This window comes from Oryzias latipes, chromosome 4 (genome assembly GCF_002234675.1).
Source record: "Oryzias latipes chromosome 4, ASM223467v1".
NCBI lineage: Eukaryota > Metazoa > Chordata > Actinopteri > Beloniformes > Adrianichthyidae > Oryzias > Oryzias latipes.
Window position 1 is genome coordinate 20519851 of NC_019862.2, and position 256933 is coordinate 20776783.

Consider the following 256933-nt stretch of genomic DNA (forward strand, 5'->3'; position numbering starts at 1 on the left):
CAGGTTCTTAGGACCTAGTATAATGACCACAGTTTTTTCTGGATTTAGGACCAGGTACTTAATTGTCATCCAGGTCTTGATGTCTCTGATGCAGGCATTAAGTTTCTCTATATGGTCATTCTGGTCAAGTTTAATGGATAAATACAACTGCGTATCATCCGCATAACAGTTGATTTTTCTGACACCCTTGAAAAACGTACAAGGCTTGTGTAGTTTCAAAGAGTTTAATATGGTTTGTTATTGATGTAAAACAAACCAAAACGTTGCTAAATGTTTTAGATTTTTTGTTCAAGATCCTTGAAGTTATTTTTACAGAAATTGTTATATTGGATTTACTTTCAAGCTTTGCTTTATTGATGGAGTCATAAATCAGCACTGTGGGTACCCAACAATATGGAGCTTGAGCCCAGCACCATTCAGACTGATGAATCACTTGGGTGAGTTGGGAAACATTCTAGAAAGAACATTTTAAATCCAGATTTAAAGTCCATTCACTAAAAGAAACAGTTATATAAAACAAAGTGAGTAAACCAGTAATTGTTTGCTTTTATTCATATACATTCAGGTGTGACCACCTAAAGAAAATGATGGCACAAAGGAAAACTTCAACAGTATCTGTGATGCTACTGTTCCCCCTCACCCATCTATAATTTTCTAAGCATGTGGAGTTTGTCTTTCCATTCAGCCAACAAAATAATTGTTCAAAAACTGCCAAAAGAGATAAGTTCCAAATATGATCATTGACCAGAGACAATGACCAGAGAAACCCCAAAACTCGCAAGAGATGCATGTCAGACTTTAAAGGGATGAACTTGCAAGTCAAATGGAAATATTCACAATCTTTGGATTTGAAGGAAAATCTCACTAAAGAACTGTAATGTAAGACATACCCTTTGTTTCTCTTTTTTTTTTATACTACTGTATATTTTATATTATGTACTTTTCTCTTGTGTTTACTGCTATGGTAATGCAGAAATCGTGTGGGATCATTAAAGTACTTCTGATTCTGATTTGTGATAGAACAACAGATACAAACGCAAAGAAAACCCAAAGCTGGGAACAGTGACTTAAGTTCTTCAGAGAAAATAAACTGTGACAGCAAAAGAGACAAACCTGAACTTGCACGTCACAAATAATTGACCGTAACAAAACTAAAATATAAACAAACTGAATCATACCCAGAAGAAACAAAGTGACATTTAAAGATCTGACCATGAAGAGAAGAAAACAGATTTGAAGACACTGAGGGTCATTGTCTAAGCAGATACAGCTGTGGGGACTAACTAAAAGCAGAAAAGTGAGCACTTAAATGACACTTAAATCAGCCAAACAAAAGGAAACTGAACCAAATGACACAGATCTTTCCACTCTGTCAAGAGTATCTGAAGGTCTATAGGCATTTCTTATAGACTAGTACCTTTTTCCATTTCCTCATATTTGCTTTGCATTTAGTAAGCTAGGTTCATCACAAAAGTCAGAATCCTGCCTGACTGAAATGCTTCATAAATCAATCGACACTATATGCCAAAAAATCTTCAATAAACTAACAACTTACGTTTGAAAGCCATGCTGCAAACAGGAAACAGGATTACTCGGGTCTTTCTTCTCCTCACTGCTGAATAAACAGTGACTCAGTTTGATATGTCATATGTTGTTCCTCAACTACAATGGGTTTATCTGTTATTACGATCTGGTGTGCCATTTTTTATGGCTGGAAACCATTTTGGCTGATTGATGGCGTTCTGTCTTTATCAGATGGTCATGCATCATTTTGGAGTGTGGTTTTAACCCGAGGTCCGCTTCCATCTCCTTCTGAAGTTTGATGGCTCATTTTTATGACTCATTTTCAGAAAAAATAAGATTCTCTGTGGTCTCCAGTGTTGCAAGGATTTACTGCGATGTGGACATGGCTCACCAACAACCAAGACTGGAACTTTATCCGATGATCTGTGAACACTGCTGTGTGGTTTGGGATTCCAAGTACACACCAAACATGTTTTCTTTTTATCAAACAATCACCTGTTTAACTGACAACCCGTCCAAAAGTTGAAGTATACTTGGAACTGTACTCTTGCTTTTTCACCAAAGGAGGGATAATAAGCAGTTGCAAGTCAAAGACAAAGATGTGCATGATTTTTTTTATATCAATTCTTTTACTATCCATGTTTGTTATCTTCCAGCACATAATGTTGAAAACTTTAACTGTGGGGTTAAAGAAATCATTCCACCCAGAATAAGCGTGGAGCAACCCCGCACCCCCTTCCACTCCCCGTTGTTGAGAGCGGAAACAGCGAGCTTGTGGCCCACCCCACATCACAAATAAGCTCTTTTTTAAACTGCTTTTTTCTGTCTGCTCCTAAACCACAACAATTTAAATAAAGAAATGCAATTTTGAGTTAAATTTTCCTAATGTGTTATCCATTGTCAAGGGATAAAAAGCCACAACAAAATTCTAAAAAAGCCAAAAACATGATTCATCAGAGTGGATCTCTGGAGGTGTATTCTTTCTAGTTAAAGGCCTGGTAATGCTCAAAACTGAGAGCAGCAATCATCCTGTTATTCTTTATTTTATTTATTTTTTTCCAACAATTAGCAATTCCTTTGTGTTGTAGACCAGGTAGGTTTACAGATACAAAAAAATGAAATAATCATTGACTTGGATTTGTCTCTATTTTTGTCAAATTAATATGTCAGCCATTTTCTGAAAAATGTAATGATGATGCCAGTAATTGTTTTAAAAAAGACATCAAGAAGAGAACAGGGAACAAGTCCTTCCTTCAAGTCCTTCAGTAAAATATAGTATAGTGGATTCACTTTACTATGAAATATTTTCCACCCTGATCTTTTTCAAACTCAAATTAAGCATTATATTTTAGACTAAAAAAGATGAACTACAAGAAACTTCTTGTACCAGAGGTAAACAGAAGTCAACATGGTGTTGGGGAGCCAACTATTAGTTCAAATAAAGAGTGTGTAACCCTTGTGCTATCCTAGGCACTTTAACATTGGGAGTTGGGTCATCTAGACCCCACAAGACAGTGCACTGAACCTTTTTTCTTCAATGATTTGTGCTCTTCACTGGTGTCCATGGATTACATGAAATCCTCTTCACCTTAATCCACCTTTGCTATGGTAGGGATAACAAGTCAATGTAAGGGTGGGGTCATAGGATAGCACAAGGGTTAATGTGAGCTTATGGCACATTTACAGTTCCACAAATGGCTCCAAAGGTCAAGAATAGTCCAGGTAAATACAGAGTTCTGGATGTAGATCTATATTCACAGTATTAAGGTTAGAAAAGCAGCACAGTCCTGACCAGGAATGGTTCTCTGGCTTCTCCTGAACTCGACAGCTCCTCCGATCCACCAGCCTCTCTGTAAGCAGTAAGTTTGGTTTTTATCCATTCTGTCGAGCACAGCTATTAAAGGAAAATTGCAAGGGATCCAGAGCTGCATTACTCATCTGGAAAAATTCAACGGCATGTGGAAATGAAAGAAAAAGCAGCTCCAAGTGTCTGTTACATCATTGAACGTGTTGATTGTTCTCTGTTTACAGAAAACTGGCTGCAGCTGTTGGAAGCACTTCCCACATGCTGTCTGTGTTTCCTTTAATGCTTCAAAAAAATCTGTTTTATGGCCACATTTTAAATCAGCTCATGACGACATAAGGAAACCTTCCATCTTTGTGACTCAGTGACAAAGGAGTGTCAGTGCAGGACCTCCTCTGCCTCAGGATGACACCTCTGCCATGACGCCATGGTCAGAGCATCTTCCTGCTTCACACCTCCACTCTCCTTAGACGGGAACTAGAAAGTAAGCTCCAAAGAGACACGTAATTAAAGGCAGAAAAAGAAGGGCACCTTTAACAGAAGTTTAAAACTTATTAACAATGTTCTGCAAAGTTCTTTATCCAATTTGGTGAAGCAAAGGTTAAGTCCACAATGTGCTAAACACAGCTGGAACATTTTATTAATGGGGGGGGGGGGGGTGGCAGAAAACTTTGGAAGGGTGGCAAATAAGAACATGTCATATAAAACATATCATTTTAGCTCCGCCCCTGGCTAAACGTAACTACTTAAACTTTGTTTTCTTGAGGAAGTTTTCCTTAAATGTGTGCTTGGTTTAAATTCACAACAGAGTGAACACTTGACTGTTTTTGTCTTTATTGCTCTGCAAAGCTATAGAAGCAGCAAAGCATATGCACTCCCACCTACAAGCTGATAGGATTTCCATTCAGTTGCAATGACATGGTGCCGTTTGCAACAAAGGAAACCAATGATGCCGTTGCTTTCTCAGCTGGGTATTATGCAATATTGTCAAATGATAACAGTACTGCAGCAATGTCAGATATTTACAAGGAACACATCTGAGGATCAATCTCTCACTTAAATGTATGAAATTCTGCCCTTTTTAATGCGCCAATATTTAAGTCTCCTTTCTGTGCTTTTTAAAAAAACCATTTATATATTTTTTTAATATAAATCAATGACTTCTAGACAATTTGTTTATGTTTTATTTATTATCTATTGATTGTATTAGTGGTATGTGTGTGTTGGGATTTCATTTGTCTTTATTTATTATTATCCTAATAATTGCTATTATTAACAAATATTTTTTATTGTTTATTGTTTTATGTAAAGCACTTTGAGGTCCTTCTTAGCAGGAAAACTACCATGTAAAAAGTTAAATTGTTGACTTATTGAATAACAAAATAAAGGCTATTTTTTTCCAGGTTTTGTTGGTTTACGTTAAAATAGGCTTTTCTGGGTTTTATGCAACTAAAAACGGAACAAAATTGAAATTTGCTTAAACACTAAAGGATGTTTAAAATGTTGTTAAGTAAACAATTAGATGATTTCGATAATGATTTAAAAAAAATCCATCCGTACGTTTGATAACAAAATTAAAGGGATTAGATTTTACATTTCTAAAAACTTTTTTACATTTCTCCTTATCTTAATTTCTGCAAGTCTTAATTCAAATGGTTTTGTTTTTTAAGGAGGAAACCAAAGGAAAAGGTGTGCTAATCCATTAAGAAAAAGTAGAAAATGTCGAGACTTGAAGTCATGATAAATAATTAATTTGGTATATTTTTTATACAGTCTATGTTTTAGTTTGTTTTGTTTTTCTTATCCTGCTTCTGGTCCTGAACTTTGGTTCTTTATCAATACATTTCACAACGCCTCCAGCGCAACAACCCTTGATGAATATGGATATGTAAATACAAATGTTTTGTTCTCATCAATCCCAGTTGATCATATTTACGCTAAGATGCAGCTACTCCACAGTCCTCTAATACAGGGCTGCGTGTGGTTGACCACTTCCACACAAGAGCCGGCCTGGGCGGAGTCTCAAGTGAATGACCACTCATCACACAGCACAAACAAAAGTGGAATGTGAAAAAGCAAATGCCCAGGAAAATTATAAATTGATATAACCATCTCAAATGGGAGCTTTGATGTTGTACAGCAGAGAACTTAAAGCATTTATGCTGAAGCGACGTTCACACTGCAATGCACGCTCAAGCAGTCACTTTCAATATAAATCTATGTAAATGCACATGAATGCAGGCTTCCACATTCAAAACTCTCCCATTTACATGTAGCTTTGCAACTTTCTATAACTGTGTTTGGACTCTACATGCAGAACATGTGGCCACTGAACGCGTGTTGCAGATTAAACCAGGTCAAACTTTGGCTAATCATGGACTCAGATTTGGTAGTGACATATGGATGGCGTCCCTTTTAATTCATGCGCCGACTTTTTGCCAATTGATCAAGGAGAAGAAAAAAAATAATTGTCGATTGTGCCCAACCGGAAACTATACGAAACCATGATTGTGTCCAAATTCCGTCACTACTCACTTCTTACTGCACTATATGGTGCACTCACTATTTTTTCAGGCTGGCCAAATCTTCAATTCCAAAATTAGTTGCTGGAAATTTTCCCAGAAGTCTCTGTAAAAAAAACAGCGTGCATCGATCCTCACTAGAATTGCAAATACAGACCACAATGCATTGTGTGAAAAAAAATTTTTTTAACTCTTTTTTTGTTTTTTTATTTATTTTGTTTTTTATACAAAACATTCAAGTTTTCATCTGCAGGACACAGGAGATTCATAAATAGTCTTTGTAAAAATGTTTATATTTGTTAGGTTTTTACTTCAGGAAATTTGTGAAATTGGTCAAATTTGCACATTAGGAAAAAAAAGGTGGTGAGCACGGTGTCCGAATTGCTTTTAAAATCCAGGCACTAGATAGTCCCACACTATCTATTTTTTCTGTTAGAGAGGAAGGGAATTTTGACATAGCACAAGTCTTTCATGTATCGCAATAGAACTATGAAAGAAAAAGCTTGGAGGAAGATTCACAAGATTTGCAACACTTTAAATTCCACTTCCAATTGTTGGTGGTAAATATGCGCTAGTAAACAGTAGAACAAAAGAAAAAGAAGAAGACAGAGCCCCCTGCTTGTCCTGTGTGAAAACAATGGGCTAAATGCGCATTCAAGAACCTACATTTTAGGCTCGGCTGGAGTCTTTTATTTATTTATTTATTTTGGAGACAGTAAATAGTCGCAAAAGAGAAAAATTGTTCTTGACATGTCTTTTCTACATTTGACTTTGCATAGTGTTCTTGCGCTTTTGGCTTTGAAGAGCAGCACATCCAACCCAAACAGCAGAGCAGAATTTTCCGGGCTCGCCTAAATGGCCCGTGGCACAGAACACATGGTGCCTGTGTAAAGGGCTTCTGCAGTGATTGTTTACAGGTCCTGTCAGTAAGTCATTCATGTCCAGCAAATAATGAGCTTTGATGCGGCTACGTGAGGAACAGCATGCAGGTCCCGTTATCAAACGCAGGGGTTGCTGGATGGTCTTTACTTGCAGCTCTGATCATGGTGGCAACGCAATGATGGATGAGTCATTACGATAAGAGTGTTTGGGAACAAAATCTGTGTCAAGTGCTTGGTGCTGTAACTCGGACTTGCTAAAAAAAACATTTGCTGCATGCTCGTTTGTGTTACTGCATGTAGAAAGATTAATCAGCTTATGAAGTCATGGTTGAACCCTCACTTTGCTATATTTCAGCACCCTGCATGATTTGCAGCAATGATAGCTCAATTAATCTGTTTCAAGGCAATTTGAGTGAGCGTTGTTTCCAATTGCTCGTGCACATTGGTTTTCTTTTAAATTATTGTCTTTGTTTATGTCAAATTTCATGTTAGCCAGCCAGGTTTTGGACAAACTAGCACAAAGTCTAATATCTTGCTTGTTTCTACATGTTTTACCCCAGCTTCTTCACATATTTAGATTCAATACTCCATTCCTAACTGGAGCATATAGATTAGAAGATGACTCTGGATTTCATATATGAAAAGTCACACCTTATTTACTTCGTTAAATCATAGTCATCAATTCCTAAAAAACCTTTGTTTGTACCATGCTAACAATATTTTACGAATTTCATGAAATGTGTTTCAGGGCTGCCCAGTGGTCAGCGGTCTCGCCTCAGAGCTTCAGACCAGTGCCCTGGTCTGAATCTTGGCTTAGCCCTTTCTGTGTAGAGTTGTGCATGTTCTCCTCATGGATTTTCTTTGGGTACTCCAGTCTCCTCCCACAGTCCCAAAACATGTTTACAAGTTAATTGATGACTAAATTGTCCATAGGTGTGAGTGGCTGTGTGGCCCAGTGGCAGACTGTCGACCTGTCCAGGGTGTGCCCCACCACGGTCAAACGGTAACTGGGTTGGCACCCCTTAACCCTGAGAGGGATTCAGCAGGTCAGAAAGATGCATGGATGGATGAATTTATAAAACGTGTTTCAATCTTGCTATAACTTTGTCTCCTGACTCCTTGTTTCTTTCCCCATCCAAAGAAATCAGGGTTTCTGAAGGGTGGCATGCTTGACTTCAAACTGCCTGGTGCGTATATACCTTTTTCTTTGGTCAAATGCAATCATTGCTGCAACTCTGGGTTGCTATGAGGAGGATTCCAATTGAAATCAAACTTTTTCCTCAAAATAAAATGTCTTTTGCTGTACAGGTGCACAAATGTGCCATATACTTACACATTCTCTACCAAGTACATATTCATGTAATCCTGTCAAATCTTAAAAATGGAACATCAATACAGGTTTTTGTCATTAAAGTGGAAGCAGGGGTTCGCCATTCTGTGAAATATTACATGGGAATCACTTTCTACATCTATAAAACATCGTCTCAGATTTCTAAATGCCCTAACATTCAGAGAGCCAAAAGAACACTCTGCAGGGACACCGCTTAAGCTCTGATATTCATCCCCTCAGGAGCTGTTCTTCTCTGTCAAAGACGTGATGTAACGATGGAAATCAGCACATGGGTTCAAGAATACTTCTGAAAACCATTACGACTAGGAACAGTTCCCATGCTGAGAGAGAATTTTATAAACAAAGTGCAGTCACGGTGCTGCCTCTAGTGCACCTGTGTTCACTTAAGGCCGAGGCAAAGTGGAACACAGCGCTTTGCTACGACAGATCAAACTGCACTCTTACGAGAAGGACAGGCGGCTGTGAGTCAGCGACGACGTGGGGCTGCTGGTGTACACGGGACCTGACGAACTTCACCTTTAGTGAGACACCGGTGATGCTACGGTAAACAAAGCAGGTTTCAGGCCAACACACTTCGTCGCCCAGATGACTTCTACATCCAGGAAGGAACTGCTAGCTTTGGTAACACAAATATTGTCATTGTGTTAGGGTGGCTCTGGAGTGACTCAAACATTTGCATAATAAATAAAAAACCTCAGTTATTCAATATTTCGTCCTTGCTTGGTCACATTTGTTCCTTTGATTTGTGTGAGGAACCATAAATCAACCACTGTGCGTCAGAAAATTACAGCATAGTCTTGTTATCTAAACATGGACCAGTCCAGACCCCTTTGAAAAACAACCTTTAAACCAGACAGTTCAGATGACAGTTCATTGAAGCTAAATTAGGCTTTCCCATTATTATTACTATTATTATTATTATTTAACATTAGCGGTGCAGCAACATTAAGCAGGCTTTTATTACCTGTCTGACTTTGTGTTTCTTCTTCTCAGAGTGTTGGTGAAAAACACTTTTAGGAAATAAATAAAGTAAACAGCCAGGCCGCTCTGTTGCTGTGTGCAGTCTGATCTCAGGAGTGGTAATTATCTCGATTCCTCTCACAGTCGAAGGAGTCCTCCACAGCAGTGGATCTTTAAATTTCAAGTGAGGTTACATGTCTGCACTAGAGTGGAGAAATGAATCCCCACCAGAGAAATAATTGAGGAATACGCGTCACTTTGGAACTCATGATCATGTGATCCAATTCACAGCTTCAGGTCGTATAGCTGTAGGATGCAAATCATTGTTTTTAAAGGCCAACTATCATTATCTGATGTCTTAGTGTGAAAATGTGGCTTTATGACAGTCTATGTCTTGTTTGTGGTCATCTTTGCTTAAGAGATAATCTTCATTCAACGTGAATTCAGCATATACTTTTAATCATAAACTAAACCTAAATTGTGATACACAGCATTTTCTACATTTCCTACGGTGTAAGATGTAATAAAAGTAATTTTGAGCAAAAATTGACAAGAGGAAAAAAAAAATCAAATCAGATTGTATTTGAAGGTATTCTTAGTTTATTTCTAAACATAGAAACAAAAAGATCAAGTAAAGCCATTTGGAATAAAAGTTGTAGGTCCTGCACCTAAAGAACTTAGATAAATGATTAACAAATGTGAATAAAACCAGCATAAAGTTTAATGATCATTTAGGACCATATGTTTTTCCACATTCTTTGTTCTCTTATAATTCCCTTTTTTCATAATTACTATTGTATGTCATAGTCCAAGACTGGGTTATACCAAGTAAGCCTAAAAGACCGAAGGATCCAAAAAGAAAAAGGAAGGGATGAAATGTAACTAATGCTTATATTAACAATATTTACATGGACACAAAGAGTCATTACCTAATCAGTGCCACATGTCTTCAGCCTTTTCATCCATTTAGCTAAACTGCAGTGTTCAATCAACTAGCTTCAGTTAGCTAATCCTCAGAAGAACATTGCCTCTAAGTAAAAACACACACAAAAAAGGCCCACACATTCAAACACACATCATAAATGCTGTGTTATTTCCAACCATCCATTGTTGATCATTAAAAATAAACATTCATTGTCTCTTTTCAAATATGACAATATTTAGCAAGTTTATATATCACATTGTTAAAGTAAAAATATTTTTCATCCAAACTAAATTCATTGTTTTGTGCACAAACCTGTGTCCCAGTTAAGGTATCTTTAGTTTGGGTTGTGCTACAAGATTCTAATGACACAGAGTCTATGCAGTACCAGCTGGTTGAAGTCAAATATCAAAGGATGTTTGTCCAGGGGCTTTCTCCACATTTGTTATTTTGTTTTAAAAAAAAAAGTTTAAGTCCAAAACAATACGTTTCAGAGACAATTCAAATAAGGAGCTGTGGCGCCTGCAAAAATATCAGATCTTTTCAACTCAAAACATGGTCTAGCTTGAAAGTCATGACACAGCAGTGTGGAACCAGGCTGGTGACTATTGTGAATAAAAAATGCCAAACGTTTTGGGCTGAATGTTCCTTCCATAGTCTGTTGTTGAATAATTGATCATTTGATAAATAATAAATCTATTTTGTTTCTGCAGAATACAGTCATACATTCTACAAGACAAGAACAAGCAAGGCACAAAAGATGGTAACTTTTCAAGCTTTAGATTTGTTACAGTTTGGCAATGTTCCAACACAGAAACAATCCACCAAACACTATTATGTACTTTTGTGATAAGCTTCCAAAATTCCATACCACTGACCAAATGAACCAAGGGAAACATTACAAAGAAAGAAGGCTTTACATCAGATGCCATGACTCAACTACAAATCAAGAACCTTCATTGACTTAGTGACCAAACAAAATCATTGAGTGGCTTTTTAGCTGGATTTTTCCAGCAGCACACATCAAGCGGAATTACATCTTTAAAAATATACGACGTGTTTTTCTTTTTGGGACAGTACATTTTAGAAAACTTATAGTCCCACTCCAATCATCTTTTAATCTCTTTTAAATGCATTCCCCGTGGTATTCTGATTATGATTAAAATAAAATGAAAACCTGTGTCGTTTTCTTAGACTTAGTTTCTGTAGAGTAGTATTAGTTCATCAGAAATTCTCCTCTGAGTTATGAGAGGAACGGTCGGCATGTAACAACCCCGCCCTTCCCGTTGTCGACAGTTTGGTGCACGAAAGTTGTGGCCCGCCCAAAGTATTTGCTACATGACAAATTTTTCCAACCACGTTTTTCATCTACTCCTCATTCACAACAATTTGAATACAGAAATACTAAGAAATGCAATAATCAGCCTAAATTTCATAGTATATGTCCTCCATTATCAGAAACATGCCACAAGAACATGTTAAAAACACAATCTTCACAAGAGTGGGTCCTTAAAAACAACTTTAAACAACAGTTCTTTGTTTAAGTTGTATTTTAACCGTTGTGCTATCTTAGATGACCCCACCCTTCCATTGACGTGGTCTCCCTACTATGACAAAGGTGGATAAATGTGGAAAGATTTCATGTAATCCATGGACACCAGTGAAGATCACAAATCATTGAAGAAAAAAGGTTCAGCGCACTGTCTAGTGGGTCTAGATGACCCAATGTTAAAGTGCCTAGGATAGCACAAAAGGTACAAACTATCAACAGTCTTTGATAATTTCCAGAAAAAAAAAGTTCAACCCACACATAGATTCATTGCCAGTGAAATTTATGTGTTTATTTCCAAACGTAACATGGAAAAATAAATGTCAAAGACACATGCTATTGTCCAGTCAATTTTGGGGGAAACATTTTGTTTTCTGAAAGGTTACAGCCGCGGATGTGTATTTTAAATCACTTTTTCTGTCTTTCAGGTGCCGGGTGTTCTTTTTCTCTTCATTTGTCATTTCCTCTAAATTCTAAAGCATTATAATGGACTGGGGACCTTCTAAGGACGCATTACTCTTCTGCACAACAAGACAGACTCCAAGTCCTGCCATCCATGACCCCGTTGCAATATAAATAGGGTATAGAAAAGTAATAAATGGACTCCTTATATAATTCTCACAAGTGTGTGTCAGTGAGACTGTGCTGACATATACTGTAGCACTCTGAGTTCTCTCAGTGACCGATGCTGTATCTCCTCGAGGGAGGAACGGCCCAACAGCACAACAAACACTTGATCCCAGAGGAGGAGCGCAGAGCAGCGATGGGAAACTGAGAAAACGTGATGCACTGAGCCATGCATCACTTTAATAACCCTCACCTGTTGTCTGTTTCCTGAAACATCTCAACTTGATTATACCTTTAGAGTCTAGCACAAAATTGCTTCCTTTTGTTTTCTTCTATGCAGTTGTTTGATTTGGATAAGTTTAAAAAAAATGGTTTCATTAATATCCACTTTAAAGAGCTTTCTGTTGTTTGGTTAACAGTTTCTCCAACCAGTTGGAGTGAGGTGGTGCCAGGAGTTGCCAAACTGACATTAGACACCAATGCAAGAGTTCAGACAAATGTTGACCAGGTACATTGTTTCTTCAATTTCAGCCATTTTTATTGGGTTTCTGGATACAATTGTGTAAAATCTAATCCTCTGCTGCAAGTGAAGCTCTACTGTATATTAGAAAAAAAATCTGATTGTTTGTTTTCCCACCAAAGCACTGCACTCTCACACTGCAACACAACTTGTCTGTGAGACAGAATACCATGCTGAACTTATATTTTGAAAGTTTTAAGCCGCAGTTGGCTAGTGGGACTTGAGTCAGTTATGCTGTTTACTTGGAGTCATTCTATGACTAATATTTAATTTCCACAACATGCTTGTATTTTTTCATCCATTTTTTTTATTCTGCCCAGTACAATTTCATTCCTCTAAACGTTACTAGTTCATCAATAGACATGCCAGTTAAGTTTCTCCAGCTCCACCATTTTGTCATTTCGTTGTTGTCCTCAGACTAATACTCCTGGCTTGTTGCCTCCTAAATAAGTAAGTGCGATCTTTGTCCCAATTATATCATAATGATTTTCTGTGTGAATGGAGCTGTAAGAACACTTAACTGCTCTGGACTCAGAATCTGTCTGGTGGACGTGTCTATCAAGAAAGAAAATGTATTGTTGCCTTTGATAGAAGAATAGATACTTACTCTTCATGTAAACCGACTTTTAACATCCTAATTTACCTTAAACTTTAAAAAAGTGTCAAAACATTGTCCTGGTTCTTTATTTTCTTGGGTTTCATAGGCATTACCAGTACAGTAAATATTTCATTGATGCGATTTAAAGCCTCTTTCTGTGTTTCTGCAGTTTTTGCAGTTGCAAACGTGTCTCTTTCTCTGTCTTTTAGCAGATCTTCAGTGTTTTTCTGCCCCTTTCTGATCCCAACAACAATATTACAGGATCCGTTTTAGGTCTGTTTTGTCCTCTTATCTGTAGAATTATAGTCCTACTGCAATGGCTTAGTTTTGTTTATTTATTGTAAACATAAAAAAACAACAACATATAAATTAAATACCCTCACTGATAATAAAAATCAGTCTTGACCCTTTTCAGTTGAGGGAAAAAAAGTCTTCATTTGACAGAACTTAAGAAAATAACATGTTTCAAAAGGAGATAGGCCGAAGCTGTAGTGTTGTAAGCCTACTCCTTAATACACATTCAACTGGGATCAGCCATCAATCACTTTATAAATACCAGGAATTTATTACAATCAACATGTGGCTCAGACATCAACACCATTGATTACATAACCATTACCTATTAAATATTTAGATGTAGAGATTGAAAATAATTTCTTTGTATTTATTTTTCAATTGACTGATGTTTCTAGTCCTGAATGTAGATCATTCCACAGTGTTCTCTGGTTACTGTAATGCTAAATTTGTTCACCCTCGCTCTCTTTCAACAAAGTTTTTTTTTAAAGTGAACTAAATCTAATTTTATAAAGAAATTGAACCGCCTTGTATGCTATGAAGTCTGATCATTTCAGTAATTTAGATTTGACAAATAGATAATTACTGTGGTTAATTGTTCTGAATTGAAGGATATATAGAGGATGGATATGTTTCCCCAAACAGAACAGTATTGAAAATGTGAAAATACCAAAAGTAGCACAAAATATGTAATTAATTTTTTTCCAGGCTGTGTGTCCATTTGGCTTTTTTATGATTTAAATACTTTGAGGTATGGTTATTTAAACAGTTATTATGGCCCGCAGCAGCAGTCACTGACTGCAAGGACCATATTGTTTTCGCAGTTGGAACGAAGACTTCGCCGCCTTTCAGCGAGAATTTGACCCCCGCCGCATGCTCGAAAAGTCACCAAAACGTGCACACACCTGGGATAAATTGAAAATGAATTTTCCACAAAGTCAACGTCACCCCCCCGAAGACGATGACATCACGGCCAGCGATCCCGTCAAAAAAATGAATGGGCCGAAAATCGCGTATGGGGCCGAACAAAATGTACTTCAAAATACGGCCGCGAAACCAAGACACACGTGTCGGGGATATCCCAGAGATGTTTTGAAATCATTATGGGACGGCCACACGACCTACGGCTTGGCGGCCATTTTGTGGCGAACTCTGAGAATTGGCGATTTTCGTGTTTTCCCACAATATGGGGAAAAGACGCTTTTGTTTGAGCGATTTTCACGCAATTGCACACACTTGCTGCCAGCTCCACTCTACAAACACCCCAGAAGTGTCGTTGACCTTTGACCTTGGGCAAAGGCCGCCATCTGGAATTTTCTCAAAAAAGCACCTTTAGCACCAGATACAAACGAAAACTCGTCGTTGGAATTTTCATCAATCGTCTCGTAACTTTTCGGGCACCAACGGCCAGCTACTCTGGACAAAATGTTGGAATTAGAAGTTGTAGATTTTGAACGGCGTGCGCGTGGCGAGCTAGCAACCGTTGCCATCTTGGCTAGCTCGCACATTTTTCATCGGAATGTCGTGAAGAGGAAATGTGCGATTCCTTGGCCCGCGCTGAACAAAACGATGCTACGCACGACAAGATCGATAAAGGAATGTGGCCGTGGTAAGCAAAAAACCGTCGCAAAAAAATGTGCCGACTCGGCAAAAACGAAAAAATTCGTAACTTTTTTTTTGAGAATGGACTAACGAAACCAATATACCCTTGTCCGCGATATCCAAAGGACGTTTTGAAATCATTACGGGATGGTGACACGACCTACGGTTTGGCGGCCATTTTGTGCCAAAATCTGCCATTTTGCGTTTTTCGCGTTTTTACACAATATGGAAAAATGAACTTTTTTTCGAGCGATTTTCACGAAATTTGACTCGCATGTTGCTAGAGCAAGTCCACAACTACCTCTGGAGTTTCGTCCACCTTTGACCTCGGGAAAAGGCCGCCATCTTGAATTTTCTATAAAAAACGCCTTTACCGCTGGATTCAATCGTAAACTTGTCGTTGGAATTTTCCGCGATCGTCTTGAAACTTTTTGGGCATCAACGGCAAGCTACTGTGAAAAAAATGTTGCAATTAGAAGTTGTAGATTTTGAACGGCGTCCGCGTGGCGAGCTCGCAAAGTCGCGCACTGCTATTCCTCATACCTTATTATGGCCCGCAGCAGCAGTCACTGACTGCAAGGACCATGTTGTTTTCGCAGTTGGAACGACGACTTCGCCGCCTTTCAGCGAGAATTTGACCCCCGCCGCATGCTCGAAAAGTCACCAAAACGTGCACACACCTGGGATAAATTGAAAATGAATTTTCCACAAAGTCAACGTCACCCCCCCGAAGACGATGACATCACGGCCAGCGATCCCGTCAAAAAAATGAATGGGCCGAAAATCGCGTATGGGGCCGAACAAAATGTACTTCAAAATACGGCCGCGAAACCAAGACACACGTGTCGGGGATATCCCAGAGATGTTTTGAAATCATTATGGGACGGCCACACGACCTACGGCTTGGCGGCCATTTTGTGGCGAACTCTGAGAATTGGCGATTTTCGTGTTTTCCCACAATATGGGGAAAAGACGCTTTTGTTTGAGCGATTTTCACGCAATTGCACACACTTGCTGCCAGCTCCACTCTACAAACACCCCAGAAGTGTCGTTGACCTTTGACCTTGGGCAAAGGCCGCCATCTGGAATTTTCTCAAAAAAGCACCTTTAGCACCAGATACAAACGAAAACTCGTCGTTGGAATTTTCATCAATCGTCTCGTAACTTTTCGGGCACCAACGGCCAGCTACTCTGGACAAAATGTTGGAATTAGAAGTTGTAGATTTTGAACGGCGTGCGCGTGGCGAGCTAGCAACCGTTGCCATCTTGGCTAGCTCGCACATTTTTCATCGGAATGTCGTGAAGAGGAAATGTGCGATTCCATGGCCCGCGCTGAACAAAACGATGCTACGCACGACAAGATCGATAAAGGAATGTGGCCGTGGTAAGCAAAAAACCGTCGCAAAAAAATGTGCCGACTCGGCAAAAACGAAAAAATTCGGAACTTTTTTTTTGAGAATGGACTAACGAAACCAATATACCCTTGTCCGCGATATCCAAAGGACGCTTTGAAATCATTACGGGATGGTGACACGACCTACGGTTTGGCGGCCATTTTGTGCCAAAATCTGCCATTTTGCGTTTTTCGCGTTTTTACACAATATGGAAAAATGAACTTTTTTTCGAGCGATTTTCACGAAATTTGACTCGCATGTTGCTAGAGCAAGTCCACAACTACCTCTGGGGTTTCGTCGACCTTTGACCTCGGGAAAAGGCGGCCATCTTGAATTTTCTATAAAAAACACCTTTGCCACCGGATTCAAACGTAAACTTGTCGTTGGAATTTTCAACGATCGTCTCGAAACTTTTTGGGCATCAATGGCAAGCTACTATGGAAAAAATGTTGGAATTAGAAGTTGTAGATTTTGAACGGCGTGCGCGTAGCAAGCTAGCAAAGTGGCGCACTGTTATAACTCCCATGCATTTCAATACAATACAGTGAAAATTGAATGCATAGATTAATGCCTGAAACAGAATACATTGAAAAACACTGGATATGGACATATAAGGAATGTGGGCGTGGTTAGCATAAAACCGCTGTTGCTAAGGACAACAAAAAGTTTACTTTTACCGATTTGTCCGAATCTAACGTCAATCTGTTCGTCCTATCGAGGAGACCAAAACATAAAATGGTTGCTATGAAGATAAAATTAACAAAAAAGCCGCCATTTTGGAAAAAGTGGGTTTTTTACTAACTTATGACATATAGCTCTCACCAATGGAGGAATGTGTTTTTCTGAGTCAGTTGATGATGCTGATCGCTATGCTAGCACTTTTAGTTATGTTAGCATAACTAGCATAGTTAGCATAATTAGCATTTTAGGTAATGTGTTTTTCTGAGTCAGTTGATGATGCTGATCGCTATGCTAGCAATTTTAGCTATGTTAGCATAACTAGCATAGTTAGCATAATTAGCATTTTAGGTAATGTGTTTTTCTGAGTCAGTTGATGCTGATCACTATGCTAGCACTTTTAGCTATGTTAGCATGACTAGCATAGTTAGCATAATTAGCAATTTAGGTGATGTGATTTTCTGAGTCAGTTGATGATGCTGATCGCTATGCTAGCACTTTTAGCTATGTTAGCATAATTAGCATAGTTAGCATAATTAGCATTTTAGGTAGATAAAGGTGGAAAGATTTCATGTAATCCATGGACACCAGTGAAGATCACAAATCATTGAAGAAAAAAGGTTCAGAGCACTGTTTAGTGGGGTCTAGATGACCCAACTCCCAATGTTAAAGTGCCTAGGATAGCACAAGGGTTAAGTATGATTATGCAGTTTTTAGCCAAAATCCAAAAGCCAGTGTTGTTTTCTAGGACATAGTTTCTAAACAGCAGTTCATTGGAAATTAGCGGTGCAGCAAAAATGGCGAGAAGCATTGGAACTTTCCTATTTTACAGTTTTGAGCCAAATGTCAGCTTGGATGAGGAAAACAAAGACGTACATGGATCTGTTTGTCTGCAAGTGGATGTATCAGAATGAAGCAGAGCAGGGAGACTTTGGCCCGCCGACTGTATTACCTATGTCACTGCTAAAAGCTTTTTCAAATGACATTTTTTTTGTCTGCTCCTGATTCACGATTTGATTTTTTTTTTTTAAGCTAAATTTTCTTGCCACAAGAACATGTTAAAAACACAAAAAAAAAAAAAAAATTTTCATTGGATTGGCCAAATCAAGCTGATGGCATCTAAGTTTGCACGTAAAACGTACAGAGCTCTTAAACGTTGCGTCACTCTCTGTTTTAGCTTTGTTAACATTTACACAGAAAGGGGTGGTCAGTTGGATGTGACATACAACATAAAGGAGCCTGTGACTGAAAAGCTCTGATTGGCTGGATTTCATTTCCCAATAAGCGACACTGATAACACTAAACAGTGAACACCAACTCATTATAACTAAGCACGTAAACAGGAAAGAACTTATCTAAAAAGTAAAAAAAATCACTTGTGTAAAACAAATGTGAGCTTTGAATACAACAATCCTTTGTTGATTAACCCAACTTTTAAATTAAATGTGAGGCACTAAAAACCCAATTTTAACTGTGCGAAGGGCGCCTGAAAACGGTCCTTTCTTGAGCACATCATGGGGATTTACCTACTGCTGCCTGAGTGAGCTGGGAGACGTGCAGCTCCTGACGAGATGAAGTGTTTGTCAGTCACGACGGTGTGCCAAGAGCCACAGTTGTTCTTCATCCACCCCTGAGCTCATTACTTTCCTTCTATTCAGCCTACTGCCCCCCAAAGTGAGCCCTTATTGTTGTCTCCCATGACCCGAAATGTTCTGTCTGTTCTGAAGACGCCATGAAGTGACATGACCCCTGCTGATTGTCTCCTGCATGAATATGGATTAAGTTGAGTCACGTGTTGCTTTTATTTTTACTCATCCTGTTTCTATGAGCACAAAATGTTGTAACTTTTTTTTTGTTTGTTTTGTGTCACGTAAACATGTCAGCATAAATTTATTTTCTGGAAATCTAATCTGATGTTTCCCTGTATTGCAGCACCACCTTGTGTTTGATATTGTCACCCTGCAAGGCTGCAGGGTCAGACTTTGTTCAACACAAACCAAGAATGAATGAATGAATGCATGAATGAATGAATGAATGAATGAATGAATGAATGAATGAATGAATGAGGCTTAATTTATACAGCACTTTACAACTCCTTCAGGTTACCAGAGTGCTTCGAAATAAAAAAGAGTTTGGCTAATTTTGAACTTTTATTTTGTCTAATAATTTTTTTTTAATGGCATACAATTACAAATAACAACAGCCAATAATATAAAATCATTAATAATAATATTGCGCAATACAAAATTTACATAAAAGATGAATAAGAATGCAATAAAATGAATAAAAGAAAATAAAATGCCACCATTGGAAAAAAAACAAATCTATAAACCCCTTAACAAACACGATTATGTCATGACATCCCAATAACAAACACGGAATGCATTTATAAATATAATTGACAATAGTTTATAAACTAAAAAAGGGAAAAGACAGGAGGCAAAAACAGAAAAAAGAAAAGATTAAATAAAAGGAGTCAGATCTCAACCAAGCATCCATCTTCCATTTGTTTGTTTACTCATGTATTCATTATCATGTGTGGATACTTACATCCACAATCATGTGCATCAGGGGTCGGGAACCTTTTTGGCCAAGAGAGCCATAAATGCCACATATTTTGAAATGTAATTTCGAAAGAGCCATACAATAATGTAGTGTCCCTTTCCCACACTGAGGCACGGAGACTTAACCTCTTTTAAAGTTCTTTATTCCGATTACTGCAGACCGCAACAAACGCCGTTCAATTAATTCAGCAACTCCTGAATCTCTCCCGCCGACACGAGAGCGCTTCTCCCAACTTTATATTCCCCTGCTCCCGCTGCAGCCCTCCCATTTCCCTTGTTCGGCCCATAGCTGAACCCCATTGGTCCAAACTACCTAACAACAGGCTGAGCGACAGAACTGAGGGCCAATCAGATCTCTGCTTGATCGATGCGTTCAATGAACTCCAGAACTTTTAACGCGGCCCAACAGCCATCCAACTCAGTCCGCGACAATTTGTTTAAAACTAAATATACAAATGAATGTGTGCATTTGATTTAATTTCAACATTTTTAAAGTACAATAAGTCTGTGGATTCTTTTTTAATAACATTGTTATTCTGTTGCTAATAAATGATGAGTATTTCTCGTGGTAGTTTTGCTGATGGTCTAGTCCGGTTGATACGTGGTGAGTTTCTGCTTCACGCAGGCGTTGAGACTTTAACGTGATCTTAGGTCTGAATGTTCTGTAGATGTGACAAAGACTGCTCACATGCAGACGGGGAGCCAAACACACACTCACACGCTGCAGTGAGTGACGGGAAGCGGGTTTTACGTTTTTACAATCCCTGCGCGATTCACCTGCTGCCTGTCCCCACAACACCTCAGCCCCACCCTCTGCTTTCTCCCTCACACATCCCGTCCCCGCATCTGCGCGCTCTTTCTCAGAGACGGGAGCGCGTAGTTTTAGGCACGGCAATTCACAGGTTTCCAGCTGGTACAAACTCTGTGAAATAATAGATAATAGTAACTGATAGCGCTGGCGCAGATTTCTCTCTCTAAGCACTGCTACTACTACGCGCCTCTGACATCGCATCGCGCCCGAGAAGGACTGGTCTAATGAAAAAAAAAACTATAATTAAAGATTTGTCTGCGAGCCACATGTGACCATCAAAAGAGCCATATATGGCTCGCGAGCCATAGGTTCCCGACCCCTGATGTGCATACATGTTTCTATACAGTTATTTCTTTGGTTCTTCATTTAAAAGACTTAAACCTAAACATGAAATAGTTTTGTACTCCACTAATTGTATTTTAGATTTTAGTGTTTTTACAGAAGACCATTTCTCTAAAAGCATATTAGTGCATGCGTCAGATGTTATATAACCAGTTTTCAGAGAACGACATCAACGAAGGTAAATACAGATGCAAACAGCCTTCAGGTTGAGGAGAAAGGTTTCTTTGATCACAACATCAACCAAAAATCATTTTAGTAAAATTGCCTCCCACATCACAGTAATGACATAAAATATGTCATCTACATGATTCTAATGTTCTAAAATTTTCTATCTTTCAGCTGATGTCAAAACCGCCAGCTAATGTTCCTAAAAAGCTGTTGTGGAATTGTAAAGGGAGGTGCTCATATGATCTCTATAAATTAATCTTTTCAAGGAAGGATTTTTCTTGAACTGGCAAAATCTGATTTTCTTTTTGTCATGGGCGTCTTCATTATTCCTTTTCAATTTCAGCCACCACAAAATAAACCTTATCTATAAAAGCCTTTAACATTCCTTCAAGTAAAAATGTTAGAATATTGCAAAAATAATTTATAAATACGTTTCAGCTTTGGTAATTCTGCATTTTTACATTTCGTCTTAGTTTTCTTTTTTTTCTCTTTTTTTCTTTGTTTAAGTTTGAAGAAAGTTAAAAAAAAGAAAGTAGGAAAAACACACGATCAGATCTGAGCTTTGGTCAAAGTACATTTTTTCCTGCAGTAACAGACTTACAGCATTGCACTAAACTTTGTTATTCTGTGGTATCTTGCATGGATAAGTGGAGTTAAGTGGAGTTTGTAGGCCTTGTTGCTTGATCTTAGTGCTACCCACACATTATCTGTAGGAGTTTGTGACACCTTGTCCAATACCTTACAGTGTAACTAAAGTCCAGTTTTGCTTTTTGGTTTACATGGTGAGATTTAGCTTCAAAATATGAACCCCTTGACGCCAATTGATGCAAACATGCATCAAACTACAAACTTTGTTTAGTGCTTTCCATTCGTAATGAAGCACAAAAAACAAAAAGCAAATAAAATACTCGTAAAAAATGCAGTTTTTTAAACATACACATTAAAAGTATAAAAAAAAAAAACAAGAAGGTCACAAAAATTAGCACTCCTCCCTTCCACCCGATCCCTCCCACCACCCACCTACTTCCCCCAATATAACCCTTGGCTGGACATAAACATGAGAACTGCACCTCTAAAGTAAGAGCCTGCTCCAGAATTACTTTAATTTAGCATCCATTTGAATTCCAAAAACATAAGGGACTGTTTTTGTATTTCATAGCTGCAAATAAATTCAGACATCAAGGGGTTACGATACTTGTCTTTTTACATTTTGTTTATTAGTCTTTTGTGGTATACTAACCCATTCCGGACCAGAGCAACCTCCAAAATGACCCATGTACCTAAACACACAAAAAATACTACATGTAGAATTGCAACTGTCACTAGTTTGCTTGACACACACAATAACAACAGAAAAGTTGAATTTAGAGACTAAAATGCTAAAAAGTCAACACTGTTGTGCAATACAGCATGTATTACTTGTTTCCATGTAAGTGGTAAAATAAACTTTGTGTCTAATAACCGATTTTAGTTAAAAACCTTTATGATTTCCCCTTGGTGATCCCTGCTGTAATTCATTAGAAGTTGCATATGGTTTTAAGTTTTGGCTGAACTGAGAGGACTGATTGACTTGACATGTTACGCAACTGTAGTTGCAACAGCTGCACTTAAAACCATTGATTTTTAGGCAGGTGGTCCTATGGGTTATTTATTTAGTGGCAGACAAAGGTCAAATGTTTCACTGCTGAGCAGCTACAGGGGAGCAACTCCTTCCTCTCACTGCAGATGCTGCACGTAAACTCAATCATTCATTCAATCATTCATCCAACGAGGTTTCCCCCAGAAAAAGTCAACAAGTTTTAAAGCAACACAAATAAATGTGATAGTTGTAAACTTTTTGCAAAACTGCAGCCATTCCATTCCAGACTTTAAAAAGTTTTTTGTATCTCTTTGTAACCCTTGTGCTATTCTAGGCACTTTAACATTGGGAGTTGGGTCATCTAGACCCCACTAGACAGTGCGCTCAACCTTTTTCTTCAATGATTTGTGATCTTCACTGGTGTCCATGGATTTCATGAAATCTTTCCACCTTTATCCACCTTTGTCATGGTAGGGAGAACACATCAATGTAAGGGTGGGGTCATAGGATAGCACAAGAGTTAAGAGGACTGAACTCTTAACACAACTACTAGGAAACTTCTGCAGAGCCGCCAGAAAGCATTCTCCATCTGATTGCTACGGTGTGGTACTGGAGCTGCAACACTCAAGACAGGAAGGACTTGGCCCGGGTTGTGAAAACAGAACAGGTAATTGTAGGAGGACCTCTACCACAACTCGACTCAGTGTACGACAGCCAGGTCCGACGAAAGGCTGGTCGTATAGCTGCAGACCCCGCCCACCCAGAACATCAACTGTTGCACCTCTTCCCTCTGCAAAGAGACACAGGAGCATCAGAACTCACAGCAATAGACTGAGAAGCAGCTTCTTCCCCAGAGCTGTGAAGCCCCCCCCCCAATCACACACTTGTGTCAACACCCCCCACCCACACACACACTCACAGACAGATTTAACATAAACTACCTATCCCCCGTCATTACGCTGTTGACATGCTCTAACTGCACTTTAAATTTATGTGCAATACTCTTTTCATGTTACTGTACACTCTTTCTTATCATGTGTATTTATTGAAAAGAGCTGCTGGAAACAATTTCGTTGTGCATTGCATAATGATAATAAAAGATTCGGATTCTGATTGGTCCTATTGATCCTAAAGAAGAATTCACTACTGCAGAGCTGATAAAACCTATGGTGCAAGTCTATGCTGAAGTTGACTGTTTGGTACGCAGATAAGACGAAGGTGGGTGCTCAAGGGTTATATTTACCAAAGATGACAGGGGAGGTAGGGATTTTGTCATGGGTGCACATAGTACAGTAGCAGGGTATAAAAAGGTCACCATTTCCTCCTCTGGGTATCTCTTCTGTTAGGCTGTGTGTGACAGAGTGGGCCTTGATGATGAAGATCTGCATCTTGGGGTTGCTGGTGCTGGGGTGCGTGCATGGTGCACCCGTGAAAGAAGACCTGAAGCCGCAGTCGTGTGACGATCCACACGCCGTAAAAGCTGCCCATGTGGCTCTGACAAAGATCAACATGGATCGAAACAATGGCTACATCTTTAGCCTGCACCGCCTGTCCAATGTTCACCATTCCATGCACGTAAGCAGTTTTTCATGATCCACACTTTAATGGCCAAGACTTCTACTTTAGCATTGTGCTAAAGGTCTGAAAAGCCTGAAAAAACACTTCAATTAACATAATTACAGTTTTTGAAAATAAGTCAATTGATTAAACTCTGATGGAACATGAAGCAAAAATATTAAAAATAATGGGCCCATTGACTGTAAGTGCTTATGTTTTATGTGTTTATGTTCTTCTGAAGTAGATGATGGAATGTAAAAAGAGGGAGAGAGATTGCCCAGTCATTCTTACACCAACACCCCCACTACCAAGGGTCCTACATGTCTGAGGTGAAATTAACCCCCCCCCCTCCCCCCACACCCACACAGTAGCAGATAGAGAACAACCACCCGCCGGGCAACCACATCCACCACCCAGGCCAGGGCCAGCAGGACCGCCACAGGGGCCCCCAAAGCCAGAGAGCAGGGAGGTATAGGGGGAACGAGAGTGTAAGCCCCAACCCAACCAGGAGAGCAGCCTCCCTGCCGATTACAAAGAATTTATAGCAGGACGATGGTTGTCATGGAAACATTGGTGTCTTTTATGAAAAGATTCAGCCTTCATTCAATTCCTTCTATTCTCAGCATTTAAGAATGTGTTAAAGCAGGTGTAATTTTAAAACAGACAAAGTGGTCCTAAAGTAACATCTTCTTCCTTTTTTTGTGAAAAACAAGAAATCAATCAGTCAATCAATACTTTAGGAGCACCTTTTAAACAATCAGACCTAAAATGAATTACTTTTAAATGTCAGAAATTAAAGCTAATTTAAAACCATCCCAAATTCTCCAATATTTTCACTCATCCATTGAAGAAAATCCTTTAATCTGCCTAAATGATCAATTAAATGATCATTTAAAGTGGAAAAAAATGGGCAATGTGTCATCCGTGGAGCCAGCTTCCTATTTGGAACGCAAGGTGGGAGGGGGCAAGATGTTCAGTGATATACTGTCAATGGATTTTTTTAAGCTCTCCTTTTTTGTCATCATGTTTGGTAACTGTGCTCACGAGGATTTTCCCCGTTGAGCATGTGGCCCTTCAGTTAATATGATCCTTTGGAAAAATAAAAATATTGCAACACAGTCTTGACTTCCTTTAAAAAATATAATACAGTGAATTTCTCTGTTTGTGTTGCAGGGAGAGAACGGTGTGGTTTATTACCTGACTATGGATGTTGTGGAGACAAACTGCAGCGTTCTTAGCGGGAAGGACTGGAAGCACTGTGAGGCTCGTCCAACCAGCGACCAGCCGGTCAGAAAACACACACCATCTGCAGACACAATGTTAAGGACGTAGACTCTCAAACTACATTTAAAACATATTTAATAGGGCTTAACTGATAACCATTTCATGATTCTTTAGGTTTATGGACAATGCAAAGCAGCCATCTTCATCAATAAGGTGCACAGAGTGGATCGTCTCTACAAATACGACTGTGTTATCAAACCAGGTAAAAAAAAAAAAAAGGTTCCTAAAAATCTTTTTTAATCGCGTAGAATTTCTTCTCAGTCATTTATCAATCTTAAATAACATTTAATGCTGTTAATCTTCTAAACCGGTTTTGTCCCTTTCGGGGTCAGGTCACCAGTCTGTCGCTGGGCCACAAATCACGCACATTTATGCCTAGGAACAATTTAGAGTAACTATTTTACCTATGAAGCATGTTTTTGGACAATGGGAGGAAGCTGGAGTCCCCCAGAGAAAAAACCCATGCATGCACGAGGAGAACATGCAAACTCCACACAGAAAGGTCCCCCATTGGTGTTCTGTTTCAGGTTCCCCAGTCGGGATTTCTTGCTGTGAGCCAAGAGCGTTAACCACTGCGCCACCGTGCTTTTCTAATGCAAAATATTTTTGGCTAGAATGACTGAAATCATTCACAATAAAATCTGCATTTTCGTTTCACATTCTAATAATCACTAGAATTTCTGGGTCATTTTATGAGTATGAGTATCTTAAAACTGTATTTGTTGTCCAAAAACACACTTGGTGTAGGTTTGCGTTTGTTGTGTTGGCTCCTTAATTATGGAATCAGTTGCCACCTGCAATTAGAGAGGTCAGGCTCTAAGAGAGTATGAAAAAAATAATTGTTCCTCCATTTCAGTGCTTTAGCATCAGCCTAGCCCTATTATTTTGCTGGTTTTAATGTATTTTTAAAAATTGGTTTTATGCTTTTTATTCTTTTATCTTTTATGATTGTTCAATGTTTTTTTCTCCCACTCCCACTTTAGGCTTCGTTGGCCAGTGGTGGGAAGGTGCTTTATAAATAAATACATGACAAATGAATGATAAATTTGGTTAACATTATAATTGAGACTTGGTTCCCCTATGACTCAAATAAAGTTTTAAAAAGTGTATTAAGGTGTATTTGGGATACACATAAACAAATTAAACAACTTCAAAATTGCAGTAGACTGCCTAAAACAGATTTTCAAGAATGTTTTGCGAACTGCAAACATTATGAGGGTTATTGAACCCTATGATGAAGAGTTGTGTTTTTAAGATGCCAAAGTGTTACCGAAAAAAAATTGAACCTTGTCTGATCTAATCAATATTTTTAAAGCAATTGTCATATTCTTTAATTCTGAAAGAGAGAAATGGTTCACATCAACTCTGTGAGGTATTTAATAAAACTACAACATTTGAGAGGTCTTGTGTCAACAATGATGTATATGTTTTTCCAGTTCCTTCTGCCAGAGTGTCAGCGCTGTGTCCTGACTGTCCAACTCTAATAAGTGCAGACAATGAACAGGTCCAGAAGACTTTGTCTCTTTCCCTTGACAAGTTCAACAAGGAAAGTGGGCTGAAAAATCGTTTTGACAAGCTTAAGATCACACGCGCACGCGCCGGGGTAAGGTTTCCCCCCACCTTTGTCTCTCATGTCTAAGAAATAAAAAAAAGATGAGAATGATTCATACAAGAAATGTCTCCTTAATGTCTTCTTTTGATCTCAAGATGGCCATGCAGATGTATTATATTGTGGAGTACACCATCCAGGAGACCACCTGTGCCCACAACACAGAGGGAACTGAAAAGTGTCCACTCATGACGTGCGAGTTTGCTGTGAGTCATGAATTCTGTTTAACAACCAATACTATGTCTTTTGACCATTCATTCACCAACTATAACACATCTATCTTGCTGTGAGAAACTAAGCTGAGTTTTCTGAAAGAAGTTTCTTCTGAACTGACTTTTTTTTTTGCTCTTCTCTCTTTTAGCACAAGGGCTTCTGCAAGGCTTCCCTCTACAGCCTTCCAGACAATGAACAAAGCATTAATGTGGAGTGTGAGATCTATGAGTCTGAGGTAATAAAGATTGCTATTTTTAAAAATTAAAATTTGCATAAAAAAAAATCAAAACAAAACTTTAAAAAACAATAGAAATCTTAAATGACCTAATGACAATTCTTCAATTGATGTCAGTTTAATACAACAATATTCTTCATGATGTCACACTGTCCAGGCCTCTGAGGGAGAAAAGGAGGAACATCTGTTGGGCGGAGAGACTGACCACAGCCACAATGACACGCACGGCCATGACCACTCAACATTGCCCAACCATGACCACACCTATGACCACACCAAAGTCCACCACCATCACAACAAGACCCATGAGGAAGCCGACTCCCATGACCACCACCACTCACATGACCACAAGCCAGGCAGTGCCTACAGGCACAGCCACTTCCATTCCCACGAGCACGGAGTCAACCATGATCCCGAGCACTCACACCACACCTCTGCACACAACCACACCGGCGACTTTCCCAACCACCACCATGACTACAAGCATGCTGAGGGCGTGCACACCCATGACCACGACCACGAGCTTGCCCTGGACCACGAGCACAAGCATGCTCACCTGCATGACCATGAGCATCACCATCATCACCACTGCCATGACCATGAGACCACGCCCCACGACACACCAGTGGGCAGCGTGAGGGTGCTAACTGATGGGCCCATGATCCTGCCTTCCTTTCCAGACCAACCAGCAGCCGGACCCAACCCCGGCGTCGTCCTGCCTCTCAGGCCTGACCCTCAAATCCCAGGGGCCCATGAGCCTATCATCCAAGCCTTCCCACGTGGAATTTCACACGAATGCAAAGCCCCAGCAGTCAAAAACAACTTAGTAGACCAGCTCTTTGCTGAGGACCCCACCTTCAAACCCTCTGCATAAAAATCTCTTAGAAATGTCCTTTTGTGGAGAAGGCGGGGGTCAGAAACTCCTCAACCCTTGTGCTATCCTATGACCCCACCCTTACATTGACGTGTTGTCCCTACCATGACAAAGGTGGATAAAGGGGAAGAGGATTTCATGTAATCCATGGACACCAGTGAAGATCACAAATCATTGAAGAAAAAGGTTGAGCGCACTGTCTAGTGGGGTCTAGATGACCCAACTCCCAATGTTAGAGTGCCTAAGATAGTTCAAGGGTTACAACCGTGTCCTTTATATTGATCATACCAATTGACAATGAAGCACAACGTGACAGCCTCCCATGGATATGTCTGGAACCTGTAAATTTTCCTATCTCTCAGTATAACAATTTTTCTTTTTTTTAAAGATGTTTCTTAAATGTTTTTCTGTCAAAAAAACTTTCATTAAAATTTCCCGGGCTACAAATTGTTCAGGAAAGACAGAGAAGGTGCAAAGGGTGGTGGAGTCATGCTATACATTAAAGATAGTATTCAGTGCAGGAAAAATCTTTGGCGTAATGCTCATGAACTAGAATGCCTAGGTATAAATATTATACTATCGCCACAAATGTCATTTACAATTATTGTGATCCATCGTCCCCCCTCATCAGATGGTGCATTTTATGAACAATTTGAAAGGCTACTCAAAAACTGCAATCTAAGTAAAGAAATAGTTATTCTGGGAGATTTTAATATAAATTGGGAAGATACTTTGCCAGAAAAAATCTTAAGCGAGTGACTGACAAATTTGATCTTGTACAATTTACTTAAGGGCCAAACAAGAATTTGTCATGGTTTGAGTTTGTTTTGTCTTGGTTTTTTCTTTTGTTCTTGTTCTGTCTTGTTTGGTTCTGTTTCCTGTTTTATTTTGAAAGGGTTCCTGTCTTGTCATGTCTTGAGTTTTACTTCCTTGGTCCCCATCTGCCCTGATCATGTTCACCTGTGTCTTGTCTGCCCTGTTTGTATACAAGTCTTGTCTCTGCCTTCCTCTTGTGCTGGTCCATTAACTTCTGGTCATCTGTTTAACGTCCTCTGGTCTTAGCGTCCTTGTTCCATGTTTCTCGTCACGTCACAGTAAGTTTTCGTTTTTGTTTGGTCATCCTGCTCTGCAGCGCCTTTTGTTTGTTTAATAAACCCTCTAGTCCTGAACCCGTTGGCCTCCCGTCTCTGCGTCTGGGTTCTACCGGCTCTCGAGCCTCCCCCACATGACAGAATTACCAACTCAAGCCGCACTCGGATAGATTTCATTTTTAGCAAACGTCCAGAAAGAATTACCAAAACATACAACATGTTAGCTGGCCTCTCTGACCATAATCTTCCCTTAGTAGTAAGAAAGCTATCAAGAAAAGATAGAATTTTTCTGCCAGAGAGAATCATTTCATTGGGATACCAAAAAACATAAAGGGGGAGTTTAACACTTGTGCTATCTTAGATGATCCCACCTTTGTATTGATGTCTTATTCCTACCATGATAAAGGTGGAAAGATTTCATGTAATCCATGGACACCCGTGAAGATCACAAATCATTGAAGAAAAAAGGTTCAGCGCACTGTCTAGTGGGTCTAGATGACCCAACTCCCAATGTTAAAGTGCCTAGTATAGGACAAGGGTTAAGAATGCTGTTGAGCAAACTGACTGGAATCAGATGTTAATAATAATAATTTATACTTTATCCCACAATGGGGAAATTCTTCTTGACCCATCCCCTCGGGGGAGCAGTGAGCTGGAGACCAGCTGTGCTTGGGGGGCGACAGCTGGCTGGGGAGAACGGGGATCAATCCGCCAACCCTTCGGTTGTTGGACGACCCGCTCTACCGCCTGAGCTAAACTGCCACTAAAGAGAGCTAACTGTGAAAGAGATTGTAAATTATTTACGAAAACACTTGAAGAAACAATTAAAACTTTTAGTTCAAGAATAGAATTCAAACAAAATAAAAACCTGCTACCTTGGATGAACTCTGACATTCTACAATTAATGACAGAGAGGGACCGAACACTGAAAAATACCATAAAAAATAGATCTCATAGTCTAAGATATCAATTCACAACATTAAGACAAAGTGGTAAAAAGCATAAGGAAGGCCAAAGCAGATTTTTTTTCTTGACAATAATTAAGAATGCCAAAGGGGATTCTAAAAAAACTTGGAGCCAATTGAAAAAACTTGAAGGAAGGGACACAAGACACAAAAAAAGTTTAGAAATAAAGGTAAGTGGACATATTACCAATGATCCAGTCACAATAGCAGATGTCTTCAATAGATTTTTCATTGAATTGGTTTCCTTAATTGCCACTCATTTCAAATCTAATAATTTGCATGTGTGTCCTACAAATGCGACAGAGCCTATATTTAGCTTAATTACTGTCACCGAAACTGAAGTCGCACAATCAGGTCACTTAAGTCAAGCAGAACAAAATACATATTTGGTATTGATACTTTTGTGCTCAAAGAACTCAGCTCAACCTTGACATCTCCCTTAACCATTATTCTCAATCAATCCATCTCTGAATCACTATTTCCAAGTGCATGGAAATCATCAGCGGTGATTCCTCTCTCCAAAAACTGAGACTCCATGTTGCCTTCAAATTACAGACCAATCAGTATCACACCCACAGTGTCCAATATCGCAGAAAAACGTATTGCCCAACAAATTATTTCACACCCCAACAATTCATCTTTTTCTCTTTATCCAATGCAGTTTGGTTTCAGATCTCAGCACTCAACAGAAACAGCTAACTGCTTTTTCATAGAAAACATAAAATCTCTATTAGATAAAGGTGGGACATTTGGGGCTGTGTTTCTTGACCTGAAAAAAGCTTTTGACACAATAAGTCATAAAAAACTGCTGACTAAACTAACCAAATTCAATTTCTCCTTGAAAACTTGAAAATAAAATAGATAGGATCATATTTATCAAATAGATCTCAGTCAGTCAGGATAAATCATCATCATTCCCCTCCTCTCCATATCTCTACAGGTGTTCAGCAAGGTTTCATTCTAGGGTCTATACTTTTCTCTCTACATTAATGACCTCCCTTCTATTTGTTCAAATGTCTTCATTCAGATGTATGCTGATGATACTGTCATTTATGCACATGGCAAAAACACATCTGAGGTGGCAGAGAATCTCACTAAAACAATGGGACATGTACCAGAATGGTTGGAACAGTCAAGTTTAAGTCTCAATGTAAACAAACCAGTTGCAATGTGCTTTTCCAAAACAAACCGTAAAAATATTCTGTCTGATATTTTGTTGCAGGAGCGAAAATTTGAATATCTCGGCATTGTAATTGATACGACATTAAATTTTAAATCGCAGATCCAAAAAGTATGTAATCGTGTTAAGTTTAACATGTCTAATTTTAGATTTATTAGGGCATATTTGTCACTGCAAGCTGCTACAATGTTCATGAATGCTATGATATTATCCCACATGACATACTGTCTCACTACCTGGTCGCAGGCAAACAAATCAGCATTAAAACCTCTGGGGTCACTTTACAAACAAACAATTAAAATACTGGGTAAAGAACCATTAAGACATCATCACTGTGACATTTTACAAAAACACAAACTGTTAAGCTGGGAGAACATCATTAAGTATACAAAACTGTGCCTGTTTTACAAACTCATCAAAGGTCTGTCATCCCCTCCACTCAGTCAGTTTGTTAAAATAAGATAATTCTCCCAAAGAGTGACAAGAGGGTCGGTTCATCAAGACTGTATAGTTCCTCTGCGGAGAAGTGTGTTCAGCCAGAGCGCCTTCTCCGTAACAGCAGCACAAGAGTGGAACTCTGTTCCTCACATTATTAGAGACCTCACCACATACACTCTGTTTAAAAAGCACCTAAAAAAACTGGTTCATATCACAATAAACATTTCTCCATTGAACTATATTAATGCCTGCCCCTCCTTGTCCGATCTGTCACCTCTGTCTTTTATATTTGTTTATATGTTTCTCACTGTGTGCATGTTTTTATGTATTTTAAATGATTGTTCATAGTACATGTATATTATCTATTAATATATTTAATTGATGCTTTGAGGTTTTTAGGTTAACGATTTTAACACCTGTCCGGGACTACAGATGGAAAATAGCCTTTGGGCTAATTCTGGCGCATTGCAGCCATGCTTTTAATGTGCACTGTCCCTGTTAAATAAATGAATGAATACATTAATTAATTAATTAGCGAATGGCTAATTTTTGGGATGAAAATATTTAAGAAACTTATTGAATAACAAGGATGAATCAGGGTATCTTGTATTGAATCAGTTAAACGACTAGTGCCTGACATCAGCAGCTTTGTGAACTCAAAGGAGACTTTCCGCTTTGTCATTTCTAAATCACTAATGGCTTCATTAGTGATTCATTAGTCATCAAGTCCGAACTAGGTCCAAATGTCAGAATTTGAAGGGGAAAAAAAATACTTTCAATTATTTTTGACTCATCTAGACTCTTGTAAAAAAAAAAAGTGGAAATAAACTTTTGCACAAAAAATAGGATTCCTTACCACAAGCATTTTAAAGGCCATTTTATCACTTGACACATCTATCACAGTCCATTATGTCCTTAGAACTTGTTACGGGCACAGCCCTCTGCTTTGCTCTCATCTTGTTGTTTGTCACTTCAGTTGATTTCCTGATGATGTTCACCTGGGACTGCTGCTTCCTCAGCTGTGACTGGCCGCCTGCGGGTCATGTGGTGCTCCTCTACCAGGAAGCCGGAGTCTATTAAGCACACCTGGGAGCTGGGCCCGGCCGAGAGAGTCTGGTGAACTGTTTCTGGCTGACTCTCACTTTGATCCTGACGCTCTTTGGCAAACAAACTGCTGCATGATTCTGACTAGGCTGTTTTCCTCAGGTACGTGGTGGGAGGTTGTGATCAGGTAAGTCTGGGGCCCCATACATTTTCACATGCAGGCTGAACATTGTTAGACACACGAGGTAAGGGGTTGGTGCCATTTCTTGTTATGTTTTTATTAGACTAGGTAGGTAGTCTTTTGTTGTTCCTTTTGATTTATAGGTTGAGGTGCGGAGCTAGGCCTGGTTTTGTTATATTGTGTTTGTTTATTTGGCACGACCCAAACGTCATGACCTCCCCCACAGGTAATGGTTTGCAGCAGGTTTGTTTGCCAAAGAGAGTCAGGATCAAAGTGAGAGTCAGCCAGAAACAGTTCACCAGACTCTCTCGGCCGGGCCCAGCTCCCAGGTGTGCTTAATAGACTCCGGCTTCCTGGTAGAGGAGCACCACATGACCCGCAGGCGGCCAGTCACAGCTGAGGAAGCAGCAGTCCCAGGTGAACATCATCAGGAAATCAACTGAAGTGACAAACAACAAGATGAGAGCAAAGCAGAGGGCTGTGCCCGTAACAGAACTGAAAAAAGCAGATTTTGCCAGCATTACAACTAATGCAATAATAACAATTTTACAAGCTATTATTTTTGCATCCAGGCCTGTGATGAAAAATTTGAAGTCATACTACATGAGAACTAGCTTAAAAATAAGCACATTTTTCAATTGCACTAGAAACGGCAATAGATATACATACATATATAAAAGATACTGCGCATGATCCTCAAGCTCCCAGGCCTCTGGTAGAGGACCTAAGCTCGGGTAAGAAACACCCCGTGGTGGAGGAGAGGGACATAATTATAAAAGGCCAAAAAACCCAATTACCACAGACACCACTGTCACCTTCACTTTCTATGGTTTCTCCAGTTCTTCTCCGAGTCCCTGGTATTTCTCCAGTTTCCTTAAGTTCCTTCTTCCAGATGTTTCAGACACTTTTTACTGCCACATCCACCACAACGGGTTTACTGTGTTCTTTATCCACCACTACAATGTCTGGTTCGTTCACCATTACCATACTGTCGGTCTGTATCTGGAAGTCCCACAGGATCTTTTTTTTTTTTTTTTTTTTTTTTTTTTTTTTTTTTAACTTGTCCTGTCCAACAGCTGGACAGTCAGATGAGAGCTGAGGGCCTCTTGGGTTGGACATATTTTACTTTAACAAGAGGGGTTATTAATCTTCAGACAAACCAAAGGTATGTCTGAATAAACCCCTTTTGTAATTGAGGCCAAACTTTATTAATTTCAAACATGTCTGAAAATCTTTGGTGTTGGACCGGACGGAAAAGGAAAGAGGGGAAGAAGAGAGAGGGACGTTAGAGAGAGGGGGGGTAGGGGGTGATAATAGGAGGGGAAGGGGGATAAGACCATGAAGCAGCATAAAGCAACAAGTTTACTGGTTGTTAATCATTATGGTAAGGTTTAAATGTAAAAAAAAAACAAAAAAAAGGGCGGAGCCTGTCCACACACACACTCAAATGTTATAAACACACCTGTTAGTTGCAAAAATGTCCACCTGTCGACATGTACACAAAACAGATAGTGTTCACACGCATACTTATGCCTTAAAACCAACTAGTGTGAAATATTTCAGTCATTCAGTCTGTTGAGCTAACACCTGTGCTCAGGTGAGTGTTTATGTTCTTCTAAAATGGATGGTGGAACGTGAAAAGAAGGAGGGAGAGTGCCCAGCCATCCCCACCCCAAGACCCCCACCGCACCAGCAGCGGCAGCCGGAATCCCCCCAACGCCACATGGGAACTGGCAGGGAACAACCGCCGCCCGGGCGACCAAGCCCGCCACCCAGGCCAGGGCCAGCAGGGCCGCCGCAAGGCCCCCAGAGCCAGAGAGCAGGGAGGCACGGAGGGAAAGAGGGCGCCGCCCCAGCCCAACCAGGAGAGCAGCCCCCCCGCCGCGCCGGGAGAACCCAACGCAGGGCCCCACCGGAGAAGGACGCCCACAGCCCCAGACGAGCACCCCACCACCACCCAGGAGTTCCGGTCATCCCCCCGCCCCAACCCCAGGTACGAGCCAGGACCCCCCAAGGGAGACCCACTCCGCACTCCAGGCAGCCATCCGCCCGGCCCACGGTTGGTCCAGGGAGGAGCGAGGCAGGGGCCCGCCGTCCCCGCCCAGGAGGGGGGAACCCCGGGGAAAAAAGAGGGCCCACAAGGGGTGTTGTAAGTATGGCCCGACCAGGCTCGGCCACAGTTGGAAATTTGGCGGGGCCCAGCACTCAGGAGCAAGGACTATAACCCACCCCCCAGGGACACGAACACCCCCGGCTCAGATGTAATGTGAACCCCCCCACCGCGCGGAGAGAGCACCGCCGGGCCCAGGAAGCCGGTACCCCGGGGACACAGCCGCCGTTGCAAAGGGGCCCGTACCCCCCACCAGGGAAGAGGCAGGGGACAAATGGTCCTAGGTCCCACCTTCCTTGCAAAATGTGTGTGCGTGTATGTGTGTTTGAGAGAGTGTGTGTGTGCATGTGTGTGTGTTTATGTTGGGATGTATATATTGAGGGGGGAGGGGTGTGTGTACTAAGGGGGGTGCAGTTAAAATTGGCAGGTAGGGCACTAAGGGGACATCTCCTGATTACTTACAGTGACGTCCCCTCACCCTCCCCACCAAGGGGCCCTAAATGTCTAATGTGCGGTTAAAATTGGCGGGTAGGGTGCTAGGAGGACATCCGCTGCTTGCTGGCAGTGATGTCCAAGCACCCCCCCTACCAAGGGCCCTACATGTCTAAGGTGCAAATAAAACCGAAAGAGGGGGGGCCCACTCCATACGGCAACCACAGGAGGGGGGCCACTGCCTAGTAAACCCCCCCCCCAAGGCTCATCGCAGGCTAAGCCCCCCACCCCCTCACCCTATTATGAGGTTATATGAGGAAGGGGGTAAGTTGGGGACAGATGATAGACTGAGCCCCGGTGGTCAAACAGCCCCCCCCCCCCCCCCCAGCAAGGGGGCCAGGCCCACCCAGCCCCGGGGCCCCACCCCCGGAGGCGCAGATCCCACAGGATCTTTGCTCTCATTCTCTGCCACCTTCGGAAGTGTTTCCCATTTTGACCTTGGGGTTTCCAGTTCATATTCTGCATACATGGTCCTGTATATTATTCCAGACTCTTTGGAGAGCAACCTCCAAAATGACCCATGTACCTAAACACACAAAAAATACTACATGTAGAATCGCAACTGTCACTAGTTTCTTGACACACACAATAACAAAAGAAAAGTTGAATTTAGAGACTAAAATGCTAAAAAGTCAACACTGTTGTGCAATACAGCATGTATTACTTGTTTCCATGTAAGTGGTAAAATAAACTTTGTGTCTAATAACCGATTTTAGTTAAAAACCTTTATGATTTCCCCTTGGTGATCCCTGCTGTAATTCATTAGAAGTTGCATATGGTTTTAAGTTTTGGCTGAACTGAGAGGACTGATTGACTTGACTTGTTACGCAACTGTAGTTGCAACAGCTGCACTTAAAACCATTGATTTTTAGGCAGGTGGTCCTATGGGTTATTTATTTAGTGGCAGACAAAGGTCAAATGTTTCACTGCTGAGCAGCTACAGGGGAGCAACTCTTTCCTCTCACTGCAGATGCTGCACGCAAACTCAAAGTTCAAGGAGGCAGTGAAGCTAAACGTGCATCTGCTCCCACTTCTATTTCTGCAGTCTGGAAAGTTAGTGTTAAAGCTGGGGAAAAAACACTTCATAGTGCATAACATTTCTGCCTGCAGGAACTGGAAGTCATTTTCACCCACCCACTTCTTTTACCATTGGATATTTGGTGTGTTGCAGACACAAAACACAGTCATCCCTGTTGGATGTAATCATAGTGGATTTATTTAACTACTCATCCAACGAGGTTTACCGAGAAAAATTGTTGCATAAGGGCAACAAGTTTTAAAGCAACACAAATAAAGGTGATAGTTGTAAACATTTTCCAATCTGCATCCATTCCAAAAAGTTTTGCTTTTAAGACTGTAGAAAAATTTTGTGTCTCTTTTTAAAAGATCTTTTCAAGCAAAACTTTGTCCTTGACTTAACTCTTCTGGTGGCAGGATTAAATCTTCCGTCCCCCTGATTGGTCCTATTGATCCTAAAGAAGCATTCACTACTGCAGAGCTGATAAAGCCTATGGTGCAAGTCTATGAAGAAGTTGATTGGTTGGTATGGAGATAGGACGAAGATGGGTGCTCAAGGGTTATATTTACCAAAGATGACAGGGGAGGTGGGGATTTTGTCATGGGTGCACATAGTACAGTAGCAGGGTATAAAAGGGTCACCATTTCCTCCTCTGGGTATCTCTTCTGTTAGGCTGTGTGTGACAGAGTGGGCCTTGATGATGAAGATCTGCATCTTGGGGTTGCTGGTGCTGGGGTGCGTGCACGGTGCACCCGTGAAAGAAGACCTGAAGCCGCAGTCATGTGACGATCCACACGCCGTAAAAGCTGCTCATGTGGCTCTGACGAAGATCAACATGGAGCGGAACGATGGCTACATCTTCAGCCTGCACCGCCTGTCCAACGTTCACCATTCCATGCACGTAAGCCGTTTTTCATGATCTACACTTTAATGGCCAAGACTTCTACTTTAGCATTGTGCTAAAGGTCTGAAAAGCCTTTTGATGTTGCAATTCAGATAATTAGAAAATTTTGAAAACAATTAAACTAATTAAACATGGAGCCTTCAGAGCCACATGAACATGCAACATGGAGCAAAAGTATAAAAAAATGGGACCTTTAAATGTAAGTTAAAATATTTAAAACTCTAGTTATTAAAATACTCATAAATCTAATATTTATCAAAGTTATCCTAGAAGCAAATAACGAAGACAGTCAGTTTGCATAATACATAAAACCTGGAATAAATTATGAGATGCTGCTGAACCTAAATCTGATCACATTACTAAATGTATTTCATATAAGGGCTTTTAGTTAAATGTAATTTATGAGTGAACTGGATTGAAAAGATTTACAGATGTGCAAAGAATTTATGGCAGGATGATGGTTGTCATGGAAACATTGGTGCCTTTAATGAAAAGATTCCGCCTTCATTCAATTCCTGCTATTCTGAACATTTGAGATTATGTTAAAGTAGGTGTAGTTTTAAAACAGACAAAGTTTTCTTAAAGTAAGTATTTATTCCTGTCTTTGTGAAAAACAAGAAATCAATTAGTCAATCAATACTTTAGGAACTCCTTTTAAACGATCAAAATTAAAATAAAGTACTTTTAAATGTCAGAAATTAAAGCTAATTTAAAAAGATCTCAAATCCTGCAATGCTTTCTCTAATCTATTGAAGAAAATCCTTTAATCTGCCTAAATAATCAATTAAATGATCATTTAAAAAGGAACAGTGTAATTTAAAATAAACTCTCAACTCAAGATTTATTGTCATAGAAACGTGGAAAAAAAGAATTCACCTTTCAAATTGTTAAAAATAATATTTGCCTTTCATGCCGTACTCTGCAAGTTTGCAACATACCATTTAATTCAAGACTCCACTTAATTTAGCATAATCTTGAATAAAAATTAATTACAAATAATTAATTGTTTTTGGAAATAAATTCAGGTATGAAGGGTTAAACATGAGTTTAACTCAAATATGGTATTAAAAATTCAGAAAATTAAAATGGATTTTTTTCTTCATAGAACCTCAAAGCCAAAGCTGGCACTTTTTTGAGAAAACAAAAAGAATCATTCCATTGACTGCAAATACAGATGAACGAAGAGAGTGTGACATCACCCATAGAAAATGCATTACCTCTGGCTTCAGCGAAATAAAGTGAATTCTGTCTCAAATTTTTCGCATTTAGGAACCAGACGACATTGATTGGTCTATGCTGGTCTGAGTCTCGTGTCTAGGGCAACAACTGTCGTCAATCATGAGTAATTTTCTTCAAAGTCCACCCCCCTCTTTCCGTCTCAGGAGAATCTGTCAATCTAACTTTCTAACTAATGGGCACCAGATGCTTTTACTGAGGCATCTGATTGGTCAGTTTATAACTTGAATAACTTAAACTTAAAGAAAAAATATTGTGAAAAATAATTAGAAGATGTTAAGGAAAAAAGTAGCAGAGCAAGAATGGTTATGTAAGGGTTAATGGGCGACAAAGTGTGCGTTATTACTTTTTAACGCACGCCGTGGAAGCCTGAGCGGAGGACGGTTCAGGCGACGTGCGTTAAAACGTAATAACGCACACTACGAAGGCCATTTACCCCCTTATACCATTGTCACTTACAAAAGCAATACATATTAACCAGTTTTTAGTCCTTAATTCTTGTTTTTTTTCCGATTTGGATCGCTTTTCTCACAAAAAGCGGACTATTTGTTACGTGATGCGCATCACGTAACAAATAGTCCGCGTCGGGCCACCGCTGCAGTCAAGATTCGGTGATATATATATGATGATCTTTCCGATGGGTTGAATAAAGCATCAGTTCAGAGACAAAGTTCACCTCTTACCGCTTGTTTTTGTCCAAATGATGAAGCAAAAGGTTGTTTTAAAGAAACCAGTGCAGTGATACAAAACATTTAAGCTAAGTGACCGGAACTTCTTTTTTCACCGTGCGGTTATCAGGTTTTAACACACACACAGCAGCCAATCAGAATCAAGTATTCACCCGGACCACGGTATAATCTGATAATTAGAATGACTGAGTAATAGCTGCTAAAAGTCTGTAGGATTTCGGCTCCTGGGAGCCAGCAGGTACTTCTTATGTGGAACACAAGGGGGGAGGGGGCAAGATGTTCAGCGATATACTGTCTATGAATTTTTTAAGTTCACATTTATTGTCATCATGTTTGGTAACTATGCTCACGAGGATTTCACTGTTGAGCATGTGGCCCTTTAGTCAATATGACCCTTTGGAAAAGTAAATATTGCAACAAAGTTTCTTGAAAACAAGAAATCAATCAGTCAATCAATACTTTAGGAGCACCTTTTAAACAATCAGACCTAAAATGAAGTACTTTTAAATGTCAGAAATTAAAGCTAATTTAAAACTATCCCAAATTCTCCAATACTTTCACTCATCCATTGAAGAAAATCCTTTAATCTGCCTAAATGATCAATTAAATGATCATTTAAAGTGGAAAAAAATGGGCAATGTGTCATCCGTGGAGCCAGCTTCCTATTTGGAACGCAAGGTGGGAGGGGGCAAGATGTTCAGTGATATACTGTCAATGGATTTTTTTAAGCTCTCCTTTTTTGTCATCATGTTTGGTAACTGTGCTCACGAGGATTTTCCCCGTTGAGCATGTGGCCCTTCAGTTAATATGATCCTTTGGAAAAATAAAAATATTGCAACACAGTCTTGACTTCCTTTAAAAAATATAATACAGTGAATTTCTCTGTTTGTGTTGCAGGGAGAGAACGGTGTGGTTTATTACCTGACTATGGATGTTGTGGAGACAAACTGCAGCGTTCTTAGCAGGAAGGACTGGAAGCACTGTGAGGCTCGTCCAACCAGCGACCAGCCGGTCAGAAAACACACACAATCTGCAGACACAATGTTAAGGACGTAGACTCTCAAACTACATTTAAAACATATTTAATAGGGCTTAACTGATGACAATTACATGTTTCTTTAGGTTTATGGACAATGCAAAGCAGCCATCTTCATCAATAAGGTGCACAGAGTGGATCGTCTCTACAAATACGACTGTGTTATCAAACCAGGTAAAAAAAAAAAAAAAGGTTCCTAAAAATCTTTTTTAATTGCGTAGAATTTCTTCTTAGTCATTTATCAATCTTAAATAACATTTAATGCTGTTAATCTTCTAAACCGGTTTTGTCCCTTTCGGGGTCAGGTCGCCAGTCTGTCGCTGGGCCACAAATCACGCACATTTATGCCTAGGAACAATTTAGAGTAACTATTTTACCTATGAAGCATGTTTTTGGACAATGGGAGGAAGCTGGAGTCCCCCAGAGAAAACCCAGGCATGCACGAGGAGAACATGCAAACTCCACACAGAAAGGTCCCCAATTGGGATTCTGTTTCAGGTCCCCCAGCCGGGATTTCTTGCTGTGAGGCAAGAGCGTTTGCGCCACCGAGCGAGACTTGGTTCCCCTATGACTCAAAGTTTTAAAAAGTGTATCAAGATGTATTTGGGACACACATAAACAAATTAAAAAACTTCAAAATTGCAGTAGACTGCCTAAAACAGATTTTCAAGAATGTTTTGCAAACTACAAAAATATAAGGGGTATTGAACCCTATGATGAAGAGTTATGTTTTTAGGATGCCAAAGTGTTACCTTAAAAATGGGTTATTAAAAATGGAACTTTGTCTGATCTAATCAATATTTTAAAGCAATTGTCATATTCTTTAATTCTGAAAGGGAGAAATGGTTCACATCAACTCTGTGAGGTATTTAATAAAACTACAACATTTGAGAGGTCTTGTGTCAACAATGGTGTATATGTTTTTCCAGTTCCTTCTGCCAGAGTGTCAGCGCTGTGTCCTGACTGTCCAACTTTAATAAGCCCAGACAATGAACAGGTCCAGAAGACTTTGTCTCTTTCCCTTGACAAGTTCAACAAGGAAAGTGGGCTGAAAAATCGTTTTGACAAGCTTAAGATCACACGCGCACGCGCCGGGGTAAGTTTTCCCACCCCTTTTTCTTCTCTCATGTCTAAGAAATAAAGAAAAGATGAGAATGATTCATACAAGAAATGTCTCCTTAATGTCTTCTTTTGATCTCAAGATGGCCATGCAGATGTATTATATTGTGGAGTACACCATCCAGGAGACCACCTGTGCCCACAACACAGAGGGAACTGAAAAGTGCCCACTCATGACGTGCGAGTTTGCTGTGAGTCATGAATTTTGTTTAACAACCAATACTATGTCTTTTGACCATTCATTCACCAATTATAACACATCTATCTTGCTGTGAGCAACTAAGCTGAGTTTTCTGAAAGAAGTTTCTTCTGAACTGACTATTTTTTTTGCTCTTCTCTCTTTTAGCACAAGGGCTTCTGCAAGGCTTCCCTATACAGCCTTCCAGACAATGAGCAAAGCATTAATGTGGAGTGTGAGATCTATGAGCCTGAGGTAATAAAGATTGCTACTTTTAAAAATTAAAATTTGCATTAAAAAAATCAAAACAAAACTTTAAAAAACAATAGAAATCTTACATGACCTAATGACAATTCTTCAATTGATGTCAGTTTAATACAACAATATTCTTCATGATGTCACACTGTCCAGGCCTCTGAGAGAGAAAAGAAGGCACATCTGTTGGGCGGAGAGACTGACCACAGCCACAATGACACGCACGGCCATGACCACTCTACATTGCCCGACCATGACCACGCCCACGACCACACCAAAGTCCACCACCATCACAACAAGACCCATGAGGAAGCCGACTCCCACGACCACCACCACTCACATGACCACAAACCAGGCAGTGCCTACAGGCACAGCCACGACCATTCCCACGAGCACGGAGTCAACCATGATCACGAGCACTCACACCACACCTCTGCACATAACCACACCGGCGACTTTCCCAACCACCACCATGACTACAAGCATGCTGAGGGCGTGCACACCCATGACCATGACCACGAGCTCGCCCTGGACCACGAGCACAAGCATGCTCACCTGCATGACCATGAGCATCACCATCATCACCACGGCCATGGCCATGAGACCACGCCCCACGACACACCAGTGGGCAGCGTGAGGGTGCTAACTGATGGGCCCATGATCCTGCCTTCCTTTCCAGACCAACCAGCAGCCGGACCCCACCCTGGCGTCACCCTGCCTCTCAGGCCTGACCCTCAAATCCCAGGGGCCCATGAGCCTATCATCCAAGCCTTCCCACGTGGAATTTCACACGAATGCAAAGCCCCAGAAGTAAAAAACAACTTAGTAGACCAGCTCTTTGCTGAGGACCCCACCTTCAAACCCTCTGCATAAAAATCTCTTAGAAATATCCTTTTGTGGAGAAGGCGGGGGTTAGAAACTCCTTAAAACCGTGTCATTTATATTCATCATACTGATTGACAATGAAACACAAGCTGACAGCCTCCCGTGCATATGTCTGGAACCTGTAAATTTTCCCATTTCTTAGTTTAATAAAGTTTTAAAAAAAGATGTTTCTTAAATGTTTTTCTGTTGAAATAAACTCATTAAAAATTTCAAAAACAACCCTACACTGGTGGTTTATTTAATAAAAAAAAAACATCTGACATTTTCATGTCTTTGTGAATTAATCATTTTCTTTTTGAACTCTAAGGAGATTTTCTGCTTTGTCATCGCTAAATCACTAATGCTTCATTGGATGCCTTTTTGTGAATAAATCAAGGGTTGCTGATGTTCAACATTTTAAGTCAGAACTAGGTCCAAATGTCAGAATAAAAAAAAAACTACTTTCAAATATTTTTGACTCATTAAGATTACATCTTGTAAAAAAAGCACAAATTATAGGCAGTTAATTAGGATTATTAAATAATCTTAATAAATTAAATAAATTATTATTATTTTTTTTTTTTAAACTTGTTCTGTCCAACAGCTGAGCAAACAGATTAATGGTAAATGGCGTATACTTATATAGCGCCTTTCTTCCTACAAGGACAAAGCGCTTTACAGTCACGGACCCATTCACCCAGTCACACACACATTCACACACTGGTGGTCGCTCCGCTGCCAAACACAGGCGCCTGCCTACCACCAGAGGCAAGGTGGGGTTCGGTGTCTTGCCCAAGGACGCTTCGACTCATGGGTGTGCAAGGCGGGAATCGAACCTGCAACCTTATGATCATGGGACGACCGCCCTACCGCTGCACCACGGCCGCCCCTTTAGATTAGAGCTGAAGGCTTTTTGTGTTGGACAGGTTTTACTATCACAAAAAGAGGTTATATAGCTTCAAGAAACTAGAGTGTAAATTTGTATAAACCCCTTTTTATCGTATTATTTTTTATTTATTTGTTACATTTAGTGTGTGGGGGGAGGGAGAGGGGAAGAATGTGAGGGGAGGGTGGAAGAGAGTAAAAGGAAGAAAGGTGAAAAGGTGGGGGATACAAGCACTCATTTGAATAAGTTATTATTTTAAGCTGTAACAATTATACCAGATCTGCTGGAAAGACGAATGTTACATCAAAGGTTAAAATCTGACACTAAGATGAGCGAAAAAAATCTGTCCATCAATACACTGTGGGTAAGGAGGAGGGATGAAGCAGACAGGGAGCAGTGTGGCAGTGTGCACGTGCACGTAGGGGTGGAGATACATGCATGCTGCCAACGTGAACCGTGTGTTCATAAGGGGAGCCAGATCCTACCCAGCCAGACCAGCCAGACCAGCCAGACCAGGAGAGGGGAGGAGAGCCCCCCAGGCCAGAAGCCCCCCCAGCATCCGGACCCAGGCAGCCCGGGAGGGGAGGAGGAGGGGACCGCCCACCCCACCAGCCAGGCACAGAGAGGGCCCCCCTACAGGGGCCCCCCCAATGCCCAGAGGCACAAGCGAACCCAGTGTCCGGCCCCCAGGCCACAAGACAGAAGCGCTTAGCCGTACCAGGTGGCAGCCATGGGGGCCACCGGGCGCCGGACACCGAGACAAAGGCCAGGGACGAAGCCAGGGCCCCCGGAACCCATGAGCCGGCCACCCCCCGACCGGCGCCCCGTCTCCGCAAGCCAGCCCAGGAATGGGACCTAAGCAACCCAGGGATCGCCACGCACCCACAGCCACCCCCCATAACCCTACAACCCTACACACTACAACCCCCCCCGCCATAATATCTGAGCCCCCCTCCCCAACCCTCTCAGTGCCCTCCCCTCTCTGTGATGGGGAAGGAAAGCCCCAGAGGGTCCCAGCGAGCCAGCCCCCAGGTCCGTCCTACCCATGCACTCACGCACACATACTCACAATCATCTGGTTACCCCCCCCACCCCCGCCGCCACGCAGTAACCCCCCCCCCCAGCCGGCCGACCCCCAGCGCCGTATGCCCGACCATTCCCGCAGCCGACAGGATACCCATAAGCCCGGCCGCCCTGACAGGACCAGGCGGGTGAAGACCGGCCGCCCCTCCCCGACCCCACCCATGTATGGAGGTGTGGGAGTGCTGTGTGTGTGCTGCAGGTAAAATAGGAGGTCCCCAGTGTGGGGGGCTCCACCGCTGCCAAGCCGCAAAGCCCCCCACTCCGGGGTCCCTCTGTGAGTGGTGTGTATTTGCTGTGTGTGTGCTGCTAGCATGCAGTGTGTGTCTCTACAGAGGAAGTTAAAATTGTGGGGGGGGGCCAGCAAAAGGTGAGCACGGATGTTTCACCGTGCCCCCCTCCACCAGACCCTCTCCACAAGGCCCTAGATGAATCAGAGTGTCTAATATGCAAGTAAAAAGCAGGGAGGAGGGCGGGTGCCAATGAGAACCCAGAGAGGGGCATCCCCAGTGAGCCCCGCCAGCATACCCCTCCCATCCAGTTCCCGGAGCCCTATGTGCCTGTGTGCAATATTTGTTTGGGTGAGAGCGGGGAGGAGCGGGCGGATGGGCACAATTTTTTTTTTTTAAATGGAAATAATAATTGACTTTGGGGTTTCCAGCTCATATTCTGCATACGTGTTCCTGTATATCATTCCAGACACTTGGTTGTGGCACTCTATGCATGCCTTCCCTGCCAGCTTTTCCTGAGCTGCCAGGATGAGTGCTTCAGTGATGTCCTGTAGGCCAGCCCTCTCTAGCTACTGGTAGTACTTCTTGATATCAGTCACTTCAGTTATGGTCTGGTGGTACATCCCATGCAGGGGATCGTCCTCCCATGAGGATCTGTTCTCCAGAACCGCGTCCTCTGCTCTCCATTGCCACTTTCAGGTTGTGCATCACTTAACCGTTGTAACTGGTGTCAGGGTTTTCTGGTGTTCATTCTCGACATGATCTTGTCTCTCAGGACAGTTGCTGCCTCGCTCAGTGTAACATTAGTTATTGGGGCTGTGGTTCCCAAGTTGGAGTTGGGTGTGTGGTATAGCCTCCTCTCTGACCTGCTGTTCTGGCAACACCGTGGTGTTGCATTTGAGTTGTACCGCTTCAGTCTCAAGTTGTGATAAGCGTTGCCGTTTGTGGATGTTGGAACGTTGAGCTATTAGTTGTTTGGCAGTTAACCTTGATTGTGAGTTTCGAAACAGTCATTCACTCCACATTCTCAGGGTGTAACCTCTCTGAGGAGGATTACATGCGTAGTAGCATAGTAGCGTAGTAGCAACAGAACCTTGTTCTCTCTACTAGTCCATTTTCGTCTTGTTCCAGTTGCCCACTTTCAGTCAGGGTGCTCTGGTTCCCCATCACCTGATGCAGACGTCTGAGCCGCCATGACATGTGGTTTATTGTCTCTGATGGGTTTTGAGGTAGGCAGTAGCGTTAAGGGTTCTTGCCCAAGGGCCCGCACTGGATTATGTTAATAGTTTGCCATTGTTATGGTAATTCCCCCATTAACAGTTCATTCTGCAGATAGATGAATGAATGGATGGATAGATGAATGGCATATGGCTTATACTTATATAGCGCTTTTCTATCTACAAGGCCCAAAGCGCTTTACAGTCACAGACCCAGTCACACACACATTCACACACTGGTGGCGGCTCCGCTGCCGAACACTGGCGCCAACCCACTCCAGGGGCAAGGTGGGGTTCAGTGTCTTGCCCAAGGACAGATGGACTCATGGGCGTGCAAGGCGGGAATCGAACCTGTATTCTTATGATAATCTAGCCACAGGGGTCGCAAGCCAGTTGCCTCTGTGCCGGTCCCAAGCCCGGATAAATAGAGAGGGTTGCGTCAGAAGGGGAATCCGGCGTAAAAATTGCCAAAATAACCATGCGAATCATCCACAACACTTTAGACATACCGGATCGGTCGAGGCCCGGGTTAACAACGACCGCCACCGATGCTGTTAACCTACAGGGTGTCGGTGGAAATTTGACTACTGTTGGTCGAAGAAAGAGGGGAGGCAGAAGGGCCCGTGGCCAGAGAGAGAAGGGAAAAGGCAGGAACATAGGTTTGAGAATAGGGACTCTTAACGTTGGCACAATGACAGGGAAAGGCAGAGAGCTGGCAGACATGATGGAGAGAAGGAAGGTAGATGTACTGTGTGTGCAGGAGACAAGGTGGAAGGGCAGCAAGGCACGTAGTATTGGAGGAGGATACAAACTGTTCTATCATGGTGTTGATAGGAAGAGAAACGGGGTAGGTGTGATTCTGAAGGGGGAGTTTGTAAACAGTGTTGTAGAGGTGAAAAGAGTCTCAGACAGGATGATGAGCCTAAAGTTAGAAATTGAAGGGGTGATGGTGAATGTAGTCAGTGGGTATGCGCCACAGGTTGGCTGTGAGTTAGAAGTGAAGGAGAGATTCTGGAGTGAGTTGGATGAGGTCATAGAGAGTTTCCCCAGAGGAGAGAGAGTTGTTATTGGAGCAGACTTTAATGGGCATGTTGGTGAGGGCAATAGAGGTGATGAGGAGGTGATGGGCAGGTTTGGTGTGAAGGAAAGGAATCTGGAGGGACAGATGGTGGTGGACTTTGCGAAGAGGATGGAAATGGCTGTAGTCAACACTTACTTCCAGAAGAGAGAGGAACATAGAGTGACATACAGAAGTGGAGGTAGGAGTACCCAGGTGGACTACATCCTATGTAGACGAGGTCATTTGAGAGAGGTTATTGACTGCAAAGTGGTGGTAGGAGAGAGTGTAGCCAGACAGCACCGCATGGTGGTGTGTAAGATGACTCTGGAGGTCAGGAAGAAGAAGAGAGGGAAAACAGAAAAGAAGACCAAGTGGTGGAAGCTACAGAATGAAGAAACTTGTGAGGAATTTAGGCAGAAGTTGAGACAGGTCCTGGGTGGTCAGGATGAGCTTCCAGATGACTGGGAAACTACAGCAGAAATTATCAGGGAAACAGGTAGGAAGGTGCTAGGTGTGTCATCTGGAAAGAGGAAAGACGGTAAAGAGACTTGGTGGTGGAATGAGGAAGTACAGGAATGCGTCCAGAGGAAGAGGTTGGCTAAAAAGAAGTGGGATGTAGAAAGGACTGAGGAAGGTAGACAGGAGTACAAGGAAGCGCAGCGTAGAGTGAAGAGAGAGGTGGCAAAGGCCAAACAGAAAGCTTACGATGAGCTATATGACAGGTTAGACACAAAGGAAGGAGAGAAGGACTTGTACAGGCTAGCCAGACAGAGAGACAGAGATGGGAAGGACGTGCAACAGATAAGGGTGATTAAGGACAGAGATGGAAAGGTGCTAACAACCCAGGAGAGTGTACAGAAAAGATGGAAGGAGTATTTTGAGGAGCTGATGAACGTGGAAAATGACAGGGAAAGAAGGGAGGAAGATGTGGTTGTTGTGGAGCAGGAAGTAGCAGAGATTGGAAAGGATGAGGTTAGGAAGGCTCTGAAAAGGATGAAGAGCGGAAAGGCCGTTGGTCCTGATGACGTACCTGTGGAGGTATGGAAGTGCTTAGGAGAGACAGCAGTGGAATTTCTAACGAGGCTGTTCAATAGGATTTTAGAGAGTGAGAAGATGCCTGAGGAATGGAGGAGAAGCGTTCTGGTTCCGATCTTTAAGAACAAGGAGTAGTATGGTTTCATGCCCCGTAAGAGCACCACTGATGCCATTTTTGCTTTGAGAATGTTGATGGAAAAGTACAGAGAAGGTCAGAAGGAGCTGCATTGTGTGTTCGTAGATTTAGAGAAGGCGTATGACAGGGTGCCGAGGGAGGAGCTGTGGTACTGTATGAGGTCGTCTGGAGTGGCAGAGAAGTATGTCAGAGTAGTTCAGGACATGTATGAGAGAAGTATGACGGTGGTGAGATGTGCTGTAGGTCAGACAGAGGAGTTCAAGGTGGAGGTGGGACTACACCAAGGATCAGCTTTGAGTCCTTTTTTGTTTGCTATGCTGATGGACAGGCTGACAGACGAGGTAAGACAGGAATCTCCCTGGACAATGATGTTTGCGGATGACATTGTAATTTGCAGTGAGAGTAGAGAGCAGGTGGAGGAACAGCTAGAGAGGTGGAGGTTTGCTCTGGAAAGAAGAGGCATGAAGGTCAGTCGTAGTAAGACAGAATACATGTGTCTGAACGAGAGGGATCAAGGTAGAAGTATTAGGTTACAGGGGGCTGAGGTGAAGAAGGTGCAGGAGTTTAAGTACTTGGGGTCAACAGTTCAGTGTGATGGAGAGTGTGGAAAAGAGGTGAAGAGGCGAGTGCAGGCAGGTTGGAGCGGGTGGAGGAAAGTGTCAGGAGTGTTGTGTGACAGAAGGGTGTCAGCAAGACTCAAAGGAAAGGTGTACAAGACAGTGGTGAGACCAGCTCTGCTCTATAGGTTAGAGACGGTAGCAGTGAGACAGAGACAAGAAGATGATTTGGAGGTAGCGGAGATGAAGATGTTGAGGTTCTCCTTAGGAGTGACCAGGTTAGACAGGATAAGGAACGAGTACATCAGAGGGACGGCTCATGTTGCCTGTGTTAGCGACAAAGTCAGAGAAGCCAGACTGAGATGGTTTGGACATGTTCAGAGGAGGGATAGTGGATATATTGGTAGAAGGATGTTGGAGATGGAGCTGCCTGGCAGGAGGGCAAGAGGACGGCCAAAGAGGAGATATATGGTTGTCTTAACAGAGGACATGAAGTTGGCTAATGTTAGGGTAGAAGATGTCCATGATAGAGTGAGGTGGAAAAGGATGATTCGCTGTGGCGACCCCTGATGGGAAAAGCCGAAAGAGAAAGAAGATTCTTATGATAATGGGTCGACCGCCCTACCGCTGCCCCACGGCCGCCCCATATACGGCCATGACAGACAGACAGACAGACAGACAGACAGACAGACAGACAGACAGACAGGCAGACAGACAGACAGATAGATGACAATAGGGGTGTGATTATATAAATTGGCTTCTTCGTGCTCTCTTTCAAGCAACAAATTCCAACTGTGCATGACTTCAATTGTTAACCCTTTTTTAGGAATCAAGTGTACCATGTGTGAACTGACTGTATTACAAATCACAATATTTATTTATGGTCATGAGTAATTATATTGTCAAGATCCTGGCATAATCTTTTTTTATTTCTATTCATTTTAGTATTCAAGTGATTTTAATACTTGAAAAAAAATTATTAAATCAAATCAAATCAAGTATATTTTAAAAAAAATATACACAAGTAAAAAATGCTTTAATCAAAATCTACTAAAGAAAAAATTTGTAGCCTGGAAAAACTACATTAAAATGATTAAACAGCTTGGCAAAGAGCTTAAGCATGACTCATAATGATTGGATTATTATAGATGTCAAATGTGCGTTTCTGTTTTTTAAGGTTATTTAGGTAGGGTTTTTCAATATTTTTCATTTTTGATACTTGCTTAGAGTGACACAACAGGGCTAGGATAAGTTTTCCCTTTAAAAGTTGAGGAACAGCCAAAGAAGCCAATCCAGGTTTGTGTACATCCAACCATCTGCACACTAATTTAATTAATTCCACATGAGCTGCAGAGGACATGCTCAGAACTGATCTGCAGGTTTTCTTCTTTTGTTACTTTCATGATGTCAAACTAAGAACAAATCCGTTGAAATTCGTTGATTTCAGTTATTTGTGGCATTTTTTTTAGAATTGTTTAGCATTCAGGACTGCATGCAGGAGACAAAATTGTAGAAGCTCTGCTGTTAAAAAGGCGTTTGTCTTAATGAGTGGTTTTCCCTTTTCCCCAGTGCACTTTGACCCCCAGACAGTCAGAGCCAGGCATTGGCCCGCAGTGCAGCAGATAGCGCCTGTTTACTCATCCTTTTGGAGAGAGGGGAAAGTCCAGCATATGTCTCACATATCTGTTCAAACGCCATCCGTAAAAACTAGGGTAACCAGTTTTTGGAAAGGACAATCTACGGACCAGTATATGTAAAAAATCTATCTGGATAGTTTTGTCCCTGTGGGTAAGATCAGGCTTTTTGTTGGATCAAGACTGTGAGTGTGTGTGTGTTTTAGAGGATGAGTGGGTTCCTGCTGGTCCTTTGTCTTGCTTTGTGGCACCAGGGGGGGACAGCAGGGCCCGACCCGCCAGGCTGCAGCAGCCCTGATGCGGTGAGGGTGGCAGAAGAGGCTCTGGAAAAGATTAACCAGGACAGAACAAGCGGATACATCCTGAGCCTCAACAGACTGTATGATGTCTCCCACACGCCACAACAGGTTTGGGTGCTTTCTGAAATATGGATACATGTGCAAAGATAAAATTCTGCTAGTTTATGACACGTACAGGTTTAAAGTCTAACATTGGATCGGATTTCTACCAGTCCTTGATTAAGAAATTTGAAAACCTAAGATGATTGGTTAGCAGCAACTATACTCAGGTTAGGCCACGCCCCAAGGAATGCATGACTTTAGGTCCTGAAGCAGCCAAAGGGAGGCGTTTCATCATTAATATACTTTTCACAAAGTTTGTAAAAAGTTGCAATGTTACCTAAAACTGCATTTGTATTCTGTTTTTTTTATCCAATTGAGCAAGTTATCGTGTAAGTGTAAAAAAGATGAACCGTCACATACAAGACACTAGTAATGAAGCTGGAAATGTTGTGGTAAAAAAAGGGGTAACAGCTTAAAAGTCTTCTATCTTCAAATAATGCCTTCAGCAGATGGAAACAATGAAAACCTTAGTAGAAGAAAAAAGTGTTAAAATCTTCTTTTTTTTTTAAACATCCTATGTTACTGAATTTTGAAACAAATTGTGTTTTCACAGGAGCAAAGAGGGTCACACTACACTCTGACCATTGATGTCATAGAAACAAAATGTCATATCAGCAGCAAGAAAGCTTGGAAACAATGTCAAGTCAGAGGCGTTGATAAAGTTCCAGTGAGTAAAATGTAGATTTGCAGCATTTTTAATAGAAAGGTGGTAATAACAGACTGCTAAAAAAACTGTGTGAACCATTATCTTTATTAAATTAGCTTCATTTTAATGATTTTTGCCTTAAAAAAAAAACAAATTTAAAAAGCAGCATGATTAAAGTTAAAAAAGATTTGTTCATCATTTTGGACTTGTCCAGTAAAAGAAAGCTCATGTAAGCTATGATTAACCATGCACATTAAGTATAGACTTGTGGAAAATGAAACAGGAAAAAGTTTTAATTTTAATAAAATCCACCAAAATAAAACACAAATTCAGCACCCAACAGATAAAGCGTACAATTTTTCTTTCAGTTAGATTTTGTTATTTTTATGTAGGTTTTTTTAAAGGCCTTAAGGCATTTTATCCCTCTGTTTAAGTTGATAAGTCTATGTTGTATTTTAATATTTAGTTAGAGGTTATTAATAAGTTTGGTGTGAATAAAACTAAGAAAGAAACTCAAACACTACTGCATTCCCAAAATGTAGTAAATAAAAGCAATCATATTTACCTTTTGGCATATTGATTGATTGGCACAGTTTGTTTGGCAGAGAGTTTTATGCCAGATGCCCTTCCTGACTCAACCCTGTAATTTAGCCGGGCTCGGGACCAGCACAGGGAGACCTAAACTTGGGCCCCGTTGTGGCTACATAATTTGGCAGTAGCACGAGGGGTCTTGCCTGGAGTCCCACACTGGGTGAAGCTCATCACACCCCCTGGGAAATGATTGGCTAAATCCAGTGTGGGCCTTTATACAAGAGCCTTCCCCCTTAAGTAAATGAAGACAACAATAAGGAAAAAAAACATTAAAGTAATTTTTAATCACCTGGAAAATAATCAATTCTTTTTTTCCTGAGTCTTTTGACTTACTGTTTCTTTATGTCTTAACATGAACATATGTCCTTCAGGTGTATGGAGAGTGTCAGGTATCAGTGTTTGTTGATCCTCAAGTGAAACTTCAAAGCTACTCCTGTGTCCTGCGTGAAGGTAATCAAAGCATCAACCAGGTACCTTACTGATTATGGCTGCCGAGAGAAAAGCTGGGATGGATAAGCATTTGTCCTTAAATCACAGGAAAAACATGTGTCAATCAAAACAGATTGATCTTCTGGTCCAACACTAATTTTGTGTGTTAAGTCGGTGTATCTGGGTTTCTATAAAAAGTACTTAATGCAAAACAAGACCCTCTGTGAATAATTCACTTAAATAAATTATAAAAATAAGAAGCTATAGTCATATTAATTAAAATAATATAGATCCATGCGCAATCTGTCAGTTTCCTCATACTTCCAATACATGCTTGTGTTCAGTTCCAGCTACCGCAGTGGTGGACGTCTGTCCTGACTGCCCCACGGCTGAAAACTTGAACGACCCGATTATCGTGGAGACCGCCAACATCTCCCTCAAACGATTTAACGAAGAAAGCTCTCTGGCCAACTACTTCACCCTGGAAAACATTACTAAAGCCAGTTCACAGGTAGAGAAATTGTAGAGCCAGTGCGATGGGACACTAATGAAACTGAAGGTGTGCTGTAGCGGGGAAATAAGTAAAAACATGCAAGGGTCCTCAAGGCAGCATTGTCAGATATTGTCATGCTTTGTGTGTCTTTTCAGTGGGTTGTCTGGCCCTCTTACTTTGTGGAGTTCACCATTCTTGAGACAGTGTGTTCCAAGAAAGCAGATCCTAGTGAGCTGAGCAGCTGTCCAACAATGAACTGTCAGTTTGCTGTGAGTTAAACATAAACCAACGTTTGAAAACCTCCAATTCACCTCTTATTTTGTGCCACTTTTTATAAATTTGTTTATCTTACTTTCTTAATGCAGCTCAAAACTCAAAATACATCAATGTTGCACTCATTTTTAAGGACACGTAACATCTTTTCGATTTCGTCCCTTGCAGCACAGAGGCTTCTGTTTGGGAACTCATGTTGCTCTTGAGGAGGAATTTGAAACCATAAACCCTGTTGAGAGAAAAGGTGGCTCTTTAAGGAATCACAAACCTGTCGAGGTGAAGTGTGAGATCTATGAACCTCAGGTTTGTAGCTTATTTCCAGAAAAGAATGAAAATGATACAAAAAATGAAAAACAACAACGGGCAATGCTGTTTTTTCCAGTGTCCTAATGTGTCAGATTTTCATGAAAATTAATACAAATTAATATAAATGCAACACTCCCAATTCTCATGAGATGAACTCAAAGATATGAAACCTTTTCTAGAAACACAAAATAACAATATTTCTCTGAAATATTGTTCACAAATCTGTCTAAATCTGTTTAGACAGCAGGACTATTGCACAGGTGTGCCTTAGACCTGCCACATCAAAAGGTCACTGTGAAACGTGCAGTTTTGTTTAATTGGGTGTCTGCATCAAAAATCCAAAACCAGTCAGCGTCAATCAACAACCTGATCAACTGTATGCCAAGAAGATGTGTTTGCATGCCGCAAATGGTGGTCACATCAGATACTGACCGGTTTTCAGAGACACCCCATCTAACTAAAATGTCACATTTCAGAGCGACCTTTTATTAATAATAATAATAATAATGGATTGGATTTATCTGCGCTTTTCAAGACACCCAAAGCGCTTACATTGTGTCCATTATTCATTCACTCCTCATTCATACTTGGTGATGGTAAGCTACGGTTGTAGCCACAGCTGCCCTGGGGCAGACTGACAGATATTGTATTTAATTAAGACACACCTGTGCAGTAGTCCTGCTTTCTAAACAGCATCTTGAAATGGCACACCTGTGAGACAGGATGAATCATCTCAACAAAGGAGAAGTGCTCACTTGACAGATTTGTGAACAATATTTCAGAGGAATAGTTATTTTGTGCCTGTAAAAAATCTGGAATGAAATGGGAGCAAAAGCAAAACTGTTGGGTTTATTTTTTTGTTTAGTGTGTATATATTTTCAAACTTTTCTCATGTTTTTCCACGTTAAGCCCACAAAAGTTTTGCACATTTAGGCTGTTAAGGTTATTGTTTTTGCATTGACAAATGAAAGCTTAGTGATTAAAATATCCGCTCATAACAGATTTTTTGAATTGCTTATTTATATGCCACTTAGTTTTTGTGCTGCACCCAATTGTAAGATTGAAACTGTGAGACTTAACCAAAGTAAAGGCAATTCAATGTTGTGTTGTGTTTATATTTAATCACGTGAAAAGTTATCAGCACTCCTATGTCAGATGTCCAAAAACCAATGGAGGCTGAGTTTTGTCAATGATGCTGACTCTTTCTTTTTGCTTTGAAGGCTGCTGCTGCAGAAAAACAGGCCCATGCAACTGCAGGCAGTGGGCATCCTGAGCTTCATGACCACAACCACACACACCTCCATGCACACGAGCATGTGCATTCAGACTCACCCAGCCCGGCGGCCTCTAACGCCCAAGGTCCCATCGGCACTGTAGTGCATCTGCCTGCCTCACCTCGATCTGCCCCTTTGGCGAGCTCCTGCCCCGGACCCCGTAGACACAACCTGCACATAGTCAAACTCAAGCTCTGATCGGTCAGACTGAGTCTCAACCCACATGATGTAACCGAAACATAAAGCTACTGTAACTTATGGAAACAATCTTTCTCAGAATATTCAGATAACCTTAGATCGATTCAATTTTTTCTCCAAGTTGGAGATTTAAATGAAAACACATAGTCTAATAATTTTTGCCTTTTTAACACCTTTTTCTATTGGTTTTGATTGCTGACAAAGAAGCTGAATGCTTTTTGAGGCCTTGTCATCCATGTGAAATTACTTATAGGTTGACAAGCCAAAAAGATATCCTAATGCTGATGATAAATATGTGTTTGAAAGCTCCAAACTGAAGCAAAAACCCTCCTGCGAAAACGTTATGCATCGCAACGTATTTCTGCTGTGTATGTATACATTTGCCCATGGGTTTTTTAGACATTTAAACACAAATATATCAAATGTTTCACACATGTGTATGTGGTGATTACAAATAAATCTTAGATTTACATATCAAACTGTGGCATAATTATGCACAAACACAGAAAAAAAATCCTAAGCCCTGTAAAGCCCATTACATCAAAGTATTGACAGCAAATTCATATTTCATTGGAATATTTATGTTTTTTTTAAAATTTGATCAGTTCCACATAGAAAATTGCAAAATGATAATGTTTCTATGAGCTATAGATAGTATGAAGTATTAGATATTCTGTGATTTGGTAAGGTTTTGCTCACAACAATGTTTGTTTAAGATGAAAAATAATGACATGAGTGTTAAGGAAAAAAAGCACTTTATTTACCCTTATTTGATACACTAATTTTTAAGATGATGGAACTGTATGAAGTTTTTCATTCTTTCAAAACAGCAAGTAACCACTAAAAATACATAAATGATGATTTATTGAGTTTTGAAAACTAGCTAAACCTTTTCCCGCCATAAGTGTTTTTGAGATTTAACGGAAGCAGCCATTTTGAAATAAGCAGCGGGGGGGGGGGGGGGGGGGGGGTTCTACTGCCCCTAGTGGAATGACAATGAACTACAGCACAAAATCCTGGACCAAATTATAAACAAGAGGTTTTGAGGAAGGTTTGGATCATGTTTATAAGATTGTGGTCTCAGAAATGTGTATGACAAATATGAAATGAATAATTATATAAAGTTAATACAAATAGAAATGTAAATTTTCTTTTTGTGATGTTTTTTTTTTGGTCATTTGAATAGCTAAAAAAGGGTGGAACAGTCCAAAAGGCCAAAAGTCAGAGCTTTTTGCCAGTCCTTGAATACAGCACACTTGTGATACTGGAAGATTTAAAAGTTCCTCACAAAACTTTAAACATCAAAAAGATGTTTTGAAAAGGTACATGCACATTTCCTTGCAAAATGCTAGGCTTGTCCTTTTAAAGTTAAAGCATCTCAAGTTTAAATCTAATTAGTTTTTATGTTTTAAATATTACAAATCACTACTATAATCTTAATCAGAAGAAGGTTTATAAAAAAACATTTCAGAAGTTGAGGCACGTAAATAAAGTCAAGTGTCAAATTGTGACAAAGTGTTTCTGGAAGAGTCTTATCTTAAAGCTCTGAGGTCTAAATGATTCTGCTGCTTTCTTTAGAGTTATTATTGATTTAATTAATTGGGAAGAGTTTTTTTGTTTGTTTTTTTGGCTTGTGAGTGCCACAATGTTTTGTCATTGCTCTCATTTATTACAAGGGCTCTGGGTTCTTGATGGGATGGATTTCTGAGTCAAATCTAGTCCCAGCACAACATATTTGTGTTCTTTCTTTGACACTTTTATACACTAAAGCCGGAAATATTCATCACACATGACAGACAGTAGGTCAATGTACAACAATTCAGAGAATGAACAAACTACAACGGGAGAACTAGTCTAAATAAAAACCCATAATGTTTTTTTGATATTTTTTCCAGCTGTCAATAAAGATGAGGAATAACAGTTGTAGTCGCACACTAGACTGGATTGATTGGAATGGCATAGGCTAAAAACAAGAAGAAAAAGATTCAGGAACCAATGGATTCAAATAACACTTCAATGTGTGTCTACTTGATGGCACTCTTTACAGCTAGATTTGTCTATAAACCTTTTGGAGTTCCTTTTAAGAAATACGCAAGACTCTGTTTTAAAGATTTTCCAGTTCCCTGTACCTCCAGCCTTTATGACTACAAATAGTCTGCAGTGTATACTAATTGAATTTGCTGCAGAGAAAAAAACGCTCATTGCAGAATTACGGATGTCTCTGAAATTTCATAGAAGAAGAATTCTAACTTTACTTCAGCAACACTTGCTGACAGGCATCTCAAACAAAAACAAAACAAAAAAAATGTTCTGTTGTCTATTATAAAGAAGCAGAAAAATGATAGTTTGATGAGTAAAATGAGTCCAACCACACAAAGAATTAACAACAGAAAACAAACCCCAAAAAGGAAAACAATTTTTCACAAAAACAGTTACACATCATAGCTCTGTGTTTGAATTGAATTTGAATTGAATTGAAATGGTTTATTTCAAGCAATTAAGTCGAAATAATACACAAAAGCAATATAATCATCAGTTATACATTCATACAGTAACTAATCAAACTTAGGATAATTAGACATATTAATAAATATTGCTTGAAAGGGAGTGGAAGGAAGCAAACTTATATAATCCCACCCCGTTATACTATAACCATTTTGTTACATGATTTATCAATATCCGGTTCCTAGCTTCTATCAGACAGAATTAAGAATCATAAGGTATTGATAAAGCACATGCCAAAGATGAATTACTTAAGTATTACGCCAAAAATAACTATTTTAGAAATCAACATGGAAAATGCAGATATATATGCAGATTATGTTACTTATAAAAGTCATTCATATGAATAAAACATAACACTATATCAGTAAAGTAGACACAACAGTGTTTCAGGAATTTTCACAGCAAAATTTAATCAAGTATCAAAAGTTAAAAACATGTGCAAAATTATGCTACATTAGGAAAGATTTTTAAATCAATTTATCAATTTTTGGAGCAAGTGAAGTAATATCATTAAAAGTCAATCAATTTAACGATTTTCAATAAGTGATTAATCATTTGTTTTACTTTTTTTAATATTTTTTTTTGTATTTTTATTTTTATTTTTTTTATATAATAAAGTAATGCTGTAAGGGAAAAAATAAAAAGGGTCCATAATCTGTCGATTGTCCAAGGTTGGTATTTCTTCTTCGGCTGAATGACAGCTGATCTTCTCGGTTCAAAACAGTTAATAGTTCTCTTCGATGTTATGTCTGCAGACATTAGATTCAGGTCCATATCCTTCTTCAGCTGATATCAGCTGCGGTGAAAGTTGAGGTCAAGTTGTCTGCAGGTCAGAACTTTGCTGTTATTCAGGTGACGTCAGACATACAGAGAAAGTGATGAATCCACGTGTCATATTTCCTGAAATTATTTGGCTCTGTTGTTTATTACTCCATGTTGTTTCAGACGACCGTGATTAAACACTTTTCAAAGTCTTTCATGGTGTTCACAACCAGAACCTTGGCCCGGTCCGGTGGACCAATCGGTTTGACGTAAATCCTGCAGCCTTTAACCCAAATGTTCTCAATCTGCTTACGCTTCCTGAGAAGCCGTGCATGTTTTCAGATTTCAGCATTCCTACTGGTCAGATGGTCGTTCAGATAAGCAGCCAAACCTTTCAGGTCTTTCCCTTGGGTCATCAAAGCTAGCTTGTGTTTGTGATTCACAAACCTAATGAGGATCGCTGGTTTATCCGTCTCCTTTCTCCTGGGGAGCAGGTGGCAGGTCTCGATGGTATTGAGATCCAGGGAAATCCCTTTAGATGTGAGAAATGTTTCCATTTGGAGTACCAGAGACTCTCCACCGATCTCCGTATTAGCACTGCTAGCTACGCTGGCGCTAGCATTAGCAGTGCTAGCTCCTGCTGTTAGCTTCGCTCGAGGCTCGATTGGTACTCCAGTGAGAATGACATTATTCATCCTTACTTGCTGATCCACATCGTCCAGTCTTTTCTCCAGAATCTCGACCCGGTTTTCTCGCTGCTCGTTTTGAGCTCGAAATCTTCGGAACTCTTCCATCATTTCCCAAAGTGGCGTTAGCTTAGCGGACACTTGGGGTCTATAAAACTTTTCAGCGTTTCTTGAATAATGTCAAGAGACTTTTTGAGGTCTTCGTATTCCTGGGTTTTCTTCGGGGGCATGGTCAGCTCTCTTTTTTGGAGAAAATCAACATTTTAAGTAATTTGAAGATAGTTGTATTCGCAGAGAGGCACGCCACGCGTCCTGCTGTGTAACCCGGAACCGGAAAAAAAAAAGGAAAAAAAAAATTTATTTAAAAAAAAAGCATTATTATAATGCTGGGTCATAGCCCGGAAAAACACAACTTGTCTAACAGTGGAGATAAGTCTTTTGCAGCAATTGCTGTAAAAAAAGAATTCTGGGTAGAACGTCCATCCTAACTGCCTCAATCCTTTAACTTAATGAAGAAGAAAAAATGCTCAGGGTTTGTAGACTTTGGTTTGGTTTTTGTCAGTTATGTCATGATTTTGGTCATATTCTGCTTGGTCTTGTCTCTTTGGCCGCATTTACACTGCATGGTTCAAGTGACCCAATTCCGATTTTTTCCTCTCATGTGGCACAGATTGGATATGACCAGTGAACGTGTAAGCAGGACAAAAGCGCACGGATTCCGATTTTCTCAGATCGGATTCAGGCCTCATTCATATGTGGAAATAAATCGGGTACGAATCAGATACGAGCATTTGCGTGTGCCATGTAAGCTGACAAATCGGATATTCCCCAGTAAATGCGAGTCGTACGTCAGTGACGTCAACTCAGGACACCGCCAACTGAGATCACGACTTATTAAGGTGCTTTTGTGCGCTGATCTTGCTGTTCGAGGACAGCTGGAGCCCCATCAGCGTGTTGCCTTTCAGCCTCAGGTTTCAGACCGTGGTCGGAAACCGCTGTTATTTTGGGTCCGGTCCTGGTCGGGACATAAACATTAACTAATGAAACGGGACACTGTTGCTCTGGAACAGGCTAGAAGCCATTTATTTCTTTGCTTGGATCAAACTGTTAGTACAGAACAACGTCTGCAAACATTTCCTCATTCAAAACTCAGAGAGAGCACATAAGCCGGCAGAGCAGCCCTCCTTTTTCCTCTCCTGCGCATCCCCGTCCAGCCTCATCCTAGAGCGCCCAAGGCAACGCCTCCTTCCGTCGCTGCGTTGCCTCCATGACAACCGCAGTCAAACAAAAGAAACACAACATAGAGGGGAGGGTTTCGCCATGCTAAACGTTTGCCATTCGGACCAATACGCATCTTCTAAATGTGCTTTTATCACTGTTATGATTATTATTAAGGGCCTGCTCACACATTTTTTTTTAAATCCCTGCGGTCAGTTTTCAGGTCCGCGGAAGTCGGAAATGCTGCTACATAGTCATCAGAACGTCTACGATTGATAGTTTCAGCATTGTATAGTGTGAATGCAAAAATCGGATACGGGTCACTTTTAAAAGATGATGTAAGCGGGTCATCAAAGAAATCGGACATAGTCAGAAAATCGGATGTGGGCATCTAGACTTGCAGTGTAAATGCGGCCTTTGTCAGTCCCCACTAGTTTCAGGTTTATCATGATCCTCAGCTGTCTTCATTTCAGTTAATTGCCCTCAGTGCATTTAAGTGTGTTAGGTCATCTGCTTTGCTCTGCCATTCTTGTGCTAGTTTTGTCATGTTTCATTTTATGCAGGTCTGAGCTTCTGTATGTTGGGTCCTACACAACCAGTCCCTGACATTTCTTGATCTGAGCAAAGTCAAAGATATTAGTTCCCAACTTTCTGACTTCTTGTTTTTACTAACTGGTGACACATTTTAAATGGTTATTGTATTTGGTCAAAATTAAAATGAGATTTCTCAGAGGAACCAATTTAATTAAAAAAATAATTACTTTTAAATAAATTCAAACAAAACAAAACGTATTACTCCCAGTGAGTGCATTTGACCACAATGGCGACTTAGCTCTGCGATCCACCTGTGAGAAGATGAAAAAATTAACTAGTCTAAAAAAAGGTGTCATTCAAAAAGCAACAAAAAAAACCTTGCAAAACTAACTGAATGAAAGAGATCCAATGTCTTACAATGTCATGGACACATCTTTTGGTGATAGACAGCAGCAAATTGTAAATCTGATAATTGCATATATTTACATGTAACCAAACACAAAACCCGATGGAAATTCTTGCTGACCACTTGTAATATGTGCAGCCAAGATGCATGCTGCTGCAATTCCTGCACGTCTATTAAGTCCGTCCAAGGCTAAATGTTGATGTTGGTCACATGCATGTATTGACCTGACCGTAACTGTGACCCTGACCTTAACCATTCCTTCAGGTCCATGCAGCCAAGACAAGATTTTGGAACTGGTCACACATATTCAGAAAACTACAAACAGCTAGTCACTTTCTTTACAATTAACAGCTTTTTTAATTCGTTTTTGTATTTTATACTATTTATTATACATATTTGGTCCTATCTATTTGTTGCTCATTTCCACGTATCACTTTTAAAATATATAAAAGTAAAGTACTTTTTGTACAGTCAAATTATGGGACGGCTTCCAGTTTCGGCTTTGTCCTAATGCTAGTCATGACGCAACTTTTTGTGTCTGTGTGAATCTGGTTTCACTTCCTACTCCTAAAATTCAGATTGAATGATCTGATCAGACTTTTTGGATCTAGAACAGAGAGGAAAGATGAGCTGAGAAGAGACTGAAGTGCAAAGATCCAAAAGAATTTTGATCTTCTCTGTTTTTACAGACAGCGGGTCAAATCCTGAGGACCCTTCAGTGGTTTGGTGTGTTTCAGAAACCAGAAGTGATGTGATGCATTTAACTTTCTTAAATGTTGCTGTTCCTATAAAAATCAAGAAGTGAAACAACATGAGGTAGGTAGTAGTTGTTCTTGACAAGAGAAGATACACAGAAATGGTGATTGTACTGTAATGAAGACTCTTCTTCTTCAGCTTTTTGAGGAAACTAAGCTTTGTTTTTTGTCTTAAACTTTGTCTACACCAGCTTTACAGAGTATTACTTGATGTTTACATAAAGGAAACATACGATTTATTAGATTGAGACAGATCAACTGAATGCTGCTTTTTTTAAAAACTTTATAACACACACAGAAGAAAAAGCTTCAATCAGAAATGCAAACCATAATGAACTTTAGAGTTCATGTTTCCTTTTTGAGTCACAAACCTTCTTGTTCTGCCAAATCTGTATCCGAATCAACGTGAATCGAAGTGTGTGCATTTGTGACTCGGAGTGTGTGCAATTCTGAATTATGAGACTGTTCTGACCTCATAACGTTCTGCTGAAACTGTCTGTTGAAACTTTGAGCGGAGCATTTTGTCTTTCTTTTATTTTCACCTCATTTTAGTATTATTGTCTGTTTTGCTTGATTTGCTCCTTTTTTTGGGCCACTTTTAGATGTTGGTCCGTGTGTGCTTCTGGAGCTATGTGTCTCCATCATGTGGAGTCAGAGCAGAAGTGCAGCAGCTGATGGAAGTTTCCTCTGACTCCCACTGCTGCCTGACCACTTCCACCCGATCCTGAAAGACAGCACAAAAGAAGGACCAGTCAGTGCAGAAGCAGATTATCCATTTGCAATGATGTGAATGAGGATCAGTGTGTTTTTCCTCTGCAGATGATGGTGGAACATGTGAATCCAGTGAATCCAGCAGCATGGATCAGTGTGAGGACAGAAAGGAAGGAAGGAGTCCCTCCATCTAAAAGCACAGTGAGTGGGGAATGTGAGCGCCAGATCCAAACTCAGTGGTGAGATGAACATCTGTCGATGACTTTTCTATGTCAGAGCTCAGCACTCACACCAGAAACCCTCATTCTTCCCAGGAACCAACCTGGACCAGAATGTGAACCCAACTGTGTGTCCTTCAGGAGTCACAGGTCGAAGGATGTGAATCCTAACTTCAAAGGCATCAGTTCAGGAGTGAAACAGTGAGTGTTTGTGAAAAGGTTCTAAAACATTCAACTAGATCAAGTTTTTGGTTTTGAAGACTTCAAACCAAAAACGTCTACATTTTTTAGAACTTTTTCATTTCATCATGACCTGAATGACTGATAATCTACACCAACAGTAAGTGTTTGTCAGAGTTAAAGGATAATAGTTCAGATGATCAATTGTTTTTAGGTGAATGACTTGGTTCAGTTCTTAATCTATCTGATCAGGCTCACTTGGAGCATCTTGCGTGTGATGAGATTTTTCAGTTATGTCTTCTGAGTTTCTCAAAGAGAGCAGAGATGTTAGAATAGAAAACCTGCTGACTAATTCAAAAGCTGGAATGAAAGAAATATTTTTTTTTCTATCAGGCCTCCTCAGAAACTCAGTGCTGTGTGCCCTTCAGGGGTGACCAGTCAAAGAATGATCATTTTAAATTAGCACCAGCTTCTTCTGCTGAGAGGTGAGGTGGATTTACATTTCGTAAAAGAGTCAAATGAGTGAAATGGTTTTATTCAAACATGTGTTGGATGTTACTCAGCTCTTTCTCAAACGCATTTCTGTCATGTGTTCAGCAGCAAGTGTTGGTTTCCCTCAAACACACCAGTCAGAGTAAAAGAATGGATGAAATTTCCCGTGTCTGTTTTCATTTGCCTTTGCTCCTGAAACTGAATTTGTAATTCATTCAACCACAGCATGTCTTTATTTGTTTAAAAACTACCTTATCCTCTGATAAGTGAAACTGAAAGACAGTGCAGTTTTTTTATGATACCTGTGTGATCCAGATTTGCTGTACAATCCAAAATAAAAAACAAAGAAATTTACTTGGTTATCGCATTTTGTTTATATTGATACAGCTATTGCTATCTGGTACAGTATCAGTGTTACTCTCGGCCATGGTATATCGTATAATTTGATAAGATATACTGAATTAGTCTGCTTATTTATCATTTAACTTAAAAACTAGATTTAGCCCCTTTAGGTTAGTGTATTTATTCCTGCCATTGAGAGACTGGTTTGTTCAGCTGTCACCAAACTACATTTATTATACATTATTTTACCCAGTTTGTAGCAGATTTGGGTCAGTTTACTTAGTCAAATTCTTGTCCATGTCTTCACTTTTGTCAATTTTTTAGAGTGTTATCTTTAGTGAAGGCGTACTAGCAGATTTTTAAAATGACTTACTAGAAGGTTTGGAGTTTCTGCAGTTTAAAGATAGAATGAAAATGCTATGATCCAAGTTATGCTCTTTAACACCAAATATCATAAAAATATATAGATTTTTTGTCTGTTAAAACAGTGCCATAGTTGTAATCTTTTTTTTTCTTTTTAACCTTTATTTAACCAGGAAAGTCCCATTGAGATTATAAACCTCTTTTCCAGGGAGTCCTGGCCAAGAGGTAACGCACACAAGGCAAAAGAAAACGGGTTGATCAATATTTAAAACGAAAAACTTCTAAAGTGTATAGAACAGAGCAGGGCAGAGCTACAGGGTGTCAAGGGGAGAGTCAGAAAGCTTTGCCCCCTCTCTTCCCACCCCAATTTTTGAGTCAACATTAACAAAGACCCCTTGATGCCAACAGAGGCGCTTTCGTCTCAAACTAGTTTAGCTTAAAATGCACCCAAAATACCATCTGTATTCTTCCACTCTCGGTTGATTTACTTTAAATATATACATGTACCTAGGAACCATTTTCAAGCATTAGTTGCTCTTAGAAAAAGGTTTAGAGGCGGCGCATCATTCTGCTCTTGTTTACAACTATTTGCGACAAACCTAAAATTAAATCTTTTGTATGTGCTATTGTCAAATTTACTATCTCAACTTTACTTGGATACAAAAACATTTTTTTCATATTTGGAGATAAATTCAGGGGTCAAGGGTTAAGAAATCATACAAGCTTCTTTATGCGTTAGAAACAGCACCTTAGCTGAAAGAACTGCTGTTTTTTTTATTAATAACAATTATAAAAGGCTTTGAAATATATATCCCTTCATTCGTAACGGCCTTCCACTCTGCTGCTCTCATTTGCCATCCATCCAAAGACTCCCCCCCCCCCCCCCCCCTTATAAAACGTTTGTGTTTGTGCTTACTGACTAAGATATCACTATCACACATGGCGACAGCAGGTCTGTAGATCTGAGCCATTTGTCCATTTATGGACTGTTAGATTGCGAAGTTACTAACATTGAAGGAAAAAAAAATCATCCAGCCAAATATCATTTTACATAAGCCGACCCCTGACATGTCATTGTGACCTGGACAAACATACCATGATAAAAGCATTTCAGCATAGATATGCTATGGTGACACTGGAGTTTTAAGATGTTTAACCAAAATATAAAGGGATGTGTAACAAGTTGTGGAGAAGTTTGTTCACTTAAATCCTGCTAAATGATGTATGAAGTATAAAGTATGTTTAAGTCTATCTACCTGTCTGTGAGATAGAAGTAAGCCCCACTCATTAACATTAAAAAAACTTCCACAAGTATGACTTCCTCCTCACTAAAGTATCCACAGCAATCATAGGTGACAATAAACAAAAAAAAACTACAAGTTCCAATGTTTAAAAGATATGTATTACTAATTATTTAAACAGATGCATTGTTATTATGTTTCTATAAGATTCACAATAGTTTTTTCACAGTTTTATAAATGTGTGTTGCTGTGACTTATTATCACCCTGAAAGGAAAAAAAACAAATGTTACTCTTCCATTAAAATGCTCACCCTGTGAATCCCAAGCATGGAATTGTGCATTTGTTTGACACTTCTATAATTTTTGCCTCTCTTTTTTTCTTTTTTTTTACTTGTGGCGACCTTGAGGTGTTTTATGAATCTTTCATGAAGAAAGCAAAAAAAAAAATGCTTGTAAACTTTTTTTTTTTTTTTTTCCACTTTCGGCTTCTCCCATCAGGGGTCGCCACAGCGAACAAATCGCATGGTAAATTTGGCAATGTTTTACGCCGGATGCCCTTCCTGACGCAACCTTCTCAAACCGGGCTTGGAACCGGCACAGAGGTAGATAAGGTTTTATTCAGAATTTACAGGATTCTTTTTTATTACAGTTACAAAAGTGTTATCCTTACATTTTTTTTTCAGTCTGTTTAAAGTCCTTTTATGATAAAATGTGTTAAAATGTTGCCTGTTCATGAGCTTCAAGTAAAAGAAATGATTAAAGTATTATTAAAGTTTTGTCACAGAAATGACAGTCTCTTGTAATCCCATAGCAATGCCCCCTGCTATCTTAGTGACATATGCTTCATTGTGGTTTTAAAATGGTACCATGCTGTGTTTTTTACACTAATCTCCAAAACCAGCTTTATGTAGGGAGTTTATGTATTAAAACCAGAGTCCTGATCATCAGATCACATGTATTAGATGACCATGCGAGGATTAGGCCACCACCTATTCTTTCAAAAGAGCCTTAAGAAAACATGGGGTCCCAATGAGGGGTTTTGATCTTCATGCAGAGACACCAGCTGCCCTGTCTGCCAGTTAACTATGGGTGACAAGGTAATAACAAGAGAGGTTTTGTACCAGTTTTGTATCAACACATTCTCAGTATGCTTGTATATTAAAAAAAAAAATGGAAAAAGTGTGAGTCATTTGCAGACCTCATGGTGATAGTTGAAATTATGAGAGCTCCTCACTTTTTGGCCCTAATGTGTCAGTTTAATGTTGCATCATCTCCACCATTTAAATAACCTTGCTAAATAATGATGCATATTCAAATGAATTGTGGGATTGCTTCTAATTTTCCTGCATTCAGTTCCATATCAAAGCAACAGCTGAATGCGGGATGACATGCCAGTTTTGAACCAACGGCATCCTGGCTGAATCAGATGGAGCTCTTCCCTAAGGATACTATTAGGAGTAGCGACTATATCTTTCTAAGAGGTGGTGAGAATATGAATTTGTTCTGCCCCATTTCCCCTTCTCTGCCCGCCAGACAAGCAATGCATCTCTGCTTCCAGGGAGCACGGATGGCCCATGCCTTATTATAAATACATAACAACTGTGTTGAATGTGAATGCATGAATGTGGATTCTGGCCATATAGCTGGTCTCTCGACGTTAAAGCAATAAAATGGGTCATAACGTGCTTAACATCGGTGGGCCTTGAGATCTCTGGATATTTTTAACAATTTTTTATTTTCTATACATTATACAGTGAGGCAAAAAAGTATTTGGTCAAGTACCAATTTTGCAAGTTCACCCACTTTAAACAATGAGAGAAGCCTGTAATTTTCAAATTTTTAAATTTCTGACTCTCACAGACCTGTAACTTCTTCTGTTGGAGGATCCAATGTCCTCCACTCATTATATGTATTGATGGCACCTGTTTGAACTAGTTATTTATATAAAAAAACACCTGTCCACAACTTTAGTCACACTCCAAACTCCACTCTGACCAAGACCAAAGAGCTGTCTAAGGACACCAGAAACAAAATAGTTGACATCTCAGGGGTCTGCTTATGTAAAACGGCATTTGGATGAAGTATTTGAAGTGTTTATGAGCAGTAGACTTTGAAAGGCAACACATTTTCCTCATAAAACATAATTTCATTCATTTAGTATTTTAGGCTTCATCTTCAAATGTTCTGGCTTTAACGGATGAAGGAAGCTGTTCTATTCCAATCTTTCAGTGGGGGGGACATTAGTAAAGCAACGTATTCCCATCTAGCTCAAAAGAAAACAAAAATCTGAAAAATGGTCCCAAGCAAAACAAAGAAAAATGATGTCTATGATTTTGAACTGATATATGTAAAGCTACAATATTTACAATTAAAGTCAAATCTAAAAGATCAAAGTGGACAAAAATTTGTTTTGCCTTGGGCTGGTAAATGTTGGAATGATCATATAAAACTTTATCTTTATCCCACTAACATGGATAATGTAATTATTTATTGTAATTGTCCATATGTACAGTGAGATTAAAAGCAGTCACCATATCAGTTCAATAAAGACACCAATATGATAAAAAAATTGACTGTTATTTGCAAAAATATGTGCAAAATATAAAAATGTACATAAACCACGAAATAGAAGCTATAGAATGTATGCAATGACTTAGAAAAAGTCTTGACCACATTTTCTGAAAATATAAGTTTACATTTCATTTGGTTTGGTTTGGACATGTTCAGAGGAGGGATAGTGGATATATTGGTAGAAGGATGTTGGAGATGGAGCTGCCTGGCAGGAGGGCAAGAGGACGGCCAAAGAGGAGATACATGGATGTCTTGACAGAGGACATGAAGTTGGCTAATGTTAGGGTAGAAGATGTTCATGATAGAGTGAGGTGGAAAAGGATGATTCGCTGTGGCGACCCCTGATGGGAAAAGCCGAAAGAGAAAGAAGATAAGTTTACATTTCATTCTTAGTGAAAGAGAACAAAGTGAAATGAGAAAGGGCTTTAACACAAATTGCATCGATGTAATACCAGAAATAATCGCTAGTTGGCAGCATTGTCCTTGAAATCTGGACCAGATGTTTATGAAGTCTACACCCTTGAGTTTTCTGGCACTTTACTTGATTTAAGAACAAACCTCTAAATAAATATGACCTAAATATACATATATTTGGTAATTGAGAAATTATTTTAAATGTTTTTTAATTTTATTGTCCTCACTGACCAGTAAGTACGTTACGTATTGACAAAGAACAGGTATGACAAAAATTTGAATGGGAATCGTCCAGGCTGTTTTTTTCTTTCTTATGTATATGAAGAAGAAGGAGGGGGAGGAGAAAGAGGCAGGTACATAGCCGGTAAGCCACGCCCCCACGGCGCCTCCGTTTTTCAATGGAAACAGGTGGGATTCCCGACTCCTCCAATCACGCCCTCTTTCCGTACCGCGGGGGCGGGGGCGGGGAGTCCAGATCCGGAGGCAGAGCCGACAAACTTCCACATTCAGAACAGAAAAAGTCAGGAAAACACGGTCCGCGCGCGCGTGACGCCTGTCCAACGCGTGTGATCAGCGCGGCTTCGCGGAGCTTTTAGCGGGATAGCAGTTCGCCGGAGTACCTGGGAAGTTGGTAGCACCGCCGCTGAGGCGCAGTGGGAGCTTTTGCTGCGATGTGGAGCCAGTGAGTGGATGTACAGGATCGCTTACCACCCGGATTTTTTTGAATCAAATCGGCCTGGTTTGTACTCCCGAGTTCCCCTGGAAGATTGGATTAATAAAAGACACACACAGTTGGAGAATGCCTGCGAAGACCAAATACAACCTGGTGGATGATGGACACGACCTGAGGATCCCGCTGCACAACGAGGAAGCGTTCCAGCATGGAATCAACTTCGAGGCAAAGGTGAAAAATACAAACTCTTGAAACGGAACTCGTTCCATTCCAATGTCCGCCTTTCGACACGAACGTGTCTGGCACAGAAGTTTCGAGTAAAAAAAAAAAAAAAAACTCCAGAAAAAAATGAAAGAAAAGAAGTCCGAAACTTCTGCTAGCTTAGTTAGTTAGTAGCTGAAGTTGTTAGTTAGCTGGAGGTTAAAGCTGCATGGTTCAGGTGCAGTTTGAGTCAGGATAACTGGAAACATAATGTTTGAGGCATTAATGTGCTGTACCTGTCACGTTTCACCCCTTCCACCCGCAGTACATCGGCAGTCTGGATGTGACGCGGCCGAGCAGCCGGGTGGAGATCGTGGCTGCGATGAGACGAATCCGGGTGAGTGAAGACAAAAAGTTAACGCTCCAGAAAACTTTAGCTTTTGCTACAATCGACGCTCACTTCAGAAAAGTGCTGAAGTGTCTAAACAATATTAATGCATGCTTAATTCCTCCCATATATATTACAGGATTAAGGGGTAAATTTTTAGTGTTTCAGAAACACATTTTCTATCTTTTTCATCAATTCACTCTTTCCAACTGGGATTCAAATGCCAAAATAAGATTTAAAAAAAAAAGATCCTGAGTATACTTCAGATGGTGAGAACAACAAATATGATGCCTCAGCTGATTTTCCTTACAACTATAACTTTAGTTTCTTTATCTCATCATAGCAGATCAAGCACGTTCATATATGTGACCTCTGCTTCTTCTATTGGTTAATCATGACCTTATAGTATAACCCCTCACAAACAGTCATATTTATATTCTCTTCTACCAAATTGTCAAATGATTGTCTTTACATTTATATGGAAATCTGGCAACATGTTTCTCAGTCAAAGGATAACTCAGGTGTCAGTCTTCTAGAATCCAAAACTTCATTTGTAATCAATCTAAAGATGCCAGTATCATCCGTCTTTTTTCATAACGTCCCTTATGCAGACTTTTCTGTGCGGACCCACTTTTGAAGAGCAATCCGGCTCCGTGATCCTAGTATTACTCCATTTATTACAGGTCCCGTTCCAATCATCATTCAAACTATTTTAAACACATTCCCAGTGGTGTTTGAATCACGATTATGCTGTTTTTAAACCCAAATTGAAAACTTCTGTTGAAAACGTTGTTTCTGCAGAGCTGCAGGAGTTCATTAAAAACTGAGTTGTGGGTGGGACTTGTTGGCGTGGAGTAAGCCCCTCCCCCCCAAACATTTTTTTTAATTGCGCGTCTGGAATATTAGCTGATTTTTCCCCTCACACAAGCCTTTTGGTCGCATTCCTTTCACCCATGCTTTGACACATTCACACACTGATGGTGGGAGAGCTGCCATGCAAAGTGCTAACAAGACCACCAGAAGCAATACGGGGTTCAGCGCCATGGTTGACTGTAGGCCGAGGAGGAGCCGCTGCACACCATCTTACATCTTTAACATGTTTCTAAAAGAAATGAGAGCTCTGTCAACGGTTGAAGAGGATGGATTTAAAGACGTGCATATCTTTGTGCATGGGTGAGAGGAAGTAGGGACGGGCTTATACTCCATGCCAACAACTCTCACCCACAACTTGACTACTGAAATAATCGTGAGTGACAGCCCTACACAACAGAAACAAAAACTCTAATGATTATGGATGTGTTGTGTTCTCATTGGTATCTTGACCCACATAATACAGATCTATTTATACTTTTTTCTTTCTTAATTTTTTACATTTAAATTAGTCGATTTTAAATAATAATTGAAAACCAATGATGGTTTGAATTAAATCTGCTATATTTGGTTGAGAAAAGACATAAAGTGGTATGCAGTGTACCTGGAAATGCTCAGCTTTGGTTTCAAATCGTCATGGTGTTGGCTCCTAAAGCGGTTTACTGTTTTGTGCTAGTCTCGCTCGGCAGGAGGTTTGCTCTCCAAAGTGCTCCATCACAGGTCTGAAGCCTCCTTTGAAGAGGTGTACTGAAGTGTGAGTCCCCCCCTTCTTCCCTCTTGCTTTTGTGTTGCCTGTGCAACGCCACAATTTACACTTTTTGTTGTTTTTAGCTCCAGAAAGTGGATTTAATCTTAATCAGCGGGTCTGCCAACTTGGCTGCACACTGTGTCTGATGTAAATGTTAGTGGAGGTGTTTGTGGAGGAGAAGGAGGGTCCCCACGAGAACATGATGCAGCCTTCTAAAAGCTCACATGAAGGCACACACAAAGCTGCACAGGGTTACAGCAGCTCATTTTTTTCTGTTTAAGGAATTTAAAGCAGATAAACAACAAGCTTGTCAAATCTGGTGATTTATGTTTTTATTTTTTCTTGGATGGCTGACCTGCTTTGTGTTTTGGTAGCCCTCCTTTAGCCGTGCGACGCCGGATGGATTCTGATGTTGAGGCTCACTCACAAGACATTTGGATGTTGGCACAGCTGAGAAGAAAGGTTCTCATTGCCCTTTTTTTTTTTTTAAAAGGAGCAGCCTCACTAAAATGTGGACCTCCCAGCGTTCAGCCATGGCAGCTGTTGTTGGCAGTATATAATGGGCTCTGGTTTGCCTCCTCCATGTGTGAAAATGGGCTAACACAGGTTTGACAACGCAGGGGAAGGGAATCACGGGTATCTCAGCAGGAAAGTAAATCGGTGTGGAAAATTCAAGTCAACACAAGCGGTGCTAGTGTTTTGGTTTTTTTTAGAACGCAGATTTTTCTGACAACCTAAAGTAATTTTTTTTTTTAAGAAAAGGGCTGCTTTTCCCCTGGTGTGTTGTGAAGTTTGCCCAAGACATTTATAGATCAGCTGAAAGAACAATAAGGCATACAGGTATATTGAAACAATTGTGAAAAAAACAATGGCTTTGGGTGTGTTTTTTTTTTTTGTATGGCAATAAACATATTTATAAGCTAACTCTGAGCTTTTTTCACCTCTTGCACAACTGCTTCATCGATTTGTCTTTAGGTTTCTGTTAGGGTTGTGCCGATGGACGATATCATCGTCCATCGTGATGGGTGACTGACATCCCAATGGAGAGACCACCATCGTGATGCCACGCCCCCGCCACGTTGCGCGTCGACACCATAAGCCGCGGTTACGACAAAAATATCTTGATGGAATCAATGGTCGGATTAGAATCCAACCGTGTAGATGGGCCCAGAAAAATGTTTTCAGAATATAAAAACGTTCACTAAGGTCACACTTTCCATCGGAATAAATCATTCGCACATGCGCAGTAGGGTTTGAAAACCGGAAGGATATAAATTCCGCCGAGCGGCTTTTTTTCCCCAAACTTTATTGAATGTAACAATTCAATACAAAACAATGTTAAACAGCGCCGAGCGGCTATATACATTGACATGTCAGCTCGGTAAAATACGAGATGATCTTCTAAACGTGCTTTTAATAATGTTACAGTTATTATGAAACACCTGTTCGCTCATCATTTGAATTTTAATCCGTGTGGTCACGAAGCCAGGATTAGCAGTATGCTAACACGGGCTAACAACATTAGCTTTGGGTGGTGCTGCTTGCTGGCTGCACGTAAACATGTAAGAATAACATCAGCCTTTATTTAGTCGGGACACGACTGGAAACACAAATCCGCGTGATTGTTTGAATGTTTTCTAAGGACTGAGCGACATTTCTGCTTTGAAGCTCAAACCGCTGTGTGTGTGCTGACGATCCGAGCTGTGCTTAGACACACACTTTTAGACCCGGTTCTGAGTTCGGTTGCTTGTACCCCTAGAGCTGCGGGACGGATCGCAGTTCTAAATCTCCCACACATAGCGCTCATGTAACCAAGCACCCCCCCCCCCCTTCCCCTCAAACACAAAGCTGTAAGTCCGCGCTCCGCCGGTCCACTTCACTAGTGAAGTGCGAGAGCGGACTACTTCTTTTCTATTTTGTTTGTTACTTTTTTTGTTAAAGTCACTTCCCTCAGTTTATACTGGATCATCGCGGATTAGTCATTAGTTGGGAAATAAAATGAAAAAAGCAAAAAAACGAATAGCAGTTATATAAGAACGAAAAATGTAAAAATCTAAAAACTTTGGAGGTCAATGGAGAAATCTTATCATCTTTCTGCATCTTTTGATCTCTTCCATCCATTCCTTTTCCAAACTCCTTTTCATTCCTTTCGGGGTCTTGGGGTTGCTGGAGCCTATCCCAGCTACTGTCAGGAAAAGACAGGGTACACCCTGGACAGGTCACCAGGTCACCAGGTCAATCGTAGACATCCCTCCCCCGTAAATTATGACAAAGAATGAAGCGGTTTAAATTCTTTGTATTTGTTGATCTGAAAGTATTCAAGTATCATCTAGATCTTTGATTTAAATTACACATGAAAGATTTCCGTGTTTAAGTTTTATTTTAGGGCTGACTTTACCTGTTTTGTCTTATTTAAGACCCAGGCGAATGAAAACTGTGTTTTTGTTGTATTTAACATGTTCTTGTACAATTTTTCTCATGATGGAAGACATTTAAAAAAAAAAATCAGATTAAAACTGCATGTCTGCGTATTACTTTACTGAAAATGTTCTGAATCAGGAGCAGATTGGAGATATACCGCTTGAAAAGGCTCTCACGTGTGACTTGGAAACTGAAACGGGTGGGCCAAAGTCTGCTTAGCTCTGTTCCAATGCATCCACCTGCAGACAAACGGAGCCTTGTACGTCTTTGTTTTCTTCGTCTGAGCTGGCCTCTGGCTCAAAACTGCATGGCTGGATAGCTTTAATATTTCTTGCCGTTTTGTTGCGCCGATAATGTTAGCTTAGGGTTGTGAGGGGCCGTCTGCTAGCGGGAGAGAATGTAAACAAGGGGATGATGGGAGATTTAAGATTGACATGCTAACCGCCTACAAATCAGTGGCGGGTTTCTGACGAACTGCCGCCACTCTGTACAAATGTTTTCCTAGAAAACGACAGTTTTTTTTAAATTTTTGCCTAAAAACAGCATAATCATAACTGAAAGACCCATTGCCAACGCTTTGTCCAATACATTAAAAGAAGAATAACTATTAATTTTATAAATTGTAGGAAAAAAAATTATGTTTACCTTATCAGTCATCGCTTTCTGTATTAAAATTACTCTCACCGTATTTACAAACTACTTTTAGTTCTAACAATCCAATGTTAGAGCTCTATCAAGCAGCGTTTTGACTTTTTTAAAATAATAAATTAATAAGAAATAATGATATTTGTTTTAAATGGTAGGCTCACCATAGTATGAACATCTTGATGGGCTAGGACCCCCATAATCCTTCTTATCTGGTATTGTATTTGATGTTGCTTGAAATCCACTCTGTCTGAAGGATCTTGCATTACACGATGTTCCCCCTTTAAATGAAACGCAGTATGATGATTATCAGGCAAGCCCAGAAGCGGCTTTATTAGCTACAAGCAGGGGAGACCTTTTCTAGTGAATTAAAGAGATTAATTTCTCATTAATCTGTCTTTGCCGTGTTAACTGGATGTACGAAGATTGAGCAGCATGGGGTGCAAAGATTATATGCGTCTCAAAAGGGCTGAAATAGTGAAGCGCCCTTCAGAAGTACAGCAGAGATGCCGTGCAACAAACACTGGTGCAGAAGTAGACTAGAGGCTACTTGACTTGGCAAAGTTTCTCTGAGTTTTATCAAAGGAAATTCAAACAAATTGGTACAACTGAACAGTCCTGCATTTCAGCTGCTTTGTCCCTACAGTATCATTTAAAGATGATTAGTCTGTAATCATTGTGGCGAGGTGGCACCGTTGCTGGTGACAGCTCAGCTAAATGACTCCGTGGAGTCATTCTAAGCTCATTTGTATGGGACTTTATATCTGCTCTGTACACAGAAACTCCACACACTGTTTATACAATTAGTTGTGGCTGCTCTATCCTCCATGATTCTATGTCTCTTGTCAAAGAGGCACTACACTATTAAATATGACTTTGGAGCGGTAAGCTGAATCTCTAACTACCCTACGCCATCTTATGTCTTAAAGTAATTTCAAATTGTAATCATTTTAAATCATTTTGTACTGCTCTACACTGTGAAATGAAAAGGTTTGTGGCTGCTTATTAAAGCCGTTATCTTTATGTTGTCTATTTGGTTCAGATTTAGTCATGGTTATGGTGAAAGTCTTAGTCACATACCCCCCTAACAGGAGGTTGACCCCGGTGCTAAAAGTTTTTTGGATTATCTAGACTTCTAGAGGGTCATAGACAGGAGTGCATCTTGAGGGGAGCGCGGGGGTAAAAAAAAGAAGGCAAAGTTCGTACAACATGGATATCCCCTACATGTTGTGTAACTGTTCACTATTACCTATCACTCTCTGCATGCCCGTAGTAAAACGTGCATTAACATTTTTGCTCTACAAGCTTACAAGTGGTCTACGACCTTTACATTTGTATGGGCCACTTGCGTGCCCCATACAGGTTTGCCCAGTTTTTTCAAGCCGATAGCCCTTATCTAGGAGTTATAGCAGTTGGGACTAAAGGCCCGTACACACCCGGAACGAATATTCGCCAGCGTTTTTCGCCACGTTTTTTGTGTTAACACCCAGGCGATTTTCGCTGACGATGAGCCGAGCGAACATGCAATTTCATTCCCTGACATTAGATAACGCTTAATGTAAAACAGAAATACTCCTGTACACAAGGTGGCGCTGCGCAACTTAACGCTTCTTGAAGTCGCTTTTCACTCAGAAGAAGAGAGCAAGTATTTACGCGCTTGTCAGAATCAAACAAAGAAAACATGAATATTTCAAGCACCAGTAGCTCCAACTGGTGCTTGGTTCGGGGATGTTTTAGAATGTCCGTCATTATTTCTCCGCGGCAGTTTAGACGCTACTTGGCGTCTATCTTCTTCGCTGGTATGTGTGCTCAGCAAGGCAGTTTTGTGTTTGAGCGCCCCCAAGTTGTGTTTTACTGTAACTTCAGAAGCTCCAGACACGTGTGCAATAGCGCCATTCTCATTGGTCGAATAGATTTCGATGCGACGCGTCGAAAAAAAAAAAACGAACCTGAGGCGTTTTTTCGCGTCGGTGTCCACACTCTCATTGGTGCCCTTTGTTTAGTCACGAGGCGTTAAACAGCGAAATTCGTCCCGGTGTGAACAGGCTTTAAGGCTTTAGTCTTTCACCGTGTGCACCATGTTTTTTTTTCCTTTTTAGTGGTAACTCACTAAACTTAAACAGCAACTAGCCTCTTTTGACTGTGCTATAGCTTTTAGGGCTGTAACCATTGTAAAATGTTTGTAACAAGCTATAAAATTTACCAGTTTTACAGCTCTACAACCATTTTTTAAGCTGTTGTAGTAGCGGATAATGGACAATTTAAGGCATACTATAGCACCTACACTGTTGGCAGAAAAAATAGCTGATAAAATGGCATACATTAATCATTAGCTACAACAAAACTGGATGGGTTTGATGGATTAGAGCTGAAAATCTGAGTAATATTAAATAATTCTATGGATCCAACTGTGTGCTTTTGGTCTATCTTAGAAAATAACTGTGCATCTAAAAGTAGTGCAGAACACACCGGTTTTTGTTCTGAACTAAGCATAACAAAGAAAGTCTGCTGTTGTTGAGTTTTTTTTTTTTTTTTTTTTTTTACTTGTCCTGTCCAACAGCTAGGCAGGCAGATGAGAGCTGAGGGCCTCTTGTGTTGGACATATTTTACTTTAACAAGAGGGGTTATTAATCTTCAGACAAACCAAAGGCATGACTGAATAAACCCCTTTTGTAATTGAGGCCAAATTTTATTAATTTCTACCATGTTTGAAAATCTTTGGTGTTGGACCGGACGGAAAAGGAAAGAAGGGAAGAAGAGAGAGGGACGTTAGAGAGGGGAGGGTGATAGTGAGAGGGGGGGGGGGGGTAAGACCATGAAGCAGCATAGAGCAGACAGGTTTACTGGTTGTTTATCATTACGGTACGGTTCAAATGAAGTACAAAAAGGGCGGGGCCTGTCCACACACACTCAAATGTTATCAACACACCTGCTAGCTGCAAAAATGTCCACATGCCAACATGTACACAAAACAGATAGTGTTCACAAACGCATACCTATGCCTTTAAACCAACTAGTGTGAAATCTTTCATTCATTCAATCATGCAAACTATTAGTGCAAAAGTGAGCTAACACCTGTGTTCAGGTGAGTGTTTATGTTCTTCTAAAATGGATGGTGGATAGTGAAAAGAAGGAGGAGCGCCCAGCCACCCCCACACCCAGACCCCCGCCGCAGCAGCAGCGGCAGCCGGAATCCCCCCAACGCCACACGGGAACAGGCAGGGAACAACCACCCCCCGGGCGACCAAGACCGCCACCCAGGCCAGGGCCAGCAGGACCGCCGCAAGGCCCCCAGAGCCAGAGAGCAGGGAGGCGCGGAGGGAAAGAGAGCGCCGCCCCAGCCCAACCAGGAAAGCAGCCCCCCCGCCGCGCCGGGAGAACCCAACGCAGGGCCCCACCGGAGAAGGACGCCCACAGCCCCAGATGAGCACCCCACCACCACCCAGGAGTTCCGGGCATCCCCCCGCCCCAACCCCAGGTGCGAGCCAGGACCCCCCAAGGGAGACCCGCTCCGCACTCCAGGCAGCTACCCACCCGGCCCACGGTTGGTCCAGGGAGGAGCAAGGCAGGGGCCTGCCGCCCCCGCCCAGGAGGGGGGAACCCGGGGGAAAAAAACGGGGCCCATAAGGGTTGTTGTAAATTTGGCCCGACCAGGCTCGGCCACTGTTGGAAGTTTGGCGGGGCCCAGGGCTCAGGAGCAAGGACCAGGACCCACCCCCCAGGGACACGAACACCCCGGGCTCAGGTGTAATGTGAACCCCCCCACCGTGCGGAGAGAGCACCGCCGAGCCCAGGAAGCCGGCACCCAGGGGACACGGCCGCCGTCGCCAAGGGGCCCGCACCCCCCACCAGGGAAGGGGTAGGGGACAGATGGACCCAGGTCCCACCTTCCTTGCAAAATGTGTGTGCGTGTATGTGTGTTTGACAGGGTGTGTGTGTGCATGTGTGTGTGTTTATGTTGGAATGTATATATTGAAGGGGGAGGGGTGTGTGTACTAAGGGGGGTGCAGTTAAAATTGGCGAGTAGGGCACTAAGGGGACATCTCCTGATTACTCACAGTGACGTCCCCTCACCCTCCCCACCAAGGGGCCCTAAATGTCTAAGGTGTGGTTAAAATTGGCGGGTAGGGTGCTAGGAGGACATCTGCTGCTTGCTGGCAGTGATGTCCAAGCACCCCCCCTACCAAGGACCCTACATGTCTAAGGTGCAAATAAAACTGAAAGAGGGGGGCCCACTCCATACGGCAACCATAGAAGGGGGGCCACTGCCAAGTAGCTCCCCCCCCAAGGCGCATCGCAGGCTAGACCCCCCACCCCCTCACCCTAATATGAGGTTATATGAGGAAGGGGGTAAGTTGGGGACAGCTGGTAGACTGTCCCCCGGTGGTCAAACAGCTGTCCCCCAGCCCCCGCCCCAGCAAACGGGCCAGGCCCACCCAGCCCAGGGGCCCCACCCCCGGAGGCGCCGACACCCCAGGCCCGGCACCACCCACCCCACACAGAGAGAGAGGAGCCAGAAGGCGTCGCCCTGTTGTTGAGTTTTTAAAACTGAGTTGAGTAACTGACTGCAGATCAGAGATATCTTTTCCGGGTTTCATCTACAACAAGGCTAATCTAAAATATCCTGCAGTTGCACGCTGTTTTTCTTTTTTTTCTGTATTTCTGGAATAAATCAACAGTAAAAAAAACATCTATCAATATATATATATATATATATATATATATATATATATATATATATATATATATATATATAATTTTTGCAGCTTCACTTTATCTCTGTACCTCAAGAAGAACAGAAGCTAAAATTTGAGCGGTATCCATGTGTTCCTGTCTAAACCATTTATAAGTATGGAAAGACTTTTGGTAAAAGTAGCTATAAAAATTCCTACAGCAGCAGAAGTTTTCACTGAAAACTCAGCATGCACTGTTAATTATATCCCCAGCCACAATTTATGTAGCCCAAAACCAAATAAGAACAGGGCCAGACTCGGTTTGCTACAAGCTTGGCGGCTGTTCATTATTCATGCCAAGCTATAATCCCACGTCATCCAGCAGCAGTGCTGCAGCAGCTTTCTGGTTTTTTTTTCTACGTGTCTGTAACAGATGGATCTAAATCACTGAGAAGTAATGCTGTCATGTCGGGTCAGACTAAACAAGCTAAGAGGGTGCTAATGCTGTCTATGTTTCTGCTACTCCCCTGTCGCCCAGTGCACCTCTGGTTCAGATAATTACATTGTCAAACATCAGAGGTTTTTATTTAGAGAAGACAAAAAAAGATATTAAAACTTTTGGCTTTGAGTATTTCTGTTTCTTTTTAAGGCTGATTTGATATTTTTAGGGATATGCTCACACAACCAGTTTTAAATTCAAGTTTTTGTCCCAATCCGTTTCAATTTGTGTGGGAATTATGTCCCTAGAAAAATCTTTCTAGATGTAAGATAATGTGTTTGGTTGGTAAACTATGTCTACATTTCAGACTAGCTGGTAGTAAAATCTGACTTACCAGATGGGAAAATGTGTTACAAATATTTTACTTATAAACACAATATTTATCACAATTAAACACAAATCACTTTTGATTTTCAACATGCCAACATTGTATTTTTAAAGGTATTTTTTTTGGTTATGTAACAGGCTTTAAGACTTAGTTTTTGACACTTTGATGTAAAACATGCATGCATTGAAGCTGTCCCCGGGCTGTGGGTACTGCACTGGTCTTGTGGTTTGAAACCAGGTTTGGACACTGTCTAGTCACATTTTTAAGGGCATTGGACATAAAATAATTCCTGCCGTGTCTCCATAACCTTCAGAATGGGAATCAGTCAAACTATTGACAACAATGTTTGTCTAGTGTTGCAGCCTGTGAATCTGCCCCACCCAGAAATAGATAGAAGTAAAAGAAGTTCCCCCCTCTGTTAAACTGGGTTATATATCCTGAATACCTAAAAAAAAAATTCAATCCACCTGCATACTATTGAAAGTCATTTATACTAAAAATAGTATAAAAATTTATACTAAAAATTAAATTGATCTTAAATTTTGAGCATCTCTCAGTTTGTGTCAGAGGCATTTTATCAAGTTTGTTATGATGGTGTCTGGTGTGTGTGTGGACCTTAACCTTTTTATTATAATACTCTGCCACTCACTGAACTGACTGTTCCATTGTAAAAAGCCACATGTACTTAAAAGGGCACCATGTGTGATGGCCTTTTCAATGATGGACAAACCCATCAACCGACTGTCTCTGCCCCTCTGTGTATGATTATTTTTATTTTGTATCGATCCACTATGCACACACTCAGTGGATCAGCCAACTTAGTCTTAGTTGGAAAGAATTGACAGATTTTAAATATTGCTCTTGGAAAAGAGGTTTTATGGTAGAATTTCTAAAGTCTGTAATTGTCCTTGTTTATTTTTTCAAAAACCAGTGCATACATTTTTTAACTTTAGCTATACCTTCTCCAAAAAAACAACAACTCAGTTTTTAAACGTGTTTCCTCTGAATAGCTGTCTATCTAACTGAACTAAAGGGAATAGGAACATTTGGTCTTAATACTGCAGCAAGGAATGTGTTCCTCTAGTCTAGAAGGTGTAGAAACTTGGTCATTCCAAAACTTGTTTTGGATAAGCTAAGCTATCACTGATAATTGTATTTCCAATTAGAAATAGATTTTGTCATTTTTTTCTTGTACTTCGTTTAATCACAGGATTTGCTAAAAATATAAACAAGCAAAATACATTCAACCCTTTATTGAGTAAACTTGTGCCAGTGTTTCTTGACTTGATGTTAAATCAGACATAGATCTGGGAATTCTTGGTCATTTGACGGATCAAGGTTATATACTTGAATTGCTGGAATCGCATGATATGATACTCGTGTGACGCTATAGTTTACATTTTCATTGGGGGATTGATGAACAAAAAAGGTTTGAGTTTGATGACCATCTTTATTCTTATTTGTTGAAAGAAAGTCAGAGTGATTGACAGTTTGAAGAAGTCATATTCTTTTTTTTTTGTGGTACCAACCCAGTGCTGTTCAAGAAGTACCTCTCTATTGGTTGGTTTGCTCTGACAGCTTAAGCCATTAAGTCAGCTACATTTGTTGGTAGATAGATATTAAGTTCCTGTTCAGTAAAATAATGTTTTGTGCTGTGTCTGTAAGCTACACTGAGTGCTTTGGAATGGGAGTTTCCAGACCTTTGGGTCATGGTGGTTTAAACCCTTTATTTTGCCAGCTAAGACATCAATGTCTGCTTCCCTAAACAAAGTCAGATCCATTACATCTTCTCATTACTAGCGTTGGTGTGTCCTTCAGAGTGGGTTTGAGGTCCCTTTCTGATTGATTTTATTACCTCTTTAAAAGGCGTTTGTCTGAATGACCCCGCACACACACCTCTCCTGGTTTCCAGGGTGAAGTTTAGGACTGTGCGTTAGGCATCATAAAATTTCTCTCCTGTCTCTCCCTCTTTCCCCCACGTCTTTTCACTGCACAAATCTACTCCTCCTTCTTTCCGTGGTGCCGTCCAACTTTTTCCTCGTTCTCTGCCATGCCTCTTTCTTTTCAACGCCTTTTCTGCGCTGTTCTTTGGCCCTCTTTCCTAGAACAATCTTTTAAAGGCTGTCGCCTCGTCCTGCCCTTCATCAAAGTGACTGAAACCCTGGCCGATAAACAGGACTTTTTCTCAGAAGTGCAAACACCTTTGGGAGCCTCAGCTGTAACTTATGGAGACACAGACTTAATTTGATCTCTCTCCTTATTAACATCTGCCATGACACCAAATCATATTTCATTGTAGATGATGGATTAATCATTTTCCATCCTGTAAAGACTAAATAACACATTGAGAAATGTAAAAAAAAAATAGAATCTGGTTTGTGATCACTTTTGAAGATCACACATGTCACTGACAACACCTAATCTACCGTAAGTCTCTTCACCCACTTATGCACTAAACGTGAATTAGCCGATTTCAGCAGAACCACCTTATTTAGGTTGATTGCGTAAACACTTCATTACTGTAAAGTGTTGCATATCAGCACAAGGCTTCCTCCGCTTTGGCTGGAATTATGTTAATTGCGTAAAATAGTGAAGAGCTTAGGTGGTAGGAAGAATGTAATCACTGGAGCTAAAGCTTCAGTGTTCAATATTTAACCGTTTGATTAGCAGGTGAGGGTTAACATATTTATGCAGAAACTGTTTTAACCATCATAAAAGTTTCATAAAGAACCATGTTTCTACCACCACAATTCCTCAAGGTGGGCAAGTGGGCTAAAACAAAGTTGTCAGCTGGACGAAACACTACATATTGTAGCGATCTGGGGGTTAGCCCTGCCTTCAGCCCCTAAGATTCATGGGAAGTGGAGAATCTTGGTGTGAAAACCTTGAGTTAGAGGGCTGTAAACAGAAGAGACCTCCATGCTGTTTGGGCTGTTTGTTTGTGTTCAAAATAAAAGAGTGGTGATGTACCAAAGGAGACTTTGTTTCTCTGCCTGTTTAGTTCTCCTTGAGACTGTACGGGGTCGTGTGGTGTATGGGGCACGAACAGCTCTCCAATGAAGCCACTTCGTTAGCAGCTTTGCTTTTGCTTCCCCGCTAAGGTGATGTTCTGGTTATGTTGTTACAATATTTTAACTCATGTCTGCAAATATATCCCATATACTTTGAGCTTCTGTTGATAATCTATCACTTTGTTAGCTTTTCTGACCATAAAAGGTAAGACGTTTTGGATTTGTTTCGACTACAATCTATCTCATGCTCAGACATAGACACAACAAACCACAGGCCACCTGCATCTCCATTCCCCTCCTGCAATAAATGTCAGCGATGCATTAAAAAAAAAAAGGGGTCTGGGCTATGCCCTAGGGTGAGTGGCTAAAAAGCAGTGATCCAGGAGAATTGAAAAAGGATGTAGAGAGGGATGAGACGGTTGCAACATCACTGTGGTTGCCCTGCAGCATAAACATGAAGGTGCTGTGGAAAAGATGCTTTGACAGGCACGGATGCAAGCTCTAAGAAGCTGAGGAAAGGCTGACTCCAGATCAACTTTGCAGAGATGTCTGTCAAACATAATATGCCTGCTTGGGAGTCAGGGATTTGGTTGTGGCTGTTTTAATTTGCTGAAGTGTGCCTCTTGACTCTCAGGGGACTTGCTCAGGAGATTTATTGGAGCACAGCTCCCTGCAGCTCTTTTTGTAAGCTCAGACTAAAAAAAAAAGTGGAAAGATGCCCCTTTTCATGTGAAGTTGCAGACCCAAACAAACCAGTTTCAAAGAATTACATCTCAGGATTTTTATATTTATATCTTTTTTTTAGTTTGGACCATCTACGCTACACACTTTTCATTCAGAGTTTAAGGTTGCTTGTACCTTTCAGACAGTGAAATGGATCATAATGCAGAGCACAAGTCTCATAAGGTTTGTTCAGCCCTGGGTCACAGTTTGGAGTTTTGCACGGATAAAATCCAGATATCCACCATAATCACACTTTCCTGGACATGTGCGGTAATGTGGAATAATTCTAATAAGCTCTTACTCACCTGCCTAATGAGATTCACCAAGAACAGGAAAGAATGGGCTGTGGAATGAAGGAAAGAGGAAGTGAGGTGTGTAGACTTTGGAACATTCTTAGATTGGCTATTTTGTCGTTAATCCCCACTGAAGCCAACATTTCTGATTTTTCATTTTTTCGTTTGTTAAAATACCAACTCTACAAGACAAAACAAATGATTTTTGTTCATTTTAGAAAGAAAATGATATATAATATAATATAAAATATGATCAGGCTTCAGACCCAAATCTCTGGGTTACGTTTTAGCAAAATTGAATTTGAATGTCAGACTAAAGACACTATTTGTTTGACAGTTGGCTTTTGAGTTCAATTGCTGCCCTCCTTTCAAAGCCTGTTTTCCTTCGTTCTCATTGACGTCTTTGCTAACTGCATTGCTCCTCCTTCACATCTGATTTCACCACGATGTCAGGAACAGATGGAAAATCAAACCACGGTGGGAACTTAATTCACCCCTTGGCCAATTTTTGGATCAACTTTCTTTTGTTTCCTTTCAGTTCCTCCTTTCCTACCCCCCCCCCCCCCCCCCCTTGCTCTTTGTTTTTATCACCGTCGCCCTTAGTTCCCCCTTTACGCCTCTTCTTTCATTGCTCCTGGCTTTCCGTCTTACCCCCGTTTTTCTCTTTATATTCCTCCTCTCCTTTCTCTTCTTCCTCTTTAAAAGCACCTGGCCCCTTTCTTTTTCTCTCCATTACTCCCTTCATCCCCCTCCAGCATACTTTGAATCATTGTGTTTTAATCATTGTGGATCATTGCCCTCCTTGCATACTGCTGCATACTTAGCATGGTTTTCATAGCTCAACTCTTGCTAACAATGAGCCCTCACAACAGTGAGCCCTCACAAGTGTTTTCTATGGAAATGCCCATTGATTGCTAAGGTTATTGACATTTTTCACCACATTGTTTGTTTTTTGAGGAGAAATGAAATGTAAGAAGTTGTGCATGAACATATCAATCTACTTTAAGTAAATAAAAATCTGATTTTAAAGCTACTGTTTATTGGAAACAACAAAGCTATGATATTTTTCAAATGGGTTTGAGTCAACTACTGTTCGTTTCCTCACCTGTAGTAATGGTCTGCACATTCTCAGTAAGGAGAATCAGAGGATTTCTAACAGCCGAGATCAGAGTTCAGTTTCTCAGAATGGGGTCAAAGAAGAGTGAACGAGTTTCAGTCCACTTTAAGACAGAGTCTTCCCAAAGAGCTTTTCTGTAACATGTGAGGTGGTGGATCCATATTTCTGTTGAGGCTTTCAGAAGTTTGGAAAGCTGGAAAACTTACTGCTGGGGATTCCTTTTGGAATTGGGGGACATTTTCACCATTTTTAGTTTTCAGTTCCAAATCTGATGACAAAGTTGTTGATTAGAAGCAGAGATGGGATGTCACATTTCCTTTGCTCATTCTCCCTTAAAATTACCCAAACTGTCTTTTGACGGGAACATTGTGTTTTTCTTTTTATCATATCACGGGTAAAAAAAAAAAAACTGAGAAAAAAGTCACATTAACGTGCAAATAAATCTGTTTGTTTGAATTGCTTAGTTTGGCTGTAATTTCTGCCTCATTTAGAAGCATTCAGTAGACAGGCTTTGACATTTTTTAACTTCCTGTTTATTTCACAGCGCTTCTATTTGACACAGGAAGGCTTCCCAACAGGTGCTGCTGTGTGCTTCCTTCTGCCACTGACAGCATCGTGTGAAAGCATAGAAAGGTGGGCCTGCTGAGCTGGAGAACCATCATGGTGTTAAGAGGCTTTTCTGCCTGTTGCAAGTCCAGAGAGGCACAAATTTAGTCTCCTGGTAAAAGTGCCGCACTTATGACTCAATAAATGAAGAAGTTACTAAGCTCTGTGTACTGAACTTTTCTTATAAGATAAGTTAGTCAAAAGTTCAGATATTTATATTTTTCATAAAAAAAACCTCTGGAAGAGTCCGGTCATGTGAAAAACGAATATTTTTTTTAGATGAAAAGAATAACATGTTCCTCATTTTTTCATATGATCACAGAATAGTGGTCCTCTTATTTAGCTGAGATGTTGAGGGCTGAGCAGGTAATTGAATGAAATGAGAAAAAAACCTTATTGTACCTAAACTAAACTATATGTTTGGTAATTATTTTTTTTAATTCACAGCAGTGCCTCTCCTTTAAAGCCATCCTTCTACACAGCAAACATGGTTGATATGCAAAGAAACAAACGGCACCTTTAGCCTTTCTATCCAGGGGATGGAAGAACACATCCAGTGGCAGAAGCATTAAGTGGTAATGCTATGTTGTCATCTGCAGCTTCTGGCCGACCTTGAGGCTTCTCTCATCCATCATTCCCAGGCCTCGGTGTTATCGCACTGTTGCAACCATCCCTACTCATATCAGCTTTCTGTGGCTGCATCCCAATCCGGCGGTTTGCCCTTCTTTTCTTATCTGCCTGCTTCTTCTGTAAATTTAATGCAGCCAAACCACCTCTCAATGACTTCAGCAGTATATTTTGGTCCTCCTCAGTTAAACAGATTTTTACTCCTTTCCATTTTGATCTGTAATAGTTTCCTTTCAATCCAAATCTCTAAAAGTGAGATGTTTTAGTAGCCACTCTTGTCTCTTCAACCAAGTGCTTGAAAAGTAATACATTTGACAGCGAAGCTGATCACATTTTATATCTATTCTTAATAGAACAATACTGTTTTGTAGGTTTTGATCACTTTGCCCTTATAAAAAGGCCCTCCTATGTGCTGCCAGAAATGCTGGCATTTTTATATTTTTCAACATAAAACGTTTAGACAAGCTGAAACGAAGTATAGAAGCGCATCGCAGAATTCCTTCAAATCTCCCTTCTGCATTTTTAGGTCAGGAAAGATGAAAAAGAGTCCAGGTTTGGGAAGTGATGGTTAGTTGTGTTGAGTGTGTGTTTGTGTCTCAGTGTGTCTGTGTGTGTGGGCTGTTCTCAGATATAACAACGTTACCCTTCAATATGACTCTAATCAAACCTTTTCCCCTCCACAGACTTTGTCATTAAAGCTGCTGGTTACTGCTGCCAGCTCTGCTTTCCTCTGATGCTTTTTGTTACACAGCTTTTTGTCTTCTTTGTTTTTTCTTTCCCAATGATGCTTCTGTTGAAATGATGCAGCGTTCGAAATAAGCGGTTATCCTGTCGTCCGAGACAACCAGATTTCAAGGACGACAACCAAAAACGAACCTGATGGTTGTCCGTGTGACAACCTGGTCTTTTATTCAACATTTTGGTATTTTTCGACTATTTTTCAAAGTTTTTGGGAAACCGACGTCCGACTTTTTAAGATAAAACCGAGTGTACATGAACGATGTCTCGTGACTTCCGAACGAACCGAGTACGCCCGAAAACGTGAGCGGCATCAGCCTCAGCAGACTGAGTCGGACGTTGAAGATGATGACATATCACTAGAGGGAACTTGTCTGAAATTACTTGTCAAAAATGACAACATTGCACCTGCATGTCTTGTTTAAAAGATTTTAGTTTCTACTGCTACTGCAGCACACAATGTAAACATGGTATCATTTACACATGTGTTTATTTGAAATACATGTTATATCATATTATAACTTTTCATCACATATAAATATTACTTTATATTTGGAATGCTGTACTAGTCCCAGTCCATACACGCGTTCTAAATTTTTTAAAATATTCATTAGGTTACAATGTTGGTTAATGTAATCAATTTTCTGATATATTATAGGGTAAGATAAAGTATTTTCATTTGACCGTCACAGTATTTGATTTACATGGCAATACTTTGTGTAACCAGATGCTTCAATATTTAGTAAAACGTTTGTTTTTAATATTTAAAGAGTTTTTTTTTAATGTCCATCATAAGAGGCAGTTAATATTAGATGTATAGAAGAAATAAAGATGTAAGTACTGGCATCTGAGTAGGTTTCGTTGCTGATGAATATTGGTATCCAAGGACAACCAAAAATTGGGGAGGACAACCAAATATTAGTTGCCAGACAACCTTCCCCCCCCCCCCCCCCCCCCCCCCCCCCCCCTTATTTCTAACGTGATGGTTTTACAATCAGGCATTTTTTGACTTCACCAAGTTTTTTTATTTTATTTTTTGGTAAAACTCAAATCTATGATACGTTGTTGAATTGTTTTTTTGAAATTGGAGGAAAAAAGAAAAATAAAGTTAAAGAAGAAAAATGATCAGACATTCTTGCAGTATTAAAAGGACATATGAGCCATAAATGATTTTATTGGTTCAGTGAAAGGAGATCAGATGAGTGCTTCCCTTTTTGAGTGCTCTTTTGTTTGTTCCCTGTTTAATGTGATTCTGTTTATTCTCCTGTATTGGTATTGTTTATGTTACAAGCTCATTAAAATGCACGAGGCGCTTTTTGGATCTCAATGGATTTTTGTTAAGCGTGTTAGACAACAAGTCTCTATCTTCAGTCTCGCTTCCTTCAACATTCCGTTAACCCGCTCTGTAATGATTAGTCAGAGGTAATTTAGTGCTTCCAAATGCAGTCAACTGTCTATGTTTACATTTCTATTACAATATTTCTCATCATAATTGAGTTAAACTGCAGTTTGTCCTCCTCGTCAATCACTCTTTCTCTAAATGTTTAAAAAAAATCCAAAAGAATGTAATGGAATATCGATGGCAATGGACTTTTTCTGCTCAATATCAGTCATGGCAATGGTGGCATACTTTGATTTTAAATATTGTCGTTAGTGCAAAACATTGACCTACCTGTCCCTTCCTAGCTGCTTCCACTCTTCCATTCTTCACTCAGCTGACACTCGTGTCATTTTTCCTCCTCCACCACCTATCCAAGGATGAGCAGGAAAAGATGATGTATATCTTACTGATTACTGTCTCATTTACAGTTCAGCGGGATGGGATCCTACTTTATTTATTGTGCGGGGAGTTGGTGGAAACCATCCATCACACTCACCATCATCCATTATCTTTGCGCTAGAGGTAGAAAAGGTGAGAAAGACAAGCACCGACTCAGAACTGAGGGGGAACAAACACGAAGTCACCTTCTAACCGCTTTCCTCAATGCTTTTCATTTCTTTTACATTCCCATCAGGAGTCGAGGGGTGCTAAAGAACTGTTTGATGGTCGTTAAATGGGCAGTTCATCAGAATTGTCGTCTGACAGCTCATTTAGGTTCAGGCTAAATAATTTCAGTCTAAAAAAAGCAGGATAAGAACTGCAATTTGAAAGCACTGGCTGTAGAAATATGTAAAACTGTTAAGGCAAAGGTTCTTGAGTACAAACAAGGCTTTAAGTGTTTTCTCGGCTTGGTTAGAAGTTATTTGACTGTTTGTGTAAATCAATTATCTGTAGAGAAGAAAGAAAGAACAGGCCAACTTTAAAATGAGTACATTCGGAAAGACAACTTATTAGGGCTGAATGATATGGACGAAAAACAAAATCTCCGACTTTTTTCACACCAAACTCAATTTCTGATTTTATTTTTTACTTTTTTTTCTTTGCATTCTTTAACAGAAAATACAAATGACAAAATATGTTTAACAAAATCTATTTTTTTTAACGTCTTTTTTGGAACAAAAGTTCAACCAAACATTAGCTATGAAAATGTTTGTAAAACAAAGGGGCAGATGTTTTGTGGGCTGCCGTTAGCTTGAGCATCTCGTAAAGAGAAAGACGTCTTGCACTCAACAGTCTTTGTGTCCGTGTTCAAACAAACTGTCGTACTCCCGCTTTTGGTAACAACAGCCTTCTAACATATTTTTCAGCGTGGTTTGAAGTTACAAAACCAAACCAGTTCCCCAACACTGGAGACACTTTTTTGAGATTAAGCTCCTCTTTGCCATATTAACGTCTGGACGTAGCCAGAAACGAGCGGGCTGACCTTAGTCCAAACAACGGAAACCCAACAGAGCAGGACGAAAAGAAATAAAATAAATAATAAATAATAAAATAAATCTTCTTAAACAGCAAATTCACATTTTGTGATCCAAATTAAAATATTGCCCAGCCCTACAACTAATAGAAAAAGCTTTTATCAATATTCCGTTTTTTGGTGTATTAAAGAACATGCCACCTTTCCAGAAAAAAAAACAACAAGAATGGAAAAATGGTTTTAAAAATCAGAATAAGTTTTAAGAATTATTTATTCATGGGGGTCGGTATCTGCTGACAAGCAAATCAACTTTAAGAGAGGAAAAGGCCTTTCTAGTGTACTAAGAGTACTTTTTTTTTCTCTTAAGGATAAAGAAAATGTTTGGAAATGTGTGGCATACTGCTGTGCTGAGCAAAACTATTCCATTTAGCAAAGGAAAAGAAGTGCTTGAAAACCTCCTGTTGATTTCAAAGGCTTTGATCTCTAGAGAAGAACTGTTACTTTAAAATACAACATTTAGTAGTAAAATATGGGTTTGCAAAACAGTAATAGGAACAAGGATGTTTTTGCTTTACATGTTCATTCACAAAGACTTCAGTAAAGCTAAAACAATGAAGCTTGCACCTTTAAATTGATTAAATTCACGTCTTTTTCAGCTCATTGGGCCTTGCAGTGCAGAAGCATTGTTCCACAAAGTCCAAGCATTTTTTTTCCAGTCAAGATCTTTCCACCATGCTGATATAATGGCTGATATTATGTTAAGTAACCATAAAAATGACTTCAGCTTATCAATTTTGTAGTGTTTGTAGATTTAGTTGCAGGGATAAAACAGGTTCTTATAATTATTCACGTCATGTTAATCAATACGAAAAACAAGAACAAAGAAGCTCAAATAATGTTTCTTTTTTGAAAAAAGATGTTTTCTTGACATTTTTCTGCTGTTGTCAAAATCTGCTCACTGGATCTGTTGTGGGATGATCAAATATTCTCTGTTTCCATGTTTGATTTTATTATTAAAAATTCTTTGTCTTCCTTTTTCTATTCCAATGAATGCATTATGCTGTGGATTCGGTCATTAGAGGCTTTTTGTCTGCCATTGTCAGCTTCGGTTCACACTGACTAAAAGACACCAGCAGTTGCTTTCAGAAATGAATGGCTGCAGTTTGGGAGTCTTCTTTTCCACTGATCAAGGCTTCCTGATGCACGGATCCTTTTTCTTTTTTTATCACATTAGCTGATTGTGGAGACTGCAGTCAAGAAGAGGGCAGATCAAGCCTTTGCGGTTGCCTTAGGAGATAAAAGGAGAGCATGCAAGAGAAAGAACAAGAGGAAGCAGCCAGAGCAATGATGGCAAATCAGCATGTGAACAAATGAGGATGTGATTGAAAAAAAGTGTAAATTGACTGCAAGCCATTCATTGATTTGTCAAGTCAAAGTCTTTTTAAAGGTAATTACAGATGGGCCAGAAGACGAGTGAAGCCGATCAATGTAAAAGTTTAATGATTGCAGCCTCAGGAGCAGCTCAGTGGGGGCATCTCTGTGTGACTAACAGGCACATTTTGGGCATATGGTGCTGCCATTAGCTTTCCTGCTGTCAGTTTTGAATTTGGAAATCTTGATGATCTTGCAAGATTGAATAGTGTCCATCCAGAATTGAAAACTTTTTTTCATGTCTAATTTCTTTCACAACCATAAAGAATTCTATTTTAAGACGCCTGTGTCAGCAAATGCATCAATGCTAGAAGCTCAATTTTAGGTTAGAACAAACAACATTGAGGACTCATGGTTTGGATTTTGCTTGTTGATTTTTGACTTTGCATTTGGTCCTGTTTATTGCTTAAAAGCAGCTCAAAAACCTTTACTTTATAAATAACTGCTTACAGGCCCACATTGGTCTAGTATCCAAGCTACTGTATATCCATGGCACAAAAGTTGCTAAGGAAATTGGGTGTTGACTTTGTTTAGAATTATTTTTAAATTGCTGCAAGGTGTACTATGTCATAAAATGGTACCATAAAGTGCTGAATCCATCCTCCATCCATTCTCTTGCACTCATGGGACCAGACCATGGGGTAGCAGTCTAAACAAAGATGCCCAGACTTCCTTCTCTTCAGCCACTTCCTCCAGGTCCTCTGGGGGGGGGTTCCAAGGTGTTCTTAGGCCAGCCGTGATGTGTAGTCTGTCCAGCTTGTCCTTGGTCTTCCAGTGGGACATGCCCCTTGCAGATGTCCAGGAAGCATCCAGAACAGAAAGAAATATTTAGAACTAAATTGATATAAAATGGGTATTTTCAATCCTTCAGAAAAATAACTATCCTCTTACTGCCAAGCCTTACAAGGACTGTGTTTAGTAACAATGTTGTTAACCCGAAGATGCAACACACTAATAATCCCAACATTGTGAGAGTGGGGTACCAGGCTGTTATGTGGCCTAAATTTTAAAGCTGTCTCTACATAAGTTCTTATTTATGTGTAGCATGAGCAGAACAGAATGTACAGAATGTACAGCAATGAGCATGCTCAGCACATAACAAAACATTCGATACACATAGCAAGGGTCCCGCATGAGTGTCTGTCTGAGGGCACAGGAGTGCAGTTTTTACAAAAACATTCTGGATGTGTGTGAGCTCAGCATTTCCACTTGCCTTCCTTTTTCCTGCGTGGTGAATTTGGCCACCGTGTGATTTTCTGAGTGTGTTCATGCTGGATGAAAGAGCCAGGTTCAGGAAGGAGATTTTATTGAGGGGACGTGGCAGAACAATGCTTCTGGCCTTTCATAGTATAGTCAGGAAAACTGGGAGCTGGCAAACACAACAGAAAAATTGACGTGTGACAACCTGTATATTAATAACTTTTTGCTACAAATATTACATTGGAACGCTTTGGCTTCACCGAGGTATGGTAGGAAAACAAGTCTCCGATGGAAAGAACCGTAAACAAATCGGCTGGGCATGAATAAAATCTATAATAAAAGTAAAAAGTAAAAGTTTTAAACGTAACGCCTAATAATGCTTAAAAAAAACTACAACAACTAACTAAGGTTTAAGGTTTCGTTTGCCTTATTTTACAAGAAAAAGAAATTGACCCTGTTGGAAGAAGGAGGCCAAGAGGAAGTTTATGAATATTCTCAGATGTTTACAGAGATAGCAGATCCACAAGCAGCACTGCTTATTGCAGTTTCTCTGACCAATTAGGTCTTATTTGTTTACCTTTGACTTTTTCATTACTCGTGCCTTTCAGACTTCCTGTGGGAGGCTTCTTGGGATCTAGATGCTTTGAATCAAACATTAGCTGCGTTTACATGGACAAAAGTAATCAGAACGCCTGATCAGAAGAAAAGTGCGTCATGTAAACAGGCTGTTCGGAATAGTCTGACCCGATCAGACTCGTTTGGATCCAAATTTCTTTCCGATCGAGATAGGTGGGTTATACCGATTGTTGATCCGATCGTTGTGCATGTAAACGGTTCATTCCGATCGTGTGTCACTACTGCTCTGGTTTAATGTCATGCATAGACGGTGTTTCGCTCAGAGAAAGCTTTGGAGCTCATACAGGACCGACCAGCTGCTCTGCAGACGCCTGGTGCGAAGCGCCGCCCTCGCCCCGTCCTGGCCCCGCCCTCGCCCCGCTGGCTCTTCGCCTCCCCTTCTCTTACACCCCTCACGTGTGGTTGTGGGGGAGGAGCAATTCGTGCCCCGTGATGTCTGGACCCTGCGCGGCCCGGGCTCCGGTGAGGGTGGGCCGAGCGAACCGTGTCTCTGAGCAGAGCAGCTGGATTAAAAACTTTGTGTTTGAGGGGAGGGGAGGATGCTTTGCTACGTGTGCATTTTCTTGTTTTCTTATGTGTGGGAGACTTCGGACTGCGATCCGTCCCGCCACTCTGGGTTAGCGGCTGCAGGACTCAGGAGAACCGTGTGTTCGAGCAGAGCTCAGACTTCCAGCTCACACAGCGGCTTTGGGGCGGTGTGTGAGCTTTTCAAAGCAGAAATGCCGCTCAGTCCTTAGAAACTGTTCAATCACATGGATTTGTGTTTCCAGTCGTGTCCTGACAAAATAAAGGCTGATGTTATTCTCACATATTTACGTGCAGCCAAGATGCAGATTGCGGCATTTCCCGCATGGATTTTTTGTTCATCAAACAAGGCTAATGTTGTTAGCGCATGTTAGCCTCTCCTGGGAGCTCCGTTCTTCCAGAAAAAAAGCACTGACCACATGGATTAAAAATAAAATGATGAGCGAACAGGTGCTTCATATTCATAACATTAATAAAAGCACATTTAGAAGATCATCTCGTATATTACCGAGCTGCTGTAAAAAAGAATATGGCGGCTAGGTTTGTTTACAATGGGGCTCATTTCCTCTTCCGGTATTTTCAACACTACTGCACATGCCCAATGATGCCCAATGAATTATTCAGACCAAAAGTGACCATGTGAATGTTCGTTCTAAGTGGAAAAAGTTTTTCTGATCCTATGTACACAGTTGAATTTTATTTCCGACCATTGATCCGATCAAGATATTTTGCGCATGTAACCGCGGTTAATGTAGGTCCCATTAAAGCTACAAATGACCTTCTGGAGTGATGCTGCAAACAGAAGGTTTGGAGCTTGTCTAATTTCCAGTCTCACTATAGACTCAGGTTAATCGGTAATGAGGAAGTCACTTTTCGACTGCTGCACATGTCAGATCAGTTGGACCAAATTATTGCCCCGAATGACCATAAACATAACAAATCTGTGGAAATTTTGACAGACGGGCTCTGAGGATTGCTTTTTGACGTATTTTATAGGAAGTTTGATAGCTTTTTTGACTTGTGCTAATAATTCCACCTTCAATGGACAGTTTTATCCGCCACTATTGATTTGCTTCTGACGTAATGTGATGTGATGTGATTAGGATGATACCTTAGTAGTGGATATGCAGATTGAAATGTTTTTTTTAATCTGTATTGCCTGAAATTGATTTCAGGTCAGCTTCACAGGCGTTTCTGTGCTCTTCTAGACTTCCTTTAGCAGTAATTGGCCTAAAGGCATAAAAAAAAGAAAGTAGTTTGTATTGAGAAGCTCATAGGATTTGCCCTCTTGCATTAATCTTGCAGTATTCGCATTGAAAAGTTAGTCTGGTTCATTTTTTCTTTACAATTAATCAGCTTTTGTGGATTTCTTAAAATGGACCATACCATCATTCTCTCTCAGTCTAGTTGATCAAATATTAACACATAACCAATAGTCTAAATTATCTTTCAACACCCAAAAATCAACATACTAAATGTTAGTTTGCTGTTGTAAGACAACACAACTCATTGCATCTAAGAATGTGGGCCTGTAAGCAGTTATTTATAAATGTACAGTTAAAAAACCTTCAAAAAACCTCAGCCATTTGTCTTATAATAAGGAAATATTTACATTTGTTTTGTTCAAATCATCATCTGATTAATGAAAAACAAAGAACTGAAAGCAATTTTAGGTAAACCAATTCTTACTGGTGAGTTACTAATTATTCTGTTCATGTCCTTTGTAAACACACTAATACATCACAATCTAAACACAATGGACAAAGTAATGCTTTGCGCCAGCAGCTCTTCCAAATGCTACCTTTGGTCAGGTTTTCTAATTACAGAGATATGTTTGTTGCTGGGTTGCCTAAAAAAAGCCATGAATATCAGACTGCTGACACAATCTGCCCTCCTTAGGTTGTTTAGAGTGTAAGTTATGCTACGAGCACAACAACCTTCAGAGGACCTTTGAAGCACTACAGCTATGCAAATATACACTTTTCCACTTTGCAAAAAGCCTATGGAATCAATTTCTTTTTTTTTTTGTAAGACAGTCTTATGATTATTATCTCTGGTGGAGGTAATGTAACGATTTGCAAAAGTCAATAGAATAAAAGATAAAGCAAAAATGTCATTTTTTTCTCCTACATTAGTTTATATTGATATTATGATAAATGTATATTTCTGCTAAAAGCACATCTTTTAACAGGCAGATTATATGAACAGAAAACATAAATTGTAGTTAATAATGTAATGTAAAGATTACAAAGACTAGTACATGATAACATTGGCACAATATCGATAATGGCTTATATTTGCATAAAAGCCTAATTACTGGTATGGACAAATATGAACATAAGTCTTGCTGTTATAGATCTGTTTGTTTTAGGCAAAATTGTGACCTATTGTCACTTTTCTTCAGCTGGTAATGCCTTTCAAAAAGAAAATGGATTATTAAATATGGCCCTGATTGCATTGTTGGCAGGAACATAAAATGCATGGATCCAAGAAAGCTATTTTCTATTTCACTTGAAGATTGCAGCATTGCTGCAGCTGCACTCAAAAGCCGCTGTCCCACTCAAAATGGTCTGCGTGTGCGACAACGTGGTGAGGGTCGTTAGCAGACTGGCGGCTATATGGAGCAGAGATTAAAGCGTGTTAGCAAAATTTCTAGTCATTCAAAATCGGAGATTCCATTGGCTTTTAACTAAGCACCAAGACCCAACTGCATTCAACCATTTGATTGATTGATTGCAGTTTCTTGGATAATTCTTTGATAGAGTAGAGTAGAGATTTATTGTCATACGCAAAGTTTACACTGATATACAAAATGCGTTCCAGTACGCCACATATGGAATTGAATCTTGGTTGCAACTTTTGTCAGTTCCAGGCTCCCATTGTATCAGTTGTAGTCGCCAGTGTGTATTTGGATGATTTATGATTCCTTTCTTTTTGTTTTTTTAACCTATGCAATGTATCCAAGAGGAAATAAAGAGCCATTGGAGTCTGAATGAAACCTTAATGAAAACAAAGCAATCAAACAGAAAATAAAGGCTCTTCATCTGCACTGATCTTTGTAATCAAAGCGTTTGCTGGAAATAACGTTACTATAGATTTTTCTGAATGGAGAGTAATATTCTTGCTTAGTACAGATCTGATTTAAACAATGCTATAATTAGTGCTCCAGCAGATGCACTGATGAGCTCCTATTTAGCTAAACTCTGCATTTAGATGTTTCATGTTAACACAGCCTCTTTCATGTCAAAGAGGTGATGACAGAACAAAGTCATGAATCGGGTGTTTTTGCACTAAAAATAAGCTTTAATGCGTGATGCAAAGCTAGGTTGCACATTTTCCATGTCGGATAGTTGAAATGGGCCATGTGCCAGTGAAAGGATTCTGAAATGAATGCTGGCATAGGACAGCTATGTTTCTGAAATGTCCTAATGTGTTTCGTGTCATGTAGAGATTTGACTGACATTTTTGCAAATGAGTGAAAATAAGAAGTATTTTCTGTTTCAGCCATGAGAGGATGTTGATGTGCTGTTTTTCCTCGTCTTTCGTGTGTTAAATCTGTTGCAGTGAACCGACATACACTTTTTGCGAGTTAATACTTCAAGCAGTTATCATTTAAAACTGTGTTTATGTCTCTGTTTTTTTTTCTTGATCTTTTTTGATAAATTTCAGTCGCTAATCCAGCGACTTTTCTAATGTGATTGCTTATCTCTGGCTTTGCGTGTTCATTTATTTCACCTCCGATATCTCAGAGGCTAAATGAAATCTGGTGGTGTGCTGTGAATCCCCAGGCGAGTGCTGAACCTTTAACCAGCAGGGTGACAGCAGCCTCTTCGTTAGGATCTTGCCGCACTTCTACTGATGACAGTAATGCAATTTGCCAGTCTGGGCCTCAAGCTGATTATCTCCAACACCTAAAATTTAACCGAGTTTTAGGTAAGAGATTACACAATGTCTTCCTAGTTTTTTGGTTTGTTTATTTATTGAAACAAAAGCAAGATATTTAAAACAATTTGACATTATAAAAATACCATGAGGTAATAGGACAAAAACAATGTGTTTGTCACCTGAGTGTGACAGAAAAGGGGTAAGGATCAGATTAAGTGGCTTTTAAAAGTTTTTAACAGCTTTGGCAGCTGTATGTTTTTATTTCTACTTAGCCGATGCTTACTGTATATCATTCGTTTTATGTCTCTTTTTTTCAATTTACTTGATAAAAAAAAAGAACAATTAGACATCATTATGTATTTCAGGCTCAACCAGTAATTGAGAAAAAAGGGGTAAAATTCAGATAGTATGCACCAGTAAGTCTCCTAAAACTGCAAGAAACATTTTGCCTGCCATCAATGAACAGAATTCTTACCCGAGTCACTGAAGGGAAAAGCGGTTAAAGAAGAGAAGCAGTAAAGGCTTTTTTAAAGGAGGCGGACAAACCCTGGGATCACATGACTCGTTTATTTTGCACCTATTGAAGCCAGTTTTTCTGCTTTGTGGTTGTTGTTAGCTTGGCAGGATATGCCATCTTTCTTTGATAATGGACACATAAGCCAGACGAGAATGCCCGTCAGGTGTCGGAATCCCCAAAATAAAACAGCTGTAGAACTGATCATTTCACTTGTCACTCAAAATACCACACCCCAAATTAAACATTAGCTCAAGGCTAATAATGTAGTAATAAATCTGATCAAAGTTTTGCAACCACAGTGTAAACATATTTACTTTTATTATAAATTGTGACATTTTACAATGGATTGAATGAAAATGGACATGTTAGCCACCAAGTGTTTAACTAATGAACTGATCTGGCTCCACTTACTTATGTTTTGGTAGGGACTTTGTATAGAGCTCAGTTTGACCTTTGAGCTTCTACACAATGATAGACTGTTTTAATATTTGCACCAAAAGTCAGTTTAACGGGTGATTTTAATGTTTGCACCACTTCTTTTTGGTGATTTCTTTGCATTATCACCAAGTTTGAATCCTGCTGTTTTTCTGGTGTACCAGTCAGCTTCCACTTATTGAGCTAAATGGATTTCCTTGCAAATCCAGGGCAACACAACACAACACAACACAACACAACACACAGACACTTTCTTAGCAGTGAATGGATACAAACTACATTAGAAAGATTATGATTTTTTTTGCCACTTTAAAATTATTGAGATTTGTTCTCTTTAAAAACGTAGAACATGGACAGTTGAAAGGAAATGAGAATGAAATGAAACACGCTGGCAGAGCTGTTTACACTGCAGTGTTTTTGAGGACAAGGCTAACACTTCCTTCCATTAGTCATTTAAGATGTGCAAGTTACAGTTAATTTCCACTTTTCAACTGTCCTGTGTTTTTTGTCCTGGTTCAACCTGGTGGAGGGTACTTTCTCATGCAATTAGACCTCCACCGAAAAGACATTTAGACACTGATTAACACTCGTTTAAATCTTAATGGGTCACTTTATCACAGTGCTAATGCAGAGGATATTTTCAACTTCTCTTAGCTCATGACAGTTATCTGCTGTAAGTGTAATTTTCTACCCTCGGTCTGGTTTCCAAAGCAGTTACCAGGCCGGAATCCATCCATCAGAACAATCCTCTCTGGGACAATTGGGGGTGTTGAGTCAGGAATGATTGGCTTTTGAATGCTTGATGTCTATGATGATTCCTTGTGAGTTGAGCTACTAACTCCGTTCATTCATCATTCACACTGCAGACACCAAACGTTAGTGTGCAATAATAGAGATGCACGGTGCATACTAGATGAAACTAATGAATTCAACGAATGCAGTGAACACAGGAAAGGTGAGGAAAGGAAGTTTTAATTAGAAGTCAGACTGGGTGAATTTTCTCCCCATGTATACTTAAAATGCACTGCCTGTAGTTAAAACACAGAGGAAAAGGCCTGTGAGGTTGAAGTTTGGTAGAAATGTTCTAGAATGAAGGAAAAAGTAAAGAAAGAAGAATGGGAACAGACCTTTTTTTTTACCAATAGCTCTTCCTTGCTATGGTGGAAAAACCTCAGAAACAGTAGTCCGACCACTCATCGGTGGGCTAAAAAGTCGATAAAAACATTGACCATATCGGTGAACCACACTGCTGGGAAAAGTCATGTAGTTAAAACAATTGCTCAAGGGGGGGCTTGGGTTATAGTGAAAGAATTTAAAGTAGTAAATTCTGGCATGCCTTACTTGTATTGTTTTTTTTTATATATACCTGTAATTTGGGGATTTTTTTCGAGATAGAATGTACTTGTGTTTATGCGGGCATCGTGAGTATCATAGGAATATCTTGAATTCAAAGATGTTATTAATGTTTTGTTTTTATAAATAGGTCTCAATGAGCAAATATTTTGAGTTGATAAATGGGTGTGTGTGTTTTGAAGTACTTTATGCAGGTTTTTAATAAATATTTATGTTTTGTTACTTTTAAAAAATGAATTGCAAACTTTTATCTCGTTATTTTGCCTGTTTTTTTTCCTATTCACTTTCCTATTCTTTTTCCTATTTTTTTTCCCTTTCACTGATCCAAAAAATGATCTGAAACGTGACTGTAAAACCGCGACAGGATCCGAGCTGCGAGTTTTGTTGCACCCCTAATTTTGGCACAACAGGCACCATAATATACTCTGACACTTTGTGGCACAGTACAACCGTACTGTTCTCGAGTACTGGGAATAGTGCCGAGCTTGGCTTCGGTGAGGCGTCCAAGCCTCACCGTACCCAGAGGTGGAACAATAGCAATTACAGCAGCCAAACAAATGAAACGGAACAAATGGTGTGCCATTAGAAGGCCCTAATAAGAAAACAAGTGTTTATAATAAGTAGGGGTTCAATGGTTCATGGTTCGAATCATGCCCGTTTTGGAGGCACAGTTCGGATCAATTTTTGAATCGGTAAGAAGGAAAACACAGGACTAAATAACAAATAGCTTTTAATTGCGAGTTTTACAAAGGTGGGGGGCATGCGAATTGCATTTAGTGTGTATGCTGCAATACAGTTTTGCCCGTTAACCTTCTGCCATCGTCCTTGTAGTTCTCCCACACGCGGTACACGTGTGTTCCGAACCGTTGTTACTGATCCGTACATCCTGGTTCAGCCATGATCTGTTGAACCTCTAAAAGTAAACTACAACATCATCCAGGGGTAGGGCTTCAACAAACGTAGAAAAGTTGCAGGGGGACCAAAACTAAGGTTCCAGTCATAAGATCATAAAATCTTATCTTCAATCATAGATGCTCACACATCTAAATCACAATTGTAGTTTTCACACTTCATTGTGCACATTACAGTTTCAGCACAGCTGCAGGAAAAGGCTACACTGCAATATTTAGAAAATTTCAGTTAAAGCGCTTTCACTACCTTTGATGTTGACTTGTCATTTTGCTGACTGTTGCATCTTTCTAGGACCTTAAACAAGGCCATAACAAAAATCCATGTTTGGACTAAAACACCAAGTTTTATGCTTCTATTCCTATATTATTTATAGGGATAGACTTGTAGAATAAAAACTATAGATGAGCACACTTTATTAACTTTTAAAAAGAAATCTGCTTGTGCTTTCGTTTGGTTAAAAAACCCAGGATTTTTTTTACTAAGTAATGTCACCTTTAACTTTGTCAAAGTTGGTTTATTTATTTAGCTAACAAACCAGCTGCAGCAAAGTGTCGTGCGGCTGCTGGATCTTCAGTCCGTCTGTTCTCACCCAGCAATGATGAAATATAGCTACACCAGCTGAGCGTTGGATGGCTTCATACCAGCAGTGGTGCACTGATACACTTCAAGATAAAGCGCTGAAAGAAAGAGAAAAATGAGAAAGCAAAGGAGGCAAGCCTACTCCCCTTTCTGAAGATTAATGTAATCATAACCAGTTTTATAGGAGTTAACGAAAAAAAATCTTTTTTTTCTTCTTTGGAAATTAAACTGAAATTTAAATCTGCTCCAAACTGTCAAAATGCCATCAGGCATAAATAAAAGGTCTGTTGCATGTACTTTGGAGTTGGATTTAGTATGCAAGCATCCTTTTGGGCTATTTACAGGATGTGCAGGATCAGATTTAAGCATGCTCATATCTCCTGTTTGTTTGCTGTATAAAGATTAGCATGCCGAGCATTTCCTGGAGGAATTCAAGCCTCCTACTACGGATCAGGCATAATAAATAGTTGGCTCCAAGAAGAGATTTGAGAAGTCTGGTTTAGGCTGAATTGTTTTCTCAAGACAGTTGATGTGCATTTGTTCAACAATCCCCCTCTTTATTTATATGAGAAGGATTCTTTGGCCTGTTGTATTAAGCATTACCATCATTGGACCTTAAAGCAAGGCTATAGCAATGGATGGAATGATGAACTCCATAGCTTTACCTTCAGGGTTTTAAAACAACCTTGGGAAGTTGTGTCTTTACGAGGTAAAAGGCTGATATTTGACTTTCAGTGTCAGTTCCCTGGGACACAGTTCGCTGGGAAACTGGAAGAAAAATATCTATAGGTCATCCATCGATGCACAGGCTCCTCTAGGGCAGCCAAAAATTAAGGGAAAATCACATGCAGACCCAACTTGAGGACCTCAATCCCATATTTTTCAATTAGGAAAATAAAAATATTTTTAAAAGAAAGAAAAACCTCTGCTTTCAGGATTTACAAAACTGGCAGACTAAGATCCCTTTTTGTTACTATAGTTACAAGCAAAGGTTTTGAATGTAACAGCTGGAAGTGTGGGAGGCTAGCAGAGGTGGAGAGAGTGGACATGAAGCAGGTTGTGAGCAGATGGTGAGAGCCTTACACGAGTAAAACCAAACATCCAGCAGCCAAGTGCCGAAATCTGCACTTCCACTAAAGTCACGGGGGATTTGACACGGATTTACACAGTTGTTTTACAGCCACATGCATACACAGTTGACTTCATCCGTGCAGGATGGTCTATGATACTTTGTGAGAAGGTGTGACCCATTCCAAGAGGCTGATAATCCTTTTAAGAACTCATCAGGGGATTTGAGGAATGCTGAATTGCAAATAAAAAAATAAAAAAAAGGGTCCTGTGGAGGATCCACTGAGAGACTTCATGCTCTGGGGCTCGTTAAGACATATTAGCAGTTTTGTCACTGGCGACATGTGGCGCCAACCCCGTCACCTCCCAGAAATGTTCATTTTAATCAAAATGTACCGCCTGATGAGCTTAAGGGAAGACGCACATTGACCGGAACTTTTAATACAGAGCAAAATCTTATTTAAGACCAAATCACCAATTTCTTCACTAAAACATGCCTAAATCAAGTTGGAGTGAGAAAAAATATCTTTTACCAAGCAGCTGGAGTGATTTAAGATAATAAAATAGCCGACTTTGCATTTAGGCTGTGTCATGAGTTTCTGGAAGCAGAGAAAAAAACGATTTCACCGTTCAGTGCAGCTCTGAAGCTTGAAGAGTAGTCCATCTCCGAGTAGTGCATCAGCTCATGAGAACGTGTCAGCTTTGATATTTGTTCTACTGAGGAGGCTGGGACTTTGAAAGGTATTCCAATTACAACTTTTGCCTCACAAAGCAATGCCTGGGTCTGTCCAAGGGGGCTGCCGGTCTGCCCCGTCTCGCTCCCCACATCCGATTAGGACGCCTGCCTGCGCTCGGTTCTTCTACCTGATGAGTGTCCGCATGAATGAAAATGTTTGTCAGGCTGCCACCCAGTCCTACTTTGACAGCGTGTTAGGACAGTTACCCAAAGAGAATGAATGGATATGTCGAACTACATTAGCATTCAGTGAGGATGTACAGGCAATGGTGTAATTTAAAGGTCGGCTTGTATGCAAGCATGAAAAGATGCAGAAAAGGGCATCTTTATATTTTAAATGATGAAACTTGCTCCTTTTCCAGATTTAAGTTCAACATGTGACATATGCAGGTGTACAAAAAATCTGGTTGCAATGGGTCTCAAACAGAACTGATCTGATAATTCAATGAGGTTCATTGTGTCTATAAATTATACTGCGAATTTATATCATTTTTTCAGACACTGGTTTGTTTTATAAAATGTACCTACATGTTTCGGTGGAATACATTCCGCCTTCGTCAGGGTCGTCAGCAGGTGGTGGTGTGTGACGTCTTTAAAAACAGATGATCTTGACTGAGGCGGAGTCACCGGTCAAACTTTGACAAGTGACTCCGCCCCTTGATGTCAGTTTTTTGCTGGATGATGTTGCTCCAGGCGTCAAGACGTCACACACCACCACCTGATGACGACCCTGACGAAGGCGGAAGGTATTCCACCGAAACATGTCGGTACGTTTTATAAAACAAACCAGTGTCTAAAAAGATAATTTAAGTTCGCAGAACTGATCTGAGATCAACATTTTTGCCAAACCTTTCTGGAAAACTATGTTTTACTAGTAAAAGGCTAAAAATTGATTTAGATTTTGTGTTCTCTCATATCAATTTATATAAATTTATAGCCATAGATGCACTGATATTGTTTGACCAAAGAACTTGTCACCAACCTGGAGCTTGACACATGTGCCCCTAGACCAATGTATGACTACACCCGGTGCACCCGTAACCTGTTCTTTTTCTAATGAGTAAACATTGTGTTTCAGATACACACATGTAACTACACACTTTAAATATACACAGAAAATACACACATGGACACATTTGACACACATTGTCACGTATTGACATATTTACAGATGTATCAGAGTTTACTCATAACTATCCATAACACCTATATCTGTAGACATTGTTTTAAGTTTAAACGGCACATAGATCATTTCCAGTGGAGGTGTAATTTCTGGCAAAGGTTCTCATTCAAAATATCTTGATATACAGTATATTAGATTATCTTAATTCATTTCTAGTATGCATGCACCACATTTGAAGAAAACTTATAACAAGCAGCTAAACTTTTTGTAAATCATGGGAATAACATGGCAGAGCTGTTCAGATTTATCATTAGTCGCGAACAATAGTAGCTCGTTACACAACAGACATTGTCACATTTTAAGGCTTGCAGTCTGATGCTCTGTAATGAGCGAGTGGCATCGGCCAAGACAAACAAAAGATGATTGTGCTCCACTTTTTTCTTACAGTCTTATTTCCCCTGCTGACCAGAACAGAGCAGGAGAAGGCAGATTTTGTTTTACTTTTATGAGTTTGTTGTTTCCCTATCTATACCGTTACCATATGATTTTTCACAAGATATTTTTTTCTAGGGTTTAGTTTTTAGAATATTTAAGGAATGCTAAACATTCTCACTATCAAATGTCTGTAGTCTTATCCCACTGGAGAAAGCAACTTTACAAACCATTTTTTTATGGTTGGTTTAAAGATGGTTTCTTATCACAAAATCATGTTTTTTTTGGTCCTTGATGAGAGTCTTGGCACAAGTCTGGATTTGTGTCTTATGTCTTTGTTGAGACCTGTTCAGGATCAGGGGATTTTCTTAATATGTTTGCATATGCAGGACATTAAAATTGGAATTAAACACTTCCCTTTGTGTATCAGACCAACTTTCTTAATCCTGTTGGGAAATTACCTTGTTTTTTTCTATATGATGAAGAGAAAAGCGACAATAAAACAAAAATGAAAAGAAATTGCATAGAAACAAGACTCACTCATCACAGACACTATTTATTTTGTTGGTTCTTGTATTATGGATGTTTGCTACAAATATGTACATCAACATAATGCTAGATTGTGTTAACATGTATGGTTACATAGATGTTTTGTAACTTGAAGCTACAAAATAAAGTATATAGAATGGACTTTTAACAGTGTCCAAGTAAATTCAAAGCTTTTAATTACAAGATTAAGGTAGCTAATATTACTCTTTTTTTTTTTTCCAATGACTTCTGTTTTTAAGATGAGCTGCGGCTACTGTATTAAAAAAAAAAGGTTAGGATAACACTTGTGAGGCTGAAACGTTAAAGTTTAATCTCCACGTATTTTGCTAAGCCCATGAATCAGACTTTCGCTGCAGCGGCTCCCGCCCTCTGCTTCTCGCCCAATCTTATACATGGCCATAGCTGCTCTGGGAGTTTTATTCCACATGAGCGCAGATGACAGACAGATTGTGATGTGTTTGCCTGCCTGATGGTTTCTTTGCCTCGCCTGTACATCGGGGCTTATGAGACCATCTTATTGAAGGGACGCTCTGCATGCAGCAGCCATCATTCGAGCCTATTGACTCAGCCGATGGAAGCATCACCCTGAAAGATTCATTTCAGCAACAATAACCTGTGAGAGGGTCATAGCAGCAAAGAGCAAAGAAATGAAATCCAAAGTGGTAAGGAAGACTAATAAACCAAACACCTTAAAATGCATCTAAATTTGTCTTTTGACTGCGGCAGTGGAAAGTGTTCTTGTGTTAAAATCTACAAAGTTCTGAATCATTTACTATTTGATGAACACAAAGACAATGGAACATTTTCCAGTCCAGACATTGATGTTGTGTTCAGACTGGACACATTTGGTTCAGTTAAAGTGAACCGGAGTTTGTTTCCCCCTGATAATCCGGAACAAATTTTCAGTCTGAATAGACCCAAGCGGACCCAGGTCCGGGACCAGAAACAGTTTGGTTTGGAGTAAGCTGGACCCAAACCGCAGACAGGGATTTAGTTTGGAGTTGTGAAATTTATTGTATGAGGAATAGAGGTTTGCCTTTGGTGTTGGCTTTGGTTCTTTGGCGTAGGCTTTGGTTCTTTGGCGTAGGCTTTGGTTCTTTGGCGTAGGCTTTGGTTCTTTGGCGTAGGCTTTGGTTCTTTGGCTTTGGTTCTTTGGCGTTGGCTTTGGCTTCTTTGGCGTAGGCTTTGGTTCTTTGGCGTAGGCTTTGGTTCTTTGGCGTAGGCTTTGGTTCTTTGGAGATGGCTTTGGCGTTGGCTTTGGCTTCTTTGGCGTAGGCTTTGGTTCTTTGGCGTAGGCTTTGGTTCTTTGGCGTAGGCTTTGGTTCTTTGGCGTTGGCGTGAGCTTTGGCATAGGCCTTGGCTTTAATCAGTGAGTCCTTCATGGAAGCAGGCAAACCGACATTGGCTGGATGGCGTAATGGACCACTATGGGTTGTCTAAATGCCAAACAGGTGTGAATGATCATGTCCTCAATCAGGTGTACGAGGGCGACCCTGACACCTGACAAGAAACCCCTCTCGGACCCATCTGAATAAGTCAACGGTCCCGCGAAGTATTATAAAGCACAGCATGTCCGTCTTCCTCTAGTTGTTTTGACCCGCCCTCGTAATTCCTGGCCAATGACAGAAGAGATCCTTATTCATGTGGTTTTGTGTACAAGCTTTTGTCTGGAACATGAGACTCCGCTTGATGGCAGTCTGAATATAGCCCAAAAGCAAGGTTCAGAACTCGATCCAGAATAAATTAAGCGGACTCAACCCGAAACAAATGATTTTTCCAGTCGGAAAACCCCCTCAATGAGTGTCACATCCAGATGTGAATTTTCTTTATAGATGGAATTTCCTCCAAAATCATACAAACATATCTACTCTTTTTATTATAATTTACCAAGTTTGAGAAAAGAGTTTACACACCTGAAAGAGCTAACTTCAGTAATAGTGTCTATTACTATTACTGTCTATTACACTATTCTAACTATTACCCTTCTAAATGCATTTTGCATTTTTCTGCCAATGGAAAAGCAAAGCCTCCTTTAAAACCAGCAGCTCTCTCCTTATCCAAAGTGAATTGCCTCCTTTAACCAACAGTGCAGGGACGATACATGACAGCTTTTATAGGACACTAGTTGAGTGATTTATTAAATGTTAATTCTGCTGATGTTCCCCTCTGCTTCCTGCACTAAATCATGCTGGTGGATTGAACGTGCACAAACAGGACTGCCAGTTTCTTCTTTGTCAAATACGCTGTGGTCAAGTTCATTTAACTGCCAATTAAAAGTTTAAGAGCTAGTAATTCTTTATGTGTCGTCAGAAGGACTTCACCATGTCAATCGGCTTGTGAGCTCCCAGCCCACAACATAATTGAATTCAAGTCTGAACCACTTTGTGCTGCTTTTCTTTGTTTGTCCATTTTATTTTACCATCATAATACATTGTTTATTTGGTGTTTGTTTACCGTAGCTGTTTTAACCTTAAGATCTCTTGAGTTTAAGTTTTTGTTTGTTTTTTACTCAAGACTATTTATTTCTGTATTTATTTATTTAGGAATGTTGTCCAGACAATTAACACGTAGTTTGATAAATGCATTAATGACCTGTACTTTAAAATGGGCACGTCTTTACTTTACATTTCTTGTTCCCGCCTCACCCAGATAGATCGATAGAGATGGAAAGAAAAAAAATAAGAAATAAAGTGACGTGGACCAAAATTGCAGGTATTTAGCATTGCCTCCTTGCTTCCCACATGTAATCTCCCCCTATTTGCTATGTAACACAACTTGGGATGGTGAGTCGGCCATTGTACTAAATTTGCGTTGTTGTTTTTTCCTTTTTGCATTGTCAGGAAAGATTCAGTTCCAAAGCTAATCTTTCTCCATATGTACAGAAGGTGGGCATTGGGCTCCCTGTGTTTCAATTTAGCCATTTAGATAAAATAATTTTTTGAACATTTATTATTATTTGCCAGTTGTATGCAAACCTTTTTGTTAAGCTTTTTATTCTTCTTCCCTGGCTCCCTTCTTAATTTTTGCTTTTGGATTGATGCACTCCACATGTATTTAATGTCTTCATTTTCAAAAGTTAATTTATGTTCATTCATCAGATTTCTAAATGGATCTTTACTGTTGGACAGCTGTGATATTGTAATAGTTTTTTGCTATAGTAATCATTTGCTTGTGCTGCACTGCAAGCACAGAAGATATGCTGAATATGTACATATTTAATGTACTTTACTTTGAGAGCACACTCATTATTTTGTACAGTGAAGGAGCTCGGATTACCAATGTGAGCTTTTGATGTGGTGAGGAATTCATCTCTCATTGGACCAGAACTGAACAAAAAGAAACTTTTCTCTGAACACAAAGATGGCTAATTACTGCCAATGTTAAACTCTTGTACTTTTCATGTTATCCTCTTTGGGAGCAGGCTCTAATGTTGGTCTTTACTATAAAAAATGTCTATATTCCTGTTATTAGAAATGAAGAAGCTGTGGTTTAAAGCTTTTCTATGCACAAAAGAGTTCTGTGATTGTAAACACTAAATCGTTTTCCCACATTTGCTCTTTTTAATGTTGGACAGTTTTTACTCTTTATATAATGTACCTGCTTAACCCTTTTACACTGGGACTTTAGCTCTGCTGTTGACATTCTTTGAACTACTGTAACTCTTCAACTGTTTACCCAATACATGCCATTTCAACAGATGTTTTAGGTGAGAAAAGCAGCTTTGTGCCCATATCAGCACCTTACTAACAAGTGCTGCTTATTGGTCCAAAGCCATTTTTCTCTGAGTCCTAATTGGTTAAAGCTATGTCAACTCCGGTTGAAGGGCTATTTTACTTCAAAGAATGTGTTATTTTGAATGTTTACTTTCTTACTTTTCTATTTGAGAGGCTTAGATCACGCTGCTGGGTTCTTAGTAAAGAGAAGAAATGCCCTTCTGAAAATCCTATCAAGCAAAACATCTATTAAAATTAGGCCTGCACAATATACCGCAAATTTATCGTTATCGCAATATCCAGCTCTGCAATATGCATATCGCAAAAGACGGCGAATATCGCAATAAATCGCAAACCCAAAATGTGTTAAAACAATCTTCTAGCAGCTTGAAGCATTTAACGAATCAAATAAATCCCTTTATGCTTTGACCAATCAGATGGAGGCCTATTATGTTAACCCTGGTCCTGACGAGCCTCAACCCTGCCTGTTTTCCAGCTCTCCTTAACCAGCTTGCTGTTGATTGGCTGACTCAAGTGATTTCACATCCTGATTGACTGAACACACCTGACTTTGGTTATCATTATCGAGCAGTCTAGGGAGAATTGGAAAACAGACTGGGTTGAGGCTCTTGAGGACCAGGGTTAGCCACCCTGACGTTTGTCCCCCATGTCGATGAGGGTCATTTGGAGTATAATTTTTAAACTGTTGCAATGAAATGGGAATGATGTTTTCGTTTATTTTTCTATTTGTTTATTTACCGCAAATTTATCGTTATCGCAATATTGATCACTAATATCGCATATCGCAAGTTTTCCTCATATCGTGCAGCCCTAATTAAAATTTTATTTTGCAGGTCTTTGGCTCTAATTTTTTTTCCTATTGGCTTTAGAAGAAATAACCTGGAAAAAAGCTTTTTAACTTCTCTCTTAAAGGTGCATCACACCTGCCTTGTTTGGTTTGGTTAAAACTGACTAGAGTTCCTTTTCCATGTTGGAGCGCACCAAGTGTGCAAGTGTGAATGCTCTCACGAGAACTCTGGTCTGATGAGATTAGATTGAGATCCATCTGAGGAAGTGGTGTCACCACGCTTCCAAACAGTTTGTTTATAATGTAAAAGCTTTGGACTAACCCAGAGAAATGAAGCCTCCCTGATCTTTGGACTGACACGCCAATATTACAGATGCTACAGAAAATATGGAAATGCATGGACATTTCTTTTGTTTAGTGGACAGATGAAGGATGCAGGGATTTCAAGTTCTTGTACTATTATTGTAAAAAACTTTAGCAACCTGCTTTAAGAGATGAGATGCAGACATTCTGGTAGAGAAAATACATTTATCACTCTGGTCTACTTAAATCTCCTGCTTTCTTGATATAAAATCAACAATTTTAAATTTTCCATTAAATCTAACTTGTGTTAAGTACACAGCAGACCCTGCCGATGCATGTTTTAAACACGTGGCCAACAAGACAAGGTTACCTTGGCTTTCTTCAAGACTGGGTGAATATGAGAAGCACTGTGGGAATGTTATTGTAAAGGTGACCTTAGTCTGAATCAGCAAACGTTGACAGATTAATGCAAACCTGGCCATAAAGACTTGGTTTATCTCCTTTATTAAGGACTCTCAGGTTAAAAAAAGACACTGCTCTCTCTTTTTTTTTCTTTTCCATTTTTTGTTTTGTTCACTGAAAGTTAGCAGTGTAAAACAAACTAAATGATAAAAGTAAATCTTTTAGGATATTAAATGGCAATTATGCCTTTTAAATGACAGGAATCCAAAACGTTATCATGATTATGACTTTTGTCCTAAATAAATACAAATATGCTTCAAATTCTCATGCAACCCAAGTTTTCCTTTGACCTCTAAATACATTTAATTATTGTTGATTAGTGTCTTTTAGTAAGGGCTACTTTGCCCCCTTTAGTTAAAGGCAGAACACATTTTTAATTTATAAAATTACCACAGTGATATACAGTGGTGGACAAAGTTATTGGTACCCCTCAGTTAAAGAAAAAGTCCACAATGCTCACTGAAATGACTTGAAACATTCAAAAGTAACAAATTAAAATGTATTGAAAATTAAATAATCAAAATAAGCCATTACTTTTGAGTTGTTGATTAACAGAATTATTTAAAAAAACAAACCAATGAAATAGGGCTGGACAAAAATGATGGTACCTCCATAAAAGACTGAGAACGAATTGCCCAGAGGGTCATGATGAACTCAGGTATGTCCTTTAATTGACATCACAGCTGTTTTAAAACCCAGAACAACCTCCAAAGACATTAAAGGTGAACTCCTAGATCACGGTACATCAGTTTCAGATCGCACCATTCATCGTTGTTTGAGCCAGAGTGGACTTCATGGGAGACGACCAAGGAGGACACCACTGTTGAAAGGAAATCATAAAAAAGCCAGACTGGAATTTGCAAAAATGCATGTTGACAAGCAACAAAGCTTCTGGGAAAATGTCCTTTGGACAGATGAGACCAAACTGGAGCTTTTTGGTAAGGCACATCAGCTCTATGTTCCTAGACTCAAAAATGAAGCATACAAGGAAAAGAAGACTGTCCCTACTGTGAAACATGGTGGAGGCTCAGTTCTGTTTTGGGGCTGCTTTGCTGCATCTGGCACAGGGTGTCTTAAAGTTGTGCAAGGTAAAATGAAATCTTAAGATTATCAAGGCATTCTGGATAGAAATGTGCTGCCTAGTGTCAGAAAGCTTGGTCTCAGTCGCCGGTGATGGGTCTTCCAACAGGACAACGATCTAAAACACACAGCCAAAAACACCCAAGAATGGCTAAGAGAAAAGCGTTGGACTATTCTGAAGTGGCCTTCTATGAGCCCAGATCTGAATCCCATTGAACATCTGTGGAAGGAGCTGAAACATTCCATTTGGAGACAACTGGAGCAGTTTGCTCATGAGGAGTGGGCCAAAATACCTGTGGACAGGTGCAGAAACATTTTCATTGCAGTGAAAATATGAAGTTATGGGTGCCATCATTTTTGTCCAGCCCTATTTCATTCGTTTTTTTTTTTTTTTTTTAAATAATTCTTTTAATCAACAACTCAAAAGTAATGGCTGATTTGGATTATTTCATTTTCAATTTTTTTTAATTTATTGTTACTTTTGAACATTTCAAGTCATTTCAGTGAGCATTGTGGACTTTCTTTCTTTAACTGTGGGGTACCAACAATTTTGTCCACCACTGTATATTGTTTCCTGGTCTCCACTTTTTCTTAGTACTTGATGTGGAGCAGTATAAAGTCATCAGGAAAAAATGCTTCTTTTCTTTTTTTGCTGTTGGTAAAATTGAGGTAGGCTAGCAAAACCATTGGTCAATCTAAGACGCATATATACAGTGCTCCCTTGTCATATCACAGTTTACCTTTCGCAGATTTTTCTTTTTAAACAACACACTGAGTCTGCCTCCTGATTGGCTGTTGACCTCGTCAATCAATCTCCTCTGTGCCATTTCTCCTGTACACAATGCATTTAGTTCGCCAAATCTACATAAATCTTCAATCAAGTGCAGATCTTTCTTTTGATTCTATATAACAGGACTTATTTTTCCACGAAAGTTTGAACTTTGAGAGTTTAAACAAGACAGAAAAATATGAAAATGCTCTCATCTGTCTGAGAAAAGTGCATGGAGTGTGTAGTGAGGGCTTTTACTGCCTTAAAGCATCTGTAATCTTACTTTAATCTAACTTAACCTATTGTGGGTTACTTTTAGAAACCACAGTGCTAAACGAGATTACACTGTAATGTTACTTTCATGTCACCCATTTAAAAAATAGATCCTTCCTCCAATTAATTTTAGTGGTATATATTTTTAAAAAAATCAGTGAGGTAAAATGTTTTGTAAACTATTCTGAAACAAAAATCAATGTATTGATTTGTGTCACAATTTAATTTAACAACTCACTCCCTTTTTACAAAAAAAAAAATTCCTAAGACTCTCATGTCATCTTCATGAACCTCTCTGTCGGGTAAGTATCGATTGGATTGCCTCTGTAACAAGAAAGAGCCAGGAAGATATTCCGTATTCTTCAGAAGTGTCAGGAGTCTTTGAAGCTCATGTGTCGTCATGAATCTATCCATCATCCGAGCAGATTTATGAGCACCAGGGCAAAAGATGGAAATGAGAAAATGGCATTGATCAGAAAGGAAGTAGAAAATAAATGAACTTGGATCTATGATGGACTAAGTGATAAAGCGTCATAAAAAAATTCCCTCACTTCTTTTAGAACAAAAGACAACATATTTATCTGAATTTGTTTTCAGCAAGTAAAATAACTATTTTGTATTTTGAAATTGTTGCTTCTTTTTAAATGCAATTTATGATTCTGTGCTTGGAGAGTTTTGCTTGGATATACAGAATGCAACAAAGGCAGCTAAAACATGAAATGGTAAAACTAGTTCTGATGAGCTTACAGCAACACTTCACTGCTGCTTTTGGATCCATTCTGACTGTTCCTCTTTTCATCCTGTAGTTAAATTACATGTTAAATTAAATTGTCTTCTCTGTGTTCTTGTCAATAAGTTGAAAGTCATCCGGTAAACTCATTTTTTAAAACATTTAGACAAGGTTTTAAAAAAAAAATTAGTCTTAAATGTTTATTTTCTTCTCTTTCCTCTTTTGTGTAATTGCTTTTTCAAAAAATCCCACATTCTTTGGTTATTTTCTACAATAACACTTTTTTATGCAAATCTGCTGTTGTACATCAAAGGTTAAATGTATACGCAGTTCTATCCAAAAGTAATTCTACCTTAGTTATCTCTTTTCGTCACAGGTATCTAAATGATTTTAAAAAAAGATTTAAAAAAAACTGTCTTTTAATAAGATATTTTTTTCTATTAGACAAAAATGTTAAACATTAGTGCCAAATTCTAAACCTGATGAGGCAAAATTAAAACTTGTTTTGCATACTGATGTGACTAATGTGTGATTTAAAGAAATAATTTACTAAATGAAAGTATCCAATATTATCCTACGAGATTCTAGTTGTAATTAGTGATGCATTGATAAAGCTTCTAGGGATTTATGTAGTTTTCCCACATAGTGGATTATGCACACATCATTTATATTTTCTGATAAAACAAAAACAGATTTTTTTTGTCTCCTTGTGTCTCTAAATGAACAATAAAGCTGGAAATTATTCACACCACTGGCTCAGAGTAACTTGTATTCAATCTGTAAGTTACTTTTTTTTTTAAATGACTCAGACATCTCTTAAAGGATGCACAAAAGACAAAAATCACTGGAATTAGAAAAGTCTTACCTTTTGTTTGCATTTGATCAAAAAGTTAAACGTAGAACGGAGTGTTAGAGCAATCTAAAAAGAATTTAAAAAGTTGTAAAATTATTTAAAATGATTAAATAATTAAAGAAAAGAAAATCTTTAATTGCAATTTTAAAAGAAATTTAAAAACAAATATTAATTATTTTTTAAACAATGTCACATTTTGTTTATACATTACCGGTTTCATTTAAGGTTAATTTATGTTGCATATAATTCAGAAAAATTGGATGGACATCACACAGCTCAAGAATCTTGCTGAATCTGCTTTACTTTATTTGTAAATGTACAACTAAAATTACAGCTTTGTAAGTCATAAATTTAGGTTTTTTAAAAGTAGACTTTATTGACAAATATTGCATATACAGAGCATCATATAATGCACTCCATACCTATTACAAATTCCTTTGAGTAAAATAACGAGAGATTATTGAACTCACCAGGAGGTTAAAAGGGAGAATAAAGCAAGAAGACTTAAAAAAAATAAAAATAAAATAAAACTTCATTCTAAAATTAAAATGTTGACTTTTTTTAAGGTGTTTAAGTATTCTCGTAAAATTTAGACTTTTTCCTCATAATAACTTTATTCTTAATTATTCATGCTGGCAGCACAGACTCTTCTTGGAATGGGCTGTTCTTACTGGTCTACGTCACAATGTGAGAACCCGCTTGTGTTGGGAGGGGCTGGTGTTCAGAAAGGCGGTCTTTCAAGGGAATAGTCAGATATGCAACTTTGAAGTTTGGTTTCATGAGGAATAAACATTATAACACTTAAAAGCTCAAAACATTGATTATGCATGGGATAGGCCTTTTTAACGTAGTTGCAAGTTCACCCTGCTGATGTATATTCAAGTGAAAATGCTTACTTTTGTTTCTAGACCATGCTTAGATTGATGGGAAATAACATTGGTATAAAGTGAATCAGAAAATGATAGGAAACAGAGGGCGAAATAGAAAAAGAATAAGTGAGAAAATCAGCACATTTAAACATAAGCCAGCTGCTCCTCTGTACTTGTATCTATATATAGTGAGGTGAACAGGTGCACAGACCCACAGTGGGAAATCAACATGTAAAACTACTGGAATAAACAACTCTACAGTGTAAGGGGCAAATGGTTCATTAAAGAAAAACTACAACAAAATACAAGTAATTTGAAGAATAACGGTTTTCAGAGCATTTATTGAAATATGGAGAAAAATAGTATTTATTCCCTAAATCATTTTTAAAATAAAACCTGAGAAATTTTGTACATTTTTAAAAGTTGTCTAATCTCTTATATAGGTCACTGTCAATTGTAAGATCATGAATGGTTCCCTGTCCATAGAACAAAAAAACAAACCAAAAAAAGAGTTTAGTCATTTCAGAGTTATTGACATATTTGCAACTAAATTCAATTCCTGTCTTATATAAAACTAAATCTGTGTGCATATTGAAAAAGCAGCATTTAGGAATAGTTTTTGATTTAAACTCTTTTTTCCCCCTTTTCAATTAATAAAAGATTTTGTTGTTTTAAAACTGTTGTTTTGAGAGAATGAACTTATTTAACAGCAAAATGCTTTTTTATTGAAACTTGAGTGAAAAGAAAAAACTATTCATTTATTAAGTTGTGAACCAATTTCAAATCATTTCCCTCCACTGATCATGTCTCATTTACCATCTTTATTTAACATTTGGATATAAAACCTTGCAAATGCCAAAATGCTAACGGCATACTGCCCAAAAAAAAAGGTTTATATCGGTTTAGATCCAAATCAAATTTTCAGTAGCACCGGATCAGTAAGGTAGGTGATAATATTACAATAGGAGACAAGGACTTCTCTCAAACTTTTATTATCTTGTATTAGTCTTTAACCTTGCTTTTATTTTAAATTTGAGCTTGTTAAAAGTTATTTTTCTGTATTTGAATTTTTAACCTTCACTTACTTTACAATTCTAGAGTATCTCAATAGGAAATCGCTTTACAATAGACACAGGTTGAGTTATTCTACGTCACATAATGAATATTGTAAAATCAAATCTATTAGATGCAGTTGTAAAAGGAAATCCTGAGTTTTATGGTAATTTGTAAGGATCTTTAAATGTTATGCATATTTGGGTAATTTATTTTCATAATGGATTTTTCTACTTCATAGTTGGCAAAAAAAACAAAGAATGCAAAAGCCTTAAAACATGCTACTAAAGAAAATGCTGTTTGAATGTCTGCTGTCATTGAAATGTAGTCTTTGTCTGCTGAGTCAACACAGATGATTTGTCTGAACTTGCAGAATAAAATACAAAAGTCAGACAATAAAAAAAGGAACAGAGGTTGTCTCTGACTTATCAAAGTAGCAGGAAATTAGGGGGTAAAAGTGCAGAAGAAAAGGCCTCTCGTCTCTGCAGGTAGGCTCTGGTTTCCTCCTGTTGTGGAGAATAAAGTCAGTTTTCCATTTTTATTGACTGTTCAAATGATCTGATCTTTTGGGTTTTTTCTTCTCTTTTCCTTGTCCCCCCCTGGGGAAAGTTTCACAGACATTTGTCTTTCTCTGTATATGAGCTGCCTGCTTTGTGGTTTAATGTAATGGCTGATCATGGTTTGGTTTATGTAATAATTAAGCTACAGTGATTTGAAAGTAAAGTAAAAAGCAAAACTTTTATGCATTAGAATAAAACAAATAATTAAAAGGTAAATGATCCCACGGCAAACCATAATAGTCATTTCTTCCACTTTCGGCTTCTCCCATCAGGGGTCGCCACAGCGAACAAGTCGCATGGTAAATTTGGCAATGTTTTACGCCGGATGCCCTTCCTGACGCAACCTTCTCAAACCGGGCTTGGAACCGGCACAGAGGTAGAGAAGGGAACAGGGAGCAGCGTCATTTAAAATGATGATAATTGAATATAATTGATTTTGGATAATATCATTTGGATTCAGACATTAAAGGTTCATTGTACTATAATGTAAAAACGAAAATCACAGCATGCAATGCAACATGTGATGGCAGCAAAAAACAAACAAAACAAAAAAAGATCAAGCTATCATCACATTCCAATGTGTGGAAACATGACATGTGACCGTACAGTGTGGTAGAATGTTCTGATAATGTTCCATTTGGATTCTTGTTTTTGTTTTGAGGATAAACATTGGGCTGAACTTTATGAAACTAAAACGTGAATGGATTTTCCATTGATTCTTGTTTAGTTGTTTGATTGTACACATTGAATGTACACTTGATTATCTTACAAGAAATACAAGTAATCTGGAAACATCTCCTTCATTGTCCAGTACTCAGGTATTCATCTCTGAGTCACACATGTGGAATTTTTGGCTGAAGATGTCCTGGATCCATTTTGTGTCAGGGAATGGGATCAAATCGAATAGTTCAGTATGAACCAATACTAACTATGAATCATTTCAGCGATGAAGTTTTTGATATGAAACAAATTTTTGTTTAAATAAAACCATTACACCCCTTTTTTAACACATATTTATAATGATTAAAATGTGTGCCCTTTAATGAACAAGAGTTCCTCTATAACACCTAAAGATTCACTCTGTATCACCTAGAACATTGTCTGTAACACTTGACGATTTGGTTTAACCCTTTTATAACATTTGATCCTTAACACGTAAACAAGTAATCCTGAAATAAGTTATTTGTAACGCCAAAATATGGGATGTTTAACACCTAAATAGGCACTCTGCAATGCCAATGTGTTAGATCTGTAACACATAGACAAACACACGGTAGAACCTAAACTGTGTGATCTTTAACACCTAAATAAGTGCTTTGCAACCCCTGTACATTGTGATAGGTAACACCTAAACAAGCATCTGTAACACACACACACACACACTTTGTAATGCTTAAACTATGACATGTAACACGTAAACATGTGCTCTGTTATGCCTAAAACATGTTTTCTGGACCACCTAAAAATGTGATTTGCAACACCAAAATGTGATCCGTAACACTTAAACGTATGATTTTTAACTCTTAAAACTAAAGCTCCTTACCCGATTAGCCAGCTAACAACAGCTGGCATATTTCCGAAACCTTGACTGAGAGTTTGAGTAAGTTCACCTCAGGTCATACCTAACGATCCAAGCTCCTCATTGAACTGGCTCTGCTCTGCTACATCAGTGTCTCCCTCCTCCCCCCAATCTCCTGTCTTTCTCATCTACCTCTCTCTGCCATTGCTTACTATCTGCTTTATCACTTTTCCTTTGTCTTGTGGGGTCATGTTATTGAGATGGATGTGTCCATGACTGACGAGGGACAAACCTCAGGGCTGAAAAGGAACACGTTTGGAACAAATTGGCTGTGTTTGTTGGCTTGGTAAAGGGTATTTATGAAGTGTAAACATGAGGCATATGTGACATTAGGAGGGTCATCCCATAATCCGAGGACGGAAATTAACTTTGCGTAAAGGTCACGTGGAAAGTTAAATGTTTAGTTTGATGTGGAATTATCACCTTATGCTTTTATGCCTATACAAACACTAGTAATGATAAGAGCAAATAGGTGAGCTTCAAGGCCGTTTTTCCAGACATTAACAACGTGCTTGAACACTGAGTACGTTCGTTCTTGGACTTGATCATTGTTTAATAAAGTTCCATGGCTTTGCATCTGCAGTAATGTCTAATCACTGCTTGGCATACTCCAGATTTTTTTCTTCAAACAACTGCACACGAGCAAAGCTCTTTACTTTTAGCAGAAACAAAAGTAAATAACATTATTTTCACACATCACTTGTTTTGGTCTCAATTGTCTTGGCATCTTAATCGGCTTCATTATTTGTTATACAAATCTGTCATGTTCAAAATGTTGTATTGTTTATTATAAAACATCATACAAAACGATAAAAGATGTGCAAATGTGTGTATCGAGGAGAAATAAAAGTCCAATGATGAACTACTGCTTAAGTTATACACTGCAGGTTGATTGAATTAAAACAGACTTGATTTTTAACCTGTTCCACGACACTGTAACTATGGGCCTTGGTAAGGCGCAATCAGTTGAACAATTCTTTATGGCTAGCATGGACATGCCGCCAGATCACTTATCAGTGGTCGTAAGCCCAAAGTGGATATGATGTGTTTGTGTGTTTGACTTTTTTAATTTATTTGTTAGCTTTACTTCTGCATTTATTTTGAACATGTGGCCTACAATGTCTCCACCATTGAGACAAAAGTTTAGCCGAAGAAAAAGAAAAGCTTTTCTGTTTGGATTCAGCTGGCTCATCTAGCACACACATGCAATTATCCTCAATGATCCAAATGGTGTTATAAGCTGTTATCTGCACTCATTTAAACACTCTAACTGCCTTGTTTGCTATCGAGAGACTGCATTTGGGGAAAAGTGAGACTGGATCCATTTCCAGGTTTGTGAAATTAATGCAGTGCAAGCCTCCAGCTGCAGTGGTGTCTGTGGCCTAAGTGTTTTAATTAAATGTGCTCATTTTGCTGTGTTACTCAGGTATATGGTGACATGGTGGTATTATTCATTTCAGCGTCGCATGTAGGAATGGGCTGGGGAGTGTATGAATGGTGGAGAGAATCATCACAGTTCATGACAGGAATAGATGGATTTATTAGAGATAAAGTGGCAATTCATTTAGCCGGCCAAATCAGTTCAGTGCAATCATTCTCGTTTTCTAATAACTCTGTGGAACTATTACATAGTACATTAAATCTGTTACGAGATCAACGGTGGCATAGTGGTTAGCTCTTTTTCCTCAGTGAGAAGGCCCTGGTACGAATACCCGGCTGAGTTCACATGTTCTCCCCATGCATATGTGGTTTTCTTCCAGGAAATCTAGCTTCCTCCTACAGTCCAAAGACATGCTTCAAAGGTTAATTTGGATTGTCCCTGGGTGTGATTGTGTATGTGTGTGGTTGTACGGCCTTACGACAGACTGGTGACCTGTCCATAGTAGGGCTGGGAATCACTGGGTTCCTCACGAGACGATACAATTTGCGATACATTGCTCACGATAACGGTACTATCATGATATGGCGATAATCGATATCATCGTCTCTAACAACTCACGATATATCAAACTTTAAGAAAGAAAAACTTGAAAAACTGTTTTTTGGAAAATATTTCCCCATTTATTTTTTAGTTTTTAAACAATGATAATAAACTTGTGTCCTATTTGGTGTAATGAATAACAGACTTTAGTGTAACATTGCTGAAATCAACAACACTCTGTCTTTGACAAACAATGACAATTTTGATTTGGAAATGTTTGTAAAATTTGGTTTAAACAATAGTGAACATGATCAGCAGCCATTATTTAGTACAAAATTGCTGTAAACAGGTTAAAAAATAAATAGGTCAAGTAGCTGCCAGGTACTTTGGTATTAACTTTTGAAAAACAAAGCCATAGCTATCGCATTATTCAAAAAAAAAAAAGAGCTGTTAATCAGATATTAGTTCTGTGAAAAAATTATAGTGTCTTTGTTAAAAAAAATAAAACAATTTAGTGCAAATGTGGTGTAAACAAAATAGAATTCTCCCAAATGTGGCCCGCCATGTCATTTTATCTGGCCTGCGAGAGCATACAAGTTTTTAATTTCTTAAAAAATAAATAAAAGAAATGTGTGTATTTATTCATATCTAGGGGGAATTGGACTTGAAATTTCAGATTGGGCAAACATCCATAAGGACTTATACACTGTCCATATAACCTAACCTGACAGAATTAAATGTAAAAGGATTTATGCTAGAGTAACAAGCAAACATATGTTTTCTATGCAACTGTAATTGTCACTTTAAAAAGTTATAATAAATAAATTAATTATTTAACATTAAGGAGTAGTTACGTTTATTTGTCATTACATTTAATTACATGTATAAGTTATATTTGGCCCTTTGAGGACAACCGCTATGCTGATGTGGCCCTCAGTGAAAATGAGTTTGACATCCCTGCCTCATCATAGATCATAGTGATTTCCTTTATGATGTTTCCACACTCTTCTCAGCTACATTGTAGATTCTGACCCTCAACTAGGTTATTTCTGCCATCACTGACGGAAGAACTTGCATATTATAACATCATACGAGAGTTATTTACAGCTCGTAGTTGTTTTATTCACACCTATGTGACCAATATCCTCTTTTTTTTTTCTGCTGACAGGAATATTTGTGTATAATAGTTGCATGGTTGTTGGTGCTTTTCATGTCTCATAAGTTTTGATGTCTTACCTTGAAGCACTGAACACATTTTCAATTACCATGACCAGATATGCCACCCACACTTTTCCTGATCAGATGTTGCTTCTGTCTGTTCTCTCTACAGTACGAATTCAAGGTGAAAAACATCAAAAAGAAGAAAGTCAACATTGTCGTGTCAGTCGATGGCGTCAAGGTGACTTTGAGGAAAAAGAAAAAGGTGAGTTAACTTCTTTCTATGACTATTTTTCATAAATTTCACATGTATAACTATGCCTGTTCAAAGCAAAGATCTTTTGTTACTTGCCTTTTCCTTTTTAATCCAAAAGAAAGCTTAGCAGACAAAACTATGGAACATTAGGCATCATATCTGCACATTACTATTATCGACTACTTTCATTATGAAATGTTGGTAACCCATACTAACAAGACGTGAGAAATTATAGACTCCAAATGGTTTATTTTAGTTGTGGAAATTCAAAGAAATATTTTCAATTAAAAATATTTTTGTTTACTTATTTTTTTAGCACATATGATCTTCAGCACTCTTTTTATTTATTTGACTTCTGAAGTATGAACATGTATTTAGTTGTATTTTCTTTTAAAGGTTTTACAATATTAAGTAGTTGTATACCAACTGAAATCAAATGGAAACAACATTAACCTCTTTTAAAAGGTTTGCTCTTCAGGTCCGGAAAGTATCGGGCTCTGTCAATTGCACTCAGCTTTCATAGGATTCCTTTGGTCTTTTGATCATGTACATTTTTTTTAAATCTGGTTGAGCCGGCACCGTCATCTTACCCTGATGCCTCCTGGGCTGTTCGGGCACACAGAAGATGTCCTGGGGAAAACCCAATTGGGAGGGACTAATGGGGTTCCACTGGCAAACCAGGAGGAAGTGGGGGGTCTGGGCCCCCAAGACTTGGCCCTGGAAAAATGTGAAATGACGGAGGGATGGATGATGTCTTGAGTATTTTTAAAAGATAAATAATGAAAAAATAATTAATGTGATGGGAAAAAAAGCCAAGATCAAATTAGTTGAACTTAGAATTCCTTGAAGTATAGACTCATTCTTTTTTTTCTTTCAAAGGATGCCTGAGCACTCAAGGTCTGAATTTGCTCCGTTTTGTTAGATTTTACTACTGGCTTTATCAAGTCAAATCAAATCAAACTTTATATAAAGCACTTTTCAAATAAAAGCATAACACAAATTGCTTTACATTAAAACAAAACAAAATAAATAATATGAAAATGAGCATGAAAATTAAAATAAACAAGCACAAAAATTTAAAAAAAATGGGTCCCCCTCCCCATACCTACACACAGCCCCCCACTACTTTCACACCTCCCACCCCTCCTGATACTTTAGCATAAGAATAATTATTTGTCAGTATAATAGCTAACCGCAATGACATTAGACCTGCTCAAGACTGGGAGGTATAGGTATACAGAAGATGTCAATGTTGAAAGGTAGTCACTTTGCAAAAATGCCATTTATGAATAAGGGCGTTTCAGTACATACTAAAAAGATATGAGTAAAGAGCGGTAACATGGGGAAACAGGAGTCCATTTTCCAACCAGAACACAGAGTGTGTGTTGTTGAGTGGGGTGTGGCTTGTTGCTCTTTTCCTCAGTCTTGTAGTCTTTGTCCTGATAGAGCTGTAGTGTCTACCGGAGGGCAATTCGTTGAACAGGGGGCTGGAAGGGTGCAGTCTGTTATAATGCTCTGTGGGATAAAGCAAACTATACCTTAGCCACTCCAGAACTATTCTTTATAACATTTAATGTAGTAGAGGCTGAACTGCACCCAAACAACCTATTAGAGACCAAAAAAGCTTCCAGAGGACAACAGAGACCTGATTGTACACTTCTTAGAGGCTAGAACATAATTGCCATGCAGTCGACCGAGCAGACGGGGATCAACCAAATGTACTGTGTGAGCTTAATGCATGTTTGTCACTGCTATCTGTCTTGTTGGGTCAGGTTTGTCCACACACTGTGTGAATAATCCCCAAAGCTGTGACATCTTTGTTTAAAACGGTTGGAGGTCCTGACAAATGGATGAAATGAAATATGTATTTACACTTTGTGTTTTTCTTTGATCATGCAGATCTCACAGCATCACACACTTGAGTCTTAAAACTAATCAGGTATAATGCACATAAATGTGGTGGGGCAGTAAAGTATTTGGTAGTCATGAATTCTGCAACTTGTCCCACAAAGACAAGTGGGGTCTGTAACATCTATCATTGATGTACTTCAACTGTGAAAGACATAATGTAGAAAGAGAATCCAAGAAATCACATTGTAGGATTTTTAAAGAATGTATTTGTATGATGGTGCATAACATGTGTATTTAGTTCCTACAAACAAGAAAGACTTTGGCCCCCCACAGATTTGTTACTTCTTCTTTAATAAGCTTTTCTATCCTCTACTTGTTACTTGTATGTGGACAGGTGTATGAAAGACACACACACCCTTAAACAGTCAGAATGTAACCCCTCCACAATGATTCAGACCATAGAGCTGTCAAAGGCCACCAGTGACAGGATTGTACACCTAGATTGGGAGGAACCAATCTACCAGGGATGCCCCAATTACAAAGAATTGATGTGAACTTCTCTTATTGATCAAATACTTACTTTCTGCACCATTATATCATTAAATTCTTTAAAAATCACACAGGGAGACTTCTGTGACTCTTTTTTTTAAATCCCGCCTCTCACAGTAAAATCATAGGTATGTGGAACATTACAGACCCCTCTCTTCTTTTGAAGTAAGACGACTTTTCCCTTCTCATAAGACTTGCATAAAGGTCCCTGCGTGGTTCTTCACGATTCTTTTAACTATGTTCTTCCCTTGATCCACGCTTTTTAATGATGGAAGATCATTAGAGTGAACCTTGTAGAACATTGAAAGCATTATCTGACTTGACAAAATAAAACAAAACCTCTAGGAAGAACAAAGTGTCAGTTGTGTTTCTTGCTCTGTTTTTTATTGTCAAAGCAGCTGTTTGCTGTAATTTGTTGTTTATTCTGCTCATCCATGAACAAGTGAATTTATCTGTGATGAATTTAAAACCCTTGCAACATTAAGCAGCTCTTTCCCTGCAAAGAAGTGAAAGTCAAACAGTTTTACCTCTTAGTGCACTTAATGTTGGCATTTCCTACTGCTGTACATTAGCATCTTTTATCAGATGCATTTGAAGATATTAATTATATGTCCATAAAGGTCTGATGCTTTTCTGTAAAAAACAGGATAGAATTTAAACAATTTCACAGTTTGGTGGAGTAACACAATACCAAATCTACTCCTTCCACTTCATGTCTATATATTCTTGTCACAAAACCCTTTACTTTCATAGAAAAGGTCAAACTCTACCTTCCTGTTTTGGTAATTAAAGAATCTTGTTGAAGGCTCAGTGTAAATTTAATCAGGTAATCTGGTCAGTAGATGCAGGATCTTCATTTACTTCTCCTTTGGTCATTTTTGCTTCCCGTCCTAAAGAGATGAAATGTCAAATGTGACGTTGAAGGGATTTACATTTCAGAGCAGCTTGTGTTTGTGTGTGGAGATTGGAGTGGCTGAATGAGTGAAGTCAACAAAGCGCTCCTTCAACACAGAAATCGATATAAATAGTTCCTGTGCGCCCGAGTGCTGACATTTTGATTGTGACCTTAAACTGAAAGACGGCTTTAATCAAATGCACAATCGAAAGAAAAAAAGAGAAATATGGATTTGTAGAAGAATTTGGATGTGAAGTTGATTTTCATTTGCATTAAATGGAAGTTTGTGAGTCTTAACCTTAAGGTGTCATCAGTCCTTTGACCTGGTGTAAATGAAACCTCTTTATTTGTTTGCAGAAGAAGGAGTGGACATGGGATGAAAGTAAGATGATTGTGATGCAGGACCCAATTTACAGGTAAGCCTGGTATATTATTTATGTGTATGTTTACATTTACACATACACATGTGTGTTCCAAACACTGTTTAATTGTACTTTCTCAATTGTTCGGTTCTTTTTGGGACCCAGACTTTTTTTTGCCTAAGAGGCTTCTTGGTGATATTAAAATAACATTCCATTCATTTAGCTCATCTGCAAATTCTAATTTATGAGGATTTTAATACTTCAGCTTAATGACTTTCCTGCTTCGGCTCATTGGACCTTTTCCTCAAATGAATTTCAGTCCAGACTTTGATTCAGTGCTCAGAAAATGAGAAAACTTTCTTTGTCCCTGCAAGTTTTGATGTTCTGGAAACAGAGAACTATATGCCCTCTGTTCGACATGGACTTACTCTGACTGAAACCACAGAGATATTCCCATAAAAACATAATGGAAGTGCTTTGACCCCCTATTATAAAAATGCACATTTTTTGACAACAGTCTCCAACCTATTCACAGAAAGAAATCCTACCAACTCGAACAACAGTGATCACTTGAAAATGTCCATTTTTGTTGAGATATTCAGAAACATTTGTAAGTTTTTCATTTCACAAACATTTAATTCAATTTTCCAAAAGTCTTTGTCCTTATTTAATTTTGAATGGAGTTTTTAAACTTCCAAACTGCTGTGTTTCTACATCCAGCAGCCTGATTTTTTAAATGCAGCTATAAAACGGGTGACAAGGATCAGGTCTGAAGTTTTCATCAAAGCAGTTGGAGCCCCCTGTTTTTCAAGTCATATCTGGGTGTGGACCAACTTTGCTGTGGGTGTGGGGTCTCGCTTTTAAAGTGGTTTGCTTTGCTATCAGTAAAATCAGTTGGATGCCCAGAGCTGTGACTGTTTCATGCCTTAAACATAAGGCTGGCTTTTTAAATAAAACTCCTTTAAAAAGCCAGATTGAATTCCTATATACGGCGGTGTGGGACTTTTTAACTTAAAACAACTTTAAAGTAAATTTATAAACTAGATTTGTGAACTTTGGGGAACCAATTTCCACAAATATAATATTAAACTAAAACATAACTCAATATTAATGTGCACATAAATCTCTAAGCCAAATATTAAGGTTCAATAAGTTATACTTTTTGTATGATGTATTTTTAATACAACTTTAACTGAACAGTTCTGATTTTTTAGGAACTATGCTAGGATCTGCTAGGATCACAAGATTGTTCCTCCAAAATGATGTGTATATTAAAGTGTCATATTCAGTATGACCAATACAGAAAGTCTAAATATAGAACCAATGCAGCACCACCCAATATTAGAACACGATGTAATTTTAGGAATATAACAGTTGTCTGGCATCTTTAATTAATTTAATCGTTGTTTAATTGTACAAATGATAGGCAATATTAGAAATCTAAACTTTAGTTTGTTTTTTAAGGTTTAAAATGAGGAAAATATGCGGCTGAAAAATATGACCTTTTAGGTTTTCAATCAGCTTCAGTGTGTGGCAGAACTGTGAGATCAATATTAATAATTAGTATTCAGGAAGAGCTAAGAGAATTTTTTTGGCAGACGTTGCTCTCTGTCGTATCAAAACTTGATATTTATTGTAAATTTGGTCGAACAAGAAAACTGTCAAATTTAAGTACAGTATAGTACTTTTTCTCTGAAGTAGAAACCAAATTGAACCCTAATGGTATAACACTTCATATTTTGCTCTGAATGACTCATACTTGATCCCCCCTGCTCCCTGTATTTATCCTCCAAACACTGACACACTCCCTCCCAGGCGGATGAAGCTCAGAAGTGAATCCAGGAACTCAGTTGGGGGGGGGGGGGGGGGTTCTGGAACTGGTTCTGTCAAAAAGATGGATTTTGTTAGTTGTTTGTGTCAACCTTTAAAAGAAGGATTTCTAAAAGATTGTATTTAGTCTACGATGGTTTAGCTAGTCTGCACCATCCTACCCTTCTCCTGCAAATGTTTTTTGGGTTCCTCCTCCCAGGGGAGGAAGAGCGTGAGGTTTGTCTCCTCCATCTTTCACTATTGTCTTCTGAACCATGTGTGACAGATCATCTCTTGGTTATAGCAAAAAGACTTAACAGTTTGACACATAAGTTAGCTGCAAAAACGTATGCCAAAGAGAGGCAAAGACCAGGTGTTCTTAAAGGAGCACCACCTTAAAAAATTCCATGAAAAAAAAACTTTATTTGCGAACATTTATTTGGTTCTTAGGCCTTTAGGGGCTTTTCCATTGAGTTGGCTCAGTAGGGGTTGTTTTCCATTACAGCTAAGAACTCAAAATGTCCTTTAACGGCCTTTATCTTGCGCTAAACACAGAAACGATAGAGGACATGTTGCTGCTGCTTTATTGGCTGCTTGGTCTGTGACTTACCGTCACACTAATGATGACAAAAAGCAGCAGAGAAGGCTGCAGGTGGCAAGAAAACACATTTTTATCTAATCCAGGAAAGCCTGGGAAGCCTTACAGCATTGCCAAACTCAGGAGGTTCCATCTGCCTGAAAAAATTAATAAAACAATTGCAAATGAATGTTAAAACATCGGACAAACTGTGTATTTTATTTTTTGCCAGTTTTGGACAGTTACACGTTTTTCAGGAAAAGGGTAACAAAAAGTAGCAGGTGCCAAGTAGTGTCCATAAATAAGTGGGACCAAGTAAAGCTATAGTCACATGCACGGGAGATGACCTGTATGGGTGCTGTGGGATTTTTTTGGATTGTCCAAGCTCATGGAGGGTTCTACCAGAAGGTTCTACCGGGGTTAGACCGGCCGGTACAAGGCACACCTTAAGGGAAGCGTGTCTTGCATTTCCCTTGAGGCTCGTTGAAAATGTAACATGCAATTGTCATGCATGTGGTAAGTGTATTGTGAAGTATTTTTTAAGGCTAAGTTGTGTGCACATACGGCGTATGGGTGACGCTGTCGTACGGTGCCCTATTGCCCCGCAAAAGCCATTAGTAAATCAGCAGTCACAACTGCCTCATGACGAGATAAAGGCTATCTGAGGGCAAAAGGATGAGTGAATCTGTATGGGGCACATAAGGAGTACGCATTTATCACATGAACAGAACTTAAGAGCCTTTTGCAAAATCCACAGGATTTTGGGGTGGGGGCAGGGTGGGGGTGGGGGGTCTTTGCATATTGTATGTGTGTTTGCTAGACCTGTTGCTCGCAAAAAAATACGAACATGAACATTATCATTCTACAGGCTTACCAATCAGACTATGACTTTGCTATTTTGTTTGAGGTACCTCTGGGATCTGTATAGGTTGGCCTTTCTTTGCTTGCAGACAGCCACCTTTAGCCTTAATGGCAGTTGTGTCTAAGGCTTAAATAAGGATGTGAAAGAGTGTTGTTTGGCGACACTGTTGAGACATTTATTTATCCACTCAGGACTGTGGGACACAAGAATTGAGCTTTTTTATGACGTGCCTGGTGAAACTTTTGAAAAATGTGATATTGAATTGCGTCTCCTCAGATTTGGTCCAGATCTACATCTATGTCGACAAACCTGTGACCATTTTTTTCCAGATATCCCTTCTCTAACTGCTACTGATTAACTTCATTAGGTGTGTTTTGCTGACAAAAAGGCTAAAAGGGAAATGACTTGGGAAATTAGTTGGAGAATTGACAGAACATCAGCGTGAAAGAAATATGAAAAGACTCCTTTGGTGCAAAAACAAACATGATATTTAACTCAATTACCAGATAATTCCCTCCTGAAGGCTGTGAGGGATCATGGCCTGCTGTGCATCTTGACAACCATTGAAAGTTGTTTCTGTTACAATGAACAAATGAATGTGCATTGTTGCTAAGAAAAAAAAAACTGCCAGATCCTGTTATGGACCTAATTTCTCCTTTCTTTCTGTATGATAGGGAAGTTCATCAATAAATGAACTGTTAAAAACATATCTTTGTGTTAAAAGAATTTTATTTTTTACACCAATCAAAAACGATTTTAGTTCCAGCCATCCACAGTGGATATTCATCCCATTTTTTTCTTGTTGTAAAAAGAATCAATTCTAATGGCGGGGAATAATTAGCCAATCAATTTCTCGCTGTGTTTGCTGTGCCCGACTGCCTCCAGAGCTGCTTCTGCCTGGATTTGCCTTATCTGTTTGTAATTAAGGTGACAGAGATTTATGTACATTGTTTTTCCTTCGAAATTTTAAATGGTTTAGAAATTGAAAAAGGTAGATTAGAAAAATATGCTTGGATTTTACATGCAATGTAGATCTTTTTGTTGGTGTTTTAAGTGTACAGTTTAAGCTTTAGGCTTACACGTTTAATTTGTAAGATTAATGTTAGCCCAGAGCAGGTCATCATTAACCACTTTCACCGGGATAAACAGCATTGTTTTTGTGCAAGCAGCTTTTAGTCATAACAGATTTTTTTAAAAATCAGTCAGTTATCTTTCGTCTGTGGTACTTGGAAAAAATATATATTAATATATATTTTATTACTGCATGACTGTCGTCACAATCATTTATATTCACAATAACAATTTATCAACACTTGTTTTATAGTATCAATATAGTGGAAATGCTGTACACACAACTGATTAAAAAAAAAAAACAGAACAAAAGAGTAGTATGATTGTCCTCTTTCCTGTTTTTTCTGTGGCACACATGCTGTGCCCTTTGCATGTTGACCTCATCTAAATTGCAGCCCTAGTCCCTAATCCCTCAATCATTTTTTTCTATTAGCCCAGACTCAACACGAGTTTGTGTGGTTTAAGGTGTTTCTACCACATGGGACACCAGGCTACGATTTTTAACACCACCTAAATAAACTGCCCAGAGTGGGAAAGGACGCAATTTAAGAGCATAACTATAACTGTGCTAATCAATACTAATTCCAATGATTACACTAATACAATAATAATTTGATTCCAGTTGAACCATAACCATCAGACTGTGGTTCTCCTGCACATCTCAATAAAACAGGCCACATTAATGAGATAGTCCTTAACCTCAATGCATCTTCGAAAAAATAGCTTGTATGTAAACAAGCATGGCTCTCCTGCTTGTCAATCACCACTTTAATAAAAACAAATGACTTCCAGATTTATTCAAAACAATGCAACATTATTATAGTGATTTATTTTATCATGGTTAAACCTTAAAAGCAGTAGATACAAACTTACAATTTAAGTTGATACAAATTGATTGAAGTCTTCTGTAATTACTGACCACAAACTAATTGGTAGCAGCGTCAACACTAGCAATTTGTAGAAAAACTACATTACATCAAAATATTTTTTAAATTCTTGATTTACTTGTATGATTTAAATTTGTTCAAACGAAGTTTTTTAGGGTAAGTAAATAAATACTTTCTCGTGTCAGGTATGTTGCCTGTCCGCTCTCCTTCCACTGTCATTTCCCTGAATGCAGCGTGTTCTGGCGTATTTTGTCCTAAACAGCGGCCATAAGGGCCCTCGTTTTTTTAACATGCAATGAAGACATCTCTACAAAAATGATGTACCTACAATAAAGTGTGGGAGCGGGCTAAAATTCAGACACAGCTGTTTCTATTGAAGTTTATGAAGTGGGTCACTCAGCAGAAGTTCATGACCAAAGGTGGTATTTCTTATCTATGAATCAGTTAAACATAAAGGGTTAAGGCTCTTAGAAAGTGTGCTGTTAGCACGTTGTTCCTAATAAAGTAACACAAAATGCTAGCAGGTTTTCATTAAACTTTTATCTTTTGCCTTGTGCAGCTAAGTAGAATACGAGGGAAAAATTCAAACTTAAATTTTTGATTTCTATATTTTATATTTAAAGACACTCAAAAACAGAAAGCATGAGTATAACTTTAACATAACAGGAAAAAGCTGAGTTATTACAGAAAAGATACTCTTTGGTCTTTGTTTTTGCAACCAGAATAAACCTTTTATTTTACATCTAGCCAATTATCCTCATAATTAAGAGATCTCCTGCTGATGGTCATGTAAAATAAAAGTTTCTCTGCTGTTTGCACAGTATATACTCAACTTTGAAAAACTGAAGCTGGAAGACACATGTAACCTTTAATAAAATAAACCCTAACCATCTTCTAAAAATAATGTGGAATATGAAATGTAAACATGTTGGATCTTGTTAATTTGAAAGATAAAATCATGTTTTAATTCTGCTGTATGATTTAAACCGATGTGGTTGAATAAAAGCACATATAGATGCTTTTAAAAAAACTGGGTTATAGTTTAAAAAAATATTAATCATTAAAAATATATGGAAGTTGCAGCTCTTTATTATTGCATATTTTAGGATCTGTCTTTCTATCCTTTCATCAATCCAACACATCTATCCCAAGATTCTTGACTTAAAGTAAAATTGTCATTAAAGAAAGGAAGGTTGTGCTCCATAACTTGTAATTTATTCAGTATGATAAAAGATAGACAGATATTGATTTAAATATTTAAGTAAAGAGTATAGATTTCAAGTTTGCTTTATCTAAGTAAAAAGCGCAACACTTTCGTCTTTCAACAGAAATTCCCATGTGACCCAACATTTTGCAAATGTAACCTTTTGCTATAAAAAAGGAATAAAGTGTTTGGTAAACTAATGTGATAAATATTCATGTGCAGCGTTTTTAAAGGCAGAGGGGAGGAATGCACATCAAAGACCCCAGACGGTTTTAAACGCTCCTGTGAGGAATTTTTCACTCGCATAATGGCTCGGCGCTGTGTGGCCAAATCATTTGGGGGGATTTGCTGAGCGCTTTGCATATTTCTTTTGTGCATTCCTTTTCATCTTCAGTTGCATTTCAGCTAGAGCTGCTGGCTTACTGCCACTCAAGCTGGCCACCACCCCACATATGCAAAGAAAAATAAAAAGCTAAAGGGGTATGACATGCCATTAGTTCACATTAAATATAAATATAATATAAGACACTTTCGCTAGACTTTGCATATTTCTCTAGACCTACATTTATAATGTTAGCTCTATAATCAGTATTCATATTAAACTAAAATACTGTTTCAAAATTGTGATGTTAGAACCAGTTATCTCAATTAAGCATCTCTCCTGTATTTTGTTTGGTTTTGAAATAAAAATATATATTTTTAAAAGTTTCTAGATTTTTAAGTCTCGACTTGTGGTTTTGAAGCCCAAATACAAAGAGCAAAACACACTTTATTTCCTATTTTAATCGACCATATTGGACCACATATCGCCATATGACACGGACCAACGAGCACCAAGTGTCCACATAATGCAACAGGAGGATATGTTCATGAATTACCGTACACTTTTAATAATGCTAGGGCTGTCACTAGCGATTATTTCATGAGTCGATTAGTCAAAGATTATCGTTTACAATCGGTAATATTGCTGTGGAGGTTCACATCATGTCTGGTACTTCTAATGCTCGGTATAAGGTGCGTTCACAGAAATTACAATTTTACATGTATGGTTCATAAATTTCAATTTCACCTTATAAAAGAAACAAAGTTTGGGGTCCCATATAAGCTATATGCTAGCACAAAAAAAGGCATAATTGCCTCACAAGCTATATGTTTCCTGATCCCTGCATTAACTCATTGTCTAAACTTCTCATAGAAAAGAAAAAGCAAAAAATATTTTTTGAACATGGGTTTTACTTTATTACAATTAGTGAAGAGTAAAATATTCTACAATAACTTTTCCTCTTTTAGTTTGTAAAAGTGACTTAGGTGGCCAGGGTGCAGCGCCTTAATCATGTCTTTAAATCCATCCTCTTCAACCATTTATAGAGGTCTCATTCCTTTTAGAAACACATTAAGGAAGCTCTGTGTAAGTGTTGCAGCCATCTCTGGTGTGCACCGGCTACTCTCCAGTCTACAGTCAATGGCGATGTCCAGAATTTTGCATCCGATTGCCCATCAGAAACGTCAGTAATCGCGTTTCGCTACGTATGTTTTTAAGTCTGGTTACGAGCTCTACGTACGTTCATTGATCGCAGGCTGAAAATACAACCAGTAGAACATTTTCACACTGACTTGCAGCAACGCAGCAACTTTACCAATCGGGGAATCGGATTCAGTATTTACGTGTGGGTGGCGTACGCTTCAAAGCATGGAAGTACCAAGTATTGTAAACATGATCTTGAAGAAGACGATAATAATTGCGGTTTGTGTCCGATTGGATTAATATGACACCAAGACTGGCATTTATAGGAACAGAGTTGTGAAAACAAAACGTCTGGAGCAAGATTTTTGGGATTTGCACCGCTTTTTCTTTGCACGCCAAGCTTTTTCCTGTTCCCAATGATGGCTGGTGGTTATTATAATCACTGAAATTAATAAAAATAAATAGGCGTTTACAACGCCAAGTTAGCATAGATGATTTTTATAGTTGACGCTAATTTTAGTCGACATCGTCAACTAATTGTTGACAGCCTTAAATAATACTAACCCTTAAAGCTTTCCAAATACTGTGAAACAGTCAGATTGTTTCCTTAAGGCTAAAATAATTGTTCAAAATAAAGTATAAAATATCACACTTTTTAAAGTCAAACAAGACTTTAGTGCTGGTGATTTATGAGTATTGAAGACGTCTTAAAAAAATAGCTAATGTTTAATGCGATGATTTTATGCTAAACACAAAGGTAGCCAAAATCCTAAATTGATGACAAAAAAAAAACAAAGTGCACTTATATCCGTTTATAGGAGTCGTCATGCATAGATGTTAAAAATCATTTTCATTACATATATTTGAAATCATTTATCAGCACCCATAAAATTTGATGTTCTGACAGTCTGTCTTTAAAATTTAGCTGTTAACAAAATATGGGTCAGCACATGCTTTTCTTTTAAAAGGGAACACTTTCCTTGGTTTATCAGACCACTCAAATGGTAGATATCCAAGAACAGACTATCAGACTACCCAAAAACAAGTGTTTTTTTTCTTCTCTTTAGAACAGTATGGAGAAAAAAAAAACACTAGACCAATCCACCTAAAGCATACACATTTGGAAAAAATCATATAAAATGAAAGAATTTTCCTCCAGAAGGTGTGACCATTTGGTAGGGACTGATTCCTGACTTAGACAGCTCTAAAATAAATCCAAATTTAAAGTCATTCTTTAAGAAGGGCTGCCTGATTGTAAGACGATCAAGCTCAGCTGGCTCAGGGATCTCCAGAAGCATTAATGCTGTGTCCTTTTTGTACTTTGTTTCCATTGGACTAAGCAACATAAATAAAAAATCTCGCAAACCTGCAGTTTTTATGAGAGATGATATGCAATTATACCAGGAGAGACATCTCCTTGACTCCTTGGCTGAACACGCCATCTGTTTCTCCTTATTGGTCCAAATACCCACAGAGACACTGGAGGTTTACGAATCATTAGACAGTTGCATGAGGAAAATGAATGTATAAATCAAGTTTTGACATGCATTTCTTTTTCTTTTACTACACACAATAAACATGGCTTGGTTTGGTCACTTTTGCAGATGGAACAAAATGCTGTTTCGTTTGTTTTGTTTCATTTTTATTTTAGAAATGTATACTACTTTAGACAGGAGAGAAACACAAAAACAAGATTTATTTGTAGTAAAAACTAACAATTGGAGATTGGCTACATTTTATTCTAGTGTTCTCATTGACTCCAATAGCATATCAAGATTATAGATGGAATTTAAGTAACATTTTTAAGACTGATCAAACTTGTGCTAATGTGGACCGTTCTACTTTATTTGCAAACTGGTACACAAGCTACAGTGTATTGGTGGACTTTTTTTTCTTCCCATTCACAGTCAGCCAGAAATGGAACGCAGCCTCTGGGCAAAACCAGTAGAACTAATTATTAATAACCATACTACAATCTCCTGAATGGAGTTCAGATACCCTCACTTACACACACAAATTTGGGCCAGTTTCACAGTCATGCTCCAAAAGGTTAAATCTAAACAAACAATGTATTTTCTTTTTTTTATTATTCTCTGCACTCCTAAGTATTTGCCTTTAAAGAACAAAGAGCTCCTCACATACTTTTATGTATTTTATAGGCATTAGGCCACCCAGAATCTACAGCTGCTGGGATAGGAGACAAGGCTTTAAAAAGAAGAACACAGAAAAACAGTCTGTTTTGTAAATTTGCGAGTTTTCTGCACTTTGTCAGTAAGTAAATTTAGAAAGCCGTTTTGCGTCTGTATTTGTACTAAGATAATGTTTATGACAACATTTTTTCCCTCTGGGAAAAAGTAAAGAACATATCTTAAAATGAATGAGGGCAACTGCATAATTTTGTGGTCATGACATTAAAATTACAATCCAGCTATTCAGTGCAATTACACTAAATTAACATGCATACATTTTATGTTATCTTGTTTTTTTTGTGCGTATAGCTTTTCTTTTATTGTATACTATTGGGCCTATGCTCGCATCAAGGAATCATGGTACTATACAGGTTTTTTTAGTACGCCTGTGTGATGTACATTCTTTAAGCCACTATCTGCACCTAAAAAAATTGATAGCTTTCTGAGCACACAGTCAATATCTCAACTTTGTAATCATCTTGAAGGGCATCCACTAATCTCAGAATTGTCCTGCAGTTCAGTTTGCATGTGGGATTAGAAAAGTTTTAAATGCACTGAAAGAAGCCGTTGCCCTTTTTCATTCTTGAGAAATTACTATTTTGTTACATTCCCATTGAGCATGTGATGCAGCCTAAAAGCACGTTCTTGAGTGCGCATTTAGTTCACACTGGACGGTATTAGCGCATGTCCGCCACCAACAGTTAGAAGACACTTGGTGTGAACTAGCAAAGCGGTGCAACTCTTGCTCCAGTTTTTTTCTTGTCTTTCACAGCTCTATTCCGATACATTGGTGTCGTATAATTCCGGACGGGGACAAACAGCAATGATTCATTTCTCCTCCATGATCAATTTTTAAACACTTGACACTTCCTGTGAATTAAAAGGGACGCCATCTACGAGTCACTACCAAATCCAAATCCCTGATTGGTCAAAGTTCAACCTGATATAACTTTCAAAGTTCATGTTTTGTACTTAAAGCCTAAAAACATTCGTAGAAAATTGCATAGCGACACATTAACTCTAAAGTTTTGACGGGGAAGCCCAAGGGCATTATGAGCATCTTTTCAAAGTTAGAGCAGTTTCATACCAAGAAAAGCTCTTAATCAATTGAATTTATAATGTAAACCAATGCAGTAACTCTCCTTCAAACACCACATTTAACACATATATGTGTTTTCCTGTTATAAAGAAGTGTTAAACAGTCTAGAGTTTGACATTTTCCCCATAAAACCCGCACAATGAAATTTTAAATACGCCATGTTTTACATCTAAAATTCTATAGGCTTTAGTCAGTTTGTCTTATTTTTCTCTAGCAGTGTATTGCTGGGGTGCACACTTGCTTTACCCTTCGTTTTTATCCCAATGATTAAATAATTCAAAAAATGTTCTAATTATTCTTTCCTATAGCTTAAATTACTGTTAATATAGAAATTATTCATAACGATGCAAAAATGGTCTTGAAATGGAAAATGAATCAATAATGAATGAAATGGGATAGAACTTGAAAATCAAGACTTTGTGAATCTGAAATGAGTTGATTGAGAAATCAGAGATGTAGGGGGCTCGTCGGACCTACAGCAAATCAGGCCAACCTGATTGAACAAATTAAAGAGCAGACAAAGCAGGTTCATCATGTTGGGAAAAGAACAAGAAAACATGCATCAGGGAAACAAGAAAAAACAAGACGGTGTATGCACAAAGATGCTGATGAGACCCAGATGATTTTAATCCAAGGAAACCTGTAAAACAAAAATAAACCAAATGAGTAACACATGAGAAAGGTTTTTTAAATTGTAAGACAAACAAAGGCAAAACAGATCGATAAGAAAGAAGTTTACTAAAGCAAAGAGAAAAGACGGACAAGGGTGTAAGAAAACTGGAGGTTTTTATAAAAAGCCAAAAGTTCATTAAAAAACAAAATAATGAATTTAAAGACATTCTTGGAGGTGCTTTGACAAAGAGAATCTCTATTACTTAGTTTTATTTATATTTGTAAAGCATGTGGTCACTTGCTCTACGACAGACTGGCAACCTGTCTAAGGTGTACACCGCCTTCGCCCAACAGTAGCCAGGACAGGCTCCGGCAAACCTATGACCCCGAAAAGTCAAAAGGGGGTTATGAAAATGGATGGATGTAGTCACTTTTATTTGGACAAGTGGGCAAAGAATTTTACACATTCCACATATTGTCTTTGCAAATTATTGGGTTTAGGCATCAAACCAGACACATTTTCTAAAGCGTGGTTAGGAACTCCAGCTTTTTTTTCCAGCATAACATGCTGCAGCATAATTGGATATGTTGGGTGTTCTAATTGGCTGCACATACCTGATCCAGGTAATCAGTTGTGAGTAGTGCAAGGATATCTGGAAAACTCACCAGCCCTTGACTTCCCCACCCTGTTCTAAAAAGTTCCTTGTAATGCTGTAGCTGGTGGAAGCATGACTGGTTTTTAACCAACAGTTCTTAGTTGATTTTGAATGGGTTAAGTGTTTCTTTCATGAAACATTTAACCATGATCGTCATGCTGTGTGTTTCGTGTTTTTGTTGTTTCTGGGGACTAAGTTTGGAGTGTGCTTATGACAAATGTGTTTACATGCCAGTTTGTCTTGCAAGTCCTCAAAGAAGCTGCCTTCCCCTTGTTGTCTTCCACTAAATGGTACTTCCTATACCATGGCGCCGGTGTGTGGCAGCTCATCTGGGCAGCTCTACCTTTTTGTGTTCCTTACTTTGCGTTTTTTAATATTTTCTTCCAACTTATTTGTGTTTTTTGTATTTTTCAACAACTATTACAAAGCTCTGCGACAAAGGACAGGAACATCATTACTTTTGCTTTTTGTTTTTTTATTTTTTCTCAACTTTTTGAACCGGCCTCGGGGGATCCGTTAGGATGCAGCTCCATTGTTTACACTCGAGATCAGCTGTTAGCTGTTGGACGAGTTGAGATTCTCCTCGCTGGAAAGCCAGATGTTCCAGCTGAAATACGGAGGAAACGACGAGGCTGCAGAGCTAGAGTTAAACGCCGGGAGAGAAGACGGAGGTACAAGCCATGCTTACCATCCGTTACTATGGGAAACGTCCGCGCGCTCTCTAACAAGCTGGACGAGTTAACAGCGCTCATGCGTCTGCAGCGGGTGTACCGTGAGAGCAGCCTGCTGTGTTTCACCGAGACGTGGCTCAACCAGGACATGACAAACTCCGTGGTCTCAGTTACTGGATTCACGCTGGTGCGGGCGGACCGGAGCGCGGCGCAGAGCGGAAAGAAGAAAGGCGGTGGTCTGGCGGTGTTCGTGAATGACAGATGGTGTAACCCGAACCACATCACTGTGAAAGAACAGCACTGCAGCAAGGACATTGAACTGGTGGCAGTCAGCGTTCGGCCGTACTACCTTCCACGGGAGTTCTCCCATGTGCTGGTGGTCACTGTTTACATCCCCCCGTCGGCTGACGCTGCTGTCGCTTGTGAGCGCGTGCACAGCACCGTGTCCCAGCTGCAGACACAACACCCGCAGGCCCTGATCCTGATTTCTGGGGACTTTAACCATGCATGCACCCCCCTCTCCGCCACCCTGTCCAACTTCACCCAGTATGTGAACTGTCATACGAGGGACAGAAAAACTCTGGACCTTTTCTATGCTAACATCAAGAATGCATATGCTCCTGCCCCCCTCCCCCCTTTAGGACGCTCTGATCACAACCTGGTCCATCTCTCCTCTGCGTACACTCCAGTGGTGAAACAGCAGAAACCACAGATTAAAACGGTGAAGATCTGGACTGAGGAGGTAACAGAGCGACTAAGGGACTGTTTTAGCACCACAGACTGGGACGTTCTCTGCAGTCCACACGGGGAGGACATTGACAGTCTTACTGACTGCATCACGGACCATGTCAATTTTTGTGTGGAAAACACAGTGCAAATAAAATCAGTGCAGTGTTTTTCCAACAACAAGCCCTGGGTCACTCCTGAGCTGAAGACCCTCCTAAATGAGAAGAAGAGGGCTTTTCTCTCTGGGGACAAGGAGGAGCTACGCAGAGTACAGAGGGACCTGAAATATAAGATCAGGAAGTGCAAGGACTGCTACAGGAAGAAGCTGGAGCAGCGCCCGGAACAGAACATCATCCGTGATGTGTGGAGGGGTCTAAAACACATCTCAGGACATGCTGAGGCTGGAAATGGTCGCCAGGTCACAGGTGACCAAGCCTGGGCAAATGAACTGAACCTGTTCTTTATCAGATTTGATTCTGCCCAGCCCCCAGTCTCCACCCACTCGGCCCCCTCTTCACACCTTTCCAGCTCAGGCGTCTCCTCCCAGCTGCAGCTGTTACCACCTCGGCACCAAACAGTCCACTCTCCCCTTCTTCCAACAGAAGCAAAGGGACCCCCCCAACGACTCACAGCACCAGACCAGCCACCGCCCACCCACCCTCCAACCCCCCTCTGCCTCACCCTGAATCAGGTTAGGATGGAGTTAAGGAGAACAAAGGCCAGGAAGGCAACAGGCCCTGACAGCATCACCTCCAGGCTCCTCAGGGAGTGTGCAGACCAGCTCTGTGTGGTGATGCTGTTCATATTTAATATGAGCCTCAGACTGGAGAAGGTACCAGTCCTCTGGAGGACTTCCTGGCTGGTTCCGGTTCCAAAGGTACCTCGTCCTACGGAACCGAACCACTTCAGACCTGTCGCCTTGACTTCCCACCTGATGAAGGCTATGGAGAGGATCATCCTCAGCCATCTCCGCACTCAGGTGAGCTCAGCACTGGACCCGCTGCAGTTTGCATATCGACCAGGCATCGGGGTGGATGACGCCATCATCTACCTGCAGCATCGGGCCCTGTCTCACCTGGAGGCCCCTGGGAGCACTGTGAGAGTCATGTTTTTTGATATCTCCAGTGCTTTCAACACAATTCAGCCATCACTGCTGAGGAGGAAGCTGGAGGTTGCAGGTGTGGACCAACATCTGGTTGCTTGGACCATCAACTACCTCACAGACAGGCCACAGTTTGTGAGGCTGCGTGACTGTGTGTCTGATGTGGTGGTCTGCAGCACGGGGGCACCTCAAGGGACTGTGCTCTCCCCATTCCTGTTTACCCTGTACACATCAGACTTCACCTACGACTCCCACCACTGTCATCTGCAGAAGTTCTCAGATGACAGTGCCATTGTGGGCTGTGTATCGGGGGGGATGAGCACGAGTACAGGGGGGTCATCTCTGACTTTGTTAGCTGTTGTGAAGTTAACCACCTGCTGCTTAACACCAGCAAGACAAAGGAGCTGATCCTGGACTTCAAGAGGTCCTCACCATCACACTCACTGGTGAACATCCAGGGTTCAGACATTGAGGTCGTGGACACATTTAAATATCTGGGTGTTCACCTGAACAACAGACTGGACTGGTCCAACAACACGGATGCTCTGTACAGGAGGGGCCAGAGTCGCCTTCACCTGCTGAGGAGACTGAGGTCCTTTGGCGTGTGCAGACAGCTGCTGAGGACCTTTTACGACACTGTGGTGGCCTCAGTGGTCCTTTATGGAATTGTGTGCTGGGCGGGGGGCAGTGCAGGCAGAGACTTGAAGAGGCTTAACAAACTGGTTAAGAGGGCCGGCTCTGTCCTGGGCTGCACACTTGAGTCCATCGAGGAGGTGGCGGACAGGAGGATGTTAGCTAAGCTGACATCCATCATGGATAACCCCTCCCACCCCCTGCACCAAACTGTAGAGGCGCTGACCAGCTCCTTCAGCACAAGACCGTTGCACCCTCAGTGTAAGAAGGAGCGCTACCGCAGGTCATTCCTCCCCACAGCCATCAGACTGTACAACACCATGTCAAAGTGACACTCCACGGTCCCAGGGGTGTTTGTCTGTTTAGTCATTGATTCATTTACTTTTGTTGTAGTTGTTGTTTTTCAATTTTAAATTGTTTTTTGTTCCTGAACAGTTGTTTGTTTTTGTTCTTGGTGTGAACTTCATTAGTTATTTCTGTATTTTGAAAAAATTTGTAATGTTTTTTTACAGTTTACATGTTTTGCAGACCGCATGTTTTTTACACTTTTGCAGCTGTATTTATTTAATATTTATTTCTTTATTTAATAACAATCTCATTTTTGATAATAATTTTTCATAATAATTTTAGTAATATTTTTAATTATCTAATATAAAATGTAATTTGTGATGTCCTCTATTGATGTTATATTATATAGATTATTTCTGAATGTCGTGTTGCTGCCACAGAAATGAAATTTCCCCATTGTGGGATTAATAAAGTCATCTATCTATCTATCTAAACAGTCTGTAAAAAGTGTTTGATTCCACATTTGTACCTCATTTTTTACCATCATAACCATAAAACCTTCCAGTGAGACTCTCAAACCCACCAAATTAAATACAGGTTGTGTTTTTTGGAAACATTTCGATAATCTGAAGGGAAGAAAGTCTTTGCTACAACATCAGGACAGCGACCCATTTTAATCTGACATTTCCTTCACCTCCTTTAATGCAGAATACACAACACAGACAGCAAACATGACTGTGCGGAAGGAAAGATACAAGAGCCTATTTGCTCACATCCTTCTTTCATCCAACTCAGCCTCTGTCTCAACAGTATCCTGTCCTTTGGGCACTGAGCTAATGTACTGTCCAGTCAGAGTTGAAAGTCTGCTTGTTTATTTAATGGATGACCCATTCATGGAAAAAAAGAAAAATGTATTTTTCGTATACAGTGAATCTCTCATAAAATAAGATTTGAAAGGTTTGCTCCATTAAGTTACAAAGGAAGTGGTCGGGCAGTTTTTGCGCTAGTTTTGTGATATTGGTCTTAAAAGCTATTGCTGCAAGCACAATCCACTGAAAGCAAAGGGGATGTCAGTCAAGGGTCAACGTGCCGTTTCTTGACATTAGAAGTTTTGAAGGAACAGAAGCCGTGTTCATTGTTTTTCTACAAACCTAGAAGTGCTAGGAATTAGTCTGGACATAATAATCATCTCAGAAAATGATTTTTCTTTTAGCAAAATTGTATGAGCATTTACAGCAGAAGCTGCACAAGACGTGTGGTGTAACCGATGTACAAAGACACATTCAATTGAATTCTATTCAATTCTATCTCCCTTCCATCTGAAGAAAGGTCTCAATATCATGAAAATGCCATATATAAAAGATTTCCGTTTAATATTCCCTTTTAACTCTTTTGTAGTTATATTTATATGTACGGTAAATAACGTAAAGTTTTGGACATCAGTTATTATTCATTATTGCCTAGATTATGCAAGAGCAAAACCACTACATTTCACAAAATTCGTCACCACTTCTAGATTAACCCTTTAAATTCAGTGATGTTGCTGGGGACCCCTAAATGGCTTGCGCTCTCTGACCTACAGGAACTCCTCGACTGTTAACGCGATCAATGTGAATCTGCTAATTCTGGCGGTGAGAACAAATTACAAAATGGCACAAAATTAATTGACGTCGATTGCGTAGGTACTGCAGTACTGTACAGTGTTGCATGCCAGCGCAATTTGTTTTTTTGTGCTTTTGCTGCTGTTGCCAGAACCTTCCAAGAAAAATAGTAACAGAATTAGGTTAAGTATTAAAATTGGTCTTCAAATATTTAAAAAAAATTTGTGCTTAAAAGTTATAAAGAAATCAAAAAAGAACAAAATATTTCAACGTCTACAATCTCACCAATCAATAAGTATATGTGTCCCTAAGGGCATTATATGTTATCTGTACATCATTTTGGTTGAAAAGTTACTGTGGTAAACTTACTCAACTCATGTTGTTTTAGCCCAAAAATATTGCAGATTTATTTTAATCTTTGTTTTACTTTATTTCTTCGAACATTTTTGAAGAAATATATCAGTAACAACCCAGCTGATGACATCAAAATTACGAATGCACAAAACTAGACTTCTGACATTTGACATTTTGATTTTTACATTCAAGTTGGCCAGTATCTGCAGATGTCCTATATTTCAATTTATGTTTCATTTATTTAAAATGAAACACCTATTTTAGAGTTAATAATGAATTTAAAGTGCTTATTAAATGGTTTTATATCTGTTTTTAATTTTGTGATATTCAAAATGACAATGGTTTCTTTTCAGATCATGAGGGCTCAGTGCTTCTCTGCATTATTACAACTCTGGCCCTCATCAAAGCACTGAAAGCAACATAATCCAGACTAGACTGCTGACAGTCCAGGCAGAAAACTGCAGCTCCATCCCTGAGATGGCCTTCCCCTCTTGTCTCCCAAACTCATAAACATTGTGGGGGGAAAAAAACCTTGTGAGGGAAAACTTTAACATGACACTAATTCAAGGCTGCTGTAGAGACGTCATGCATTATTTTTTCATATGAGCTATCTTCACCTGTTCAAATTTTAACTGAAAAACTTCTAAAGTGATTGTTTGTTGCTGGATTCAATATAGGCTACTTTAACCCAAAAAGAACAATGTAATTCATTTTAAAGCTTTTGGTTTGTCTTTGAGTGAAGACCCTGACTGGAGTTTGAAACGACATTTGTTTGGCTGCATAGCAATAGCACATTAGTTTTACATGCCTGTTGTTGTTTCTGAACTGACCATTAAATGTTGTTAATGTGCGCCCCAGAAAACATGGGAGGATGGCTTGTAAGCAATGTTGATCATATTTAGTGTTTTTTTTTTAAGTAAACAAATTGTTAAAATGCTATTTTCTTCTTAAAGTCTATTTTTTTCTTATTTTATTTAGTCGTTTAAATTCAAGCATCGGGCTTTATCATTTGTAAAATGTCAACAAAAAAAATTGTCTGCTAATTTAAAATGATTAGTGTGTCATTAGATTTCATGCCCTTACTGACATTTTTATTTTCTTGTTTTTCGTCATGTCTTGTCCAACAGCTGAACAAAAAGATAGAAGCTCATGTAAGAATGTTTTTTACTCCTACAAAGATTATGCTTTCCAGGCAACTGGATGTAATTTGTAGAAGCTACTTATTTGTTTGAGGCTAAACTTCATTGTTGTTTCAAACCTAAATGTTGGATCATTCTCTGAATTTTAAATGACTACGGAAACATCGTGCGATACCCCTAAACCGATAAGTTATTGGAAAATAAGAAATGTGACTAATACAAGTTTGTTTCTCCCTGAAAAGCTGATACTTTCTGTCTTGTTTGTTTTTTCTTTCTAATGTATTTTATAGTCTTAGAACTCGGTATTACTAAAAAAAAACGTTTTAAATGAAAGTCACACAACTGACACGTGAAACCAACTGTAGCATCGTCTTGAAGTTGAGTCATGATATCTGGACTAATTGTTCTCTCTTCGGACAATAAGTGACTCAACTTAAAGTTGACATCACCTTGATGACTGAGAGTCGTCTTTGATACATGGTAGCATTTTGAATCTATAAGTCAACTGCACTTCTCCCCTTCTGGAGTTCAAGTGAGGGGCAACAGCAATTTTCTGTTAATTTAGCGAATACATTGGTCCGTGCATTAGCAAAGCTAATGCTATGACTCTCAGCGCCATTGTGTTTCCATATTAAACAAACAAGTGGAAGGATTTCCTAATAATTTCATTTCCAAAGGGGATTTGGGGATATCTGATCACTCCAGTTATCCTCGTAAAAGTAAATAAAGGTTTACATAAAGGGCTGTATAGCTATGCACGCACTCAAACATTTATGTAAAATTAGAGAGGGTAGTCCTCCGTAATGTTTGAGCAGATCTTTTTGCTTAGCTTATTACACACTTCTTTTTTAATCTCTTTTATTTTTTCCCTCTTTCTTCTGGAGCTGTTTCTGGTAGTTGAATGGGTGAGAAGAAAAGAAATCAGCATTTTCCTCTCAAATCCTGATTAATAGTCAGAAAAAAAGCCTAAGAACTGTTTATTTGTGTGGTTAAAGCTGTCTATGACCCAATATCAGTGGATGTTATTGAAGCATCAGTGGTTATTGTCCTCTTCTGTATGTACGGCGCATCACCTTAAACATTCATAACTTTTCTTTCATTTGGACATTGGCAGACTGAGCGCCGTTTTATTACTTTTGCTTCCATTCCACGCCTCCTCTTTCTTCTCCTCTCACCTTTGTTACTCTGTTAAAAATCAGACAAAAAGAGGAAACCTGTGTGTGCCTTCATCTGGTGTTGTATCGATTAAACGCCTCCCATGTTTTGAATCTGTTCGGTGACCTTGCTAGATGCAGCCGGCGCTTAATATTCTGTGGAGAAGGTCCTTGTTTATCAAGAAAGTTAATTTCAGCTAGTTTCTATATTTGGAATTTGTAGATTTGCTTTTCTTGCTTGCCAAAAGCGTCAATACTAAATCCTCTGAAATAGTTTTTATTTCACCTACATTAACTATTTATTTCCCCCTTAAAACTGAGAAGCTTTTTAGGCATCCCTCTTACAGCCATTTGCAAATTCCCTTCGCTTGAAAGTAAAACATGTCTATTTCAAAGATATACCTAAATAAATGACTTAATTTGTATTACACTAAATTATGCAAACTTATAATTACTGCATTTAGAATTACAGCATAAAAAAGGATTACATTACTCTGCTTGGCAAGAAGTAATGCAAATATTATTATTTAATCACTTTGCAGGTCATCAATCACTTTTGTTCATTTAACATATATTAAAAAGGTTTTCACCCTTAAATAAAACAAACATTGGTTTTGTTTAGCAAAATAAATTAAAATGTAGCGTTATATCTTCATTTTATTCTTGTGTGACACTGTTGAGACAGAAAAAGAATAACATTTTAGAATCCAGTTTATGGTTGATGAAATTCCAGAAAGTTCTACATGTTTTTGTGCATTCAAGGTTTGTAATTAAAAGTGCAACAAAGAACAAAAATTCTTTAGAAAAGTTCGTTGCTGCAGTTAAACACAGTCATATTTTGGGAGTAAAAAAAAACAAAAAAACTATTCACTAAAGTGCTTGTAAAAATGAAGTCTTATTTTTTTGGTTTGTCATGAGGCTTTTACTCAAACCTTAAAACCCCAAAACTGAGTAAATTCATCTTAATTAAAAAAAAAAAAAAATTGTGCAGGCAAATAATTCACAGGCAGTTAAAGCCATGCACCACCCCAAAGTTGTGATGCCGACAAGAGGCCAGTAAGAGTGCAGGAAATTGTAAGTTTGTCATAAAAGTGCAACTTTTTGTGCCTCAAATTAGTTGACTACGTTGATGAATTATTATTTACACAGTTGCCATCGTTTTCAGAATAGAAGTTGCGTTTTTCTATTATTTTTTTGCATAGTTTGGCGGGGGGTGCTACTTATACTCAGGTACAACTTTCGTGTTATTAAAAATTAATAAAACAAATACGCTCATTTGTTTTTTTATTACAATAACATTTGCTAGAATGCCCTTTAGGTTTGTGTTTTAGTTTTTGCTACTGACATTAACGCAGAAAAAGAAGCCCCGTTCAGTCTTAATCGGCAGAATTTTTCAAAAGCAACACAGGTGATGAAGTATTTAATAAATTTAGTGTTTCATAGTGACATGGAGAGTTTAGTTGACTTTTTAGCATGTTCTTTAGTTGTAGTTAATAACTGTTTAAATGTTGCGCTAATATACCAGACACTTATTCAATTCCTCCTACGTTTCATGAAGCAACATATGGTAACGGTAGTAAAGTGCATATATTTAGTCTATTATAGTTATCTATTCCATTATTATGATTTTTCCTTTCTAGATGAAATATCCATTCTTCTTCCCAATTTTTGCTTAATAAATCTCTCCCAAAAGTGCTACTTATATACGATATTTACTTCTTTATATTGCTTTTTTTTTTGGCACCTGCGACTTATAGTCTGAAAAATATGGTAGCAGTCACACTATAGAATTTAGAAAAGTGATGCATAGTTTCTTGATTTCTTTAGTTTGAACTTTTTTGTGATTATGTAAACTGTATCATGGGTCAGATCATGTAAAACCTCCGTTGCTACCCTTCTTACAGCAATTATAATATCACTATACAATTTCTTAAAAATAAATATGTTAACCTGTTTCTTTTAAAAGCACGAGTCAATACTGTTATTCTATGTATCAACCTACACGAAAAATGATCGTGATCGTAGAAGTCATTTTGGGTGACAGACCTGTAATATGTTTCTTTTTGTCATTCACATGAATCTGATGACATGAAATCCAAAACTGCTGCTCTTTTAGACCACTAAAATGCCTGTTTCAACTAAACCTTTTACCTTTTTTCATTCATTTCAAGGTTTTTGCTTATGAGGGAAATAGTTTTGACAAGTATAGGTTTTAAAAAAAAAAGTTTTATTTCTTTCATCTTTTCCGTGCTCAGTTTATTATACGCTAACAGATAACAACTCAGAAATGTTGTTTCACGTAGAATAAAAAGGTTTTTTACGTAAACAAAGAAACTGGTACTGGCCAGTTTAGTAAATAATGCATAGAGGATAAAAGTGAGGTGGAGTTAATAACTTCAGTGCTTGACTTTAAAAAGCAGGACAGAAAATTGACTTTCTGCTGGGTGATTAAATCTGTTGTCAGATTTGCCAACTCTGTGCAATCAAATTCCCAGGGTGCTTTTGTGTTTGTGTGTGCAGGCTTAGTTTAAGCTGACACATCCATTTCTCTGATAGGGCACCTGTACATTTCTACACTAACTCTTCATTTTTAATAAAAAAAAAAAGTCCAGTCAATATCAATTTTGTCCATTTTTTTTCTTTCTTAGGAACATTTTGGGACGAGGCTGTTGTATTGCCAGAGTTTAGCGTTGTATTACAGTTCTGACAGAAGTATTTGTGCAACCTGCTTGTTCAAGGTGATGCTGGTTTTTGAAAAGTTGAAATGTTTGAAGTAGAGCTGAAATTAATCAGTGCTTCAAAGGAAACCTGAAGGACTGTCAGTCCCTAATTGTGTTCATCTTTCCTTGACAACAGCTCCATATTTTGTTACATGCAGTAAATATTTTACTGAGTTATTGGAAATATTGAATATTTAATGTCAAGTCTGACTCATTGATCGTGACTTTCTGTCGTGTGTTGGTTATTTAAGCATTGCTTATTTTGTTACTTTATTTCTGAGTCATGATGAAAAGGATTATGAAAAGCCAATAAAGTATATATTTTCAGTATGATTGCCAAAAAGAAAAATCGGTTTAGAGTAGCAGCATCAGTGCACATTATGTTTTAAGCTGGCAGTCAAGTTATTAGAAGCAGATAAACCAGCTCATCGGAAAATGAGTTTGTCCATCTTCATGATGTCTTTTTGACACCAGTAATAAAACGTGTCTGCGCCTCAGAAACGGCAAAACTGTTTTGTAATAATCTGTCAGAGATTGGAAGTTGACTCCTCAAAGTGTTTTGTTTGTGTGTGTGTGTGTGTAATTCTGTGAGTTGCGTTGTTCACATTAGATTTAGGCACCCTTGGATATTTCTTTACTTTGTGCCAAGGGGCGACATTTTGATTTTATGTTTGATGCTGGATTGAAAATGAAAGTAACTAGAACCAGGTCAGCTCAGCAAGTAAATTACTGGCTTGTTCCGCAAGGATGCCAGTTGCTGTTCATATCAAAGCGTACCAGCCTTGTTTCACAATAGAAATAAAAACACCAGTAAATGTATTTCCATTTTGTTTTCATCATATTATTCTGCTTGAATTAAATATTAAAGACAATGTTGTTAGGAACAAACTTTTATTACCTGTATCACATGCAGGATTTTGTGTTTGAGGTGATGGATGTGTGCCTTTTTGACCTTTTTGAACATTTAGTCGTTTTATTAAGATCAGCTTTACCAGGTTTGGTTCAGAAAATATTACACCTAACTGCTCCTTGTCATTTTTTTTAAAATGGGTTTTGTAACATTAAATTTAGCAGTAAGAAAATGAAAGATTGGCATTTTTACTGTACAGACCAATAGACAATGGTTCTGCAAATGAAACTTGGTGCAGTTCACTTAAAGGGTAAAATTTGTGGACAAAAATGGAGAAGTAAATCAAATAGATCACAAATGATTTAAATAAAGGAAATTCAATAAGTAAATACTGTATTATTTGGAGGTGCTGATGCTTATCAATACCAGTGTCAGAGAACTAATGGAACTAGCCAGATTAACTATTTTAAGCCTTTTTCTATCTGGTTAGCGTTCATATTTAGTTATATAAGCATGGCGTTTCTAGTAAATGCTGGCTGCCCTTCACTGGAAGCCTAAGAATTTGAGAGTAAATTTCAGATTATTTTTATTTGTTTTTAAATTTTTAAATAATCTTTTACCGCTTCACCTCTCTGACCTTCTCCCTCCCTACACCTGTCAGAAGTCAGAACTCTGTCTCCCCCTCTGGTCACTGGCGGGAACAGTCTCCAGAGTCCTGAATGCACTTCATCTCCCAGCAACCCCAGCGCACAGTTTCTGGATGCCACATACCTGACTTTCATTTCCAGTCACTTACAGTATATGTAAGCACTTCACTGAGCCTCACTCAGTGCGAAGTATTGTTTGTGCCACTCAGCCTGCATTACCGAGTGTGATATTTGGACCTGATCTTCTGTCTCCTGACCCTGTTTCTGACTCCAACTACTCCTGTTTCTATACTGATGCTCCCATGGTCGTTATTGACCCCTGCCTGCCTGACCCTAATTTAGTTTAGTGCACTTTTAGCTGAGCTAATAAACCTGCTGCAATTGGAACCAAACGTCTGCCTGTTTTGTGACAACACCCCAACATGGTACCTCAGGTTAGTTGAGCAGCTTCTCCTGGAGTTACCAAGGTCCAAGCGGCAGCTCAGAGGGGAACGACTGTTTTAATTTGAAGTAATATAGTATATAATAAGTGAGATATTAAAAAAATAGGAAACAATGACAAAAGTAAAAGCAAAAACAGTTCTTTATTCTGTGTTTACGTTTGTCAATGTTTATTATTTTAACATCTCACAAATTTTATACTATTTTACTTCAAAGTATTTTAACCTTTTAGTTTTTTTTTATCTTTGAGCTTTTAATGTGTGGCACCTTGTTTGATTGTGGTCATGTTAAGGCGCCATATGAATAAACATGAATTTAATTGAAGTGAAAATTAGTGTTATTTAAATCTTTGGTTAGTGCTGATCTGTTTCTGCTCCTACCAGTGGAGTCAAAATAGTTCACCAATATATGCCAATTTTTTGTAGACTATTATGTTTTTTCAGTGGTAAATATGCTAGCAAAAAAAAAGATCATTAAATACCCTAATTGAAAGAAAGCTGTATTATTCTGACAAAGAATTTCCCATTTCATTCACAAAGTATGACAGTTTGGGACCAAACTTCTGTTTGCCCCTAGAACCTCTTGTCGCATTTTTTCCCATCATTCCATATAAAATACATTTTTAAAAATAAAAACCATTTCCAGAAGTTCATTATGTTGTGTTATCTTGTGTGTTTCCAAAAAAGAAAAATGCAAATGCAAGAACAGGGCCACCCTTGTGGTGTATAAGGGAGAGGGGTTTTGTTTATCCTGTACTATGTAAACTACAATGATGAGGAAGTGGAAGTATAATTGTGATTATGGAAAACTGTATAGTCACTAACGGTTAAGCACTGATAACGGGTTCATAAGTGCAGGCACTCAACCAATGAAAGCTGATCACAAACATTTTATGGTTCTGGTGAGTCAAGGTGTTTTTTTTTAAGTCTAATATGCTTCACTTTTACGTAAGATGACTTTCCTTTCATGGTGATGGCATAAAATATACTTGAGCTATACAAGGTCTCCATGTTTTATCATTGCAGCATGCAATTTGCATTTAAAGCTGATCTTGTTCACTCAGGTTGTTTAGTACTTTGTCTATCAAGGTGATATGAGCTGTTTCTATCAGATCCTCTATAAAGTATATGTTTAATGCAGCTATAAAATGCCATTTGTGTGGATTCATTTAACAGGCCATAATAATACGTGTGCCAGCCAGCATTTGACTCAAAATGAGGAGGCTGCATCTCTTGACCCTGTCACATTGCATATTGGCAATTAGCCTATAAGGCAGAACATGCTGTAATTACAAAACAATAGATGTCATCTCTGCCACCAGAATGCTCCTTCAGACGGAGCTAATGAGATCGAGCTCATTACAGCTCAGCCTTGTAATTCATGGTAAGTGCAACACATCACTATACTTTTCAAGCTTCTTGATGCTGTCTGATCCTATGAGAGCATCTTTTTTTCCCCTTCTAGTCTGAAAAGCTTCCTCAAAATCACAGCCAGTGACATTTTATCACAGAGTTTACCTGGTGACTCCTGGCAGTGCTTTCATGGACGTTTCATCTTACAGAAGCCACTTCTGAGGCTTTTAGAGATTTCCATTAACTGGATGGTAAATGGAGAAATGCTATTCGATACAGATGTATTTGGATTTAATTCCTGAACATGATGCTCATCCTACAACAGGATGATACAGACATCTGAACCAGATCTGGCACAGGCCTGTTGTCGTATCGATCCAGCCTAAATGTGTGATTGTCAGCGATGTGTGTGTGAGTGTTGCGTTTCCCTCTTAGCGTTTGATTTATGGCATCCAGGTTTCAGAAGCAGCAATTTATTAAAGGAAAAATGAATGAGGCTTTCTGCAAGCCCTTTTCATTACTCAAACATCGCATCACAGCCCCATGCAGGCTGACTCGGTCCGTCAACAAGGAGGCCTTATTAACAGGATTAGCTAAGTGTGATCATTAAGTATCATTATTTAAAACTGCAGTATACTGCTCGTCACGGAACAAATAAATGTCAGAGAGAGGAGCTGGCTTGTTTGCTTGCTTACTGATTGCCCAGCCTTCTCCTTTAGATTGCTCATGTAGATGTGTGGATGAGACCATAGCGTTTCATGATATCGGTCTGCTAAATTTTTGTCCCAATTCCTGGATTGCAAAAGTTAAAGTCCCAGTCCAATCATGTTTCAATCTATTTTTAAAGCATTCCTAGTGGTCTTTTAATATGATTATGCTATTTCTAGCCAAAATCAACAAACCTGTGTCGTTATCTAGGACATAGTTTCTGCAGAGCGGCAGTAGTTCATTAGAGGTTTGCCTCTTAGTTATGTGGGGGACCATTGGCGCAGAGTAAGCCCCTTCCTACTTTCCGTCATCCATCAGTTTACATGCTCTCCCACCAGCTTAAAGCCCTCACAATCCGTAACCTAACGATGCAACAGAATTGGAGCAATCCACTCGCAGTTTTGAGCCAGATGTCAGCTAAGATGAGGAAAACAAAGACGTTCATGAATCTAGTCATTTACAAGTGAATGCGTCAGAATGGAGCAAGCAGAGAGCTTGCGGCCCACCAATAGTAACTTCTACGTCACAACTACAAGCTTTTTCTAGCAGCATTTCTTTGTCTCATCCTGAATCACAAAGATTTTAATAAAGATTTACTCAGGAAAAACAGTTTTGAACTCAATTTTCTTTATGCATGTCCTCCATCATGAGAAAAAGGAACATGTTAAAATCACCAAACTTTTAAATATAAATTTTTTAAATATGTCATGTTTTATTTTGCTCATCTTTGAGGTTTTTCCATCCCCTTCTCTGTTCATAAACATTCACATTTCAGGGGTTGACATAGCCCAGAAATTTGCACTGGCCCACAGGGCCAGTAGTTTTTGAAAGTTACTGGCCCTGCCTGAAAGTTACTGGCCCGACACCGCGCATAGCGGGACCCGCCGCTCCGCAGGTGCTTGCAACTTTAGGGGGGTCCGGGGGCATGCCCCCCCGGAAACTTTTAATATGGTGCAATTTGGTGCATTCTGGTGACATCACTTATTTCTACACTTTTCAATGACTGAAAATAGAGCATATCAAACTTAAATCTGCTCTAGTCTGTTTCAGATGTTTTGAAGAGAGCGCTGCAGTGTAGTAGGTAACACTAGTTCAGAAGTTTTCATGGTGCTTCTAACGGCAAATATCGCAATAAATCATAAACCTTAAATGTGTTAAAACAATCTAATGGCAGCTTGAACCATTTAACGAATCAAATAAATCCTTTAATGCATTTGACCAATCTGATGGACGCCTTCACATTGTTGACCAATCAGATGGAGCCCTGTTATGTTAGATGTTTGTAACCTATGTCAACGTGGGTCATTTGGAGTATAATTTTTAAACTGGGAATGGTTATTTGGTTATTTTACTGTTTGTTTATATACCGCAAATTATATCGTTATCGCAATTTTAATCTCTGATATCGCATATCGCGAGTTTTCCTCATATTGTGCAGGTCTAACTGAGATCATTCAGCTAACTAGAAATACTTACTGCTTACAGCGTTGTAAAGAAAAACAAAATTAAGTAGTTTAACATTCTACTGCATTTGAGTCTGAGATTCAGGTATTTGGAGTTGCCTTTGATTCTTTGACATTCAGCTTAAAGCTTAGTGGATACAGTTTCATCTTCAATGCATTCATTAAATATCTTGCTGTCCATACTACTAATTATACCCATTACTCCATCTAACATATTCCTTTCTATTCCTGCCATGTCTTCCACATCTCTGACATGCTTCAGTCTCTCTTCAGTGACGGTGTCGGATTTATAATCAAATGTAATAATAACCCACTGGCTTGTGCCTTCGTTGTTGCTGTTTAACATTGTTTTGTATTGAATTGTTACATTCAATAAAGTTTGAAAAAAAAAAAGTAGTGAGCGCGTGCCGCGTGGTGCTCGGCAGTGAAAGCCGCGCGCGCGCAGGCGGGAGAGAAGGAGAAGTGATCAAAGGTTTCCCATAGAAACCCTTGAAGTCTGAACACAGGACTAGCAGAAAAACTAAATTATGAAGACGAGGTAAATGTACACGTTTTCGCAAAATTTACTTTATTGAAAAAGGTGAAGAATATATAAACCGTTAGATATTTTAGTGGCCCGAGCGGACAAGTGAAAAGTAAAGTCTTGTGGTCCGCACTGCTCGAAAAACAGGACCGGGCCAGCGGACAAATGGCTATGTCGAGCCCTGCATTTTCTCAATCACAGCCCCACTCTGGCCTATAAATCATTTTTCTCACGTTTACCAAGTATGCCAATCTCTGACTTACTTGTTTCAAGTGTTTTTGATAACTGTACAGCTGAATTAACCTCTTCTTGGCGCCATTCTATCCTTTTCTGCCTCTTTACTATGCTCTCTACTATGAAAGGTCCATTTTGCACCAGTGTAATATCAAGTTCCATTTCCGATCCACAACCAGAGATGGTCTTAGAAACTGATTAGAGATGAAATGCGTGCCCTGTGAAAGAGGTAAGACGAAATGGCGCTGCAGAGACAGACTAGGCTTCAACAATGTTTTGTTAAAAAATGCTGTTTAAATGTTTTTGTCTTGATTTGATGGTTGTATTCTTTTCACTGTCCGTGAGCACCTCTAGAATAACGTTTTACAAAAAAACACCAAAAAAAAACAGATATTTTCAAATATATTGCAAATATTTTCAATATAAAGGTTGAACTACTCAAATCTCTGTTTTTCAATCTCAAACTAAAGTCAGGGTCAGATCAGGGGTCCCCAAATCCAGTCCTTGAGGCCCGGTGTTCTACTTGTTTTCCAAATTGCTATTGAGGCTCTTTATTGTTTAAATACACTTGATCAAGGTTATTAGCAGCAAATAAGGCAGTATTTCCGGAAAACCAGCAGGACACCGGCCCTCGGGGCCTGGATTTGAGGACCTCTGTTCTAGATCATTTGCTTCATCTACTTTGACAGTTGTGTTAGTCACAACTGTCACAATAGTTGCCGTCTTAAAATTTGGACCGAAATTGACTGAATTACTTTCGTCAAAACACCGGCAAACATAAATCGTGAATGACTTACAATCGGATGTATTAGTGACACTTTAAACCTGTCATCTTTTGTTTTGTATTCCTGCTGAATTTTTGTCAGTGATTCTTAGCTGATGTATAATTTATTTATTCCTGTTCTCTTGAAAAAAACAAAAGATGGTTTGAAAAAAACATGAAAGCTTTGACACGGTGTAGATCAAAGCCAAACACTTTGATCATTTGTCTTTGTCCTTTGTTTCAAAATTAAACGGAAAGTTATAATCTCAATACTTTTACTGAGAGAGTCCATTTAAGATTGGCATGTTTTATTTTAGAAGTTGAATTTAAGTTCATATAAAATATGAGTAACTGTAGTAGGCCTGCACAATATACCGCAAATTTATCGTTATCGCGAAATCAAGCTGTGCAATATGCATACCGCAAAAGACGGCAAAAATCGCAATAAATGATTACCTTAAATGTGCTAAAACAAACTCATGGCAGCTTGAAATATTGAACAAATGAAATAAATCCCTTTATGCATTTAACCAATCACAAGGACCCGTTTACGTTTTTGATCAATCAGATGAGCCTTTTTATGTTTGGTGTTTGCCTCCTATGTCGACAAGGGTCATTTGGAGTATAATTTTTAAACTGTTGCAGTGAAATGGAAATGACGTTTTTTTTTTTTTTTGCTATTTGTTTATATACCGCAATTTATATCGTTATCGCAATATTAATTACCAATATCGCATATCGCGAGTTTTCCTCATATCGTGCAGCCCTAAACTGTAGTATGGGTACATTTAAATTATCTATCTAAGAAAAAACAAAAGAAATAGTTTTTTTTTTTTTTTGTCTTGTTTATATTCGTGTTATTTGTCTTCAAAGGCGTATTTTTTTTTAAAAGCTAATCATCGTCTTAAAATGAGCACATCCTTTTTAGTCTTTTTCACATCTTTTTTGTCTCACTGCTATAAAATCATCTTAACTGTCTTCAAAAAATAATGATATCGATAATTGATAGGCTTAGTGACAGAATTTCAGACATGAGGAAAAACTTATGCGTCATTTTTGACCCTATTACCTTCAACAACTGCTGTAGCTTTCTTTCCTTTCAGTCTGATGACATTTGTCTAGTTGGCCCACAGGGTTTGTGTTGTGTTGTTTAAGGATCAGTCTCATGCACCTAGATGGGGGTAAATGTATTGTGAAGCATTCAGGAAGCAATGAAAGTTACCCACACTCATGACGTATCAGTGACTATGTCTAGAGGTGCTTTTTATGCCATTATCAAATCTTTGGTGAGTTCTGTCCACTCATGGGCCCAGTGCACAGTCTGCAGGGTTTTGGGGAGAAGACATCCGTGCGACTCGCCTACTTCACCCACTTCGTTCTCACTTTTTCTTAGTATTGTATTAGTGTCGGCTACAACTCGTCACCCGCAGCATGTCCACAGAAGAATACATTTGCATGAACATTTTGGCTCTACATGCTCACCTAGCAGTCGTTGGGTGAGCTAACAGTGAGTTTCATGCAAACCACCTGTGTGCCCCGTACAGGTTTGCCCATTTTTTCGCCCCCAGACAGCCTGCATCTTGCTATAATGACAGTCGTGACTAACGCTTTACTCTGAAAACGGGAGCTTTTCATGTTCAGAGGGCTAAAGGAGTGCATGGGCTATTGGATAAATCAGAAAAGACCAACAGGAATCTAAAATATCTGCTGCTTGAACTCTGATTTATTCTCCTCCTAACCAGGGCCTGTGTGAGACATGTTTATTTTATTTTAATACTTTATGTGATGCTTCTTCACCTGCAGGCTTGACAGCTTTTTAGAGATGGCATATAAAGATGCATGTGAGCCGTCATCTCGGGACCGATCTGGGATTTGTCAGCTAAACCAGTCGGCTAAACTCACTTTGACTCCCTGTCTGCTGAGTGTTTCTAGTCTGGCTGTCTGAAGATTGTCCACTCTGCAGATTACATTCCCAACTTCAGATGAAAAAAAAACATATTATTTTCATGATAGTGACCCAGAGCTTGGGATTGGAGCAAAGGCATGTGACAGGAAAGACACATTGGAAAAAATGCAGCCGGAAGGGAGAGGTTGGTTCTCCTGAAGTTAATTACACTGTCTAATGGGCGCGACCCTGCTCGGCCTCTATTTGTTGATATAAACATGTGCAGAACTGTTTTCCTGCCCTCATTAGGTGGCAGTCCCACATGTTTTCAGTTGCTCCCAATTTCATGAGTGTTCAAATCCTTGGTGTCAAATTTCTGACATGCTTTCGAACTGTAATTCTTCTATTCTTAGTCGGACATCTAGAAATATTATTGCTATTTTTTTCCATTAACTTATTTATTTTTGTTGTATCATTGGATTGTTATAAAACCCATTTGCACGCCTCAATGCTCTTCAATAAGATGATTATTAGTCTGCTTTTTTTCCTGATAGTTTTTAATGTGTTTGTGTCTGCACTGCAAACTGCTTTAGAAGTTTTCAAGTAGGATGGATGGATGGATGGATGTACTTATGTAAGGAAAAATACGCACATTAAAAGAATAGTGCTGAAAATCCAATAACATGACGAGGCATAAAACATTTAAACCTAAACCTAAACATTAAGCTTTTCAAGAAGTGAAAAGGGTTGATAAGCAGCTTTTTGTTTTCTGAGTGATCTGGAAAGTTGTATCTGTATTTGCCACCACTTGATAAGATGTAAATGAATTACTATCAGACTTGTGATATTTGTCATCACAAGGTTTTCTTGACATAGCCTTGTATGCAACATTTAAACACAAGATCCATTTTTTTAAGACAATGTACATTTCGTGTTATGTAAAAATAAAAAGAGTATTTTTTATGTTAAAATGTACCACAATAATTTAGGATTACAAACAGCAGCTCTTTCATTTCTTTTTACATGTAATGGGCTGAATGGCCGGAGTGCTCACGTTGCATCTTGTTTGTTACTGCATATATATCAAAGATCATTGCATCACAGATTAAATGGCTGTATATCCACTAGGAAAGAAAGATGAAGCAAGAGACTCATGTATCAACTTTGTACAGCACCCCAGTGACATAAAAACAGGATGAACTCAAACAGCAAACCCTATTTTCTTCCTGGTACTTAGAAAGAAATTCTATCGTAAACAGTTGAATTTAACAGCAGAAGCGGCACAGCTTGCCTGAGCCTGATTGGCTCCCTGCTCCTCCAACTTCATCCCCTGCAGACAGCTTTGCTGCATCATTGGCAGGAGGTGCTTACACTGTAATTTTTTGAATTTAATAATGCTGCAAAGTTGATCTCTTCTTCTGTTGAAACCATCTGAGATCTTGCCAGAAACTGTGTCAAACGGAGAGCATAGAAGTTACTGCTCATAGTTTTGAAGTGGTCTACATTTCAGACATCACAGTACAGCAGGACGAACAAACATTCCTTTACTTTACATACAGTAAACATTTATTACATGTGAAGCAGAAACGTCCAGTCTTTTGTCTTCTTAGGACATCCAAAGTACTTAAATATTATCTTGTATTTGGTGATTAAAAAAATGTGTGTATCAATAGTAACATAGTTTGCATCCCTGTGCCTATCTCTGTTTTATTCAAAAATACTTCAAGTTGAAATATGTATGCCATTTGAAAGAACTTCAAACGTTATGGGACACTTAAAGACATTTTTTAGCAGTTTACCACTCAAAGACCCACTGCATTAAAATGTGTGTTTTTGCTCTTTTTTTAATGTGTTCTTCTCTTGATGAAGGACAAACGTACAATAATAATCTAAGATTTAAGCTGTGTTTCTGAGTATTTTTTTGTATTTGAATCATTATCAGGAGCAGATGAAAACATGCCATTAGATAAAGTTCTAAGCAGGCCAAAGTCTCTGCTCCCCTCCATTATGAGGCATTCACTTGCAGACAGATAGATGCATTATCAATGTTTTCTTTGTCTGAGCTAGCATCTGGCTTAAAACTGCACAGCTGGATAGCTTCAACATTGCTTGCTTTTTTTTCTGCACTGCTAAAGTTAGCTTGGGGTTGTCAGGAGCTATAAGCTAGTGTGAGAGTATGTTATCAAAGGCATGATGGGAAATTGGTAGAGACTTACTCCCACCTAGAACTTAGATGGGCATTTCTGATGAACTCCTGCCACTCTGCAAAAACTTTGTCCCTGAAAAGGGCTCAGTTTTTTTGATTTTGCCTAAAAATGACTTAATCATAATTAAAAACCATTGGGATCGCTTTCCCAATAGGGGTTCATTAAATCATTCAGATCCTCTCCCAGTACAGTGAGCTTCACCATCTACTGCAGGAGCTGCGTCTGAATGACAGCCACTTTCAGCTGTACCTCTGTTTCTCTGTGACCCAGTTTGAAGACTTGCTGCCCTGCAATAGTCAGAGGATAAAATAATAATAACAATAACATTAAATTACCTTTATAGAATGGTCCTGATGCAAATAAGAAAAATATCATAAAGCTCAGGAAGAGAATGATCAGATTCTCCTCTGTTTTGGACTCCACCCGCTGATCATGTCAACACGCCATGGGCCAAATCTGAGTCTCTGATTGATTGATGTGGCGCGTCTTCATTGCCAAAGTTCAGATATTTGAACTCTAAAAACACTGCAACACCCAAAACAAGCTGTGACACCTGAGACTGCACTGCTGCCAGACCGCCACGTCGCAGCCAACACTTAAAAGGCGCCACAGGACCTCTGCTTGCTTCTGTACATTGATTTAACATTGAAACTGGACGTTCCTGATGCAATAATTGCATTCGCCATGACATAGCTTAAGACCTTAGGCTTTCAGAGGACAGTCAAGCACAAGGACAAGCACTGAAAATGCTATGGAGTTCTCTAATCATCACCAAACAAACGTGCAAAAACAGGAGGGATCAGAACTAATACGTAATCTACCTTTCATGTCTGACTTTTGCCTTGTTGAACATCATCTTAGTTTGATAAATTACACCAAGCATGTTGTGTAAACTCTCCTGTAATGACAATAATTGTCTGATAACAAAGATGTTCAGAGTGAAATATGTGGTCTTACATACACCACTGTGATTTCAAGGTACTGATGACACAGTGACACACTTCTTGTGGTTGTTAGATTGGAGTCAACTTTTAAATGTAGTCCTACTCCAACATGCTTACCATCCCAGATGTTGCCGATCTGTTTCTCCTTTTTCTGCCATCTGTTAGGCAGCAACCTAACAATAAAGGAACTGAAAAAAGCTAATAAAGAAGATGCTTTGCTGGAAAGATGATGAAGGAAAGAAATGCTGTGCAAGCTACTTATAATGGGACACATCATTACACAGCAACTTTAGTCAGCAACTTTGTTCATTAACATACTTCAACAATTGTTTATTTTTTACTTTGGGGGGTGGGGGGTGTATTTCTTCTGTAATCTGTATTTTGCACAGTTCAGGTAAACCTTCACATCTGTCAAAGTAAACTGTTAGGTGGACCAAACAGTATAGTGGGGAAAAAGGCACTGACTGGCCCCTGACAAAAAGTGATTGAATCAGTCTGTTGCATGCTTTATTTAGGAATCACCACAGCAAAAATCCCCTGCAATGTCTTCACTCTCATCAATCAAGCTCATATTGTCCTTCACTGCATCATCAATGAAGCTCCTCTTAGGTCATCCTCTTGGTCTCCATGAAAGCTTTAACATAATTACTGTCCAAACTATATCAGTCTGCTTTCTTGCATTTATCTCCCAAACACAAAATTGATGTATTCATTGCTGGTCCTGCCCATCCTCTTCACTCCCAAAGAGAAACTCAACATCTTCAGCTCTGCCACTTCAAGCTCTGCCTCCTTTCTCAGAGCCTCTGATTCCTACTCTTCATTATTACTGACACTCTTGTCTCCATCACACCTGAAACCTTCCTCCACGAGTTCCAACCTGCTTGCACACACCTCATCACTTCTTTCCCACACTCTCTATTGCCTTGGACTACTGACCTTAAGCACTTAAAGACCTCTGCCTTCTTGACTTGAGCTCCTTGTAACTTCTCTGTTCCACTTCAAAACCTTTCATTTACACACTTGCTCTTTCAACTGCAACTGAACTTTATTCCTCTGTTTTCCAGAGCAAACCTCCACCTTCCTTAATGTTTCTCCACCTGCTCCCTGCTTAGTCACGTATTTTCTGCACTATGGGGTGCATCAGCAATGAATGGTCTGATTTGAATGCATGTCATATATAATGCACACCCGACTATAACATAATGCACACCCAACATTAAGTGAGACAAAAGAGTCAGTCATTCAGACTTTATTAACTGGATTTAAAGTATCTCTAGAATTTGTTTTTAACATGTTACACGTTAGCAGTGTTACAGTATTCACAAAACCTGTAACTCTCAACCAGAAACCAGACTGATGCTGCTAAAATAAATGTCTGTGACTATACTCTCTCAACCTTGTTAGTAACATGTAAAAAAAAAAACAGTCACTGCTACATGTTCGCTGCTTTAGCACATTTACCAAAACACCCAACCTTTTTTGTAACTTGTAAAAGAAACAGACTAACATTTTGACAGACCGCTCTGTACATCTCAAAATCACTTTGAAGTCAGTTAGAACAGCTAGAATTATTCCACTTATAAGGCATTCCAGATAATACAATATAATGTAATTATTCAGTAAAATGAAGACTTTTTAGCGGGCGTAATATTGCAGAAAATATGGTACAGATGACTATATCATCTGCAAACATCATGGTCCACAGAAATTCCTTTCCAACTTCAATTGTCAGTCTGTCCATCACTACAAATCAAGAAAGAGCTCAATGTTGATCCTTGGTGCAGTCTCACCTCCACCCTGAACCTCTCTGTTACCCCTAAAACACTTCTCACCAATTAATGTAGTTTATTGATATACTGCCTGTTCAGAACCAAGGTTGTTTCACAGTGCTACACAAACAGAAAAAAATCAATAATGATCCTTGTAATTTACTATTGTTTTAAGTCATCGTGACATTGAACAATTGAACTTTGCATTCAATGGTCTTGTGGAAGAGTGTCCACCCCGAGACTGGAAGGTCATGAGTTCAAATCCACATCCGACTCATACCAAAGACTCTGCTTGACACTCAGCATTAAGGAGCGTGGCTGTGTCTGCAGTTCACCACTCCCCCAGGGATGGGTCAAATACAGAGAACAAATATCACACACCTAATGGGACTTTACCTTTAACTGTTTTTATTTCCTAACTTAATGATTTGTTTGTTTTCTCCACATCTTTATTTGCAGTATCTCTTGCAGTTTTTTAATTTTTATTTTTTATTTTCATTTATGAATAATATCCAGCAAAGAGCATTACACATTCAGTGTTCTCCCTCCTGCAGGTTTATTGTTTTTTTCTTCTGTCACTTTTTCTCACATAATTCTTTCTTCTTTTGTTTATCTATGCTGCAGGATATTTATTTCTCCACAATCTCTTTCTCATGAAGTCTTTTTTTTTGGTCTTTTATGTCTGAAACTTGGTTATTTGCATATCTTCACTCACAAGATAGTTTTGTCATCATAGCATTTCATTTAATACCGAAGTTCTGTGGATCATATCACTTTTGATTTTTAAGGCGGCTTATTCTGCAGATCTAAAATGCGACGCTGCAGCTCTAAGATGGAAGAGGGGGTGTGAAAACTGATGTCTGATTTGATTTGATTTGATTGAATATGCGTGTGACTACATTTTCCTTCCCAAACTTTCACACAAATGAGGCAAAATGTTGGAAGTTTTTCCTTTGGTCTTACCAAATTCTAACTTTTCACTTTTTTATGTTAAACTTCCATTTGTTACCTATAGATTAAAGGTAACATTTAGTGGTGTTTATTTTTGTCTCACTTTTTGTCTTTATTTTTGTCTCTACTATAGTAGAAATAATGATAGGTGCCGTTACCAAAACCACCTTCATGATTATTTCTGATCAAATTTTTTTTTTTTTCAGGATTTTCTACGTTTCCCATGATTCCCAGGATCTGAAGATCTTTAGTTACATCGCCAGGGATGGACAAAGCAATGTTTTCCGCTGCAATGTCTTTAAGTCCAAAAAGAAGGTGAGAAATTGGAACAAAGCACATTTAGTGAGCCTAAAACTGAAGGTGCTGGACACATTGGTTAATTACTTTTTTAGTAATTGCCAACAATAAGAAAGGGAAGGAAAAAACAAAGATTAGTTTTATGCGTATTAGCACTTTATAGATACTTATGTTAAAGAAAGACTCTATTTAGTTTTCCAAGATCAGTTTTCTTCTGCATTTTGCATCAGAGAAGAATTGAACAGTTCTTATATGTTCTGGGGAAGTTTTTTTGTTGATGTCAACATCTGGCCTAATTATTCTTTTCTGTTTTTCCTTTTTTCTCCATAAATGTAAGTCACATATGTACCTTTATAATGCTCACTTTAAATTAAGAGGATTAATAAGAAAAGAATGAATTGGATCCAGTTGGATCCAGGATGTCAGTTAGAATTAAATGTTTTTTCCGTAAATCTGTCATCACGTTAGTGTTGCCATATTATTAAAGTCTGGATCTTTAAGGTAGTAAGTTATATTTAAACTTTTACTAGAAATAATAAAATTTAATAAAGTTCATAAATAACTTGAAGTAAAGTAATATTTTATTAACAATATCAATATAGAAAAGTCTTAATATTTGTCCAAGCCCCCTCCCCAAAAAGAATAAATATTAGAAATGGCATACAATTGCATACATTTATGCCTTCACTGAACAGCAACTGTTCGGTGTTTAGGTTAAGGCAGGTTACACCCTGGACAGTTTGCCAGTGACATGGCCAAACACAGACCCACTCACAGTCACTTTAAAGAGAAAATTGCAAAATTGACAATGAAAGGTTTTTTTTGGACTGTGGCAGAAAAGCATAGTGCCCCGAGAAAACCCTCCAATGCACAAGGAGAACATGCAAACTCCACACATAAAGGACCCAGCCGAGATTTGCACCAGGGCCTTTTCACTGTGAGGGCAAAATGCTAGCCACCTAAACATTGTGCAGCCCAAAATTTGAAAAAAGCTTTTCTAATATTAAACCAAAATATACACACATGTTATCTTTTTTCTTGTTTAATTTATAGGGAAATTATGATTGGCAGTTTTTTATTGGGCTTAGGCTTGCAATAAACCCTTTTAGGCATTTTAGATGCAGTGTGACATATAATTAAAGCAATACTTCAGAAGATTTGCACCTGGATATGTTTGGTCCCAAAGTCCATTGTAGGTCGCTTTGGTCCACTTCTGCAAGCCAGTCACAGCATGAATATGTCATAATCATAACTAGGCCTGAACACTGAAGGGAGCGATCACAGTAACCAAACAAACCACACTTTGGGTTTCATCATCATCTTTCTATGGATTGCCTGATATGAACATGCCCCAAAGGCTAGATTGGTTTCCCCACCCCCACCCTAATTACAGAAACTAGGTCAGAATCACACATCTAATGTTTACATTTATAGTTTTTACTTTGCTTTGTACTTCGGCCCAATATCTTCTTCCACTTTTGTGTCAAACACTAGCTTTATAAAGAGGTCTAGTGGCATTGTCAGTGTTTTCATAGTCTGTTTATCAAGTTCAAAGCAGTCTGTCCTCCCCTCAAAAAAAGAATGAAAGCGGTGCTTATGTCCGACCACAACAGCCTTCATGAAGGAAAGACTCTCGTCAAACACCTGTACTCCTGTCTGTAGTTTTCTCTTTGCTGCAATTTGATGGGTTGGGGTTTTACTGCATTAGACATGTTGCAGCAAAATGAGCAGTATAGACGAAACAAGAGCCTGGCCATGTGACGTGGTTGGTCCAAAAAAATGTGCTTCCAGTTTTTTCTGCCAATTTAGGGGAGTTGATGGGTTATTCCAGGGGTTAGCTGGGGGAGGCACACATTGGCTCATTATCTTTTATAGACGGACCCACACTGACAGTTGAGCACAAACACATGCTCACACACTGCTCATATTCTGAGCTGGAGATAAAATGGAAAGTGTCACATACCAGAAGGCTCTGGGGCAACCAGAGGCCCCAAAGCTGGAAACCAGTCTGCGTCTGTCATTATGCGTAGTTTCTAGACTCAACATGACTGTTTTTAATACAATATCAATGAGAATGTTTAGTTTTCTTGATTGTGGCTATTTTTGGGAAGCGGATTTGCTTACGTTTGATAGGAAGAACATTCTAAATATAAATTGTGATAAATATTTAGAAGAATTCTTTTTAACCCAAACATAAACTGTTAGAGGTAAGGAAAAAAAAGTTATCTCGTCGTATATTTATCTTAGAGACATTAAAGGGCTTTAGTGGATCACCACTTTTTACATTATATTTGTTTCTTTCGCTTCCTTTTTTCACACTGCCTGGGTCCCGTCTTTCTTCTCCCATTAACAGTTTAACCGGAAGCTTTCAAGTGATCAGGCCCTTTATTATGGTAATGTTAGGTGCATGGGATTGCCCTGAAAGTGTTGGACTGACTACTAATCGATGTTCTGGGGTCACGGAATGTGTGCTGTTGTGTGACATTTCTTAGGAGGATTTTCCTCCAGATTTGCAGCTGCAGTTTTAGCTTAAAGTGGAGTCAAGGGGTCAGGAGTGCCAGCAAGAAGTAGTGAACTTTTCAACTTGATAGTAAAAGCATTTAAAAAGTTTGAAGCCGTGGCTTAAAGAAAGGTTGGCAGTTTGAGTGTGCATGTCAAACTGTGATGTTTAAGGCATTGGTCCCTATTACGCTACCAAACAGTTTAATATCAGACTATATTTTTTACCAACTAGCCTGTACAAGGCTGAAGTGTCAGATTTCTACGTTTTTTTAAATGTATTTATTTTATTAAGCACATCCAGCTTCGCAAAAAACTGTTTCCTCCTTTCTAGCTTCCCTGGTTTTATTTAAAGTGTGTAGTGAAAGGGTTTTACAGCCTTAATACATCTGTAATCCTATTTGGAAAATTTCTCCTGTTGGGGGTTAGTTTTAGAACATAATGTATATATTTTTAGTTTCACAAACAAAACAAAAAGACACCCTTTCTTTCTCACTTTTCTCAGACATACAAGCACATTAACGTTTTACACTTTTTTTTTTTTTTTTGCATAAACTCTGGAAGTTCAAATCGTCGCAGAAAAACAAGTCTAGCATTATAGAATGAAATTAAAGATAACATTTAAGTTAAAAAATGTAAATAGTACTTCATGCTATGTTAATGAAACCCCAAAACAATACGCTTGAAAGAAAAAGAAATGCATTGAAGAAGAATATTCTGGAGAAAAGAAGACGGCCATTATTGTCGGTGGTAGCAATCTGAGCAAAGAAGTGAGAGCAAGTTTAAACCGTGAAAAAAAACCCAGTAAAGCTAAAAAAAAAAAAAAAAGAAACGCAACAGCAATACTTTATGAAAAGATTCACTTTTGCAAATTTAAGGTTTGCATTTGCAAAAACATTTTCTCTTTGCGTCACTCCAGATGTTTCTCTTTCAACTTTTTTACTTTTGATTTGAAATATCAAAACTTGGAACAGCTAGCCTCTCTGATTTAGAACAAATCTATCTCCATACCTCAGACATCCCAAGTAGCTGCAATAGCTAGATTTTTTTTACTGTAGAATATAGGGGAAAAAAACCTATATGTTTCTCAGAGGGGTCTATTGATTTGTGTATTTATTTTTCATAGGGTGTTTTGGATTACCTTTGACATTTTATCTAATCTTAGCCCCATCACCAGCTAGTCGCAGGTTTGAGTTTAAGTACAGTCTAAAGCTTGAAACTAAATGCTAAACAATCGTGCCACATTGTTTTTCTTCACTGATGCGCCTTAAAAATAAGGAGCAACTGAAAAATGTAAAAAAGAAACCATCCATCTTGTAGTTTTCAATTAGCTGCCAATCTTAATTTTTCAAAGTGATAGACAAGATTATGGTAATTTCAATTATTTTCTCGCCAGTGCTATCATTGGGCCAGAAAATTGCAGTAAGCAAAGCTAACCAGTGTTAGCTTTGGTGGCACAGACTGCGTGTAGTACAAGTGAACTTTGTTTTGCAGGGGATGCTGTGGCCTGAGATAACCGTTCCAGAACTTCAGCAGATCCTCTGGAATGGAAACAAATAGATCTGTGCTCCCTTTTGGCCACTTGGGATGCCTGTATCACTATCTCTCCAGTCTTCATATTTTGTCTGTGCCTTTAAGGCATTAATAAGCCAAACTTATAAAAAAAGACCATAAAAGATAATATGTTAAACTTGATTAATGAAAATCTTCTGGCAGCTGCCGTTTAATGCGTTTTTATAGCCATAAATATGCCAATGCCATGCTCATCCTAGCTTTTTAATCATAGGGTATTAATATTTATGACTGCAAATTATGAGAGAATAAAGAAAACTGAACACAAGGGTGGTGGATTTTATTTTTTATTTTTTTAAAGCTTTCTAGCTTAATTTTTTAAAACATCTATGCTTATTCTTCTAAAGGCGAAAGCTACTTTGTTTTGTTTTGTTTCTGTATGTAAAAGAGTTTCCTTTAATGTAGTAGACGTCTTACACTGATTTTTTAATAAAGATTCAAAATGTGAAATGTTTCTTGGAAAAAAATGACACATTAAGATTTATGCATTTAAAGACTATAGCTGAGCCCAGATGCTGAATGATTGTCTATAAGTGCTGCAGGAACTACTTCATAAATAAAAACCTGTTTCGAGCAGTTTATTTCAAACAAAAAAAGGTGAAACATCCAAGATCCCATATGAATTTACTTCACTTCATGTCCATTTTACGAATGAAAATGCACGAGACTGCAAATATGAGCTGTAGGTAATTGGATTCTTTAAACTGTATTGAAAATATGAGGCAGGGATGGGCACCTTTTTAGCAGATTGCCAGGAGTTAAAGACCTGCTGTGACACTCAGCGAATCATTCAGCCATTATTAATTTGTTCCTGTGTCTAACCAGAATCATGTGAAAGGATCGGGGAAATTAAAACACATTTTCTTTCAACCCGACTTAATGAGTTGTTCCTCTATGAACGACATGGCGTCAGAAGAACCCACCAGATCTGATTGTTATTGCTATGTTGAAATAAACACATATCGCAGCAGAAAATAATGGGCACTTATTTTGCCAAGTGTTCTTTTACAAAAGCAAATCAAATAGAAGAAATATGAACAGGAATCATGCAAATTATGGTTTTGTTTTGTAGAACCATGTCCAACAGAAATGACTTGTTTTATAGTTTCTGTTGGATCCAGTTTTTAGATGCTTTTAAAAAAAAAATATCTTGACTTCTATGTTTTTAGATTTGCTGAAATAATTTCTATTTAGTTGTTTGTCTGACCACTTCATGTTTGACTCATGAAGACTCTTCTATTGCCCTCCAGTGGCAGAGCAATTGAAGCAGCACAGGGTACTGCTGTCCTTGTACCCTGTATTTGTCTCTGGGAATAGCTCCGGCAACCCCATGACCCTACACAGGACAACGTGGATATTTAGGATGGACGGGCTTTTCTAACAGGAAAAACTCATTGTTGCCTTGGTGACCACACAATGCTCAAGTCCTGTGGCTGTAAAACAAGCCCAAATCACTACCCCTCCACCGCCATGCTTATAGTTTGTAGTGGGTGGAACAAGATGAAGCAATGTGACTGACAACAAAAAATATAGTCAAAGTAGAGAGTTAAGCCAAAAGTGCCTTAAGTTCATAAAGAAAATGACTGAGGTGCAACGTTTCTGTAAGAGATGTAAACAACCAAGGCAGCACATGACAGCTTGCCGAGATTTAAAGCTTGGAAACAGCTGGCAGTTCAAGTTTTAGACTTGGTTCCTTGAGTGCAGCTGGACTAGAGAGCTACATGATGATGATTAAAGCATCAAGCTGTTTCTGCTGTCTGTCTGAAAGATGCTGATGATTATGAAAGGCTTTGTCGTTTACCCCTTTTTAAAATTCAACATCAGAGTCTAAGTAGTTTTAAAAAAGTCACCAGTAATAATTTACACATCTTTTACGTACAATTTACAAACAAATCAAAGAAAATATGGACATCACTTTGTTCCTAATGCAGCCTATATTAAAAATGGGATTTATTTTTCAGTCACTTTTTTTCATTAAGTATTATTTTGTTGTATAAATGATCCAACCGCCTCATGCTCAAAGCTGCTGTGCTTTTCCAGCAATCTGGCTTAAATCACAGATGAACAAGTCGATGCAGACCTGCTGCTTCTCCTCTCACTGCTGCTTCTCCTCTGGCTGCACTTGGGCTCAGTTAGGGTATATTGGTGATGAGATGTGCGTTAATGTAAACAAACGCAGAAGTCGATACACTGCTGTCTTCTGGGCTTCATGCAGGACTGTTGGTGTTGTCTTGTTTTCTCACAACAACCTTTAGCTGTGTCTGCCTCTTAAGTGTTTTACCCTTCATTTCACTGCTGACTTTCGCCTCACAGTCAATGACTTTCTTATCTAAAGAGTGCTTTCAGTTCCTCAGTGGATGACGCTTTTTCACTCCACTCAGATGGGTTTAAAATCACGCAAGTAATATCAAATATTTTACACATTATGTGCCTGAATAAGGACAACACACTTGGTGTTGTAAGTAGTACAATTTGTTTACTATTAGTCTAACACAATTGTTATATTGCTTTTTTGCAAAACACAATTTATAAGTCATCTGTAATAGTTGTCTTGTTTGTTGCAACACTGTGACAATGTTAAATCTAAAACAAAATTTGTTATTTGTTACAATTTGATAAATGTTATTTATTATATTTAAAATAAAGATAAATACTGCTGTAATTAATGAGAAGTTTATTGAAGTTTTGAAAATATGAATACTTATACTCACTGGCTGCTTAATTAGTTGCACTTGCAATAGGGTTGGGCGATGTCCCTTAAAATGGCCGTTGACGATGTTTGCTGTCAACCATCGGGATGGACGATGATATCGTCGTGGGGGGAGGGGGGGGGTGCTTTTAATATTTCGGTCTTATATAATTACTATTCGTTGTTTTACTTTATTACTTTATTTATTTTATTTCCCAACTAACGACTCATCCGCGATTATCCAGTATAAACTGAGGGAAGTGACTTTAAACAAAAAAAGTAACAAACAAACTAGAAAGGAAATGGTCCGCTCCCGCACTTAACTAGTCAAGTGGACCGGTGGAGTGCGGACGAATCACGAATCCACGAATCACGTGGATTTGTGTTTCGAGTCGTGTCCCGACTAAATAAAGGCTAATGTTATTCCCACATGTTTACGTGCAGCCAAGATGCAGATTGCAGCACCACCCAAAGCTAATGTTGTTAGCCCGTGTTAGCATACTGCTAATTCTGGCTTCTTTCCGGCTCCGTTTTTCAACAGAAAAAGCAATGAGCACACGTATTATAAATAAAACGATGAGCGAACAGGCGTTTCATAATAATCGTAACTTTATTAAAAGCACGTTTAGAAGATCGTCTTGTATATTACAGAGCTGACATATAAATGTATAAAGCCGCTCGGCAACATTGTTTTGTATTGAATTGTTAAATTCAATAAAGTTTGAAAAAAAAATATGAAAAAAAAATAGCCTCTCGGCGGAACTAATATCCGCTTCCGGTTTTTCAAACCCTACTGCGCATGTGCGAATGATTTATTCCGACCGAAATAGTGACCCATGTGAACGTTTGTTATATTCTGAAAACATTTTTCTCGAGCCGTGTACACGGTTGGATTCTAATCCGACCATTGATCCGGTCAAGATATTTTTCACATGTAACCGCGGCTTATGGTGTCGACTCGCAGCGTGGCGGGGGCGTGGCATCACGATGGTATCGTCCATCGGCACAACCCTAACTTGCAATGCAAATTCCTAATCAGCCAAATTTCATGACATCAGCTCTGTCCATTTTGGCATGTAGACGTGGTCTAGACGATCTGCTGCAGTTCAAACCGAGCATCACAATGAGGAAGAAGGGTGATTGAAGTGACTTTGAACATGGCATGGTTGATGGTGCCAGACTGGCAGGCTGGTCGGAATATTTCAGAAACTGCTGATCTACTGGATTTTTACCCACAACCATCTCTAGGGTTTACAGAGAATGGCCAAAAACAGAGAAAATAAGCGGAAGAGGATGGATGGGTGGGTGGGTGGGTGGGTGGATGGATGGATGGATGGATGGATGGATGGATGGATGGATGGATGGACTTTGCAACAGTTTTAAAATACACATCATTGGGAATTCAAAAAAGAAAAATATTGAGGTAAATATTTAATTTATTTAAGTCTTGAATGTAAAAAATTCCACATTTTGTTTCCTAAAAATCTTTTTTTGACCTTTGAAAAATGATATACTTTAAATTGAAATGAACGTTTTCTGCCTTAAAACTAGACAACAAGCCCTAAGGCTTTATATCTGCATGGTTACAGTACATAGGCCAACAATCTTAAACACATTGGCGGCAGTTTAGCTTAGGCGGTAGAGCAGGTCCAACAACTGAAGGGTTGATAAATCGATTCCCGCTCTCCCCAGCCAGCTGTCGCCCCCCGAGCGCGGGCAGCCTGCAGCTCACTGCTCCCCCCAGGGGATGGGTCAAAAGGCCTCGGAGAAGAATTGCACCATTGTGGGATAAATAAATAAATTATCAATTATTATTATTTAGATACCACTCAAGAGAAGTAACCATCATCAAAGTACTCATCCAACCAAATCTTGACAGAAAACAGCATATAGGCTGCACAAGACACATTTCATCTAAGAAATATTTTGCCATCTTGTAAAGGGTATCAGAGCTAGAACATACATTTCTCATATTGAAATAGGCTTTAGTTAATCCACCTGTCATTCTCTAGATTTAAAACATTTGAAGAAACATAACAGGACATGTGACTACATCCGAATACACGATTTACATAACAAAGAAATACATAAATATGTCAGTATATTTGTCATGCTAAAATTTAGCCTCTTTTTTTAATCTTTGTTTTGTACATGTTGAATTTAGGACATAAAAAGTTTCTTGTTCATCAACTCCCAGCTTGTCAGTATGGACGAGTGTGGAGGCATGCTCTTCGTCTTCACCTCCCTCGTATAAAACTGAAAGAAGCTTTCTTAACCAGGGGAGGAATTCACCTGAATGATACTGAGCAGCTACTGGGGAGGAGGCTGGGGGAGTATGAGAAAGTAGAAGTCCTCAGTGTCTCCATTCACACAAATGTTTGTTTTAATCAAACCTTAGGCCAGACTGTCCTCCCGTCAATGTACTTTCCGATCATAAAATTTACTGTTATCTATGAATTCCCATAACTGATGCCCATACTTTTTAGGTTAGTATAAAAAAAGTGTCTATGAATCAGTTTTTTTTTGCCTACATCAAATCTGGCCTAAACCTCTTCACACAGAGGATTGCATTTGGAAAGAATTCACACGGGAGAGGATTTTGAGAATCAGCTCATCATTGCAGCAGAGAGAATCACAAAAGCTTTAATCCAATAGGATTCCCCAGCCTCCTTCCCTTTGATTGCCCTGCTTTGTCCAGGATTGCATTATATTCCCCTCCATTCCAGCTTTTTGCCTGTGCCAAGACTTCCAGAGGAACAGCAGAAGCTCCGACAAGTCTCAATGGAGAATCTGGGATAAATAATGCATCGCACCTTTGACAGGGCCCCTATCCTGTACCTGCACAGATGCAGAACACCGCACAGCATAAATCTTACTGGCTGTGAGCTCGTCTTATAGAAAAATAGATGTTTTAGTTTCAGCCAACAAAGGAATAGAAAGCAAGTGAGATAAAGGCAGAAAAATGACTTGGTGGGGAGGGTGACAGATGTCCAGCATAGAAACCTTAGCAAGATATTAACAGCAGAATAAAGAGGTTTTGGATTCGAGTGACAAATCACTTAAATGCAGTGTCAACTCCAGAACTATACCAACTGCAAAAATGGCTGTGGGAGGAAATATTTAGACAGACGACAAGTGTCTTCATATAAAAGGCACTCTTGTAGTCATTTCTTAAGTTTGTCTGTGACAAATGTATGACACTAAAACAGCAAGGCTTTCTCCGCTACTTTAAGGCAATCTAAAAAGCTGGACGATCCACTAATGACAAGACGACATTATGACGGGCTTTTAATTTTGAATTGGTTTAATTGAGTACTGTTACTCCAAACAACAACTTAACATCAATTTAACAGTGAAAAAAGAATACTGACTTAAGTGAGAGAGAAAAAAATGTTGGCTGAGTTACTTTATGACACCAAATACCAGAAGAAGGAATCTGAAGTTGCAGAAAAAGTAACCAAGATTAAGAAATGTTTAAAGTTGAAGTGGCATCAGTTGTCACATATCCTAATGTGTTCTCCGCATTTGATCCATCCCCTAAGGGAGCAATGATCTATGGTCACAGATTCTATTAGGTGGTTTAAAACCCCCCTCCATCCAAGTAGTGAGGCATTGGGTCTCATTTATAGTTTTTGCTATGACCCAACGAAGGATTTGAACCTACCACCTGTCATTCTCAGGACAGACACTCTACCATTATGCCACTGAGCTTGCAATGTTATAGTAATTAAGTTCAATAATTGAAAATCAATTCCCTATGCTTTACTATGTAAATCTATTTAAATTTATTATGCACACAGATTCCTGCTGATTCATGTCAAAGGAAGTAACGGACCAAAAGAAATCTTCTTTGAGTCACTCCCGAGCTCTGAACCAGGAAGAATTTATGCAGAGGAGAACTCACTCACTCTTTTTTTAAGTTATTCCAAAAATTTACATTTTATTTTAATGGTCAGATTCATTATTAGAAATGTATTTTGTGGAATTACCGCCCACGTTGACGCTAATTTTGTTTTGTCTAAATGGAAGAAACAAAATACATATCAATTTCTGGCCGCACCTCTTAAATAAAGACCACTTCCAGCCAAACTTCTTCATACAGTAGATGGGTGTACCAGGGTCCCACTGGTTTCTGTCAGTCTGGAGCCGATGGCACAGCTGGATATTGTTACATTTTGAAGGGTTATAAGCTTGATGTGTCTTTCATCTCCTGGATCAAGTGTCCTTGGCCAACCATTGCTTTTATCCTCAACATTGCCCATTTCTTTGTGCTTCTTTCTTCTAAAAGTGCTTGAGCAGTCTTTGTCTGGGAGAGACTGTGCTAATGTAGAAGAACTATCCTTGTGTCTTGCTGTAATTAATCTTGTTATGACATGTAACTGTCTTTCACAACCTCACCTTGGCAGCAGAGTCTGACTGTTCGTCACTCGGTTTTTAAGCCTCCTATGTTTCTGTTTCAGGTCATGTCTGGATTTCAAACTGCATGTGGCACTGATTATCTTTAGCACCATTCTGCTCAATTGTTCAATCATACATCTGACTAAAATCCTACAAACTCCTTGCCTTTGTGCAGATATATCCATCATAACTGACGCTGGTTTAAAGACAGAGGTAGTAAAACCATATACTGATTTGATTTATGGTTTTGGTTTTCTCACTCCCTTTAAATTCTGTAAATTGATAAAAAAGAATAAGCAATTATTGTTTGTACTTGTGAATGAATTCTCTGTTTACAGCGTTCTTTTCACACCTACCTAAAACTTTTGCACAGCACTGTATTATAAAACAAAACGCAACTTCTTGCACTGAAATGACATTGTTTGTCGCTAAAAGGGAGAATTGTATAAATGGAATAAAGAATTACTTCAGAAAGATCAAAAAGACAACAAATAATAAAATAACAGCCATGATTTTTGGTTCTTTTCTTTTATCTACTCCGAGAGTGAATGGAGAAAGTCCCGTGTGGGGAAAAGTTGTTTAAATGGAAAGAAGCTCGGAGAGGATCTCAGGGAGATTTAAGAAAAGCACGGTGTGACCAGAGAGACTCCTGCTTCTCATATCTGCAGAGTGACTGCAGCTGAAATCCTGTGATTGTGATTAAGAGCACATCACGGGACTTTTAACCTGAAACTGAACTTCACTTTTTATCATCGAGCATAATCCTATTTTCAGATTAATAAGGAATCTACTGTATCAAAATCACTTTAGGTACTTTAAAGGAGTAATTCAAGAGAAGATGGTTCATTCAACACGAAACGAAGCCAGAACTAATTCAAAACTTAAAATCTATTTAAACTTGAGAAGTAAAATCAAAGTTGAAAGGTTTTTTTTCCCAGTGACTTGAACAGTACAGAGTTGTGTCCAGGAACAGCCTAGGTTTACACTTCTGTTTGTGTGACAGGTTTAGGATTTTGTGGATGTAGCTTTCTGTTGCTATGAGTGTGCATAAATCCATCTACAATTTTAAATTGGATTTGCATTGTTGTGCAGCAACAAGCTGGTTATCCAGTCCCTCCAGGAAAACAAAACGAGGAAGGGGCTCAGGAGATTGATTACATGGAAAGATGTTTCTGCCATCTGAACGGCTTTGTGTTCTCTGTATCGAAAAACTTTAAATGCAGAAACGACGAAACATGGAATCTCTTTGGTAGCATCCTTGAAAAAAAGAATTTTTGTTTTTATTTGATCAATTCTACTTTGAGCAGTCCTTTTTTACAGTCCCACTCCAATCACCTTTAAAACTATTTGAAAAGCATTCCCGGTGGGCTTTTGATTATGGTTTTGTCGTTTTTAGCCAAAAACCTGTGTGGTTTTCTAGTTTCTAGTTTCTGCAGAGCGGCAGTAGAAATTCACCTTTGAGTTTAGGCGGGATTGCTGGGGCGGAGAAACCCCCCACACCCCACGATTGAGAGCTCAGTTCAGGGAGCTTGTGCCTACCCAGGGTATTTTTTATTTCACATATATGCTTTTTTAAACTTCATTTTTTTTTGTTTTCTTCTGATTCTCAACAGTTTAAGTAAAAATAATAATAATACCGTACTCGGAAATGCAATTTTAAACATTTATTTTATTTATATATGTCTTCCATGATCAGAGTGGGTCTCTAAACAGTAGAGTAATAATAATTGTCACTAGAAAATTGAAAATTAATTTTATATTTAGTTTATTTTCAACCATTAACAGAAATTGTAAATGGAAAACCTTGACGTAAAGAGCAGACAAAGTCGGTAAAGTAGGGAGAGAGCACATTTATTTTGAAGACTTTTGAGCTTTAGGGTCCTCACAGAGGACAGTAGAACCAGGCTGTTCTCTGCTGTGAACGCTTTTGTAAACAGGGAAACATGGCTGCCCTTTGACAGTTGGAAAGGGACAGGAAACAAAAGAGAAAGAGGGTGGAAGATGTAAAGGTCAAACGTTTTCCTGGCTGGATGGGAACTGCATAAAGAACGAGAAAAAAAGGAAATCTGTGTCCCTTTGTGTTGTTTTTGAAGATGACATCTTGTACTTAAATTTTAAAGATATTTAGCCGCATTTGGACTCAGAAGTCATGGCACACCAAGCTGGGGCATTTTCCACAACCCATTTGATATTTCAGAGCAGTGGTGCCCAACCCTCGGCCACTTGGAAGAAAAAAAAATGCATACGCTTACTTCTATTATTTCCATTTATTTTCTGATACTGAAAGAAGTTTTATTTTGGAAAACTACTGGATTCTGTTCACCAAATGGTAAATAGCGTATACTTATATAGCGCCTTTCTTCCTACAAAGCCCTTTACAGTCACGGACCCATTCACCCAGTCACACACACATTCACTCACACATTCACACACTGGTGGCCGCTCCGCTGCCAAACACAGGCGCCCGCCAACCACATCCGTCTGTCTTGACACTTCCATTGCATTTTAGCAGCTGCTCGAACCGCAAAGTTAGAAGCTCAACACTTAAGAACTAACAAATACCAAACAATATAATGTATTTGGATCGTTTCCTTTAGGGAGAACAAATGTCTTCCTCCAAATAAAGATGCAGACACGCTGGATTAATGTTTATTATTATATTTAGAAAATACCAGTTTTCTGACAGTTGTCATCACACCTTAAAGTTAGCGTCTGGTTGTTAGCCTCCACTTTGACATTAAAGGGAAAAGCCAGCAGCAAACATTTGACAAAGAATGATTTGTGTAAACTTGTAAAAAGGAAATTTATGAATTTTTCAACAGCAAGGGAGAAATATTCAGGCATCTGTTAAAAAACATGAGCACAGAAATCTTCCTCTGTGTTAAAAAAATAATACACAATGAATCAGGATTTTTGTAAAAACAAAAATTAGAAATAGTTTTGCCCTGAAAGATGATCTGAGAGTGGTTTGATTTTTATTTTGTTATAATGGTGTGAAATAAAAAAAAACTGTCATGTTGCTTTTATTGAATTATCTACTACTCAAAAACAACTTCTACAAATCAACAACTTTGTTTCATTGAATTTTCATCATCTTAAAAAAAACTCGTAATGTTTTAAGATTGTTTTTAAAAAAAAATTTAGTTGCATTTTCATTTGAAAATTGGGTTTTTCAGAAACCAGAAGTTTATGAGTATTAAATGCACTCTTTGGCCCCGTTCGGGCCAGTCCGTGAAAATGCTGTCTGACATTAAAACGGTCGACGACCTGAAAAAGGTTGGAGACCACTGCTTTAAAGGAGTTAAATTGTCATTTGATGAGTATGGTAATTCAGGTCTCCCTAATATTGCAAATATGAAATGGTTATGTCTGATATTTTTAACTTCATGTTTGTACTTTTTAAGTCTCTATAACAATGAACTTTTTTTTTTTTTTAGAAAGTTATGATTTTAAAAAAAAGCATAATCAAATGTAAAAAAAATAGCAATGTTCTCTATTTATAATGTTTCCTTTTGACAGATCCAGTTATCTGCATCTGATTCTTATTGGCAGAAAATAATAAAAGAAAAAAGGAGAAGTCAGATCTGAGTAAATCCGTGTTGTTTGATTCACATCTGTTTAACAGGATTTGGCATCTGTCACACCCAGCTTCATGTTGACATTATGATTCAGGAAACTGTCGTTGCTCTTGATTTAATGAGCTTAAATAAAAACAACACCAGAACTTTCTTTCAGTCATAAGTCTTAAATGTGTGCACTGTCGTCTAATTCAGTGTTTTTCAACCAGTGTGCCGCGGCACACTAGTGTGCCGTGGGAGATGGTCAAGTGTGCCGTGGGAAATTGCCCTCATTAACTGCTTTAACAACATTTTCCATCTCCAGGAGATCAGCTCTTTGTTCATCCAAACAGGCCCTGATAAAACACTGAGTAATTAGGAATATAAAAGATCTTAAAATTACTTTTTCTTTGTGTTTATTTAATTCTATTAAAGACATTTTGATAAGAATGACGGTATCGCGATTACCCTCCAGCTATAGCAGTTTGCGGAAAAATCCCGCCCCTTTAACTGTCTCCGCCAATCATTTTTGAAGGCTTAATCACATGTCATCAGTCTGACCAATCAGAAGTGGTTAAAGTCTTCACTTCCTTGTTCTTAATTCTGCTGAAAAGTCGCTCAGTTCTAACAAAAACACCAGCTACAGCTCGTCTTTGGTGTAGCTTTCCACAGAGTCCGGTGTCAGACCGTGGAACAAGTGAACAAAACAATGAAGCTCAGAGACGCGAGTCCTTCTGCCCGTTTTCAGCCGTTTTCACACTACATCTCCCATGATGCATTGGCTTAAAGGGACAGCGCCTAATGAGTCGACCTTGTGAAACGCCTTGAAACCACAACAAACAAACAGTTTCTAAATTTTCTAATTTAACTCTTATTTCATCTCTTAGAAAAAACAGCAGCAACTTCCTGCTTTTTCTGCCACAATTATCACAAAAATCCACGTGAGATTGTGGCGGCGGGGGGGGGGCTGTCGATCAATACAGACCATGAATTTCTGCTTTTTTATTTTTTATGGGATGCTGGTGTGCCGCGGGATTTTTGTCAAGGTTAAAGTGTGCCGTGGCTCAAAAAAGGTTGAAAAACACTGGTCTAATTGATGTGTCCAAAAAAAGTAAATCAGCTTTTTAAAAAGACAAATCTAATCTTGCATGTTTTTAAAGATTTGTAATTGAAAGATGTATGCTAATACTTAAAAAAGGAAATACTTTTACTGCTGTCAAAATCCAGAAGGAAATATTTAAAAAATCAGCCAAACTAACAATGTAAGATCATACGAACCATCAAAAAGACAAAAATGCTAAAATAGCCATTAAGAAATGTATTGAGAGGACGAATGCTAATAAATCATTTAATTCAGATTATGTAAATGGAAAAGATAATTTTTCCTAATTCAAATTCATAGTAAATTTGGAGGGATTGCTGCAATCCCTCCATCTTTCCTCCTAAAATCCTGAAAATGTTCCCGTCTCCATACCTCAATGTTTACTTGTTCAACATGCAATCCTGTATGTTTTCTATTCTAATTGAATCCTAGTCAAAGCATGTCTTCCTCTGAGAAGGCTCCACTGGTTTTGTCTTTTGCTCTTTGGCCAAATTGCATCTGTTCTGCATCATTTACAGATGGCTGCTTTCAAATCCAAAGCTTCCCTCAGCTGAACATATGAGCAATGTAAAGAGTATTTTTGAGAAGTCTGATGGGGGGAGGGGGGGCAGCAGATGGCGTCACACACACGCTTTTCACCTGACCTCCCATTCAGGAAATGAAACCAGACAAGTCTCTGCACATGTTGTTAAAGGAAAATTCCTGTCATCATTCACGGTGACCTTTCAGAGAATGGCACTAAAACACATAAACAGCCCTCATGTGTACTGTCAGGGGACACGGTCAGAGCAGGTAAGACAGAATCAGTAAGTGATTCTGCTGCTGTAAGGAATGTGGTCCAGATGCAGCAATGATGCATTCAGACAATAGGGTGAAGCCATCTTTTCCTAAACAAATACTGCTTCAAGTAAATATAGCGATTTGGTCAGTTCCCTCCAACGTTTTCAGATAACCTACATGCTAACATACAAAACGTATCTTCATCACAACTGATACTTTGGTGTAGAAATTGCTCAGTTTCTTTTCCCTTTATCAGTCAATTACATTTTTGTTTACTTTAACAACCTAACACCAGATAGATGTCGTCGTCCTCCTCCTTGTGGTGGATCTCTTGGTTTTTGATTCTTGGTCATCTGTAAGTTTATTTGAAAGACCCACTCCAATGATCTGTTTTCTCTTTAAATTATGATTATGCCATTTTTAGCCAAAATCCAAAAACCTGTGTGGTTTTCTAGGACATAGATAGACATAGAGCAGCAGTAGTTCAGTAGAAATTCACCTTTGAGGAGTTGTGGCAACCATTGGCAAACTTCCCCTCCCCTCCCGGTTGCTGAGAGCTCTCTATTTATGCACTGTCCCTCTTGTTTACAGCCCCTCACACCCTAACCTAACATTATCAATGTAACAAACATTACAAGCTGTAATGTACAGTACAATACAACAGTACAGCTAGATTAAAGAAAATAAAGAGGTACTTGGATGTAGTCGTCTACAAGTTGATGCATACGAATAGAGCGGAGCAGGGAGCTTTGATTTGAATAAAATAATACTCAGAAATACAATTTTGAACTTAATTTTCTTTATACGTCAATCATCAGCAGAAAAATGCCGCAAGAATAAGTTAAAAACACCAAACTGTGGAACACCTAACTCTAACTGTGGAAAGACAGGAACCAGAGCGGTAAACATCTCCTCTGCCTTTAGCTGTGAGATGACGGCGACTACGTCTATTCTACTCAACTGGCTTTAGGGACATGGTGGACATGATGCAACTGCTCTTTGGAAACAGAAAGTGCCATCCAGGCTAATGTGAAAGTCTCCAGTAGCACCCGAAATAGTCCCAATCTTTGAGTTTGAGTTTTATCATCACTTACATATTCATCTTCAGTTTTTATGCTCTGATCACAATCTGATGCATGAATACCCAAGTGTTATCATTATTATGCACAATTATTTATGTATTTATTTGCTTGTTAGTTTGTTTGATCTCATATCTAGTGAGCAATTGTACTATCGGATTAATAAAGTTGAATTTGATTCAAATACAATTCAATTCAATTACCAGTTCTCTTGTCCTCTTTTTCCCACCTGCAGAGTCAGGCCATGCGCATCGTTCGGACAGTGGGCCAGGCGTTCGAAGTCTGTCACAAACTGAGTCTGCAGCACACGCAGCAAAATGCAGATGGACAAGAGGACTTCAAAAAGATTGGCAATGACTCTTCCGTTCCAGGTAAACATGCACCCACGCCTGATGCAAAGCCAGCAAATGGAAGAGCAGCAGCTCATAACATTTAGCTGTTGTTACAGGATATTTACCCCCTTGGGGATCCACACCAATTAACAGTTGGGGAGTAGAAACAGCAACCTCCCCGGTTGTACCTTTAATGCGTGAAATAGGCTTCTGTTGGAAAAGTCACAAACTATTTCATTCTGTTATTCCAAATATTGTTATTGGCTTTGGGCTAGAATCAAATATTGAAAAGGGCAATGATGAAATATTTCAGTTTTAATACAAGTAACAAGCAGCCAACTTTGCCGAAATGCACAGGGAATTTTTGTTTTTGTTTAAATTATCATGAAAATACTTCACACATTTTTTCAATTCACAAGTCTTGATATTAGAGAAAACGTGTCTTAAGAAGAAAAATAAGTTTTGAAGAACATAGAATCATCCATGTAAAGAGTCAAGTTAGAGGGTTTGACTAAAACAGGAATTCTGTGTGAAAAAACAAACCAGTTAAGCACAAAATCTGCTCATTTAACAACATTTTATTGAGAGACTGAGCTCTCGCATGTTAGTGAGCGAGAAGCTGTGTTCCTATTTTTCTACTGAATGATGGGTTTAGTTTCCCCGGTCAGTGTTTGGGGACTGAGATGCCAGACAAAGCGACAGTCACTGTTGCCAGCTTCAATGATAGGCAGTATTTCAAACTGATTTATAAAGATTTTCAAGTGTTTAAATACCAACAGATGGTGTTTGTAGATCTCTGACAGACTGGCTGGAGTCAGGAATAGGTATGGATCTGTTGCCTGGTTTTAACTAAGAGCATTCACAAATACATATCTAATAAGCATTTCTGTTCAGGCTTAAAAAAAGAGACTGCTCTCTGATGCGATGGAATGAAACAGTCGTCTCCACCGTGGTCAGAAATTTTAACTAGAAATGTAATAAATGAGTGAAAGTATATAAACATAGTTTTCTGACAATCATTATTTTTAAATCGACAGTCCTCTTCAAGTATCAATTCTGGTTGTGCTTATTGGCCTGGAATCAAATTTCTGTGGTACAAAGAACTCGCTTTTGGTAAACTTTAAAGCAACACCGCTGATAGATTGTTGGACCATTGTGTGGTGATGGAGAAATATGCACTTTGCCTCAAAATAATTCAATTCAAAAGTCGGTGTGTCGTTTTATATTTTAAATGTAACACCTAAAGAATTTTGAGTTATTGCAAATTAAGTTTGACTCATTTGACAAAACTTCCCATCGATCTGTCTGACCAATCACCTGCCTCTTATCATCTCTGGCTATTCTGGGTGGTGTAGTCAAACACATTAAATTACTGTTTTGTTTCACTTAATGCAGCGGTCCCCAACCCCGGGCCGCGGACCGGCAAAGGTCCGTGGGTCATTTGGTACCGGGCCACACAGAAAGAATAAAAGACTTACATTACTTGCGTTGTATTTATTTTGGAATCTGAAAGATGTTTTATTTTGAAAAATTGCCCGATTCATAGAGATCCGTCTATGTCTCTCTTGACACAGGCCAAGGCGCTCTTCTTGGTCACATGATAGGTTACCGCTAAAATAAAACCCAGAAGCTAGCAAAATGAGTAAAAAACAAAGGTCCTTGGAAAGTTTCTTTTCCAAGTGGAAAAGGCCCAGCCAGGACTCAGAGAGGAGCCTTCGACTTCCAAAAAACGAAAGCTACATTTAATAGACGCACTTCTTTTTTTTTTTTGCACCATGAATGTGGGAAGGGGAGAGGATGATGACACCTGTGCGATGTACAATGTTATGTGTGTCAAAATAAAAGCCCAAAATCTGTCTTATCTCGCTTTTTCGCCTCCTCCATCGTAGCGTTGCAACAATATTTAACCGCCACATCGTAAAGGCCGGTCCGTGAAAATTTTGTCTACGTCAAACCGGTCCGTGGCGCAAAAAAGGTTGGGTACCGCTGACTTAATGCACTCTAATCCAGCGTGCCTTGTGTATCAAAAAGATTGTTCATTCTCTGTTTATTAATATGGTGCCTTATGGTCCAAACATAAGTGACAAGAATTCAGAGATTATGCTTTGGTGAGGCAAGACTGACTTACGTGTAGCACCACCATCTCAATGAAAAGGGTGTTAGAGGTGCCCAATCCTGGTGGCAAGGAGAAGTGTAGGTCAATCTCACGGATGAGTTGACACAAAGAAGCTACGATATAACGCTTGTGTGCCGCCTCGTACTCGGATACAGAGACATATGGCTCTGAAGAGGGTGCAACCGCTGACATGGAGTCTCGGCTGAAGAAAGAGCAGAACACCTTATCTGCAGAGCACCATCCGGCCCTCTGGAGACAGGCTCGCTTTCACATTCCGAGGAGTTCAGGGATCACCCACGCACTTTAACACCACATCCAAGCAAATTGGTGCATGGGCCTCGCGAGCATTTGCAGAGGCCAGCGCACGCACTCCCTTTGCTGCTGCTCTGGGTGGGACAACATCAGAGCCGACACGCACAACCAATGACCTTATCGAAAGAACTAATTATCTTGGCAATAAAAGGAGAAGGGATGAAAAAGGGAGAGATATTGGATTAGAGGAGCAGAAATCTGGGGGAGCAGGGAATGAAACTGCAGAGGAAACAGGCAAAGAGAATCATGAATGGAGGGGTTTAGGAAAAATGGAGAGCAATAAGCCTTTTCAACTGAATGAACCAAGATGACACAAAAAAACTCTGAAACACATTATTTCCATTGATGCCCGAGTTAAAAACAGAAGATTTTCCTTCAGAATATGCAATCAGATCTTTGAACTGCTTCCATAATACTTCTTATCACCAACATACAGAGCTAAGATATTGAGAAATATCCAAGAGACTTTCTGCCTACTTTGATTTCTTCTGTTTCCCTGAGCTTGTTTGTAAAGTTGTTTACTAAAGACGCTAAAATTCTAAAACTTTCAAACAAGAGGCCTGCCTTGTGTTGAATATGGTACAGGTTGAAATAGCTAAAATTAAAGTTAAGTAAGGGTTAATGGCCAACGAAGTGTGCATCATCACTTTTTAACGCACGCCGTGGAAGCCTGAACCGTCCAACGCAAAGTGTGTTTAAAAAGTAATAACGCACACTTCGAAGGTCATTAACCCGCTTATATGGTCACTTACAAAAGCAATACATATTAACCAGTTTTTAGTCCTTAATTCTTGTTTTTTTTCCGATTTGGATTGTTTTTTCTCACAAAAAGCAGACTATTATTTACGTGATGAGGAGCGTAAAAAGTAGTCCGCGTCGCGCCTCACCACCGCTGCAGTCAAGATTCGGCGATATATATATATATATATATATATATGCTGATCTTTCCGATGGGTTGAATAAAGCATCAGTTCAGAGAGAAAGTTTTAAAGAAGCTGGCGCAGTGATACAAAACATTTAATCTAGGTGACTGGAACTTCTTTTTTCACTGTGCGGTTATCAGGTTTTAATGCACACCCAGCAGCCTATCAGAATCGAGTATTCACCCGGACCATGGTATAAAATATACTAATATACATTTAAAAAGCTGCCACAGTCAGTTGCTTGAATGAATGTTAAAGTCGTCCAAATACGATTTGGTTTTTAATTTTAATTTGAATATTGTTTGTTAAAAATGAAGAGAAAACAAGGCAGGAAATTTTAAAGGCCCTAAACCATGTTCTTAAGATATTTATAGTAAACAATATCCATGTTTATGATAATATATTACCTTTGGCACACAAAAGAAACAAATTTTTTTTATTAAAGATTAGTTATTTTCTTGAGTTCTTTTCCAACCCGAACGTAAGATGACTCTGTCTCTGAGGCACCAGCTGTTCTCACTGGTCTACGTCACCTCGAGAGAACCCGCTCACTTTCTTGGATTTGGAGGGGCTGGTGCTCAGAGCGCAGGTAAAAGAAAAACTCAATGCGTGAATGGAACAAAATACCACTTCGGGGTTTCTTTTTGTGAGGAGTGAACATTATAATATACTTAAAAGCTCAGAAAAATCATCTTGCTTGATATAAGCCCTTTGAAAAATGCTTTAAAAGAAAAAAAAATGATAAAAGTAGTCTAAGTGATTACTTAGGAATCCTTCTTTGGGACAGGATTAGGAGAAACTGTTTACAAGTAACTAAAAGCTAAAAAAGTTTTTTCTTATACTTAAAAGTGGTTGATGCTGTTGGTCCTCAAAAAGGACAATGTTCTTGTAACATTTACCTTTTTTTCAGTGACCATAAGACTGTTCATACACTCAGAAACGCCATTCATCCATATTCTAAACCCACCTAATATCTGTCACAACTGCCCTGACAGGTGGATACAGGCTGTGTGTGTGAAAAATGTAAGCCTATACAGGGCAAGCAGAAAATTTTAACATCCTACGCCACTCGGTGAGCCCATAGGGCAAAAATGTTGATACATATTTTTTGTTTGGGCCTACTGTGAGCAACAGGGTGTAGTGAATCATAAGAGTAAATAAGAGTGAAGAAGGTGAGAACGCTGACACATCGTCTGGATTTTTTACTTTTCCATCCCGTCTGAACCCTGCGCACTGCGCAAGGGGCCTGTTGGTGCTGTTCAAGTGATAAAGTCCACAAACTGAGCCTGATTGTTAAAGGTTAGACAATAAGAGTATAGTTTGTGTGGGGTAACACAGTGAAACAGCATCACTTGTACATCATAAGTGTGTGTAACTTACATTATCCTTACAAATATGTCACAATACATTCACCACACGCACAATAGTGATGCATTGCATTTTCCTGACGTCCCTTAAATTGACCTCAGGAGCCTCAAGGAAGGTACAAGAAATACACTCCTGCTTTCAAAAACAATTAAAATGAATAAAGTTTGGCCTCGATTACAAAAGGGGTTTATTCAGACATACCTCTGGTTTGTCAGAAGATTAATAACCCCTGTTGTTAAAGTAAAATATGTCCAACACAAAAGGCCCTCAGCTCTCATCTGTCTGCCCAGCTGTTGGACAGGACAAGTTTAAAAAAAAAAAAAAACACACTCCTGCGCTGCCTTTAGGATGTGGCCGCACCGGTCAACCATCCTCCACGGACAACCCAAAAACCTGCACCACTAATCTCTTTCGGGGTCACAGGGTTGCTGGAGCCTATCCCAGCCACTGTTGGGCGAGATGGGGTACACCCTTGCCGCCAGTCCATCACAGGGCCACCCAACCACACAACCTTACAATCAGACTCAGGGACAGTCATCAGTTGACCTAAGATGCATATTATTCAAATAAATGCTCAGCTGTGATGTGAACCAAGGCCTACTCACTGTGAAGTGAAGTTCTTAACACCACACTGCTGCCATCAATCAGTAAGAATAGAAGTTAACAAAACCAAAAGATTAAGCAGGAATTCCCTGAAAGAGCAGAGTGATTTACTATGAATAAAATGGCATGCTGAAGGTTTTAGATGGAAAAAAAATCATAGAAGATTTTTCTCAAGCACTATTCAAAACCATTCTTTATTTTTGTGCTTTGAGTGCTTTTTGATCAAACCAAACGCATATTTTAACAGCAAATCTTTGGAGCCAATACTGATGTCTGTACTTGAAAATAGTGTCACATGTGACCTGCAATTCATTTCTTGCCTAGTTGAACACCTCTGCATAGTTTGAAAAGTCTTTCAACTGTGAATCTGGCATTTTATTTGCTTTAATGTGAACTTAAACTCTTAAAATGAGGATGGTCACCGTATCACAGCCCCTCGGAAAGGTGTCGACTGAGTAGAAGAGAAGGCTAACAAGAGGGGGGGACTCAAGGCAGCATTGGAGAGAATGGAGGTCAGCAGGAAAGCACAGCACTGATGGCTGGAGAGAAAAGAGGGAGGAAGAGGAGCTGTTATGGAGAGGAAAGTGAGAGCAGTTGGCAGCAGGTTATCATGGAGGTGGTGATTTAAAGGGAGGACATGAAACACAGGAGCACCATCAAACCACCAGAAGGGGAGCACAGGAGAGGGAGGGGAGTGGGTGGAGATGACAGGTTGAAATAAAAGGAGCTGAATGGGAGGAAAAGCAGACTGAAATGTGGAGTGAGTGCCTGATCGCAGCTGAAGTGTGTCGCTGCGGAGCGAATCAAACACACTCAAGGAGTCGGGTTATTTAACCTCATTTCCATTTTTTCCTCCCTGGCAGCGCTGGCAGAGGAAGAGCTCCATCTTTATATAGAGAAGAGCAGCATTGAAAAGGCAGAAATTCATCCCCAACCTTTTTTTCTCCTCACAGTGAGACTCTTTTATCCTTCTTTTTCTTTCTCCTTTTTCTCCCAAATCCTTCATGTTTTCAATTGTTTATGAGAAAACACTTGGCTGTGGAGTCGATTCAGATGTGAGTGAGCAGTGACTTCAGGCTGTGTGTTCAGCAGCAGCAGCAGTGAGTGTTGCAGCAGCTGTGACAAACAGCGTTACAGCAGCTCAGGTGAACGTCTGTGTGAAAATTCAATCAAACTCTGAAGAAGTGAAACATTCGATAAGAGCTCGACTGCTGTAGGCAGCAGCAAATCGAAATTAAAGTAAAAAAACATGTTTTAGTATGTACTCAGTTAAACAGACCCAGAAACAACTACCACATTTTTATCAATTTGACATAATGGAAAACTTTCAAATGTCTCTTTTTTTATATTTTATTTAAATGAAGAGAAAATTCACGTCTTTAAAGTTTTACCAAGAACAACCCAAATCAAAGAAATGAAAGAATTTCCCTGATTTAACCCTCTCTGCTATTATATTTTAACGTCCAACAAACACCCACAGACAGCACAGCTCAGTATGATTTATGTGCCCTCCACAATTTATTAAGTGGTTCTTCTTTGTAATGAATTTGAGATCTCTCCAGGGTGCAGCACCACAAATATACACCTCTTTAATCTAAAGAACTTCAACCTCAGAAAGTATCTTAAAAAAAGCCATTTTAAAATGATTAATCAAAAATTGAATTCTAAACAATTAGACTCAAGCATTTAGAAGACATTTGCAGGTTTTTTTTAATAGCTCCACAGCTACTTTTTTTTAATCAATCTTAAAGAACCATTTAAAGTTTTATTTAGAAGCAGCTAGCAAAACAAATCTAAACACTTGCAGCCTGTAACTCCGCCCCTCCCACAGACAGTTAAACCAGACTTAAGTAGTTATTGCACTTGCAGCTGGAGAACTATAAGTTATTCCTATCATAAACTTATTTATTACTTCTCAGATATGGCTGTGGCCTCATGCATCATTGCATCCCCACAAATGATGCTGCCACCTCCATGGTCCCCATTTCAAATCATGGTGATCAAACAATTCACCTTTATTTGTAAAAATCAAGAAACATCTGTCCAAAAGAGAACAAGAACACTTTTTAAACCCTTTGCAACTGTAAGCTGTTCTCTGTTCCTTCAGCGCATGTTGGAACAGATTGGTACACTCTGAATGAGCACTTTTTATTTCTGGTTTCAACTTTTTACAAGGCCTTGTGTTTTTTTTCTTTGATTTTTTTTGCACAACCCACGTCATAGCAACACTACTAGAACATAAGAGCTGATTTACCTGTTAGTGGATTTTTTTTCTTCAATTTTCCTTATTTTTTACTTGATATTGATGCCCTTATTTGTGTTTTGAAATGCATCTTGAATTATATCAACTGGAAACTGGTGGAGTTTGTTTATACTTACCTCTTTTTTTCCTTCAGATTTAGGTTCTTTAGCCTATCAGTGAAGACATTTTTTCTGTTGAAGTAATGGATAATTATATGGAACAGTGTGGTGTAGATGACGTTTCTTAATTGTTTTTGTGTTTGTCCACCCATGTGTGCTTGTGTGCACATCCTCATACGTCCATGTGTGTATGCAGGTGTGCGTGCTTATCCACCTGTGTGTGTATGTACTTTCTTCGGCTCAGAACGTGAGCTAACAGGTGCAGAAAAGACGCCGACCATCACAGAGGAGACGGACATCGATGCAGAAGAGGTCAACCAGGTCCCCATGGCAGAAGACCTAAACCCGGACAGGGGAGTGACGGACCTTGACGCCACCGCTACAACGCCAGAGCCCAACCACTCAGAAAACAAGGTAGATATTGGCAGCAAAACTGCACACGTTATAAAACAGTAATTTGATTGTATCTAAATTTCTACTGCAATGATCAAACATTTTTGTTATTAATGTTGGCATTTCAAATTTATTTCTTCATAACCAACCTTTTTTTTTCTTTTAAGTGATTGGTGAAGATGTATTCAATCCTAAAAAAGCATAATTAATCTTGTGCAAGTGAAAACTGGTAAAGGATTGTTTAGAACGAAAAAAAAAAACTGCACGTTTTCAAAACGCTAAGCAATAAAACAGTTTATTCCCCAAGATTTACGATTGTTTCAGGTTCTGCAAGGCTGGCGGGAAATCGAATAGCCGTTCAATCCTGTCATGTCAGGTCAGCCTGACTCCACAGTAGCTCTTTGTTTTCAGAGTTCACTTTTAGAAATATACTCTTTCTGCTTTTCACAGTGGTTATAGGCTTTGAACATTTTTTTTTGCTAATATTTGGTTTTAAACTTTTAATGCAGTATCAAATTTATTTTAATAATATAAATCCAAAAGTGTTTGGGATCCATTGATTAATAACAATCTTCAAGTGTATCTTGATTAGAAAAAATGTTTGGTTTTTTATAAGAAAATCTAAGATGTAGGGTAAAAATCACGTAAAGGATTCCAAATCATTTAGAAACAGGCTTCCAGCTACAATCAACACTAAGGTGACAGTTGATGCTCATGTTTGAACCTGCAGCGTGAACTTCATTATTCAGGGGCTGCCACTATAATGTTGTCTTGGCTTCCAGACTGCCATGCAGATCCCGCAACAAACAGTTTTTTTTTTCTCAGTACAAGAGATGTAATGCAGCAGAGCCAGGTTCCATTGGAATAACCTCCAGTTTGAAGAAATGTCTCATTTCCTTCTTTTTAAACAGCAGTGTTCTACAAAAACAGCTACTCAATTACTTTTTTTTTTTTAAATAAGAAAAAAACTTTCTATTCAAAGTTTTTACATTAATTTTCTTGAAATTTTTGCAAAAGTATGGATTTACAGTACACGCTACAACCAACATAAATGTAGAAGCAAGAGAAATTTACTAACCAGGCAACTCTAATAAAGGAGACTTTCATCAATAAAGTGAGCGAGAAAGTGGATACATGTAATAATCTAACTGCATTCAAGAGGCACACTTTGTCTTCCTGTTTAACCCTCTCACACTGGATCTTTAGCTCCATTGTTTAAAATGTTTGGACTACTGTAACTCCTTGACAGTTTACGCAAGATTATCAATGTAAGTAAACTGATTCTGTCCAGATAAAAGCGGTTTTGCGCCATTATACAACGCTTCGTTAGCTAACACTTTACTAACAAAAGGTGTTGCATGTCGGTGCAAAGCAGCTTATCTCAGCGTCAGCTGATGCACATTGATCTTATAGTTAGTTGACTGTAGGTCAAAAAAGTTTGTCATTTAGGTGTCATTTGCAACATCTTCAGTGTTAAAAGCCGTTTTAAGAACTGAAATGAACTGGAGCCAAATCAGTTCTTGCCTCAGTCCTAAAAACTAGGTGGTTTGTTCCGAAGTAAACATGTTTGCAAATGACTAAATTTACAACAGAAACAAACACTCTTGCACTCTAGCTCAAATAATGTTTTCTCCCTCAATATTTTATTTTATCGGTGGCAATATAGCCGCACTCCTATGTGGGCGTGGTTTCACGAATGACAGGTGGCTGCCAAGTCCTCAGATGGAGGACAGCCATACTGAGTGTAGTTCCATATCTATCTGTTACCTCTGTATTTGCATCTTGGTGAAAACTTGGAGTCCAGCTTGGGTTTATATCCTGCCTAGATGCTGACAACTGTGAAGTTACCCAATATACTGTCACATACCTCTGTCCATATGTACATACTAGTCCCCCCAAAAAAGCAAAACCCTCTTGCATTGTATGGGATTTACAATGATCCATGCAAAGACTAAAGGACGTAATTCATTGATAAGGATTAAATGATATTGCTTTTCATGCCTTTTGACAAATAAATGTAAACACATTTATAAGTTGGCATTGCAGGTCAGATATTTTTGAATGTGTGAGAATGAGAAACCCTTTTTTTAATTGAAGATTCCTGAAATGCAGAGTACCCGTTTTTGAATTTCTTGAAGAAAAGTAACAGAACCAAGCTATTTGGGCTGTTTAACAGAGTTTGGAGACCCTGCCTTACAGTTCCAGACTGAAAGCAAAGCAGCGTGAAATCGCTGAGACAACGAGCCCTGAGCTCATTGCGACCTCCGTTCTTGGGTCATGGCAGTAAGCATGTGTCTGTGCTTGGCAGTTTCCTTAACTACTTTTATGTCAGCATGTGCACTGTATGCGCATGTTTGGATTTTTTTTATTTCCCTGTCAGCCGATTCCATCGACGTTAGCAGCTTGATAGATTAAATGGAAATGTGCGGGGACAGGTGGTGGTAATCTGAAATAAGATGGGTGTTTGTGTGCAGTTCTACCATGCTTTTACTTTAGCACCCATTTCCCCCCACAGCTGGGTCTTTCTGAGCGGGGAGGAGGGGGCTGATTCACTAAACGGTTTCTCTACAAGCTCATGAAAGTGAAAGCAGGCTGTAAGAGTGTTAAAGCTCATTCTTTTCCCGTCGACTCCCGTTAGACTGACAAATCCCTCGGCACCTTGCTCTCCAACCGTCCCAGAGAACCCGCATCAATCCTGCCTTCAGCTCCGACTTCATGGGTTTTTAGTCCTGACATTTCATTTGTTGAGAGGCTTTACTTCACAAACAGAAACAGTATCATTACAAGATTAATTAAGGTGTCTGAATTTACAGTTTGGAAGGTTTTTCACTATAGGTCAGCCTATTTTATTTTATTTTTTTCAAAAGGCAAAAAACTTTCTTTTAATTTTAGTAAATTGCATTTGTAAAATGGGAAACTGCCACAATTTTTTGTTGTGATCTTAAAATTATAAAAAGTAAGAATATTTTTAATAAATGAGTTTTAATAAAGGTTTCCACTCTGATTCAATTTAATTTAATTCGCATTTCATTGACATTTCTTACTTTTTCCATGGAAAGCACATACAGCACATCTACAACAGATGCTGCCCTAGAATCATTTATTTCTTTAAACTAACAAATAGAGCATCAAAGGATGAAAAGGACTGACATGCATGTTGTCTTTACATATATTTAAAATAAAAGCTAACAAAGGTATTTTTATATGCATATGGATTATTCTGTGATGAGTAGAACAGAAAAAGAGTGAGCAAAAAAAGGTGATCCTGATGTGAGCAGAGCTAAAATAAATAAATAATCCAAAGAAAAATGTTAACCTTTTTGGTACGTCTCCCGTGGTAACACTAGGAGTAGTGTGGAGACAAAAACCTTTTGAAATGGTTAAAGGGTTAAATCCCAACACAAGCGGCTCTTGTGCCTTTACACTTGTGCAAAGGTGGTGGGGTACACTTTTATTTATACATCACAAAGTTGTTCATCTAATGCACTTGTGACCATATCCAAGACAGAAGAGAAGGCCGTTTGTGTTTACTTTTACACCAACTCCATCTATGGACAGGGTTCCCCTTTGAGTCCTACACATCTCCTAATATTCCCTTGTTAGGTTGGGGGTGTGAGTGGCTGTACGCTAGCGGGAGAGCGTGTAAACAGATGGATGTTGAGAAGAGGGTAGGCTTACTCGGCGCCAACAGCCCCCCCCCACGACTCAGAGGGGAATTTCTAATGAACTACTGCCTCTCTGCAGCAACTATGTCCTAGAAAAACTACACAGGTTTTATGATTTTGCCTAAAGCGGCATAAACATAATTAAAAGACCACTGGGAACGCTTTTCTAATGCATCAAAAGATGATCGGAGTGGGTCTTTAACAGACTGCACAGACTTTGCCATAATGTCCAAAGGAAGAAGGATTTACAAAAGATATTACGGTTACACATGTAGGTTTATGACTACTGCAATGTTATGCACTATACACTGAAAAATCAGGAAAATATATATTTTTTAAATGTCCTTCTTCCTAATTGTAAAATGTATTTGTAACTACTTTTGGTATTAATTTAGGAATCCAAAAACTTATGCTTGATTTTATTATTTTTTATTTTTTGGACGGTGTGTCTACTGTTTTGTCGAAGTACACATCCTTTAACTTTTTCCGATTCTGGTGGAATTGGTTTTAAATTCTACTGTAGGAACCATTACCCAGTTCCTAAATAGTCTTAAATTTAACAAAAATTTACTCCACATTTGACACATTCCTCCCTTTAGATTAACTGAATCCTTGTAAATAGTTACATTTAATCTCAGAGAGACGTTGCTTTTTTTACTGACTTCTGGCAGCAGTGAAGTCTTACCCTTTTTGGGGGCTGACATGGACGTTGGCAGACAGATCACTGTTCTCGCTGAACAGCATATTCAAGTCTGGTTTAATAGGTTTGTTGAATGTTAAAACCTTTTTCTAAAAGTCTTAATCTATTTGTCCTTGCTTTTTAAGTTCCCAGTCAGTTAGAAAATGTGTTTGAAAATGTTGTTAATATATTTAAAATATCTTTCACTAAGTGAAATATCCCAGAACAGATCTATCACAAGATAGAAACACCTCGTCTTGGCTTGTTCAAGCTGAGTCACTGCGGTCTTCCAGTTGGAAACAGCCTCAATTCCCTTGGCGATTACTCACCTAGCTTCCAGATGAAGGTGTTATGGTGAAACAAATTGTTTAGCGTGAAGGGGGAGGAGAGTAGGTGAGGCTAAATCTCTGTGAATGGGGAAAACTTCCATAAATAATAAAATTAAAAAAACAAGGATTTTGATCATATCTGACCATATTTACTCTCAAAAATATAAAATAATTGTCTTAACCTCATTTATTTCTTTATTTATGGATGATTTTTTGTTAAGGATGCGACACAACCCCTCAGCCTCGCGCATGTTTTCTTCTCTGCCTGACTGGTCAGCAGCTTTGTGAGACAGAGACTTATGTCTTCAATTCTCTTCACACACAAGCAGGCCATAAAAACAGGCCGACAACTTTTTTTACTGACTGTAAACTCTATGGGGGTTTTGTCAAACGGTCTCCAGAGCCTTTATTTATTTTTTTTCCCATTTGGGGCATCTTCTCAGTACATGCTCCCAGATGAGCTTGCAGCGTGTTGACTTAATTACTCGCTGTGTTGTTTTCTTTAATCGGGTCTGCTTTCACACACAATCATCGGGGAAACAAACCAGGTTTATTCGTTTTAACATTTGAGACTTGAACCTGATACTTTTGGCTCTTGGGTTAGGACAGATTTGAAAATGTTTTTTTCTGTCCAGGGCCTTCTATTATGGTCATATTAAACATGTCTAGATTAAAGCTGTACTTTGTCTGTTAACACTCCAGAAAAAAAAGGCCTTGAACCAAAAATTAGAAACAAGTTTGACTTGACATAACATTTAGTGACATAATATTTATGAGAAAACTTCACTTTTCTTGCGGGTTACAAAAACTATGACATGTTTGACTGTCTGATCATAAAAACGTTTCATTTTTAAAGTAGGGTTATGTGCAACACTCAAAACTATCTTGTGTCTAATTTATGACATCAATGCAAAAACTGTTAAATATATTCGGTCTGTTATTGAATGTTAAGGATAGCAATTGCCACAGTAGTTGACTTTGAATTCGAGACGCAAACCCCTAACAGGCATAAAAACATATAGCTGTTATTGGGATATTACTTTTTAACCCTTTAACACTGAAGCTGTCCCTTGCAACACCTAAATAACACACTCTTTGGCATACCGTAAATCTTCAACAGTTAATGTGATCAACATGAATCATTTGGTTCTGGGGGTTTTTTCATATTGCTTTTGCACCGTTATGCAACACCTTCCAAACGTCAAGTTTTGCATAACGGTGCAAAGCTTCTTTTCTCTGCAACAGACTTGCATTGATTGACGGCTGCCCCGGGACAAGAGAACCTAGTTTTGTTTTATCGCTGTGATAAAATGACAATAAAGATTCCTGATTCCTGACTTAACTACTGTCAAGTGTTGCATATTAGCACAAGGCTGCTTTTCTCCACTTCAGAATTCACTGAAAAAACATTAATTGCATCAACGGTTAAAGAGTTATGGAAGTTGAAAGAAAGTCAACACTGTAGCTAAAGCTCCAGTGTTAAAGGGTTAAAATAGGGATCAGCATGACTTCTGTGTCTTGTTTTTCATTTCATACTATATAAACATTATTCAGGTCTTTGTCCTGGTGTAGGGGTGCCAATGAGTGACTTTAACAGAGGTCTGCACTGCAGATGACACCGCAGGAGGCATGTTTACCCTGATTAAGGGCAGCAGTGGAGGCAAGCGCCATTCAAAACTGCTTAAAGTTGCTATTACTCCCTTTCTTTTTCCCCTACTTCCAACAGACTTAAACTGAACTCTACCCTTTTCAGAAATGTTGAGGCATTTAAAACACACAGAACAAACTTTTAGTGACTGTCAGGCTACTGAGGATCAGATGCTGTACAAGTTCCATGTTCATGTTGTTTGCTGTGAACAGCATCTCAACAGGAATCAGACACAATCCAATCCAAAAATCATCTCTTCAAATGACACTTGCTTTTGTTAAAGATTTACACATGAATTGCTTTTTACCGCAGTACTAAATAACATTCTCTTGGCTTTCCTGTTCTGAGTCAGCCTATTTAACTAAAACCAGCACAGCTTTAAGCCCTGACAGTAGATGAAATTCTGAATATAAGCCAAATTAGTGCTCACCATTACAAAACAGCATGCTACCGTTAGTTAAGAAAAAAAAAGCAATGAGATGGCCGTTAGTTATCCAAACAGGAGATTTCATTCAGAATGCAAATGTCCTCATAGTGCTTTACAGCACACAGGCTCTATAGGTGAATACAGAGAACATAAGAAGCAAATAAATCTTCAAATCAGTGAAACTGCTGCTCAAATGTAAAAACAAATAAAAAAGAAACCGCCTGCTGATGTAGGTGTTGAGATTGGAAGCAGTCAATGGAAATTGCCAAGGAAATGAGAAAGCTGTTTTAGAAAGATGGCACCGCCGTGTTTCATATTTCTGCACAGGAGCGGTGTGTTATCAAGACCTGCTGGGTTGGAAATTTACTTTCGTTTTTCAAAAGGAGTCACAGAAAAAAAGATGGTTTGATCAATATGTTTATGTATAAAAGCCAGAGCTTACAATGTAAGTCTGAAATACTTGGAGATAAACCACTTCCTACATGAAAAAATTTTTAAAGGTTGTGTAATATATTATCTTCTATTTTTGTTTTGTTTTTTGTTTCTTTTTGCCTGATACCCTTGAAAATGGAAAGTGAATAATTGCAAATATAAAGTAAGTAATGCAAAGTAAAGCTAAATTACATACGTAATGTTAGATTGCTCCAAAGAAAACATTTTGAGACCGTTTCCAAAAGTGACAAATCATACGAGCTTTCTGAACTTATGCAGAAATGTCTTCATAAATAAAAATTTTGTTATTGTTTGTTTGTTTTTTATGCCATTTCTAGTACCAGCAATATCTTATCCAAAGGGGATTAGGGGTTCAAAAATAAACCCCATTTTTGTCATCATAGTGTTAAATTGTCATTTTTTTTAAATTACATTATTCATGTTTTTGCTTTGAGTTGTTGACGTTTGCAGTTAATCTTTCTTTTGTTTTTTGTAAAGTAAATTTAATTGTAAAGAATCCCTAAATATTTTTTAAGCCTAATGAAGATGCTCCAGCTGAATCTGTGCAAACCAAAATGATGTAAATATTATATAACAAAAATATTGGTCAGAGCCACCTGGCTAAATTCTTTTTAGACAGAAGAGCTAACCATTTTAACGCTACGTCATATAGTAAACCCTACAACATTTTTTTTTCTACAACAGAGATCTCAACTCAACACTCTGTTATATTTTATATCAATTAAAATTGTTTTTAATAAGTTCATAGATCCGAGGGCTTTAAGAGAACCCCTTTAGCTAGGTCCTTTTCTGTAATAACAATAATAAAGTGAAATCACAGGGAAAAAGATTATTTCTCTTAAGTCCTGAATGAAGTTGTAAATCTGTATTCGAGGCTGTCTGCAGCAAACAAAAGCAGAACCTAGCAAATGCTCGTGGAGTTTTATTTATTTATTTTTTTTCCCCAGCATGTCTGTGTTTTTGTGTAGGAGGACACAGTCTGTTTGACAGTCAGAGAGCGGCTTTGTGTAATCACAGATGTAGGAGGAGAAACGAGGACTTCCTTTATGGCTCATCATTTGTCTTTCTGTCTCCTTGTCTTCCCCACTTCTCCCATAAACAGTCTTCTGGGCTTTCTCTGAGTCCTCAGTGAATCAGAGCAGTCTAATGGAGAAATAAGAAGATTCAAACAAGTTGTCAAAAGACGAATAATACATTTAAACCTTGGGATCATTTAAAATGGCATATACCTATATAGCGCTTTACCAGCTTCTTTGAAGGCCCAGAGCGCTGTACAGTCACAGTCCCATTCACCCGCACACACACAATCAAACATCGATGCCGGCTTCACTGCTTTACACTGGACTGGCGCCAACCTATAACTTCCAGGAGCAATGTGGGTTTCGGTGTCTTGGGCGGGAACAGTACCTGCGATCTTCTGAAGAGGTCAACCGCTTACATGATGATAGCAGAGTTTCTATGAGGGATTTCTGATTGAAAGCTTGGCTCCACTGAATAAATTGACAAAAAGTGTTCAGAAATCAATTTAGACAAGTCTATTTTTATTGGTCAGCCAATCAGATTGTGTCCTTCAAGCCCTCTTTTTGTTTGTTTGTTAATTTTTCAGATTGGTTGCTGAAATGATCTGTATAAACGTTAGAAAAAACAAAAAAAGATATTTAGTAGCTTTTTTTCATGTCACCAGCCACAGAAAAATCTGTAGATCAACTTTAATTGTTTTTACAGTAAGAATCAAAACCGTTTTTGGGAAAACACTGAGATGCCTTACACTGTTAGGATTTTGTGTATTGATTTGAATTTTTTATCACCGAAATTCAAAAACATGTAATTGCTTTTATAAGTATTTTTCTCAGGTTTCCCAACAATAATTGGCTTCCAGTCAAATTAGCAGCTTGGGCTCAGGATGCTGTGGCATATTTGATGTTCAAGCAGTTGATTTAAGGAAGCTCTGTAATTGCAGGTCACAGTAAGGTGACATGTAAACAAAGTTTTGCCCTGGCTGGTATTTTTTATAGCAATTTAGTTAGTTTATTGGAAGGATTTTAAAAGCTGTGTGGCATTTATTTGAGAACCAGCAGGAGGTCAAACATTCCTAGTCAACTTCAAGGCTGATGCAGCCATGTTGGCGAACATCTGTCGTCGTTTTTTTTCCCTTAACTTTGGATCATGTGTTAATCGTACATATTTGAAGCTTATGCTCAAATGCTTTTTTCTTTTATGAAATGTTTCACATTGCGGATGAAGGAGGGGATTTTTGTGAGGGTGCCTGATGGCTGTAAGCTGTTGCTTCACATCATTGTGAGCCTTTTTTAATTTGTTTTTATTTTTGGGTTAATCACTAAGTTCTGGAAGGATTCCTGTTATGATCCTAATTAAACCTTATGGGCTACTTAATCTTACTCAAATGTTTTTGCTTCTACTATAGCACAATGCATTTCTATACAATATGTTTTTTTACAAACCTGAAAAAACGTAAACCCATTTTCTCTTTATGCCTTAATAGTAGATTTTTCTAACCAACAAATAATTAAAGATTGTACTTTTGTCTTTTTTTTCTTCTTTTTTTTATGATGGGACTTTTTTTGGAAATTGAGAAAAAACTGTAGGAATGTCTTCTGTTACATGGAATTAGTCAAGAACTGATTTGTCTTTTTCTTTTAATCTAAAAATGACACAAAGTGAATGAGGGACATGTCAATTTTAATGAAAAAATCTCTAATCTTGGATCAGAGAGCTGATTCCTTCTCTGGAAGTGATTTAGACAGACGGTTCTTCACGTCATCGGCCCTTTTAATAGCATGTGTGATGTTCTTTTATCTTTCATAAAGGGATTTGTTTTTTCTTTTGCTGCATCTTAAAATGTCTCTTATTTGGGGAATACATCTTTTCTTGTCTTTTTCTTCTCTTAATCAGACAGTTTTCACTAGAGACCTGTTCTCATTCCTCAGCACAGGAGCTGTAATGAAAGTATTATTACAAAAACATTTGTTGGGGCATATAGCTTCATTTCATATTGTTTTGATTTTTGTAAGAGTTTTCACGTAGTGGGCAGGAAAGGTTGCACAAACGATCCTCAAACCAAAGATCTTTACTTTCTTTTTTTTACCAAAAGATAAATACATCTGCTCAGCAGTCAAAAGGACAGCTACGGTTGGTGCTGATGTAGTGACTCCACCTTAAAAACTGATGGCAGGCAAAATGCCATTAATTGGTTGCCGTCTGGCCTCCTGCCTAACATCTGCTTCCCATCTCAAGTGGGCAGCGTTATGAGTCCAGTTAGTCCTAACAAGAGCTCAGAGAAGCTCCAGCTGTCTCTTTCTTTACAGCTGCTTGTTTAACGGATGAATCGCTTCATTTATGTCCAGAACTTTCTGTGGATGTTGAGGGAATTTTTCAGTCTACAAGCTTAAAACACCTTTCACAAGGTTGTTTTGTGATAAAGGGGCATTTGTTTTAACAATCTAGATTTTGTTTGTTAGGATGTTGATGGATCTGGATGTTGTTCCCCCCCCCCCCCCCATTTTTCAGTCGCTGGAAGTAAAAAAGACTTCTTGTCATTTTTTTCTGTCTATTACTATTAAGTGCTCAATCCCCTCAGTCGTGTTTCCACCTACTGAATTATCTCTGTCTTCCTCACAGTCTTGACTATTTCAAAGCTGGAATACCATTGAACATCTTTATTCCACAGATGAGGGGTAGTCCCAAGTCTCCCATAATAACTCAAAGAGGGGAAAAAAAGTGGATTAAAGAAACTCTAAAACACAAACATTTTACTTATTTCAAAAAGGTTTCACTGCTCTTTACATACCATTTGCAAATGTTGAACTAGTGATGCACCTAGATGTGAACAAAACAAATTATTCCAAACACATAATTCCTGCAGCTTTTTCGCTTCTTACTTTGCCGTAATTGTACAGATCTCACAAGAATTCTGTTCAGTTGGAGGGTAGGTGATTTATGAGTGAGTAGGTTTTGTACCCAATCAGACTGAATGTCTCATTACTTTGTGAAAACAAATTAAACCTCTTTTGTTTTCCAAACCTGGTGCAAACCAGGAAGCACCAAAGGGGAAGTGGTTAATGGTTATATGGTGCATTACTACCTTCTTAGAAGGAGCTTTACTGCGGCCCCTCTGGCTGCAGTTTTGCCAAAAACCACTGGAAGCAGTTTGTAGATCGAGAGCACTTTACATTCAGTTTTTTAAATGATTATTTTCTACATACATTTCATTACATCTTTAAGAGGGGATTCTTCTTTAAACCAGTTGTTTTAAGTGTGTTTTTAGAGATCATTTTTGAGTTGCTTTTGATTGGCAGGTTAGTGGGATGATTTGGTAGATCCAACAGAGCTCTCTACTTTTCTTTGTCTAACCCAAGCGTCAAATGCCAATTGAGTGATACCAGAGACTATCCATCTAATTATCCATCTAGTCCACCCAGTGTTTTATCTGGAGTACCAGACACAGGGCCTCCTCATTGTTGTCCCATTCCATAGTCCAACTGGCCCCAAAATATGACTCTTATAGTGGTCATACTGCACCTGGTGCAGTGTGGTGTGGCTTAGACCAGGCCTTAGACCAGTCACACACACACACCCACACACACGCAAACACACACCCACACACACACACACACACACACACTGAAGGAGGAGGGTTTGGGGAAGAGAAGATGGGCGGTAAGAATGGGTGCCCTGTCTAGGCTACCCCACTTGATAGATGGAGAGGGATATCTTAAGTATCCCGAAAGAAATTGTTTGGTGTGCTCATCCCACACTCAAATATAAAAGCTAATAAAAAGAACTTATCAACATTTTTGGATCTAGATTTCAGAGGAGTCTCAAAGCCAAACACAAAATGACTCAAGTGTTCCCAATGAGATTCAATGGCCAGCGAGACATTGGGAACACTGTCACAAGTTGTGACATTTCTTTGCCAAAAGTAGAAAAACATCACCCATTACTCCTTCTTGTATATATTAGCCGTGCCTGGGCAGAGACGACATAAAGAGTTTCAGAGTAGGGCCAGGGTGGTAAGCATTCAACCCCCTTTTGATGCTGTCGGCATAGCCAAACTAGTAGAACCTCAGGCAGACCAAAAGAATGCAACACTTCCAACGTTCCTCAAATTGACAGGTCAGAGCTGTCATTACAGCAGGAACCTTATTTTTATGCTTTAGCTTGTTAGCTGTGGCTTACTCACATAGATTTTTCTACTGTGCTAAACTATCACTGAGTCAAGAAGACTTCCTTCTATTAACCTAGAGCAGCCTTCTCTGACAGGCCATCTTTCATACTTCTCTCATGCAGAGTTGGACAGGGCCTGTGTGTTTGTCTGTGCATGTGCATGCTCTCAGCATTGTGTGTGGGTCTCCGGATGGTGCCGGAGAAGAGACAGATGGTCATATGGTTTTGTGCAGGTTCCTGAAGGCAGAGTACGGTATTGTTCAATTTAATCAGGTGTGGACTTGTTGCTCCGCAACTTCAGTCACTGCAAAGCACCTTTCCCTGTGTCATAATTCTGCTGGGATTCAGTCTGCAACACACACCACTGTGTTCACACTTGGCTACAAATCAGCCTCATTAAAAGAACAGGGAAAGCAGAGGTAACACCCACTGCAACCAAGAGTCAGGACGTAAAGTAAATCATCGAAAAGCAATCTGCGTCTTGTGTCAGCAGGTGAACTCGTACAAAGTTCTAATAAAATACAGCTGTGTTGGTTTTTCGTAAACAAACGTCTTTTCTCAGCTTTTATTGCTCCCATTTGAAGAGTCTTAAATTACTATGGAGAACCAGATTTCTTCATGTTGTATAAAACAACACAGGGTGCTGGACATTATCAGGATGCTGTTAAAATAGTTTATTTTATTGGTTTATTTGCTTGGAGCATTTGTATTTGTTACCTTCTTAGGACACTGCCTTATGAGAATTAAAAGGCTTTTGGGGAATCTTTGGGGACTCCTAATGGAGAGAAATGTTTAAAAGGTTAGGTTGAAAATATTCTGAATAAATAGTATAGAATTTTGTAAAGAAAATTTGTCTGGAATGACTGATAAACAGATAACCATTAAACTTCTGTGACAGTGGGCACATGCAAGAGTGTTGTCCACATTTACTGATGCACTGACCCATCAGCGGGTTTTACAAGATGCTTTGAACATGTAAAAAAAGAAAGTACCTGCTTTTTTATAAAGGTCTCAATGTAGGTCTAAGAGGTTTTTTGTGTTCTTGTTAACCTTTTTGACCCTCCATGCATTTTGCTGTACTTTCACAGAGTGCCATTTTGTGTTTTAGTCGATGTGTTTGTTATTTCTTTTTCCCTGTAGCAATAGAGCAAGAAGCAAAGCATGACTTTGTTTAGCTTGAGCTCAGCTCTGGTATTGCATGTGGAGAGAATTAGATGTAGAGGGCTGAGTCCTCTGAAAATTTAGTTTTTGGTGTTTTTAACATGTTCTTATGGCATTTTTCTCATTATGGAGTTTGTATTTAAAGAAAATTAAGATTGAATTGCATTTCAGAGTATTTTTTTTATTCAAATCGTTTGAAAAAGATTTGTGTCTTCGAAAATAAGATAGCCAGGCCACAAGCTCCCTAATCTGAACTCTAAGCAATGGGAAGAGGGGGTGGGGTTGCTCCAGAGCAACGGTTCCGCCCACTTAGCTGCTCAGCAGAAACTAAGTCCTAGTAAACAACTGTTTTTTTATTATTTATTTTGGCACCACAGCAGAATTATAATTAAAAGACCACTGGGAATTTTTTAGAGAACTCAAAAGATGATCAGAGTGGGTATTTAATGCTTGCTCCTGCTGATGCAAAAGTTGTCCTCTGTTCTACACTGTCTTTTCCCACATGTGTTAATAATCTACAGTTCCACATTTCATTTCAAATTCAGATTATTGTTTTGATGATTGACTCGTCTCTGAGATATTTTTGGATCCCACTGCTCATCTTGTTGAATCATTCATTAGTTTGTTTTTTCTTTTTCCCTTTTTCTGTCTGATTCTTTAGCTGTTTATGTTGAGGGATTTGTGGAAATCTACATATTTTCTTAGCAAATGCTGCACATTTTGAACCACAACATTAAACTCCATCTTTCTCTCATGCAGCAGGTATCAGAAGAGCCGTCTTTGCTGCTGAACAGCCCCAGGATGCTGCTCCCGGCGTCGGGCACCCTCTCCCCAGGTGTCCCCTTATCTGTCCACCACCAAATCCAGCTCCTGCAGCAGGAGCTCCAGCAGCAGCAGCAGCAGACTCAAGTGGCTGTAGCCCAGGTGGGTTTACACGAGCACACTTTTGGCACCACAAAGATTTGGCCTAAGGTTAAATTCTAACTACCAGCCGGCTGTTTTTTTTTTGCCAATGATCACTGTTGAAATATGAGTTTTTCCTCTTTAATGTACTTGATAATACCACTTCATACCTGATTTGAGTGTTTTGTAGCATTTTGAAAGCTTAAAGCTTTTACATGCTATGTTGCCTTGGGAATAGTTGCTCGATTAAACTTTGCAGAAATGACAGCAGCTCAGTTGTTCATAGCAGGTTTTTCTGACACCTTAAGCTCATTATGGCCGAGGAACATGTAATCAGTTCATGATAAGAGATGTTGTCAAGATACTCTTAAAGGGAAGGTTAGGATTTGAAAAGGAAATGAAACTATGAAGTGCTCTCAGCAGAAGATATAAATTGCCCAGCTGGAATATAACTGTAGAGGGAAAACACAAGGGCTTTCATCTTTTAAGCTGCATTAACTCTCACACACACACACACACTTTTATTCAAGCAGTTTGTCAAGCTGCGCACAAAAGGCCTTGAGTATAGGATCCGCTGCTTCACAACTCCACAAAACTGATGTGTTGTGTCTTCCTGAGGATTCAGAGTTCCTGTTTACAACACGTTAAGATGTCTTTTCAACCCTAAATTATGCTAAATAGACAACAGTCAGGTTCAGATTGAGCGTGCCCAAACATAAGCAACATTCATTATGCCTCAAGGAAGTCAGAGGTCGCTGCTTACTGGCCGAGAAGCAGGTTTACGTCTCTTTTAATGAGTCAGGACTTTGGCAAATGAAAGAGAATATTTCACCTCCTGCTTAATGTCTCAAACCAGAGCGCTCTCTGCTTGTGTTTGACCTTACTCTCTTGCCATTTAGCAAATGATCTTAACTTGTCAGAACAGTTTACTTCCACACAGCCTCTGAATGAGGTTCCTCTCCAGTGAGTTCGCTGTTGGTCTTTGGCTTTTTGCACAGCAGCAAAAATCAAGGGGGAAAAGAGACCAGTGATCTCAAAATAGTGCAAAAACAATGGTAAGGACTTTTCTGAGCACTGGATATTATTTTTCACGGCCCTTCTATATGCCAAAGGAAAAGATCAAAAGGCATTTTCATTAACTGATTGAAAGCTCCAATGAAACTTGAAAAAATTGGACGTAAACAGAAATGTCATACAGAAAATACAACAAGCACAAGAAAATAAATGACATTAATACAAAACCAAGGCTCCAACAAAGAGGAAAAATACATATCAAATTCTTTTTAACAGCTTCTCAAACAAAATACTAGACTAAAAACCCCTTCTCCCATGATGTACCTCACCTGCCATTTACCTTGAAGTGGGTAAGGTTTTTGCTTTTACCTGTAACACTAGACTAACTACTCTAACGTTGCAGTAAAACCCATTCGGTGTTTACAGTAACCACTAAGTGTCATTGATTAGAATGAGCTCTGTTAAGAATGACAGATGCAACACACTGCAACTGCACCATGTCTATTTAGGAAAAGCAGCATGGAGTGAAGTGATGAAAATAAAACTTGGTTTTAGGTTCCAGGGTCCTAGCAAGTCTTGTTTCACTGAGCTATTGCCCAAATGTGCAAATGGTTAATTTGGCCATGGTCACATAGAGTGGCTGTTATTAACCCTTGTGCTATCCTAGGCACTTTAACATTGGGAGTGGGGTCATCTAGACCCACTAGACAGTGTGCTGAACCTTTTTTCTTCAATGATTTGTGAACCTCACTGGTGTCCATGGATTACATAAATCCTCTTCACTTTTATCCACCTTTGTCGTGGTAGGGAGAACACGTTGATTATAAGGGTTGGGTCATAGGATAGCACAAGGGTTAAAACCATGGGGCAGCGGCAGGGCGGTCGACCTCTGATCGAAAGAGTGCAGGTTTGATTCCCACCTTGCCGACATGTCAAAGTGTCCTTGGTTAAGACACTGTACCCTACCTTGCCTCTGGTGGAAAGTTGGCATTAGTGTAAATTTGTCTCTGAATGGACAAATGGGACTGTGACTGTAAAGTGCCTTGGGCCTTCAGGGAAGGTAGAAAAGCGCTATACAAGTATACACCATTTACCATTTTAAAAAAAACCAGTGTTGCAGCTTTGTTCTGCAGCTTCAAAAAAGAAAAACAAATTTAGAAAACATTGGAAACGGTTACGGTAAATTTATTTTTTCAGCCCATTGTGGTCGTCAACTACTTGATCCATAGGAAACTTTGACGTAGCCTTAAAATACTTGCATGTTTTTTAAAATATATACTGAAATACATAATCAAGCATGAAACATTATGAAGGAAGATACTTTTTTCTTTTTTGTCTTTATAAGTTCCCAACTTTTAAAACTTCAAAGATCATTAACCTAATGTATCGCAATAAAAACAGATACCTTAAAATCCCCGTGTCCTTCCTTTTTAGTCGGTAAATTTATCTGCTAAATGATCAACAGTGAATGTGGCTTTAAAAATGTGAGTGTTATCACTTTATCTGAAGGAGTAATCAGCAGGAGTCAAATGGAAAATGTAGCGTATATTGATAAAATGATCTAAAGTACCTTGGATTGTGTTGAGATAGTGAAACTGAAAGAAACACATTAAAACCGAGCTGAAGGGCTGCTTTGGTTCTACCAGAACAAATCGTGACCACATCAGGGAAACAGCTCAGGTTGGATGCTTTGGAGGCCAAACCTTTTGCAATAAGAAGCCACATTGAGATAGTTTAATGTGTGTGACAGAGGGAGAATGGACACATTGGTACAAGGATGCTAAACACAAAACTGCCAAGTTAGAGGTGAGAGGGAAGTCCTAAGACAAGATTTATTGATGTTGTTAGAGAAACACACAAGGTGTGGGCGTAGGAGACATAAACAACAAAGTCAGTAGAATTCTTGGGATGACCTTTAAAGAGAAAAGCTGAAAGTTACAGTTGAACACATTTAGGTGTCAATGACACTTAGATTATGGATGATTACAGGGGTTTCTCTGAAACTTTGTCTAGACTTGAAGTTTCTTTATATCTGGTTTCATAGTGGTGTACACTTTATCCTGGTACTGCAGGTATGTAACAGAAAAATGTTTCTTAAGGAGTTCAGCCTTTTAGTATGTTAACTCAACGGATTTTTTGATATTAAAGTATCTCTTTTATGGGGAGTTACAGCCAAGCAATTAAAACAGTGTTGTTATTTCTTTTCAGGGCTTGTTGCAACGTATTGACACTAGTGACTAACCTAGTTATGTTAAAATGCTGCTCATATATGTGATTTTATTGTTTCAGTTTGTTTGAGTCATTACTGTGATAGATTATGTTTTAGTCTCTTAAGCCAATAGTGGACTGCTACTCTGAAGTGTTACAAAAACTCTGAGAAAACAAGCTGTGTATGTTTTTGTCATATCGGCAACACCAAACCTACGCAAATGTCACCCTTTCACTTTAAAGAACAGAAATCAGGAAGAAGATTCTTCACACTTGATATCTAGACATTAAAGATCGAGTGCCTTTCATGTTTGCCCTTGAGTCAATGTGCTCAGAAACTTTATTATATCAAACTAACTGAAGCAATCTTGGCTCCACAGCTCTTTAATTGATTTTCCTTTTAAAGTTTTGAAGCAGAAACTTCACTTCTTTAAAAAGGTTTATAGATACAGCATATTATTACAGTCTCCTTAATTCCTGCTATCACCATAACAGTAACGTCTTCTATAAGTCATAACTCTGTTTGTAATTGTGTAGAATTAAATTGATATTAGGACTGCTGCTTTTTATTGTGATTCTATGAGCCGTGGATATTCAAAGGCTCTGTAGGTTTTCTTTCCTGGCTCGTTTTTGCACCATATTTATACACAACATCCCACATACTGCACCTTGAGCATGCTGTTGGAAAGATATCTTTTTTTTTAAGTTTCTTTACACCATCATTAACTTTTTTCGTTCTTTGAGAAACCATGTATATGTTGCTCACTGATTGCTTTGGTTCCCTTTTCTAAAATGACTAGTTTTTGGGGCTCAAACTACAGTAAGGCTACATCTTTTTTGATTCATTTGAAGTCTGCCCAAAGTATATTTATAACAGTAAAGCAAAGCACATGTATTGCATAAAGAGGATTTGGGTTCTACAGGCTTTTGGGTTGTCCGGCCCTGTGGAGTCATAGACCGGAACAGTCGCATCTTAAGGGGAGCGCAGGTGTGTCTTGCAGTTCCCTTGAGGCTACTTTAAGGGACATCATACGAATGGAATTGTCATACAGGTGTTATGTTAAGTGTCTGTAAGGGTATTGTAAATTAAGGTGCTCGTACTGGCCCCTTACTGATTGCGCACAAGTGCCACACTCATAGGGTGTGCCAGTGATGCATAAAATCACTAAGTTCTGATTGTATAATTTCCTATATTCTAACAGTCAGGCCGGACCACAAGTAGAATGCACACGATATTGGGGGAAATTGAAAAAAATTAAAGATCCATCCAACAATCCTGTGGCTCATCTGCTGTACCCTAACTTACCCTTAATCTAGTGTTGGGGACAACCTGACGCCCGCAGCATGCCCATTGTGCATGAACATTTTCACTCAATGGGTTTATCAAGTGTTCTACGACCTTGATATTTTCTGTGCGATAACTGCAATCCCCATATAGGTTTTCACCATTTTTCCTTCGCAGCCAGACCATATCCACCCGTGAGGGTGGTTGGGACTAAGGCTTTAAATGTTTACATTGCCTCAAAAATACATATGAAATGTGCAGACTATAGCGGCTAGGTAAAGCACACTCCACCTTTACTTTGAGTTTTGTTATCAAAGTGGCTCTCTGTTTAGTGACCAGACAAAACTATATCATTCGCTTTCGTCTCTCGGTGAAAAATAAACTGCATGCACTGTCGCCTAGAATAAAGATTCTTTGGGAACATAAAAACAGCTCAGTTGTCTATCCCAGCATAATTATACTTCCTGAGTGTTTTGATGAATCGAAAAAGTTTTTTGTAAGTATCTTCCTCTCTATGCAGGAGGGCAGAGTCTGATGGATTTTACTAGGTTAATGCTTCTATGATAGAACTTATTATAAATATGGTAATTTTTTTTTATTACAGAATCATTGCAGACTTAATTTCCTCTATATTCATGACATTTGAATGCTTGTTTGCTAATCCTCACAGCTGTGTTGCACATCAAGACCACCGTTGGTGCCTGTATAATGTGGAGAAAATTACAAGTAGTGAAGAGATTACTTTCACTGTGTCTTTCACCCTCTGTTTACACTGAATGTGATAGCATACCTACACTTGGAAAACAAACAGATAAGTTGTTGTTAAACCCATACAGATCTTGGGCAGAGTTCAGAGTGAATGGAGACAAATGGCTATGTTCCAACAATATTCAGCACTTAATCACACTGGATATAAAAATTAAAAATAGATGAACTGTCTACTGCAGGAGGGAGGGTCTTTAGCTCTCCTTCACCATGATGAAACCTTTGTTTGCTCATTGATACTTTTGCTGTGTGTTGACCAATTGGCGCCTATAATTTGAAAAAGGAGATGAACATAAAGAAAATTTTGTTTTGTTTTTGTTCTGAAAGGTGGAGTGGCCCACTTAGTCTGAGAGGCTTAAATGAACGATTACACCAGGAGGAACATGTTTACCGGTTTAACTTTAATTCTGTTCCTCTTCTGCATGTTTGCAGAAATGTAGAATGTTAAGTAATTTAGACAATTTAGATAGCCATTTGACAAACACAGCTTGCAGTGTACTTTTTGTGGATGATGTCATGTTTCATGGTAAAAAGCATTTTTGGACATAGATTCAATTTGTAAATCGCCCTGAAAAAGCCTTGTATTGGCACAAAGCTCCAAAAACCTTCCCCCATCTTTTTACACCCACAGAGTGTGGTAAATGTAGCTCATTAATTTTGTCTGTCTTTGACCTGCTTAACAAAGATCATTCCACCTGATGACAGTGTAGACAGCCAGAATATCCATTTGGCTCACTGTCACCTTCATTTTCCTGATGAATACACCAACCCAGGCTTTTTTTTAATATTCTTTTTTTTAATTTATTTATTTTGAGTTTTGGCTTTTAGCTCTCTGTAATAATGGGATTCCTGATAATCGTGTAAACCTTGTTATCTAGATAGATCTAAATGTCTGCGCTCCGCTGCTTCGGTAGCAGATTGCAAACATTCTTGTCAAGTGCAGGAGCCTTTAATTTATTTTCCTCTCACTTTTGACTGTCTGCAGCCAGGTTGGAGCTCTGATGCCAGTGCAGTCTTTAATTCTGTGGAACTTAATAATAAACTCAGTAATATGCTATTTATGTCAAGCTTAAGGTTAATCACAAATATCCTAGACATCAATCTGAAAGAATCTAACTTTTTCCCCCCAACTTCCTTTTTAAGTAATTAACCTCTTTTTCTTTTTTTATTGTTTGATATTTTTGGCATGTGTGATACACCAAAGATTGGTCTTTAATGCCTCATGTCATTAGCTCAAAACTGATTTTTGCTGAAAGCACTTTTGAACTGTATTTAGTGATCGTCTGCTTGCTGTCTTTCAATTAGATTTGTGTTGTCTTCTTCCTCTAAAGATGAATAGGAATGCCATTATTAAATGCAGCTTCCATTAGTAGTGCACTAATCCTTCCATGATGATGCTCTTTCCATATATTCTCATGTTCTTTCTGCACCACTGCAGCCTGTCCTCTCTACATTTCTCTGACTCCATTTATCAACATATATTTCCAGTCATTCCCGTGTTATTGCACCATCAACTTAATATTTTCCTTATCAGCGTTTGGCTCAGAAAATGAGACCAAAACAGAGGCGAAACATCATTGGACTGGCTTCAAATTTCTCCAGATCAAAGGAATTTGTCGTGGGTTGGCAGTGCACTGGCGATAATTCTATGCGAAGAGCGTATCGTCAGCTTGACAGCGCACAACTGGCCATAATCCCCTTTCAATATCTGAGTCGCTGATTTCTCAACATTAAGTGAGCAGCCACTTGTTTCATTTAAATGGCATTATCTCCCAGTTTGTACAGGATAAAAGGTTCCTCCGTAAGGCTGCCTTTTTATATTCTTATTATGATTCTCCCTGCGATGCTCTAAGCTGAAGTGGTTGAACCGAGTAACTGCTCTGAAAATGGCCTTTAATGCTAGTTTTTCTTCATTCAGAAACCTTTAATTGATGTTTAAACGTTCATTTTGATATTAAAGTCGAGCTTAACACACATAAATATGTGTGTAAGACAGAAGTTGTTTAAAAATATCAGTAACAAAATGAGGATTGAATGTTCAAATTCTTATTTAACCTTTAAACACTTAGTTCAAAAACCTTTACAAATATGTGGAGGCAGTAAAAATGGTGATGGTAAAAGGCTGTATACTTACATAGTGCTTTTCTTCTTTGATTAAGGCCCAATCCTAGGCACACACATATTCTCACACGTATGCGTATATGCCATCCTGTAACCTCCAGGAGCAATGTGGGGTTCAGTGTCTTGCAATGGGCTTAGACACGTGGTGAGAAAAGGCGTCAACTGAGCCAGAAACTATTTTGTTCAGATGTTGAACCACATGACCTGCCTCTGTAGGATCTGAGATTTATAAGTAAGGGTTAAAGGCCGACTAAGTGTCATTATCACTTTTTGACGCACGCCGTGGAAGCCTGAGGTTGCTTCCGCGAATTACATTAAAAAGTGATAATGCACACTTCGAAGGCCATTAACCCGCTTATACCATGGTCATTAACAAAATAAATAAATATTAACCAGTTTTTAGTCCTTAACGCTGGTTTTTTTTTTTCGATTTTCGCTTTTTTCATGAAAAGCGTACCGCGAAAGCGTACTATTTGTTACGTGGTGCGGCGCCTTGTTATGGTAACGTGACGAGGCGCCGCACTACTGCTGCTGTCAGGATTCGGCGATATAAAGCGATATATGTATATGCTGATCGTCCCGATGGATTGAATAAAGCATCAGTTCAGAGAGAAGGTTCACCTCTTATCGGTTGTTTTTGTCCAGATGATAAAGCTAAAGGGGGCTTTAAAGAAGCCGGCGCAGTGATACAGAAGATTTGAGATAGGTAACTGCACTTTTTAACGCACACCCAGCAGCCAATCAGAATCGAGTATTCACCCGGACCATGGTATAACATTCATTAATTCATTCATCTTCTAAACCAATTTTGACTGTATGATCAACTGCTTTTGGTTTCGATTTTAAGTGTCATTGTGTGCTGTCCAAAAAAGACACACTTTGTAGGTCCATGTCGTCATTAAAAGCCAGAATTAGGTTGACTGTTCCAGTTAAATAAAGGTCTTAAAAAAGTGGCAGCAGCTGCAATAGTTTGACTTTATAGACACTTTCTAAATGTTAAAAATAGTTGTCAAGAACAATCTCCTATGTAAGTATTAAATGACTGTACAAATTGAAAATGTACATCACAAGACACGAGTAGTTCTTACATTTAGCAGACAACACTAACTCCTCTACAGAGGCCTTTATTATAGTTGTGTTTTTTAGAAGTGTCCTTGCTGTGTTGTCCTCTTCCAATACTGCTTTGTTTTGTAGTTTTGGTTCAGTAATAGTTTAATACTTGTCACTGTAGACGTGGAAAATAAAGCGTCCTCGTGCTGCCACGGCAACCGCCTCTGTCCTGCCTCATCGAGCCGAAATGAGAGCCCAGGGATTCATTACAAGTCTGAAGGACTTGCACCTCCATATGAGACCCTGTGACTCACTGTGCTCTGAAAATAAACCTCTGCACTTAACAGCCATTCACAATGCCACTGGGATGTAGTGGGCATACACATTGAAGCTGTTTTTAATGCTCATAGTGGTATGTAAAAGGTTTTTAGCCATAAAGGGTTCATGCTGATTGTAGTGTGTGTGCTTTCAAATATGTTCAGTACAGCTTTGTACTTTAGGGGGAGGATTTAACTTGACATCTGGGCCTCTTATTCTGCTGACACATCAGGCTTTGCTGATCTATGATCTAACTCCAAGGTAAAGTTTAATCAAACTATACAGACTCACAAAATTGATAAAGGGAGACCTTCTTTCCCTCAACAAGTCTCTTTAAACCATTACAGAGGAGGTTTGAAGTGGGTCAGCAAACATTGGACTTATTCTTCATATTAAAATCACAGTTGGGAGGTAATGCTCCAAAAAGATCCAAATTTGTGTTTGAGGAAGTGTGTTTGGGAGCATGTGGTCTCTGCTGTCTCTGCTATCACTATAAATTATTCAGAATGTGAAGAAGATATAGCAATGGAGCTTTACATTGAAGTAGCGTCTGTGCTTTAATCTGGCACAACACATCAGACGGTGAGATTGCATGAGGAGCAGAGCTGCCACCAGTACACTGAAGTAATTACAGTAAAGAGCTATTGCCTCTGTTGCTTATGGTCTGTGAGGGTGTTGACTTTTTATATTGTAAATTTGAAACACTTCAGCTGGGTTAAAAAATTCAATCCAACTAAACTTCTAAAGTAAAGACCGTGAATCCATCCTATTTCTGCCGTTTAAGATCAGCAACAGATTGCATCCTAAGCTCTTGGCTGCATTCGGGAATTCTGTCTTTAAAAGTTATGAGTAGAACCCGGGAAAAGGTCCTTGTGGGTGCCGACAACCCACAAGAAACAAAACTGACTTGGTCCCAGACATCTGTACCCAGCTCTTTCTCTAGTTTCAAAGGGATCTAATGAGTTTGCTTCAAAGGGCGTGATATTCTGTACTCTCAAAGTAACACTAAGAGACACCAAGAAGGACACCTTTAAGTGTGGCTCTCAAAAGGTAGTGAGGAATTACTTTAGGTATTCATGTCCTTCTTAAAGTGGCTAAGTAATAAAATTCTCCAATCGTGGGAAAATTCCTAATGGTCTACCACAAGCACTAATTTCTAACCTCTTCTGGATTGACTAAAGCTTAGTTCCAAAGCCTCGTTCAACTCTTCTCCCAGATGTTTGGTTCCTTAGCTGTCCAAAATGCTTTTCAGTTGCATCTCAGGAAAAATGATGTTTAAACATATTGAAAGTTGAAAACAATAATAACTGAAACCGTCTCAGTTTACCAACTGGAGTGAGTCAACGCTAACATGAAAATGTATAAATAACTGTTAATTTCATTTGTAGCAGTTATTTACTCATGTTTCAGAAAGGTCAGGGTCGGTTTTATCAAATACAATGACAGCAATAACTACAAAAGAAAAAAAAGGATTTCATATAGATCCAATGTGGTGAATTGACAATTTGATGACACATTTTCCAACCCTTGTACAGTCATGGGTTGTAGCTCAGTTAAAGTTGTTTGATTCTTCATTTATAGTTTTTAGATTTTGTCTTGTAACTCCAACACAACCACTTTGTCATTGGATGACTTTTGAGATAAGAAGCCTTCTCTGGCAGAATGACTCCTGGGATCCTTCAACAACAAAATAAATGTGCTGAATTCACTGAGGCAGCTTCTGAAAGTTTCATATTTGAGGATGATGCCAACTTCACCCACTGCCTGTCCTTTGCTGCAGAAGCATCAGAAAGCATGGATTTATCCACATGACCTTTCATGGACTGACTTGTATCTCCAAAAAATCTTGGAGCTATGTAATTTCAAGAGAAAAGTTAATAAAAATTATTTTTGGCTCAGCTTTATTCAACAGCAAGCTCTGTTTCTTTAACACTGTTTCCCCCTCTCTCTTTTTAATCCCTTCCATTGGAGCAGGTCCATCTCTTGAAGGACCAGCTGAGTGTGGAGGCTACGGCTCGGCTGGAGGCCCAGGCTCGAGTCCACCAGCTGCTGCTGCAGAACAGAGATCTGCTGCAGCACATCTCCCTGTTGGTTAAACAGATCCAGGAGCTGGAGACTAAAATCTCTGGACCAAACTTAAGTAAGTTTAATAACAATAACAGAATTTGAACACCTCAGTGTTATTCTTTTTTGCTTTGACAAAGCATCAGAGGAAATGAAAACAGATTTAAAAAGTTAGTACTGCCTTAAACTCCTACATAAACTCCACTGTGTGCACCAAATCTTTTAATGCTTTGAAAAAAGAACTCATTGATGATTACTGTCAGTGACTAGAAAAAGAAAACCGAGTCTGTTTTGTTATCAAAATGGAGGTTTTCATTTAGCTTCTACGCAAAGGTCAATCCCAACAATCTGATCAGTGCTCCGAGGAGAGGAGACTGTATTGAGTCACACAGACAGTAAAGTGAGTGAGCCACATTTATACACCTAACGGAAACCCCCACTGCTGAGTACCTCTAAGAGAGGATTTTCAGAGTGGGCCCCCATTTTTCTCAGATTCCACACAGTTCTGGGTGCTGCTCCTCTGTCACTGATGCCCTTATACCCTTTTCATCTCCATGCTCTTTGGTTGTGCATACAGATAGTTTGCTCATCAGCATCACAGCCCAGCCCGCCCTCCAAATGTCACCCAGTGGCAAAAAGAGTTTTTTTTTGTAATCTTATCAGCACACATTTCATAAATACAGTGCAGAGAAATCTTTTCTCATATCCGTCTTTGGTCTTTTACATATGCAGCTGATATCAGCGGGAACAAAACTTTTATTGGCATATTCAAAACGTTTTGAAGGGCACACCACTGCTTGAGGAAAGTTATCAGATCATTTGGATTATTCTCCTTTTTTTTCAGATCTATCCTGAAATTGATCTTTTTTTTTCACCAGTAACTGCACAGAATAAAAAAAAAACTATTTTCCGACAAGAATTAAAGCACAAAATAAAATCCCTTTTTATGTAAAAATGGTCACACAAACAACAATGACATGCACTTTTATTTGTTAAAAACACATTTAAATGGGGGAAAAAGCCGTAAAGGAGCAAAACTACGGGGGAAATCCTAAACTTTGAATCTGCGACTGACCAAAAAAAGGTTTGAAGCCTTTAACACCAGAGCTGCTTCTCAGCTGCTAACGCTCTTGACATTACTGTAACTCTTTGACCGTTTGTGCAACTAACATAACTCCAGCAGATTCTAAAAGCTGAGGAGAACTGCTTTCCACTGACATGCAAAACTAGCTTTCAGAACTTTTTGTAATTTCGTTAATAGGGCAAACACTGGAAGAGTTACAGCTGGGGACAATCCCGGTATCAAAGGGTTAAGTTGGTAGCATAACTGACTATCACATTTTCAGCGTGTAATCCTGAACGACTCGCAGGCTTTGCCATGGCTTTCATTATATCCATTTTCATTCATCTAAATGTTCCCAAATATCATCAAACACCATCTCTCATCCACCAATTTTCTTCATAAATATGAAGGAACTGAACCTTTTATCCTCCATAAACGAGGAAATTGTTTTGTTTTCCATTTGACACTAAAACCTTTTCCACATCCAAGTCTATGCAGTGTGCCTACAAAGAGTGATGCAAAACCTGATGATGAAAGACTTTGAAACGTGTTTTCTGTTTGGATGCCATATTTGACACCACACTGATTTATGTGGAACAAAGCTGTTTACTCCTTTGGTATTTATATTTCCTCTTTTTCGCATAGATCACAGATGGATCACAAACATTATTCTTCTGCCAGCCCAAGTGGTGGTAGAGGAATTTCAAAACAGAGCACTCTTGGGTGTGATGTGAAATATGTTGTGTTTCTTTATGTCTCATCTTCTTTTATCTGCTCATTCATCTTGTGATTTCAATTTCTCTTTCCAGTGGGTTCACAGGACAGTTTGTTAGAAATCACGTTCCGGTCCACGGTCCCTCCAGTGATCTGTGAGCCGACCACACCTAAACCAGAGGTTTCTGCCATCAATCTGCAGGCGATTAGCCCCAACGACGGGACCACCAACCCCTTCTCTTCTTCCAATGGAACTCTGGGAAGCCCACTAGGTAGGGACCAGTGTTTACTCAAACTGGAGCGTTTCCGTTTCCTCCCAGGGCCTCCGGGGCCTCCACCTCCTCGGCTCCCCTCACCTCCCCCACCGCTCAAGGTTAACAGGTCCGAGAGAAGAGACCAGGACTCATCTGAGGCTTCAGATAACCTGTTTTCCTGCGAAGTAAAATCTTTAAGCTCCCTGGACTTTGCCAGGTTTCGCGAGTCGGGTATCGCCTCTGAGTGTGAGTCGAACACAGACGACAGCGATGACCAGGAGGATGAAGATGAAGGGGAGGACGAGGAGGACAATGAGTTGGATATTTTTGGTTGGGGAACAGATGAAGAAACAATCAGGCTGCTTAATGTTCTCAACAGGCAGGGAGCTCCTGACTGTCTGGGAGATGAAATAGCCGTGTGACTCGTTCTGGTGCCCACTGAGAAGCTGTACTGTTGAGACATCAGAAAAATCCTCACCTGTTGTTGTCCATTTACTTTAAAAAAACTCTTCTGGTTGAAAAATAGATAACTAACAATGTTGTGCACAATCATATGAAGCTCAGACAAATTCACCAGGCAAACATTGGCTCAGTCTTTAAGATTATAGTTCATGCAGTTCAGTTTTTATGAATCAGGTCTGAAACAAATCAGACTCTTGGTTTGTTTGGGGGGGTTTTTCTCGATGACGTAAGAAAAGCTCACATCAAATCTTGTGACATTTTCATGTCACGTTCTCCTAGGACCCTCTGATCTAAACATTCAGAAACACAAACAACAAAATTCTCATGAATAATTTATTTTGCACATCCATACAACATGTATTACACAATGTAACACAAGGTTTTACACAGTGTCTCAGATTTTGTAAAAACTATAAATGACCAATTTTTTTGAGAAAGCACAGAAACGTAAAACACGTACAGAAAAGGGGATCTAGTTTTTAGAGAAAAAAAAATTCGTACAGCCAAGAACCACATTGAGAGACGTTTACTGGTAAGCATTTTGTTGCTTTTATGTAACTAAATAGACTAAAATCACAAATTTAATTGTTGAAAAACATTTACTTGAATTGATGGTTGACAACAGTTTAATTAGGTGTAGTTTAATTTTTTGTGAAAGAGCCCTATAAGCCTGAGCAGAAGACTTGCAGTCACAGAAGCATTGTGTCATCTGCAAAGAAGTGAAACAGCCTCAAACTCACATACATTCCTTCTTGGTGTTTACTTTGAGATGCAAATACTACATTTCTGCTGTGGAATCTCATGTATTTGTCACATAAAAAAGTTCCTGGACCAAATATATTGTTTTTGTAATGAAGGGTTCACGTCCAACTGAACAAAAGAGTGCAAAATGTCAAAGCATCCAAAACGTGGCTGCTTTAACACCACATATACAGTGAGGCAAAAGGGTTTTCACTGAGTCTGCAAGTTGTGCCGCTTAAAAGGATAAGTGAGGTCTGTAATGTTTGTTCTAGACACACCCCAACTGTGAGAGACCGAATGCAAAATAAGATTTCCGGAAATCCCATTCTATGATTTTTAAGGAATTTGTTTCTGCATTACAATCTTCACCATTACACAAATAAATTATTTAAAAATTGTGCATTGGGATTTCTTGGACTGCGTTTTTTTTTTATTATTATAAGAGCTGAAATGAACCTATGATGGCCATTACAGACCTTTTTCATCTTTTTAAGTGGGACAACATGCAGAATGGAGACTGCCATATACTCTGTTGTACAAACAGTTTTTTGTTTGTGTAGATAAATGTACTGAAACTCAGCATTGTCGCATAAACATTCAACCAATATGCACATATTGTTTCAAAGACATTACAAGTATACACTGTTACCATACATTAGCAAGACTAGAGCTCAAACCCTATCAACACAGAATCAGAACAGATGTCAGGCTGCACATTTGTGAAGAAGAACAGCACGTCTTGGGTGGTTCCACTGATTGGTTGAACTGCTCTGAAGGAGATGCTAACTGTGTAGAGAAGGACTGTGCAAAAAGGAAAAAAAACAGACATTTTCAGGGGGGAAAAAAGTACCATCATGCATTGTGTTGCTTGACCTTTTTGTCATTTTACAATGTGTAAGTAATGATGCTTGTTTTATTTAGATGGAACTTTAAGTTTTTAAAATCATATTTTTAAATATTTGTTATGATTTGAGCGTCATTTAGATTTATAAGGCTGTTATTTATCTTTGTTTGTTTTTTTCAGACGAACTGTGAGTAGTTTTTAATAGTTTTAGGCAGCTTTAGTATATGTGTAAAAGTGCAGCTTTTTTGCAGGAATAGAACTGAGGCAGATTGCTTGCTACTTGGGGCGAACCATCACTTCTGGGACGCTTCTAGAATGGTCCGTGTCACAGCCAGTGGGACCACTCAAAGTGATTGTAATAGTTTTTAAATCAACCATTTACTTTAGCGTTCATTGGGTCTTTGGAGCCAAACAGATGTTGCTAAAATAAAAGCAATTCAGTTCCACAAGTAGATGGAGAGAAATTACTTTATTTACCTCCTTTAGGAGAAATTTGGTAAAAATGAACAAAAACATAAATATAGACAGATTAATGTGATCACAAGTAAATAAGGTTACAAACAAATACGACCCAAAATACTTGAGAATGTATCATTAGAGTTTAAAATTAATGTTATCATAAAAAAATAAAGACTTTAGTGTCCTCATTCTACACTTCAAATATCTGTTTATGTATATTTTGCCTTAACATGACCGCAGTCAAACTAGGCACTGTGCATCAAAAGCTCAAATAGTGAAATACCAATTAAAATGGAAAAATAACTCAATAGTAAAATATAAAATAAACAGGGTTCTTCAGGATTAAAATGAACTCTAACCCTGAATGCACAGAAAGTCAGTGAAGGAAAGGAAGATAGCTGTGGTGCCCCCTCTTTCACGACTAGAACACAAGTAGCAGAACCAGTTGGAGAGCCGAGAGTTACCATAATCCAGCCGAGATGTGATGAGAGCATAGATTACTGTCTCCAAGGGCCATTCAAAAAATGAAGCTAGACTTTACGGTACTCTGATTTTAGTAGTTAACTAATTTTTTATTTTATCTGACTTTAATAAAAGATTTGCATGGATACTATAACTATTAAGAAAAAACACACAAAAGCAAAGATGTAAAGTACAGAAACCCAAACGTTAATTAGATGGAAATGAGACTTTGCCAGACGTTTATTTGTTTGCAGTCTGATAAACCATGGGGAAGGCTACATTACCTGCTTTAACATAGTATTGTAATTATTCTTTAAAACCATTGTATCCTGCAAGCCTCAAGCCCAGACCTCACCTTAGGATGACGCAATTCCAAGAAGCTTCTAGAATACTAAAAAAGAAATTTTAAAAAAGCAGAGTGAATGCTAATGCTGTGTTGTTCATTTTCCACCACTCAAACTTGAAATTAATTGCAAAATTAATTTCAAGTTGGAGTAAATTGTTAGGATGATAATTTGCTTCACATTATCTCTGAAGGCTCTTCAAGATTATTGTCAGTTTTCTCAATTGGCTACCTCCCACAAACACACCAGGCAGTTTGAGTGTGATCTGTATGCAGATCCACGAATGTGCGTCTTTAAAATGTATCCGTCATTCCCCTCCTTTTTTCTTACCCCTTGATTACTCACGCAGGGCCCCCTCTCAGCTTATCAAACGCCGTCACGTAGCTCCTAATTGCAATTCTGGAGCCGATCTTTGAGGTTTCACATTTTTGAACTGATGAAATATAAATGGGAGTCCTCACCCGTTTGCCATGTCTCGTCACAGAAATGCAAAGACGTCAACTTGAAATCAGAGCAAAAAACTTAACGTCCTTCTGTGGGTTGAAAATGTTCACGTGTAAAACTTTTTTACATTGTAGTTAAGGGATGAGCTTTCTGCTTGACAGGAGCAACAACAGCACAGCAGCTCATGGGAAAAGTGACTCATTCTGTTAGAAGAGATGAATACTAATTTATCAACTAACTGTCGGACTGTCTGCTTTGTTCAGGATCACTTTTTCTGCAGATCTGCGCATCTGTACTTAAAAACTTTGTTTTTGGTGTCACCCCAATGAACTTCTGACCTGCTCTGTCCTTTGCCTTCCACAGACAGCCTTCCTCATTTGTCTCCACACAGCTTGTTGATTTTAGTAGCCAGAACATGTTTGCTCTCTTGTCCACACTTTTCCCTCTTTTCAATTTATGTAAAGCTGGGATTAGTTGGACCTCTAGGAGCACTGTTTGTTTTTTTTTAGTTTTTTTTTTTAATTCAGCTGGAAAACAACAATCCTCTCTCATGCCAGAATACTGACTCACAGATGACAGCCAAGAGTGGCCTCCATTGTGTCAACCCAGCTTTGTGTATGGCCCCCGGGCACAGTGTGGTATTAAAGTACTAACTCTGTCTCACAAGGAAACCCCGCCAAGTTTACATTTTCAGCTCCCATTTATCAAAGCAGCTTCCCTGTCAGTCCGGAGTTTGGAAACAGTAAATTCTGCCAAGGACTTGAAAGGGAATCAGTTGGACTTTCATAACGTTCTCTATCTTTTGCAGAGAGCTTTAGATGAACGCTTTGATTGGATCAAACAAATCATTCAGACTCTGGTAAAACTGGTTTTCATGTTGCCAATCCCCGTCTGAATGAGTTTGTATCAAGGGATGGTCGTTTCTTTCTCTGTCTGAAAGTATGATCAAAGTCAGTCCCACATAAGAACTAATGTATTTGTGTCTGTATATGCAATGTTCATTTGACGATTGCTGGTAATGAACTCTCAGTCCTAAGCAGAAGCTTAAACTTTAAATCTCGTTCCAAGTCAATGAGAAGAAAAGCCCGTCAGAATGATCTAGCGTAGCACAGTGTCCAATCACCAAGAACGATGGCTTTTGTCACTGCGTCCCCCAATTTGGTGTCAACAGAAACTAAACAAATGTGCTTTAAAACATCTTCACACTACAGGCGATGGCACATTTCTGTAGGCAGAAGCGAGGAATAGATTTCCAAAACCCCTGACTAAACCAATAGCTGTCAGGATTTTCATTTAAATATTCAGTCCATATTTTATGTCATTATGTGGGTTTTTTTTTTCAAACAGCTCCTCTGCTTCAAACCAGCTGCTTTCATCATCATTTCCTTTTTTTGTTATACCTTTCAAATTAAATTACTTCATACTAAAACCTTTTTTGCATTAATACAAATTAATGCTTTAATTTAAATGTAACATAAGATCTTTAGAGCTTTATAAATCATCTTTTAAATATGTGCCAGTAACATGAATGGGTGGCACTTTGTTGAAGATTTTATTACAGTTTTCTGGAAATATATCACTCCCTGTATTAAAACTGTTAAGATGTATGCAGACAGAGGGTAAATAAGCCCCATGGGATGTGACAGCCTGGAAACAAGACGACCAAACAACACAGTGAGCAGAAAGAAATGTCATAAAAGTGTCTGAGATGCTTCTTGGTGTCTTTTTTTTCCCCGATACATGGGATGCTTTCCCAAATGTGCAGTAAGCTTGAGCTGCACTGATACTAGGCTGTCATTGTAAGTTATTCAAGTATTCACTCTGCCAATCAATTCTCAGTATTAGAGAGTTTTTTTTTTGTTTGTTTTGCATTTGCTGAATTTTTGCAAGTCAGTTCTCATCACAAGTGAAGGCCAGAGAGAATAGAATACCCAATGATCCCATTCAGTAGTGCCTAAATATTCACCTTTTCTATGGGTTTGCATAGTTTTAAAATCACATTTAATATGCTAAAATAAAGGCTTTACAGTCACATTATATTATGTCGTGGCAGGTCAATAGACTTCAAAAGTGCATTTGTTCTTGGTATCATATGCAGCATTTTTGATGTTGAAGGATAACCATCAGTATATTTAACTTCCTAACCTGCCACAGAATATTATTTTCTCTTGTTTTATTCTCTTCTCTAACTTGTGAAATCAAGTCTCAAACACAACAGCTGATCACTCATTTCCAGAGTTCATGCTTTAGACATCAAACCTGAAACTGTACACAATGTGAGATAGATATTTGCTTTTTGGTAACTCTGTAGTTCCAGGGCTGCCTTTGAACCTACTCTGTACCACACTGCAGGGCTTTCCACTCTGATGGATTAGAATGATTCCTAGTTGAAGAACTACCGCTACAAGTCCACTCCGCTGTGCAACCAAAGTAAAACCTTTATTTGTTGGGACCAAGACTTAGTATTTTTTTATTCAGATCAGGCCTGAACATTCTTTTTAAAAAAAAAAAGGTTATCAACCTTTAGTATATCAGCTCTCATCATCTGAGGCTACATCCACTCTGTTTATCAAACCCTGTTAGCTGCCCACCTTTCCCTGACTGCAGATTCTACACATGAAGCTACACATTTGGAACTCAGCCAACATGAAGTGGGCTAGAGCCATTCACTATCTCTGATCTGTTTAGACCATGATATGGTCATATTGTGTCTGTTGTTGAACCACAAGAATACTTTCAATCACAAAGACTTTTTTATATATCATACAGCTGGGTGCATTGGTGCAACCTAAAAATTTTATTGGTCACCCTATTGAGAAATGAGGTTGCAAGTCCATCCAAATTGGTTGCTCACTGGAGCCCTGTTAAGTAATTAAATGATTTAATGCAGAGTAATTAAAGCAATTCAAATCTTTTCGTTGAGTGCTTAAGCCTGTCAGTGTCTCTGCTGTTGCCCCAAGAACTCTGAGTCATTTAGAAATGCAGATGAATAAACCCCTAACAATATCTCAAACTGCATTTGTATTCTAAACATTTCCATTTATTCAGATCTGACTTTTAGCCTGAGGGCGCAATCCACTCTTTTTGTTCTTCTGATGTCATTTCTTGTTATCTGTATTTCTGTGACGTGTTTTCCACCTTTTACTTATCCTTTTATTATTTCTACCTCCACTTTTCCTTACAACCCTTCAAAATGTCAGTCACATTGGGCTATAAAGCAGTCTATTTTTTTTCTGTCAGGATTCATGTTTTGTATTTGAATGCAAAAGAAAAAGGGATGGCTTTTTCAGCCTTTTGCCCTGACATGATTTCCAGTTAATAATTTGAGCATCTTGTTGAAAGCAGTTAAATGGGCAGCTCTTCTATTCTGACTAAAATGAACCAACTGTTCTGCAGAGTGTGGCAACCTTTCAAGCAGAAGCAAATGGTAGCAGAGACCTGCTGTTGGTTTGCAGGTTTTTGTGCCATTTAAAAGTTTGAAGTACTTTTAGTGGCTACAATAACTTTTTGAGCTAGACAGAAACTTCCAAAAAAAGTTATTTTTTTAGTGTAGCAAACCCCTTTTCACATGCATTTGGTCCAGCTAATGGACTGATGTGTCCTCACATTGACTGCAGTGTTGTCATATTTAGGTTGAAAGCCATTCATGACCCATTTCCCTCAAATTTATGATTACACAACCCTGTAAACCTTGTGCTATCCTAGGCACTTTAATATTGGGAGTTGGGTCATCTAGACCCCACTAGACAGTGCGCTCAACCTTTTTTCTTCAATGATTTGTGATCTTCACTGCTGTCCATGGATTTCATGAAATCTTTCCACCTTTATCCACCTTTGTCATGGTAGGGAGAACATGTCAATGTAAGGGTGGGGTCATCTAAGATAGCACAAGGGTTAATAAAATCTAAAATCTAATATTTATTTTAACTCAAAATAAAATATAGCCCAGTTTTTCAAGGTTAATGGTACAATGTCCAGAGATGTGATGCTTTTTCTACTTCTGACTAGAGGAACAAATTACATCTGAATTTTTATTAAAATGTAGCTTCTACGTGACTTCTACAAGCTTTTTCCCAACGGCATGATTCCCAACAATTTGAATAAAGACCTTTTTAGTGATGCAACTTTGAGCTTAACTTTCTTTATAAATGGGCTCCATCATGAGGAAAATGCCCCAAGAACATGTTCAAAACACCATTTTTTCATCGGAGTGGATTTTAACGAATGCAACATCTATAGCTGAAAAGTCATGTTTAATGTCACATAGAAGAGGAGGAACATTTTTAGTTATCTCATGTAAAATTATCGACATTTATATGCTAATTCAATTAAAAGTGATGAAGTGTGTTAAGTCTGGCTGAAAGCCTTTTCCTGGCCTCCAATCATAACAAATCAGTCTCAAATCTAATCGATTAGAGCTGATGTGTCTGCAGATGCAGCTCCACAAAATTCTCAATCTGGATTGGTCCCAACATTTTTTTCCCTTTGCTTGTGTCTTTTACGTTCTTCTTCCTCTCAGCATTAATTCAATGTTTAATAGAGGTTGTTGTTGGCATCTGAAGGCTACAGTTCCAGCTTGTCTAACCAAGCAGAAGCGGCATTTGGTGGCTCGAATCGATTTTTTCCCCGTCACCAATGAGTGTTGTTTGAAATTGGGGTTAACGACTTGGACAGCGGGGATCGATACAAAACACACACCTCAATCTGTCACCTCCAGACTCACAATGAGACTCACACACAGACGCATCTTTACCAGGCTCATAGAAAACCAAGCAAGCCGGAGTACACAATCCCAAACAGCAGAATGAAAGATACACCGACTGTTTTATAGTGGGATTTCATTTCATTCAAAAATAGAAAAAAAAAGGTTTTGTGTTTTTTACAAAGATTTTTGGACATTGTACAAAGCAAATGCAGTACATTAACTTATAAGCAATGCAACAAGCAGAGTAAGGGATTTTTTAATTCATTTATGGCAGAAATTGTAGATTTAAACACATTTTTGAATAAATAGTATGGAGAACAACCGGGGGATTAAAAAATAAGCAGTTTTCAAGAGAAATATTTGGTTTCTTTGTTTGTCACTACAGTGGAAACTTGTTTGTACAGGATTATTGACCTTTGACTGCATCACAAATGCATTTTTATTTATGCGCCATGTTTAGGTGGGTGCCAGGTTGTCTGTGAAAGACAATCTAAGAGCACTTTTAGACTGGGACAGTCTGACAGAAGTGGTAAATTGGACTTTCATTGCAGAAAATGTCTTTCTTTGAACTGGTTTGGTCTGCTTTCACATTGTACTCGGCTAATTTTATTTTTATTTATCTACATATAAAGTGTGCCAAAAGAGCAAAAAAATTAAATGTTACAAAATAAACTAGTCTACCTGGCAGTCGTTTGCCCAAAACAAAACCATATTTGAATGATTTGACAGTATCAATATCAGTATCAATACATTTTCCTATGGAGGCGTTTCATCTTTTATCTCACAAATATGCGTGGATACGTGTTTAAAGGCAACTGAGGCTTCCCAGAGACATGTCTATTTTAGACTGGCATCTTTAATGTTTCTGTGATGCAGAGCCAAAGGCCATTCTGAGATTCTGAGCAGCAGTTCAGTCTGGTGCATAATCTGGAACATGAGGTGCTCCATCTGTAAATGGCTAAAAGAGCGAGGGGATCCTGAATCACAGTGTAGCTCCAGGCCACATTGGTCTGTCAGCTGGTTTTGTCCCATCTCCTTTCTCTCTGTTTCCTTTTATGCTTCTTTTATAACTATGCCGACACAGCACAGCCAAGTTATGGGACCCAGATGTGTGCAGAATTTTTAAGGAATTGAAAAGTTGGCTTAACCTTCTAAAAGAAGAAACTGCTTAGTACAGCAGGAGTTTAAAAGACAAACTGACCTTTATTTGTAGCTTTTGGTCAAACATATCTCAAGCTAAGAATTGTTCTCTCCAAATAATTCATCCACCCAACCTCAACCTAATATACTAAGGCGGAAGCTGTAGTTGTAGGGGAAGAATTCGGATTCAGCAGTAGCGTGCACTGTAAAAATGATTCTAGTAATCTTCTGTGCTTTGGAGCCAAACACCCATTCATTGGTCTCCTGTCTGCTACAGGATTAACTCTGTGCTCTTGATATCAAAGCCACTCACCTCAAAAAGCGACACAAACAAGGAAACCTTGTCGCCTTATTGCTGCTTCAGTCATTGAAATGCTGTCTTGGAGACACTTGCAGGAGTTGTGTGGTTTGATGCATGGTAATGAGGCTAACTGTTGATCCCAAAGGAGAGTAAAGGCACCCAAACATGTCTGCCTACAAACCTCTCTCTCTTTTTCTTAAGGTTAACTTGCACTTCTTCTACCTCTTCGTATCATGGAACTTATCTTATTGCCTAATTTGTATCAGAAAATCTTGTCATTTTAAAGGTTGTTTTAGGCTGCACACACCCATTTCTCCAGACTGAAAAAATATCAATTTGAGTTGTCGGTGTAATTTCCCAGAATATCCAAAACCGAGTGCTAGTAAATGGTTTGATGTTCTCTATAGATTTTGGTTTTGTATTTATGTGAAAAAAATCTCTTTCAATTATTTAAGCAGAGCACAGCAGAGAGGGATATATCTATATATATTTTTGATTGTAATTAGAATTCAACGTGTGCTTTGGCTAGTTTGCCCAGTGGTTTGTTCAAACCACTACCCAGCATCTCTCATGACGTTTCTCCCTGCGCCGTTTTGATCGTCTGCCCAGAACACTAAATCCTCCAGGAGAGCATCTTATTTAAAGTCAGGGGAGGAGAAAAGGTTCCTTATTGAGATGAGAGACATCAGGTAGCAGAACGTACAATGAAGAGGAACAGAGACAAGAGATGAAAGGAACACCAAGGACAAGACTGCTTGTTAATGTTGGCCCTGTTTTCCCCCCTGAGACATTGGAGGGGTTACACAAGAAGACTGACCTGTGTTCTGAGTGAGGCTGGGTGACACTTTTTTGTTCTTTATTGGTTCGAATCAGTGAAAAAAAATTCAAAAAAGAGGAGGATGGGTCAACTTCATACCACCCAAGAAAGAAAGATCAGCTTTGTGGCCCGCAGAGTTTACAGTTTATTGGTGGATTCCTTTGATGCTCCACAGAAAAAACATATTTCTAAAATGTTTCTGTTGAAGATCAGAAAGTGTTTTTTTGTATTCATTTTGCACAGACCTGCTAGAATGTTACTGTGCAGACACATGAATTATTGCTAAGAGGAAACATTTGCTCTTCAGGAGCCTAAAGTACAATTTGGAATTTAAAAAAATTAAAAAAATGGGGGGGGTCTGTGTAATTTAACCTTTGAAATTAATATATTGATTCGCTACCACCCACTCATACTGTTATGAAATAATAAAGTCATTGTATACATAAAAGAAAAGACAACAGAGCTCTAAGATGAGAGTCAAGAAAGTCCAGACTCATTTCAGCTGGACTGGACTTGTAGGAATTGCAAGTATGAAACGAACAAGAAAAATAAAAAAAAGGGGGTAATAGGAGCAAAAGAAACATGAAAGAAATGGAGTATAAAGAACAGAAAGCAGATGGAGTTAAAATAAGACATGATCAAGGAGTGGAGTCTAGACTTAACTCTCCCAGGTTTAGAAGGATAGTTTCAAAAAAAGATGATGAAAGATGGTAGAATAAGAGCACTTATTTAGACATCAAATAAACACAATAACCCAGCCTAGCAAACATTTAAAAACCAAACCTAGTACATCCACCAACACCAGAAAAAAGCCATCTTCCTGCCGCAGCCATCCATGTATTTTTCTTTCTTTCATCTGCCATTTCAGTTTTCAGAGGGAACTGTAAGCGAAATTATAATTTAAATGATAAGAAAAAAATGTACAATATGTTAAACCCACAAAGCCATATCTGGTCTCAAACATATATTTTAATTCAATATTTTAGGAAATGATTAGATGGCCTCCAAACTTTACTCAGTTTCCTTACAAATCGTCTTTGTGCTTTTCTCATTCATCTCTGTTTACCTTCAATAGCTGCTGCTAAAAGCGTATGTCAATCTCCTCTATGACGAGTTTTCTGTACAATCCGTCCCAATGTGTTAAATATAGTAAAGGTAAAGTAAGGTTGAAGCCTTCATCTCCAATAACTTTTTCTCTATACCTTTCCATCTCGTCTACTTACACCCAAGGAACTGTTTTTGCACATCACACACTAACTTTTTTTTTTTGTAAGGTTTTAAATCAAGACCACCAATTCCATCCTAAACTTGTTCAAAAACATGCCTGAACCTGTATCCCTGCCTCTATCCTGCTTGCAGAAACTCGCGAAATATTTTTCTATTTCCTAGGGGGGGCCTGGCAAAAAATAATTGAGAAGCACTGCACTAGCTACTAGCGTCTCAGAACCCCAACCTAACATTACTGGTGCAAAAACGGCGAGCAATACCGCAGCTGTTTTGAGCCAGAGGCCAACTCAGTGGAGGAAAAAGAAGACATTAATGTATCTTATTTGTCTGCAAGTGGTTGTATCAGAATGGAGCAGAACAGGGACACTCAACAGGGACATTCAAGTTATCGCGTCACAACTGAAAGTTTTTTCAAATGGCAGGGTTTTTATCTGCTCCTGATTCACAATTTGAATAAAGAAATACTCAGAAACGCAGTTTTAATATTAAATTCTTTTAAACATGTCCTCCACCATGAGAACATTTTAAACCCATCAAAAACACGGTTTTCATTGGAGTAATTCTCAAAAGAAGTTTAGAAATCTTTTTTTTTCTTCGTATTTTTAACAGATTATTAATCTTAACTCATTCCAAATACCCTTCCTAAAGAGGCGGGACGTCAGTCGCTCAATCAGAAACGTCGTGCATTAATCCTGTCCTGTGTTCTTCATCATTTCTGAGACAGACTCACTCCACAGCCCACCCACCTTAATGATTCATGCTGTGATGAAAAATTGATGAGGCACTTCTATGTGTGTGTGTGTGTGTCTTCAGCAGGTAGAGGGAGGGATGTTTCTCACCCTGTTACAGATGCAATTGTCCTCATTTGTGCTGGCTTTTCTCTCACACACACCAGGAAACATCCTAATGAAGCCAGCGGAGAGCTGTAATTTGACACCAAAGATATAATGACTCTGCATGGCCTAAAGATGTTGTGTTTGTGTTCAAGTGGGCATGTTTCAGGTCACTTAGTGCAGCTCTCAGCTCTCACATGTTTATCTTGGCATGATGGAAATTTACCTCATCTATTGCGCCAAAATGTCTGATTGCATTCAGTTGCTTTGAAGTTCTGAGCATCATTTCAGTAAACAAAACAACTCACTTTCAGATGTTCCAACAGGGAATTCAATGTTGATAGAAATGTAATCCTGTCAAAAAAGGAATAGTTTTTTGGGGGGAAAGGGTCTTCTTTTTCACTCTTAGTTTCTCTTTATGTTCCTTTAGAGTCGTGGATGAATCATAAGTGAAAATGTGTGGTGCATGACTTCCTGTCCATGTTCTGTGTGAGGTCACTGATGGGTGCCCCCTCTGCTAAAGGTGCATTGTGCTTTCCTACAGCAGTCAAAGGGTTAAAAGAACAGAGAAGCAATGAGGAAACCTGAAAGGTTCCCCTGAGCAAAGGCCATCAGAAAGCCAAAAATCTGCCTAAAGCCAGATAACATTCATTTCTTTGGATGTCATCAGTTAATCCGACATTCAATATATTTTTGATGTCTGAAGTTCTTTTAACATGCTGTAACATTTTTCCATTTTGTGTATTAACTAATACTTGATGATGATTTTTCCTTAAGAACTGTCCCTATGGTTCCAATGAACCTCTAGTCGACAGAAAACTCCATAGAATATTTGGTGGCATCCTGTTGGTTGCTTTTTATTTTTTTTCTTTGTTTATTTTCCTGTTGCATATTCATAAACATATATATATATGTGTTTAGTATCACAATACACCTATTTTTCAATGAGGTTTAAGCTTTTAGCACTTAAAAAAGTGCTAAATTCTTTCTATTTTTGTCTATAAGGGCTTAGTGCTCCATGCTTCATGGATGGTGCCCCACTTGATGAGCTGGCTGTTATTAAACAACAACAAATGATTTGTTCAGCAGGACTGTCAGCATTTCCAGTTGCATCTGAGGTTCTGACGTAGCGCATGTTACCATAGCTCCATCAGACCTGAGAGCACAGGCGTGCACAAGCAGAACTACAGTGTTTATGAATGAAAATGGATAAACTAGCTTTAAATCAACTCTGAAAATGTTTTATTTAAGCACAACTTAAACCTCAAAATGGTTGATTTGCATTTTAATGTGCAAAAGTGCATCAATATTGAAAGAGAGAGGGGAAAATGAGGCTCAGACAGTTTCCAGTAATCCAGTGATCTTTCAAGGTCAGATGATAAAATATTTAAACTCCACCTAACATCAGAGCTGCTTCTCAGACGCTACAGGCCTCACTTCCCATGTCATACTTCACATTGAAAGTGGTACGCTGAGGGACAGACAGAACAAAAATGTCTTGTTTGTTGTGGACAGTAAACCTCCTGCTTGTAGTAACACAACAGGAGTCATTGAAAAGTCTATTTAAAGTCTATTGAACATGCATTGTGTTGCCAGCCAAACCAGTCCGGTACTCAGATTTGGTAGTGACGTGTGGATGGCAAAATCGATCATGAGGAGAAATTAATTGCAGTTTTTGTCCAGCTGGAATCATGTCACATCCAGTCTTTCATATATCAGAACAGACCTGTGAAAAGGAAAAGCCTGAAGCAAGATTTAGGAGATTTGTACTTGCGCTTATGTATTTTCCACTAAGTCTCTTCCAACTGCAGATGGCGGGGATGCGCTAGTTAACGGTAGCAAAAGAAGAAGACCCTCCCTACACGGTTCTTGAGCGCCTGTTCCTGAACGTGCGTCAAATGCCCTTGTAAAATGTGTTGTCTGTATGTCTGATGCATTTTACAAAAGCTTTCTTTGTGTGTGTGTGTGTGCATTTGCATTTTTGTGTGTTTAGGCTACGTTTTCTTTTCTACTGGTTTGCATTTATTTATGTCACCTTTAATCTCTTAATGGCAGTTTTATGTTTGTAATTAGTCGTAAGGTCATTTGGCCTGCTTTGCTTGTTTACTATCCTGACAGTTATCTAAGGTCTGAATTATGACTGCAGGAGGTGAGATCCACTCCTTTAATTGGGATTCAAGTCTCAGAGCCCCCACAATCACACCGCTCACAGTCCCAATTACCTTTGATTAAGGTCTGAAAGTGGGACGCAGCAGCACTTAAAGCTGTGTTACAGCCAAGTTGCAGAGCACGCCATGTTTTTTTTTTTTTTTTTTTCTATTGAATGCTTCGGTGGGAAAGGGAAAAATAAACCACACAATCTATTTCATCATCCTAAATCGCTGTGGGACAGCAGCACCATGACTGTGCCATCGTCTAATTAGGAGAACATAGTCATTTTTTCCCTAATGAAGTTCCCCGTGCAAAGAGGCAGCAATTATTACTATTTCTGATTATAGAAAGGGACAAATAAGAAATCTGATCTGATACTGAGAAGAAAGGTTTTCACAAATCCCCCCTTAATGGGATAAATGCAAAAACTTTGGGTCTTTTTTCATTAACAAAAATAAGTTTTTTAAATATTATAGGTCAGGATGCAAAACTTTGTTTAGTGGAGAAAGCTACAGGATTCTACTCTAAAGGTTCTGGCAGGTGTGTTTTTGTTCTTCCTGCTGCTTTTCCACAGATGTGTTTTCTTATCTCCATACTGGGTGTTTGGCGCTCAGATCAGGGCTCAGACTCTAGGAGGGGAGCAGAATGTTTCCTTGATTCCCCACCAGACATCCTCCATCTCTTGTTACTGAAATGGAATTGCCTAAACCTTCTAGTTTGTTGTCTTGTTATGAACACACTTATACTGGTAAATCCTTTTAAACTGAAATTATTTCAATGTGAAGCCTTTTTATAGAGATCTTGCTTTTTTCTTTTTTTGCTTTCAAATCAAACAACTTTCCACTGATTTGAAACCAATGAAAAACCTCAATTTGTTAGAAATTGCTCTACTTTTTGTTTTGAAACTGGAAATTCTCATTTTGTTTCCACTTTCATCCATGTTCATCACTTACCCAAACAGGTCAACCTCACACTGGGTAGTATTCTGTTTGCACAGAATTTCCCAACTTTCCCTTCATGTTGGTTCTGACCACTTTTAGTGCTGACTCAGCAGACAGAAGTGATGATGAAAAACATTCAGCAGTAAATGCAGATCTGGGCTGTAGCTTATTCCCAAACGCCTTGCTTTTTCTAAACTCTGCAACAGAAGGCTTGTTGGTAGTTAATCTCTACAACAGTGAGCTTGAAGAAGTACTCGTGTTGCTGAGTTACAAGGTGACACACACTCCATCCAGCGTTTTCCCAGTGTCTCTTGGGGGCGACTACAATAGAAAGCCCAGACATTAGGTCTAGATTACACAGTGAAGTGGGAGGAATATGTGGCTTCATTGTCAGGTGGGATCAATAAGGGTGGTTTACAGTCTGTGTAATGTAAAACCATTGATCCAAAAAGTGCTGATAACATCAGTCTGTGACTTCAACTGTCCTCATATGTCAGAGCTTACTCTATATTAAAAGAGTAAATGTTTTAGTTTAAATTATTTTTTAATATAGCCACAATATTACAACGTTGAAGAAAGGTGCTAGTATTAGTACCAGGAAGTGTTTTTCCAAGTGATGGGAAAAAAAGAGGAATAACTTTTCTGGATCTGAATGGGTTCAAATGGTTTCTTATGAATGTGTTTACACTCCTTATGTGGAAAGCTTCTGTCAGCAGAGTGTGTTTCCTGTGAGTGCACTTCGTTTGACAGGTGTGAAACCTCACCTGAGCTCTGAGCACACACATGAAGTGACTGTATGAATCCAGACAGACTTTGACAACCTATAACCAAACTCTGAGGAGGCAGAAATCACAGAAAGATTGGAGGATGTGTCAGGAACATGGTGTAGTGAGGGGGGGAGTGCAGGTAGCTACCCACACCTGAATGTCACAGGATTTACTTTTTTTGTCTTTTTAATCAGTGCTGGTTTGGGCGTGATACCACCCACAAATGAGGGATTCTTGTCTCTCTCTGTTTAGATTTGGTTTAGCAAAAAAAAAAAAAAAAACCTATTTGCAAACCTACAATAAAGTCTAGAGGAAAGTTTAGTTTAGTTTTTAGTCACATGTGCATGAGACCTTTCTTCTCCACATTTGACCCTTCCTCTGGGGGAGCAGTGAGCATTTTTTGGTTGACCCCCCCCCCCCCCCCCCCCCATCCAACTCTTAAAATATACAATGTCTTATTTTAGTGTGGCCATAATGTGGATTTGAACCAATAACTGTATATGAGAACTGGACTGAGTGACCCCTTCCCCCTCACATTCCAAACAGGAAGTACCTGCTGGCTCTAAGAAGCCAACATCTCATACACCTCTCCAGAAAATTAAACAGCTATTTATTTGTCAGAAGAACGATTCTTTCTCTGCTACCTGTTTTAGCATGTTCTTGCTAACTCCATTTTTTATTTGGTATATTTTTTTCTGTATCAGACGTCTCTATAAATCTACACCGTCTCACGTCAAATGTTTGAAACATTTGACAGATTCTACCAAGTGTAATTTCAAGTGCTATAGATGATGACTTCCAGCTAGCTCACTCCTTATTGGTGAGCGTGGTTGCCATGGAAATGTTGACTCAGATTGACTGAGACCAGTCACTGTTTACTGACATTGGCCATGTCCAAATTCCCACCCTAATCCCTAACTACTAAAAAACGATATGGTGCAGGACTATCTAGTGCCCTGGATTTTAAAAGCAATTCAGACACCATGCTCACTGCTTTTTTTTTATTTTAAATGGCGAATATGACATCATTGATTTCACAAACATAAAATCTCCTTGATATGAGCGTTTTGTGACGATCATTTATCGATCCACTGTGTTCTGAAGAGGAAAATGTTGAAATAAAAAATAAGCTTTTCAAACACTTGTTCTTTGCAAAATTGTTCAAACGCAATGCATTGTGGTCTACATTCACCAATCTAGTGAGCATTGATGCACACTGTTTTTTTTTGCAGAGACTTCTGGGAAATTTCTATGGCACTCTATTTTTGGCATTGTATATTTGGACTGCATTACAAAATGGCAAGCGCATTATATAGTGCACTGTGTAATGAGTAGTGAAGGAATTCCAACATGGCGGTGTCCATATCGCAAAAAAATTAGCGATTGAATTGACCTCCATTGGTTGGAACGGGAAGTAAGTCATTTTCTATGGATGACATCACACTCACTCATGACCACAACATCCTCCAGACTCACCCCCACAATCACAAAGCCCCGTGCTTCGTTGACATGCATGTTGGTGTTGGGATTTACTCAAAATACAGATCTCATTCATTCTCAGTCATCCAGCACACTCACATCCTCACCAGCTTCCTCTGTTTCACACACACTGACGAGTTTTAGCTTCTGAATTCCTGTTCCTTAATAACAACCACCTTTCAGTGCACGCTCCAGTGAATTGGTTTGGGAGGTGCAGTGGGCGTTGGCACAGATCTGTGACACATGCAGCTGGAATTATTTCCTTCAGATTGTTGAAATGGAAATCATAGTAAAATTGCAGGCATGGAAACAAAGGAAAAATGGAAACTGTTGCAAATTTCTTTCTGCTTCTTTAGAAAGTGACTCATAGTTTGTGTTTCTAAATAAAAATCCATTCATCATTTTGGTTGTGGATCAGCTTTCTTCTTTCCTGCTCTTCCCTTGTTGATCCATGCACCAGTTTGTCAACAGTTTTCTCCATTTCCGGCTCAAACCTCAGAGACAATGGGGCTTTTAGCTTAAAATAACCTGCAAACTGATGCTTTTCTGTCTCATTAAATGCTTTCCGAGACCTGTTTCTCTCTGAGAGGTAAGATCATCTGTCTGATTCTGAGCTCCTGTTTTGTTTTTGCTGTGATCCTGCATTTTGACCCATGAATTCACCGCCATGACTCTTTTCATTTTGCTTTTGATGTGCATGTGTGGTAGCTGTGGCTGTAGGATTTATTTTATGTATTATTGATCACAAAGTAACTCCATCTGGAGTCCATACGTTGTGCACGTCATGTAAAAAAAAAATGTTTTGAATCTGTCTGTGATGCAACATGAGTTTGTTTTCGGGCAAAGCTGCAAAGACAAAATGCCTCCGCTCCCCAACGAGGGACGTTCAAACTAACTGCTGCCCTTTATAGTGCTTTATAGAGCACAGTGTGGGTTTAGTTAAGAGATTCTCCAGTGGGATGCTGGGAGTTTCTGCAGCTTTGTAATGTTTTTTCTTTCTGAAAGCTGCTTTTTCTTCTCATCTTTTTGACCGTCTGTCTGTCTGCAGTTGATCAGAGTATGTTTGAGAACTCCGTTGCGCAGCAGCCGAGTCCTCGGATCTCCAGGTCCGGTCTTCCCAGTGGTCGGCGCTCCTCGGCCAACTCCGCCGCCGGTTCTGGCAGCGCGGACTCCCCGTCCTCCGGGGGACAGCAGCGGCTTAAAAATGCCATTAACCTGGGCAAGGCGGTTGGAGCAAAGGTCAGTGCGGCAATCGCTAATGCGAGCATCGTCTGAGCACGTCCAGATGTCCTAATCGTTTACGCCCCCTCCAGGTTAACGATTTGCTGAGAAGAAAAGAACCGAGCCACCTCGGGGACATCGGTGTGACCGAGGTCAACAAGAACGTGGCTGCAGCTTGGAGCAGCACAAGTCAGCTCAGCCACGCCGGTGCCGCCAACAGGTGCACACAAACGCTCACATGCACACAAATTTCTCTTTCCAGCTTAGAAAAATCCATTCCAGTTAGGGTCGTCTTTGTACTGGAGCTAAGGAGGGAGGGTCCACGCTCTCTGGTTCAGGTCAGGTGAATTATTTACCAATTTTGGAACAGACTTTTGAATTAGTAATCACATCTCCAACGCTGACGTGAAGACCTGAAAATTGATTGAGCCCGTCCTTTGATGGTTTTTTTTTTTTTTCTGTTTGTGTGTGTTCGGTGGTTCGACCAGACCCATTGATCGCTTCTCTCCACCCAGTCCAAGAAAAAAGTTATTTTTCAACAGTTTTGATTTCAAGATCAAAAACGGACCGAACAAGAGTTCTGACGTAAAGATGTTTCACAGACTTTCCTGCGATGGGAAGTACTTTTGAGGGGGGGGGGGTTCTAAAAGTTGACGTATTGTTGCTTCAATGAGCAGATGTTGCTAACCTAGCTACCGTTAGCAGAAGGCGGGGTACACCCTGAACAGGTTACCAGTCTGTTTGCAGAGCCACACACACAGACACACCTAGGGACAACTAAAGACACCAATTAACCAAAGAAGCATGTTTTTGGACTGTGGGAGGAAACCGTAGTGTCTGAAGAAAAGCCACGCCTGCATGGGGAGAACATGCAAACTCCATACAGAAAGGTCCCAGCAGGGATTTTAACCAGGACCTTCTCACTGTGAGGCCAGAGTGCTAACCACTACGTCACCATGCCGTTGACGCTGTTCTTCCGTGTCACTGACCACAGTCTTCCTCAGCTATTTACATGCAAACCATTTAAGACGCAAAACCAGAGGTAGATTGTAGCCAGTTGGAAAATCACAGGTTCAGTTTCCGCCTTGTATTGATGTGTCCTTGGGCAAGACACTGAACCCCACATTGATCCTGGTGGTTATAGGTTAGTGCCAGTGTTTGGTAGCAGAACCGCCATCAGTGTGTGATTGTGTGTGCATGAGTGAAAAGGACTGTGACTGTAAAGAGCTTTGGACCTTCTAAGAAGGTAGTAAAGCTCTATATAAGGACACTCCATTTACCGTTGACATGCATTCCTAGAAATAAAAAGGAAACATCAATTCAAATATATTTTTTGCACAGACAACAACTTCCTGAGCCTCATTTCTTAACTGTACCGTTTTTTTTTGTTATTGTTATTTTTTAGTAAAGAAAAGCCTGGAAGTCATTCCAAACAATCAATGACTCAATTGTGCTATTCACTGGTTTGAGGGTACAGCAGTCCTGCTTCACGATCTCAGTCTGATGTTTATGTTTTCCCTCAAACACTCCTTTCCCACAACTGAAAGTTTTTCTGTGATTTCAAACGATCCCCAATCATGGCTCCTCCCCCGCAGTGCTTTGCTGCTATGGCTTTGTTTTTGTTGGGCTGTCAGTGTCCTGGGGGGTATTCCAGGAAGCAAGTTTAAACTAGCCTGACTTTAAGCCTGAACTCTGGCTGAAATCCGCCTGAACTTGCTTACTCGGGGTATGTCGGTTCCAAAAGACCGGATATGAGTTGGCGTAATTACGCTCGACTTGGTAACCCTGGGTTAATGCACGTGCACGGCAGGTACATAAAGACATTCTCAATAGATCGCGGATTTCAGGAGTCACCATGGAAACGCGTGGTGAAAAAAAAAAAGAAAGCGCTAAAGTTCAGTGAGACAGTCTGAGATTAATGACAGCGAATGAAGATTATACGCCCATCAAAAAAGTAACACGGCTGCATCATCAAAAGAAAGAGTTTCTGCTTGTAGTAGAAGAACAGACAAAGTAAAGGCACGAGTTTCTGATCTTATTTCCATTTTCATGTGATATAACTTATCTAATTTTGCCAACTTTAATGAATTATTTCTATTGGTAACAAGTAATTGAGTTAAATTTATTCAACCTAATGTCTTTCGTCTATAAAACTCAAAAGTTGTTAATACAACTCAAATTTACATATTTATTTAACTAAATGTCACATTACTCCAATTCAAGTAATTTTTTTTCCATCGTAATGAATTGAAATTCTTGAACTCTCATATGTCTAAGTTTGAGCCGGCCGGCAGATCCTCATTTTTATAACAATTAAAAGAACAAAACAATATGTGCTGTGTGCGTTCATTCATTTATGAATTTGCCAACATTGTAAATATGCTTTTTGCCTGTAGGGGTGCTATATAAACTCATCATCCTCTCCCTCCCTCTCCCTCATGGTGCAGAGACTTGAGCAAAGTAGGACAAAATAACTCGGCAAAACACGGTAAAACACAGTAAAACAGCTAAACAACTAAACACATTTGGTCAAAAACCCACACTTAAACCCAAATCCATCCAGACAGGCAAAGGGAATGGTATCCCACAATCCCTTGCGGTGCCGATCTAACAGCAGCACCAAAGTTACACCTACTTAATTGAATTAATTTGAATGAAAGCAAAATAACTGTCTGAAAACTACGTGTTATTTTTAAACTGACTTAACAAAAAAAAGATTTTTAATTATCTTAACTGAAGCAAATAATTAAGTTAGATCAAAGTAAAAAAGTTTATCTTTCCAACATCCATATGTGGTCTTATCACCCTCTCATGGTGGAAAAAGTATTATCTGAGCTTCTTCATCCACTAAATAATCTTCAAATGGACACGCCATGCTGCTTCACCTCTCTGTAAACAAACTAACCTTCAACTAAACCTGCTCCAGACCAGGTTATGTTCAGAGCATGAGTTGCCATGGCAACTTGACATACCCTGAAACATACCTCCATTTCTGGAACCGAAAGCTGGGGTTATCAACTTCCTTAGCCTCAAACTTACCGTGGGAGCTAGCATAACCTGCTTTCTGGATTACCCCCCAGGTTCAGATGTTTCAGGCTTGCTTCTGTACATCATGAAACAAGGAAGAGTCTTTGAGTCACACTGTTCTGTAATATTGAACAAACCAAGATAAAAAAAAATGGAGTAAAATAGTGATTTATCATAAAAATCTTTATCTCATCATCCTCACGTTGTTCCTCTTTGCCGCCTTTTTCCAGCCACATCTCCTCCTTTGACTGCTTTCCTCGGCTGGACCCGCCCCCTCCTGGGAAAAAGCGGCACCCTCGAGCTCTGAAAACCACGCAGGACATGATGATCTCCTCTGACCCCGTGGTTTCCTCACCGGATGCCGCAGACACGCCCCCCTTCCTCCCTCCTTCTGAGAAGATGACTCCCACCCCTAAAGAGGAGATCAGGAATGAGGAGCAGCAGCAGCTGGGGAAGGAGGAAGAGTCGACAGATGTTGCGTCTTCATCTGTTCCAGCAGAAGATGAAGCCGAGATGGATCCAGGGACGGGGACCAGAGGCAGGGTGGATGGAGTGACCGGAGGAGGGTCCAACGGTGCAGAAGAAGGGAGCGCAGCAGGAGACGCGGAGGAGCACCGGCAGCAGCCGCAGCTCTCCGTGCCAGACCTCATCAACAAAGACCCACCCATGGAGTCCAGGGCCAAAGCCTGCGACGTCTGGCAGAAGGCGTCCGGTCCGGACTGCAGGCTGGCCTCCACCCCGCGCTCCGACAAAACCCCCCGCCGCATCAGCCTGGACGAGCAGGTGCTGCTGGGAAACGGCACCACCTGTGGCAAAGACAATGGCTGTGAGGACGCGGAGCCTCACCCGGACCTGCTGTCGTTTGAGTGACAGGCGGAGCTGAGGACCTACGGCAGCTCAAAGAAACCTTAAGATCAAAGACGGGGGACCAGACAAGAACTTTTTCACCAGGAGACTTCTAGGTTTGATCTAAGGTCAGTCAGACACCGCAGCTGTTTTAATTTTTTTATTTTTATGAATGAAAACAGAAAAACGTGAGGGAAAAAGCTGCAGTATGGATTCTTCTGATTATGTAGCAATGAATGTATTTCTGTGCAAGATATCCTTTAAAACACTCAAACTCTGATTATTGAATAATATATTTCATCCACTTCAAGTGATTTTTCATCACTTTGGCAATAAATCCAGCAAAAGCTGCTGCAGTAAGACACTAATATATGATGACTATCAAAATCCTTTATATTTAGAGAACATTATTTATGCGTTTGAGGTTTTCCTAGAGAGGTTAGGAAGAGAAGAAGCAAGTGTAAGGATGAGCAACCATGAAGGTGTTAAAGATGGACTTTTACTCCACTCAGGAGCGGATGTTAACATTTAAGAGTCTGGTTTAAATATTCCTCCAAAAAGATCCTTTTATTGTGATTTCACTCAAAGTTTGGGGGAAAGAGTGAGATCAGCTTCCTGCTCTAGCTGAAAGCGACTCGTCGTTCTGGAGCAGGCAGACGAACGGACAGACGGTGGGACGTTGGAAAGGTAGAAGTAACGTTTGAGCCAAAGAGAGGAGAAAAAATGAGCTGAGAAGGGCAATTTTTTCCAAAACCACAGACCAAAGAGTGAAATTAGCCACTTTTGAGACAGAGAAAAGAAATATTATTATTTGTATATTTTTACCTGATGTAAACCAAAGTCAGTGCATTTGAAACATTTAGTTGCAGTTTTATTAATATTTTTACACACATGATTTGTTTTTTAAATGACATACTTGCTATCATTGTTTGACGAAAACCACCTAGCCGACAGAACAGGACGTTTCTTAACTGTTTCTCCTCCGGGGACTTTTGTCTTTCCCCCCCCCCGAGTAAAAGAACAGGAAGTGGGCTCTTAAGAGATGGCAGATTGACCAATACGTTTGTTTTAAAGGACTAAAAGTGAATGACTATTAACTTTACTGAGAGGAATTCATGAATTTAAAACTGGTTTCTGCCACTTTGGAGCGCCATCTACAGTCAAAAAAAGAGAATGACCACTTAGTCAGGTGGAAAAACAGATTTGTGTCAGAGAAGATGGATGATTTGAATAAAGGGATCTGCTAGAAGACTGTAAATAAATAACAAAATCCAGTTAATAGGGGTTGATTAGGCCGCTATCACAGTGAAGACAGCATCTGCTCACATGCAGTGTCAGGTTAGCATATTTATACATTGAAGACCTAACATTAGCTATAATTGTGTACATTTTCACTCATTGATATGGAAACATAAGCTTGGATCCTTTTAGGAACACGGAGGTTGTGGCTGTAGCTAGAATGTAGCTGAAAAACCATCATTTTGTGATCATTAGAGCTCAGAAAAACAACACTTTTCTTATCGATCGTTGACAAAGGAGTAGCTTCTCTTTGAATTTTTACAAACTGTCTCATACTTTGTAAGAAATGAAGGACAAAGATGTTATGTTTATGTGTCATTTAGCTGCTTCATGCTTCTCTTTCTGTCGCTTTGGTGTATTTTGACAGAATTTCAGCAATAATGAAGGAAACTGCTGCTTTTGTGGGAAAACGACATGGATTCAAATCTGGGACTTCCTTTGAGACTTTTTTAATGTGTTTCATTACGTAAATTTATTATATGATTTTTATGTGAGAACAGAATCAACCGTTTAGCCTTTTTCTTTCCTACTGTACTGCTTTTTTCTTTTTTTTATAAGGGGAAGTGATCTTTTCCTGCAACGACTATAATCTCATAAAAATAGATTTGATCAGGATTTCCTTGGTTTGTCTTGTGTGACTCTGTTTCCTTATTTTCTCCATCAGTCCTGTTTACATTTATTTCAGGGACGTCTGCGCGGCGTTTTGATGGAGTTGTGGGAGTTTGTTCTCCTGCAGCAGAAGCCGCTCCTCTTGCGTCGTCTCCACTGTTTCATGTTGTCGAGATCCAAACTCGGCAGTGACCCAGATTGCGTGACGGAGGCTGATCTGATGTTTCACGCCGGGGGTCTGTTCCATGCCGATGCCGCTCTTCCTCTGGGCGTTGCCGGCCTGATGTTTGTCTCTTGATGGTGGAAACAGCCAATCGGCTGCCACATACAGCTCCTGTCGCTGTTTAATAATTTAAACCCCCAAACTGACCTCCAACAAAGAAATCGAGGCTTCCATGCATAATCGAGCATGAGTCTGCTGCTGTTTGGTCATGTGGTTTCATGAGTTTGGGTTCTGATCAACACAGAAGAAACCTCCATTTACTTCCACGGGTCCAGAAGAGTCCTGGAAAATGTCAATGGAAAGATTGACACCCAAGGAAACCATCACTACAACTTTGAGCAGCAGAGAAACCATCTGCAGTTTCAGCGTCTTCCTCTAGGGGTCGCTACAGCCAACCATTTCTGTCTGTGATCCATGTCTTTGATCTGACATCGAGCGCTCTTCCTGATCCAAGCTTCCACATTACCTGGATTTGGGACTGGCATAGGAAACCAGAAGACTGAGCCCCCTTGTGGTTGCCTTCTTGTTAAAATGGGGCGGCGTGTGTGGTGCACGCCACAATGCATCCCAGCACAGACTGAAATGGTGTGAGTAAATGGTGCTTAAAAAGCTTCACATTTTTCAAGGCTAAAGATTCCATTTGTGTTGTGATGTTGCATCTCACAATTATGAAGCTGCATTTGTGGGCGGCGGTGACGTCTGTTTGCTGAGTCGTGGAGCTACGTTCACACCGGGCATGTGACACGCGTTCAAGATCACGCCAAACGCTGGTTCTTCGCCCACAGGGTTCAGACTTGACTAGCAGGGAGGAGCTTCTTTTTCTGCTGTACAGAAATGCATTTACCAGCACGTTTTGTACGTGGAGCCTGACGGTAGTCGTAGAAACGTGAGTATTGACGCATGAATGCAACAGTTTTAACACGGAAGACTTTTTTTTTTTTTTTTTTTTTTTTTTTTTTTGTCTTGTCCTGTCCAACAGCTAGGCAAACAGATGAGAGCTGAGGGCCTCTTGTGTTGGACATATTTTATTTTAACAAGAGGGGTTATTCATCTTCAGACAAACCAAAGGTATGTCTGAATAAACCCCTTTTGTAATTGAGGCCAAACTTTATTAATTTCAATCATGTTTGAAAATCTTTGGTGTTGGACCGGACGGAAAAGGAAAGAGGGGAAGAAGAGAGAGGGACGTTAGAGAGAGGGGGGGGTAGGAGGGTGATAATCGGAGGGGAAAGGCGGTAAGACCATGAAGCAGCATAGAGCAGACAGGCTTACTGGTTGTTTATCGTTACGGTACGGTTCAAATGTAGTACAAAAAGGGCGGGGCCTGTTCACACACACTCAAATATTATCAACACACCTGCTAGCCGCAAAAATGTCCACATGTCAACATGCACACAAAACAGATAGTGTTCACGAACGCATACCTATGCCTTTAAACCAACTAGTGTGAAATCTTTCATTCATTCAATCATGCAAACTATTAGTGCAAAGGTGAGCTAACACCTGTGCTCAGGTGAGTGTTTATGTTCTTCTAAAATGGATGGTGGAATGTGAAAAGAAGGAGGAGGAGCGCCCAGCCACCCCCACACCCATACCCCCGCCGCAGTAGCAGCGGCAGCCGGAATTCCCCCAACGCCACACGGGAACAGGCAGGGAACAACCGCCCCCCGGGCGACCAAGACCGCCACCCAGGCCAGGGCCAGCAGGACCGTCGCGAGGCCCCCAGAGCCAGAGAGCAGGGAGGCGCAGAGGGAGAGAGAGCGCCGCCCCAGCCCAGCCAGGAAAGCAGCCCCCCGCCGCGCCGGAAGAGCCCAACGCAGGGCCCCACCGGAGAGGGACGCCCACAGCCCCAGACGAGCACCCCACCACCACCCAGGAGTTCCGGGCATCCCCCCGCCCCGACCCCAGGTACGAGCCAGGACCCCCCAAGGGAGACCCGCTCCGCACTCCAGGCAGCCACCCACCCGGCCCACGGTTGGTCCAGGTAGGAGCAAGGCAGGGGCCCGCCGCCCCCGCCCAGGAGGGGGGAACCCCGGGGAAAAAAGGGCGGCCCACAAGGGGTGTTATAAATATGGCCCGACCAGGCTCGGCCATGTTGGAAGTTTTTGGCGGGGCCCAGCGCCCAGGGGCAAGGACCAGGACCCACCCCCCAGGGACACGAACACCCCCGGCTCAGGTGTAATATGAACCCCCCCACCGCGCGGAGAGAGCACCGCCGGGCCCAGGGAGCCGGCACCCAAGGGACACGGCCGCCATCGCCAAGGGGCCCACACCCCCCACCAGGGAAGGGGTAGGGGACAGATGGACCCAGGTCCCACCTTCCTTGTAAAATGTGTGTGCGTGTATGGGTGCTTGAGAGGGTGTTTGTGTGCATGTGTGTGTGTTTATGTTTGAATGTATATATTGAAGGGGGAGGGGTGTGTGTACTAAGGGGGGTGCAGTTAAAATTGGCGAGTAGGGCTCTAAGGGGACATCTCCTGATTACTCACAGTGATGTCCCCTCACCCTCCACACCAAGGGGCCCTAAATGTCTAAGGTGCGGTTAAAATTGGCGGGTAGGGTGCCAGGAGGACATCTGCTGCTTGCTTGCAGTGATGTCCAAGCACCCCCCCTACCAAGGACCCTACATGTCTAAGGTGCAAATAAAACCGAAAGAGGGGGGGCCCACTCCATACGGCAACCATAGGAGGGGGGCCACTCCCAAGTAGCCCCCCCCCCCAAGGCGCATCGCAGGCTAGACCCCCCACCCCCTCACCCTAATATGAGGTTATATAAGGAAGGGGGTAAGTTGGGGACAGCTGGTAGACTGTCCCCCGGTGGTCAAACAGCCGTCCCCCAGCCCACCCCCAGCAAAGGGGCCAGGGCCACCCAGTCCAGGGGCCCAGCCCAGGGGCCCACCCCGGAGGCGCCGACACCCCAGGCCAAGCACCACCCACCCCACACAGAGAGAGAGGAGCCAGAAAGCGTCGCCCCCCCCCCCGGAGCAAGCCCAGGCCCCCACCCCCAGACGCCGGCCCTAGAAGAGCTCTGGTCAGGCCTCGACGGGACCGAGGAGGCCAACTGGCCGAGGCAACCACTGATTGCCTCAGCGGAGACCCCGACCCGCTAGCCCCCCCGACCCGTACTAATAATGGGCCCCCCCTCCCCCCCAGAACGCCCCCCCGCAGGACAGGGCCGACAAGCCCCCCACCCCACCCCAGACCCCGCAGCCGAAGCGGGTGACACCCAGAGCGACCGGGGGCCCCGAGAGGGTTGTCCCGTCCCGTCCCAGAGCCAGGGAAGGGCCGATCCCAGCCCCAGGTGCAGATGGGCAGCCCATCCGGCGCCGCTGGGCCCCCCCCACCCGAGCAGGGCCCCCCGCCAACCCCCCCCAGCACAGGCAAAGGGACCACCCCCCCAAGCCAAGCCAGACCACCACCCCACCCCCCCACCACGCACCCCCACACCCAAGCCCAGAGGACCACGCAGCGCCCCACCCCGCCCCACCCAAGCACCGGACCCGACCCCCCGACCAACGGAGCCCCCCACCGCCCCCGCCAGGCACCGGAAGCCCCGACCCCCACCCCAAACCACGGCAGAAGGGCAAGGAGCAGCGACGACCAAGCCCTCCATCCCCTAAGTCATGGAGTCAACCACAGGAGACTAGAGAGACTGAATTCTTTCAAAGTTACTTGAGCTTTGGGCTGACATTTTTTCCAAGCTGATATGATCAAACAGCAGATTTCTGTGTTGACTTATGTTTATATTTTTCTTGTTTTTCCAATTTATTAAAATAGTTTTTTTGGCAATACAAAGAGTTATGAAAATGATAGATGCTAATCCTTCTTCTATATCGATGGCACTCATGTCACCAAGCACACAAAGTGACGGTGAGGCAGTGATTGAAACCTTAAGCCAGACTGATAAATCGGCACATACCTGCTGCCAGAGAGCCTGGACAGGAGTGCAGAACCACAGTGCGTGCATGTAGCTGTCGGGTAGATTATTATCACAGTGCTCGCAAATGTCTGAGTTACTGAGACCCATCTTGAACATCCTCTGTCCAGTGTAGTAAATTCTGTGAAGAGTTTTGAGATGGATTAGCTGCAGATTTGGACTTTTTGTCAGTTTAAAGGTGTTTAGACAGAGTTCTGACCAGAAGCTTTCATCTGTGCTGATGCTCAAATCTGCATCCCATTTTTTTGTTGGAAGGGCAATATTGTTATCTAAATTACATAAAAGTTTGTATATTTTGGAGAGAGTTCTATTCATTGAAAAATTAATCAGAGTGGTTACTACATCTGGTAGCTTTAAATCGTCGTTTTTAATTTTATACTTTTTAGTAATACTTGATTTAAGTTGCTGATATTCCAAGAAGTTATTTATTCCATGTTTGTCTTGAAGTTCCTGGGGAGTTATGAATCTTCTATCAATAATTACGTGCTCTAGTTGTTTTATGCCCCCTGCTTGCCAAGCTGGGAAGTGAATCATTTTTTTGTTAATAAGGATGTCCGGGTTGTTCCAGATGGGTGTCATTTTGCACGGTTGAATTGATGATTTTGATATTTTGAGAAATTCCCACCAGGCTGTTAAGGTGGCATTTATATTAATGCTTTTGAAACAATCCTGTTTTTTAACTGTTTGGCTAATAAATGGTAGCTGTGACAGGTTGATCTTTCCACATAACGCCTGTTCCAAGTCTAACCATGAGTTGGTTTCTGGATTATTTTTTAACCATTTTAAGATATATTGTAATCTATTTGCAAGAAAGTATTTGTGGAAATTAGGTAGTTCTAATCCTCCACAGCTTTTTGCAGATTTTAACGTTTTTAGACTAATTCTTGCAGGTTTGTTGTTCCATAGAAAGCTTGATATGGATGAGTCTAATGTTTTGAACCATTTTAATGGCGGTTGTGTGGGAATCATTGAGAAGAGATAATTAACTTTGGGTAAGATTTTCATTTTAACCGTGGCTACCTTGCCCATAAGGGACAGAGGCAGGTTGGTCCAGCATGTTAGATCGTCCTGTATGCTTTTCAGTAATGGGGTGTGGTTTAGCTGCACCAGTTCTGATAGTTTGGCGAAAAGTAGATACCCAGATATTTGATATTTCCTGTTTTAACTGGAATTGTGAGTCTTTGTTCCATATTCCTGTTGAGTGGTAATAAAACAGACTTATTCCAGTTAATTGAATAGTCTGATATGGAGGAGAATTCATTTATGATCATTGCTGTTTCATTTACAGAATGTAAATTCCTTAAAAACAGTAATATGTCATCCGCATAAAGACTAATTTTATGATGGCTGTGTTTGGTTTTTATTCCTATAATGCTCTCATTCTGTCTTATTGCTGCAGCTAAAGGCTCAATGAATATAGCAAAAAGAGAAGGAGAGAGTGGGCAGCCCTGTCTGGTTCCTCTTCCAAGAAAAAACCTGTTTGAAGTCTGTTTATTAGTTCTAACTGATGCATTGGGGTTGTGATATAATATTTTGATCCAATTGATGAATGCTTCTCCAAAACCAAACTTATGGAGGGCAGCAATAAGGAACTTCCAATTAACTCTGTCAAAGGCTTTTTCAGCATCCAGCGATAGTACCGTCATTTCCTGGTTTTCAATGGTGGCAAAGTCTATTATATTAACTAGTCTACGGACATTGTCATCCGAGTGTCTGCCTTTGATGAATCCAGTCTGGTCGAAGTGAATTATGTGAGGAGTGATTTTTTCTATTCTCTGTGCTAGTGCTTTGCAGATAATTTTTACATCTGCATTGATTAGAGAAATAGGGCGATAGCTTGAAGGACTAGTGGGATCTTTGTCTGGTTTTAGAAGAAGAATTATTACAAGGTTGAAGTCTCCTCCTATAATGATTGTGGAGTCAGAGTGAACTGAGAGTGAGGTGAAGAATCTGTGAAAGAAGGAAGAGTCGTCAACATTAGGGCCATATACACTCACTATACAAAAGTCCTTATTCTGAATGGATATATTAATGAGTTCATGTTAGGTGGCATTGATTGGCTCTCATTAATAGATGTGACAGTTTTATAAAATGTTGGTGCCAGTTGTTCCCAGAATTCTTTATAAAACTCAGCAGGAAAGCCGTCAGGCCCTGGTGCTTTACCATTGGGCATAAGTAACAGAGCTTCATGAAGTTCAGACAGCGAGAGCGGAGAATCTAAGTTTGTGATTTGATCCTCATTTAGCCTGGGTAGGTCTACATTATTAAGAAATGAGTCAATACTTTGCTCTGACGGATTGATCTGCGGTGTGTACAGGTTTTTATAAAAGTTTTCAAATGCGTTATTAATTTTGACCGGGTCATGGGTGACATTTCCTGTTTGGTCCATAATAGAGGTGATTGATGATTTTTCTCTGTTAATTTTAAGCTGATTAGCCAGAAATTTGCCAGATTTATTAGAGTTTTCAAATCTTTCAAGTCGTAGCCTTTGTATTTGAAATTGTGTTTGTTTATTAATGATGTCATTTAACTGCAGCTTTAAATTTTTCAGATCTCCCAGAATGTGCTCCTGTGCAGAAGCAGCATAAGCAGTCTCCAGGGTTTTGATTTTATTTTCTAATTCTAATAAATCTGCTTTCTCTTTGCGTTTTTTGTGCGTTGAATAAGAAATGATTTTCCCTCTCATGACTGCCTTTGCTGCTTCCCAAAGAACGCACGGTGGGATGTCTGGAGTATTGTTGAAGTCTAAGAAGGTTGCCCACTCTTTTTTAAAGAATTCAAGAAATTCCTGGTCCTTTAACAGAGACGTATTAAACCTCCAGGTTGTACCAGAGGGTGTGGATTTTTCCCTAGAAATGTTTACAGAGACTGGTGCATGATCACTGATAATAATTGGATGGATATTGGAGCTTTGAATATTTTTTAAAAGAGAGTTACTGATTAATAAATAGTCTAAACGGGAGTGTGAATGGTGAACTGGAGAAAAAAAGGTGAACCCTTTAGTGCTTGGGTGACATGAGCGCCACGCGTCGCAGAGACCCAGATCATTCATGTACTGCTTTAGAATACTTGCAGATCGCCATGTACGCTGGTTTGCTGCTGTGCTGAGTCTGTCAAGTTCAGGGTCCAAAACAAGGTTGAAGTCTCCTCCTATAATGATTGTGGAGTCAGAGTGAACTGAGAGTGAGGTGAAGAATCTGTGAAAGAAGGAAGAGTCGTCAACATTAGGGCCATATACACTCGCTATACAAAAGTCCTTATTCTGAATGGATATATTAATGATTACAAATCTGCCTTCTGGGTCAGTAACTGTATCCTTATGAGTAAAATTAAGATTTTTATTAATTAAAACTGCAACTCCTCGTTGTTTGGAGTTGTAACTGGCAGAGTATATAACTGGAAATTGTAAGCAGCACATAAGGTGATTCAAAGAATTTGATAAATGGGTCTCCTGCAGTAGAGCTATATCTGCTTTTAGACCATCCAGGTGATTTAACACTTTCAGTCTCTTTGGCTCAGAGCCAAGTCCACGCACATTCCAGCTAACGATGTTAAGACTGTCCATAACTGCTCTGACTGAAAAGGTGTAAAGCTAAGTAGTGCTTGTGTACCAGTCCGTGTGCGCGTGCCCGCATTGAGAAGCGCTGTGCGCGTGAACGTTTTCTGGCTATGTGAGCTGCGTGTCGCGTGCGTCCTATGAGAGCCTGTGTGAGGTGATTGCAGTATGTCGGCGTGTGTGTGCGGGATTGCATGTGCACGCCCCTGTGTGCGCTTGTGTGTGCGCGCGCCCGCTCCGTGCATAAATAAATACTTACCGAGGATGAGTTGCTTCCAGGTGATTTACATATAATGAGGGGGGAGAGGGGGGGGGGAGAGTAAAGGAAAGAAAAAAAGAGATACAAGGGAAAACGAAAACAACAACAAAACAACAATAGAAACATCAGTGGGACTGAGGTGACGAAGAAAAAAAAAAGACTGTTTTCCTGAGATCGAGGTGTGGATTATTGATGATCCGGTTTTCCATTCATTGAAGTTAGTTTAGCGGGTTTCTTCTGGGCAGCGCAGATGTTCTCAGCGCGGATCTGAAAGCCTTCAGCACAGCCAGGGGGTGATCTCCGGGTCCCGGAACAGCCGGCCGTCCACGTAAAGTTTGTCAACGGCCACAACCGCTCTCGAACCAGCAGCAAGATGCTTCCTCCTCAGCGGGAACAGGATCTTCCTTCTGCGAAGGATTTCTGCCGGGAACTGGTCATTAACGCTGTAATGCTTGCCTTTCAGTTCTCGGCCTCGGCCCTTCACCAACTCCTTCTGTTTGAAATGTTCGAATTTAGCCACAATAGGACGCGGGCGCTGGTGGTCGGACCTTCTTCCTCCGAGGCGGTGAACCCTGTGGAAAGAGATCTTCTGCACCTCCTCCTTGGGGAGCTTCAGGTGGACCTGTAAAAAGGATCTAACGGTGGCCTCGGGGTCTTCTCCTGCCTCCTCTGGAACCCCCGCGACCACTAGATTGTCCCTCATGCTCCTCGACTGAAGATCCAGGAGGGTTTCCTTGATGGATCGGTTCTCCTCGGAGAGACGGGCGGTGTCATTGCCCAGGGTCTTCACGGTCTCTCTGAGGGCCTGGTTCTCCGCTGCGAGCTCCCGCACCTGCTGCTGGCTGAATTCCAGAGACTCCCGCAGACCTTGAAATTCTCTATGGAGGATCTCCAGCAGATTGAGGCGGCCATCAAAGCTGGAGAGCTTTTTATCAATCGAAAAGACTGTTGACCACTTCATTTTATTGGAAGTGGTTGCTTTAACGCTTTGCTGAGGGCGGTGTGAACTTAGCTTCAGACTGGACAAGCAGCATCACGGATTTTCATCCCTTTCCCCGGCGCACAGAGATTTCTTCAGGTTCTCTGTCATTTGTAAAGGTCACATGCAAATTCTTTGTAAAGTTGTGTTTTAAACCCATGTTTCATATATTTATTTAGACTTTGACTTCAAAATTCTAATCAAATCAGTTTTATCTGTTGCCAGGCAACTTAAAGTCTTTTTGTTTTTTTTAGATAAATCACAGCAGGTAAAATGAAAATAAATGAAAAGTTTTCCATGTCGTCGACATGTTCATGAGTTGACTCATGTGGTAAAAGTTCAAGTTTAACAATAAACTAAATAGACGACTGCAATCAACATTAGAAACTTAAGTGCAGCTTCAGGTAAATTAGTCAAATGGTTTTAAGGATTTTTTTCTTAGAGTCCTCTCTAACGCTCAACTTCATTCACATTAAAATAAACTTTATTTAAATTAATCTTGTATCTGCATAATGCATAGTTGTCACTGTAGTTCTTTTTATTACTGATTTCTGCTTAGCTTAAGTATAAAACTTTTGATTACTTATCTAAAAGTGGAGACAGGCGCTTTTTCATCAATAATCCTGGACATTTAAAGCCCCAAAACTGATTCAAGATAACATGACCAAAATCTTTCAGCTTGTTTATTGTCCAGCTTAAAGTACTGCAGCTTCAGAATTTATCATTTAGCAAAAATGAAAAACTTTATTAGAAATCTAAAGTTTGATCTTACTGTCATCAGCTGCAACATTAAAGAGGATCATTCCACTATGCCTTCTCCTTTGCTTTCCTTCCACCCCCCCCCCCCCCCTTATTGTTTTCTTTTTCTTTCTTTCTACCTTTTGTCCCTTTTGTGGGTCATTGGGCTGCTGCTGGAGCCTATCCCAGCCACTTGTGGGCGAAGGCAGGGTGCACCCTGGACTGTTCGCCAGTCGGTCGCAGGGCCACAATCACGCATACATTCACTCTCACACTCACACCTAGAGACAATTTAGAGGTTCCAATTGACCTATGAAGAGACCCCAGAGAAAACCCACGCATCCACGGGGAGAACATGCAAACTCCACACAGAAAGGTCCCCCATTGATGTTCTGTTGCAGGTCCCCCACCCTGTCAGGACTTGAACCAGGGGCCTTCTTGCTGGGAGGCAGGAGCGCTGACCACTGCCCCACCGTGCAGCCCAGCCCAACACCCCCCCCTTAAATATATAAAATGATCCAGCTCTACCACTGATTTTATATATATATGTGTGTATATATATATATATATATATATATATTTATATATATATATATGTATATATATGTGTATGTAAATGCATATACATACTCGTCAAAAGCACTTTACCCTTTGACGAGGGTGGTGTTTGAAACCTAAAAAAAAAGAGAAGATTCTTTTTTATTTTGTGGATCCTTGCTTTGTCCGAGCTCATCTAAGTGTCTCAAAGAGCAACAAGTGTGGGACACAGTTGAGTTGGACCAAACTGATGAATAGCTTCTGTCTGCTCAAATGGATTTTCGGGGGAATTTCCCAGGAGTCCGGTTACCTCACAGGTCGCAGGGGCAGCAGACCAGAAACTGTGCTTCAGTGGCCGAGGAGGCGGATGTCAAGCTGATGAAAGGATGGGCCGGAGGAGTCCCGGTCCTGTGAGGAGACGTCCAGACCTGTGGGCGGTGAGCTGTAAAGAGGCCGTGGACGCTCTGCTCTGCGCTGCAGGTCAACCAGCCGTCTTAATACACTCTGACACCTGAAGCTTTGCCTCTAGAGAGGCTGAGCCGGTCCAACATTTAGAGGTGATCTCCACATGGTTGATGTTCAAATCTAACAATCAGTTCTTCTAAAATATTAACTTTATATTGGTTGCATATTTGTACAGATCAGGCTTATTGATATATACTGTATTACTGGATTGGCCGTCATGTGACAGACGACGTGACACGCATGTGCCATTACTATGCCTCGAGTCTTGCCCGTCTTGCCAGGTGAAGAAATGACGAGGTCCAAACAAGTCCTCAAAGAATCACAAAAGAGGACACAAGGATTTGGAATCCAATCGAGATGAATCCCCTTTCACAGCTTAGTCATTGTAGCGGCTGTGGGCTTATGAGCCGCTAGAGAGGCAGGGCCTGTTTGCGACGCGCTCCACAAAAAACTATGACCAAGAAATCCACTTTGTTTGTGTGTCGTGATTTATTCCACTTCATCATTGCCACAGATGACACATATGATACCATCCATCAAAGTAGAGTTCATAATCATGTATAGAAGCGGTCAACAAAAAACACTGGGCCCTGTGCACCCTCTCTGTATCACACCAACAAACCAAACTAACACAGGTGACAGGTGCGCCTAAATGACGTCTTAACTAATCACGTGACCAAAAGAGGGAATTATAAACAAGCATGGAAATGGCGACTACAGTCATTTTAAAATAGAAATCAGGCTGGGAAGCGGGAGGTGAGTAGCAGCAAGCAACATGGTAGTTTGTGTCATCAACGTACATTTTTTAGAAAGTGACTATTTGTTCGTGATTTTCTAAATGGATATTTGTTCGTATTTTTGTGCGACCAGCACAAAAACTGATGGACATTCAAGTCTGACACACACATATATATATTTCTATATATATATAAAATTTAGGTATTATAGTATAAATTATATTAAAATATATTGCAAAAGTTATCAAATATAGTCAAAGTTCTAGTTTGTTCCTATTTTTTCACTATGGTCAATATTTAAAAGGTGTTCGGTGTAGTAGAGGGAGTTTTTTTCTTTGTACAGCACTTTGAGGGTTTTTTTTTTTTTTTTTGGAAAAGGACTTTGTTATTTAACTTTGTGAAGTTTATCAGGCATTCCTGCTATTGAACTTCGACAATCCCACTTCTTTCTTTGCTTGGGTGATGAGCACTCACAAGCTCAGTTCCATAGATTCTGGCAAAATCACAGATATTTAGAAGCTGTTAATTTGACCGCAATGCACATTACCTGTAAACACTAAAAGGTGCAGTTCTTGCACTATTCAAAGATGAATCTTTATAGAGAGAGTAAATATTTAATTATACCATGAGGTCAATCCTTTTTCCTTATGTACTCAAAGTTGCTGAAACCTTTTGTACACTGCAAAGACTGAACCATAAGAAAGTTTTTAAAAAAAAATGGTTTCAGGAAAATTGTCTTATTTTCTGTAAAATCTTATCTTATCAAAAAGGTTTTTCAAGAGCAAAACAGTCTTAATTTAAGAAGAAGGTAGCATGGTTTTTTCGTAAGCCATGGTGATGTTGTGATGCCAAACTGCAAAAACCAAAAGCTCTGACAGCAGTGAAGGCCGTTCTGCTTTGATGCAGCTTTAAAGGTTTTTCTTTTTGGTGCAAATTGAAGGACTTTAGCTACTGTGGGGATGAATGTGCTTTTATGTGTCTAAAATGAATATGCTATTATATGATTGTATGTATGCATGAACATTGTATTGTGAACTGTGCTTGCTTGCTTGCTGCAAAGTGAACAGTGAAACCTGCCTGCATCATCAGATGCTGGGGTCAGCGGCAGAGCTGGTCTGGGATTTCTTTTCTGTGCCGACCTGTTTATGGAACAGAGACACCTGTGGATGGCGGACTAGACTTGCTGATGTGATTTTCCTTGACTAACAGAAAATTTCTGCTTGCTCGCAGAATCTACCTAAAGATGTATTTTACATGTTTACGTGTTGCTCTGCTGTCTGCTTTGGGAGCAGAGGAAAGTGGAGCTTTTGCCTGGTGGTGTCTGGTATAATTCAATTCAGTTTTATTTTATTTATATAGCCCAATATTACAACAATAGTCATCTCAATGGGCTTCAAACCAGTAGTTGTGTAATAAACATGAATAATAAAGAACATAAAGTCATAGAATTCAAGAGGTAATGGCTAAACTAACCTAAACTGGGCATCTTTGCCCTTAGACCAGGGGTGGGCAAACTACGGCCCGCGGGCTGGATCCGGCCTGCCTCCATGTTTGGTCCGGCCCACTGAACAATATCAGAGACCCATGTTTTTTATTTTTATCTGGCCACACGATCAAGACCCGATAGAACTTGACATTTTATGCCCCCCTTCTGCAGTCTGTGCTCCAACCTGAAACCCTCTAAAATCTCTGTCAAATAGAACAGAAGACAGCCTTCCCTTTCTATGTCGCAGTTCATCTTTCCCGGTTTACCTCATTCTTTTAGAGCAATTAAGCTGATTTTTTAAACAGCGCACCCTGTTCTGTGTCCTGATTGGCTGGAGACCTTGGCAATCAATCTCCTCCGTGTCGTGTCTCCTGTACAGAAACGTGGAGCTCTTCAGATCTACAGAAATCTTTGATCGATCAGATCTTTGTTTTCATTCTAAGATCCTGGACCTAATTTCTATGAAGGTTTGAGTATTTAAACAAGAGAAAAGGATGAAAATGTTCATGTCTGTCTGAGAAAAGTGTTGATAGTGTGCAGTGAGGAGTTTTATTAACATAAACGTCTGTAATCAGACTCTGTGGATTTCACAGATCACGGTTACTTTTAGAAAGCAACTCCTGCAATAAATGAGGAACTCTGTACTGGTGAAAAGGTAACGCAGAAATGTGCATAGCTGCAGCAGAAGACAAAGAAATGTGCTTTTTTCATTATTACTGGATAAGAAACAGACATACAGGACACAGCTGCTCAGTTTTAGCTCAAACTGTGAGACGTGAGGAGCTGCAGCCCTCAAAGTCTCAGCGGGAAAATGCCTGAAGAGGATCCACTATTTGTTGGTTTTTCTTTTTAATATATCAGTATATTTTTTCCTGACTTTTTGTTTTTGAAAATCAGTTATTTGGTCATCTTTTATTTCATAAATAGTGTTATTTATTTTATTAAAAGGATCATGAATTGACAAAACTTTATTTTAAGGCTTTACATCTGCTCCTGGTCCGGCCCTTCTACACACTTGCCCCCACTTGCCCCCCTGCCTTAGACGCTCCTATCTCTGTAAGGAAAAACTCCTAATTAAATAAAAAAAACGGATTCCGTAAAAAAGGACAAACCCCCCATGAAGGAGGGATCCTCCCCAGTGCATCTGCAGTCTCTCCCCTTTGCAGAAGGTTTGAACTTTCATGCAGACTCTTGTGGGATTTCTTTCTTTTCCCGCTGCACATTACAATTTCTGTGTCCTGAACCATCTGAACCTTTCGAAGGCCAAACGAGGCCTCAACTCTCCCCAAAGTGTTCATAAACATTACGTCAAAACAAGCCACTTCCTGGTTGCAATTGTAATGTATTTCTTTAGTTATTTTGCAGGTCATAAGAGATGAAAGCGAGAACCTACACCAATCATGCGTGGTAATAGCAGATGAGAGGTCTGGAGATGCAATCGAATGAGCCACATTTGTTTGCTTTGTGAGGAAATATGGAACAATTCTACTGGGGTTCGGTTTGTGTTGTTATTATTTATTATAAGTCTGAATATGTGCCTATAAACATTCTGAAATCTTAAAACAGACGGCGGGGGGTGCAAATTCTAAAAGTAATGGCTGCTGCTTCAGAATCAGCCTCACAGGGTCTTCCCCATCAACCGCTCTGAGTATCACAGTTTGAAAGAAGACAATTCAGTGACGATATTTGATCCGGGTGATGAGTTAACAGGTTTATTCATGGATGCAGACAAAAGCTTGTGTCTTTCTCATGCAGACGGCCTCCCGGCCCCTCAGAGAAATGGCGGCTCTGCCTGAGCATCAGTCACTGCAAGCTGGCGGGATAAAGTT

General features: G+C 39.4%; 4 protein-coding genes and 1 long non-coding RNA gene across 6 annotated transcripts; all 5 read left to right on the top strand.

The window, feature by feature from the left end:
* The first annotated feature begins 23957 nt into the window (after window positions 1–23957).
* LOC101158597 (fetuin-B-like) lies at window positions 23958–28456 on the top strand. The gene is made up of 7 exons (XM_004068110.3): window positions 23958–24205; window positions 25361–25474; window positions 25586–25673; window positions 26908–27074; window positions 27179–27286; window positions 27442–27528; window positions 27686–28456. The coding sequence occupies exons 1-7, from the start codon at window positions 24002–24004 to the stop codon at window positions 28400–28402; spliced, it is 1485 nt and encodes a 494-aa protein (XP_004068158.1). The 5' UTR covers window positions 23958–24001; the 3' UTR covers window positions 28403–28456.
* A 9058-nt stretch (window positions 28457–37514) lies between these two features.
* On the top strand, window positions 37515–43439 carry LOC101173833 (fetuin-B). Its single transcript, XM_023954382.1, has 7 exons — window positions 37515–37822; window positions 40648–40761; window positions 40873–40960; window positions 41716–41882; window positions 41989–42096; window positions 42252–42338; window positions 42495–43439. The coding sequence occupies exons 1-7, from the start codon at window positions 37619–37621 to the stop codon at window positions 43209–43211; spliced, it is 1485 nt and encodes a 494-aa protein (XP_023810150.1). The 5' UTR covers window positions 37515–37618; the 3' UTR covers window positions 43212–43439.
* A 7598-nt stretch (window positions 43440–51037) lies between these two features.
* Window positions 51038–56127, top strand: LOC101163240 (fetuin-B). Its single transcript, XM_023954383.1, has 8 exons — window positions 51038–51156; window positions 51244–51444; window positions 51992–52105; window positions 53047–53125; window positions 53449–53615; window positions 53753–53866; window positions 54039–54173; window positions 55397–56127. The coding sequence occupies exons 2-8, from the start codon at window positions 51247–51249 to the stop codon at window positions 55646–55648; spliced, it is 1059 nt and encodes a 352-aa protein (XP_023810151.1). The 5' UTR covers window positions 51038–51156; window positions 51244–51246; the 3' UTR covers window positions 55649–56127.
* A 6205-nt stretch (window positions 56128–62332) lies between these two features.
* Window positions 62333–64466, top strand: LOC105353964. The gene is made up of 4 exons (XR_002289998.2): window positions 62333–62575; window positions 63117–63265; window positions 63334–63464; window positions 63540–64466. It is a non-coding gene; the product is annotated as an uncharacterized LOC105353964 (long non-coding RNA).
* Window positions 64467–69481: 5015 nt separating this feature from the next.
* On the top strand, window positions 69482–242194 carry LOC101163480 (carboxyl-terminal PDZ ligand of neuronal nitric oxide synthase protein). Of its 2 annotated transcripts, none has more exons than XM_023954384.1 (13): window positions 69482–69950; window positions 70246–70317; window positions 122087–122179; window positions 125823–125881; window positions 163590–163698; window positions 181592–181727; window positions 189568–189785; window positions 204070–204234; window positions 214949–215114; window positions 216911–217087; window positions 236235–236425; window positions 236500–236627; window positions 239665–242194. In XM_023954384.1, exons 1-13 carry the CDS (start codon window positions 69846–69848, stop codon window positions 240302–240304), a joined length of 2259 nt encoding a protein of 752 aa, XP_023810152.1. In that variant the 5' UTR covers window positions 69482–69845; the 3' UTR covers window positions 240305–242194. The 2 variants fall into 2 exon arrangements, with proteins under 2 accessions (XP_023810152.1, XP_023810153.1); XM_023954385.1 differs by having other exon boundaries at window positions 69484–69950; window positions 189616–189785.
* The last annotated feature ends 14739 nt before the right edge of the window (window positions 242195–256933 follow it).

Coding starts and splice junctions, on each gene's coding strand:
- LOC101158597 (XM_004068110.3), top strand. CDS start 24,002: ATGATGAAGATCTGCATCTTGGGGTTGCTGGTGCTGGGGTGCGTGCAT. Junction 27,075..27,178: donor TCACACGCGCACGCGCCGGG/GTAAGGTTTCCC, acceptor TTTGATCTCAAG/ATGGCCATGCAGATGTATTA. Junction 27,529..27,685: donor GTGAGATCTATGAGTCTGAG/GTAATAAAGATT, acceptor CACACTGTCCAG/GCCTCTGAGGGAGAAAAGGA.
- LOC101173833 (XM_023954382.1), top strand. CDS start 37,619: ATGATGAAGATCTGCATCTTGGGGTTGCTGGTGCTGGGGTGCGTGCAC. Junction 40,961..41,715: donor CGACTGTGTTATCAAACCAG/GTAAAAAAAAAA, acceptor ATGTTTTTCCAG/TTCCTTCTGCCAGAGTGTCA. Junction 42,097..42,251: donor TCATGACGTGCGAGTTTGCT/GTGAGTCATGAA, acceptor TCTCTCTTTTAG/CACAAGGGCTTCTGCAAGGC.
- LOC101163240 (XM_023954383.1), top strand. CDS start 51,247: ATGAGTGGGTTCCTGCTGGTCCTTTGTCTTGCTTTGTGGCACCAGGGG. Junction 52,106..53,046: donor GAGGCGTTGATAAAGTTCCA/GTGAGTAAAATG, acceptor TATGTCCTTCAG/GTGTATGGAGAGTGTCAGGT. Junction 53,867..54,038: donor CAATGAACTGTCAGTTTGCT/GTGAGTTAAACA, acceptor CGTCCCTTGCAG/CACAGAGGCTTCTGTTTGGG.
- LOC101163480 (XM_023954384.1), top strand. CDS start 69,846: ATGCCTGCGAAGACCAAATACAACCTGGTGGATGATGGACACGACCTG. Junction 125,882..163,589: donor ATGCAGGACCCAATTTACAG/GTAAGCCTGGTA, acceptor TTTTTTTTTCAG/GATTTTCTACGTTTCCCATG. Junction 236,628..239,664: donor CACGCCGGTGCCGCCAACAG/GTGCACACAAAC, acceptor GCCTTTTTCCAG/CCACATCTCCTCCTTTGACT.